This window comes from Lacerta agilis, chromosome 17 (assembly GCF_009819535.1).
Source record: "Lacerta agilis isolate rLacAgi1 chromosome 17, rLacAgi1.pri, whole genome shotgun sequence".
Classification (NCBI taxonomy): Eukaryota; Metazoa; Chordata; class Lepidosauria; order Squamata; family Lacertidae; genus Lacerta; species Lacerta agilis.
Window position 1 is genome coordinate 17,963,082 of NC_046328.1, and position 209,384 is coordinate 18,172,465.

General features: G+C 45.6%; 6 protein-coding genes across 7 annotated transcripts; 3 read left to right on the plus strand and 3 right to left on the minus strand.

The window, feature by feature from the left end:
* The first annotated feature begins 7,573 nt into the window (after nt 1-7,573).
* CABP7 (calcium binding protein 7) lies at nt 7,574-58,654 on the plus strand. 2 transcript variants are annotated; one of them, XM_033136026.1, is made up of 6 exons: nt 7,574-7,832; nt 45,778-45,921; nt 50,099-50,211; nt 50,287-50,355; nt 52,337-52,490; nt 57,259-58,654. In XM_033136026.1, exons 1-6 carry the CDS (start codon nt 7,721-7,723, stop codon nt 57,384-57,386), a joined length of 720 nt encoding a protein of 239 aa, XP_032991917.1. In that variant the 5' UTR covers nt 7,574-7,720; the 3' UTR covers nt 57,387-58,654. The 2 variants fall into 2 exon arrangements, with proteins under 2 accessions (XP_032991917.1, XP_032991918.1); XM_033136027.1 differs by lacking the exon at nt 50,287-50,355 and having other exon boundaries at nt 7,721-7,832.
* A 16,817-nt stretch (nt 58,655-75,471) lies between these two features.
* ZMAT5 (zinc finger matrin-type 5) lies at nt 75,472-85,533 on the minus strand. Its single transcript, XM_033174852.1, has 6 exons — nt 85,383-85,533; nt 82,990-83,140; nt 82,502-82,564; nt 81,310-81,390; nt 77,292-77,403; nt 75,472-75,962 (listed from the first exon to the last, which is right to left on the minus strand). The coding sequence occupies exons 2-6, from the start codon at nt 83,114-83,116 to the stop codon at nt 75,833-75,835; spliced, it is 513 nt and encodes a 170-aa protein (XP_033030743.1). The 5' UTR covers nt 83,117-83,140; nt 85,383-85,533; the 3' UTR covers nt 75,472-75,832.
* Nucleotides 85,534-85,691: 158 nt separating this feature from the next.
* On the plus strand, nt 85,692-88,125 carry LOC117061872 (cytochrome b-c1 complex subunit 9). The gene is made up of 2 exons (XM_033174853.1): nt 85,692-85,910; nt 87,875-88,125. The coding sequence occupies exons 1-2, from the start codon at nt 85,770-85,772 to the stop codon at nt 87,923-87,925; spliced, it is 192 nt and encodes a 63-aa protein (XP_033030744.1). The 5' UTR covers nt 85,692-85,769; the 3' UTR covers nt 87,926-88,125.
* A 2,553-nt stretch (nt 88,126-90,678) lies between these two features.
* Nucleotides 90,679-113,951, minus strand: ASCC2 (activating signal cointegrator 1 complex subunit 2). The gene is given in 23 exon segments (XM_033174564.1): nt 90,679-91,047; nt 92,877-92,953; nt 93,458-93,566; nt 93,910-94,134; nt 96,490-96,609; nt 97,727-97,941; nt 98,536-98,618; nt 98,621-98,703; nt 99,091-99,165; nt 99,414-99,482; nt 100,258-100,377; nt 101,154-101,227; nt 101,914; nt 102,052-102,103; nt 102,106-102,163; nt 103,185-103,295; nt 104,120-104,187; nt 104,853-104,982; nt 107,208-107,378; nt 108,757-108,902; nt 108,905-108,917; nt 111,022-111,121; nt 113,828-113,951. Coding segments are annotated over 22 exon segments (2,253 nt in total). The 5' UTR covers nt 111,103-111,121; nt 113,828-113,951; the 3' UTR covers nt 90,679-90,875.
* A 27,864-nt stretch (nt 113,952-141,815) lies between these two features.
* MTMR3 (myotubularin related protein 3) lies at nt 141,816-185,006 on the plus strand. The gene is given in 21 exon segments (XM_033174714.1): nt 141,816-141,904; nt 151,963-152,027; nt 153,667-153,743; nt 155,083-155,126; nt 155,128-155,170; nt 156,544-156,657; nt 162,529-162,611; nt 163,880-164,046; nt 165,754-165,850; nt 166,496-166,609; nt 167,802-168,007; nt 168,691-168,822; nt 170,501-170,612; nt 171,358-171,553; nt 172,224-172,409; nt 172,742-172,912; nt 174,329-174,474; nt 174,701-176,096; nt 179,565-179,653; nt 181,862-181,888; nt 183,974-185,006. Coding segments are annotated over 19 exon segments (3,498 nt in total). The 5' UTR covers nt 141,816-141,904; nt 151,963-152,027; nt 153,667-153,740; the 3' UTR covers nt 184,146-185,006.
* Nucleotides 185,007-188,806: 3,800 nt separating this feature from the next.
* LOC117039209 (acyl-CoA dehydrogenase family member 11-like) lies at nt 188,807-204,816 on the minus strand. The gene is made up of 14 exons (XM_033136293.1): nt 204,634-204,816; nt 202,813-203,045; nt 202,189-202,288; nt 200,770-200,887; nt 199,749-199,891; nt 199,017-199,166; nt 198,110-198,204; nt 196,992-197,091; nt 196,063-196,203; nt 194,760-194,852; nt 192,909-193,016; nt 191,175-191,346; nt 189,698-189,764; nt 188,807-188,971 (listed from the first exon to the last, which is right to left on the minus strand). Exons 1-14 carry the CDS (start codon nt 204,781-204,783, stop codon nt 188,845-188,847), a joined length of 1,797 nt encoding a protein of 598 aa, XP_032992184.1. The 5' UTR covers nt 204,784-204,816; the 3' UTR covers nt 188,807-188,844.
* Nucleotides 204,817-209,384: the final 4,568 nt, after the last annotated feature.

Consider the following 209,384-nt stretch of genomic DNA (forward strand, 5'->3'; position numbering starts at 1 on the left):
TCAGAGGTGCATTTAAAATAAAAGGACACATTCTACTCGTGTAAAAACACGCTGATTCCTGGACCGTCTGCAGGCCGGATTTAGAAGGCGATTGGGCCGCATCCAGCCCCCGGGCCTTAGTTTGGGGACCCCTGCCCTAAATTCACCCTTTGCTAGCAGTGCCTGGTCAACCTACACATCTGCCAGCCCCACCAAGCCTGGAGGTCTGTCTGCACCCAAGAGCCAAAATCTCCCCATTTCAGCAAGGGCTTCTGTGATCACTTAGGTGTCCCTCTGCTTCTTATAAGTTTGCAGAGCTGCTTTTAATCAATGGCAACGTGAGAAATAAGTGGAAAAGAATCAGGGTTTGAGTGCAACCTGGAAATAATTGGGGCCGGGGGGGGGGTGAGAAGGTTTCTGAGCTGGAATGGATTTTTGTTCTTCTGGGCTACCCTCCACCCCCACACTGGCCTTCTGATTAGGACAACTGATTTCAACAGTGATGCAGCTTGGGAGCAACCAGTCATCTAGCTCAGGGAAGGAGGAGAGAGAGAGAGAGAGAGAGAGAATTACCCTGGAGATTGAAGTGTTTATTTGAGTGTCTTTTCATTTTCATAATTGACATGCCCGGCAGCCGCAGTTCCTGCCTCCCTGTCCACAGCTGCCAATCAAAAGTCATGGAAATCTCACAGAGAGCGAGACCCTTTTGTTTAGCAGATCTCTCCATTCAGGAGGCAAGTGATGAGTGTGCCTCAAAGCTTCAGCTGTGTGCTTTCGGCAGAGCAGGGGAAAGCAGGGGGTTCAAGGAGTGTGACACTGAACCAGGAGGTGTGCAGTGCAAGGCCAGTCCAGTACCTCAAGGGGCCCTCGGCACAGTACCACTGCCCCCCCCCACCTCGACACCTCGACACCACCCCAACCCCATGCATGCATCTTCGGCCAGTGCTAGGATCTTCCATTCACATATCCATTCATAAGTTGGCGTCAGTTGGCATTATGCCTTTCTCAGGCAAAAACAATCAGTTCCTGCTCTCTAGGAGGTGACATTCTTTGTGATCTGAGTAGTTCAGCCAATGGCAGTCCCTGGGACTTAACCCAGGCAGGCAGCTGAGCCAATCATCAGCAGAGAATCCAACAACAGGGTCTCCACTAGCCACCCAGAGTGGCTGGGGCAACCCAGCGAGATGGACAGGGTATAAACAACAACAACAACTACTACTACTACTACTACTACTACTACTACTATTATTATTATTATTATTATTATTATTAAACATCCCACAGCAAATACAGAATTAGCCCAAGCTAAAACCAGTGTGTTCCTGGGTCTGGGTTTGCACTGATTCATTTTCGTGTCCACATTCTGCTTTAATTTTAGATATATTTTAGAACTCTCTGTGGCTTACGATTTCTGTGTTTTGACATACTGGAACAGACCAATGCATAGGTGTGTTTTGATGTTATAAGACCATGTATATGGTTGCAGGGCTTGGGATTTTTTTAGTTTAGAAAAATGGTGAGGCGACATGCTAGAACTTTATAAAATCATGCACGGCGTAGAGAAAATGGATACAGAAAGTTTTCCTCCTTGTCTCATAACGCTAGAACTTGTGGACATCCAATGAGGCTGAATGTTGGAAGATTCGGGACAGATAAAAGGAAGGGCTTATTAACGCCGTGCAGAGTTAAACTACAGAACTCATGGCTGAGGTGGTGAGGCAGTGTGGTGTAGTGGTTAGAGTGTTGGACAAAGACCTGGGAGACCAGGGTTCAAAATCCCCACTTGGCCATGAAGCTCACTGGGTGATGTTGGGCGAGTCACTGCCTCTCAACCTAACCTACCTCAGAGGGTTGTTGTGGGGATTAGATGAGGGGAAAGAGAACTGTACACTGCCTTGACCTCCTTGGAGAAAAAGGTGGGATGTAAACACAAACAAACAAACAAATCTGTTAATGATCACCATGATTCAGGAGACTGAGCTAGACTGCTGCTCTCAGGTGGAAGGGAGGCTGTTGTTCTATCCACAGTTCTGAAGTAAGATTCAGCTGCCCTTCTGGTCAGCTTCTGTATATAAGGAATGGTAGGGGTCCCATCTTGTCCCCTGCCTCGCAATATCTTGGCTGATTGCTGTCCCTGGTTTGTCTTTTTCTCCCTCCCGCATCTTGGTTTGAGTGCAAGCTGGTGGAATTGTTGTTCTTCAAGGCTCACATCATTTCCCAGAGTTAAACTGCAGGGAGCAAATGTACCACAGCATTGATGCATGCGTGTGGACGTAAGTCCATAAGAACGTAAGAAATGCCTACTGGATCAGGCCAATGGCCCATCTAGTCCAGCCTCCTGGTCTCACAGTGGCCAACCACATGCCTGTGGGAAGCCAGCAAGCAGGATCTGAGCACAAGAGCCCTTCCCCCTCCTGTGGTTCCCAGCAACTGGTACTCTGAAGCATCACTGTCTCTGATAGTGGAGGCGAAGTATGGCCATCATAGCTAGTACCCATTTATGGAGCCTCCCTCTGCATATATATTTGTCCAATCCTCTTTTATATCCATCGAGGTTGGCGGCCAACACTGCTTCCCATTGGAGAAAGTTCCATAGTTGCATGAAGAAGGACTTCATTTTATCCTGAATCTTCCAGCATTTGTTTAAAGTCCCTGCGTTTAAACTCTGCCTGCCAATTCATTCATACTACCTGCTACCGGTAATGTATATTTTGAACTGTTGGTCGTCTGTTGTAAGGCAATTACAGTTTTCAAGTGTGCCATTAATCAAAAGCACAAACACACTCCTGGATTTTGCAGAAGCTGGAGTAAAGTCTTCTTCAACAATGTGGAAGTGTGTGTGTGTGTGTGGGAAAGAGAGAGAGAGAGAGAGAGAGAGAGAGAGAGAGAGAAGGTCACCTTGAGCAGTCATCATACAATGGGTGCCCCCTGTTTTCATCTATAAAAAGGTGAATAAATTGTCCTAAGGCCACATCCACAGCTCATCTTTAGCCTGCAGCTTTCCCTCAAAGAATCCTGAGAAATGTAGTTTGTTAAGGGTGTTAGGAATTGGAGCTCTGCAAGGGACGTGCTGTGGTTCTCAGGATTATTGGAGGAAGCCATGCACTTTAAACGGGCTGTGAATGGATGGTGTAGGGGTGACTTCGTACCTCTCTAGCCCTAGATCGCACCACGTGTCTCTGTAAGTTCTATAAGTTTCCTCACCTTCAGGACCAGCCCTACCATTAAACAAAGGGAGACAGCAGCCTCTCAGGCGGCCAAAGAAGCTGGATCGGGATTGGCGGCAGCATCCTGGAGAACAGAATGGGAGTGCCAGGCGGCCTGCCTCATGTTAGTCTTCTTTCCTCAGGTGCTGTGACAATTGCTGTCCCGTTACCAGTGCTGAAGCAAGATCATTCATCTGCCGGTCTGGTCAGCTTCAGTACATGGAAATAGCTTTAACAGAGGATTGGACAAATTCATGGAAGCTACTGATGGGTACTGGCTATTCTCTGCCTCCACCATCAGAGACAATGATGCTTCAGAGTACCAGTTGCTGGAAACCACAGGAGGGGAGAATTGCTCTTGTGCTCAGTGTGGGAATATTTAGGGATGCAGGAGAGGATATATTGTTTATTATATCCTATTACAACTTGTGTTAACAAGTCCCAGAACCTAGCAGAGTTTTCATTCCCCTTTTAAACACACACAGCGGATAGCTTGCTCAGGTTCGCTAGAACCTCTATAATAAATGTCCTGATATTTCCCCCTTTAATCCCTCTTAAAATAAGACACGACACAGTCTTCTATTAAAGCATATAAAGAGTTTACTTACAAGATATCATCTGTTCACAATCGGATCCCAGAAGGTAGACTTTTAGCTTAGAAAATAGTATATACCTCATTAGGAGACTATTCCTTAAGGGCGATTGCTCCTTCTAGTCTCTTGGCTGGAGGCCAAGAGAGCAGCTTGCCTAAGCACATGTTGCTCAGTTGAAAGACGGTCGGAAAGAGAGAAAGATGGTGTCTGGCCCCTGTGCTTTTTGTCTTTACCTGCACAGGTGAGGCCACACCCATCTCCAGTTACACAGAGGAAGTCTATCCCAGCCCAGAACAAACAGGAAGCTCCGGCTGGCGGACTGAGACCCCCTTCATGTCCACTCTAGGGATGTTGTACTTGACTGCTCCCGTGTTTCACATCCCACACAGGTCCTGCGTAAGGGTTTCCCACAGGGCATCTGGTTGGCCACTGTGGGACCAGGTTGCTAGACTAGATGGGCCATTGGCCTGATCCAACAGGCTCTTCTTATGCAAGGGAGAGAGCACCATTTTCTGGGCAGCTCAGGACCTCCACACACACTGTCCAGGCTTGCACCCCAGGGAGGTCACTTAGGTGCTGCTAACACAGCAGTTTGACTTCACCCCCCAGAGGTACACTCCATTGTCTCTTGAGACAGATGGAAACCAACAACAACAATAATAGTCATAACTCAGTGGTGGCACATCTGCTTTGCTTGCAGAAGGTCCCAAGTTAAATCCCATGCATTTCCTGGCAGGGCTGGGAGAGACCCCTGTCTGAAATACTGTAGAACCACTACTAATCAGTGTAGACAACGAGGTGAACCAATGGCTCTGACTCAGTATAAGGCAGCTCCCTATGTTTCTGTGTTCCTTTGTTCTGTGCCCCAAGTGGCAAAGCTTTCACATGCATTGCTATTTCAACAACTATGTTCAAAATCATACCGGAAGGTAAAGGTAAAGGGACCCCTAACCGTTAGGTCCAGTTGCGAACGACTCTGGAGTTGTGGCGCTCATCTCGTTTTATTGGCCGAGGGAGCCGGCGTACAGCTTCCAGGTCATGTGGCCAGCATGACTAAGCCACTTCTGGCGAACCAGAGCAGCGCATGGAAACGCCATTTACCTTCCCGCTGGAGCGGTACCTATTTATCTACTTGCATTTTAACATGCTATCGAAATGCTAGGTTGGCAGGAGCTGGGACAGAGCAATGGGAGCTCACCCCGTCACGGGGATTCGAACTGCGACCTTCTGATCAGTATGTGATACCAGTTAGAGTGTCAGGCTAGGACCCAGGAGACCCGGCTTCTCAAATCCCCATTCAGACACATGGGTGACTTCCAGCCACACAGCTATCATCTCTCAAGTACAACAGCAAGATCCAGAGATGTTGCCTTGGAGTGTCCATCGTTGTGGTCTAGAAGAGATGGGAGGGCTTTCTCATCCCATCTGGAGACACTTTAGGTTAGGGCCCACAAGGCTAGTGCCTGTGCCCACTTTGCATGCAGTGGGTCCTGGGTATTAAGTGCTCTACAGACCAGCAGGCCCAACCAGCAAAGGCCCTTGTGCTGCGGTTTTAATTCTGGACAAAGGAGCACAATGGAGATGGTGTTGTGGGTTTTTTTTTAAAGCGCTGCCTCTGCTCTTTCTCTCTTCTTAATCCATTCCCATCCCTCCCTTCCATTTTGGGCTCCCCCTCTCCAATCAAACGATGGCTCCTTTTCTTTAGGAGATGCAGGGGATTTTAAAATAGATGAAATGCTTGGCCAACAAAGTGGGAGGCCTTTGAATATGTACTACAAAAGATATGAAAGAGACCAGCAAGACCAAACTGAGTGTGGCTGTCTGCATACAAGGTGTGAGGCTGCCTTGCACGGAGAAGGCCCTAAATCCAACCCCCAGCATCTCCATTAGGGCCTCCTGTTTGAAACCCTGGAGAGATGCTGCCACTTAATGTACACAATACAGAGCTAGGTGGACCCAAGGCTTGGCTTGCTATGAGGTAACTGGGGTGTGTGGGTGTGGGTGTGCAGGCACTTCTTGGCTGTTGCCATTTTAAAATTTTCAGGTGAGATCTACAATCATGTACCAGTTTGCCCAATTAAAGAGGATTTGAAGCTCTTGTGTAACAAACCTGCCTCCTTAAAAGACCAGACATTTTTGCAGTAAGAAAAGTGACTGGGAAATGCACTGGAAACCACAGAGGAACATTTGCTTGATGTAACTTTGCCTGACCTCCCCACAAGCAAATCAAGACAAATGCTCAATAAACAGCCGGCGTCGTCTAACCTCCCCACAAACAAATCAGGAGTGCTCAATAAACTGGTTCTCCACTGCCCTGTGTGTCTATTGTCTTCCTTTTCCACCCACATAAAGGATGGCTTTGAGAAGCCCAAAACAGCACCCAGAAAGAACAAAGGGTTCTTTCCATTTGTACCTACTGCTTGACCAGGCTCCAGGAGTTCTTAAGCCAACAGCCTAGATGTTCCAGGGCTGGGAGGAGGACACACAAAACCCACACAGGTTGTGGGAGGCAATAGCTGAGCAGTCAGAGCATCTGCCTTGTGTGCTGAGGGTCCGAGGTCCGATATCCCAGTAGGGCTGGGAGAGAGAACTGTGTCGCTGCCAGTCAGTGTCCACAGTACTGAGCTTGGTATATAAGGCAGCACCCTCTGTTCCGGGGTGTTGTTACTGGTCAGGGGGAGGCTTCCTGCCTTCTGGATGTCAGTGCGGTGTGCTCCCCAAGGGCAGCCAAATTTGCAGTGCTCAAGTGTGGCGTGTGTGAGATGAGAGGTGGGTGGAATCTGAGCAAGGAGGTGAATGCTTCTTTCCCCCCCCCCGCCCCCCGCCCCGCCCGCTCTCTCTCCTGCATGTTGCTGATCGTTTCCTCCTATTGATTTAGATGTTCCGCCACTCAGATGTTCATTTGGTTGGTAGTGGGGGGAGTTCATGTACGTGTGCAGGGTGTGTGTGCGCGCCTGAGAGGGGGAGACCGAGGGAGCAAGCAAAAGCGGGAAGAAGCCACACAGCTACACCGATTGGAGAGGCAAAGACTGCAAGAGAAAGGCAGATTAAATTTAAAAAAATTTTTTTTAGAAAGAATCTGCCACTGAACTCCTACCGAAGGAAAACTTGCCACTGGGGCGGCACCCTCTCCCCCTCCCCTTCTCTCACCTCCTCCCCATGTGCAACCTCAGGGAGCTGGCCTAGAGCCAAGCTGTGCAGCATCTAGCTCCACGAGGTCTTCTGCAGCTGAGTATTTTTTTTCCCCCAGGCTCCAGCGAGGAAGGATTGCAGCCTTGCGTTGTGTGTGACACGCTCAGAGCCAGCAGCAAAGGGGACAAGAGAGTTGCTGGTGAATGGAGAGGAACTGATTCCTCCTCTTCCTCCCCGGTTTCGAAGCTGGGGGTTTAGGAATTGGCTGCGGCGGGTGGCGAGGCGGGGGAGGAATCCTTTCGCCCCCGGAATTTTGCCACTTGGTTATTTGGATGCGGACAACAGGAGAAAGTCTCGCTGTGCTGTTCACCTGTGCAGAGGCAGCATCGGAGGCGGTTTTTGGAGAGAGAGAGAGAGAGAGAGAGAGAGAGAGAGAGAGAGAGAGAGAGAGAGAGAGAGAGAGAGAGAGAGAGAGCCCTTTCCACCGTGGCCCTAAATCTCTTCGAGGCCGGGGTGGCGAGGCTCCGATTTCAGCCCGAGTCGTCGGGATCTGCCGCGCCAAGGATCTGTTGTGACTAACATAACAACCACTTAAAAAAATTATTAAAAGAGTTGCGGTTTCTGCTGTGGCCGGTGACAAGGAGGGGGCTTCTTGTCTCTCTCTCTTTCTCTTTGGCGCCGGGAAGACCACAGGTAGCCCCGTGGCAGGTGCGAGCCCTGCTTCCCTTTCCTGCGCTGCTGTGTGTCCGGCCAGGTCGCTTCCTATGACATTTGGGATTAAAGTTTGGCTTTCTGAGAGCGGCTGCCACCATGCCTTTCCACCCAGTCACCGCGGCGTTAATGTACCGGGGCATTTATACCATCCCCAATATCCTTGCAACGGAGCAGCATCCTGTTGACATACCTGAAGATGAACTGGAAGGTGAGTCTGTTTTGGGAACAAGCGTTAAAAAAAATAAAATAAACCCGGGTGGTGGGGGTTGCTTTCTTCTCTCTCTTTTGGGATGAGAGAGATGGTCCGCAGCGGTGAAAAACAACCACGGTGGGTGGCATCTCAGACCCGGGGTTTCCTTCGGTGTTGACTTGGGTCTGTGTTGCAGGTAGAGAGGAGAGGGCAGGATGGGACCAGTTTGGGGTTTGTTTGGATTTTTGTTTTGTTTTTTGGTCCTAGGGATTCCAGCAGTCGAGAAACTGGGGGTAAACCCCGAAATACGCATCAGCCAGAAGGAGATGAATGAATGGCTGGCTGGCGAAGCTATTGTGTGCGCGCGTGTCGGAGATTGTGTGTTTTTGCGCGTATACTGTAAATATCACTTGGGAGGACAAAGAGCAGCAGGGCGAGGAAAGAGAGGGGTCAGGAAGGGGATGCAAGCCTGGCCAAGTCCGGATCAGGTCCGGGAAGTGAGGCGGAAACAAGAGCAGCCTCGGGACAAGGAAGCTCCCCCACCCCGTAAAAAAACCGGATCTGGTTTGTTGAGCGAAGGGTGGAGGAAGTGGGGTGGTGGAAGGACCAGCTCCAGGTGGCCGTGAGTCCGGCAGGTATCCGATGGGGGATGCTGCAGGTGGGGAGAAAACTTCCGTCCGCGCCCCCGCTCTCTTCCTCTCCCTCGCTTTTGCAACCACCATCTCTCTCTGTGGGAAGGGAGATTTTCTGCAGTCAGTGCGTGGTGGTGGAACAGGTAGCGGAGGTGTGCATGGAGGGTTTGCTCCGGGCGCCCATGAAGGAGACGGACTCCTCCATGCGTCTCTCTCGCCGACAGCAAGGCTCCCACTCCTGGCTTCGTCCTGGAGTTGTAACTTGGGAAGCACGCACGCCACCAGCAACCCTCCTTCCCTTCCTAGATGCACCTGGGGCTGTGGGTGCCCTAATGCAGGTGGGGTGCTCCACCACCACCCGGTCTACCTTGGGCATCACCAAGCCTGACGGCGGTGGCCCCAATGCAGAAGAATGTATGTATGTATGTATGTATGGGGGGGGGGTCCTGTGCCTGCTGCACCCGTGAGCTGAGGCTGTGAAGAGGGAATCTCTCTCAAAAAAACAAAAAAGCCCATCACCTCCTTTCCATAGCTCCCCCCCAAGAGCTCCCGACCGTTCACTGCGCTTCCCCCGATTAAAATTCCGCTCGCCTCTCTTGAAGAATCCAATCTGTTTGGGTTGAAGGCGAAGCGGAGGAGAAGCCTCTCAAGCACCCCCCCCCCCTCCACACTCAATAGCAACCAGCCCCCCCCCCCCAATCTCCGCCGCCTTCCCTTCCTTGCCTCAGTCAATCTATCGATTTGCCAAAGTCATCAGAGAGTGGCAGGGCGAGCGGGGTTGTTATTATTATTTTTCTTTTTTAGGAGAGGCTTAATGGAGATTGGCAGTGGGGTAGAGGGGAAGGGGGCGAGTGGTCAGAGCTCTTGAGTGTGTGCCGGGGTGGGCGGGGGTCGGCTGTTGCTGTGTGTGACTGAGCACGGATCAACAAGTCCCTATCCGAAAAGCAACAAGGTCCTTAGGGAGCTGGCCCTGCTAGTCTTATCTCTGTGGGAGGGGGTCGAAGTTCAAATGCTTTGAGTGCAGAAGGTCCCAGGTTCCATCCCCGGCCTCTCCATGCAGGACTGAGAATGTTGCCCACCTGAAACTCTGGAGAGCAGCTGCCAGTCCGTGTTGGAAATACTGAGCTAGGTGGACCGATGACCTGACTCAGTATAGTGGAGGGCAGTAGCTCAGTGACAGAGCATCGGCTTTGAATGCAAAGGATGTTAGGTCAAACCATTGGGTATAGCTCAGTATTTCCTACACTGGGTGGAAGCAGCTCTCCAGGGTTTCAGAGAAGTGTCCTTTCCAGCCCTCCTGGGACCTTCTGAATGCAAAGCAGCTGCTCTACTGCTGAGCTGCAGCCCTTCCCCTAGGATGCATCTCATCCTAAGGAGCTAACCTTAAGGGTAAGTCATTGGTCCGTTTAGCTCAGTATTGTCTGCACTGACTGGCAGTGGTTCTCCAGGGTTTCAGTCCTTCCTCTAAAGCTGTTTTCGGAGACTACACTGAAGGCGGTTTTGGAACCTCTTTTAGCTTGCTTGTTCACTTAACCCACTGCTGCTTATTGTCACTGGCAGTTGCTCCCTGGGGTCTCAGGCCATTGACCCTTTTAGCTAGGGAGGCTGAACCCAGCAGCCTTCTTCAAAACATGCTCAACCACCAGCTCTTTCATACAGAAGAATGCTATGCATAGCTACTAGCCATGATGCCTTTGCTCTGCCTCCACCATGGGAAGCCACCATGCTCCAGAATACCAGTTGCTGGAAACTGCAGGAAGGGAGAATGCTCTTGCGCTTCGGTCCTGCTTGTGAGCTATTGGAGCATCTGGTTGGCCACTGTGAGATCAGGATGCGGGACTAGGTGGGTCATTGGTTCTTATATTCCTCTTGCCTCCCCTAGTGAAAGCTGGGCTAGATTTTCTGGTGCTTCCAGCATCCTTAGAAGCTCCGTTTAGAAAGGGCAGGGGTGGCTTTTTCCTTCCTAGAAATATTATTATTGTTGTTATTGTTATTGTTATATTTAATCACCCTTCATCCAAAGTTCACAGGGTGTTTCGCAACATAAAACACAGAATTAAAACACAATACACACACACACCCATCTAAAACGGTGCTCCTATCCAAGCCGATGTGTTTATTGCCCACATAAAACCAAGGTAGGCTGGGTTATCCGGAAACAATGGTTTGCCTTTACTCACTGCTGGGCAATGCATGGAAAGATACTTGCCATTCCCCAGTTATTCCCCATTAGTTGTGCCAAACTAGCAGCCAGAGAGAGGAGGGAACCACTTCCTAGGCAAGCCCCCTTGGCAAACAAGAGCTGCCTGCTGGGACATCACTGCTGTGCTGGATAATATCACTGTGCAGAAACCTGCTCTGAAAGTCCTCTTTGCCATCACAGCTTTCCTCTGCATGTGCCTATAACTGTTAGTAAAAGAGAGAGAGAGAGAGAGAGGAAGCTGCCTTATACTGAGTCAGACCACTGAGCTATGTAGTTCAATATCGTCTACACTTACTGGCAGCAGCTGTTCAGGTTTTCAGGCAGAAACCCATACCCTGAAATTTCTGGGATTGAACCTTTTTGCATGGAAGGAATGTGGTGAACTAAAGGAAGCAAAATCATACTGAGTCAAACCATTAGTTCATCTAGCTCGGTATTGTCTACACTGACTTGCAGCAGCTCTCCAGGGTTTCAAATGGGACGTTCCAAGCCCTACCTGGAGATGCCAGGGTTTGAACCTGGGACCTTCAGCATGAAAGGCAGGTCCCCTGCCATAGGAAGGTGTCTTATTCTGAGCCAGACCATTGATCCGTCTAGCTCACTATTGTATAACCTGACTAGTTGTGGCTCTCCAGGGTTTCAGATGGGGGAAGTCTTCCTTTCGCAGCCCTGCTTGGAGGTTCCTAGGATTAAACCTGGGACTATCTGCATGCAGACAAGATGCTCTTACCCTGAACCCACAGCCTGTCCTTACCACAAGGCTCTCCCTGCAAGCAGGGACCTCAGATGCAACAATTTACTCTAGGTGGCGGAAGGGAACCTCTCACCCTACGGGAGATAGTAGTGGGGTGCATTTGGTGAAATCCTCAAGGAAGGGTCAAAATCTGCACCCTCTGCTGTTGAGGCTGCTCTTCACTGAGATGGCTCCCGACTGCAGAGCCTGATATTACTGCCTCACACATACAGTGGAACAGACGGCAAGCCTTGGACATGGCGTGGTGGTATCTGCACTGGCTTCCTTCTGATGCAGCAATCATAAATGGGTAAGCAGTGGCATCCCCAAGACCACCTCTCTCTGTGTGTCATGGGAGCACAATACACCCACTGATCACCTAGTTTGCAGTGGAGGGAGCAGGTAGAAAAGAGGATGGGTCTCTCGCACCTTCCATAGTTGCATAAAGGGGAGGGGGATTTCAGCAGGTGTAGCTCGCCATGCCAATGATGATTGCTGAAGTGCCTTTTGTACTCAACTATTAAAGGAGTGGAGGCAGGATGGAGCATTGGAGGATGCCTGTACAAAGGAAAAGAGGTGGTTTGGGGCCATTGCTCCATCTAGCTCATTATTGTTGACACTGACCGGCAGCAGCTCTCCAGGGTTTCAGGCAGGGAATAGTCACAGCTTCATCTGGAGATGCCATTGGGGATTGAACCTGACACCGGCTGCATGCAAGGCAGGTGCTCTACCGCTGAGCTACTGCCCTTCTCCTAAAAATAAACTAAGATTCTAGTCCTTATGGTTTTTTAAAAAGAGAACTTAATTAAATAGGAATCAGACCATTGGTCCATCTAGTCCAATATGGTTTGCACTGACTGGAAGAAGCTCTGCAGGGTGTCAGACATGGAATATCTCCTAGCCCTACTATGGCAGGGATTGAACCTGGGACCTGCTTTGCCACTGGGCTATGGGTTTTCCATAGTGCCTTCCTTGAGGTTTTTCTCCAAACTCTGTTTTTGTCAAATACGAGTCATAGCATCTTTTGACTCGTATTTGATCATCTGAAACATGGGTGCCTATTGATCCTGTTCTCCTCCCAGAGCTACAGTTCCCAGAGTCAATTCTTCTTCACGGGGAATTATGGGAATTGTGGCTCTAGGACAGAATAATAGAGGGGGGGTCTTCTAACAACTCTCAGCACCCTGGGTAAACTACAGTTCTGGGAATTCTTTGGGGGGAAGCCATGACTGTGTTTTAAATGTACAGTATGAATGTGGCCCTAACCAGGCAAATCAGGAACCCTTGATGATCAACTGCAAACCATCCAGAGATCTTCCAAATGCTCCTGGTTGGTGAACACTGGCTGGCAGCAGCTGTCTAGTGCTTCAGTCAAAGAGTCTTTCCCAGCTCATTACCAGAGGTGCTGAGGATTGAACCTGGGCCCTTCTGCATGCAAGGCTGGTGCCCTACCACAGAGCCAGGGCACTTCCCTTAGCACACAGGAGCACTGGAAGCTACCTGAAGCAGATATTGGTCCATCTAGCACATCATTGTCTGCGCTGACCAGCAGTGGTTCTCCAGGGTTTCAAGGTGGAGTCTTTCTCAGGCCTTCCTGGAGATGCCAAGGGTTAGGCTCCTGGGACCTCCTGCATGCAAATCCAGTGCTTTGCCACCAAGCTACAGTCTTTCCTCCTCAAGGTCTCTCAAAATTCAGCAGCATGGAATGGATTCATCTCAGCCTTAGTGTACATGCACGTAGATGCACCAACACTATGCATGAGCACTAAGGTCCCATGCAGAGGACAGGGTTGTCATCTCACAGAATGGAGCCTGTGGCATAGATTCCAAGCTGTCAACATCGCCACTGGGTGTAGGACCGGCGTGCTTTTCTTGTGCACCTTCAACAACAGCAGCAAAAAAGGAACACCTGCTCGTCTTTTGGGTTAATGGGAGAAAGACAATTGTAGAATCAAGGAACAGAGAATGTGGAGAAACAGCAGTATTTGGAGCATAGCAATCTGTAATAATACGGCAGGTGGTGAGTTTTAATAGGCAACAAAGAGAAACCCAATTTTGTTTGTGATTTAATGAGAAGCTTCTTAATCGCACTTCTTCTCAAACCAGTACGTGATCTGGTGCGCACAATACCCTTCGAAATTTGCCCTCCTACGAATTTTTGCAATGCAGTACTCCAACCGATGTATACATAACACATATCTTAGGGGGGAGGCTTGGAAATGTATATATTTGTGAAAGTAACCTACAAAAATACATTAGATCAGGGGACGTAGCTTGCAAAAAAATGTGTATATTAATCAAAAAACGACACACACAAACACACACACACAAAAGTATTTATTGGAAGACACTCATTCAAAAATGCTGATGGATTTTCCGTGAGGATTTTTAAAATTATTATTCTGCAATAAAGAAATAAATCGCGAATTGCTGCGGAAATGTGACAGAGTGAATGTATGATTGAAACACTGAGAAGCAGAGAAACATAAAATGGGCTGATATCTCCATCCCCATGGAGGGGTGAGGAGGAATCCCTTGGGATGAGGCTGGGGGTGTCACATGAGCTATTATTATTATTATTATTATTATTATTATTATTATTATTATTTTCTGCAAAATGTTGAAGGGCATGAAGATGTACCTTGGAGTTCTCTGCAACAGAGCAGGGACCTTCCTGTACTGCATCTCTCCACCACTTCTTCAGTGCCCGGAAAGAAATAACTAAAAAAAAATATTGCCATCTCAGTAACTGACTAGGTGAGGCACCCGGTGTGATGCTCAGGTTGCCTCAGAACGATGAGAAATGTTGGGGTGAAATCTCAGTAAATTGGGGCTGACTCCTCAAGACCTAGCAGCCGGCTGCTGTGATTTCATTGCGACCTAATAGTACCATTGATTCATACAATATGCCGGGTCTGGGAAAGTGATGGTTTGCTCTTCCCCAGCCACATGGATAATGCAACACAGGGGTGAGAGTATCTTTCCATCAAAGTGCATCATTGTGCTTTTTATATAATGCGGGCAAGGGGGCTATAACCTGGAGAACGCAGGAGCTGGTGGCAATGCAGCACAGATCACTGTTGCTTATCACTGCCGATACATTTGTGAGGGCAGTCACTCTTGTGGTTCGCATTGTCATGATAATGATGGGGAAGGTGAGAGCTTTCTTGGGTTCAGGACAAGAGACAACCATTTCAAATTCTTTACTGTGTGAGACAGGGTTAAGGTGGGGTGGGGTGGGGTTGAGGAAGGCTTCTCAGCATCCTTTAAAAATCTCACTCTTGGATATACAGACTGGAGAACTCAACCCAAAATGCCTGAGAATATGAAACTGCTAAAATAAAGCCTAGCTGGACAGCATTTGCTGTGATCATTTTGGAACCTCTCCAGAAAACTGCTGTTGACATTAGCAAGGCTGTGTTCGCAATGTTACCAATGCAATGGAGGTGGGTGGAAGGGAAGAGAAGAGGGGGAGAAAATGTGCCTTTGGCATGCATAAGTGGCACACAGAGCCATTTTTGTGGCTCCTGATTACAGTCGCACTGTGTGGCATTGAGGAGCAAGTTGCATGTTGCCCACAAACAGGTGTAATGAGGCCATGATTGTTCGTTTTTTTAAATGAAAAGCAGCTGCTTGGGGGCTGCAATCCTGAGCAGATAAGAAGTGTGCTTAACCCTTTCTTTGCAAGCTGTGTTTGCACTTCATCTTCCAGCTAACATCCCACCCCTCACCACCCTGTGGGCTCACAGGCTCTAGATGTGTGATTACTCAGGGCTTCCCCAGATCGACCCGAGATTTATTTATTTAATCTAGAGATTTCTGTGCTGCAACAATCCTGGCTTCATCAGCTAGTGAGCACCAGGGTGACATAACATGCTCTCACCCAATGTGGTTCATATCTGGCTCTTCAGTTTCTGGTTATGCTAAGCCACAGTTTCCCATGATGTTCAGCTGGCGGTGTCAGTTTACAAGATGAGATCTGAAATCTGGTTCAGACTATGCCATCTAATCTTGGAGATGTCTGAGGGCGTCGGATTGTAAATCTGGGAGCTGCCAGTATTACAATCCACAGGGCACCCAATGTAGTGTCGCTCTGGGGGTATTGTGGGAAATTGAAATGCCGGCTCTTCGTGGACCAGAGCTGATCAGAGCTTTGCTGATGTTGCTGCCTCCTGCAGCCAGGTGAGTCCACTGAGGGTCACCACAAAGGAGAGCACCCAATGATGTAGGAAGGAGCCCAATGGAAGGCGATTTGCTGGTGAGGTGTGCCCCACCTTGGAACTGGCTCTGGTGAAAACAGCAACCATTCCCCATTGTTTTTGCTACACGCCTCCCCCCCCCCCCAAAAAAAAGCTGGTGGGTTGCCTTCTCAGTCTGGGAGCTCTGTTGTTATTTCCACTCCTAACAACCATCAATTCACTTTTTGGTGACAACCATACATTTAAAGCACATGGTTTCCCCCAAAGAAAGGAACTGTAGTTTACCCCTCTCAGAGCTACCATTTCCAGCACCCTTAACAAATTACAGTTCTCGGGATTAATCTCATGCGCTTTAAATGTGCTCTCAATATACAATGTGTTCGCAGCCTTCCTCCATGAGATCTTCTCGGACTAAACAACTGATGGTGAATCTCTCCCAAAATAACTTCCCAGCCAACTGTGTTTTGACGGTGATGCTTTTATAGATTCATAGAATTGTAGAGTCAGAAGGGATCCAATGGGTTGTCTAGTCTGACCCCTGCAATGCAGGAACCAGGACCGGCTTAAGCATATCCGGCGCCGTGGTTCAAAGATCCCTCCGGAGCCCCTCCTCCTTTCCCAGAGTTGCTCTCCTTCTGCGGAGGCTTGGGAAGGAAGCTGCACGCCCGCCAGCCATATGGTTGATGGGGCACAGCTGGCGGGTGTGCAGGGAAAGGGGAGGCCGCCAGCAAAGCCACGCAGCTCCCCCACTCCTGGGGCACCCCTGAGAGGCTGGCGCCCTGGCACAACACACCAGTAAGCCCAATAGGAAAGACGGCTCTGGCAGGAACCACAGCTGAAGAATCCCTGGCAGGTGGCCATCCAACCTCTGCTTAAAAACTTCCAGTGAAGGGGTATCCACCACCTCCCAAAGGAGTCCATTCCACTGTTCAACAGCTCTCACCATCGGAAAGTTATTCCTAATGTTTAGTTGGAATCTCCTCTCTTGCCATTTGAATCCATCGGTTTGGGTCCTCCCCTCTGGAGCTGCAGGAAACAAGCTTGCTCCACCTTCCATGGGATGGCCCATCTGGTGGCTATCCTATCACCTCTCAGTCTTCTCCTCTCCAGGCTAAACATACTCAACTCCCTCCATAATTAATAATAATAATAATAATAATAATAATAATAATAATAATAATAATTTATTATTTATACCCTGCCCATCTGGCTGGGTTTCGCCAGCCAATCTGAGCAGCTCCCAACAGAATATTAAAAACACAATAAAACATCAAACATTAAAAACTTCCCTAAACAGGGCTGCCTTCAGATATCTTCTAAAAGTCAGATAGTTGTTTATTTTCTTGACATCTGATGGGAGGGCGTTCCACAGGGCGGGCGCCACTACCAAGAAGGCCCTCTGCCTGGTTCCTTGTAACCTCACTTCTCGCAGGGAGGGAACCGCCAGAAGGCCCTCGGCACTGGATCTCAGTGTCCGGGCTGAATGATGGGGGTGGAGACGCTCCTTCAGGTATGCTGGACCGAGGCCATTTAGGGCTTTAAAGGTCAGCACCAACACTTTGAATTGTGCTCAGAAACATACCGGGAGCCAATGTAGGTCTTTCAGGGCTGGTGTGATATGGTCTCGGTGGCCACTCCCGGTCACCAGTCTAGCTGCCGCATTCTGGATTAGCTGTAGTTTCTGGGTCACCTTCAAAGGTAGCCCCACGTAGAGCACATTGCAGTAGTCCAAGCAGGAGATAACCAGAACATGCACCACTCTGGCGAGACAGTCTGCGGGCAGGTAGGGTCTCAGCCTGCGTATCAGATGGAGCTGGTAGACAGCTGCCCTAGACACTGAATTGACCTGCACCTCCATGGACAGCTGTGAGTCCAAAATGACTCCCAGGCTGTGCACATGGTCCTTCAGGGGCACAGTTACTCCATTCAGGACCAGGGAGTCCCCCACATTCAGGAACAGTTGAGTCCCCTCCTTAAACTATGGTGCCCAGAACTGGACACAGGTGGGCTCTGACCAAGGCAAAATTTGTTGTTGTTCAGTCGTTCAGTCCTGTCCGACTCTTTGTGACCCCATGGACCAGAGCACGCCAGGCACACCTATCCTTCACTGCCTCTCGCAGTTTGGCCAAACTCATGTTAGTAGCTTCGAGAACACTGTCCAACCATCTCATCCTCTGTCGTCCCCTTCTCCTTGTGCCCTCCATCTTTCCCAACACCAGGGTCTTTTCTAGGGAGTCTTCTCTTCTCATGAGGTGGCCAAAGTACTGGAGCCTCAACTTCAGGATCTGTCCTTCTAGTGAGCACTCAATTCCCTTGATCTGGACACTCGACTTCTGGTGAGTTAGCCTAGAATGGCATTAGCTTTTTTTGCTTCTGCATCACACTGTTGACTCACTATGAAAACAGATGTTCTCAGCTTCATTTCACATAGTGGCCATTTTGAACCTTGTAGCACTGTTAGTGGGAACCCCTGAAATTCTGCCTGCATTGCAAATCTGTGCTATTTTATTTGACCAGTCTCCTGCCTGCAGGGAGACATTCAGCAGGAGCTCAACTCTTAAAAAGATGGTAGCAGGTGAGTGAAATGGCCGGTAGTCTGCTGCTCCTGTTTTGCATAATGAAACTTGTGGGAGCCTGGCCAAGGCTGCCTGTTTTATTTATTTCATGAAATTTATACATTGCTTGGTTGTAAAAAAAGAAAGAAAAGAAAACCTCGGAGTGGTTTACAAAAGATAAAACAGTAAAATCAGGGGGGGGGAGGGAATACAACCTTAAATCATACAAAAGTTGAACCAGTAAAACAGATTAGAATTGCCCCAACCTTCTAAGCATCTTGGCTGCAGACAGTGGGAGTTTGGGGGGGGGCTTGCTCTCTCTCCCCCCCCCCCACAAATATGCCCTTTTCCAAACAAATTGCTGGTTATAACATACAATCCAGGTGTCCTCATTGAGCGAGGGCATCCCCTCTTCCTGGCTCCCTGTTTCCAAATAAATCACGATTATTCCCTTTGCGGTTGTTTTGAGCACATTCCAAATGTTGTTTATTTGCGGACGGAGGCCATGACGTTTTTGAAGACCTAGAAACTGCAAGAGGAGAGAGAGAGTGCCTTTGCAATCGGTTCCTGATTGCAGGTTTCCCACAGCATCTTGCTGGCCACTGTGAGAACAGGATGCTGGACCCATTGGCCTGATCCAGCAAGGTCCTTTTCGGTTCTTAATACTTCTGAGTATCAGCTGCTGGAGATTACAGGAGGGGAAAGTGCTCTTGCATTCGGGTCCTGCTTTGGGGCACCTGGGTGGCCACTGTGAAGACTAGACATTGAGCAGGATGGGACACTGGCCTGATCCAGCAGGCGGAATGGAAATCTGAGAAGAATGGAATGGCAGGTTTCTTGAAAGGGTATGTTCCGCACTCGGTTCTGAACGCAGGGCATGCAAATTAGGCAACCCTAACATAAAGTTTCATCTCACAATGGATCTGGATGTGCTTTGCACAGAACAGCTGCAGCTCAGAACATATTCAGCTACATTTATTATCTGGAGTGGGCTGGAAAAGAGGCTCAGGCACACGGCATCCTGTCTGTCTGTCTGTCTGTCTGTCTGTCTGTCTGTGCACGTTCCTGGAAAAAAAAAGTGTCTTCAAAGTTGGGGACAAGGGGCATCATAGGGAAAGGGGGTTGTTCTTTTGAAGTAACAGTTGGCGTGTTTGCATGCTGGAAATTGCTTTTGTGGATAGCTCAGTCGGTTAGTGTGTGTTGCTGATAACACCAAGGTCACAGGATCTATTCCCATATGAGACAGCTGCTTATTCCTACATTGCACAGGGTTGGACTAAATGATCCTCAGGGTCCCTTCCAACTCTACAATTCTATGATTCTACGAAATAACTTGATACAAGTAAGATTTTGCTTTGCAGCCATTTTTATTTATTTGTTACGTAACATTTACACACCAGTCAATAGTTGTTGTTGGGTGTTTTTTTAAAAACCCTCAGAGTGGTTTACGAAAAAGATAAAACTATAAAAATATCAATAAGGAAAAATAACAACAATGATTTAAGACTTAAGTTAAAATAATAGACTAAAAATAACAAACCTCACATCAATGTGGTAAACATCTGAGTACGCTTGTCTAAACAAAAATGTTTTTAGCTGGCACTGAAAAGAGACCAGTGAAGGCACCTGCCTGATGTCAATAGGCTGGGAGGCTTGAAAGTCCTGGGTTCAAGTCTCCCTCTGTTGGGCTGCTTGGCACAAAAAAGCATGTTCATCGCAAAAAAGGCAGGGAAAATAATTCCACAAATGAGAATCTTATACAGAGAAGTGTGGAGTCTATAGCTTAAGGGGAAAGCATCCATCTTGAATGCAGAAGGTATGAGGTTCGATCCCTGGTGTCTCCAGAAAGGGCTGGGAGAGAGTCTTGCCTGAAACCATGGAGAGGTTCTGCCAGTCAACACTGAATTGGATGGATGAGTGGTCTGACCTGGAGTAAGGCAGCTCCCTATGTTAAAACTTGTGTTTGTATCTTGTATTTTATTCTTCGCACTGCCCTGAGCTTTCGTGATGATGGACGACATTGATGCCAACTCCCTGGGCCCCTGGGTGCCCGAGCAGCCACAAAATTCCCTGTGAAGGGGCCGGGCACCCACAAATTTTGGTGCCATGGCCATGCACACTGCATGACACCCACAGCCACACCCACGGTTGCAGGGCCAAGCTGGCACTCCTGACGGACGGTATATAAATTTAAGAAATACATTAAAATACAGGGTTGGGTTTAGATTCATCTCACTCAGAGCAATCCCACTGAAATCAATTGGCCTCACTTAAGACCTCTTGGTTTATGTAAGTCAATGAAGGACCACAGCTAAGTGGTAGAGCACCTGCTTTGCATGCAGAAAATCTCCAAGTAGGTCTAGGAAGGACTCTTACCTGGACAGCTGCTGCCAGTCAGTGTAGGCAATACTAATCTAGGTGAACCAGCAATCTGACTCAGCTTACGGCACCCTTCTTATGTTCCAATGTGCAATGCAATCTTCACCACGTCTGCTCAGAAGTACGTCGCATTTGAATTCAGTGGGGTTACTTGCAGGTAATCGGATCCTCAGCCAGGATCCAATTTACCGAGGAGAATTTAGAAGAGGTCTTTTGGAAATAAATTCCTCCTTCTCTCCTCCATGACCCACACCACGTTCGTACCTTCTGGGGGGTGATGCTACCTGGATCTGGAGGTTCCTGTCTGAGAAACCTCACTGCTCTACATCCACATCAAGCCTGGTGGGTAAAGAAAACGAATTTGCATTTCCCTGGTCCTCCTGGGGTGATTTACAGCTCTGGACACCGCAGGAGATAAGGGTAGATCAAAGTCCAATGCATCACAGCCCAGGTAAATAGAAATCAAGCGCAGCTGGTAATCGAGATGGAATTCTAGTTCTCTTTGTAGGAAAGGACATGTGCAGGTCTGAGCTGCGATGCTCAACGGAAATGATTGTTATTCAGAAAGAAAGAAAAAAATGTGCTAGGCCAGTGTTTGTCAGCCCAACACCCTCCAGGTGTTTTGGGTGGCAACCTCCATCAGCCCCAGCCAAATAAATGGTCATGCTGATGGGTCCACAATTTCTTGTCCCCCCCCCACTATGTAATATCTATATCAGGGGTCAGCAAATTTTTCATCAGGGGGCCGGTCCACTGCCCCTCAGACCTTGTGGGGGGCCAGACTATATTTTGAAAAATATAAATACCCTGCAAGCCGGTCCGCAGCTGCCTCCGGACCTGAAGGAGGAACACACTCTGCACGCACTCAGGAGCGCGTCTCGGCACCACCCGCTCACCGGTGTTGTTGGTGAGCAGAAGCCACTCCATTGGCCCGTCCCCGCGGAGCTCCCAGGTGGCGTGCACCACGCACTGCAGCCCACCGTCCGAGGCCAAATCGGTGGGCAGGCCGAGCACGTGGAGCACCGGGCAGGCAGCGTGCAGCTCACCCTCCAACTGCTCCAGTGCAGCCGCCGAGCGCACCACCAGCACCTGCGCCAAGCCGGGAGCCAGGCGCCAGGCCTGGGCCCAACAGCCATGCCAAGCTCCGGATGAAGCCCCGCAACACACCCGGTCATGATGCCCATGGCGTGGCCCAGACACGCCACCCACCCGCCGGCCTCACACAGGTGGCAAGGCTTCGGATTGGCTGCAGGAGCTTTTTGCAGCCAATCTGAAGCCGCACCAGCATCACCGCCCACCCAGAAGCCGTGCCAGCATAGTGGAAGTCAGTCCCCATGCGGCAAGGTGCCTGCAGTGCACGGGTACTGACCGAGCGGGTGGCAGGGTCCGCGGGCCAGATTTACAAGCCTGGGGGCCGCATCCAGCCCCCGGGCCATAGTTTGCCGACCCCTGATCTATATGAATCCTCCAGGAGCTGACACCCAGGGATTTGGAGCATAAGAACAATAAGAAGAGCCTGCAGGATCAGGCCAATGGCCCATCTAGTCCAGCATCTGGTCATCCAGATGCCCACAAAGGGAAACTCGCTAGCAGGACCTGGGAGCAACAGCACCTTGCTCCTCCTGTGGCTTCCAGAAACTGGCATTTAGAAGCATTACTGCCTCAACTGTGGAAGGAGAGCCAAGTCACTGTGACTAGTAGCCGCTTATAGCCTCACCTTCCATGAATTTGTTTAATCCTCTTTGAAAGCCATCCAAGTTGGTGGCCCTCACTGCTTCCTGTGGCAGTGAGTTCCATAGTTTAACTATGCATTGGATGAAGAAATCCTTTCTTTTGTCTGTCCCGAATCTTCTAACATTCAGCCTCATGAGATGTCCTTGAGGTTTAGTGTTTAGGAGAAAAAGAGTGGGGCAGAAAGGTGAGAACACGAAAGCACTATACAGTCGTACCTTGGATCCCAAATGCCTTGCAAGTTGAACGTTTTGGCTCCCGAACCCGGAAGTGGGTGTTCCGGTTTGCGAACGTTCTTTGGAACCCAAACTTCCGACGTGGGTTCCACAGCTTCCAATTGGCTGCAGGAGCTTCCTGCAGACAATCGGAAGCCGTGCCTTGGTTTCCGAAGTTTTTGGAAGTCGAATGGACTTCTGGAACAGATTCTGTTTGACTTCCGAGGTACCACTGTACTGGCCGCCTGTGAGTTGTCCAGAATTGGTATTATTTAGAAGTGCCCGTTGCTTGATCCTCACAAGCAATTGAGCTGCAGCATCTGAGCCATCTTCAAGGACAGTCCCACAGAGATTGCACTGCGGCAGTCTAGCCTACATGTGACTAGGACACATGCAACTGTGGCAAGGTCCATCTTCTTTAAACCAGGTTTAAACAGCTGGCAAGTCAGCCTCAGTGGATAAAAGGGTTTTATTGTGGCCACAAGAGGCATATAGATAGATAGATAGATATAGATAGATAGATAGATAGATAGATAGATAGATAGATAGATAGATAGATAGATAGATAGATAGATAGATAGAATTAGGGATCTCTGTGGTGGTGCCCAGGGGAATTGTGCAATTACACCAGGAATAAACTTATGGACTGCAATGTAGCTGCTTTTTTTTGATGAAAAATAACAAAATAGAAGCTTTGGGCTGCAAAGAAGAAACAAAGGAGGGAAGAGATTTCTGGAGACCCAGAGGGCGGAGGGAGCTTCAACTGATCTTCACTGGAGACGCCTCTGGCGGTGTTTGGAGAATGGAAGAAAACGCCCTCGGCATAGCAAAATGTTTGTAGCTGGAGGGGAGAGGAGGAGAAAATATCTTCCCATAAATGCAATCTTTTCTCCTCTGCTTTTTCTTATTATGTTTACAGGGCTCTGTTTATATTTATTGAGAGAGCTGTCAAAGCTTCTCCACCAGCTGCTGTGAATCAGAGCTCAGCTGGTACACCCCGGTGCCTTCGGATCTAGGCCCAAAGAGGAGGCAGCTGCCATAAATGGGGGAGGGGGATGTGCCTGGCATCTCCACTAGGAATGAGAGCAGTGGGAAGAGAGTGTCAGCCTCACTAAAGAGGCACTCAGGGAAGAGCCATAGCTCAGTGGTTAGAGCACCTGCCTTGCTTTTAGAAGGTCCCAGGTGCCAACCTTGACATCTCCAGGTAAGGCTTGGAGAGTTTCCTGGCAGAAACCCTGCCTGAAACCCTAATTGATTACTTGTTTTAATTTTATTCTGCAAACCACCCTGAGATCTTATGATACCGAAGAGTATATAAATAGAATTATTAACAACAACAACAACAACAACAACCCTGGAGAGCTGTTGCCAGACCAATGTTCTGACTCAGTCTATACCAACTTCCTATGTTCCTATTTAATTCAGTCCTTTAAAAAAAAAGAACCATGAGGACTAGAACCTTAATTTATGTTTAGGGAAAGAGTCATAACTCAGCCATAGAGCCTCTGCTTTGTGTGCAGAAGGTTCTAAATTCAATCACTGGCATCTCCAGGTTAAGCTGAGAAAGACGCCCCACCTGAAACCCTGGGCAGCTGCTGCCGGTCAGTGCTGGCAATACTGAGCTAGGTGGACCAAGGACTGACTCGGCATGAGGCAGTTTCCTGTGTTCCCTTTCCTTTTGCCAAATGCACCAGTCATTGGTTAGAAAGCTGATGGGGCCTCAATGAAATCTGTGTCTTGCCTTCCCACCCGTTAAAACCAAAATCACCCCCCTACAGCCTTCTAAAAACTGTATCTAAAAACTGGGATCATATACAAAAGCGCAGGGGGCCAGCCCTCCCTCCACCTGCAAGCTTGGAATTCAAGCCCTGTCTTTTGCATGGACTTTTGTTTTCTTGCTGTGCGGGCTGATTGAGACCTGGACAATTTGGGGTCTGCTGCAGAGGAACTTAATGGCTTGTGTTACTCTTGTGCATTTGGGCTTACAGGGAAGAAGTTTCTGGCTTCTACATTTGCAATGCAATCCCAGTTTAAGAACAGCTGCATTTGATATAAAACAGGGTGGTCCCGCCCCCCCCCCCTCCACACACAGCAGGCTTCAAGGACCGCCAAATTCGCTCTGTCTGACTGTCTATGAAGTTTTCGTACATACCAAGGAAATTCCTGGCAGCAAAGGAACATTGCTCTCTTGGGATCCATTGTTCCTCCCTTATCAGTTCCATTGAATTACCAGGGTGAACAGGATCCACACCACAGGTGGTGGAGGCATCTGGGATCTAGATCAGAGGGAGATTCCAATGCCCATCAGCCTCAAGGAAGCATGAGCTAATGGTCGGAGACATAGCTGTCAACTTTCCCCCCTTTTTTAAGGGAAATTCCCTTATTCCGAATAGGATTCCTTGCAAGAAAAGGGAAAAGTTGACAGCTATGGTCGGAGATAATGTTAGTTAGTTAGTTAGTTAGTTAGTTAGTTAGTTAGTTAGTTAACAGAATTTATATCCCACTTGATTGTAACGTAACCTCTAAGCAGTTTACAGGAAATGTTAAAATTGAAAGTACTTTCCCCCCCAAAAACCCAGAGTGCTTTCTGTTGAGGATACCGGTAATTCAGACTGAAGCTCCCAGGTGTCAAAAAAGGTTATGTATGTATGTATGCTACTACTGCAGCCTGTGATTTGTTAGCCCAAAAATGGAAAATGAGCGAGGTCCCAACCAAAGAAGAGTGGCAACTTAAGTTGACAGAATATGCACAGCTTGCAGACTTAACTTATAGAATGAGAGAACAAGAAGAACATATGTTTAAAGAAGACTGGAAAACATTTTTTTGAATACATGGGAAATAATTGTGTACAGCTGAAAACGCTGGCAGCATTAAGATAAATTCAACAGTGCAAACAAGTTTTGATGGATGCCATAATGGAATACTGAATGGTTATAGTTTTTGTAAAATATGCAGGGATTTATGCATATATGTAAAATGAACCATGGAAAGAGAAGAAGGGAAGTCACTGATATTTTAAGGATGTAAAATGAGTGTTTTAAATTGTGGAACAGAAAACTTAATAGAATTATATCCACACAAAAAGGAAATGTTAAATGTAGCAGTAAAAAGAGTTTAAAACAATTCAAAATGTTTAAAAATATAAAAATGAACAGTAAAAGGGCTGAAGCCACATCAGCACCTACGTGTCTGGATAGGCTAGACTACACAAAAGTGTTTCTGGCAGGCTCTGAAGGTGCCCCTCTGATATCAATGGGCAGGGAGTTCCAAAGTGTGGGTTCTGCCACACTAAAAGACCCGCAAGTAAACTGGTCCCAAGCCATTAAGGGCTTTATATACTAAGAGTTGGTGTCCCTTCCAACTCTACAATTTTATCATTTCTTCAGGGGCAACGCAACTCCGCCCAGGAGGGTAATTAACCAACTGAGGATGGGAGTTGTATTCCAGCTACACCTGGAGGGGTACATTTCCCCATCTCTGCTTTAACTGGAGCCACAGACCATGATCTGTAAGACCAAGCCAAGACTGTGTCATACTTGAGGCACCAGACCTATTTCCACCATAACCTCTTGTGTCTCGCAGTAACGCCATTACTCAATTGAACGATGGAACTCACACCTGTAGGAAGCAGTGACGGCCACTAGACAATTTCGTGGAGGAGAGGGCTATCGATGGCTACTAGCCAATAATTGCTTTCAATAAAGAAGATAGACGGGGGTCAGTTTAACAGAGTTTTGCTGCCTCTGGTGTTCACGATGTAGAACTGCACTATGCTGTTCCAGCTCTGGAGGACTCGGTTGAAGTCTACTAATGAAGAGTCATTCTGGTCCGTGTGTATGTATCTATTATGCTTACATGCAAATACATAGATGACAGATAAGAGAAGTGAGCAGGGTGCAAAATTAAGTCTGCAGTCATGCAAGATGTGGAGAAAATAGATAAGGAGCTTTTCTTCCTCCCTCATAACACTAGAACTCATGGACACCCAAGGAAGCTGAATGTTGGAAGAGTCAAGACAAATAAAAGGAATTCCTTCTTCATGAAGCACATAGTTAAACTGCGGAACTTGTTTCCACAGGAAACACAGTGATGTTTACCAACTTGGATGGCTTTCAGAAGAAGATTAGACAAATTCACAGAGGGTGAGGCTGTCAATCACTACTAGCCATAGTGAAGTCAGTAAACTCCGTTGAATACTAGTTACTGGAAATCGCAAGTGCACTGCTGGGTCTGCTTTTGGGCTTCCCTTTGGGGCATCTGTTTGGCCACTGTGAAAACAGGATGCTGAACTAGATGGGCCTTTGACCTGAACCACCCTGAGACTCCAGGATGAAGGGTGGGCAATAAATCATTACCACTACCACCATTCAATGGCATCCAGCATTCTGAATACCAGTTGCTGGAAACGTAGGATAGGAGAGAGCTCTTGTACTCGAGTCCTGCTTGCTGATTTCTCATGGGCATCTGGTTGGCCCTTGTTGAGAACAGGATGTTGCAATAGATGGGCCATCATTGCCCTGATCCAGCAAGCTCTTCTTAAGTTCTTATGACCTTCATCCTGCAAACACGTGGTTTTACTACTGAGCTACAGCACTCCCCAAAAACCTTACACTTGTAGCGCAGTAACAGATGAAGCTGCTTTAGGCTGAGTCAAGCCAGTGATTCATTGGCTGATCTGACTCACAGAAACACTTCACTCTCAGCCAGAGGTATTTCCCAGCTCTGCTACCCAAGGTGCTTTTAATTAGTTTTGGAGAACTCATCTAACCCCTGTTTTGAAACAGCTGTATTGGTTGCCAGTTCATTTCCGGAACCAATTCAAGGTAATCACTATGGTGTTTAAAGCCCCAAGTGACTCAGGTCCCAAACACCTGAAAGACCCCTTCCTTCCCTGGCTGTGGGGGGATCCTCTTAGTAGTCCCTCCAGGCTCAGGTATCTGTTGACAGGTGGCCTAAGAGAGGGCCTTCTTTGTGGCAGCCCCTAATGATGTGGCCACCATCATTATATGGCATCTGTTGTATGCCCAAATACTCACCTCTTTACCCTGGCCTTTGCCACTTGAGATTTACATTTTCAGGTCCCACTTCATTCCTGTGACTGTAAATTCTTTCCAACAGTCTTTAATATTGAATTTTAAAGTGCTGCCCCCCCACCTTTTGACCCCTTAGATTGGAGGATGGGTAAGTAATAATAATAATAATAATAATGTAATGCTAATGTTCAATACCAAGAGGAAGATCTACCAGGCTTGTGTGTTGAGCATGCCATTTTATGGAAGTGAATTGTGGGCAACTTACAACCATCAGGAGTGACACCTCAACACCTCACATATGTGCCGTGTCAGGAGAATTTTGGGTAACAGAATTTGGGTAACCAATTTGGCAGATCAACTCTGCGTTACAAGATGTCTGCAAACAGGGCGTGAAGGCTGGCAACATCAGCCCTACCATCCCTTGCAGACAATCGCAGTGCCTGGCGATAGGAGGTCAAGTTGTCTATCTATCACAGTGACCAGAGGAGAAATGACCACTGGGAGGAGCACAGAGAGAAGAAACACCATTGTGCATCTGCAACAGCACAACCAGATGCCTTCATCTGCCCCAGCTGCAACAAAACATGTTTTCCCCCCTATTGGTCTTTACAGCCACAGAGAAAGACTAACAGGCAACTCCCTTCAAGATGGAGATTTGCAACTGAATGCTCTACTCACATGATTTAGGTCTATATTATTTAATACATTCAGTTTAACCTATTTATCTTAATAATTCACACTGTTGCTCACATTTCAAGTTCTGCTCATATTTTCATCTCACTATAATAGCTCTTTCCAAAAGCCAATGTTCCTTTGCTGGAACCTCTCCTTCTTTCCATCTTTGGGCACACAATATTTGTGCTACTGTCGTTGTGTACATAAATAAGTTAACCAGCAACGTGCTCCTCCAGTGACTTCCAGCAACTGGCATTCGGAAGCATTACTGCCTCCAACTGTGGAAGGAGAGCAAAGTCGTTGTGGCTAGTAGCCCTTGAGAGCCTTCCATGAATTTGTCTAATCTTCTTTGAAAGCAATCCAAGTTGGTGGCCATCACTGCCTCCTGTTGCAGTGAGTTCCATAGTTTTAACCAAATGCCATTGAAGAAGCATCTCCCTAAATGTGCATGCCTGCTGGGGAAACAGGAGCTTCCAGGAAAGGTCATCTACTCACTTTGCCCGAACCATAACAATCTCTCTCCCTCTCTCCTTGGTACACACACACACACACACACACACACACACACACTGTGTGTGTGTGTTTAATGTGCATGTTTCCACTTCACTGAAATTGAAGAGGGTGTTGAAATCCTGAGCTGGGAGCCAGTCTGCAGTACCTGTCCATTAAAAAAATAATAATGTGCATTTCACATTTGAACTTCACATCTTGAATCATCTCGAGGTGTGTTGATGAGCCACTGGAACCCCCGGAGGCACCGATTATGCTTCCCACCATCAGGCCGTGACTTGCTTCCATGCCAAATGTATAATGAATGCATTTTTATGCGTCAGGCTCCGGAGGACTTTGCAGACCTCCTCAACAGCCAGCTTTGGGGACATGGTCCACTTAATTCATATCTGGCTCCTTGATTGACTTCTGTCAGCAGGTGGTGATCATTCCCTTGCTGTGTGCGAAGTGAGGGGGTGTCTGAGTGCCTCAGAGACGTCAGTATCAGGAGAGCTGGATTTGCAATGCTCTCGGATTCCGGAGGGACTCTGGGAAGAATACAGTGGATGGATCAGTGTCATAGGATGGAGGTTTTCCAACTAGGTTCAGGGGACTTTTAGGACTCCTTGTAAGTTTAATGTGGATTTCTCAAAACAGTAATGTTAGGTGAGATTCCTTGTAAAGACAGATGTCTCACAAAGACATTGAAAGTAAAGTGCATCTGTGGGGGGAGAACTGCCTTGCTGCTGTGGGCAAAAACAGGACCTCCCTTGTTTCCCCGAATGCTTGCAGAGTATGCAATTCCATGCATTTGGGGACCCATTTTTGCCATCTCTTTGTATGTTGGTAGTGCTGCTGTTGCGGCCCAGGCCATGACCAGGTGTTGGGTCCCAACCCACCAGTGGCAAATCAGTGTTCTAGGGCATAATCCCAATTCACATGGAGCAACAATGAAGTCCAGAAAGCAGGTTTGAGGGACCTTGGACCCTTCAGAGATTGCTAAACTACAACTTCCATCAGCCCCAGCAAACATAGCCAATGACAAAGATGATAGGAGTTGTAGTTCAGCAACCTCTGGAAGGCCACACCTCTAGACTATGACCCACAATTCTCAGCTGTGTGTCAGAGTTCCATAACTGCTAGATTTCTGTACAGCTCCCCCATGTGATAAACCTTTGGGCTACATTGGTATCCTTTTCTGGGAGGTACCTACTCTGCTGATCCAAGCTTGCCACTGGAGCCTGCTGTGCAGGAACAAGCATAAGAGGACTTATTGCTCCAATGGAGCCTTGCTTGACCAAGCAGGTCTTCCTGATCTGTGGTGTTTTCCTGTATCTGTAGTTGCTCCGTGGTCCTGCATCTTGCTTTCTCCTTTGGTCCAGACTTCCGAATCAATATTCCGATTGAAGCGGAATATCGGAAAATTCATGAAAGACAAAAGGAAGAACATCTTCTCACAGCACAGAGTTACAACTATGGAATTGTCTCCCATAAGAGGGAGCAACGGCCACCTACTTGGGTGGATTTAAAAGAAGATAAAACAAATTCATTGAGGGGAAAGTGATCAATGGCTACCAGCCACAATGACTATGTTCAACCTACTCTGTTGGAGGCAGAATGCCCCTGAGTACCAGCTGCTGGGAGTCACAAATGGGGAGAGACCTTCTGTGCTCTGGTTCTGCTTTTCAGCTATCCATAGTTTCCTGGTTTGGGTGTAATGGGAAACAGTGGTTTCACAAAACCCAGAAGTGTTCTGTTACAACACATAAGAGAAGGGATGAGTAGTTCAGACATAACACTATTTCCTTGTGTTTGTGTGAACTGGGTGTTGGAACAAATGGGTCTTGGGCCTGATCCAGCAGGGTTCTTGTGGGCTGCAACCACCACCATGGGGAAGGCTGATTTGGGGCACAGGTAAGTGCCTTATGCTGAGTCCATCTAGCTCAGTATTGCCTTTCAATACCAGCTGCTAGGAATTGCAAGTGGGGAGAGAGTGGTCCAGCATCTGAGCTTCCCTTTGGGACATCTGTGAGAACAGGATACTGGGCTGGATGGACTTTTGGCCTGATCCAGTCGGACTTTTATCACATTCTTATGGATGGCTTTGATAAGGGATTAGACAAACTCATAGCGGATAAAGCTATAGAGGATATAGAGGATAAAGCCAGGATCGTTATGTCCAGCCTCCATGGCTGGAGGTAGGAGGGCTCTGAATACCAGTTACTGGGCATTGCAGGTGGGGGGAAATGCTCATATAACATTCTTATGTTCCTGGGATCAGCAGTTGTGCTCAAGCTTCCCTTTCATCTCTTCACTTCAAAGGCTGTGGCATCAAGTTGTGCACAAACCCCAAGTGATCTCTTTTTTGTGCCAGAGTTTGGCGATCCAACTGAAGACACACTATACTTCCAGAATGTCTTTGATAATGCCCTTTGGGCCACAGGCACCTCAGAAGCCTGGACAGAGCATCAAAGAGAATACCGCTTTGAGGAGTACAGGAAGGTCTGATGAAAAGACAGGGAGGTAGGAAATGATCCTGTTTATCATAAGAGCACGTAGAAGTACAGTGGACTCTCTGGATATGAACTTAATTCTTTCCAGGGATCCGTTTGCACCCCCAAAATTACGTAAATAGAGGTGCGTTTCTGTGCACGTACACGGCGCAATTGAGCGCTTCTGCGCATGCACAAGGTGCACAAAGTGCTTCTGCGCATGCGCAATGCAGCGAAACCCAGAAGTATACACTTCCGGGGTTGCCGTGGCCGTAACCCGAAGATTCCGTATCCAGAGGGATACGTATGTAGAGGTATGACTGTAGTGAGTTTTTGCCCAGGTGGGCTTAGATGGAGAGAAGGGGGCTTGCTCCCCAGGCTCAAATCAAGGTGCTGTTCTTAACTTAGAAAGGGACTTTCCTGAAGGCTACAGTTGTCATATGAGGCTGTGCTCCAAATCTCTCAACCCTGAGAGGCAAGGCTGCTGTCAGATGCAGTAGAGAAGAGAGGGGAAGTATCTTCAGCCCAAGGACAACCTCTCGGGGGCTATATGCAAGTGGTCTGCAGAGCCGGAAGCAAACACTGATAACACAGATTTGAAGTTATATTATGAAGCGTCCTGCTTGTGTTGGATAAAAGAGTGGATAACATTACAAAACACTGACCTTTTAGACTTAGAAGGATATGATAATAGATTTGGATGGCACTCCTATCTTTGGTATGATAAAGTAAAAGTTCATAGAGGTTTTATGCACCATGTGTTAAGGAGAGCCATCTTTGAAGTATGGGAAAGGAATAAGAGACTTCTGGAGAGAAAACCCCCATGGTGGATCTCACCGATTGATGTACTTACATTAAAGAAAGTTAATATGGAAGGTAAAAGGTCCACATATGGGGAATTGTTGATGAGAACAGAAAGAGGTTGGAAGTTAAAGCCATATCACCAGATCGAAGATACTTTTACAGGATGGATACAATATCACCAGGTGAATAATCTGTTGTTAGAAGATAAAAAAATTGGTTTTGAGGATAAAAAAATCTAGATTACAAACTGAGCTATTAGAAGGTAAAGGCAAATTTTTGACAAAAATGTATGATTTGTTGTTAGAATGGTATACTAAAGATGAGTTGACGAAAGAAGTGATGATAAAATGGGCTATAGATTTTGGGCACAATATTGAATATGATGCATGGACAAAACTATGGAAAGAGACTTTGAAATTCACCGCGTGTGTAGCTTTGAAGGAAAATGTGTATAAGATGATGTATAGATGGTATTTGACTCCAGTAAAATTGTCAAAAATGTATAGAATGCATGATAAGATGTGTTGGAAATGTAGACAGGAGGAAGGGAGTTTTTATCACATGTGGTGGACTTGTGGTAAGGTCAAGGCTTATTGGGAATCTATCTACAATGAACTTAAGAAGATGTTTAAATATACTTTCCCAAAAAGACCTGAGGCCTTCCTATTGGGCTGATGGGAGATGAAATTGCTAAGAAGGATAAAAGATTGTTCATGTATGCAACAACTGCAGCGAGAATATTGCTTGCCCAAAAGTGGAAATTATAGGAATTGCCAACGATTGATGAGTGGCAGACGAAGATGGCGGAATATGCTGAACTTGCAAAACTGACTGGCAGGGTCAGAAACCAGGATGACTCGAGGTTTCGAAAAGAGTGGAGTAAATTTGTGGAGTACTTAAGATTGAACAGAGGAAGTTTAAAGACACTGGTAGGATTGGAATAAACCTTTGACATAGGTTAATATGGATGAATAAAAACTGTGCGATAAGATTGGACTAGAAAACCAGCTGACGTGGGGGAGGGAAGTCGTAGCTCGGCGGAGCAATGGTTGAATATAATTTGTATTTGATGTTGAATTGGTGGTAATTTGGTATATTTGGAAAATAATAATAAAAATTTATTTAAAAAGAAAAAAAACTGATAACACGCAGGCTGCAGGTTCGATCCCCACGTGGGACAGTTGCACATTCATTCATGCATTGCAGGGGGTCAGACTAGACAAGAGTTAGCAAACGTTTTCAGCAGGGGGCCGGTCCACTGTCCCTCAGACCTTGTGGGAGGCCAGACTATATTGGGGGCGTGGGGGGGGGGAAATGAATGAATTCCTATGCCCCACAAATAACCCAGAGATGCATTTTAAATAAAAGCACACATTTTACTCATGTAAAAACACCAGGCAGGCCCCACAAATAACCCAGAGGTGCATTTTAAATAAAAGCACACATTCTACTCATGTTAAAACACGCTGATTCCCGGACCGTCCGTGGGCCGGATTTAGAAGGCGATTGGGCCGGATCCAGCCCCCGGGTCTTAGTTTGCCTACCCATGGACTAGATGATCCTCAGGATCTTTTCCAACTCTTCAATTCTATGATTCTAAGCTCCTTCCAAGCAAGCAACTGGTATTGTCAGAGTTCAAGGGCACATTCCAGCCAGGCAAAAACATTCACCAAAGTGTGTGAAGTAGGGTCAGTGATGGGTGTGGCCTAGGAAGAGGGGGTGTGGCCTGCAGAGAGGGTGTGGTCTAGGAAGAGTCTTGAGGGCAAGGAAGAGAAGGCCGCAATATACTCAGACAGGGCACTGGTCTATCCAGCTCTCTGCACTTACTGGCAGCGGCTCTCTGTGATTTCAGGCAGGGAGTCTCTCCCTGTCCTGCCAGGAGATGTCAGGGATTCAACCCAGGACCTTCTACATGCCAAGCAGATGCTCCTCCAACCGAGCTATAGACCTTCCCCAGCCAGCATGGCATCTGTGCATGCACATTTATGGGACTGGTTCCATAATTTTGGGGTCCCGTGGAAATGGCACCTTCAATGGACACCCCCAACCTGCAAGAGGGTGAGACATGCAAGCTGAGAATTCGCTCAGGCTGCATCAGATCGTCTTGGATACTCTGTGGCAACTGGAAGGGAAGGAGTGGCACTGCCAGGGCTGGGGTGGACCCTCGTTGGGGCAAATGCCCATCCTAGACACCTTCCAGAGCTAGTCCTAGGATGCTCACAGTGTTCTGGGGGCAAATGCAACTGCTAGTTGTGTCCGGGGTTCACGCCACTGTGCAGAGAACTGCAAAGTTTTGGTTAATAATCACAGGCTGCCCGTTTGTTTCTGGGCCCAGTTCCAAGTACCTATGAAGCAGGGACAGGGAAGTGTTTTCCTACACAAGGTTCTCTGAGCGAGTCCCACGGACTTGGACACTGACGCAGGCTGTGGTGCACATCTCAGAGGCTGGCAGTGCTCCAGCCCCCACATCGATCTCCTCATTAATTCCACCATTGTCCTCTCTCCCCGCCTGGCTTCACAGTCTGCTCAGTGCCACCTGCCTCCCCTGCACCAGCAGACTCTTGAACAGGACTGAAGGTGCCCCGTGTACGATGCATGTCCTTGCATAACGGCACCTTTGCTTGCTTGCTTTTAACTCACTTATCCAGCTTCACAAAGGGCTGTTGGCATGGAGGGCAGGGAAGGGGGAGCCTGTTACTCTCAAGGGTATTGCAAGCCTCTTCCCTGAACTTGGAAGGGCCATAGCTGAGTGGCAGGGCATTTTTGCCTCATGGAGAAGATCCCCAGTCCAAGCCCCTGCATCTCCAGGTAGAACCAGAAATGTCTCTTGCCTGAATCCCTGGAGAACATTGTCAGTGCTGACAATACTAAGCTAGATGGGTGCAACTCAGTATAGTAAAGGGGTGTAGCTCAATGGAAGAGCATCCTCTTTGCATGCAGATTCAGTCCTTGACGTCTCCAGGTAGGGCTTAGTAGAGACCTCTACCTGAATCCCTGCACAGACTCTGCCAGCCATTCATTGTTGAGAAGACTAAGCTGGATGGAGTAACGGTCTGATGTGGTATAGCTCGGTGGTCCAACATCTGCTTTGCCTGCAGAAGGTACCAGATTCAATCCTTGACTTCTCCAAGTAAGGATGGGAATGTCTCCCATTCTGGAACACATGAGAGCCTCTGCCTGTCAGTGTAGACAATAATGAGCTAGATGAATGAACAAGTCCAGCTTCCGCTTCCAAGCTTTTCAGCTGACATTCGAAAAGCCCCGAGTCTTTCCTTGAAGATACAAGATAGAAGGACAATGCATAAGGCCTGCCCTCTGTCCATCTTGATGGCATCAAGTGTCCTGTTTTGCCTGCGTTGGCGATCAGCTGCTTGTTGTTGCTGATCAGTTGATCAGCAGTGCCTGGAATCCCCTACTGGCCCAGCTGAATCTTTATCTGGCCCACACCTGATATCATATATGACGGCACATGTAGGGAAGGCCATTTGGCCAAAATTGCTACAAAGGGAAAATGGAGAAGTCTGATCAGAGTTCTCCCACCCTTGATCTATGGCCTTCCACCAGATGCGGGGATCCTTTGGCCCTCAGGATGCTTCTGAACTGTGTAAGAAGAGCCTTTTGGATCAGGTCCATCAAGTCCAGCATCCGGTGGCCAGTTTCCAAAGGGAAACTCTCAAGCAGGATCTGGGCACAAGAACTTTCTCCTCTCCTGCGGCTTCCAGCAACTGGTCCTCAGAAGCATTCCTGCCTCTGACCATAGAGGAAGAGCACAGTCCTCTTTTAAAGCCATCCAAGTTGCTGGCCATCAGTGCTTCCTGCAGGAGTGAGTTCCATAGCTTAACTGGCTATCATCCGTGCTTGCTGGGGCTGATGGGAGTTGTAGTCCACCCAGCAGCATCTGGAGGGCTAATGGTTCCCCCGTCACCTGCTCTACAGGATCTTCTCATTCTTCCTGCAGACCTGCCCCCCCTCCCAGTACCTGCTTTTCAACTCAGCAGCCAAATCTCCCTCCCCACACCCTCCGCCCTGGGGGCTCCCAACCCCTGCAACCAGCCCCCACTGTGTGCTCACCCACCCCAGCCAAGTGAAATTAATTTCACCATGCAGGTCCCATGAAACGCTTGCCTGTGTAAAACACTTGCCTAAATGCCGAACGGTTATTATGTGCCTCCGGATTCGCTCCGTCTATTAATTTCACAACCCTAATTTACCAAACCACCAATCAAATATTCTTTGGCAATATTTGTACTTTATCACCCATGATGTTTAATTGCTCGTAGCTTCCCCTCTTTCCAAGACTTTTCGAGGTGGTTCTCTGTTTAATATTCAAACCAGGCACTGAAATGAGACACATCAATCGAACCGTGTGGTTATGAAAACCTTCTTTTCTTTCCCCTACTCCTTTTCCTTTTCCTCTCTCTCTCTCTCTCCCCCCCTCTCTTGCCTTGGCTGGAAACGGAGGCTGTATCTTGCTTCCTGCAGAATGTGGGCAGGACCACCCTACAACCTTGTTGGCTTCGGGAATAATGGCTTGGAAATGGATCCTTCGCTCTCTCTCTCTCTGGCTAATTTCCCTTTTGTCACAGACAAGATGCCAGCACACAGAGAACGACAGATGTTAAGCCTTTGTCATAGTTAGCTTGGGCTTGTCAAAGTCAGGATGGGGAACGGAGCCGAATGGAAGGAAGTTTTCCAAACTGCGCTATAAATATAGTCAAAACCACATCTTTAAAAGCAATTAGGCGAAAGGCATCTTTGCGGATTAATTGCATGGTTTTCAGTGGATTAACCGGTTGATTAAATATGCATGCAAATAGGACAACGGCCCCGGAGAATGACGAAAAGGGCTCTTTCTTCGATTTTAGATCAGAGGGAGGGGGAATCTCAGGCCAGAAGTCCACATGCAGCCACCCCCCCCTCAAGCCTCTCTATCTGCCCCTTGGGACTCTCCCCAAGCCAAACACCCATCTTCCCACGACACACCCCTCGCTGGTCCTGCTCCACACCTCAGTTGGTTTTGCTTGGCTGCGATGTCCCTTTGAACTCTGATAAAGCCTCCTTATAGCTGGGGTGGAGGAAAGAGCAGGGCATGTGTGAGTTAGTGTAGGAACTACCCTACCATACAAAAGTTGCTCCGCCCACTTTTGCCTCTAGCCCCGCCCACCATTGGCACATGGCGCTTAGAAGGTCACCTGGAAGGGAATGAGGCTCCCTGGCTGAGAGAATTCTCTCACCACTGTTATAGATTATATAGGTATGTATCCCAGCAGGCAAGCCTCAGAAGAGGTATTCCTTCCTGGGTGAGAGGTGTTACATGTAATGGTTTAATTGACACAGAAATGAAGAATGGCTTAATTAATGGTTAGCACAAGTCCAGAATTTCCTGGGCATATCCAGAATACAGGGTCTGGGCAGAAATCAGCAAGAATGCCTGGGGAAATCCTGATTGTGTGGCAGCCCATGTCAGCCGTGTCAAATTTTTTGCCAATTTCCCATAAAAAATAGCCCAAAAGCTTTTTAAAAAGCCCCTCCCTTCTTATGCTGGTCTACGGCCATAATAAAGATTTGTTGTTGTTGTTGTTGTGTTCTTTAAAAAAAAGGTCAACAACTTAGCCGCCAAACCCCCCCCCCCCAAAAAAAAGGCTCAAAAAACCTCAACAAATTTTCTGTCCGGATTTTCACTGTTTGAAATATTGCAGCCTTAGCTAAAGGTATATCACAGAATATTTAACATGGGGTTCCACCATGAGGCTATATTGAAAACAAGGAGAGCACTTTGCACACTTGCTAAGTTAATGATTAATTAACTGATGGTTGTCTCTCTGGTAGCTAACATTTGAGTGTTGTAACCTTAGATCATGTGAGAGTTAAAGGTAAAGGGACCTCTGACCTTTAGGTCCAGTTGCGGACGACTCTGGGGTTGCAGCACTCATCTCGCTTTATTGGCTGAGGGAGCCGGCGTACAGCTTCCGGGTCATGTGTCTAGCATGACTAAGCCGCTTCTGAAGAACTAGAGCAGCGCACGGAAATGCCGTTTACCTTCCCGCTGGAGTGGTACCTATTTATCTACTTGACGTGCTTTCGAACTGCTAGGTTGGCAGGAGCAGGGACCAAGCAACGGGAGCTCACCCCATCGCGGGGATTCGAACCACCGACCTTCTGATCGGCAAGCCCTAGGCTCTGTGGTTTAGACCACAGCGCCACCTGCGTATTGGGTTGCAAATCTCCATTTTGAAGGGAGTTGCCTTTGAGTCTTTGTCTTCCAAACTCAGTGAAGTGAAGATGTAAAATGAAGCTCTCCTGAAGCTCACCAGTAAACAGACTGGTGACTGGAATTGTTTGGCTGTTTTGGCTGTGGAGAGAGAGACCTTTGCTTTTATTGTTATTTCATATTTTCTAAGATGCTGAGCCTGTGCTGGACAGCACAAGACATTGTATGCATATTTTGGTCATAACATTTGATGTATTTTGTTTCATTTTAATGAGTTCTGCCAGTAAAAGTTTAAATAATATTTTTATGGGTCTGGGCAATGATTTATTCCAAAAGGAGTCAGTTCTTATGCTTCCAGATGCTTCAAACTGCAACAATATTAATATCTGCAAGAAGAGACGCAGAAGAAAGCCTCATCTAAGGTTTGTAGGTAGTTATATTAATGAATGCTATTCATCAGCCTAAAGGTTTTTCATCCAATAAGCCAGCCTTTGGCAATGTGGTGCCCTCTGGGTGTTACAACTCCTATCAGCCCCAGAAAGCTAAGAATAAGGCAACTTCCTACATTCTTATTGAAATCATCCCTTTATTCTGAATACTGAAGATTAGAACCTTACTTTATTTTAAGGGAAGGACCGAAGCTCAGTGGTTGAGCTGTCTCTCTCTCCACTTGCTTCAAACCACCCAAAAGTGTTTAGGCAGCTCTGTTATTTACTTATTAGTAAAAAGAGGAGGGCAATAGCTCGTTGGCAGAGCATCTGCCTTGCAAGCAGGAGGTTCCAGTTTCAGTACCTGGCATCTCCAGGTTGGGCTACCTGCGACACTGGAGGGCAGCTGCCAGCCAGTGTCAGCAGCACTGAGCTAAGTGGACAAGGCAGCTCCCTATGTTTTGCTGTCTCAAGAACTGGCCCCTTCTTCTTTTTTTTACACAGAGTGCTCCAAAAAGGCCAGAAGCAGTATTCATGAATTCTCCATTTGCCCATTTCACCTCTCCCGAGCTAAAGGGGTTCACACGGAGCCCTCAGCCTCCTGGAAAACATCCTCACTGCAGCAGCTGCTGAACAACAGCCATAACTTGCCAACCAAGAATTCATTTCCGAGAGCAAAGGAAATTGGGGGACACACACACACACTGTGACACTTCGGTTTCAGGTTTAATGTTCCTATTTAGTTCAAATGCCCAATTTCTACACTGATTTATACTTCTTCTCCTTTCCATTTATCTTTGCTCTGTTCGAAACATTTAAAAAGGTCTTTCTTCAGCAATAGAAATGGTGGAATAGCAGGAAGGGTGTTATGTAATTCAAGCCCCGGGATGGGGAGGACGCAAGAGATTCACCTCCTACCTTGACCTCCTTCATCACTTTATGCAGGGTTTGTTAAATGCTCTCGGAGCATCCCTTATTTGCATGCGCACCACTGAAATGAGATAGTGGCGAGTGGTGCGCATTGAGATTGATAGGGTGGGAGGCAGGGAGCTGAACAGCAGGTGGCGCCACAGTCCGTGACACGCAAAGCCAACTAATTTAGTTTTGCCCTCATCCTCCTCTGCTGCAACACTAAGACTAAGGAGGAGGGAGGTGACAGGCAGGGCCACCCGCGGACAAGTTGTAAGAAAGAAGGCTGGGAGGTGGGGCTGACTGGGAGCAGACTAAAGATGGTGGGTCAGTGCCTCTTTCACCCTAACAGACCAGCCTCCACTGTTGAAATGGACTTCCACTGAGCGATGATATTTTAAGATTTAATGTGAAGTGTTAACTTGGGATATGGAATGTCATAAGGCTACTTGAGGGTTTTGCCAAGGGATCTTGTTGGCTACTGAGAGAACAAGATGCTGGATTATTATTATTATTATTATTATTATTATTATTATTATTAATACCCCACCCATCTGGCTTAGCGGGACCATTGGCCTGATCCAGCAGGGCTTTTCTGATGCACTTAGGCAGACATATGTAGGATAGCTCAGTCGGAAGAGCATGAGACTCATAATCACAGGGTCATGGGTTCGGGCCCCACATTGGGCAAAAGATTCCTGCATTGCAGAGGGATGGACTTAGATGACCCTCATGGTCCCTTCCAACTCTATGGTTCTGTGAGTCTATGACTGCGGTGTTCGACATGCGGTCACCTCTTGATTGTTTATGGAGACATCATGCAGGCCGTCACACAAGCTGACAGCTATCAAGCACTGCCAAGCAGCTAATAGGACGGTATGTCCACTGTCAGATTCTATCAAGGACTTAACTGCAATTGCCTACCAACCCGCAAATGGTCCAGTGCAAGATCTCATTACATAGAGCTATCAAATGCAGTCAAGTTCCGAGCACCATGGGGTGTCAATTCGAGTCATCAAAGATCCTGTGAACAGTCAGAAAAATAGTTTAAGTGTTCTGAAAGAATATCCAGCATCAAAACTGGCTTGCAGCTGTCCAGGTTTGAAAAAGTTAACTCAAGGACCTTGCGGTGTATGTTGGTTGGTGTTAAAAGCGGGGGGGGGGGGGGGGTGGATACACACCAGGAGCCAGGTACAATTTTTCTTATCGACATTTATGTTTATGGGAACAGTAATTGAGAGGAGTTATAGTGGATCTGTGTGCAGTGGGCATGCCATGGTGCTGTGCTGCCCACGTGCCCAGGGTCTTAAGGAGCTGGTGCAAGATGCCTTCACACAAGGGAAGATTCTTCAAGTACAGCCCTTAAAGTCTCTCAAGCAGCCTTGCCCAATCTATCGCCTGTTCCTTGTCTGTGTTTTATTTACTGTGGACTGAAAGTGTTTTCCGTGTGTGTGTGTGTGTGTGTGTGTGTGTGTGTGTGTTTGCTTGTCTGTGTATAGTTTCTGGGCATTGCTAGACAGGGAAAATTAAGCTGCTGATACCCTAATGCCAGTATATATATATATATATATATATATATATATATAGAGAGAGAGAGAGAGAGAGAGAGAGAGAGAGAGAGAGAGATTGTTATTGTTCAGTCGTGACCCCATGGACCAGAGCACACCAGGCGCGCCTATCCTCCACTGCCTCCTGCAGTTTGGCCAAACTCATGCCAGTCGCTTCGAGAACACTGTCCAACCATCTCATCCTCTGTCGTCCCCTTCTTCTTGTGCCCTCCTTCATTATATATATATATATATATATATATATATATATATATATATATATATATATATATATATATAAAATGGCATTAGGGTATCAGCAGCAGCTATCAAATGCAGTCAAGTTCCAAGCACCATGGGGTGTCAATTCAAGTCATCAAAGATCCTGTGAGCAGTCAGGAAAATAGTTAAGTGTTCTAAAAGAATATCCAGCTTCAAAACTGGCTTGCAGCTGTCCAGGTGTCCACATATAACCTATGGTGCGACTGCATTTGGAATACTGTGTACAGTTCAGGCTGTCTCACCCCAAAAAAGATATTGTAGAGTGTTGACAGGTTCAAAACAAGGCAACTAAAATGATCAAGAGGGTGGGGAGACTCCACTATGAGGAGAGATTGCAGCATTAGGGAGAGTAGAGAAAAAGAGAGCGAGAGGTGATATGATAGAAATGTACAAAATGATGCGCAGCATGGAGGAAGTGGACGGAGAAACGTTTTCCTCCCTCTCTCATAACACTAGAGCTGGCAGACATCCAGTGCAGCTTGAATGTCGAGAGACTCTGGACAGATAAAAGAAAGAGCTTCTTCACATGGAATTAAACTGTAGAGTTGCTCCCCCCCCCCCACAACAGGAGGCAGTGATGACCACCAGCTTGGATGGCTTTAAGAGAGGATTGGACAAATTCATGGAGGAGAGGGATGTCAATGGCTGCTAGTCATGACAGCTGTGCTCTGCCTCCATAGTCGGATACAGTTACTATGCTTCTAAATACCAGCTGCTGGAAACTGCAGGAGGGGAGAGGGCTCTTGTGTTCGAATCCTGCTTACAGGCTTTCCATGGGCATCTGGTGAGAACAGGATACTGGACTAGATGGGTCATTGGCCTGATCCAGCAAGGCTCTTCTTATGTGAAATGGGTATTTATTTATTTTTAGTTCAGGATGTGGACACATGTGTGTGTTCTGGGTGCAGCCCAACCGCAGGCTGTGGGCCTTGACAAATGCCTAAGAATGCCAACTCCCTGATAGTCATCTAATTGTTTGAAGGAGCTGCCCCAGTGTGGTGCAGTGGTTAAGAGCGGTAGACTCGTAATCTGGAGAACCGGGTTCGCGTCTCCTCTCCTCCACATGCAGCTGCTGGGTGACCTTGGGCTAGTCACACTTCTCTGAAGTCTCTCAGCCCCACTCACCTCACAGAGTGTTTGTTGTTGGGGAGGAAGGGAAAGGAGAATGTTAGCCGCTTTGAGACTCCTTCGGGTAGTGATAAAGCAGGATATCAAATCCAAACTCTTCTTCTTCTTCTTCTTTCTCCCCTCCATTCCCACCTCCTCCCAGCGCCAGAGCATATGCCCGCACTGCCCAGAGCAGGCACGCTCCCAAGGGGCGTGTGGCACAGAGGGTGCCCTCCCAGTTGCAGGATAGCTGCTTGGGTGCCCAGAGCGGCATGCACGCCCTGAAGCCAGGGGCGGAGCGGGCAGCCCATGGGGTGTAGCGAGCCACACATGGGGAGGAGCAAGCCGTTCATGGCGGTGGAGCAAGCCGGCCATGGCAGACATTCAGCGCACCGCCCCCCTGCAACTCCCAAGCCTCCCCCAAGTTGTCAGAATGAAGGGGGGAGGGGGAATGCCATCAGCAAAGGGGTCAGCTCCCCCCTTAGCCTGATGGCTCGGGGTAGGCTTGGGAGTCGTGGCACACCGAATGTCAGCCCCCTCAGTGAGGGCACCCGGGGTGCCCCGCCCCCACCGCCCCCCTTCCTACACCCCTCCTTCCTCCCACTGTATTGACCCTCTGATGCAGGATGCGGAAACAGCTTCCCGACTGGCAAAGGAAGCCCACCCACCCCCGCATCCTTTGGAGCTATACACCTGACCAGTAAAACACCCAAGTCTACTCTATGTGTACACTGGTGCGCATGCAGAGTGCTGCTATTCTCAAGCAGGTTTTCTGTCACTTGCAAGCAAATTCAGGCCACTCAGTCAAAGTGGATTCAGAACTCTTGTGCAACAAACCCACTTCCCCAAAATATCAGACCATTTTTTGTGACAAAGCAGCCGGGAAGTGAGGCATGAGATCGTAAGTGGTAACTCTAAACATATGTAGTGGACAAGTGTCAATGTATTTGTGTTCTGGGATCAGGTTTTAAATGAAACTGATAAAATTGCTCAACAATATGTCAGGACGACCGCAGAACTTGCTCTGTTAAATTTATTTACAGATGATAATATGGACTTGAGAGATAAACCACGATAGGATACTTATTAGAACATGCACATATGACTATTGCACCATTTTGGAAAGACCATTAAGGTGCTAATTTAACAGCATGGTATGAAAGGTTTCAGCAGATAAAATCACATGTAAACTAAGAATAGCTAGAGGAAATAAACACAGAGATTGGTTTGCGAGGAAGCAGTGGAGTTTTATCATTTATTGCTTATACAAATACTTCAGACAGCAAACAGAAAGTCCCTAGGGTGTACTCCAGAATATGGATCTGTTAAATGTTTGTTCTCACTTTTTTATTAATTTAAATAAGCTATCTCTGCATTTATATGAACTTCTTTGTGGGTGCATAGAAGCTTCTTGGTGTTTTCGCTTCTGATTTTGTTCAGCTTGTTACGGGGTAGATTTCATAACGTCTTTTCGTCTTTTGTTAAATTGTAGATGCTTGTTATGTAACTTAAGAAAATAAATAAAAGACAGACACACAGAGAGAGAAATTAGTTGTTTTCAACTGTTTATAATATTGTATGTTAATATTAATGTTTGTTTCCATTGTTGTAACCCACCCTGGGACCTGAGGGTGATGGATGGGTTATTATTATTATTATTCCCCTGCTGGATCAGGCCAGCATCCCATCTAGTCCAGCATCCTGTTCTTACAATGGCCAGCCAGATGCCTGTGCAAAACTCTCAAGTGAGACCAGAGCACAACAGCCCTCTCCCCTCCTGCGACTTCCAGCAACTAATTTTCAGAAGTATCCCTGCCTCTGACTGTAGAGGCATCATGATAATTAGCCACTGATAGCCTCAACCTTCACGAGCCTGCCGCTTCAAGCAAATCAGAATACATGTTCAATAAATAGCAGATGTTGTCTAATTTCCCTCCAAACAAATCAGAATGAATGCTCAATGAACAAGTCATCTAGAAGCAACCTAAGTGTTTTGTCTGTTTCGGAAGAGGGGGGATTCTGTGCCTCACTGGGTTTTCTCCTGTGAAACGTCTGTGTGTGTCCCTATGACAGTTTTGGATTTCCAAATGCACCCTCAAGGCCACAGAGGGTTAGGAGCCCATAAATCCACACATAAATAATAAATTGCCACCTTGCCTGGATGGGATTTTTTTCGTGTGTGTAATTAAATGGTAGCTTAAGCAAGGAGGGACTGGCTTTGTTTTCTGACATCTAACTTGATCTCCTTGCCAATTTCCTGGAATGAATCTGAAAGCAAGGCGTTTTACTGCCCATAAATTTCAAGAGAGGTTTACAAGGTGCTGAGGAAGACAAGAGAGGGGTGGCTGTTACCCTTTCACCCTGTTCATCTCCCACCAGAGATATCTGGCTGGCTGGTGGCTTCTGGAAGCAGTACAGGCTGGTGCAGTTCTAGTAAGGACAAAAAACAAGTGGAGATCATGCCACCCTTTGCATGGAACCAGGTAGCTGTTCTAAAATGTTATAAGCATTCGAGATCCAGCCTGCTGGATTCATGGGGGTTCAGAGCAGATCAAAATATGGTTGAATAACACCATAGCCGTTTAGGGGTTTTAGTTTAGAGAGGTGGCATCGTAGAAGTTTGTAAAATTATGTGTAGCGTGGAGAAAGTAGATAGAGAAAAGGTTTTATCCCTCGTTCATAACACTAGAACTCAGGGACATCCAGTGAAGCTGAAGATTGGAAGGATCCAGACCAAGACCTCTAAAAGGAGTTGTGTCAGGAGCAGCCCTGTTCTCATGCCCTGGATGTTCTGAGAACAGCATGTTGAACTAGATGAGCCACTGGCCTGATCCAACAAGCTCCTCTTATATTCTTATATTCTCTGGTATGGATGGACGTGAGATTCAATTCCATTCATAGTAAAAGGCAAACCTCCTAACTTTCCCAAACAGTACTAGACCTTTGAAATGTGCACTTTGCCGAATGTTGAAATGTAGCATTGTGTTCAACCAAGTAATGTGTACAAAACTGCATATTCTGGGGGAAAGTGTGCATAAAAATGTATGCATTTGTAAATACACACACACACACACAAATATGCATTCTGCTTTGCAAAACTGTGTACGCTAAGAAAAATTGCATACAAATATGCATGTCAAGAGAAATTCACACTAAAATGACAGTGAATTTTCATGTGGACTTGTTTCTGAAAAATTTGCAGCCTGATGTGGAAATGAGGAGAACTAAACTTAAAAATGGGGAAAAATGAGAAACCAAAATTGACAAATATACCTATCCGCAAGGCCTAGTCACAAACCCTAGTAGCCTAAATAACAACCTCTCCCCTCTCCCTACAGAGATCCGTGAGGCATTCAAAGTTTTTGACCGGGACGGCAATGGTTTCATCTCCAAGCAGGAACTGGGCACAGCAATGAGGTCCCTTGGCTACATGCCCAATGAGGTGGAACTGGAAGTCATCATCCAGAGACTAGACATGGATGGTAAGACTTTTTGGAGGGGGGTGGGAAAAGTTTTGGATGCTTCTCCCCCCTTTTGTTGCTCTTCTCTTTTGAATCAAACTCCCTGTTTCTTCTGTGTGCTCTCCTCCCTGACTAGCCTTCCCCCAATCTGGTGTCCTCCAGATGTTGTGGACGAGCCAGCAAAGACTCCCACTCCTGGAGAAAGAAATAGCATTTGAGATGAGTGATCTGTCCCTGAAGGCATAAAAGGCTTCAGTCAAGTCCCAGGCACTCTAGGAGCAAGTAGCTCACTTAGAGCTCTCCGTGGTGCTGAAACTACTGGCCAGCCTTGTACTCGTTTGTCAAATCCCTGTGCCTTCTCCCTGGTGCTATTAGGCATGGATATGGGGAATAGAGAGGCAACATGTTTGGGGGAGGGTGCTCAATCTTGATACTCTTTATCCCACCTTCACCCCACACCTTTCCCCCTTCTGCTTCTAGCTTGCTCATCCAGGCTGCCTTCCCTCCCGCACTGAACTTCATGAGCATCCCTGGCTGATGTGCCTCTAATGTGACCATTGCCAGAGCTATTACAGATTTGATGTCCCCCAGCTAAAGGGAATATTTGTCTTTCAGAAAAGAGTCTCATCTCAGAGTTGTAAAAAAAAAAAAAGGTTGACAGCTCCATAAAATTCAAGCTGTGAATTTGCCAGCACTCAGAATTGCTCTTATCTCAGGGCTGCCTTCCATGGAAGGGATTGATATTAAAGGTGGCAAAACTGACCCTACTTGGATGGCTCCAGAGAGTAAGCCAACTGGACTGGGGTCCATGGCCCACAGATTCAGGAAGGGCCCATTCATATGGGCAAGGGGCACCCATGGAGCAGCTGAATTCTATCCCTTCTTTTGCTTGTCTACCTTTTGTGATGGGCCCCCATTAGCTACTGTTTTAGAAGGCTGCAGAAAGAGGCACAATTTCCCCACTTGCACCACCTGAAGCTGCTGGGAGTTGTAGTCCAAAATAGCTAGAGGGCTCCAGCTTGGGGAAGACTGCTTAATTAGGGGAAAGGCCATAGCTGAATGGTAGAGCTTCTGTTTTACATGCACAAGATCTCAGGTTCAATCCCTGGCATCTTGAGGTAGGGCCAGGCATATCCTCAGTCTGAAACCCTGGAGAGTTGCTGCTAGATGAACTAATGGTGTGACTCAGTTTAAGGCAGCTTGCTACATTCCTAATTGTAGCTCCGTGGTAGAGCATCTAGCTTGCATGCAAAAGGTCCCAGGTTCAATCTCCAGCATTTCAAGGTAGTGCTGGGAAAGTCCCTTGGCTGACAACCTGGGGAGCCACGGATGGTCAGTGTAGATAATACTGAGCTGGGTAGACAAGTGGTCTGACTCAGTATAAGTTAGCTTCCTTTGGCACAGCACATGCATTGCATGCAAATGGTCTCCAGTTCAATCCCTGACATCTCAGGGTAGGGCTAGGAAACCCTGGAGAGCTGCTGTCGGTCAGCTCAGGTGATACTGAAGTACATGGACCAGTGGTCTGACTCAATATAAGGCAGCTTCCTATATTACTAACTTTAGCTCAGTCAGTAGACCATCTGCCTTGCATGCCAGAGGTTCCAGGTTCAATTCTTGGCATTTCCAGGTGAACCTGGGAGAGACCAGTGCCTGAAATCCTGGAGACATGCTGCCGGTCAGTGTAGATGATATTGAGCTACATGGACCAAGGTCTAACTCAGTAGAATACAGCTTTCTATCTCCCTCTTTTACTAGCAGACAATTACAGGTACATGCAGAGGAAAGCCATGATGGCAAAGTGGATTTGCGGAACAGGTGTCTGCACAGGGATATTATCCAGCTCAGTAGTGATACCCCGGCTGGCAACTCCTGTGTGCCAAGGGGGCTTGCCCAGGAAATTGTTTTTCTCTCACACACACAGGCTGCCAGTTTGGCCAGGGGCGGAGGAAGCCGCCTGGCTACCCGGGGTGGCAAACCCAGAAGCACCTGGGGGCGTGGTTTCGCTCCCAGCACGCATGCACAGCGTGTGTACGATGCATGCGTCGGACGCATGCTGCACATGCATGCTTGGAGTTGCGTGCCAGTGGTGGGCGAGCCCCGGGCGAGGGGGAGGGGAAGTTTTTTGGGGGGGCTGTCTCCAGCAGTTTCAGGACGAGAGGGAGACAGGGGTGATGTACAGCTGAAAGAGGAAATGCCTAGTTACAAGATAGTGGAGGAGGAGGGAGAAGTTAGACAGCAGACAGCAGAGACCTCCCTGGAGAGTATGGGAGACCCTCCTGGTCCAAGAGAATGCCGGTCCCTCTGCATTCAAGAACAAAGAATGCGAAGGGATGTGCCTCCTGTGACTTCCCATAGGTTTCCAGGATGTTGTGGGAGACGGAAGAGGGGGGACTCAGAGTAGCCAATGTCTCCTATGCGTGGAGACATGGTTCTTTTGTCTTGCAACCAGATGACTGGGGACAAAATCCATAAAATATGAACAGATTGTACTTCTTGCCTCTGAGGTTATCGGGGGAGGAGAGGATACTCCACGCTTGAAACACTGCGAGTCAATGTAGACAATGAACCAATGAACCAGCCAGTCAATGAATCAATTGTCTGACTCAATACAGTGAAGGAACATAGCATCTCCTTTGCGTGCCAAAAGTCCTTGGCATCTCTGAGTACGGCTGTTCTCCACTAAGATGAGGTGTTTCCTAGGGGAAGGGTGGTACCTCAGTGGTAGAGTATCTGCTTTTCATGTAGAAGGTCCTAGTTTCAATCTGTGACATCTCCAGGGAGTTCTGGGAAAGACTCCATCCTGAACCCCTGGAGAGCAGCTGCCAGTCAGTGTAGACAATACTGAGCTGGATGGACCGATACTCCGACTCAGTATAAGGCAGTTTCCGGTGTTCCCACGCTGATCAGCTGGAGAATAATATACCTTCATTTTCTGCTGCTGCCTCTGGGCGGCCTTTGTTGCAGTGACAGATGAACAGAGCTGTCCTTGTAATGGAGATAATTAACTCTGGCATTCCCCAATAATTATCCAGAGGCCATGCCAGCTCATCTGATCTACTCACCAGATCACCAGGGTAGATAGAAGATCCCCAGAGGGATGGTGTTTTCAGCCCAACTCTATTTCCTAGGTTATTGACTTCCTTGCTGAATTTTAATCTGTGAGCTGGTTACCTAATGGGCTTTTTAACCTTTGTGCCTGTTTCTTTGGGGGCAGCAGGGAATGGAGGGGGAGGGAGGTCCAATCAGAAGGAATGGCTGTTTGTCAAGGCAGCTGGGATGCAAGATCAAAGGCAGTGAAAGGCAGTGTGCGAAGTGATACACACGGCAGCAGAGCGTCCAGCTAGCATCTATATCTCTTCTAACACATGCACTAATGGGAACTGAAGTGGTGGTGACTGACCAGGGACGAGATATATAGGGGTCGTGGAAAACAGCTTGATGAAAATGTTGGCCCAGTGTGTCTATCAGTTGTGGAGGGGGAAGGTGAATTCCATGCTAGGGCTCATTAGGAGAGGGACGTAGAATTGTTGTTGTTGTTGTTATTTTAAACTGCCAGAATCATAATGCAGTTGTACAAGTCTATCCTGTGGCCACACCTGGAAGATAGGTAAAAAAGTGGGGTGGAGAGTTCAGAAAAAGGGCAATCAAAATGATCAAGGCGCTAGAGCAAGCCCAAGCTTTCCCTGACCCATAAAAATGGACCCTGTGTTTATGTCTTTGAAACGCCTTAACAGTTTGTTTTTGTTTGTTTGTTTGTTTGTTTGTTTAATTAAATAATTAAAGCAACCTTACAGGAGAAGCTATGTAACTAGCACAACGTATCATTTGGACTTCAGAAAACATTCTGTGTGAGGCAAAGCTAAAAAGCAAACATATCCCTTCTCAAACTATTTAGAGACAAACAAAAGCTAGAAATAACTTGCCATATAAATATAAACGTAAGACTGTCATCACGTAGGTGGTGGTGGGGGGGGGGGGTAACCCCTAGTAAGAACACATACTTCTAACACTAGTATGCGCATTTGGTTGTTTTCTATGAAGCATTGCTAAGAACAATTATTGCCTTCCACAAAGAAGTTGCCTGCCTGTGAATTGTTTTTACTGATTTTAAAATTGTATTTTTATATGGTTTTAACCTGGCGTGGGGACCTGATGCTGCCTCATTTTCACCTGTGCTGGTGTCTGTCATTTCCAGGCGATGGACAGGTGGACTTTGAGGAGTTTGTGACGTTGCTTGGCCCCAAACTTTCCACAACCGGCATCCCAGAAAAATTCCACGGCACTGACTTTGACACTGTGTTTTGGAAGGTAAGGAAACACCGATTCCCGCCCCCCACCCCCTGAAACCTGATGGTTTGGCCCTCTTTCTTGATTTTACTGCAGATATATGTACTGAAGATGCGTATTTTCCCGTTTTTCATGGTGACTGGAACTGCTGGTTCACACCAGGAGGTAGGCACCACCATTTTCCTTAATTATGTCATGCTCCTTCATGCTTCCCAGCTCAATTTCCATCTCGCAGAGGAAGGGAATGGGGATTCTGCAGGGTATTTCTACATTTTATGGCAGCCTCCCCTCAGCCTGGTGCCATCCATGTGTTTTGGACTACAACTCCCATCAGCTCCAGCCTGCATGGCCTTGAGGTAGGGATGGAATCTGGGAGAAATGTTGGTGAAGTCATAACAGGTTTCAGTCAAATTTCATACATCATTGGAGCAAGCATCTTGCTTAGAGCTCTCCATGGTGCTGAAACTACTGGCCTGCCTTGTGCCTTCGACATGGTACTGAAACTACTGATCTGGTCCACAATATGTTGCTGGACTACAGCTCCCATCATGCCTGACTGAGCCATGCTGGCTGAGCCTGATGGGAGCTGTAGTCCAACAACATCTGGATGGCCACAACCTCCCTATCCGTAGCCTATATGAAATCCTAGGACAGCCTTCCCAACCTGGTGCCATCTAGATGTTTCAGACTACAACTCACATCAGCCCCAGCCAGCATGACCATGTTCTTATCTACCCTACTAACATACAGCAGTGCTGGTTTGGGGCTGATGGGAATTGTAGTCCAAAACCAAGTAGAAGGAGCCTGCTGCTGGGTTTGGCACCCTGTCTTTAAAGCAACGTCCATAGGATCACTTTTAGCATATCAATATATCAAAACACTCTATTCCCTCCACTGTTTTCAAGTAGCTTCATTTGTGCAAATATGCCACACAGCCAGTCTCTGATTGCCTTGCCACCTTCCTTTTAAAAGATCCCTGGGTCTAGAATTACAAACACCAGTCATTGACTAAGGAGCTTCTCTCTTTTATTTTAAGATTCATAGCATTGAGCCTGTTCATGCAAAGCCCTAACAATGGCTCAGTAGTTTCTTCACGTGAACCACATTCCTCTTGGTCAGAGACGGAACACCATTTCCAGCCAGTGGGATGGATATTTATTTATTTATTTATTTATTTGAAAATATTTACATGCCTCTGTGTCAGAAAAATCCATATCAAAGCGGTTTCCAGCAATAAAACCATACAATAAAAACCATAACAGAGGTTAAAACAGACATCAATTAACCGTTTTGGAAAAATGTACTCTTAATTTCCTGCATAGGCCTGGCACAATAGTAAGGTTTTCAGCATAGAATGTGCCTGCTGAATATCTATTGGCAATGAGTTCCACAAGACTGGCCCAGTAACATTAAAGGCTCAGTTTCTTGTTGTAGTCAAACGAGTCTCAGCAAGTCAGGGAATGGCCAACGGTGCTCCTGCAGATGATCTCAGATATTGATCTGGGGCATAAGGGTTCAGGCAATTCCTGTGGTACCCTAGAGCTAAGTTGTTCAGGGCTTTGTAAATCAACCTTGAACCTGGCTTGGTAGTAGATGGGCAGACAGTGCAGCTGTTTTAGCAATAGTGTCTCATTTCTTTGACCAGAAGCTCCTGTCAGCCATCTGGCCACTGCATTCTGCAGACCCACACAGAGTGCATTACAGCAATCCAGCCTCAATGTTACCAATGCGTGGGCTACAGTGGTCAGGCTATCCCTGTCCAGGAATGGCTATAGTTGATGAAGCCGGTAAAACGGCCCCCCAACCTCCCCTGCCCAGAGCTGTTTTGAGAGGTGGATAGAGCCACCCACCTGTCATTCACCTGACATCACAATGCCATCAGGTAGCATATTTCCCTTTGCCCGTGTGGTTTGAAATGGAACCGGAAGTCATGCCTTGGTTACAACCCAATTTTCCATCATATCCAATCATTGGTCATGCTGGCAAGGGCTGATGGGAATTGTAGTCCAACAGCATCTGGAGGGCACTACATTGGCTAACCCTGGTGTACGTGTGTATATGTGTGTGCTCCCTGGCTCAACCAAAGCTCCATGCAATGGAATCAGGAGCTGTGACCATCCTGTGACGACTGTTCCCACCTCTGTAGTGCGACATGCAGAAGCTGACGGTTGACGAGCTGAAGCGGCTGCTGTACGACACTTTCTGCGAGCACCTCTCCATGAAGGACATCGAGAACATCATCATGACGGAGGAGGAAAGCCACATGGGGAATGCAGAGGAGTGTCCGGTTGATGTGGAGAGTAAGCAAATCTTTGTCAGCACTTGGATCACTGGGTGCCATGGGATTTCAATTTGGGAGCCATGGGAATCATGGGAGCCATGGGAGTTGGACATCAGCTCCGTACTTACCCTTCTACCAGCTGGCCATAAAAGGGAACTACATGCCCTTCAATCCCATAGGCAGGAGCATCTAGGTAGATGCCTTCCAGCCAAGGTATCAGGTGATGGGGAAGGAGCCAATAATCTCCGGCTTCTCCCTGTAGGTAGGATAGGGGTTCATTAAACTGAACTAAAAGTACTCTGGGGAGCCACATGGTTGCCCCTCAGTACCTCTCCCCATCCACCTAGATCTGATCCAGGAGGGATGGGGAACCTTTGGCCCTAGAGAAGTTGTTGGACTCCAATTCCCATCATCCCTACCTAGCTTAGCCAACAGTCAGGGATGGTGGGAGCTGTAGTCCAGCAATGTCCAGAGGGCCACAGGTTCTTTACCCCTGCAGTACTATATACCTGGGCAAGAAGCAGTTCTACAGGGTCTCTGGCTGGTATGTTCCCTAGCCCTGCTACACCGAAAGAACCAGATCTTATGCATAATGTTCATAAAGTCCAGACTGCCCTCAGGATAAATCAAACTAGACAGTGACCCTCCAGCAGGTACTCAGTGGTTCAGGAAGCTTCCTCACCTAGAGACCCTCACTGTTAAACTGAGTGGGGCAAATTAGCTCGGCAACCATAGGAACATTGGGAGCTGCCTTGTCAGGGCATTTGTCCAGCTTGCTCAGTATTGTCTACACTGATTGGTAGCAGCTTTTCCAGGGTTTTAGGCAGGGTTCTTGCCCAGGGCTGCCTGGAGTTGTCAGAAATTCAACCTAAGACCTTCTGCATGCAAAGCAGATGCTCTACCACTGAGCTACCATCCTTCATTGACGTTCTTCACTTTTAACCCACTAGCTATGGTCAGTCTCTATTCCCATTCTCCCAGCTATTGGGGTACCCATCCCTCAGGCATTCCTTTCCTCTTAACCTATTCAGGGGCATAAGGGACGGCGGGTGGTGCTGTGGTCTAAACCACTGAGCCTCTTGGGCTTGCTGATCGGAAGGTCGGCAGTTCGAATCCCCATGACAGGGTGAGATCCCGTTGCTCTGTCCCAGCTCCTGCCAACCTAGCAGTTCGAAAGCACGCCAGTGCAAGTAGATAAATAGGTACCACTGCGGCGGGAAGGTAAACAGTGTTTCCATGCGCTCTGGCACTCATCACGGTCCTCTCTGAGCCAGTAGCAATTTAGTCCTGCTGGCCACATGACCCGGAAAAATGTCTGTGGAAAAACGCCGGCTCCCTCGGCCTGAAAGCGAGATGAGTGCTGCAACCCCAGAGTCGCCTTTGACTGGACTTAACCGTCCAGGGGTTCTTTACCTTTTCACCCTTACCTATTCAGGGGCATGATTCACCCACTAGCCGCCAACCCCAAAGAGGAGAGGGGAACCATACTTTTGGGTTGTCTTCTACAAAGGCTGTAGTATCTAACTCTCCTTAAGAAACTGCAGTGCCTGGGAACCAAAAGGCAGTGCAGAGCAGGCGGTTAGCTGTTTAGTGTCCCAAAAGGACTGAGGACTGGGAAAAATGTCCCTCATGTCCCATGTCGATCTGGCCCTGGCAAGGCCACAACATCAGCAAGTCCTGTCTGTTCCTGTCCTAGATCTTGCTCACTCGTCTTTTGTTTAATTAGGGAAGTGGTTGTTCTGTTTAGGCTATGAGCTGCTTTGAATGCTAATGCCAATGGTGGCTGCAGGGAGACTGGTGGAGGAAGAATGGCATTGCATGCCAAATCACACCAGCCCAGGGCGGCGGCGGGGGGAGGGGGTTGGCAGTCAGTTTGTAGGAAGGAGAAAGTCTCAGAAGTTGGCTATATCGCTGGAAACAGATCCCCAGATATTGCAGGGAGGTCAGGGGCTCCAGGTTGAAGATTTCCCATGGGCATCTTCCTAAGAACAGGACATAGGACTAGATGAGTCATTGGCCTGATCCAGTAGGCTTTTCTTAACTTCTTAAAGCTTCTGAATACCAGTTGCAGGAAAGCAATGGAGAGTAGAGTTGGTCTTGCACTCGGGTCCCACATGTGGGTTTCCCATATCTGGTTGACCACAAAGTGTGCCATCGGGGTGTGTGTGAGCCCCACCAAAAAAAAAAAAAAATCAAGGAGAGAGCCAGGCCCCCTCAAAATTCCCAGGCGGCTGTGCACGCATGCCACGGGGCACGCTCATGTCACACATGCAAACCACAGGGCGTGTACACAACGTCAGCCGCGCATGTGAAATCAGAACTTGGGCTGCAAGGAATCAGACCTGGGGCCACATGCAGGCCACAGGTTCCCCACCCCTGACCTAGCTAACACTGAGCTGAACTAACCAACATTCTTACTTGGTGCTCTAAATCCTTTCCAACTGCCCCAAGTTACCACCATCCTCATTATTACAATTAATTTAATAATTACCTTCTAAACTGCTGTCTGGGATGCGGGTGGCGCTGTGGGTTAAATCACAGAGCCTAGGGCTTGCTGATCAGAAGGTCGGCGGTTCGAATCCCTGGGACAGGGTGAGCTCCAATTACTCGGTCCCAGCTCCTGCCCACCTAGCAGTTCAAAAGCACGTCAAAGTGCAAGTAGATAAATAGGTACCACTCTGGCGGGAAGGTAAACGGAGTTTTCGTGCGCTGCTCTGGTTCGCCAGAAGCGACTTAGTCATGCTGGCCGCATGATCCAGAAGCTGTATGCCAGCTCCCTCGGCCAGTAAAGCGAGATGAGCGCCGCAACCCCAGAGTCGTCCGCGACTGGACTTAACGGTCAGGGGTCCTTTTACCCTTACCTTTAAACCGCTGTCTCAAGGCAATTTGCACATATGATAATATAAAAAACCGGTTTAAAACACCGAAAGCAACAAATAAATGTAAAACTAGGCTGAAACCCTAACAAGAGTACATGCATGGTAAAGACCCATTTATCCTGCTGGGGAAGCTTGCTGGAACGGAAATGTCTTTAACTGTTTCTGGAAAGTGCAGACAATGGGTGCCTGCCATAGCCCTGCTTCAAGAAAAGCTGTAGGCAGCAACCTGTATAAATTATGCATATATTTACATGTTTTTATTTTTTGTTATTTTTTGCACAACGTGTTCTTAAATATTTATCCCATTAATTCTATTTGGGTTTTGCTAGTCATGGGGAAGACCCCGAAATAATTGTTCAGGTTGGCATTATTGACTACCATTGTCCGATGGTTTGGAAAGCCAGCATCCATGCTTCCAGGGGCTGAGCAGTTTTTGCTGGCCTGTGTCTTTTATTCTCCCAAACAGCTCCGATGTTAATATATGCTGTAAGGGTGTCTAAGTGGAACTGAAGAACCAGGAAGATCAAGTATTTTTTTAAAAAAGATTGGAGTACGTTCCTAATTTACTTAAAAGACTACTGTAAACAGTTAAAATCATTAGCAGGGATGTAATAACACTTGTAATGTGGAATTAACAATGGTAACTATGGATATGTAACCGTTAGATAATGGTAAAAGATGCAGAAAATCTAATTTTAAATAAGAAACCCACGGAGGGAGGGAAGGAGGTCCGAAGGTTCAAATGAACCTTTCATTTCAATGTTTGAAATGTATAAAAAATAAAATAAAAAAATTGTCCAGTAGCACCTTAGATAACAACTAAGTTTGTTATGGTTACAGGTGGGTAGCCGCGTTGGTCTGCCATAGTCAAAACAAAATAAAAATTTCTTTCCAGTAGCACCTTAGAGACCAACTAAGTTTGTTCTTGGTATGAGCTTTCGTGTGCATGCACACTTCTTCAGATACACTGAAACAGAAGACACCAGACCCCTATATATAGTGAGAGGGTGGGTCTCACTATATTTCAGTGTCTCTGAAGAAGTGTGCATGCACACGAAAGCTCATACCAAGAACAAACTTAGTTGGTCTCTAAGGTGCTACTGGAAAGAAATTTTTGTTTTGTTTTACGTTTGCTATGGTATGAGCTTTCGTGTGCATGCACACTTCTTCAGATACACTGAAACAGAAGTCACCAGACCCCTATATATAGCGAGAGGGTGGGTCTCACTATATTTAAGGGTCTGGTCTGTTTCAGTGTATCTGAAGAAGTGTGCATGTACACGAAAGCTCATACCAATAACAAACTTAGTTGGTCTCTAAGGTGCTACTGGAAGGAATTTTTCAAATTTTGTTTTGAATCTAGAATGTTTGAAATGGTTAAAGTTAAAATGTATAAAATTTTGTAAAACCTAAAGGAACTGATGCTCATGAAGTTTCTGGCCTTCAAGGGCTAGAGCAGGGGTAGGCAACCTAAGGCCCGGGGGCTGGATCCGGCCCAATTGCCTTCTAAATCTGGCCCATGGACACTCCAGGAATCAGTGTGTTTTTACATGAGTAGAATGTGTCCTTTTATTTAAAATGCATCTCTGGGTTATCTGTGGGGCATAGGAATTCGTTCTTTATTTTTTCCCCAAAATATAGTCCGGCCCCCCACATGGTCTGAGGGACGGTGGACCGGCCCCCGGCTGAAAAAGGTTGCTGACCCCTGGGCTAGAGAATCTTTAAGCTGAGCAGCTATCCTTTCTCTGCCGCCATCCCAAAGTTATGACACTGACCTCTGTGCTCTCTCTTTTCTCATTCTCGCTTCAAACCATCCTCCTCCTCCTCCTCCTCCTCCTCTTCCTCCTCCTCCTCCTCCTCCTCCTCTCCCTGTCCCTCTCCTCCTCACCTTTGCTCCCTCTTCCTCAGCCTGCTCAAACCAACAGATCAGACAGACGTGCGTCCGCAAAAGCCTAATCTGCGCCTTTGCCATTGCGTTTATCATCAGTGTCATGTTGATTGCTGCCAACCAGGTGCTGCGAAGCGGGATGAAGTAGCCACAGCTGGAAGGATGGATGGATGGATGGATGGACGGATGGACGGATAATTGGAGAGATGGACTTCCTTGAAGAACAAATGGAGAAAACAAGCTATACATATCTATAAATACCTATAGCCACGAGGGCCAGGGGTGGGGTGGGGGGAATTGTGATTCCTCCACGGCAAGCCTCCAGCACACACACACACCCATAAACTCACCTCCCCTCCCTCCTGTATTTGGAGGGGGGCTCCCCCTCCTTACCAGAGATGCTGCTGTCTTCTCTCAGCAGATAGCATGGTCTCCCCCTGGGGTGGGTCCAGCTCAGTCCGGCTAGGGAGTCCCTGGAACCACCCCCTCCCCACGGTGGAACTTTTAAACTCAACTTTAAAAGCATGTCGACGTGCATGGAGACCCCACCCCACCTCCCAAAATCTGAGTGATGCAATACCGTGTGCTTTTATAACCAGATATTAGACTCCTACAAATATATATATATATATATGAAATTATTATTATTCTTATTATTATATATAATATACATATATATTTATGATAAACTGAATAATCAGTTAAGCAATACACTTGCGTCAGGATTTTCCAATCCGAGATTCAGGCGCTGCATGAACATTAAACACTCCAAGGGCTGGACACGAATCACTTGCTGTTTGTATTTTCATCCGACCTCCCCCCCTTCCCAGCAGGCCCTTTGGGGCATCTATGCACTTTTTTCTCCCCACCCCCTACCCTCCCCCCCAAAAAAAAATCTGGGAGGGAGGGGCTTACTAGAGCCTGCTTTATGTGGACCTGGGGGTTGTTCAGATGGAGGACGCCGGCCAAAGGTTGGCTTGCTCAGAGGGGTAACCACGCTTTGGTGTGGCCTCTGCAGCCGTTCTCTTCCCCACTGCATGTGAACGAGCTACGGCAGGCCACACCAGGCGCAAGGAAATCCCTTCTTCCTCCTCAAGGGGGCGCTGGGCCAGAATGTTCCAGGAGACATAAGAGTCTCCACCTCCTTTGTGCCCTGAGCCATCCACTCACGACGGTGTCACATCCTGTATATATATAAAAAAAAGGTGTCCAGAGAGCACCACTGACATCACCAACTCCGCCATCTTTCCAGCTGCAAATTTCCCTTCTGCTAAGCCCAGTATAATGTCACCCGGCTAGAGGGGAGGTCTCTTTTCCAACAGTGTTTTGTCTTGAGGTGGAGACGTCTGAGTGATGGAGATATCACTGCTATTCCTGGGCAGCCTGCCCCAGCAGTTAACTATTTCCCCTGTTGTTGTCGTTGTTTTAAAAAAAAAAAAAAAAGAGGAAGGAAGGAAGGAAGGAAAGAGAGAGAGATATCTATCTATCTATCTATATATATTGTGCCTTATTTCTGATTTGAATTTGTCCAACTTTTAACTTGCAAGCTGTTGGTTCTTGTTATACTATGGCTAGATCAAAGAGACTTTCGCTCTTCCCATGCTTTCTTTCCATGAATGTATTTTGTGCTGCAGTGAGTCAATTCTTAAACTTGCAAGAAAAGCTAAGCAGGTCCTGTTCCTCAAGTCTGTTGCCCTTTTCCGCTTCTGGGTTGTTGGTTTTTTTGGTTTTTTTTTTGTTGTTTGTTTGGAAATGTGTTCTGCTCAGAAAAGTACCCCGGAGGTTGGCACATTAGCGTAGTATGGGGCACTGCCCCACCGAACTCAGTCTGCCATCAGCCAGTCCATGGCAGGGGGTGAGGGGGTGGGAAGGGAAGACCTGGCTATCAGGTTCGTCCTCTGTAGTCTCAGTGTTGCCCTTGTAGAACTCAGCCTGGAGGAGGATGGAGACAAAACTAGAATCAGCTGGCTCTGCATGCCATTGGCTCTGGCGCCCCCTAGTGTTGGGCTCCCTGCCTTCCACCCAACAATCCCTATGGGCACCTCCGGATCACGTTAAATTTAATCCAGCCTAACACTAGAGCTGTTCAGCAGAAACCCCTCATGTGCATGAGAAGGGGGTCGTAGGATCAAGACTGAAGCACGTGCCAGTCACAACCCCTCAGCATTTGGTGTTCATCAGAAAGGGCCTTCCATGCATCACAGGTGGTTGGACTAGATGACTCCTTGGGTCCCTTCCAACTCTACAATTCTATGATTCTATGCGTGCAGCAGTGAGAGTGGGGCATGTTGGCACTGGGGGCACAGCCAGCAAGTGTGGTCCCACTTAGTGCATGTTGAGGAAGTACAGCTATCTGAACAGGCAGGTCCCCATCCCCCGATACATTTTTCTGCCTAAGTTGATGCAGAATACAACTCCCTGTCTCGATTCCATGTGTAAAAGATGACTGGACTGCCTGTTGAATCTTAATGCAAAAGTGTTGATGAGATAGTGCCCCCTCCATGACACCAGAAGCTGCAGGCTAGGCTAGGGAGTGGAGCAAAGACAAGACAGGTAGCATTCACAGCAATGCCCTCCAACAGAGAGGAATTGGCCAGGGGGGTCTTAGGAGGAACATCCAGGGGCTGGTGCCATGTTTCAAGGGTGCCTTGTCTTGCCTACCAGTAGAGATGGCCCTGTGAACATTCCCTGCTTTGCAGAGAGTATTTTATGCCGCAGAAAACTGAAGGGTCTTTAGTGTAAATCCACTCATCAGTTTGAGGTTTAGACAACATGCTGGCTAGATGAATCATGTATCTTTGGGACAGCACTTGTAGCCTGAACATCAGAAAGAGATGGAATTGTTAGTAACGGTATTGTGAATCAAAGCTCTGGTTGAGGGTGAGGTGAGATGGCTCAGCCCTCTTTGGTGAGCTACATTTCCCCTGCTCTTGGGACTGGCCTAAGTAAGCAATGGACATCTGCCTTGAATTCCTGTGCATTTAGGCCTGTCCAGTTCACACACGTGCACGCCCATCAAGGGGGTGACTAGGCCACCCAAGACATAATACCAAAAATGGAACCCTCCTATTGCGTCAACCTGTATCATGGTTTTCTATGGAGTTTTCACATGTTCGGTTTTTTTGTTGGCAAGTGTGCATTGGCTGTTTTTAGGGGGAAGCTAGTGAATGTGCCTGAATGGCCAGTAGCTGATTATGTGAATGAAGCACTCCAGCCACCCGCTTTGAAAAGGCGAATCAGAGGCAACATCGTAGAGGTTTATAAAAAAGTATGCATAGGAAGGAGAAAGCGGAGAGAGAGAAAGGTTTTTCCTCCCTCTCTCATGACGCTGGAACTTGTAGAAATCCCATGAAGCTGAATGTTGGAAGGTTCAGGACAGACCAATGAAATAACTTCTTCATGCAGTGCATAGTTAAACCACAGGAGGCAATGATGGCCGCCAACTGGATGGGTTTAAAAGAGGATTGGGCAGATTGGTGGAGGAGAGGGGTGTCGGGGGCTACTAGCTAAGATGACTATGATCTGCCTCCGGTGTTGGAGGGTATATGCCTCTGAATGCCAGTTTGCTGGGGCTCAGAAGTGTGGAATGTTCTCTTTCACTCAGGTATATTATCATTTATATCTTATTCATTTCATTTATATCCCAACATTTTCTCCAGAGAGCTCAAGATGACATAGACGGTTTCCCCCCCCCTCCTCATTTAATCCCCACAACAACCGCATGAGGTAGGCTAGGCTGAGAGGCAGTTACTGGTCCAAGGTCACCCTGTGAGCTTCATGGCCAAGTGGGGATTTGAACCCTGGTCTCCCTAGTCGTAGTCTGACACTCTAACCACTATCGGCTTCCCATGGAGATTCAGTTGGTCTTTGTGAGAACAGAACATTGGACTAGATGGGCCATTGGCCTGATCCAGCAGGGCTTTCCTTGTGTTGATAATATATTGTAAGACCAGTATGTTTTTCCCCCCCACATATTTAACCGAAAGAACAAAACCACCCCCTCTGCTTTTAAATAAACAGATGAGCTATTGCCAAATAAGCTAGCATAGGAGATACTGGTGTAGTAGTCAATGTGGTGCCCTCTAAGGTCTGTTGGGTTAAAACTCCCATCATCCTTGACAACTAGCTATGCTCGCTGAGGCTGATGGGAGTTGAAGTCCAACGACATCCAAAGGGTTACATGCTAGCTACCTGGAAAGCAGGTTTTGCCAACCTTGTCCCCCTTCCAGATGTTTTGGACTACAACTCCCATCAGCCTCAGCTGTGCTGGCTGAGGCTAATGGGGATCATAGTCCAGAACTTCTGGAGGGCACCAGGTTGGTGAAGAATAGTATAGAGCTTCTTCCATGGTCAATCATTTGTTTTATTAGGGTGAGGAGGAAAGGAAGCGATTTGGCAGAATTGGGATGTCAAAAACCTGTCCTGGTTTTTTATCTGGGACTTGGGATCAAAAAAAGGACGGAACCCAGAATGAGGTGTGGACTGCACTATATATATGCACTTTCCTTGGCAACCCCCCCCACCCCCGCACTCTCACACCCAATAAATGCTATTGGCCTGAATGTTCAGGTATAGCTTTCCATTTGGGGCTGGTACAATAGCAAAACCACACCAGAATTCTCTCTGGCCAGTTTCAGATGGCAAAGGCGACCCCACCTGGTGGCAGCTGGCATCTACCAGCATCTTTTTCTAAAGACCTGCCTTTTAGTAATTTGTGAGACCACTCCCGATAAAGGGAAAACCACGAGATGTACTTGAGGATTTTAACTGTCACACATTCTTCTGAAACCTATGCACACAGCCAACAGAAAGTGCTGAGCACCCGGAAGGATCTGTGCATCCAGATGCCAGAAACTAGCTACAGAAGCTTCTCTCTTTGAGCTAACAGGTGTTAGTGCTTGGGGGGGGGCACTTTTTGGCGGGGAAGAGGAAGAGTTTAGGGTTGTTGTTTTCAAACCTTTGTGTGTGTTGTAATCTTGATCCTGCTCTCTCCACCACTGCAAGTGCTTTTTTGTGCGTGTGAGGGGGGGGGGGGAACCAGACACATTAAGTGCACACATTTACTTCCATATCTGACTTTGCCCTTTCTATAAGGGTTAAAAAAATAATCCAATCATGGTGAGAATAGAGGGAGGACTTGCATCCAGCAATTAGCAGTCTCAGTCTGCTAGGCGGGACCCTCCATTGGGCAGAGTGAGGTGGAAGACATGGAGTAAGTAATGATGGCAAGGAGTGAGTAATAATGTCCCAGCCCTAACTGGAGATTGAACTTGGAGTCTCCTGCATGCAGATCAGAAGCTGTATCCCTGAGCTATGTTTCCATCACTATACTGAGTCAGAAGTTTGGTCCATCTAGTTCTGGTTGTCTACACTGACTGCGAGGAGCTTTCCGGGGTATTAGGCAGAGGACATTCCCAGCCCTACTTGGAGAGGCTGGTGCTTCTGCTTTGGATCTTCTGCAGGTAGATGCTCTGCCAGTGAGCTACGGTCCCCTGTGATCTGGGTCAAGGACAGGTAGCATGGGATGGTGGGTGTTGTAGTCAACACATCCGGAGGGCCCCAGGTTGGGGAAGGCTGAACTAAAAGTTGCCATGACAAAAACCCTGCTGGAGCAATTCGCCAAGGTGTTCAAAATAATATGCGCATTCTCAGAATTTATTCAAAAATGTAAGCCGGAGGGTGTTTATTTTTTTAAAAAAAAGAGTCTTGGTTCTGTTTGCAATGCTTCTGACAGAGCGAATATGTTCCATTGTTACAATCAAAGAGGGAATTGCTCGCCATCATTTATAATAAAAGGCATAAATCATACTGCTAATTTCTAAATAAAGAGCTCTTGGTTGCTGTTTGTTTTTTTAAGTATAGATTAAACAATTCAGCCTGCTGTGCATTATTAACCATAATTTTTGCATGCTGGTGACAACAGTCCTTACGGTTGTTTTTCTTGGGGGGGGGGATGCCTGTCAATTTGATGGGCAGGTTATGTGTGGCGAGGGAGAAGAAGAAGAGTTTGGATTTGATATCCCGCTTTTCACTACCCGAAGGAGTCTCAAAGCGGCTAACATTCTCCTTTCCCTTCCTCCCCCAAAACAAACACTCTGTGAGGTAAGTAGGGCTGAGAGACTTCAGAGAAGTGTGACTAGCCCAAGGTCACCCAGCAGCTGCATGTGGAGGAGCAGAGACGCGAACCCGGTTCCCCAGATTATGAGTCTACCGCTCTTAACCACTACACCACACTGGCTCTCACTGGGAGGTGGTAGCTGCTCTTTTCCAAGACCCTGTGTGTGCGCGTTTGTGTGTGCACATGCATGACAATGCAGAATGTGTCTCTTTGTGCTGCCAAAACATATTGCACCTCTCTGTGCAGTCCTGTAAGAGCCATTCATGCAGCACATGGTTAAACTATGGAACTCACTCCCACAAGAGGCAGTGATAGCCACCAACCTGGATGGCTTTAAATGAGAATTGGACATGTGCATGGAGGAGAAGGCAAGTAATGGCTGTAGCCATCGTGACTATGCTCTGCCCCCACAGTTGGAGGCAGTAATGCTTTTGGATACCAGTTGCTGAAATCCACAGAAAAGGGGAGTTCTTTTGCACTTGAATCCTGCTTGTAGGTTTCTCAAGGTGGTCACTGTGAGAACAGGATACTGGATTAGATGGGCCTGTAGGCCTTGAAATGGTTGACACAATATTAATAATGAACAGGACAATCCCTGGCTTCTAATCTAAGGCTGTGTACACACACCCATTTGCTTTGCATCCTGTGAGCTTCCATTGCAGGTTTCGGAGGCGGTGTAGAGGTGGTGTTAGCAACAATCTACATCTATCCTGTCATTTCTTATGAAATACAGTGGTACCTCGGGTTACAGATGCTTCAGGTTACAGACACTTCAGGTTACAGACGAAGCTAACCCAGAAATAGTACCTCGGGTTAAGAACTTTGCTTCAGAAATTGTGCGGCGGCGGCATGGCGGCAGCAGGAGGCCCCATTAGCTCAAGTGGTACCTCGGGTTAAGAACAGTTTCACGTTAAGAACAGACCTCCAGAACGAATTAAGTTCTTAACCCGAGGTACCACTGTGCTGCATTTTGATGCATTTCCCCCAAACACCAACTTTGATCCAAAATGAGGAAAAGAGCTGTAGATATTCCTGGGGCAACTTACTCACTTGGAGCTCTCCAAGTAATCAGCCCTGTGCCCTCTGTGTGCTGCTGAAACTACCAGCCTATCTGGTGCCCTGTGGGCTCCCAATCCAAGTCAAGTCAGGATTTGGGACTGCAGCTCCAATAAGCCCCTGCAAGCATGACCATATTAAATACTGCATTTTGATGCACCCCCCCCCCCAAAAAAAACCAATTTCAATCAGAACTGAGAAGAAGAGCTCCAGATATTCCTGGAGCAACTTGCTTGCTTGGAGCTCTCCATGGTGCTTAAACTACCAGCCTGCCTGTGGACTTCCAGACAAGTTCAGCTCAGGGCATTAACCTATATTAACTCAACCTGATTCCCTTCATATGTTTTGGACTACAGCTCCCATCAGCCAAAACCAGCATGACCATATTTTGCTGGGGTTGATGGGAATTATCATCCATGTTTGGGAAGACTGCTGTAGAGAAAATATTCTCTTACCTTGTACAGCTATAACCAGATAAAGTGTTTCATCCCACAGCAGCAAAGCCTGTTAAAGCCTCACTTAACTTTAAGGACATGCTAAATTCCGCAAGGCACAGTGAGCGCAGATTTAACTCAATTCTCTTAAATGCTGCAGCTGATATTAGCTTTGACTTGTTGGAGACAGGGCAATTTGACCGTGCGACCAGGATCAGAGAACGCATACCCCTGTGTCTTTGCCATAACGTTGTGCTCAGCTATAATTCCAGCTCTGCAAAGAGGGATGTGAAATGTGTCACTAATGAAAACGATGCCTCGTTTACGTAAAATACTTTCTCGAGATCATTTCCGCCTGCATTCTAGGCAGAAGTCTCTGACACTTACCTAATGGATGATCCTCCCTTAGTCCCCCAAATTATGAATTTTTAATAGGAAACAGATTAAAATAATAAATAAGAATGGGGTAAACTCCAAGAGTCGTTAGCAAATCCCCCAGCACTCTATCTGCAGATGTCCTCCCCCAGCCCTTTCAAGTCCTAGGCCTCCCACCACACGGGAGGCACCGTTTAATTCAGAATATGAATTAAGCTGGGTTTGCTTTTCCTCCGAATCTGCAACCTTAGAAATCTGGAGAATGACCCAGGCTTCTTTCATGCTCCCTCTGTTCTCTGGAATTGCCATCTTTCCCAGATTTCCTTGTTCCTGACCCAGTCACCATTAGTTGTTCAAATCCAGCATTCCCTGTCTTGTCCTTCCTTGTGTGTTTTTTGCCCCAAATCTGATTTTTGTGTGTGTGTGTGCTTTTTCTTCAACAAAATCACAATTGCAACATCCACCCATCTAATGTGGGGCGGGCAAAGTGTTGTTGAGACTTGTAGGGCCTCCTGTGCCTTTAATTTAAAGTTTCCTGTTTCCAGGTCCGGCTTGTTTTATTGCTCTCTGATGAACAGAGGAGTTACCTTCAACAGTCTCTTAACTGGCCTGACTACAAGGGAGCAACTTTTTATTCAACATTCCAGCAAACCTTTGCTGAAAGGGACTTATTTCCAAAGAAACACTATAACTTGGAAGTCGGCCGAAAGGAAGAGACATTGCTGGGATGGTATGGAACCTTCATTTCAGCTCCACTTCCCACTAACGGCAGAAATGCAATGCCTCGACCGTACTGCAGGGATCCAATGGGAAAGCAAAGGAAGCGACCACATCCAGCGGATCAAATGCCAGGTCCAATGCTTTCACCCATAGCCCCCTTTCCTTCCATGAGAATATAAGAAGAGACTGCTGGGTCAAGCCAATGGCCCAACCTGTTCTCGCAGTGGCCACCCAGATATCTGCAAGAAACCTGCAAGTAGAAACACAACCACAAGAGCACTCTCTCTCTCTCTCTCTTTTTTTAATTAAAATAAGTCTTTATTAAATTTATGTTTCTTTAAAAAAAGGATTTCAAACATAAAACACAACAAAACATTAAATCTTGCATCACACAAATAATAAACATAAATTAACAATACTTTCTTCCAAATTATACATCAAATTTAAAATATGACTTCAATACTCATTTCATTACTCTAACTAATAATTTAGTTACTCTCATTCTTACAAACGAACAAAAAAAATGGCAACAATATATATATGTATATAATTTAAATCTCCCACTTGCGTAACTTAATCTAAGCAAATCATTAGTTCCGTTTTGAATCCTTCTTTTTCAAAATATTCTTCCACATATTTCCATTCTGCTTTTGCTTTCTGTTTTTGTATATCTCTTATTGCTGCTGTCATCCTTGCTCTCATCTTCTGTGGTTTCCAGCAACTGATATTTAAAAGCATTACTGCCTCCAACCATGGAGACAGAGCGTGGTCATCAGAGCTAGTAGCCATTGATAGGCTTCTCCTCCATGAATGTGTCCAGTTCTCTTTTAAAGCCATCCTAGTTTGTGGTCACCAGTCTCTTGTGGCAGCGAGTTCCAGAGTTTAACCATGCACTCCCATTTGCCTCTTCCCTTCATATGGCAAAAGAAGCCAGAAAGCTGCAATCAGCCGTAGCTTTCCATGAACCAGGAAACTATGGTTAACGGCTTCCAAGCAAGCTAGGTAATGAAGCTGTGGTTTAAAATAGGTTTCCAGATCCCATGTTGTTAGGAAGCCATTAAACATAATTCCTGGTTCACCCGTTGCCTATGGCTTCCTGGTTTAGAGAAACAAAGAGGGTTGGATATGGTTGCAAAAAGCTTATGAAGCCAGGATTTGATCTTGTAGACCATGCCATAATGAATGAGAATTCTCAGTTTAGACTAGGGGCGGAGGAGAAATTTGGTTCAGCGCACATTTAAAGGGGAACCTGACTCATCTGCACTTCCTGAAATGATACAGGGGAAACAGCCATCTTCCCAGATTCACCCTAATCTGAATTGCGCAGTGGAGTTCTCCAGCCAAGTTATGCATTCAAAAATGCATGTACAGTGGTACCCCACGTTATACACACCCCACATTGCAGACGTTCGAGTTGCGAATGCCTGCAACTCGGAAGTGTTTCCGGAGTGCGCGCAACCTACGCATGACCCCCCCCCGATGCGCAGAAGCGTTCTGCGCACTTCGCACATGCACAGAAGCACTCTTCCAGTTTGGGGGGGTTATTTTGCGTTTGTGATACGCACACACGCATTACGTACCACAACTCGGAATGGATCGCGTATGTAACCCAGGGTACCACTGTACGAGGGTGAAGCATGCATAAAAGTGCATATGTTAGTGAAAGCAACAGACAAAAAAGGTAAGGGAAACTGATGGGGGGGAGTGTATTAGGCAAAGTTCCATAAAATGGGTATATTAAGAGAAAATCACCTTAAAATACTGATGAATTCTCCTGATGAATTTTTTTTTTTAATCTCAAATTGATGTGGAAGACTAATGGAAAAATGAGGAAGTGAAATTGACAGATTTGCCCATCTGTGATTTAGACACCCTGCTTAATAGAGGTTCAATAAGGATGCATTGCATGAGGATATCCATAGGAAGTTGCCTTATACAGTGGTATCTTGGTTCTCAAACTTAATCCGTTCCGGAAATCCATTCCAAAACCAAAGCGTTCCAAAACCAAGGCGTGCTTTCCCATAGAAAGTATTGCAAAATGCATTAATCCATTCCAGACTTTTAAAAACAACCCCTAAAACAGCGATTTAGCATGGATTTTACTATCTAACGAGACCATTGATCCATAAAATGAAAGCAATAAACAATGTACTGCAGTCACACAACCAATCAATCAGTAGCTGAACTGGGTTCCGCACAGTCACAAAAACAAAACAAAATAGAGCCGCAAAAACAAAAACGCAAAATAAATAGCAAAAACAGAGAGCGTAACACTCAAAACGGAAGTGTGGCACTCAAATTGGAAGTGTAACATTCAAAACAGAGCACGTTCAGCTTCTGAAAAAAGTTCGCAAACCGGAACACTTACTTCTGGGTTTGCAGCGTTTGGGTTCCAAGTTGTTTGAGTACCAAGACATTTGAGAACCAAGGTAACACTGTATTGAGTCAGATCATTGGCCCTTCTAGCTACGTGAACTGGCAGTGGAACTCCAGGATTTCAGACAGGACTCTCTTCCATCGCTACTTGGAGATGCCAGGGATTGAACCTGGGAGCTTCTGCATGCAAAGCAGATGCTCTGACCACTGAGCTATGGCTCTTCTCCAGCCCCTTTTTCTTCTTCTTACTTGACAGGATTGGCCATGCTCAAGATGCCTATTTCTGATCAATGGATTTTCTGGTCTTCTTCTTCCTTTTTTTTTTTAAGTGCCTGATTTGCTTTGCTTGTCTCCAATTTCCTGTTGCTATGATAAGAGTTATAGATCTGTACATTTGTATCTCCCCCACCCCCTCCCAAGCCCAGTTCAGGAAGCTTAAGTGCATATCAGACATGGTAAATGACACACAAATTTGCTAAAGGAAAAAAGCTTTTCCAAAGCTGTCACTCTGCAATCGTTTACAAAAGGAGGCTGGGGGGGGGGGGGGTGTCAGTAACTGGAGTTCTGTGCGAACACTGAATTATGCCTTGCAGGACACACGCACGCACACACAAACCAGAAAGAAAAACAGCAGCAGCATCACATCACATTAGCAATAAGAACAACACATCAATTCTAATTTAAACCTACATATTAATATAAGCAGTCTATGTGTCCAAATAGATTGATGATAACAAGACACTGTGATGCAGCAGCAAAAATAGCTTTGAAAAAGGTAACACAATTCTTTGCTGCAGCAACACAAGTACAGCGTCCAGATCAAGGGAAGTAATTGTACCACTCTACAGTGGTACCTTGGTTTACGAACTTAATCCGTTCTGGAAGTCCGTTCTGAAACCAAAGCCGTTCTTAAACCGAGGCGTGCTTTCCCTAATGAGGCCTCACACCACCAGTGCCCTTCCACCGTTCGGCTTCCATTTGTAGACCGAGGTAAAGTTTCCTAACTGGAACCCGACTTGAGAGCCAGTGTGGTGTAGTGGTTAAGAGCGGTAGACTCGTAATCTGGGGAACCGGGTTCGCGTCTCCGCTCCTCCACATGCAGCTGCTGGGTGACCTTGGGCTAGTCACACTTCTCTGAAGTCTCTCAGCCCCACTCACCTCACAGAGTGTTTGTTGTGGGGGAGGAAGGGAAAGGAGAATGTTAGCCGCTTTGAGACTCCTTCGGGTAGTGAAAAGCAGGATATCAAATCCAAACTCCTCCTCTTCTTCTTCTTCTTCCAGTTTTGCGGAGTTCTTATACCAAATAGTTCGTAAACATGGCTGTTCTTAAACTGAGGTACCACTTTATTCTGCCTTGGTTAGACCTCACCTGGAGTCCTCTGCTCATTTCTGGGCATCATTGTTTAAGGATATTGACAAGCTGGAAGGTGTGCAGAGGAGGGCGACCAAGATGATCAAGGGTCTGGAAACTCAAGCCTCATTAGGAACAGTTGAAGGAATTGGGTATGTTTAGCCTGGAAAAGAGGAAACTGAGAAGCGATACTATAGCGGACTTCAATCATCTGAAGGGCTGTCCCATGGAAGGTGGAGCAAGCTTGTTTTCTGATGTTCCGGAAGGGAGGACCTGAACCAATGGCTTCAAAGGATAAGGAGATTGCCACTCAACATCAGGAAGAACTTTTTGACAGCAAGAGCCATTCGACAGTGCAACAGACTCCTTCAGAAGGTGGTGGGTTCTCCTTCATTGCAGGTGTGTGTTTTTTAAGAAGAAAATAATTTTATTTCAGATTTAAGGAACACAATCATATTTCTTAAAGTTATCAGACACAGCATTCAGACTGTGCTTGTAAACTGGATCAGTAGACAGTCTAGTATAAAAATTGTTAAGGCAAATAAATGCTCAGAGGCAATTCTCAATTCCATCTAGGCACTGTCAGTGCAGAGAAGAGGGGTGGAATATTATTTATAATACTTGAAATTCAAGCACAACATTGTACTGAGTAGAAATATAGATATCTATTAGGCACTTTCAAGGGTGAAAAAACAACAAGATTATGCAAACATTTCTTGTAATAGAACAAACAGTAAGGCATTGAGCAGACGTGGTCGGATTCAAAGTACATTAGAAGGCATCTGGATCAACGGGACTTTACATAAAGAAAATCTATTCATATCCCAGTCCACAAACTGCAGTAGAAGAGCACATCAGTTAAGGGCAGTGGTACTTTAGATATGTAATTACTTCACTTTTTAACTGTGGCAGATGGACACCCAAGCTCTGTTTAAAAACCTGCAATGGATCCTTGCTCAACTGAACCATTGCAGGTTTTTAAACAGAGCTTGGGTGTCCATTTGCCAGGGATCCTTGCAGGGGGTTGGACTAGATGATCCTTTGGACCCTTTCCAACTCTATGCTTCTATGATCCTTTGCCATCTACAGATAATGCAACCATCCTGCAGGAGGATCTGTTCCAACTCTGCAGTTCTGTGATTTCAACTCTCTGCTTCAGGGGTGCTCAGCAAAGGGACTAGGGCACAGGAAGCCAACAGATTCCAAAATTTAATGCTGGTCTCAGGCTCATGAACCCAATAGCGCCCTGAGAAAGATAAGATATTGCAAGGGTGAGGAATCTCCAGCCCACAGGCCATTCCTGGACCTGCAAAGGAGTCCAGTTCAGCCAGTAAGTCCATCCCCACCCCCCAGTTTGTGATGCCAGCTGATGGGCAGGTTGGTGGGGGTTCAATCCTGTGTTGACACCTGTTCTCAGTAGGGAATAGGGGTGTGCAATCAAAAGCAGCAGGATTCAGTCCCCAGCAAGTCGGCTGATGTGTGGTTTGTGTGTGTGTAGGGGTTAAACCACTCAGCCTCTTGGGCTTGCTGATCAGAAGGTTGGCAGTTTGAATCCCTGCGACGGGGTGAGCTCCCGTTGCTCGGTCCCAGCTCCTGCCCACCTAGCAGTTCGAAAGCATGAAGTGAAAATAGATAAATACCGGTAGGTACTGCTCTGGCGGGAAGGTAAATGGTGTTTCCGTGCACTGCTCTGGTTCGTCAGAAGTGGCTTAGTCATGCTGGCCACATGACCCGGAAGCTGTACACCGGCTCCTTCGGCCAGTAACGTGAGATGAGCGCCGCAACCCCAGAGTCGTCCCCGACTGGACCTAACGGTCAGGGGTCCCTTTACCTTTAGGGGGGGTTAAATCCTGCTCAGTTTGGCAGGATCCCATGCAACCTCCTCTCTGATTCAGGAAGAGGGTTGCTTGCAAACTCCCGTTTAAAATGAAGTCTTTCCCCTTCGTTTTAGCAGATTCAGGTGAAAAGCCTCTTCCTATTTGTAGAGAAGAGGAATGAACCAGCTGGCAAACCCATCTGAGTGGAGTGATGCTTTCACACGGAGGCTTCATTTCATTAGTACCACTAACCCTCCCTCCCTCCCTATTCAGAGTCCCACCACAACTGTGCCAGTGACTACTGGCACGGAGAAGCTGAATGAAAGCGAGGAGGGCATGAATGTGGAGGAAAAAGTGCAATGCATTTTAACAAGCTCTTAATGGAAGGCAACAGCTGGGAGCAATCTAGAGCGATAGGCTGTGGGTGATGACCCATCAAGCTGTCTCCAGGCCCCCCAGCAACCACCCTATGATCTCTGGCCCTCCATCCAGGCACCTCTGGTTAATAGGCTATATGTGCTGAATTAATACCACACTGGGGCACACGCTGCCTGCAGTTCCCCCAGCCAATGGGACAGCTCCTTTCCGATGGCACTCTTTAACAAGTTCACCCCTAACAGCTGGCACATCGATGATGCATTGGGCCATTACGGCTTCCTACTCACAGCACTGTTTTAAAAAATAAGAAGAATACAAGGCTATAAAAAGCTGGTAATTTATGACTCCCTACAGGTAAGCTGTGAGCTCTGGGGCTATGCTCACACAACTCAATGGCTTCGGAGTTTGATGAGATCACCATAGAGCTTCTTCTGTCCCCTTGCAATGGCTTCTTCTCTAGACACAGAATCACGTCTCTCTCTCTCTCTCTCTCTCTCTCTCTCTCTCTCTCTCTCTCTCTCTCTGTGTGTGTGTGTGTGTGTGTGTGTTTTTAGATCAATGGTGGCCAAACTTGGCCCTCCAGCTGTTTTTGGATTACAACTCCCATCATCCCTAGCTAACAGGACCAGTGGCCAGGGATGATGGGAATTGTAGTCCCAAAAACAGCTGGAGGGCCAAGTTGGCCACCACTGGTTAGATCAAAACCTGTTGCCAGCAGGCATCTATGTATTATATTAGAACCACACTTGGAGGGAGACACCTTCACTCTGTTTTTAAATTGCATTTATACCCCACCTTCTTTCCCTGGCTCTGAGCCCTTCTTCCCCTGGGGTTTTCCTTTGGGGCCTGCCCGCTGGTGCCTACCCACCACGTCCTCTACGCATTCAGCCAGTCCATGACTCCTGATCTATTGAGGGTCCTAGTCCGCATTCTAAACAATGCTTGCACTGGTTCGCATGTCAGGCTTCGGGGGGAATCCGATCCCTTCCCACAGTGGCCAGCCAAGAAGCAGATAAACATGAGTTCTTACCAAGTACTTCATTCAATATTGAGATGAAGGAATGCAGTCTCTCTTAGATAATGGTGTTGCTCCGAGTAAAGTCCCACCCCCTCTGCCTCTCCTATTCTACGCCGTCCTTGTGTCAGCTGATTTGGGCTTTCTGCCTCTGAGCTTTCTGTTCTACTACTCTCAATGCCTGCCTGGTCTCGGGAGATGGGGGGTCAGGAATGCTTTCTGAAGACATGTGAGTCTGTCAGCTGTCTCTCCCCTGGTGCTTCTTCTTCCCGCTGTTCCTCTCCCAATATTTTCCAGCTTCTCCCCTCTGCAGCCTCTGAACTATGCCCTTCTGCAAACCACTGTTCTAAATCTATACTGTCCTGTTTTCAGGAAGGTTCAGGAAGAGCGGGGGCGGCCTCCACCATTCTTCCTCAATCCAGCCCCTGACATTCACCTTCTTCCAGCGTGCCATTTCTTAGTAGCCTTATTGTGGTTTTAGACAGCTCAATGCAATTACAGGGACAAGAGATATTTGCACTAGATCCACGATCCTCCAAGGCTTCAGTCACGCAGGCGTTGTCGCCATCCAGACAAGGTTAGCGTAATACTCTCACAATGGGACTGCCCTTGAAGACACTGTAGAAATCTCAAATGGTTCAAAACACCAGGATGCTGGCATGGGAGCAAGGCGCTTGGGATCACGAAGCACTTTCCCTACAGTGGCTACGTTGGTTACCAATTTGGCTCCAGCTTCAGGGCATGCTTTCTTATGCTGGCTTTTCCCTTCAGAGCCCTAAATGATCTGGGACCCGGTTACTGAAAGGCCTGGCTCTTTGCCTTTATGAACCTACCTGGTTTTTAAGATCCTCAGAGCAAGCCCTGCTCTCCCAGTAGATTGGACCCAATTGGCAAGTCAGGCCAATGATGATGGCAGGTGCAAAGTCCAGCAAAAAAAACAAACAAACAAGGGCCACAGATCTCCCATCGCTGCTCTGCAACGAGGGCTTTTAAATTGTGCGGCACTCTAAAGATTCGTGGTGCTCTTCACGAGTAAAAGGCGATGACTCAGGCTCTGTATACTTACATCAGTTTTATTATTCAGATATGTACAAGACAGAGCTCCAAATTTCCATGACTGCCTTAGTCACTCTCAGATTCTGGAAGTGGCGCTTTCCGGTGGCGCCTCCAACAAAAAAGCCTGGGGACCCCCCAGTCTCCTCCTTTCCTCTTTCTGTTTGAGCCCCCTACATAATTGGGGCAACGGAACTACCGTTTCCCCCTCTGTCTTTGAACTGCTGAATTGGTGTTGGGACCCTGCAGGAACTCTCTCCCTGCCTGTCACTCCCACAGAAAGTCTCTGGGCTCTTCGGGCGGTGTTGGGTACTCTCAGCATCCCAGGTGCCTTCCTCCACCCCAGCCAGCTCTCTGCTGCCTCTGGAGGCTCCCTTGACAGGTGCCCCATGATGCCAGCCCTGTCCTCAGCCTTGCCATCAGCACACCAAGCGCAGTGCCCACACCAGCTGCAGATCCCTGGCACACAAACAACAGCGTATGCATAGCAGCCAAGAGCCAAATCTTAAACACAACGCTGGGCATGTGCAATGTCACAGGGGTTAAAACTCTTGGCGGTCCCCAAAACTAGTCAGCAAAGAGAAGGAAGTCAAACAATGCAAGTCTGGACACTCAAATGGTACTGCCGATTTAATATTGTCTCCCACACACGTGTCCCAAAATCTTGGTTTTGTAGAAATATAAACATTTATGTTTACAAGTACACAGGAAGTACAAATTTCGGCTGAACTTTATTTAAACAATGACAATAGATATCCCCACCCTCTCCAGGTAAAGCAAAGAATCCAAGTTGGAGGGACTGCAAAATCCAGGGAGCTATGGGGTTGATGGCATCTGTGGGTTAGGATGGTTCCCCCCTCTCCCCATTTTCTTCTGCTTTCATCATCCAGAATGCTTACCCCTTCTTAATTTTCTCTCCCAGAGTTGGTGGGTCGTAGCCCCACGCTTTGGAGCCACGTTGTGGGAAGATGAGGACTTTGTATCTGGTTAATTGAAAGTGCACCCCTCCATAACGTCCCCCCTTTTGCTGTTAACCCCCACAGTACTGACAGCGGAACCACAAAGGGGAGAACAGGTCTGCCCCTCACAATGGAGAGCCTTGAGATGGGGGACCTCTTACAGAGCACTTTGTATCTGTCAGTGGTGTAGGAAGGGTGGGGTGTAGGGGGCACTGCGCCCCGGGTTCCAGGGACGGGGGGTGACACTTGATGGCTCCTCCCGCCACTCCCCACCACCCGGCACCCTGTCCATGCTGCTCCACAGACGGACGGGGCAGCCCCACAAACTGCCGCTCACCCAGCAGCTCTCCTGGTCATTGCGGGAGCAGCAGCGCCGGGCAGGATGCACTGCGCATGCCCGGAAATTCTGGGCGGGCCGCCGAGTGAGTGGCGGCTCGTGGGGCTGCCCCGTCCATAAAGCAGCACAGACGGGGCAGCCCACAAGCCGCCGCCCACCAGCCCGGTCATCGCGGGAGCAGCAGCGCTGGGCCGATGGACTGCACATGCGCGGCATTTCCGTGCATACGCAGCCCGTCCCGACGTTTCTCATCAAACCATTACGTTAAATTAGGTCCACTTCGTTTTGATTCTCCTTTGCATTTTCCGCATTATATATGCATGAACTTGAGCAGCAGGACACCTGTCAATAACCAGGAAAGCTGAAAGGATATACATGTACATCCTATATCAGGGATGGGAAGGATGTGGCGCCGCCCCAAGATTCCAGCGCCAATCAGCACCAACCAACACGGCCACCGTCTGGGGAGGATGGGAACTGTAGTTCAACACCTGGAGGCCCGCAGGTTCCCTGTTCCTGTTGTATTTCCTCCGCAACACTGGGAGCAAAAGCATAAGGGATACCCGCCTGGTGTTCCGAAGGGCGTCCTGGTTGTGTCAGCACAGTCATCCCCATTGGAGATTGGGAGGGACCTGCCATCCACCAGGTGGCGGAGCCTGCAGGGAAGGTGGAAGATCCTGGACCGAAGGCCAACCAGGTGGATACTGGAAAACTGACTCTTCCTCGGAGAGGGGACTGAAAGAAGTAAAGCACAGCAATGGAAACCAGATACTTTTTTATATTAACAAAACAAAAAACCCTACAAGACTCCATGTTTCTACAGAGCTTTGGCAGGACTCGGGGCGCAGCACCATCTCAGTAACCTTTGCAACAACAACCCTGTGAGGTAGGGTCAGTGTCAACATCTCAATATTGCAAAGAGGGAGGGTCAGACTGAAGGTCATGGCTTAGCTGGAGTCACCGAATTAGGGAAACCCCAAGGTTTAAGATTTGAAGAATGCACTTCCTGACCCACAGGTACAAGTTCTTGCCAAAGGACAACTTCCTTCTGTTAAAGTCAGACTGTTTTCTGTCTCTTTAGCTACCAGTTGGGATAGGTGGGACTTTTGCTGTTCCAGGTGTTGCTGAACTGCAACTCCCACCATCCCCGACCACCGGCCAGCAGGCTGGGGCTCATGGGAGTTGGGAGTCCAACAACATCTGGAGGTCTCAAAGGTCCCGGTCCCCAGTCTACCTGCAGTGGCTCTCCAGGGTTTCAGGCAGGGGGCTTTCCCACACCTCTCTAGAGATGCTGGGCATTGAACCACACTGGCGAACTAGCTTTCCACTTCCCCTCCTAATCTAATTAAGAACATAAGAGCCTGGCTGCAGGATCAGGCCAATGGCCTGTCAGGTGGCAGAGGAAACAACCCCCACGGCAGGTTGCCAGGAATGGATAAGAAAAGGAAAAGTCTTACCACCTGCTTTTTATGCAATTTTCACAGAGAGAGGCTTGGGAAGACAGTCTCTTGGAATAATGGCATTGCCCAGAGTGAGTCTCCACCCCCTTTTTGTCATCTCTTATACAGGTGGCGCTGAGGTCCCTTTGCCTCTGAGCCCTTTGCTCTCCTACTTTCAAGGCTCATCAGGTTCTGGGAGAGGGGGGTGGGTCTGGAATGCTTTATAAAGACACTGTGTCCTTCAGCTGTTGCCCTCCTGGTTCTTCCTCTTCCTACTCCTCCTCTCCCATTCTTTCCCAACTTTCCCCCTCATCTGCCTCTGAGCTGTGACCTCCCTCAAACCCCTGTTGTAATTCTGAACCGTCTTCTACTTCTCTGGAAGGGTCAGGCTGGGGAGGCGGTCTCTGCCATTCCTCTTCTGCCCAGTCCCTGACATGGCCCATCCAGTCCAGCATACTGCTGTCAGTTTCTAGCCCTATGCCTCTCCTGGCAAATCTGCAAGCAGGACTTGAGTGCAAGAGCACTCTCCCCCCTCCTGCATTGCTGCTTCCAATTGTGGAGGCAGAGCATTGCCATCACCTAAATCTCTCTTTCCCCCGCCCCCCAGCTGCAGATAGTGCATTACCTGTCGGTCTGAGCTGTGCCAAGCCGCTTGGCTCTCTTCTCCAGCCACTCATCAATGGTGCCAGGCGTGACGACTGCCTTGTCCTGCCGCTGCTCTTTCGCCCTCCTCTCTTCTGTTTTTTTGGAAAGACAAACAAGGGCAATCTCATTTATCCCGACAGCCTTTCGCCCCATTGAACACACTCAGGGTTATTTCCCCTTGTATTCCTGCAGCTGACAGTTCTGGCCCGGGCGCTGTGGTTCCCTTTACGGAACCACCTTCCCAGCTGCCGTTCCGTCTGCGATTTGGCCAGTTCTGGATGGGTGGTTCTGCCTTCCCATCTTATCCAGTCCTCCACCTACACAGCTCCAAATCCTGGAACAGCTTTTTTTTTTTTTAAAGAACAACAGCAACAACGTCCTTTGCCTTGGCAGAATTTGTACAGGCTGGGAGGGTCACCAAGTGCAGTCCACACAGCAGTTAAAAAGAAACAGGGGAGAGGGCCAATGAGACTCACAGGTTGTACACAGAGCAGCAAGAGAAGGGCCAGCTGCAGCTCCTGCTTCAGAAGACAGGTCCATGTTGCTCTCCAAAAACAGACAGAAGAGCCACGAAAAACAGACAGAAGAGCCATCAAAAGAGCTCTGAAGGATCAGGCCAATAGTCCAGCGTCCTGTTCTCACTGTGGCTAACCAGGAGCCTTTTCTGGTAAGCCCAAAAGCCGCACCCGGATACAAGAGCATTCTCTCCTCCTGTGGCTTCCCGCAACTAGAATTCAGAAGCATTACTGTCTCCGACCGTGGAGGCAAAGCGGAGCCTTCGTGGTGCTGTTGATCAGTCCTCTCCTCCACAAATTCGTCCAGTCCTGTTTTAAAGCCATCCCAGTTACTGGCTATCCCTGCCTCCTGCAGGGGTGAGTTCCATAGCTCAATAGAGCAATGGCATGACTGCAAGGCACAAGGAGGAGATGCTGGAAACAAGTTTGATGCCTGAAGTATTGACACAACCTTGGCTTGGTGCAGCCGAGTTACTGAGTTTGTCACTGTGTGAGTAGGCACTTTTGTCTGTCCCAAATCTTCCAAGGTTTGGAGTCGTTGGATGTGCTAGTATTAGGGAAAAGGGGGACTAGATCCTGTGGGATCAAATTCTGCAGTTTATGTGTTGGGAGCAGTACAGCCCTTGAATACCAGTTGCTGTAAACCCCAGGAGGGAGAGAGTGCTGTTGCACTCGAGTCTTTGCTTGCAGGCTTGCCAGAAAAGGGATTTTGTTGGCGACTGTGAGAATAGGATGCTGGATTAGATTGGCTATTGGCCTGGTCCAGTAAATAATAATATTATTTGTACTCCGCCCATCTGACCGGGTTGCCCCAGCTATTTTGGGCAGCTTCCAACTTACATAAAAACATAATAAAACATCGCACATTAAAAAGATTCCCTATAAAGGGCTGCCTTCGGGTGTCTTCTGAAGATAATATAGTTACTCGTCTCCTTGACATCTGATGGGAGGGCGTTCCACAGGGTGGGCACCACTACCGAGAAGGCCCTTTGCCTGGTTCCCTGTAGCTTTACTTCCTGCAGGGATGGAACTGCCAGAAGGCCCTCGGAGCTGGACCTCAGTGTCCGGGCTGAACGATAGGGGTAGAGACGCTCCTTCAGGTATACAGGGCCGTGGTTGTTTAGGTCTTCAAAGTTCAGCACCAACACTTTGAATTGTGCTCGGAAACACACTGGGAGCCAATGAAGATCCTTTAGAACCAGTGTTATGTGGTCCAGGCAGCTGCTCCCAGTCACCAGCCTAGCTGCCGCAAAAAACCATGATGGCTATTGCTCTGCCCCAATGGTCAGAGGCAGCAATGCTTCTAAACATCAGTTGCTGAAATTCACAGGAGAGAAAAGTGCTTTCTGGCTTCCCACAGGCATCTGGTTGGCCACTGTGAGAACAGGATGCTGGCCTGATCCAGCAGCCAGCCTCTTCTTACCCACAGGCTGAATTTCTACACCCTTGGTTCAGGAGTCTGCGCTGGCTTGGAGCTGTGGTTTCCTTGCCACCCACTTATGACTGGGGCAGAACTCGCATTCTCACCCTCCGTCCCTGAGCAGGAACATGGGGCTCACACTGATGCCCGTTGCAAAACAAGCCAGCCATGGAAGTCTTGCCTTGGTGACCCAAAGCAAGTCCCATCCCCAGGATAGTCTCTCCTTTCAAAGGAGGCCTGTGCTGTTGCTTTTTTTACAGCTTTGGTGCATTAATGCATATTCGGGGAGGGGAAACATCCTGGCTCGTTGACATTAACAGCGCAATCACAGGCCCGAAGGCAGAATAAGCCAGAGACAGCTTGAGTGATTGCAGGAGGCAGTCGGGAGGAAACGTTCCATTCATCAGCAACGAGAACACAGATTCCTGGGGGCACCTGAATACCAAAAAAGCAATGGGAAAGGGGGCGGGGAGAGGGACTTGGACAACGCTTCTCCCCATACTAATGATCAGATCACCCTGCCCCGTCCCCAGAGGAAACCATTGCAGAACAGAATCCAAAAAAGGCATCTCCTACCACCCACCCCGGAGCACCACCACCCCCCGCCCCCATACACACACACACCTCCTGCAGCACCCACCCTCCTGCCAACCACCTGCTCCAAACCAAGACAGTGCCATATGTCACGCTTTTAAGCAAAATGTTAAACATTTTCCGACAGGGTGTGAAATTAACACCGCCACCACTCCAGCAGAGTGAAGGATCGCGCCAGCTCAGCAGTGGCAGCCAATTATTCTTCCAGCCTGCTGAATATTCATGAGTGCAGCCGGAGAAAGGGGGGGGGAGAGGGAGGAGTAGCCAGAAACGGGTAACATGGAAGACTCTCCACCCCACAACCTCTCTGGTTTAGGTTCAAGAGAGGAGCCAAAAACAGGCATTTCCCACCGTTGTGGAATGCCCTGCCCCCTGCCACATCCACCATCCACTCATTGTTTTCTGCCCAGGCTTTCCCTGACCCAGAAAACTGGCCCTGTTACTACTGAATTTCCAATTTCTTTGTTTGTAATAATACGGCTTTGTTGTTGTTTTTTAATGTTGCAGCTCCATTTTCAACAATACTGTTTTTAAGTTGCCTTTATGCATACTGCTTAGAGATGTCAAACTATCACATCTACCCAAAGATGCCGGCGGGGATTGAACCTGGGACCTCCTGCTTCCTGGACACCATTGAGCTACGGCCCTTCCCCCAAGACAACGGGATTATTGTTAAATTGCCAATAACTTCCATAAAACAGAAACGCTGCAGCCATTGCCCCCCACCCCATCCAAGTTCCATTTCCTTTAATGCTGGGTTCCAAGATTCCCCCCCCCCACCCCCCCCCAAAAAAACATTGTGGGTTCAGTTTATCTTGCTCAGAACTCCCAGGAAGATAGCATAGAAAGCTTAACCCCAACCGAGTGCCCCTTTCTGCACAGTGGGGACACGAAAAATCAATTGCTGCAGGTTTGCCAAATGCCAGAAGTCTAGGCAGCAGGGTAGTCTTTGCAGGGGAGAGTCTTTAATTAAAAAGGTTTCGATTTGCGGAATCAAGCAGAGGAGGTGGGGACGGAGAGTTGTGCTCCCCTGCCTTTCTCTTTCTCTCTCTCTCCCCAGCTGATTCAATTATTTGCTTTTGCCCAGCCCATTTACCCGACATTGATAATCAATAGCTGTATAACTGGTGAACAAACACAACAGGAGCTGGGAACAGCTGCTCGGATCTCTCTGGCCTTCCCTGCCTCCACTTTGCAGCGGAGGCTGCGGAGTGGGGGGGGGGCTGCGTTTGGGAAAAGATGCCCATCACAATGACCACAGACAAGGCTCTGGCAAGAAGCCAGCCTCAGTGCCACAGCAGGCATAATGTAACACAGGAGAACTCCAAGAGATGCTAGCTTGCTCTTGGCTTAAAGGCAGCCTAACAGTGATTTGCACAGAGTCTACAGAAGGGATTAGCACTCTTCCTTATGTTTATTCCACACCCTGTTAAGGCTACAGGTGCCTACGTTCTCCAGACCCCATTTACCTTGCACATGAGCATTCAGCTGCTCCAGATCTTCCTCCGTCATGTGGGAGAACCTGCAGTTGGGGCCGAAATCACACCGTCCTGCCGAGAGATCCAAAGCAAGCACAGTTATAAAGAACAAAACCACAGCCTCAGGGGAACAAAGAGCTAACCACCGCAGCAGGACCAAGAGATATTACAGCATCCAAGAATTGTCAAAACTTGCATCACTCCCCTTTCCATTACTGGCAATATGGCCCTTCCTGTGTACAAAACTCCATTCGCAGGATTTTTATATAACCATTTGAGCAAACAAATTCAATTATTTATTACGGTCCGCATCTATGGCCACCTGCTGCAAACTAAAAATTAAGGGGAAATAAACGCACTGCGACAGCTACTAGCTTCAGCAGATTCAAAAGGGTGGGAAGACAAATTCATGGAGGCTTACTGATAGACAAGTAGAACCTCCAAGCTCAGAGGCAGTATATCTTTAAACGCTAGTTGCTAGGAAGCAACAGCAGAGGGACAAGGCTGCTGCCCTCTTGCAGGCTTCCGGTAGATATCTGTTTGTTCACTGCAGGGAATCTAGACCAGACAGGCCTTTGGTCAGATCCAGCAGGGCACCCACTGTGGCGGTTCGCTCAACCTGCACAGGTCCCCCAGACGTTTAACGGTCCGTTGATACCTGCGCTCACCACTTTATTAATTAACCGCTGCCACTAACCAGTCTGTCTGGTATTTACTTCACTCAGTTCAGTCAAGGAGAATATTGGAACAAAACTGTTTTATTTGAAGTTTGGTACATAAGCATGTAGTTTCTGAATAAACAGTTCTTTCTTAGTTGTGTTCTTGTTAACAACAGTGCCCAACGATTTCTCCCGCCCTTGTTCCTACTCCTTCCCTTGCCACCCTTCTTCCAACCTCTCAATACCCACAACAAGCCCCCTAGCTAAAGACAAACGACAAGCCTAAAGACAAGCCCAAAAGACTAAAGACAAGACTAAAGAACCCTCTTCCTTCCCCGGGAGGGGTTTATATAGCCCACATAACTCCGCCCCCTAAAGGTTCTTACTGGTATTTCCTTTTAACTCCTTCTGTGCCAATCCTACGTTTGGGTGATCGCCACACCCACCATATTTGACACTCTAATCCCTGCCCCTGAGAACAGCTTCTTGGGGGCGGGAGGAGCCCAGTGAAAAGAAAAGCATACCCGACAGCAGGAATTCCCGACACGGCTTCTTACTCTGCTCCTCCTGCAGGATGGTTGCATTATCTGTAGAAGGCAAAGGATCATGGAAACATAGGGTTGGAAAGGGTCCCAAGGGTCATCTAGTCCAACTTCCTGCAATGCAGGAATCCCAGCTAAAGCATCCATGACAGGTGGCCATCCAACCTCTGCTTAAAACGATGGAGAGGATAAAATGAGGTGAGGGGCCTTGCTCCGCACATCCACTAGGGCAAGCCAGAGGCGTCCCACAATAATCCCACCCAGGCATTCCATATCCCATTGGGGGCAGTAAATGCCTCTGAATACTATTTGCTGGGACTTGTAAGTGGGAAGAGAGTGCTGTTGTTCTCAGGTCCTGTTTGAGGGCTTCCCCTAATAAGCAACTGCTTGGCTGCTGGGATGGTGGACCAGATAAGTCACAGGCCTGATCCATCTGAAGGGCTCTTCTTTCTTACAAAACAGCCTCTTACCTCGAAACAGATCGTACCAGACCTTCTTGGCCCGGAGGTGCTGAACCCCATTTAGGTGCTTCTTCCTGTTGTGGAGGTTGTCCTGGAAAGAGCGGTTGCAGTAGTCACAGAAATAGCGCTTCCCCATGGAGACGCTTGCTGAAGGAAACCTCTGCAGGAAAGATCAAATACTGTTTACCCACATGTCAATGAAACGATCAGACTTTGGCTTCTTTTCTTGACTGCACAGCTTTCCTACAGGTTTACTCCCACAAAATGTAGTGATGGCCACCAACTTGAGGGACAGCTTTAAAATGAGGATTAGACAAATTCATGGAACAGGAGGCTATATCGTTGGCTACTAAGCCACAATGGCTATGTTCTCTTCTTCACTAATGAAGGCAGTACGCCTTTGAATACCAGTTACTGAGAATCACAAGTGGGAAAAGAGCTGGTGTGCCCAAATCTGGCTATGGGCTTCCCAGAAGAAGCATCTGTTTGGTCACTCTGAGAACAGGATGCTGGACTAGATGGGTCTTTGGCCAGATCCAGCAGACAGGCTCTCAGTACGTTCTTACAGCTTCAGAGACTACAGCTCCCCCTCTTCCACCAGCCTCATTAACAAGCTAGTAATATTTATTTTTGCAGCCTAATACTATTTGTGGGCTCATTTACCAGGCTGACTTAATAGGGTCTATTGCAGTAATAGCAATCCCATCCGCCTATAAATCTGATCAGCATTACTGCATACCGCTTCAAGAACCATGATGGCTGATAATAAGTATATAAATATTGTAAAAAATATTTTTAAAAAAACAACAACACTACAGCCCAGCAGAGGAGACATAGTCTAATTTATGGTTGAGTCAGAATCATTTTGGGCTTCATCGATCAAATCAGCTCATTTGCTGCCCAGAATGCAACTGAGAGCTGCTTCGGATGCTGGGATGGTGGTTGCAAATAGGCTAGAGTCTAGTAGTGGCACCTAGAAAGCTATTAAAGTCATAGAGGCACAAGATTTTTTGAACCAAAACCATAAATAAATATGGTGCTAGTTTCCCACCAACCCTTGAACTATTACTTTTGGGGGAAAAAATTAATTCTTATAGCTACAATGGGAAAACAATTGCTCCTTATGCTCCACCTCAACCACCAAGGTTCTCTGGTGGGGCATTTCTGGTGGTTCCTGAATCTCCTGAGGTTCGCTTGGCCTCTACTGGGGACAGAGCCTTTAGCATGGCATGCCCTGCCCTGTGGAACTTACTGCCAGTAGAAGTTTGACAGGAACCATCACTCCCTTCTTTCAGACATCTTCTGAAAATGGTGTTATTTAGACCAGCCTTTGCAACATGATTTTTTTTTAACCAACTGGTATTTATGGACATTTTTTGTGACATTTTTAGTGGTATTTTATTGATGTTTTCATTCTTTTTGGAACATTTTTTTAAACAAGAATGCAATTTATAAAGCTTTAAACAATCAATCAATCAATCAATCAATCAAGGAATTAGGCACACAAACATTCCTAAGATGAATCATACAAATGTTACTTTAAAATTGCTTCAAAATCTGTTTGTCTCTTCAGACATTGCCAGGTTCTTTGATGTTGTCTTTGCTGCAAAAATCTTAACATGGCTGCCAATCTGAAGTGATCTCTGCTGATGGGATTGGTGGTAAAACATGTGTTTTGCAAACCCCCATCCCCCAGTTCAACCTCCAGCATCTCCAGGGTTGTTTCGTTTTGGGTTTTTTAAAGATCAGGTAATGGTGAGAAAGGAACACAGGAAGCTGCCCTACATACCCAGACAAACCTTTGGTCTATCTAGCTCAGTATTGCCAATACTGGCAAGCAGTGAATACTCCTTGTTCTATCCAATGATACCGGTGAAAGTCTCAGGTATATATATAATTTTTTTTGACAAAGTAATAAGAATAAAATAAAAAAATGTGCACCCCACCCCCAAGACGCTTCCATTGTAACTATCCAACCTCCCAAAATTTCAACACCTCTTGCGATGGTTTGACCCCTGTCCGTTTCAACAGTACAAATGCTACAAACACCTTCCATATCTCCTCAGAATCATTTCTCCTGCATATTCCCCATCTTACCTTAACAGCACATGTTAATTTACCATTAATAGCTATATCCCACACCTCTTTGTACCGAAGTCTCAGGTTCAATCCCCAGCATCTCCCGCTGGGAGCGTCTCCTGCCTGAACCTCTACAGAGCTGCTGCCAGTCCGTGTATACTAAGCTAGGTGGACCAATGGTCTGACTCAGTTATAAGGCAACCTGGATGGACAAGTGGGTCTTACGCCTGGTAGAAGGCAGTTTACCATGCCACTGTAAATTATAAGAGCCGAGGCCATGGGCGGCAAGAAAGTAAAGCAAAACAGCCCAACAGACCACTCACCTTCCTTTACACAGACGACATCACAGGCATCGCCCCCCACACCTGGTAGAGGAACCCCGCAGTCAACATCTCCACCTATAGTCCTCTATCCAACTAACAGCTGTAGTTTGGGGCAGGCTTCTAAAACCCCACGAAAGCACACACAAGACTACGACTCCCAAAGGCATGAGCTCCCAAGGATCACATGACACCAACCGTGGGGCATCCCGGGAAATGAAGTTTATCTATCCAGCAGACTACAGGTTAGGGGGCTGGAGCGGGACTCCAAAGCCCATCATCCCGCGCGGGAAAAGGCTTCGTTACCCATAAAGCTTTGGCAGCCGGAGAGGCCGCCCTTGCTAGAGGAGGCGAGAGCTGCGCGTGCGCGGTGCCTGAAGGCTGCCGAAGATGACGCTCGCCCAGCAGGTCTATCGAGTGCTTTTACGCCGCACCGCTACCTTTGCTCTCACGGTCGTGGTGGGCGCCTTGCTCTTCGAGCGAGCCTTCGACCAGGGCGCGGACTCCATCTTCGAGCAGATGAACAAGGAGGTAAGTCGGCCTGTGGGGTCGCGCAGGCCCGAGCCGGGGACTTGCGTAGAACGCGGGCCGGGGCTGGGCGAAGGTCAAACGGGACCTTGATATACGAGAGGCCCCGGCTTCAGGCTCTCTCGCTTCTTCGAAACGGCTTAACGCCTGCTTGGGACTTTATCGGTGCGTCTTGCATGGGGCCACCTGGAAGGTACGACGGAAAGTCCCAAACAAGCAAAGGCCAGAGGGTCTGGAAGGATGTGCAGCTTGCAATGACTACGGTCTGTTAAGAACCATATTTTATCTTTCAGCTTGCATGAGAGGGGTGACCAATCTTAACTACCAGAATTATGAGCATAGCGGGGTAATGAAAGAATTTAATCAGTCACTAAGGCGCTTTAATTTAGCAGAACAACAGTTGAGACTACAGTTCCTAGAAGTCTTGGGGAGAAGCCATGGCAGGTAAACTATAAACAAATAGGCTGCACCGAGTCAAGACCCAAGTGCCTACTTAGTGCTGAATTCCAGTACATGCATGAACTTTTATTGTGCTAGCCAAAGGCCATGGCATTGATTCTAGGGTTCTTGCCACCCATTATAATGTGTTAGTTCAGCTGTGAAATTTGCAGTTCAGGTTGTGCAGAATCTACTTGAAAAGAACAGATGTTTCACCTTATAGATGGAAGAGAACAATGGCCTGTGCTTCTGGGAAAGAGCCATAGGAAGTGGCTGCTTTTGCAAATAAATCAAGGTCTCTTGCTCACTCAAAAGACTCCGCAGTTTCTCTCCTGCCCTGAATGCTTGGAACTGCTTTCCAGAACACCTGTGGGATGTAACCTCATTTCTTTAAAATCCCTCAATCAAGCCCATGTTTTCTGTGATGCATTTGCCACAAGCTTCTAGTTTTCATGTCCTAGAAGAAGAAGAGTTTGGATTTGATATCCCGCTTTTCACTACCTGAAGGAGTCTCAAAGCGGCTAACATTCTCCTTTCCCTTCCTCCCCCACAACAAACACTCTGTGAGGTGAGTGGGGCTGAGAGACTTCAGAGAAGTGTGACTAGCCCAAGGTCACCCAGCAGCTGCATGTGGAGGAGTGGAGACATGAACCTGGTTCTCCAGATTACGAGTCTACCGCTCTTAACCACTACACCACACTGGCTCTCTACACCACACTGTCCTACTGTAACTATAAGAATGTGTAGCTGAAATAATGGCATAGTCTTCCTATTTTATCTTTCTCCACATCTTCCTTGTGACAAATATTCAGATTGTAAGCTCCCTGGGGCAGGCACCTATCATCTGATCATCATCATTTTACAGTATTTTATAGGCACTTTGGTGATCTATAAAGATGATATAAACCAAGCTTTCTTATTCTGAGGGTTTTTTTGCTGTTGGCATATATCTGGATGTTTTATTCCCAATGTGGTTGTACTTTTGGGGGAGATTTGGGGAGGCCACAGCACTGATTTTGAGGCAAAGAGAAAGTGTTAAAGGCAGAGAAAGAGAACAGTTGACAAGTAAAGAGTGCAGTTGTATGAGAAAATGAGGGTGCATAATATAGATTTTAATGCTGTAGTCCTAATTACACTTTTAGGGAGTAAAAGGGTAAAGGACCCCTGGATGGTTAATTCCAAAGGCAACTATGGGGTGCAGCACCCATCTCGCTTTTCAGGATGGAGGAGTAAGTTCAGTTCAACAGGACTTCTGAATGAACATATTTAGGATTATACTGGAATGATGACACTCCTATCGTGTGCAGGTTATCAAAGCAGATGTGCATACCTCTGTTGTCACCTTTATTTGAAATCACCTTTGGAGTAATATTGAGTGGTATTCCTGCGCTTTCCAAAATACCACCCTTTAATCCTGGGGGCAGTAAGTAGTGGACTGTGCCAGGTTACAATATCCTGTTCTGCTGCAAACAAGCATTCCTGAGGCTGCTGCTTAAGATTTCTGTATTCTTGTGTCTCTTATGATGCAGAAACTGTGGAAACACATCAAACACAAGTATGAAGAGCCACGTGACGAGTGAAGCAGAGATGCTGGATTCCTGATGGACCTTCTGTGATCTTCACTACAAGCTCTTCTTGACCACCAGCTGCTGAGGCAGAAAATGTTTGTCCATGTGGCAGTTTGATCCAGAGTGCATCCTTTCAAGAACAAGCTTCCTGGGTTTATGAACTTACTGTGCTGAAATGTAGTGTAATAAAATACATTCTAATACATTGTGTACTTCAGACCTTTCGTTTTAATTTCCTCTGAGCTGATTCCTTAGAAATGTGGGACTTTAGCTCTCTATTTTTGGATAAAGTAAAAAAAAAATCCCATGAGAAACATGCTATTCTGTGCCTGCTCTAACCTAAAAATCTGCAGGCATTTATAGGCTTAAGGCTAGTTTAAGTGTCTGCTTTCTAAATACTCTTGTTTATTTGGAAATCCTCAAATAGAGTGTGATGCAAAATCTTCAAGCAGATCTGCACTGAACGGGGCTGTTTTCTGTTCAGGGTGCCAACCTTGCCCTCCATCAGGTTGGTTAACCTGTGATCCTCTAGAAGTTGTTGGAATACAGCTCACATCATCCCAGACCACTGATTGACCATGCTGGCTGGGGATGAAGGCAGTTGGAGTTAAACCTATGGAGGGGCACAGGTTAGAACCGCTCCTGCTCTATAAGGTGAAGAGATTCAAGCAGAGCATTCTACTACCGCCCTCCACCACAGGTTTACTCTGGAAGACGGCCATTGGTGCAGAACCTGCCCCCCCCCATGTTGCTAGACTATAACTCCCATCATCCCTGACCACTGGCTATGCTAGGTGGACCTGATGGAAGTTCAGCAGCAGCTGGAGAGCCACAGGTTCCCCACACCAGATGCAAACTACTGAGCTAGATGGACCAATGGGCTGACCCTGATATAAGCCAGATTCCTTTGTTCTTAAGTCTTTTAACTCTGTATTTGCCACAGTGCTGGACAAATGGAAAAAAAAATGATTCCCTTCCTAACTTGTAATAGCTGCTGACGTTTCAGGATCAATGCAGACAAGGTAAAACCATTATGCAGGAACTGACCAAATCAGCAAAAACTCACTCTATGCTGCCTTCCTTTTGGCTGATTTCCATGCTGCAGTACTGACTGAAAATGCCATCCTATCAGATTTCAAGTGTCTGTTCTGGGGGTCCACCTACTGCTGAGCTGGTTCACTTCACTGATTCAAATCTTGGCACTAGACTTAACGTGGAATTACATTAGGTAAGGTTCGTTGCTAAAGAACATCCAACTGACAGGCTGAAGTTTTGGTTCCTTACGAGAAAACTTCAGTGCACAGCTTTTGACACATCAATGCTTTTCAGAGCTGTGTCAAAGTGTGTTCTAGCCCATCACCTGCTGGGCAGGCCCCAGGGGTTCTCGTGGACCAGCTGAGGCCAGTACATTTATTGTATGCCCACCATCAAAATAACATTGATGTCAGATAGTTGAACAGCTGTGTGCTGGGAGAATAGGAGATCCCCATAGCCTTGGCATAAGCACAAGACACATACTAATGGACAGGAATCTCAATCTTGCCGAAGTTTGAACTGGCAGCAATTCTCGAAGAAAACATTTGACTGAATGGGTGGAAGAGATGGATTACTATATCAGCCTATTAGTGAAAAAATGTAAGTGGAGAGCCTAGTCAAAGTTCAAAAGTGGGATGGGGTGTATGGAATCGGGAAGTACATACCGGTATTCTAAAATCTGTTTCCCCTTTCTCTTTTGGAGGGATAGGGAGGAAAACTCAGAACGCATGCCTTACTTTGTCCCCAATTCTTTTCCCAGCCCTTAGCATTTTGGGGAATCTTCAGGAAGTGGTAAGTAAGGCCTCTGTTGCTAAAGATCTTCATACCCATTTAGGCTTATGAGATGCCTACACAGAGATTTCACACTTGCCTACTGTAGAGTACAAAGTACAGTCAAACTTGGGTTTTCAAACGTCTCGGCTGCCAAACATTTCAAAAGCCGAACGCTGAAAACCCGGAAGTGAATGCTTCCGTTTTCGAACGTGCCTCGGAAGTCAAACAGCTTCCAAGGTGCCTTTCTCAATTTTCCCCATTGAATTTGCTGGCAGCCCTTTGATCCTCGGTTTTTGAGCATTTCGGAAGGAGGTTGCAAATATTATACAATAATAATAGCCCAGAACATGGTCTGAAGATACAGGAGGTCACCATCTTGCTTGCTGGAGCTAGGTCGGTCTGGGCAGTGAGAAAAAAACTGACACGATGCAGGATTGAAAGCATGAAGTACTTTACACAATCCTGATGCATAATTGAGGAATTCGCCAATAATAAAAGTTGGAGATGATGGCCAACAATCTCTAGATTTCTTGAAAAGGGCATTGGGCCCACTATTCAGGTGGACATAGGAAGTTGCCTTGTATGGAGTTAAATCGCTGGCCCATTTAGCTTAGTATTGTCTACACTGACTGTCAGGAGCTCAACAGGGTTTTAGGCAGGTGCCTTTTCCCAGCCCTACCTGGGCATATTGAGGATTGAACCAGATACCTTCTACATGCAAAGCAGCTGCTCTACCACTGAGCTACGACCCCTCCCCCAGAAGTAGTACCCTTCTGCACAACAGGCTAGAGGCAAAACACAAGTAGCCCCTCACTTTCACACCCTGCTTGTGGGCTTGTAAAAAAGAGCTGCTGGAAAACATGGACTAGTTGGGAACTTGATCTCATCCATCAAGGCTGATATATTATTATTGGTGCTGACAAATGTTCACAAGGAACTGCCTGCACAGCAAGGTCCATTGTGTATGCATAAATATCTTTGTTGCATTTCCCTATAAATAACAATGCACAGCTGTTGCAGTTCTCTGTAATGGGTTGCTAGTTGTTACATGCTGATGCTCTCCATAAACAACAACAGAAGAGTACTGTCCCTTGGGATAAAGGCATTGCCCTGTGAGCCTCTAAGAGGAAGAGTTGCCCCATTCTCCACCTCTTCAGGAAGGGATCATGCCTTTGTTTCGCTTCCGGTCTGCCATGGCACGCCGATTATGATTAGCCCTGGTCCCTTTGCTGGCTTCTTTCTTCCTTCGCTCCTGGACTGTCTCTCGGCTCTGGCCGTGTCCCTTGGCGCTGCCCAAAATGACACCTGAATTGTCCGACTTGTGCCTGTGTAAGAGGAAGAAGAAAAGTTTCATTGCTAAGTTCCACCAAATAGGCACAACAAATCTCGCTGGTAGTGTAAGAAAAGGGTGGGGAGGGGAGGTAGTTCAGGCCGACAGAAACTTAATGGGTCTGAGCACTAGAGGGTCACAGTAATCCTCCCACAAACCCTGTGAGTTAGGTTAGGCTAAGAAACATCAACTGGCCCAAGGTCACAGAGTGAAGTTCATGGCTGGCTGAGTGGGGATTTGCACACAGGCCTCCCAGGTCCTCGTCCAACATTCTGACCACTAAACTGCAAAGGCTCTCAGGTACACTTCTAAATATTAGTCCCTCAAAGTAACAGAACACTACTGTATACTATTCTCCATCCCACCAATCAAAACTCTGACGCTGCCTCTTTTATTTCCATTAGACATCTGAAGACAGGACAAAAGGAGTAAATCTTGTGTTAGTGGAAGCCTTCAAGTGCCCTCACACTAACTGGGTAAATACACATTGGGGTCACAGTTATGATTTGTAGACATGATTGTGCCTTAGGATAGTTAGTCACGGAAGCAGCCCTTGATTTAATCTTGCAGGGTGCCCAGGACCCTCATCCAAGTGGTTCTGACCAGTAGTTTGCAACTTTGCTCACAAAGTTATCAAATTCAGCACATGTGTGAATGGAAAGTCCAACATATTCACAGTGATATTTAAAAATGAGAACTGGTGAAAAGAAAATGGGAGACGGTGAGGTGGGTCACATCCTTTCAAAAAGGCCGGAACGTAAGAAGAGGCTGCTGCATCAGACCATCTAATCCAGCATTCTGCTCTCACAGTGTCTATAGAAAACCTACAAGCAGGATTCAAGCACAAGACTACTCTCCTCCCTCCATGGTTTTCATTAGAAGCATTACTGCTTCTCACAGTTAAGGGTGAACATAGCTATTGTGGTTAGTAGCCAATGACAGCCCTATCCTCTATGAATCTGTCCAATCCTCTTTTCAAGCCTTTCAAGTTAGTGATCGCTGCCTCCTGTCGAAGCGAGTTCCATAGTTAAATATGTGGTTTGTGAAGAAGTAGGAGGCTCAGGGTTAAAAAAAAGGGGTGGGGTGGGAAAAGGGGAATTGACAGTGAGAAAAGACATTGAAATAAAATGTATTTAAATGCTAGATAGGTTAGAAACTAATCAGGGAAGCAGCAGGAATGAGGTACAACAACAATAATAATAAAAATACCCCGTCCAGCTGACTGGGTTGCCCCAGCCACTCTGGGCAGCTTCCAACAGATATAAAGCATAATAAGACATCAAACACTAAAACATCCCCATAAGATTAGTGATGGTCAGCTGACACTACCACTTAAAAAATATCTGCTTGAGAAGGTCCTCCAACCGTTTGAAGTGGATTTAAGGGGATGTGGAGGACTAAAAGGAGGAGGGGCAATCACCCAAAAGTTTTCCCTCCCCATTCATCTGATGGAAGCTTTCCTGTCAGCTGAGCAACTTAGCTGGATACAGCATAGAGCAAGTCACTGGCCTAGATGGCTTGCAACCAAGAATTCTTGGAAGAACTCAAATGAGAATTTGCTGATCTTCTAACAAGAGTACACAACCTTGTTCATGAAACTGGTTTTCTTAGCAGAGGACTGAAAGGCAGCCAACGTAACACCCATTTTAATATTGCACAGAGGAATTCCAAGTCCCACGGATGCGGCAGTGGCAGCTAGACCAGGTGTTTGTTGTGAAGGTTTGTCAGATGCGGCCCTCTGTTTGGAGGTGTCCCCTATTTGAGGGCTGTCGGTCCACATGTGGTAGAATGACCAGGAGCCACAGAAGGGGAGTGGCATCTTACCCTTTCCTGGCGAGGAAAGTCATCCGTCGGGCTTCAGCTCTCTCCCGCAGCACAGCTGGGTCCTGCACAAAGTGGTCCTGCTGCACATGAAGGAAAGAATGGAGGCCCAGTTCATTTCCAGTTCAAAATGCTGGTGGGCCCTCCAAGTGCTGTTGAACTAAAGCTCCCAACGTTGGGCTAGGCTGGCTGAGGATGATGGAATAAGAGCCCAGCAGCATCCCCGCAAAAAGGGGCTAGTCCTCAACAAGGCAGTATGCGCTTTGTTGTGGAGATGGATCTTTGGGGCCCTTTGCACTTACTTACCATCTTACTTACTTCCCTCCCTCCACTGTCTGTGTTGAATGTTAGCACTGTAACCTCCTCAGGGCAGGGACCCATCTTCTTGCTGCTCTGTACAGCCCCACAGACTATCGTTATCATTATATCTCCATTGGCTGAAGCGCATCAGCTCCACTTAGCCACAGGGACCTCGGAGGCTTCCCCGGCCTGTCCCAAAAGAGCCACCTCCCCAAAGAACAGCACTGCAAGGGTTTGCCTCACAACCCCTTCCTCCCCCTTCAGAGCTGCCCTGCAACAATCACCTTTGCAGCCCCCTTTTCGTCAGCTGCCGCCAACTCCTCTTCATTGTCATCTTCCTCGTCCTCTTCTTTCTGATCTTTTGGTCTCAGAACTTGAGGGATGGTAAATGGCCTAATGCAGGGAGAAATGAATGGATGAGACGTTCCAAGGAGAGGGACTGCTTTTCAAAGCACTCTGGGAACTATAGCTCTGGGAGGGGAAGAGGGTTTCTCTCCTAACAACGTTCGGCACCCTTTAAGAAACTACAGCTCCCAGAATTCTTTGTAAGAAGCCATGACTGTTTAAAGTGGAAGCACAGGGCTTTAGTTGCATGGTGTGAATGCATCCTGACTGTGGAAAAGCTACACATGGGACCTAGCTGAGAATGGAGTAGAGGGAGTGCCCTTCAAATCACACTTGCTGCACTACACAAATGATTATGGCAGGCTCCATTCAGAAAGGCCTCTAAACTCACCTCCTGCTGATCAGCTCGTCATCTGAGTCGGCGTCGTTTGCTCCCACCTGGTTGCCATCATAGGTGTCATCGTATTCGTCTTCATACTCATCTGGGTAGGAAAGACCTGCTCCGCTCTGCTCTGGGACCTCCTCCACTATCACAGAATACTGGCTGTAGCGCTCCCTCTGCTCATTCACAAGGCGCTTGTCATTCACCAGACTTTTGGTTGTGGCTTTGTCACTCCTGGGAACGCAAAGAAAGCCCAGCCATATCAGAGCAAAGACTGATCCAGTCCAGAATCCTGTTTCACACAGAAGCCCCTCGGGAATGGCCACGGGTCAGTAGTGGAACATTTGCTTCAGAAGTTCCCAGATTCAATCTCCTGCATTTCCAAGGTGGGGCTGATAGAGACTCCTCTAAATCCTAGAGCACCACTAGCAGTCAGTGCACACAACTAAATGAGCAAATGGCATGACTAGGCATTAGGGGAGCTTCCTACGTCTTAAGGAAAGGCTGTAGCTCAGTGGCAGAGACTTTTAAAAGTCTCAGGTTTAATCCCCAGCAACTACAGGAGCTCTGTCCCCTGCTCAAAAACCCAGAGAGCCACTGGCAGTCAAGTGTGGGCAATACTGAACTTGAGTTCCTATTTAAATCAGCCTTTAGTTTGGAACCATGAGGACTAGAATCTTACCTCATTGTAGGGAGGTATTCGCTGTTATGCAGTGGCAGAACACATGCTTTGCAGGCAAAAGATCAAAGGTTCAATTCCTGCCATCTCCAGGTAGGGCTTAGGAGACAGCAGCTGCCAGTAAGTGTAGACTATACTGAGTGAAATGGACCAACTGTCTTACTCAATATAAGGCAGCTCCCTATTTTCCTGCTAGGCCACAACATGGTCTGCCTCTGATGTTTAGCTATATATACTCCATGAATTGGACAATGTCTATAATATAACCACATTTTCATTGTAATGTGGAAACTCTGTAGCTCAGAGTCACAGGTTCAATCCCCAATGGCATCTCCAGGTAGGGTTGGGAAAGACTCTGTGTCTGAAACGCTACACTAGATGAACCGATGGGTCTGAGTCAGTGGCCTATGTTCATATGTGACCACTCCTTATTCTTGAGCATGACACCTTCTCCTTCCTTGTCTCTGGCCTATCCCATTTCCCTGGCTGGCTGGCTTCCCCACTCCTTTTGGAATGACACTTTGGTTTTGAGATCCCAGTCAAGCAAATGACATTTTGGACTGGTCCTTTCTGCAAACATCTTCTGGTGATACTGCCTGGGGCTGTCGTGCTGGGCCCTGATCCTGCAGATGCTAAGCCTGCAACTCCCACCAGCAACCTACACTTTTGATCAGTGCCACACCCCCTATGCTTCAGTATGCCTTACCAAGGAACAATGTCAAAATCTGCTTCCTAACTCCCAAGCCGGCAATTTATTGTTATTACTTTGCTCCCGGGGATATACAAGGTATTCGCGTCTGGGCTTTTCCGTGCTGCATTCCTCTCATACCGTGGATGGAAGATCACATCTCAGGAGCAAGTGCAACTGGAACAACCAGCTGTTTGAGGCATCCCAGTGTCGACTTAATGAAAGGCTTCCTTGGAAGCAAAGAAGCAGAGGGGAAGTCCCCTCCAGGGCTCCACCCTTGGCTTTCCTTACATCAGAAAACAGCTAGAGGGAGCTACAATTCCCAGAGCAGTTTGAAGATTGTAGTTCCAAGGAAGGGGATAGGAGGTCTCTTCCTAACAACTCTCAGGACCCTTAACAAATTACAGCTCCCATAACTTTCGGAGGGAAGCCATGACCGTTTAAAGTGGGATCACAGTACTTTAAATGTATGGTGCAAGTGTGGTCTTAATCTTAATCAGCAAAGTGATTTTTAAAAATTATCATAGCACCTTGAGAGCAGCAGGTGGGCAGACTGTGCTGGTTGGGGCATATGGGAGTTGTAGTCCATAGCGCCTGGAGGCCACCAGGCTGGTGAAGACTGATTCAGGTGGTATTCTGGCAATATAACAATTGGAGGCAGGGATTAGAAAAGTAACAGGGGTTGTGAAAAGGAGCTGCCACCACGCCAAACAATGGCGAAAAACAGGTTTTGTTTTTTAAAATACCGGTTACAACGGCCAGCACTCATGATAACACTCCAGAAATCAACCTCTGCTCTCTGAAAAATGGCCCTTCCCAGATTCCTTCCTACCCATGGTAGGAGGAGAGGGGAAGGGACAGAATAGAAATAGAATAGAAATACTTAGAACCTTCCTAAGTCTAAGATGTTAAAAATCAGAGCACTATGAAAAAGGAACAATGCCCAACCCTGATGGCTAGAAAAACAGCTCCACCAATCCCAACCCACAGAAATTACACAGGGCAGGTACAGGAAAGCTTTGGCCCTCCGAATGTTGCTGAACCACAACTCCCATCATCCCCAGCTATTGGCCATGCTTGCTAAGGCTAACTGTAGAGTTGTTTTCAGCAACCCTAGAGGGCCACTCCTGGTGTAGGGTCTTTATCTTTACTGGTATATTTCCTAACTTAACAGCCATTGATCAGACACCTGAAAGGGTTGTCCAGGGACCAGGCAACTCACCTCTTGCCTTTCTGCACCCGGGAGAGATCCAGAGAGTCGTGGCTGAAAACGTCAAACTCATCGTTCTGGAAAACGTTGCATCGGGAAGTGAGAAGAGGTGTTGTGTCTGGCTTCACTGACCTGACAGAAAAAGATCAAACACTCCCAATTTATTTTATTTGTTGTTGCTTTTATATCCCACTTTTCCTCCAAGAGCTCAAGGTGACGTAGATGGTTCTCCCTCTCCCCATTTTATCTGTACAACAACCCTGTAGGAGAGCTTAAGCTGAAAGAGCAGATGGCCTGTGGTCAACCAATGAGCTTTAACATGGCTATTTGAACCCTGGGGACGCAGTTCTTAATTCAGCACTCTAACCACTACACCACACTCTTCAGAAGCACAATCTTTATAATTCCTCACAAAACCAAGCAGCAGCCTGTGGCTCTGGAACTGCAATTCTATGCCCACTAATCTGAGAGCTGCACCACCCAAACTCAACAGGGCATGCTTTTGAGTAGACATGCACAGCAGACATATGCTGTAACTGATTTAAGGGGGTTTCAATCAAGGTCAGTCACCAATGCACTGATTATAAATATACTATCTATATATAATATTGGGTTATTGTTTTTATTTTATATATTGTGATCTTTTCTGTGAACTGCCCTGAGACCTCCGGGTGTAAGGCAGTATATAAAATAAAATAAAAAATAAAATAAAATAAAATAAAATAAAATAAAAAATAAAATAAAATAAATAAAATAAATAAAAAAAAATAAAATAAAATAAATAAAATAAAATAAAATAAATAAAATAAAAAATAAAATAAAATAAAAATAAATAAATAAATAAAATAAAATAAAATAATAAAATAAAAATAAAATAAATAAAATAAAATAAATAATAAATAAATAATATAAAATAAAATAAAAAAAAATAAATAATAAATAAAATAAAATAAAAAAAATAAAATAATACCACTGCCACTTTTTTATTCCTAGTCAAATGCCTGGTTTAAAAGAATGGTTCTTTCCACAATAAGGTAAAAATCAGATTAAAAGCATCCTCAAAAATACTAACAAAAAGAAAAATGTGTGGATGGTCCAGGTTAAACCCACCACTGATGCACTATTATTGTGTCCATAACACGCCAGCAACACAAAATTCAAAACAAACAAACAATAATAAAAAACTGAACATGGCAGTCTGAAGGGGCTCCAAGTGGGTAAGAAAAGCAACTCCCCCACCCAGATCTACCTGGGCATTGCTCGGTCCAGCTTCTCCAAGGCTGCCACCAGCTTATCCTCCAGAACGTTGTTGATCACCTGCTCTACGCTGTAGTTGTACTCCTCCAAGCAGGCCAGGACAAAGCCTTCTCCAAGGTCAGGGAGCAGGTCCTTCACTTGGGAGATCAGGGAATCCAGCTCCACCCCAGAGACCTTGCACACAGGGGCCGCGGCTGCTCCAGCATACTAGACACATCAAAGGCAACAGGGAGCGTTACCCCAGAAGAGTCACAATGCTGAAAGTAGCTGGGTGTGCAGAACCACAGCCGGGGGCGGGGGGGGGGGGTTGTCATCATGTTTTTGTACCAAATATGCATAAATCAAATTTAGCCCCACCCCAACTCTTTCACTTTTCCCCATTATCTAAATTCACTGCAGGCAAAAAAAGCAGTTTCCATAGGAAAGAGGCAAGCATGCAACTAAGGATGAATCTCTCAAGAGCAGCAGGGCCCACTTTGTTCAGAACACTCCTTACAATCAGCCCAGGGAGTGGCACGACCTGTAATCTTAGTCTCAGGACTGTCCTTGTAGAACTCAAGGGGGAGGTCAGAAAACACTAAAATTAGTTGATTCTGCCTACCACTGGGCACCACCAGCCACCCCCCCTTTCTACCTGACAATGGTCAGGAATGATTGAAGTCCAGCGGCATTTGGGGGATGGGGCACAGGTTCCTCATCCCACAGATATGCAGGCTCCATGGCTAACGTAGGTAGCTCCCTGACAACCTTGTTCCCCAGTTCACAGCAAGTCAAGGCTAGCAGCACACCCTGAAGACTCACCTCTGTGTGGTTTTCCTCCCCGAGTGTCTCTAGCCCCTCTGTATTACTGGGCAGCACCGGGGCCATGGTTTCCGGCAGGGTGTGTCGTGGGCTGTTTTTTTCCTCCTGTCCACTCCCTCCCAGGCACTGTCCACTCCTTGCAGGATGTAAGCTGTCCTGGTCTCATCTCTGCCCAACAGCATTAAGGCACCACACATAAATCTGATGTAAATCACACACAATGTAACTATAAGCCCTGGCATTCAGGGCAGATGTGCAGGGGTAGGTTGTGGATTGTCATGCATTCGAGGAAATAACCTGCACATTCTCAGAAGCACCCTTGTTCCATTGTTACAGATTCCAAGCCTGAATTGTGGTGAATGCCTGCATTCATTAAACCTTGAAGAGGAGCAATGTTTTGGAGAATGCAAGCCAGTCTTCCCCAACATGGTGCCCTCCATAGGATTTGGACTACGACTCCCATCAGCCCCAGCCAGGCAAGTGGAAGTCCAAAGCATCTGGAGGGCATCAGGTTAGTGAAGGAAGTTCCACATAAATGCCAGCAGAAAAGGATACAGGGTTGAGGAGGCTTGCTGGAGGAGGCTCACATCATCTGCTACAGGAAAGAGCTCGTCATAGTCACGGAGAAACCTGCAAACATAAACACTGCACAATTACTAGGTGTAATGAGCCACCCAAAACCTGGTTGAAAAAGATGTGTCTGCCCTACTGTACACACACGCATACACTTTCTCTAGCCCCACTGTTGTTGCCGGACAAAGCAGGTTTGCAGCACGGCTGTACTGACTGGGGCTAGTGGCTGCTGTAGGCCAGGCTGCATTGACAAAATACATTCCAGAGGTTGTAAAGGACCACCAACACCCAGTCAGGACTCTCACCTCCTCTCCTGAAGCACTGAGGTGAAGATCTGCAGGAAGTCTTCTATGTAAGGCTGAATATTATCACAGCTGAAACAAGAGGATAATGTTAACAACAACTAAGGAACCCGTATAGGCTCAGGTGCAGCTTGTTCATCCAGGGGGCTGATCCTTGGAGTTGGGAGCGAGAGGTACTGGGTTCAGTTCCCAGACAAACCCATGTTCCCAGGAGAGGAAGCTAGAGCTCAGTGGCAGAGCACACCCTGTGCATTCAGGGCTCCCAAGTACAGTTCCTGACATCTCAAGTTAAAAGGTTCAAGCGGCAGGTGATTGGGAAAGATACTGCTCTGCTCCAAATCCTGGAGAGCTGCAGCTTAGTGGTAGAGCATCTCCTATGCATGCAGAAGGTTCCAGGTTTAATCCCTTCCATCTCCAGGTAGGCTAAGAAAATACCCCGGAAAGCCACTGCCAGTTAGTGCAGGCAATACTGAGCTGGATGGACCAATGGTCTGACTCAGCACACCGAAGGGCCGTCGCTCAGCGGTAGACCATCAGCTTTCCATGCAGCAAGTCCCAGGCTCAATCCCAGCACCATCAAGTAGCACTTGGAATGTCTCCTGTCTGAAACTCTGGACAGTTGCTGTCAGATGCTGAGCTAGATAGACCAATGGTTTGGCTTGACATAAGGCAGCTTCCTGTGACAGGGGAAGGGCCACAGCTGAGTGAAAGAGCATCTGCTTTGCATGCAGATAGTCCTAGATTCATTCTCCAACATCTGTAATCATTATCTGCTTCTGAGGTTTCTTTCCTGGTGTCATAAATATGAGTGTGTATGTAAGGGAAACTCACTGCATGGAATCCATACATGTAACAAGTACCTGCTTTCCAAATGGGCTGAAGGCACAACTGGTTTATGATCATATGGAAAACTTCCACCATCTTCTTCCGAGAATGAGACAGCCTCTTCCACAAATCTGACAATAAGCTGATGGTGGGGAGGGGAGAGAGAATTTCTGACACGGAAGCAAAAGGAAGTTGTAGTGGTAGTTGTTATTACTATTATTTTATTCAACCCACTCTTCATCGCAAGGTTCCAAAGTAGGGTATATACGTTCAATAAAACACTAAATAACATTAAAACTTCACTTAAAGCCATGATTCAAAGGCTAGATTTAACTAACCAGTCCCGCTGGTGAAAGTCCAGCTAGGACTTCTCTCAGCTCAATTGAGCTTCCCTCCCATGATGCAACCTGAAATCCAACAACATCTGAAATGGCAGCAGGTTGGAGAAAGCTGCTCTAACCATTATACCTTACTGGCTCTCCTACATCTCAGTGTGGGGGGGAAACCTCCAGCCCAATCAATTGCAGCAGGGAACAGGGACAACACAACTGAGCAGGATGAGTTACTGATGAGTAGGGGTTAAATCCTGCTCAGTTCAGCAGGATTCCATACAACCCCCTTCCTTAATTAGCAGGAACCCACAACTAAAACAGGGTGAGAGAGCCTTTGTTATAGCTGCACTTTGCACCTGCTGTCATTGTGATGTCAGGCAACTGTCAGGCGGGCAGCCCCGCAAGGCCGATCCTGATCAGGATCTGGCCCGTGGAGCCCAAACATTTTCCCACCACCTGCCCTTAAAGGATGGTGGAATTCAGGTGCACTGCAGGAGCAACCTGGGCAAATATATTGGAGGGCTTGTGCCTGGAGGGGACAACTGCACTTATTCAGAGGGGAATGGTCACCTCCACAGGAAACTACCTGCTGTCCTCGCGTTGCCTCTCCTTAATAGCAGCCTCCAGCTCAGGTATCACCAGCTCATAAAATGCAGCAGCCTTTTTTGAAAAAAGTGAAACACACCTAATTGTGAGTTTAGATATACGTGTGTGTATATATATATATATACAGAGAGAGAGAAATCAAAACAAGGAAGGCTATGTGTACACATTCTAATATTGATAATACACAGAAGCTGGGGGGTCATAGCTCTGTCTAGAGTAGGTATGGTCACATGAGATGCTATTTTAAATCTGGTACTGTATGCCTTTTTAAAAAAATGGTAAGCTGCTCGACACTTTTTTTTTTTTAGTAAGCAACTCTAGGAAACACTTTTTAGCTTTCATACATTTGGTATAAGTACTGCACACAGCAGTTGCTGGATCTATTATTCTTGATGAGTGATCGCTTTGGGATGTTTATTGTATCTGTCATTAACTGATCTGTTTCAATCCTTGTTTTATGATGACCTTAAAATATATAACAGAATCAAACTGAGTTGTTAGATTGTCGTGTTATGTTTTGAAATGATTTAGTATTTGTTATTGTAATGATTTGTATATTTTGGTTTTTAAGCTGCTTTGAAAAGTGTCATGCAAATTTAAATAATGATAATGATATAATAAATATAGATAATGATGAAGAGGATGATAATAATGGATGTTCTCTCAGCTGTAACATTTTCTGGGCAGTGTTCTTCAAACTGGTGTGATTCCAGTGTAGCTGTACTACATCTCCCATCAACCCTGACCAAGGCTAAACTGGTTGGGGATGATAAGAGTTGGAATTCAACAACACTTATCTAGTGGAATTGAAGCACATGCACACATGCACACACACACACACATGCACACACACTCACAGAGGCAGCCTACTAATATACCTGTAGCAGAAGTCATGCTTTTGGAATGTCTGGCAAGCCAAAGCAAAGACTCCAGAAAGGCCCAGAGGGTGATGCAAGTGTCACACAGGTACAGGATGATATCCTTCAGCTCCTAGGAGGAAAAGAAAGGAAGGCCTTTCATTAAAAAAAAATCAGATTTTAAAACACAATTTATTTTCTTTTAAAGTAAGCTGCCAAACAAAGGCAATTCCCTGCCCTAGATTCCTCCCCCTCCCTGCACCAGTCTCTGGTTCACTTCCTCCTCAGAGCTGGCATAACATAGCACCTCAGAATCTGAGCCAGGTAAGTCCTAGAGCAGTCAGCTCCATTATTAGGCCCACCACAAGCGTAGCATTAAAGGACAGCAAACCGACAATTCTTTACATCAGATTTTAATTTTAAGGCAGCTTTTTCCTGCCTGATGCCCACATAACATTTTAGACCAACTCCCGCAAGCGTGCCATGCTGTGCTGCTGGAGTTGTCATCCAAACATCTGGAGAACATTAAGCACATAAAATTCCATGCAAGCGAGTGATCAGGATAGCAAATGAGGGGGTGGAGCTCCTCCGCCATCCCTCCTCCTCAGATTCTTTGGGGGAAGTCATATCCTTTAAATACCTGTATATGGCAGCCCTGATCCACAAACTCCCAGCTGTCATTTAAACAACACACACACAAGCTTCTAGCATTTGCAGAACCAGATGAAACCAAATTTACAGGTCAGTATATTCTCATTTTTCATGAGAAACTAACCTGCTTACCCACCCCACCCCATCTCCCCAAATCAGTGTTTTCCTTGCCCCCTGGAAAATTTATTGCAGGTGCCCATGATTCTGTTATCAAAGAATACAAAGAAAGTAAGTGTTCAGTGAGATTTTAAAACTGAACATATAAAATATCAGTACAGAAAAAAGTATATAGCAAAGCACAGCAAAATTCATGTGATGAGGAAAAGCTGCCTCACCCAGTCACAGGACAGGGAAGGGAATGTGTTACTAGCAACCATGTGCAGAATGAGACATAATCGTTGGGCGGAGGATGGGGAGAGAGAAAGTTTCTGTGGTGAAGATTAAAGCTGAGGCCTTGTTTGGAGGAAGTACATTGGTCACAGGAAATACCTGCCCCGCCCCACCTGCAGAGGAATATCCCTAGGAGTCAATCGGATTCCTTCCTCCAGCTTCTGTGGTGTGGATGAAGCCCCATCACAGTGCAAGCCACATGTATGCAGAATGCTGCTGAGTACCTAGAAGGCACAAAGGGTCCATAAGCGGAATACAATTGGGTTGCATTTTGCCTTTTATTGATGGTCATCATCTGACCAAGGTTATTGTTGTTGTTTTATAAACAAATAAACAACTAATAATAATAATAATAATAATAATAATAATAATTTAATGTATTTATATCCCACATTTATCCCAAGCTGGGAATCATGGCAACTTCCAAAATTTAAAAACATCATATAATACAAAGTAATTATATCAAACTACTTACAAACAATGATTAAACACATCAGAACACATTTAGAACCAGCAATGAAAACCCAGTTGCCCTGACAGCAGCCCAGAGATCAGTATCATCTGAATCTTAGCTATCAAAGGCCTGTCTGAACAGGAAGATCTTGGCCTGCTGGCGGAAGGATAACAAAGAGGAAGCCAGTCCTAACCCCTCTTGGGAAAGAGAGCAGGCACAGAAAAGGCTCTCTCTCAGGTCACCAGCCTCTGGTGTTGATGGCACCAAAAGAAGGTGCTGAGCTAAGGATCATAGCACCTGGGCATGTTCGTATAGGATTTTTCAAGTCACCTGGGCCCAAGCCACATGGGACTTATAGGTCTGCTCTCCAAGGAAAGAACTCCTTCCTTATAAGTGGGGCCAGGGAGCATTTTCCCCCCCAGTTTTCAGTTCACATTTCCTTCAGGCCAATTTTCCGGTGTATGTGTGTGTCAGTCACACTGGATATACTGGGCTGGGGGGGTGATGGGAACTGGAGTCCAACAACATTAGTTTCCCCACAACTGTTACAAATGGGAACAGAGCTTCTCAAATAAGCCCAACAAGAAGTACAACCTGAAGGACTGTAGGCACGGTTTCATCCAAGTCACTGAAATAGCTTGGCTGCTGAGTAAAGATGTTTTCTGAGGGGGTGGGGTGGAGAGGGAGGAAGGAAGGAAGGAAAGAGAAAAAGATTGGTTTCAGGCAGGTTAAAATATCCACACCACAAAAGGCTTCACACTTATTTAGGAGATCTCCATGCATCCTCTTCATATTACATGTAACTCATATTGGCCTGGTTTGAATGTTGCATAAGCCAAACTATGGTTTAGCACATCCCTCTCTATTTTCCACCCAGGCAAGGAAGAGGTATTAACAGGGTTCAGGACACACTCCAGCCAGGCAAAAACACAGAGGGAGGGTGTAAAACAGGACCAGTGAATACCAAGGGTCAGACAGAAAGGCTTGGAGCACCATATCTGGACCCCAGGCCCAAGGTTCCTCACCCCTGCTTTAAAGCTTTAATGTCCCTTAGCAATGGGTCATTTTGGAACAGCCCCTCTTAAAAACTATTGCAGCTGAATGCCGATTTTCTGTTTCCTAGTAAAGAAATAATGGAGCCTGACTTGACCAAAGCGAATGTAATATTGAACAGTAAATTAAGAAACAGACACTTTACTCCTACAATTAGTAAAGCCAATTGGACTAAGGAAAGTGGCAAATTTGATTTAAATCCTGATTTTTAGAGGGTGCCGTCCCCCAACAAACCCATCACTTCACACACACACACCCCATTCCCCCCACTAACCAATCATCTTATGGAGCAGAGGACCGTTGCCTTTTCCAAAGAGCACACACAGATCCAGGATTTTGGGGATATCAAACAAGAAGTTATTGTAAAGGATCTCTCCAAAAACAGATGGCGTGATGAAGTGATCCTAAAAGGGGGTGGGGAGAGAAAGATATTGAAAGTTGCTTATGGATAACTAGCAAAACGCCCTTTGTCGTCATGACAGATATGAAGGGGCAGCGCATACTGCAAGCGCCCTGAGGGGTTGGGGAGGGATGATGCCACATGTGTGCTTAATTGCCCTTCACTTTGTGAAGTAAAAGTTTAAGAGGACAAAGGACAAGCCAGTCTTTATAGTCAGAAGGAAAAGCACAAGCCCTTGATTTAAGGGCTGGCCTGGAGAGATCTAAAGTGCTCTGGATTTTGCTGCCTTTACAGAGCATCCTTTGACCAGCATATATTTAGGGCTAAAAGGCTCCACAGAGTAGCTTTTAAGTACATATAGTTAGGCGATACCACATGCCTCCAAAGAACCTCCAGGGCACTCACAGCATGACAAAAACATAACAATGAGCACAGATTAAAATTCATCTCCCTAAATCAGCAGAACTGACATCTTAAAGACACAAACAATGTAAAAACAGGATAAAATCGCACACAAGCAGCCACCCACCCCTCTGTAGCTCCAAACATCCACATAATATGCCTAAGGACAGCAACAGGGCAGGACATATGAGCATTTCCCAGGGTTTGGTTTTCATAGCACTGATACCACTACTGAGAAGCATGTATCAATCTGACCAAGCATCTGCAAGTTTCAGCTGAGCTTTGGAGGCACTCAGAAGGAGGTCTACAGCTTTTCAAGTGCCTCTGAAGCCCAACAAAAGACCAGGGATGCCTCTTGCTTGACTCCCAGAAACTAGTTGGAAAACTCATCAGTGGAGGGGGGCGGGGCGCATGGTCCTGAATCTAACTTCAGAAAAGTGGAAGGATTCATAGCAAACAGGCACTTCCAGTGATCTTAGTGAACAAAGAGGGTCATATGTGAGAAGTACACCGCTGAGGTCACCTGGTTGTTGCGAGAAGGGTTAACCTGTGGCATTTCAGATGTTGCTGGACTGCAGCTCCCATCACCCCCAGCCAGCATGGCCAATGGTGAAAGATGGGGGTTGTATTCCAGCAACATCTAGATGGCCACACGTTAAGACACCTGTGCTTTTAAAAGTTAAGAACAGTGGCTTGTTTCTAATGTTGCCCTACTCAGAGTAGACCCACTGAAATCAATCAAGATGGCTCACTTAGGTCCATTAATTTCAGTTGGTCTGCTTTGAGCATTGGATACAATCCATCTAAAACAGGGGGGAAAAGAGGGAGCCAATGGTGTTCTTGCAGAGAGAACCAATAGGAATGGCCAGTTTTGCCTTATTTCTTACAGGATGTATTGAAGTTACTTCTATGAAAATTAACTTGAAAAGAGTTGAGGTAATTAAGGGTAGGGAGCCTCAGGCATGGAGGCTTCCCTATCTGGCCCTCAGAAGTCCCCCCAGGCCACACCTCCTCTCCCCAGGCCACACCCCTCAGTGGCCTTGCTTTGCCCATGAGTGTTTTTGCCTGGCAGGACCATGTCCTCAAACTCTGATCAAGCTTCTGCTCGCCTGGATACAGGACAGAGGGGTGTTGGTGTCAAAACCAGCCTACTATGAAACGTTAGATTGACATTAATTGCTCCACCTACTTTTGCCTCTGGCCCTGCCTGCCACTGGCATGTGGCCCTCAGAAGGTTGCCCAGAAGGAAATGTGGCCCTGGGGACGATAAAGGTTTTCTGCCCCTGAAATAAATAACCTCTATGGAACTACATCTCTTTGAAGGTTCAAACTAACTGAACCTCCCTGGTGGCAAGACAATTTATGTACATAGGAGCCCCCAGAGGAAACAGTTGACAGAATATTGGATCAGGACCTAGGTTCAAACTGGGCTCCTCTTTGGCTGAAAAGGCACCACACATGTTATTTGTGAAGGTGAAAGGAAAGAAGAAAATGTTCTTTCCCACCTCGGCCTTTTAGGACAGAATGGGCTATATACCTAAACAAATACATTAACATTTCCCAAAAACCATTTGAATATATTGGAGCGTAACTGTGCTTCTATTCATTAATGACTAGGGAATGGCATTTTATACATACATATATATATATATATATATATATATATATATATATATATATATATATGAGAGAGAATCTCATGAATCTCCAGGTAGAGGCTATGAAGGGAAAGCCATTAGGAAAGAAAAACAGAAACCTGCTATTTTTCCACAAACAAAAACATGTACGCACATCTCAAAAGCAGGCTGAGTAAAGAAATTTATTTACTTTGGACTCCTTATGAGTGGACATGCGGAGGAAGGTTAGGAAAACGTTCCGATGGAGGCGTCTCTGGAGGTCATTCACCTCTGGAGGCAAGTCTGCCACTATGTCAAACTTGCGAGGAGCATGGCGCAAGTACGAATCCAGGCATTTCTGGAGCGTCTCATCAAATATCACCTGCCACAAGGAAACAAAAGGCCTCATGGGGAAAAGAAATCTGGCCGCCTAGCGGGATAGCAGATCGCCACAGGAACTTATGTCAGTCTACTGCACATTGAATCAACAAGTGAGCAAAACATTTTAAGATGAAGCTGTGCCAAAGCAGCAAAGATTCCATGAAACTTGGGGGGGGGGGGACATTTTCAAAGTTTCATTAAACCACACATTATCTTGAGTGTAATGCAAAGGCCTGGCCTCACCCCCCTTTACAGGTTTTATAATACTCATTTACAGAGTCAAAAAATGCTTCATAAATAGGACCACTGACCATTTTAATTGCCTTTAACTGGCTGGTTAAGCCTACTGATTCACATATCAACATAGATGTCAACTTTTCCCTTTTCTTGCGAGGAATCCTATTCGGAATAAGGGAATTTCCCTTAAAAGGGGGGAAAGTTGACAGCTATGTATATCAAAATCTCAAGCTATGCCTTTTTGAGGTACTGAAGGAAGCATTAAGATAACTTACAATTTAATAAATAAAGATCCAGTAAATAAAATGTCACAACTTGAATAAAATATGATCCTGAATACTATCTTTTTACTCTCTATTCAGTAACACCAGAGACTCAAGGTACTCCTAAAACAAACACAAAAGGTGTGCCCATAACTCTCAGCCTCAACTATCAAAGCTGCATTTGTTACATTTTTTTTTCTTACTTCTAGCAGCAGAAATGGGGAAGCCCAACCCTCAATTGCTGTTGGACCACAAACTCCCATCATCGCTGCCTCCCTGCAATGCTGGGGTTGATGGGAGTTGGAGTCCAACAGGACCTGGATGGCCAAAGGCTCCTCACCCCTCCCCTACGAGCTCCTTACTGATACTTCTACAGCAAGTACTAGAGTGCTCAGGTGAAAGAAAAAAAGGGTATGGCTTTAAGAGTTGTGAGCACGGGTGGAGAACCTGAGGGCTAGGGATGAAATGCAGCCCCTAGGACTCTCTCTAGTCCCCAACCCTTCCCTGGCCCTGCCTTGCATCCTCCTTGACTGCTTTCACTTGACCAATATGTGTCCTTGAACGCAGTTAATGTCTCTCATTTGCCCAGATCGAGAGATGTGTGTACGACTGGGGGTGTAGAAACGCCTGACTTCTTCGTGGCTGGAACTTAGCCTACTGCAGAAAGGAATGATTCATACCTTTCGTCTCACCCGCTTTTGCCTCTGGCCCCACCCATCCCTAGCACGTGACCCCCAGAAGGTCGCCCAGAAGGGGAAAACAGCCTCCAGCATGAAAAACAGGTTCGCCACCCCAGTGTAGAAGGGGGACTTATACTTTCGTCGTCACCACCAACACACCTACACGTGCTTCTTTCTTTCCTTACAAAAGTAATGATACCTGGCACCAGAATTTGTCATGAGGCAGAGTCAAAAGCCAGTCCAGGTCATCTGCAACAAACTTGGCTCTCTCCCAGAACTCCTCCAGCAGGGCACGGTCGCCTCTGGCTTTCGGTGGGGGCTTATACAGCACAAAAGACCGCTCTGTTTCTTTTCAGGATGCTGCAGAGGGGAGGGAAATGTCACAGGATGTCAGCAGGTCAGAGACTAAACAGAAGTCCTCGGTGTTGGCTTTCTGAGCTATCTCAGGAACCTGGGCACACCAGGGATAATTCTCCTATTTGTCAGAAACTTGGCCTGTGGTTTAGCAGGAATCCAGCCCCTCATTTGTTGCTGCCTTTGGCTTGCTGGCTACTCCCATTTCTCTTTCATCGAAAGGGACCTGCTGAGTGGCGGTTTGGGGAGAACTCCTTGTTTTGCAAATGACACTTTTACAATCCTGCAGAAGTCACAACAGACTCTGCCTGGCTCCTGTTAAGATAAGAGCTGGCACCTTCCTGGTGCTCCTGTGTTTTCAAAACTAAAATAGCAGAAGCTGGACGGAGAGCACCCTTTGGATGTGTTGAGGATGTGCCAGGATCCTGCACTAACAGCCACAACATAGTATGAAAATGGAAAACCCGTATTCCAGGGGTGGCCAGTGTCTATTGGGACTGGTAGGGCAGAAGGCATGGGGTCAAAATCAGTAGATGGAGCCAAACCAATGAGAGACAAAGCCAACCAATTCTAGTTTTGTCTCCATCTTCCTGCTCCCTACTGAGCTCCATGAGGGCAACACTGAGACTAAGGAGGAAGAAGCTGACAGGCAGTAAGTGAGAAAGCAGGCAGGTGGAGGCAGACATGTTGGAGTGCCCTATTTGCCCTAATGGAGTAGTCTCTACTGTGACTGTGCACAGGTGACAGCTTTTCAAGGGAGCTGGAAGGGGGAACTGTGGATTCAGTGCTACTCATAGGAAAAGCATATATCCATTTATTTTGCTCCATGTGGTTTAGGTTTTGCTTAAGTTTTTCCATTTTGTATTTTTAGTGTCCTACTGTGTTGTTGTTGTTTTTAAATAAATACTTTATTTTATTGTTACAATTTATAATACACTCACATATTACAGACAAGACATACACAACATACAAACATTCTTTCTAGACATCTTAAAAAACAAACACTCCATCATACTCTTCCTTATCATCATCATACTCTACTGCCTCTTCCCACCACCTTTCAACACCCCACCCCCCACCCTGTGCTTGACTTCCAATCAACTCAGCTGTAATTTCTTTCCATTTATCCTTTTTCTTTCTTCTAACACACTATTATTCCAATTTCTTGTTTATTTACAATTCCCCTTTGTTGTCTAACTTGCTTAATATCCAATAGTTATAACGGAACTTGTTTATTATAATAGGAGATTTAACTTTTCAACATAATACTGTGTTTTTTGATGAAACTGGTTTTGCAGCTAGAGAGCTCGCTGGGACAAGTTTGAAAAGACCTTCCTGGAGCAGTAGAGGGAGGAAAAAAATTGGAAGCCAGGGAGGTGGCCAAATGAGATTTCTGGTGGGTAGGGGTGGGGCTGTGGTGCCCTAAACAGCAACTGGCTTTTCCCCATAATGAAGAGAAGCAGTATAAATTATGCAAAATAGAAACAATGACAGAATGCATTAGACAAAATAAATCTTGCATATTTGCATAATTTACACAGCTTGCTAATTTCAGCTAATTTTATGGCAGTTTCTGTTTTTAGTGCAGAAAACCTACAGTTCAGTGGACAGATGCCAAATCACTAGGTTTCCAGTTATAACCAGGAATGTCAGGCAATAAGAGGAAGGGAATTCTATATTTTGTTATTGTACTTGATTTGCTTTTGGAACAATTGTCTTTTTAGAACAGAAAAACAGCTCAGTGGTAGAGCAACTGTTTTGCATGCAGAAAGCCCCAGGTTCGATCCTCAGTGCCCTGTCTGAAACCTTCAAGAGCATAGGACCAATAGCATAGAAACCTGCAATCAGCCAGTGTAGACCCAGAGAGGGGAACATGTGGCCCTCAAGATGTTGCTGGAGTGCAGCTTCTACCATCCCTGACTATTGGTCATGCTGCCTGGGGGATAATGGAAGCTGGAGCCAAACATGCTCAGGAAGGTTGCCCACCCCAAGTTAAAGGAGTCATATACTGCATTTTCACCCCTTAGCTAATTTTATTCTATGCATTAACAAAAATAAGAAGAGAATGGGTCAGCCTTCTGAACTGCAAAAAAAAAAGCACTCCGCTTACCAGGGCAGGTAAAGTTTTCATCTTCCCAGTCAGTGAATCTTTCTCTGTAAACTGGAGCTCATCCAGTGGCAATGCTGGCATGCTGCCGAGTTATCTCTGCCTTTAAAACATAAACACACAGACACAGGTTGCATCAGGAACTGTTTCAAGAATGCACAACCAGCAACAAGCAAGACAGGTTGCTCCTAGTACAGCAGCCACACCTAGAGACACCAGCTATGTTTCTTACACAAACAGAGGAGCTGATGTGCATCTCAGGAGGAAAAGTATCTGTGGGCTTCCTGCATGAGGCGCAGAGAGCTAAGCATAATTTAGAGATATTGGTCATCGCTTTATGAATAGGCACCAGGGAGTGAGGGAATTTTAAGGCATACAGAGCAATACAAATATCCTAAAAGCAGCAGAATCAGAGTTGGGGACAGGTGTTGTTGGACTCCCAACACCTGTCAATCCCAGCCAGCATAGTCAACTGTCAGAAATGAAGGGAGTCGTAATCCAGCAGGATCTGGAGTCTATTCTGCACAGTGGGCTACGTTTCTGACTAGCTCTCTTGTGGACTCCTGAGCAGCCACTGCCTCAGGTTGATACTCTGTGGTCTAGCTAAATGGTTAGAGCCTTGCATGCAGAAGGTCCCAGGTCTGGTCCCCAGCATCTCCATGTAGAGCTGGGAGAGACCTGTCTGAAATCATGGAGAGCCACTGCCAGTCAGTGGAGGCAATACTAAAATGGATGGATCAATGGTCTGTCTCAGTATACAACAACCTCCTCTGTTCCTATACTGTCATCTAGCCAAGCTTGTTTCCTATTACTAGCTTTATTGGGGTTCTCTGGAATGCAGCTGGGAGATAAGAGCTCATGGTATTTTTCTAAGATGTCTGAGCTGTTAATAAGAGGTGGAAAAGATGAATATATATTATCAGATCTGTATATCACACTTGATGATCTCTCCACTCTATGCAGATTTGATGTCATTTCAAAACACAACAGAAAGAGGTGAGTAGTACATGTGAAAAGGATCTAGGGGTCTTAGCAGACAACAAACATAACATGAGTCAACACTGTGATGCAGCAGAGGAGAGAAAAGAGTAAGAACCAAAACGGTATGATTCTCTTTTTTAATGCTTCCCTGCAAGGAGGGAAGATGAAATCTCAGAGCAGATAACCACTATACCCTTACCCACCTTTCAATAATTTATTTATTTGTTACATATATATCCCCCCCTTTCCCACTTCAAGGAGCTCAAGGCAGTGTACTCCCCCCAGTTTTATATCACAACAATCTTGTGTGGGAGGTTAAGCTGGGAAGGAGCCAGTTGCAGTGAGGTGGTTAGGGTGTTGTGACTAGGACCTGGGAGGCCAGGGTTCAAATCCCCACTTGGCCAGGAAGTTGACTGGGTGACCTTGGGCCAATCCCTACCTCTCAGCATAACCTACCTCACAGCGTTGCTGAGAGTATAAAATGGGGGGATGGGGAATGGAGTGGAATGGGGTGGGGGTGGGGGAGAAAAATCCAAGTATGCCACCCTGAGTTCTTTGGAGCAAAGCAGGGATATAAAATATAATGATACTTTTAAAATAATATAAAAATAATCAATTTATTTATTTTTCTGAAAAACAAGCTTATGACACTCAGTGACAAAGTCAATGCTGAAGGTGGGAACTGAGCCATCACTACCGCCCAGCCTAATTATAAGGTGTTTTGAGAGGATTGGGGGGGGGGGCGGAGGGAGGGAGGGAGACAAGGACACTGGTTTGAGCTTCTTCGAGGAAGGTTGGGATGCAAAATAGAATAAATGTAAATAAATATTAATATTAATACTGTCTGTGTATATATATATATATATAATGAAATCACCCAATTGCTGAAGGGGGAAATCTGGCCACTTCCTCTCAACCGGACCTACCTCACAGGGTTGCTGAGAGGATGGATTGGGGGAGAACCAGGTACATCGCCTTGAGCATTGCCTTAATAAAACACAACTAAGTTTTTAAAAAATAAAGTAAATAAGCAAAGTCACCCAGCACCAACATCACTGCTGAAAGAGCGTTTCCACCCCCATCATTCAGCCTGGACACAGAGGTCCAGCTCCGAGGGCCTTCTGGCAGTTCCCACACTGCAAGAAGTGAGGTTGCAGGGAACCAGGCAAAGGGCCTTCTCGGTAGTGGCACCCACCCTGTGGAACGCCCTCCCATCAGATGTCAAGGAAATAAACAACTATCTGACTTTTAGAAGGCATCTGAAGGCAGCCATGTTTAGGAAAGTTTTTATTGCTTTATTATTATTTTTATTATTAATATTCTGTTGGGAGCCGCCTAGAGTGGCTGGAGAAACCCAGCCAGATGGACAGGGTATAAGTAATCAATTTATTATTATTATTATTATTATTATTATTATGCTGAAGGGGTTTTCGAACCCACTCCAGCCCCTCTGCCTAACCTACCTCACAAGGTTGTTGAGAGGATGGGGAGGAGGGAGGGAGCCGGGCACGCTACCTTGAGCTCCTTGGAGGAAGAAAGGCAAGGGTTTAACAAAACATAACTTTAAAATAATGTAAATGCTGAACTTTAAATATACGGTCATCCGGTGACGACATCATAGCTGATGGGGGGATTCGAACTCGGGGCTCCACGCTGCCCAGCCACCCACTAACGAACCCCGCGAGCCACGACGTCACTGGCCACCAACCCACCCCCACCAGCTGCCACGCCGCCCGTGTAACGTCATAACGGCCATTCCTCCGGCTCGCGCGCGCGCCTGCCCCGCCCCCTTCGGTTCCCTCAGAGCGCCCCGCACTCAACCACTGACCCGAGGCCCAGACGCCCTCCAGCTTTCCCGGCCGCTTTCGTTTCTTTTCGACAAGGCTCAAATAATAGTCTCCCACCCGGTTTCCCCTGGCGGCCTAGTCCTTCCGGGGTCGAAGAAGCGCTTCCGGTTCGGAGGGAGGTCCGCGGAGATAATAAACGTAGCAGTTGTTATTGTTATATTACACTCCTCAGCAGGATAGAAGCTTGAGTTCTGTTTCCAGTTTTTGCGGATGATAAAGGGTTGGATCAGGATTTAGTCATACTTAAGTGTAGACCCGTTGAAACCAGAGTTAATTAAGTTCAATTCAACAGTTTTCAGTACGCCCACACTTATTTACATTTTTATATAAATTTTATATTTTTATATTAATTTGGTTACTCAGATGCTCCAAGGTGTTGAAATCTGGGGGTCTAACTAAAACTACATTTAAGTTTTGGAAATGACATAACACCCTCCCCAAACTATACTCTGCCACCAGAAATATTGGCAGCTCTTCCATGCTGGGAACCAGAGAATCAGCCAGAGGGCCTTCTCGGTGGCGGCACTCAACTGCCTTCTGGAACACTCTCCCACCGGATGTCAAACAGATAAATAACTATCTGTACAGGGATTTTTTTTAATTGTTGGTGTTTTATTGTGTTTTAATATTTTGTACAGTGCTACCTGGAATTGGGTGATATCCAACTCCAAGGAGCTCAAGGTGACATACATTGGGGTTTTTTCTTTTCTTTCTAATAATTTATTAATTATATCTTTGAATTGTTGAAAGAAAGAACTTACCAGAAGAGAAAACAAGTTGCATATAACAACATTATTGAAATGGTACAGTTGCAATGGAATGCTATGTAAATAAGCAAATACTTCTATATGTTTGGCAGTAAGGATGTATGTATGTATGTGTGTGTGTGTGTGTGTGTGTGTATATATATATATATATATATATATATATATATATATATATATATATATATATATATTACCAGTCTGCTAACCAAATGGTGGTTCAAATGATAACACTGTCTCCTGTGTTTTGTCACTATGTGTGCCTTAATACAAAAGAAGAGTAATATTGAAGAATAGGAAACCTTACTGACTATGGTTTATACTGCATCTTAGCATAAGCTGTAGGAACCATCTGACCTTGTGCCTCTTAGTTTGTAAATGAGATGAAATCAAACCATGTGGGGGGGGGGTGGGGAACCTGACTATTTTTTAACTAAAGCCACTATAATTTGTGGGAAATTTCTCAAGTAGAACTGTCTGCTAGACCTTAGAGTACCAATAATCCAAATTATCTAAGATAAAGTTTCTCCAAATTTTTGATAAATTTGCCCTTGATGTCCTGGATACATGGTTTCTCCTCTCCCCATTTTATCCTCAGAATAACCCTGTGAGGTAGATTAGGCTGAGAGACAGTGGCTAGTCCAAGGTCACCCAGTTTGTTTCATTGTGGCCATGTGGGGATTTGAACCCTGGTGTCCCAGGTCCTAGTGCAACACTATAATTGAGAGGGAGTCTACACTGCCTTGAGCTCCCAAACTTAAATTGTCAGAGTTCAATTCTATGCATGTTTACTCAGAAGTAACCCCCTGCTGTGTTCAGTGGAGTTTGCACCCCAGTCAATTTGTTTAGGATTGCAACCTAAAACTGTTTTGAAAGTTATTCTCTCACAACAGGGAAGGAACCAGGGGAACTATCATTCTGTAGAGTGAAGGCCCTGAGAATGCTCAGGGCCTTCAGCAGTCGATAATTCTCAAATTTTCTTTATGGCAAGATCAGGCAGTTTGCCTAATTTCATGGGGGTGTCAAGGAGAAGGAAGAGTGGGGGGATAGGGGGTGGCAGAGAGAGAGAGAGAGAGAGAGAGAGAGAGAGAGAGAGAGAGAGAGAAGGGGTGTTAGAAATAGTGGGTGCTGGCTGAGACAGATAAGAAGAACCTGTTGGATCAGGCCAATAGCCCATCTAGTCTAGAATCCAATTCTCACAGCCAACCAGATGCCTGTGTGAAACCCACAAGCAAAATTTGAGTACAAAAGCACCCATCCGTGCCCCAAAAGTTATGAAGAGAAGCTTTAAGAATAATAATGGCAAAGGTGTGTCACCACTGGGCTCATGTTCCAATGAAACGCATCAGAAATAAAACATAAAAAAGGAATGACACCCTGTCATATAAAAGGACAGGGAACTGACCTGATTCTCAGAGAACAAGATAAAAGGCACTAAGCACGTCACAATCAAGAATCTTTACACAGGGAAATATTCTGCACCTCTTGGGTATCTCTCCCACTGTTTGAGGAGATTACCCCAGACAGTGTGCGCTTGAGACTGAATACGTGTTTGCTAGTTAACTCTATCTAGTTGCACACTAATCCCACCATGATCTCTTGTTTTGTCACTCAACATGACAGAAACCAGATTAAAAAGCAGGGTAGAAAATACAATGTTTCCATGGGGTGATTGCAGGCCTGGTACACCATCTAGGCTTGTGATGGAAAGAGAGGGCTTTTTGGACAGCCTCAGACCCAGAAATGTGGCTTGAAAATATTGAACTCTCTCTCTCTCTCTCTCTCTCTCCCTCCCTCCCTCCCTCCCTCCCTCCCTCCCTCTCTCGTCCCCTTTTGATGGAATCAAGGGCAAATAAGACCATATAGGACTTGCTTATTTTTCTGGGCTTTTATAGTTCTTCATTTTTACATTTGTACCCCACCTTTCCTACAAGGAGCTCAAGATGACACACATGATTTTCCTCCCCCCCTTCCCAATTTTATCGGCACAACAACCCCTGTGAGGTAGGGACCAGTCCAAGGTCATCCAGTGAGCTTCAACATGGCTGAGTGGGGATTTGAACCCTGGTCTCCCAGGTCCTAGTCTGACACTAACTACTACATATTGCTGTGTTGTTATTGTACAAATAACCCTTGCCAGCATCAGGGCCAGGGCCAGCTCAAGACATTTTGCTGCCTGATGGCACCCTCGCCAGGGCGCACAAGAAACCAATTGGATTGACAACTGAATCTTACTCTAATCCTGGTGAACGAACAGTATCTTCCACTGCAATTGGCAGCAGGCTGGTGTAGTGAGTACAGGAGCACTGCTGTGGCTACTCCTTGCACTTCAGCAGCTGTTGCCTAAGACAGCTGCCTCACTCTGCCTCATTGTAAGGCTCAGGTCTGTCTTGAAATGTATTCATATATTATAGATAGCAGCACGCATGGTTCTCCCTCTCCCCATTTTAATCCTCAAAACAAGCTTGGAAGGTACCGGTATGTTAGGTTAAGAAGCAGTGACCGCCCTAAGGGTCATGCAGTGAGTTTCATGGTCGAGTAGGACTTTCAACCACGGCCTTTCCAGGTCCTAGTCCCAAACTCAAACCACTATCAATGCTGCCTTACTTTTGTGTTTCCTCTGATAAGTACTTCTGCCTCCTTGTCCATGACCCCTGTTCTTGTCTTCCAACAACTTTCCTAACGTTCCTGCATTCTCCAAATCCTGCTATCTCATCTACTCCTAGTCTCCCACTTTGGGAAGTTTAGGCAGTAAGCTCCTGGGAGCTGGGAGCTGCCTTTTCTCTCTTTATAATACTCCATAAAGCAGGGATAGGGAACCGTGACCTTCCAGATGTTGTTGGGCTGCAATTCCCATCCTCTCTGCCCACTGGTCATATTGGCTAGGGGCTGATGGGATCAGACCTAAGACCTTCTGAATGTAAGATGCTCTACTACTGAACTATGGCTCTTCCTCAATGTTCTACAGACACTCAACATTCCCTGGATAGTGAGCATGCACAGCTTTCTTTGGCTTGTTTTCAGGAGGGGGTTGCTCCTTAGGTTTCTGGAGTTTTAAAATATGTTTGTTGTACACCTGCCAATCTCAGTGTTTCCCTCACTCACACATGCCGACATTTTCTTCTGATTTCTCAGTGACCCCATTTTAGCTCCAGCCCTGTTGGCACTCATCACTTGAGCTTGCTATTAGAGGGAGTAAACGTGTTAATACACTAGAGGAGACAGACTGTGTTATTCTCGTTTGTAATTCACCGTTATTCAGTATCTACTTATTAACATGCCAACCTCTCCTCTCCTCTCCGGAAGGAGACTGCAATGGGTAGAGTTTGTTTGCCTTGTACTTCAAGGGGCTTAGAAAACTGTTTAGAATGCTGTAGAATTAATGCTCTCTTTTTTTGCATCTTCTAAATTATTTATTTTTAAAGAAACCATGGATGACTTATGTTTAATTTCCTTTGGCAGACATCCTATACCCAGGTGCAAAATGAGGCCCAATCCATTTACAACTGGGCTGATGTTGTTATTTGTTTGTCTAAGTTGTAAGTTGCCTAATACAAGACAGTCTTTAGGAAACTTACAGTCAGGTTTGATTAACAACGCTTGCCACTGACGAAGCTTATCATATCTGAGGTTGAGTAAATTACGCAAAAAAATACAAATATGGGGAAGGTTGTAAAGCCAGAGCCAGTTTTTGATAGCTGAAACATGAGGCTTTGCATTACATTTTTCCTTTCTTTTTTATATAACTACAGTAAAGTAAAATGTGCTTTATAGCTACAATTATGTTGTAGGACTATATGCAATTTTTTAATGGTATTGTTTTGAACTGGGTTGCTTCTGAAACTTGTTGACAACAATATGCAGGCCAAAGGCTAGGATCTAAAGAATGACAAAAACTTGGACATAACAGTATTTTTTGCTGGTCTTTATTCCTATGAATAACAGACCACAACATGTACCTGGTATAGTGGAGCCTTCCCCAATCTGGTGACCTCCTGATATTTCAGACTACAGTTCCCATCACTTATAAATAACTGAGGAGAATTTGGCACCCTGATATCCCTTGTCCACATTCAGTATTCCTTCATCCATCTTACCATGCTGACTCAATGTGGCAGACACAGGGCTCGTCCACCATCTGCCTGCTTTCTTATTTACAACCAATCCAGGGAGTAGCACTGTCAGTTTCCTCCTCCTTAGGGCTTATCCAGACTTCCTTTTGCACCACACTATCCATCAGGGGAGTCTTTAGCATATGCACCGCCAAGGTGCAAAGATCCGTCCAGCGCCCCCAAGTCTGACAAGCTGTGAATGACAAGCGCTGCCGCTAGTGCGGCACGGCTTTGGTAAATGAGCGCTAGTGCGGCGCGGCTTTGGTAAATGAGCACACAAAGTCGAAAGTCCTTTAGTGAAACAGTAGGTATACATTTCAGTAATACCTAGGTATATATGTATTTTGTTTTTCTAGCTTGATCAAAATTATTTATTATTTCATTACAGGTAGATAGTTAAGAGCTAAGGTGGCTTCAGCAGCGGGCATCTGGCACCCCCCAGAATTCGGTGCCCCGCACCCCTTGCACCCCCAGGTAAAGACGGCCCTGCTATCCATGCACAGGTCTGGACTTTAAGCTCTATGTCCAAACAGGTGTTTTCTTGTCCCAACACTTTCCGTGGGGAAACCTCTGTGTTATCGCTGAAAATATGATTGCCGTTTGCTCCAATTCAGTAGTAAAATGCAGATTTCCCCAGGAAAAGTGCCAGGACAAAAAACCCTGCTTGCACACAGAGCTTTAAAGGCTGGACCTATGCCTAGATACACAGCATAAAAAGAAGTTTGGATGAGCCCTTAGTCTCAGTATTGCCCTTGAGGAACTATAGTTCTTCATCGGCACTATGTGTTTAAAGCAATTTCATACCACTTTCAACAGGCACAGCTTCCCCCAAGGAATCCTGGGAACTTCAGTCTGTCCTGTTAAAGGTGCTGAGAGGTGTTAAGAAACCCTTATGCCCTGCACAGAGCTTCAGATCCAGAGTTCCCTGGGAAGGATTGATCATTAAACCACTCTGAGAATTATAGCTCCATGAAGGGAACAGGTGACTGCTAACATAGGTGCTGACTCCTAGGGGCCGATGCACTTTTTTGGGGGGGAATGGGTTTTTAGAGGAGACCAAGGGCTGCAGCCTTCAGTTGAACACTAAGAGACAAAATAGGCATGATTTCATTCACACACTTGGCTTTTAAAAGAAGTAAATAGCAGTCACGGAGGTGGTGGGGGTAATCTGAACCATGACCTTTGTGGAAGTAAGGGCTCTGTTACCCTTCCCCTCAATACCACTGTGGTCCTGATCTGGATTACGTGGAAGCAGGGTCCCCGCTTGCTATTTGTATTGGAAGGAACTCTCCCATTTGTACTGATGGAAGCTCTCCTCCCATTACAAATAGCTGGCATGAACTACCCACACCCAATATTTTTATTGAGACCATGTAAGGATAAAGGGCTAAAGCCCCTACCATGCCACAGTCCTCCTGATGCAGTTCCGGGCCCCCTCTATGCATTTTCTTTCTTCCTGTGTTAATAGCTGTACAAGGGCTACAGCAGGGTTAGTGAACCTGTGGCCCTCCAGATGTTGTACTACAGCTCCAGTCTTCCCAGGCCGTTGGCCATGCTGGTTGAAGCTGATGGAAGTTGTAGTCCAACAACATCTGGAGGGACACAAGTTTCCCCATCTGTGGGCTAAAGACGCACACACAAAAATTACACAGCTAAACTGGTCTTGAAAAATAGCTCACAAGGACCTCCTATTTTGGAAGAAGCGAAATCTGGACGAGATCCTAATGCTTTCTAAACAAAGGAACTGTAGGAAATGGAGTTTGACTTACATAAGAAGAAGACCCGTCTCAGGGGCTGATTTGCTGCTAGGAAGCTGTTGAGCGCTGAATGCACAACTATTGAATGGTCCAGAGTGTCCTATCCAGTCAAAGCCTGGGATGAGTGCCTTGACATTGCCTGGAGGTTTGACAGATATATGTCGCTAATTGTCTTGGCTCTGTTTGAGCACCAAGAGAACCTTTTTTTGGCTCAGCCAGTGATAAGGCACAAGGCAGCATTCTCCCTTTCAAAGAATGCAGCGTGCAGGAAAAGATGCCAGAGTCTTCCCAGGAGATAGGCGGTTTGAGGTTGGCTTTTAATTTATTTGTTCATGTCTCATGCAAACTGTAAAAAAAAATGAGATTGGGGGGGGGGTTTCCAAAGTTCCTGGGTTCTTTCAATGTCAAACAAGTTCCCAGCTGACAACCTCACCATTTACAATTTTAAAAAGTGCTTTTCTGTATGTTTAGAAAGATTCTCTGTTCAAAGTTCTTTTCCACCAGCTCCTGCTACTCTCAGCTGCTGCCAAATGAACTTCCTTCTTGCATGGAAAGAAGGCTACTGTTGATTCTTCACACTTTTATTTATTCCCCCCCCCCGCAGAATACAAAAAGGGTGCTTGCAGACTGAAGGTTGTGATGGTGGGTTGTTGTGGTTTTGCTGTTTGTATTTTCTTCTCACAAGTAGGTCAGAGAACCCGAAGCACAGGAATAAGTAAGGTTATAAATCTAGGATATAAATTAGAGGTGGCAAACCTCAGGTCAAATGCAACTCCCTCCCGCCTGCCATGTTCCTCACTGGCTCTGCTCTGTGCAACCACACAAAAGCTCATACTAATAACAAAATTAGTTGGTCTCTAAGGTGCTACTGAAAAGATTTTTTTTTAAAATTTTGTTTCGACTACGGCAGACTAACATGGCTACCTACCTGTAACCATCCTTAAAATTAACCAGCACCATGGTGTGAATATCTCCTTACAGTTTGTACTTTCGCCTAATATACACTGTTGTGTATTAAGCAATAACACAGTCTAGATGATAGCATAATGTATTGTGTTGTATTACAGTCTTTATTTGAATGTACTAGTTACAGCGGGAACAGCAACCATTTGCTGAGGCAGGGAGCAGAATTTGGATCCTCTGTTGGATTGGTTCCCACAGGAGGGAAGCCGTGCCATTGGCTCCCGCCAAAATGTATCTCTCTCCACTAGATAACTGTTTCTATATAAACCCCAGTTTTCCCCATTCCCCCGAGTCCTTCCAGCACCTGAAATAAAGAAATGTTGTACCTACTTCTTGCCTCCAGTCATTGACGACACTACATTCTGGCGACGAGGATGGGATCCGGCTTGCCGTAAATGGAGGACAGTGATCGGCATCCGGAGTCAGCAGAAGAGGAGGAAGAAGTCGTAAACGCTCCTGATCACGCCATGGCAGGAAGTAAGATAATTGAGCCGTTCAAACCGGGAGCCGCGGAGGCTTGGGATTCCTATCTCCAACGTTTTGGTTTTGCTGCTGCCGCGCAAGGAATCACCAACAGCGACAGGAAGAAGGCTGTTTTTCTGAGTTGCTGCGGTGCCGAAGTTTTCGAGTTGGCCCGAGGGTTGGTGGCTCCTCTCACGCTAGAAACAGCGACGCTGGCGCAGATAACAGACCAACTTACGAGGCACCTGGCCCCAGCAGCAACTAAGACAACACGCCGCATAGAGTTCCATAATAGGAGGCAGAAGGATGGCGAATCGGTCTCCATGTTCCTTGCTGAGCTGAAGGTCCTGGCGAGGCAATGTCAGTTCGTGGCTCTTGAGGAGGCGCTGCTTGACCAGTTCATTGGCGGCCTGAGCAGTAGTAAGGCCCGCCGTCGAATCGCTGCAAAGGAAGAGGTGGATCTAGCAACGGCAGTGCGCGAGGCCTTAGCCACGGAGACTGCAGAGGGGGAAAAGCAGAAAACCCCACAACGAAGCACCAGGCCGGCAGCAGAAACAGCCCACGCTATGTGCAGCCAGGAGTCCAGCCCGTCCCAGAGCCCATCCCGCGCCGTTGGATCCCTGGGGGCTGGTTCATCGGGAACAAAGGGAAGAAAACTCGACTGCCCCGGTTGTGGGGGTGCGCACGAACGTCGGAAGTGCCGGTTCCGGAATGCCATGTGCCGCATTTGCGGAAAAATGGGCCACATTGCTCGGGTATGCAGGTCGGCTACCGGGGGAACATCAGGATCCCCGCGATCGTCCCGGCGACAGGAAAACTCATCGGCACACGTTGTGGACGACTGCAACTACCTCACCGAGATTGAGGGCAAGACTGTTCAGTTTCCTGCTCAGGGGAAGGCATCAATCCAGGTCAGCATTGAGGGCCACCCTTGCCAGATGGAGGTAGATTCTGGGTCAGGATTCACGATTGTCTCCGACAAAACAGCGAGGTCGTTTTTTTTAGGGGGTAAGCTTCCTCCATTGGAGCCATTCCCCGCCACATTACAATCGTACTCGGCCTGCAGGATACACATCCTTGGAATGTGTTCCGTCAATGTAAGTTTTAAAAACAAAAGGGCTGTGCTTAAGCTGGTGATTGCCAAGGGAAAGCGCACTAGCCTATTGGGAACAGACTGGTTTCCTGCTTTAGGGCTGGGCATATCTGGGTTGAACGCCATAACAATAGCCCCAAACACATTCGAGAAGCTTTATGAGGAGTTCACACCATTATTTGATGGCAGTCTGGGGTGTTATAAAGGGCCCCCCATTAATTTTGAGTTGGACCAAGGGGTGACACCAGTCCGCCTTAAACCAAGACGAGTACCATTTGCCTTGCAGCCCAAGATAGAGGCAGAACTCGACAAACTAGTCCAGCAAAAGGTATTGGAACCAGTTGACTCAGCGCGGTGGGAAACCCCAATAGTGACCCCGCTAAAGGCAAACGGGGAAGTGCGTATCTGCGCAGACTATAAATGCACAATAAATAAGGCAATTCAGGGAAATTCTTACCCCATTCCAGTGGTGTCGCAACTGCTAGCAAAGTTGGCGGGAGGCAAGGTATTTGCAAAAATTGATCTTGCCCAGGCGTACCAGCAGTTACCTGTAACACCACAGACCGCAGAGGCTCAGACTATTGTAACCCACAAAGGAACATTTAAGGTAAACCGATTGCAATTTGGAGTAAGTGTAGCTCCAGGAATATTCCAGGGCATTATGGAAAGGTTATTAAGGGAAGTACCGGGCACACTCGTGTATTTTGATGATGTCCTAATATCGGGGAGGAACCCCCACGAGTTGGAAAGCCGCATCAGACAGGTGCTTTACAAGTTCCAGGAAGCTGGACTCCATCTAAAAAAGGAGAAATGTATTTTTGGAGTTCCTACGGTGGATTTCCTCGGTTACACCATTGATGCTGAGGGAGTGCACCCCATGGAAAGCAAGGTTAGGGCCATCACTAATGCACCCAAACCCAGCAACAAAACGGAACTCCAATCATTTTTGGGTCTGGTAAACTTTTACCATGCGTTTTTACCGCACAAAGCAGCGGTGGCAGAGCCCTTGCACAGGCTTCTGCAGAAGAAGTGCGTCTGGCATTGGGGAAAGCCGCAACAAAAGGCTTTCGAAACCATAAGGGGAATGTTGTCTGCTGAGAGCGTTTTGGCACATTATGACGAAACGAAGCCCCTCGTACTTGCTTGTGATGCATCGCAATATGGGTTGGGAGCTGTGCTCAGCCACAGAGAGGCGGATGGGTCAGACAGACCCATCTCATTCTATTCAAGGACTCTTACTTCCACCGAGAGGAACTACGCGCAGATTGACAGAGAGGCATTGGCTGTGGTAGCGGGGGTTAAGAAATTCTATGACTATGTGTATGGGCGATCGTTCCTAATCGAAACGGACCACAAGCCATTACTAGGCCTGTTTAACCCCAACAAACAAACTCCTCAAATCCTGTCTCCTAGAATGCTCAGGTGGTCGATCTTTTTAAATGGGTTCCAATATAAAATATGTCATGTGAAAGGGAAATTGCTCTGTCACGCAGACGCCCTCAGCCGGCTGCCACTCCAGGGAACTGGTGATTGTGATCCAGCACCAGCCGAACAGGTCACGATGTTGGAAACTCTGCCAGGCGCTCCTGTGACCGCGGAAGAAGTGGCGGCCAGGACGCGAAAGGACCCCACACTCTCCCGAGTTCTCGCCTGGGTAGGGAGGGGGTGGCCCAGTGGGGGCCAAGAAGAAAAATTCCGCCCATTGGTAATGCGGCAGCATGAGTTGTCACTTCATAAGGGGTGCATACTGTGGGGGGACAGGGTGGTCATTCCTAACCCACTGAGGAATCGCATTCTAGAGACCTTGCACATGGGGCACCCGGGAATGGTCAGAATGAAATCCCTGGCACGTTGTTATGTGTGGTGGCCAGGGATGGATAAGGAAATAGAAATGTGGGTAAACACGTGCAAAACATGCCAAGAGGTTCGACCTGAGGTTCCCGGGGCACCTATTCATTGGTGGGAACAGTCAAAGGCGCCATGGAACCGTCTTCACATAGATTTCGCGGGCCCCTTTCAAGGGAAAACATTTTTGGTTGTGGTCGACGCATACTCGAAATGGTTGGAGGTAGCCTTAGTTTCCAGTCCCACATCAGCAGCCGTTATCAAAGTTTTAAGGCGCTTGTTTGCCACGCATGGTCTGCCAGGAACAGTGGTGTCAGACAATGGGGCAGCATTCGTGTCAAATGAGTTCAGAGGGTTCCTTGCTGACAATTTCATACGAGGAGTGACCTCTGCCCCTTTTCACCCCTCCTCTAATGGTCAAGCAGAACGAATGGTGCGAACCGCAAAAGGGGCTATTTCACGTCTAATGGAGGGTGACTGGGCAGCCCGGATAGCTCGTATGCTATTCTTGCAGCACGCCACACCCTGCACAGCCACTGGAAAATCACCAGCTGAGCTGCTGTTAGGCCGAAGGTTGGTGACAGTCCTGGACTTTGTGCATCCAGATAGGATGCCCTCGCGTCCTGCACGGGAGCCACCCCCACCTGAAGGGGATAGAACGAGACACTTTAATCCGGAGGATCTCGTGTGGGTGAGAAATTATGCCAGAGGTCCGATTTGGGTTCCGGGAGTCATTTCACGGGCCACCGGTCCCGTGTCATATCATGTCACGTTATCACAAGGTCAGGTCTGGCGCAGGCATGTGGATCAGCTGAGACGCAGGATACCCAGCCGGAGTGATGCCGAGGAACCTAACGCCTCTGCATTAAATGGGGAGTCGCCATCCCCGAGCCAGGTAGAGACACCTGCACTGGTTAATGCCCCGCCAGGGCAGACAGTCGGTGCACCACCCGCTGAAAACACAGAGTTGGCGGAAGAAAATGAGCTGGGGGAACCATTAGCAGGGACAGGGGTAGCCAATACACCCGAGGAGATCCCTCAGCCGCCAATGCCTCAGGTCACAACACCAGAGGTGAGACGATCGGGTAGAGATCGCAGGAAGCCACAGTTCCTGAAAGACTACGTGTGTCATTCCCGCTAAGCGTGGGGGGGTGTTGTGTATTAAGCAATAACACAGTCTAGATGATAGCATAATGTATTGTGTTGTATTACAGTCTTTATTTGAATGTACTAGTTACAGCGGGAACAGCAACCATTTGCTGAGGCAGGGAGCAGAATTTGGATCCTCTGTTGGATTGGTTCCCACAGGAGGGAAGCCGTGCCATTGGCTCCCGCCAAAATGTATCTCTCTCCACTAGATAACTGTTTCTATATAAACCCCAGTTTTCCCCATTCCCCCGAGTCCTTCCAGCACCTGAAATAAAGAAATGTTGTACCTACTTCTTGCCTCCAGTCATTGACGACACTACATACACATTTTTTTTTTTATAATTAAAATAAGTCTTTATTAAATTTGTGTTTCTTTAAAAAAAGAACAAAACAAAACATTAAATCTTTCATCACACAAATAATAAACATAAATTTACAATAATCTCTTTCAAATTATACATCAACTTTAAAATATGACTTCATATTGTTTCTACAACGGTTTTCTTAGTATAATACTCATTTCCTTACTCTAACTGATAGTTTAGTTACTCTCATTCTTACAAATGAACAAAAAACAACAACAATATATATATATATATATATAATTTAAATCTCCCATGTGCGTAACTTAATCTACATACACATTTGTGGAAAGTAATCTCCCCTAAAATAATGTATTTTGAAATGTTATTTTTACTAACATATACATTTTTATGCATGTGCGTTTTTGTAGACCTCACTGCAAAATTCATAGTACAGATTTGTGAAGAATGGCTGTGTTTCCATTTCAGTATTGTTTCAGAAAGTGCAAATTAGGTAGGTTCACCTTTCGAGGCAAACTGAACTGAATTTCTCCCCCATCCCTACTTTGTGTCCCCTCTGTGGGTTTTACCTAGCCTGAATGTGTCCCTGAACTGAAATAATAACTCCTGCTTGCTTGCCTGGATGAAGGATGGAGAGCTGTGAGTGTCTGGCCACACCCACCAACGTTATGGCAGCTGCTGTCACTGTATTCTTTTAAAACAAAACAAAATAAAAAATAAAAAAATCCTTTCAGTAGCACCTTAAGAGACCAACTAAGTTTGTTCTTGGTATGAGCTTTCGTGTGCATGCACACTACACGAAAGCTCATACCAAGAACAAACTACACAAAAGCTCATACCAAGAACAAACTTAGTTGGTCTCTAAGGTGCTACTGGAAGGATTTTTTTATTTTTTATTTTGTTTCGACTATGGCAGACCAACACAACTACCTACCTGTAAATGTATTCTTTTAAGCGCCTGGTAAAAACATTTTTGTTTAGGCAAGCCTGTCCAGACATGTAGAATGTTGGCATGTGTTTTAATCTGGTTTTTCTCTGATTGTTGATTTTAATTATTTTTTGAGGTTTTGAAATACTCATTTTTAACTTTTTCTAACTTTTTCTATCCAATAATTTTATTGCTTTATTCTTTCTGTAAACTGCTTGGAGGTGTTTTCTTTTCACAGTCAAGCTATATGTTGTTATTGTCCAGTCGTTCAGTCGTGTCCGACTCTTTGTGACCCCATGGACCAGAGCACGCCAGGCACGCCTATCTTTCACTGCCTTCCGCAGTTTGGCCAAACTCATGCTAGTTGCTTCGATAACACTGTGCAACCATCTCATCTTCTGTCATCCCCTTCTCCTTGTGCCCTCCATCTTTCCCAACATCAGGGTCTTTTCCAGGGAGTCTTCTCTTCTCATGAGGTGGCCAAAGTACTGGAGCCTCAACTTCAGGATCTGTCCTTCCAGTGAGCACTCAGGGCTGATTTCTTTAAGGATGGATAAGTTTGATCTTTTTGCAGTCCATGGGACTCTCAAGAGTCGCCTCCAGCACCATAATTAAAAAGCATCAATTCTTTGGCGATCAGTCTTCTTTATGGTCCAGCTCTCACTTCCATACATTACTACTGGGAAAACCATAGCTTTAACTATACGGATCTTTGTCGGCAGGGTGATGTCTCTGCTTTTTAAGATGCTGTCTAGGTTTGTCATTGCTTTCCTCCTAAGAAGCAGGCGTCTTTTAATTTCGTGACCGCTGTCACCATCTGCAGTGATAATGGAGCCCAAGAAAGTAAAATCTCTCACTGCCTCCATTTCTTCTCCTTCTATTTGCCAGGAGGTGATGAGACTAGTGGCCATGATCTTAGTTTTGTTGATGTTGAGCTTCAGACCATATTTTTCGCTCTCCTTTTTCACCCTCATTAAAAGGTTCTTTAATTCCTCCTCACTTTCTGCCATCAAAGTTGTGTCATCAGCATATCTGAGGTTGTTGATATTTCTTCCAGCTATCTTAATTCCGGCTTGGGATTCATCCAGTCCAGCCTTTCACATGATGAATTCTGCATATAAGTTAAATAAGCAGGGAGACAATATACAGCCTTGTTGTACTCCGTTCCCAGTTTCGAACCAATCAGTTGTTCCATATCCAGTTCTAACTGTAGCTTCTTGTCCCACATAGAGATTTCTCAGGAGACAAATGAGGTGATCCGGCACTCCCATTTCTTTTAAATCAAATATGAAGTATACAGCCCCTAGATGGTTGCCTATGAGGGAATGTGTACCTTGGGTTAAAAAAGGTTCCCTACACACCTGACATATCTTGTCCTATATTCCCAGATGCATCTGGGAAGCGTATGAGCAGGGCATGAGAACAATGCCTCTCTGCCATTTACGATCCTAAGACATACCTATCTCTGACCCTGGAACTCCTTAGATGTGTAGCAGTGGTGGATCTTGTCACTTCCCTCTGTGCGTTACATGTTTAGAAAAATGTTATTCTTGCAATCCTCGAGTCACCTTGCGCAAACAGGATTAGGCTCATGCTTTCCTTCCTGTTGCGTTTCTCTTTTAAGGCACTCCTTTTTGAATATTGTTCACTCTGTCAAAACAGATTATTTCATTATTCTGTTTGTTTTACTGTTTGTTTTACGGTACTTCTCTGAACCATGTTCCAAAAACAAACTTGTGCTCATAGGAACACAGGAAACTGCCTTATACTAAGTCAGGCGATTGATCCATCTAAGCCAGTACTGCCAAACACTGACAGGCAGCAGCTCTCATGGGATTCAAATGGGAGTGTTTCCCAGGCCCAGCTGGAGACACCAGGTATCAAATCTGGAGTGTTTTGCATGTAGAGCAAATGCTGAGTGCCAGCCATTCTTCAAGAAGCTGATAAATATTTCTTGATCTTCATTTTCCATTGCTTGTGAAAGACATCCAAAGCCTAGGACATATTCTGCTGTACAGATTACAGTGAAGGTGGCATTTCCTGCTTCTTTTCAGATGGAACTTCCAAGGACAGTGCCCCTTTTTAAAAAGAGAAGGACTTTGGAACATGTGCAAAGAATAGCAGCCATTGTCTGTAATCTACCACTGACAGAGATTCCTCCTTGCGCCAGTGTCATATTCTTGCACTTCTAGAATTGGAGTGGAACCAGTTTACGGAACTGCTCTAGTCTGAATCAGCCATCTAAATCTAACTTTTGCAGGTTTGTTCTGGCATCTTGGAATGCCTTTGACACATTCATCTTTGTTTCTTCCAGCAAGGTAGGACAAAGGATTTTGTTACAATTCTGTGTTGATGATAAAATCTCTTTGCTCAAGGAATGTACTCCTTTGATTGCAGGAAGTGAGGTTTCTCATGTTTAAAGGTCTGGAAAACTAAAATGTCATTTTGTTAGGGTGGCCCAACTGCATTTTTTTTAACCAAGTATTTAAATATTAGTTTTGTTTTCTTAAATGTATGGCATTAGAACCAATTGTATGATGTGATTCTCACACACAAACCCCACTAGAACCCCAACTTACATTGATGCATATAAAATCCTGGGAATGCAACCATTCGTGTCTGATGTATGAAGACCAATATCATTATAATCTTTACAGCCGCTGCTAGTTGTTATTCTTCATTATATGCAAATTAATATACATTTGGAATTTTCGTTACGTTTGCTGGCACTCCTCACCCAACTGCATCTTTCACTTGAAACAATTGTCACACTTTGCCTAATTGTAGGGCTGGTCATGCACAAGTGCATATGTCATTGGCTTTTTATTTTTCCTCATCTTTAATTACCCAGCGCATTCTGAAGTGCTATCATTCGTGCTATCATTCATGCAGGGAAGGAGAAATAAAGCCCAAAGTTGGTGATCACCAGCAAAGGTCCATTCTCCGTACCTGTTGCAGCAATACATTTGGTCCTGACTATTTTATAGCCATTTCCCTTTAAACAAAAACATCGTAAAGATATTTGCGAAAGTTCTGCTTTTTCAGCACTGCTGCGTTATTTCCCCTGCTAAGCCCCCCGCCACACTTCTGTTTTTGATAGTTGGGAAGTGAAATTGATAATGTTCCAACAAGGCATTTCCCAGATGTTTATCCTAGACTGCGAGAACTGATTGTAGCACAAAAATGGGAACCACCATACAGCTTGCCATACCTCTCTGGTGCAACTAGAAATCCCCCTGGTCTTTAATCCAAAGCAACTGGGCTAACTTGGGTTCCTCTTTACCCAAACTCTGCCCTCTGTCAAATAAACGTTATGCCCATCCTTTGTTCTGGCTTTTCGGTTTCAAGTGAGAATATTGTAAGGCCTTGAGGACAATATTCTAACCTTTACAAATACATCTTAAAAGAAAACCCTCACCCAACCAAAATATTTTTTTCCGGGTTGTGAAATAACTGACACTTCATATTTTGTGTGTGTGTGTTTAATTTTAATTGTATTTTTTCATTATTCTTGTATGTCATCAAATTATGTTTTTAATTATGTTTTAACTGTTTGATGTGTCTTAACTGTTTTTAATTCTGAATTTTAAATGGCTGGTAACCCCGTATTTGCAGGTGAAGGGCGGGCAACAAATTTAGTAATAATGATAATATATAAAAAAGAAAACTTTTATTGAATTTATGGGAAATAACTGTGTACAGCTGAAAACGCTGGCAACATTAAGATAAATTCAACAGTGTAAATAAGTTATGATGGATGTAATAATGGAATACTGAATGGTATATTTTCTGTAAAATATGCAGGGATTTATGATATGTAAAATGAACCATGGAAAAAGAAGGGAAGTCACTGATATCTAAAGGATGTTAAGAATGAGTACCGGTACTTTAAATTGCAAAACACAAGATTTAATAAACTATATATATATAATAAAAATACACATATATTCTTAAAGGCACTACAAAATTCCTGTTGCTGCTTGGTTTTCGTTTGTCGGAATTCGCCTCATAATGAACGCCTCCCTCAGCGTCGCTGCGAAAGACGGAGCCTTTTCCTCAAGGCGTTGGGACGGGAGGAGAAGGAAAAGGGAACTTTTTATTTTGATTTCATTTTAGTCCGCGGGGAGAGGCGATAGTGTCCAGCTCCCTTCCGCCCTGAGCCGGGAAGCAAGAGAAGCAACGCCGCCGCCGCCACCACCTGCCTCGGGAAGAAGACGATGAGACGCGCCCCCAACCCGCCTCCCACCGTTTTCCCCTCAGGAGGAGCGTCGAGCAAGGAGGCCGCCCTCGCTCGCGCTCCTTCCCGCCCTCCATCGCTTTCCCCACCGGGCTCCTCCTCCTCCTCCTTCCCCCGCCCGCCCTTCGGTGTGTGGCCCCGGCCGCCATGTTGTTGTGGTTGTGAGGAGGGAGGCGGAGGCGCCGAGCCGCAGAGCCAAGGGGAAGGCGGCGGCAGAAACAGCAGCGACAACGCCGCCGACGCCGAGGGGAAGCCGAGCGACCACCCCCCTCCGAGCCGCCGACGCCGCGCCCCGTTGGGGGGTGGGGAGCAGGGACCCCCGCCATGGCCGGCCGCTGCCACCGCCTCTGGGTAAGGAGGAGGAGGAGGAGGAGGAAGAGAGGCGGCCGAGGAAGAGCAGCAGCAGCAGCAGCCCGGATGGGAAGGGAGAAGGACGGCTGAGGAGCGGGGCCCGTCTTATTCTTCAGGCAGCTGCGGCCTGGCGTATTCCGGAGTTGGGCCTTTTTCTAGGACCGGAGGGGGGCGAGAGAGAGGAGGCACTTTCCACCCTTCTGGGGGTCTTCGTGTCCCCCCACCCACCCCAAGGCTTCAGGGCTGCCGCTTCTGTGGGATTCCTGCTTCTCTTCCCACTGCAACCTTTTTTTGTTTGTTTAAAGTCTTGCCCTTGTCAAAGAGAAGAAGAGGCCGCTTTGCGTTCTGTGTCCTCCGTTGTTGTTGTTGTTGTTGTCGTTTGTTGCTGCAGGGTTTTTGCTGTTAGCGTTGCCCTCTGTTATCGCCGGTGGGTCAGGGTTGCCCTCCCTGAGTAATACGCGTTGGTAAATAATAACGGAGGGCAGGGCTAATAGGGATACTTAATAATGAATGGTGGTGGTGGTAAATAAGTCGCCCTGCTGTTTGGTTTTTTAATATTCGAGTTGTTTAGAGCGCTTCTTCTTGTCACAGTCCTTTTTTTGGGAGGGGGGATAAGTGTGGAGGTAGCTGCTGGTGGTGGTCTTGGGACCTCTCAGTCTTATTACATCATGTTATAGATAATATGTTGTATCCAGTGCTGCTCGGAATAAATCTACTGAGATTAATGGACCTAAATTAGTCGTGCCAGTTTATTTCAATGAGTTTGCTTGGAGTTGGAGTTGACATTGGATACAACCTTAAATATGTGTGTATGTGTATGTACTCTCTCATATGGGGATAACAGCCCTGTAAGGTAGGTCAGCATTATTGTGAATGGGGATGAGGCGGGTCATGGGACAGAATAACTGCTAGCCTAAGCTCGCCTGACGAGTTTGTGGCCAAGGTGAAAACTGAATCTGGACTCTTCTGTCTCACTTAGGAGCATGTAGCCTGCTCCTGTGCCTCTTTTTATTCTGGAGTAAAATCCCACTGAATTCAGTAAGGCTTACCCCTACAAGTAAGTGGACAAATTTACTTGAAAGTAAGGCTTGCTGTATTCAGTGGGACGTAGTTTCAAGGAAGCTTACATGGGCCCCAAATTTTGGCCTCTTAACTCTTGCTCAACTGCATGGGACATTTGAGGAACATAAACATACATGTAAGTAAATAAAGAAATGTGAGGTGTACTTGGCTTCCCTTTGGCTGGGTGCACCCATGTTTTATGCCTGAGACCAATTTGTGTGGCAGAAGATTGAGTTTGTTCACCCCCCCCTTTCCTCCCATGTGTGTTTCTCCTTTCCCCCTTTAACCCTAGAGCTGATATTTTGGTTTCCCCCCCCACCTTCCTGTACGTTGTCTTCCTGCCCCCAGTTTAATGTTATCATCAGCACAAAGTCATCTTTGTTCTCCACAACAATTAATATCCAAAGTAACTCCCAATTTATGCTTCCATCTTTGCCATCACCATGCAGATTAGACCACACTGAAAAGGGTGTACAAAAAAAATCCACCCATTTGTGTCTCTGTAATCTGCTATGAGTATGATCTGGTGATTGAAGCAGTGCTGTAAATAACCACTTGCCAGGTTACCTGTGGCAAGTGTAAATTGCCTCTAGAGACTAGCAAAATAGCATGACAAAAGTTGGCTTTTAATATTGTGAAGACCATAAATGACTAGACACAAACATGTGTGCCCTTACTGGGTTTGGGTTAACTTTTGTAGATTTTGATCTGCAAGCTAAAGGATGCTGGGGGAGCATTTAATCTCTTTTAAGTGATCTTGGGAATGTGCTCAGGTGAGACCTTTTAACTCTCACACCCCTTGTGTATGCATGTGTGTAATAGATTGGTTTAGTGATATTTCCATTCCTCCTCATTCTGCACAACTGTTTGCAAGGTTGCTGGTGCTACCCACTGTATGTAGGTGACTTTTGTATGAGATATGCTCAGTATTGTGTGGGATACCTGCATATGAAAATAATTAAGACTGTTGTGAGGAAGCCTGGGTTAATCACCTTCTTTCCCATCCCTGTATCCTTCACCTTTCCAAAGGACTACAACATCCCTTTATTGGTTCAGAGTTTGGCTCTGTATTCAGATATAGAAGTTTATCTTTCTACTCCCCTGATGTATTAAACTAGGTTTTACCTAAAGTGGATAGCAACATAGAACTGAGAACATGGACATTTCTGTAGAAAGACTGGATTTTACCACTGCAGGGGTGTGACTAGAAAGTCAGAATGGTGATTTCAGAATTATTGTTGTGTCATGGGACTCTGTTTTTACCTTTTCTGATGCAAGTTGTGTTGGAGACCATGATCCATTTGTGGTGTTCTGGATATGGGGTGTGGTGTGCCATGCTGAGTTGGGTAGACACTGTTATGTGATTGCTTGCAGGTTTACTGGAGCTCTTGACTTGAGTTTGGTTCTGGACTTGAAGCAGTTCTTTCATCTTGAAAGTAGGCAGTGGTTGCTAATTTCAGGTTTTCTTGCATATAATATACTGTTGCTGGAATTTGTTGTTTTTAAAGGCCATTTCATTCTATACTTGTTACTGTAAGCTTCACAATCTCTTCCAGATCAGCCTGTCTAGCTGTAAAGGAGGATTTGCCCCCCAAAATCATTCACCATCAGCACAATCCTAACCATGTCTACTCAGAAGGAAGTTCTATTGCATTCAGTGGGGCTTACTTCAAGTAAGTGCAGCTAGGATTGAAGCCACAGATGTTTCCATATCTTTGCCTGGGAGCTGAAGGGATGGTGCTGGTGTTACCACAATGGTCATGAGTGATTCAATTGTACAGTATTCCTAAGGCTGCAGTCTTAGGCACACTGACCAGAGTGTAAGCCTAATTCAACACAGTGACACTTCCAACTAAACAAGCATAGGATTGAGCTGCAGGCTTCAAGTTCAATGGAAATCTGTCAATTAACTAATAGGCATCCCTTGGAAATTCAACCTTGGATCTAAGTGACCAGTGCCCTTTAAAATCTGTATTATGCTGAGAAAACATGTGAGATAGAGAAGGCCCGGCTTTCCCTCCCTTGTCCAGTGTTCACCAGGAGTGGAATGTGTATGTGAGGATGGGGGTTGTTTGCCCTGGGCTGCCAGGAAGGTATTGGATATTTAAATGTTCAACATTGCTTTCACATTATCTTATCTCTACTACTTATTGTGACATGATGAATGGTCACTGCTGCTTCCCTCCTCCTCCATCTGCTGCTTCATTAATCCAGAACTGGAATGTTTTCTATCAATGCTTTACATATGGATACATGGAGGGGTTTGAATATTTCAGAAGTGTAGGTGAAATGGAACATCAGAGTGATGAAAAGTACCGAGTGTTGTATGGAAAGATTTCTCAAAGTTTCATGTGACAGAGGGCAGGTAGATATAGGAACATAGCCAGGTTTTGAAGGAGTAACGATATATGGCAACTCCCCTCCCTGTGCCTAGTGCCCTCCACTTGTTGTGGACTACAACTCTCATCATTCCCGGTCATTGGCCATGCAGATTGGGACTGATGGGAGATAGGGCCCAAAAAATCTGGATGGCACAGAGTTGGGGAATGTTAATACAGTATATGGAACTAGTGCTTTAAACCCGTTAAATTAACAGGCGCTAGAACATTCCTTCCGGCGTCTCTTCCGTCGCTCTCTCTCCCTCGGCTACCTTCCGATCTTCCGCCCGTGCTCCCTCGGCTACCTTCCGATCTTCCGCCCAGCCGCGCTCTCTCCCGCCATGGGTCCCCCCGGCTCCCTCGCCGTGCGGCCTTTCCGTTCCGCCCGCCGGCTCCCTCTCTGCCTCACCCGCCATGCTTCGTGGCTGGGCTGCCCCCAGGAAAGAGCCGCCTGGAGGTTTCTGCTCGATCCCTCGGAGATCCCGGGGCCCCTGCGCTCCCTTGCTCCCACCTGGTAGGCGCCGTAGTTGCTCTCGGGGTCACTGAGCGGCACGCAGCGCGAAGTCTCTGCGTTCCAAGTCCCAACGGCTGTCCGTGGGGCACATGCGCAGTAGCGCAATCCCACGGACACAGGGACTGGACGCAGAGACACATGCACTTTATTAGTGTGGATTTGAGAACTGCCTGGTGTGGGGTAGGTGCATAGCTTCAGGTGGTTGGGTATTGCTTGGTTAGTAGAAGACTGAAGAATGGAACTGCAGTCTGCTGTGTCGTTTTGTGTGGCAGCAAGCAAAGCATCTCCTAATGCATGTTGCCGTGCTGCCGTGCTAAGCTGTGTATTGAGACTGTAAACTCAGAGGTGTTAAGACAAGGGGGGAAGCCAAGATTAATGCAAAAGAGATACTTAATGTTCAAGGACAACATTGCAGGTGGTTGTTATGCATAAGGGAATAAATAATCAGGTATGAGGAAAAAAGGCACTCCACATTTGATACTTCAGGTAAATTTTACAGCTTGTTAAAGAATGATTCCAGCTGCTTTTAAACTGCTTGCACTAGGTGTGCTTAATGGGTTTGACTAAAGTTTTAAATCCTCAAAAAATATGTGACTAAGTTTTGGATTTTCCCAGAACATGGGAAGTTGCATTATGCAGAGTCTGTCTATTTCAGATAGGTTTCAGGGAGGAGTCTTTCCTAGTCCTAGTTTGTAAGGTCGTCGGTTAGTTGCTCATGAGTAAACAGGCAAAACTCCGAGTTTTCCTCTAATAGTTTTATTGTGCAAACTATGTACAGTGCAGAGCTAATAAGTTCATGTCTGTATCAAGCGTTGGCAGAATCCGGGAATGGCCCCTTCCGGTTCTGACCCCAACAAAAGAGTTTCGGTATACGAAAACCCCGCCTCCCATCCTTTTGTTTCACCCCTCGACGCCTTTGGGGCGACAGAAGCTGCGTGTCTCTTTCATCGCCCTTTGGGCTAGGGGAGTGCAGGGTCTCTCCAGCATCCTCAGAGCCTTTACCCTCCATTCCCTGAAACGCATGCCCCTCCCCGCTGGAAGCCTCACTGCTCTCTCTGCTACCAGAGGAGGTACTGCTGGTCAGGTGGGACCGGGCCTCTCTGTAGCATCCCGAGAGCCCTTCCACCACCTTGCGCTGCGTCTGGGACAGTTCCCTGACATAGTTGAAAATATTGGGGATTGAACCTGGGATCTTTCACATCCAAAGCATGTTCTCTGCTACTGAGCTGTGGCCCTGAGTAAATCCCATGAAAATGCTTTGTAGCTCACTGGCTATAAAATAACAAACACTGTTGTTACAGAGAAGATTTGCCATTTGGCTTTTTGTACCATATTTAGGGCTTTAGGCAGGTTTTAGCAATATCTGTTGTTTGAGATGGCTAGTAGTAGTGGGTTTGTGCATACCTGAAGCAGAACCTTGTTTAAGGCACACAAAATTTATTTTCCAGAAAAATATCCTTTAGAGAACAAGAGCCATCTATTTTCACAGAAGTAAAACCAACCAGCCAACCAATCTATATTCATAACTTGTACAAGGTGGCATGCTGAATGCCATGGGTAGCCAAAGTGGTGCCCTGCAGATGTTTTGGACTACAACTCACATCCCTTATCATTGGATTTGCTACTGGGAGCTGTGTTCCAAAACATCTGCATGGTAATGTTGGCTAGCTCTGTTGTATGGCTTACAGTGTAGCATATCACCTGGCACCAGAGTTCCTCACTGAGGGAGAAGAGGACTGAAAGTGAATAAAAGAATCATGGAATACTTCCATTTAGATCATACAGGACTTGCTTATGGTATCAGTGATGCAGACATTTGTTTAGATTGTTCCTGTTTAGCAATCTTTTCTTCAGTTTATTTGCACAAACTTGAGGCTGTTAGCTTGGATGCCAGAATAACTTGGGGTTACCAACACACAAGGGAAGGAAAGGGAGCCTTCTCTGCCCAGGCTCCAGTGTGCACTTCTTATTTATTCATTTATTTCATTTATGACTCGCTTCCCAAGAAACTTCCTAACATCAAAAACACAAACAATTTCAAATGAATACAAATTGGGATAAGAATCCTCACTTAAAAGTCTGGTTGAAAAAGGAAGATCTGAAAAGACAGTAGTAAGACTGCTCCTTTCTGACATGTAATGGGAGGGAGCTCCAAAGGGTAGGTGCTGCCATACTAAATTCCTGGTTTCTACCTTGTATAGAACAGACCCTGTGATGAGATGATATTTGCAGGAGGCCCTCTCTTCCAGAGTGCAAGATCAGTTGGATATGTAAGGGTGATAAAATCTTGTCTCAAGTAATCTGCAGTATTTTAGGGTTCCTGTTAACTTCCTCCTTCCCATATTGTATAAAAACTGTTCCTTTGCATGCCGGATCATGGGTTGAGTCAACTGGTTTAGGACCCAGGGTGTGAGCTTCCAGGCAAACCATTGCTTGTAGCTGTGTTTCCTTTCATTTCTAGTACACTAAGCACTTCACAAGTTGATTCCTGTCTCTGGAAGCAGTGGTGTGATTGTGTAACTATGGTTTGTCAGTTCAAATATCATGCCCATCATTCATTAATTATGTGTGATGCCAGAATTGAACCCTATGCTGAACTTTGAAAATAAGTTTCTCCTGTAAGAGAGAGTTTTGCTTCTTGTATGGCTGATATACACATAGTGACTAGAGAAGCCTTTCTCAAACTTGAGTTCTCAGATGTTGAACTACAACTCTCATCAGCATGGCCAGTGGTCAGGGATGATGGGAGTTGTAGTTCAAGAACATCTGGGAACCCAAGGTTGAGAAAGGCTAGACTATTGTGTTTCAGGTCAGTTATCATAAGGGGGAAAGAAAGATGAGACTCATTGCTTCATTCTCTTTCCTAGGTGATTCTTGGTCCATAAGCAAATCACATCCTGGGTAGGATATTTTATTAGGGATGTGATGATGTAATCAAATCTCAAGAAGGTCTTTTAAGGAGTGCAGAATCCTAGGCAAACATTATAGATAATGTGTTCCTTATAGAGGAGAACATGCTTCTGGCTGATTTGAACACTTTAAAGTACAGTGTATGTGGATGTGACTTTACACCCAGGAGCACAGCATATAACTCTCACTGTTCTGTAAAGTGCTTGTCTGTGCATTGTGACATCATCTGATTTAAAATGGCGAGAGAGAAGCTGTTATTCCAAATTCCGTTTTCAGAGTCTGGGAATACTGTAATAGCCTCAACTGGTATTTGCACGTGTATTTTCCTGCTTGTACAAGCCAGGCAAGTAGGCTTTATATGTCATATCATGTTTTTAAAGTGGGAAACAATTCTGTGTAGAACCCTGGAGAGAAAGTGTTATTCTGAGTAGACAGTATTGAATTTGGTGGACTAGTAGTCTGACTTGGTTTAAGGCAAGTGCATAGCTGTCAACTCCCCCCCCCTTTAAGGGAAATTCCCTTATTCCGAATAGGATTCCTCGCAAGAAAAGAGAAAAGTTGACAGCTATGCAAGTGGTTCCTGCCTTCTGTTACCTGCCCTATGCATGGCAAGTGGAAGCTATAGCGTTGACCAGGAGATAATGTCTAATTACCTGGGAGGGGAATGAAAATGCTATAAAAATGTAATGGGTTAAAGTATATTTTCTTTACTCCCAATTCAGTCCTTCACTGTCATTTTTCTTGCATTCAGAATGGTTGTTTGTTTGTTTAAAATAAACAATCAAGCAAATTGGGAGGCACGTTAACAGTTTAAAGATTAGCCAGAAGATTACACCCAGAAACAAACAAAAAATAGTTATATCATAGTACCATCTGAACTGGGAAGCATGAGCCCTGTCTGAAAAGGCCCTGTTGATTTACCTGCAGCCTAAGGCCTCTGCTGCTGCCAGCTGTCTGCATACCATTCCCTTTTCGCAAACTTACTCTTGGGGGTAAGGTTAGCAACAGAGAGGGCTTGTGGCTTTGAAGACCTCAGACGTGATGCTGAGGGAATGCTTATTGCTGCCAGGAAGCATTGGAAATGTAATTTCTATTATTTTGTAATGTAGTGAATGCTCTACATTTGACACTGGAAGCATCAGGAACTAAATTTCCCATGTTTCCTTGTGTCAGACTGGGAGGTGTCCCTGCTGTCAGCATCCCCTTCTCATCTCCATGCAAGAGTATGTATGAGGAAGGGGCTGGAGGGGCTGCTTTGATGGCACTGAATCTAGCCCCCTAGGTCTTTGGCAGGGACTTGGAGTGGGGGGAAATTTTTGAACTTTCCATTCCAAAGTTTCCCATTGCAACTGTGCAAGATCTCTTAACTGGCTGAAGGCAAATGCAGTGGTTATCTTTAAAAAGGAAGGGTCCATGGGATTGTGTGCTTCCTAGAGATAATTAATAAGCTTGGCAAGTAGAACAAAAAAGCATCTTAAGCTTATAAACAAGCTGAGCTGTTCCTAGCAGTCTAAAGTTTTGAAGAGCATTTTTATAAAGAGCAAATGGTGTCACCTTGGTTCAGCTTCCTCTGTTGGTATGGTAAATTGTTTGACCGAGGGTAACACACTAGATTGAAAGCATTCATACATCTATTTGATGGCATTCATGGGAATTATAGATTGGAGAAATATATTTTAGAGCATTAGGTTGGGCTGTTGGAGTACAGGAAGATTTGGCTGGGATCTGCTTAGTCAATTCTAGTCACTTTTATTAGTCACCTAGATGAAGGGTGTGACATAGGCCTGGCTCTCACTGTGGTGGTAAGCTTGTCTCTGGAAGTGGCACTTCAGACAGGTGCGGCTCACGTAATGATATATATATATATATATATATATATATATATATATATATATATATGATACGTAATATCCTTGCACGTTTAAAACTAGGGAGACTGGTTCTAGCCTTAGCCTAGCCTTCTCTCCCATTTCCTAGTTTTCTGTGCAGAGTGTGTATCTTGTGTGGAGAAGCATTCCATCACGTGAGCCCATACCTGCGGTCTAAAACAGGACAGCTCACGTTCAGGTCAACCACCTCAGTAGAAACAAGACCTAAGAAGGACTGATTTAGAATTCAAAGTTTATATTGGCCTGTTAAAGCACTTGCTTGGAAACGAAAGACAAATGCCAAGTTGTTACTGACCTCAAAATAGAGGAATTTATAAACTGGTATAAACTGATTGGTGGATAGCATTTGGGGGGGGGGGTGGAAACAAATCTACAACGTGACAGTGACAACAGAAAATGCTAATTCAGTTTTGAGGTGCAATAACAAATATTGCATGCAGATTAAATTGTGTACCTTCCATTGATTAAGCAGTATTCTGTCAATTTTTGTGAAAGATATGCAACTAAGTAGAATACGGTAGTTGTGAATGCACAACACAGAGTTTCCTAAAGCTAGTTACCATTTTTTTTAGAGAGAAGATTGAAGAGGTGGGTTGAAATCACAAGACAGGGTATTCCAAATGCTTGCCGGTAATAAATAGCTGTTATAATGTATATCTGCTTGCTTGTGAGTATTGATTACCCTTAGGCAAGCAAGTAGTTGCAAGTTATTGGCAATGAATTTCCCTTCTCTTCCCCTCGCTCCCAGCTAATGTGCCACAAACAACTTACTTTGTAATGCCTTATCAGGTGGAACAGTAAAAATTATGGTGGGCTAGTAATTTTGGGAGTCTTATTTGCAAAGCTTTTATAATTAGAACCCCTTCTTCCTTTGGCACTAGGACTGTCACTAGTCCCATAATGAAACTTCTAATATGCAAATATTTTGTCTGATTTGTGGGAAGGGAATACCTATTTCTTGTTTCTGTGCCTGTCTTTGATTTGTAACACTCCGCCAGCTACATTTCGTGCTGGAAGAAGAGTACCCGGTACTCTTTTAGTTCATTTTTTTTAAATGGTCTGCCTTGTTTGCTCTAAACATAAATGTCATGTGAAGTTGTGAACTTTCTCTGGTCTAGTTTATTGGTTCAAGTAATATATGTTGTAACTTAATTTTCTTAATTAAACTTAACTTTAACTTAACTTTAACTTAAGTAACTTAATTTTCTGTTATGTTCCTGATAAATTAATAGATAAAAGGAACCAATTACCTTGACTTAAAAAAGAACATTGAGGATGCTGAAGGGATCTAGAAGACATATGAAGAAAGGCTGAAGGAACTGTGAGTTTAGCTCAAAAAGGATTTTTCTACCTTTGAGGGGACTTGTTTGCGAGGCTGTTATAATGTTGACTGTTGTCAAATACATATCCAAAAACTACAGAAAAAAGCTGTTTAAATTTTGCACTGAAGATTGGCTAAGAAGCAGTGGGTTTAAACTACAGGAAACTAGACTGAAAATGGAGGGGGGAGTTTTACAGCAGCAACAGCAAGATGATAATTAATTACTTAAGAGAATGTGGAATCTACAATCATTGAGTATGTTTAGAGGAGATGGTATTGTGTCCCTGCCAGTTATGATTCTACAGATTTACTTAGTTTTTTTTTAATTAAACAAATGTACTCTGCTGGAGAACAAATTGGCTGCCTTTAGATATTTACTGTATTTCTGTTTAAATAGGAAGGTTTATGTTGCTGACAGCCAACCTTTTAAGCAAGCGTGCTACAGGTCAAGTCAAAGTATCATGAGTACAGCATTCCAGTTTTTGTATAAAACCAAGCCAGAGATTAAAACTACAGAACCAGCTTCTTGGATCTTTTTTGATCACCACCCTCTCACCCACTGGAGCAAATGAAAAACCTTGCTTTCGTTTGGTACAGTTGGTGTTTACTATAGCTGCATTATAGGCTGCTAGTAGCTCTAACTTATTATGGCTGCATTCCCCCCCGCCCCCCCCCCCCCCGGCCAGGTATACAGTCTTGCTTGTCAAAAGTAGGCTTTGGTCAACTGCATGCCTTTTGTCTTAAAGTTACTGGTCTCTTTCTACTTGTTGATGTTGACATGAGCCTGGGCAGAAAAGAAAAGTGTGTTTCTTCTAAGGGCACTTATAACTGCAACAGTATTTCCTTGTACTTAATCAGTTTTAAGAAGTGCTTTCATTGGTGAGAAATGAGAATTTCAGCACCAGTGTGTTTACTGCAGAAATTCCAGAACTTTTTAAAGTCAGCAGAGTCGGAGTTACATTCTGCAGCCTCCTGGAGAACACCTAAGTTGGGAGGGAACCAAAGAATGAAGTATAAAGTATTTTTGGAACAAATGTGAAATTTACCCAGAGCACATTTAAACTGCATGATGAACTCACTGTTACAGTTCTGTAAGGTATACTTGTTCAAAATGGAAAATGGAGTGTTTTTAGTATTTCATTGTCCTGCATATTTCTATTGTATTATTTGTGCAACTGCTTCCAGGTTGCATAAGTAAGACCAATAGTTACAGGTTTGTTTATACTGTATTAAATCTGTGAAGTCAGTTTTGATTCATATCAATTTAATACCACCACAGTAATATAAAATTTTGTCCACTCACTAAGTAAATTGTTTACAATTTGTAATACAGTTTTGTTTGCTCAGAATGTCGGGGGCTGTTACCTAGCTGTACCCATTCCTTTTACCTTAAGTCCTTAACTTGAGCGTAATAAGGGACAGCTCTTCGGCAGTTCTGTTCCTGGAACCAGCACCCACCCAACCATCGTGTGTGGAATCACTGGTTTTCATTCTCATGCTTTCAAAAGGATCTCACAATCTTGATCATCTAATACACTAGCTCACTTAACTCAGGGTTTTAAAATCTCTTGTCCCAGCTTGGGACGGGGGAACATAATTTGATTCCCTGAAAAATTGATATGTTAGTGTCTAGGACATTTAAATATTGATTCACCATTTCAAAGGGCTAGTGCTGAAAAAGCTGATATGGTTTCTAGGAATTTGAAATATCTTTCTCTTCCTCCATCATGTTCACTCTTGCCCTTAGCATTGCCTTAGCATTGCTGTTGCATTCTTTTTTGAAGAATGGTATGCTGGTTTACAGTCTTTTTAAAAAGTGACACATAAGGAAAAGGGGCAAAGCGTAGGAGAGATCAGGTACATCCTTGGTTTCTGCAGTGGACTAGGGGGTTATTAACACAAGAAGTGAAAGGCAGAGTGTCCAGATTGATGGCCATGTCCACTCTCACAATGTAGGATGTCTCATAAAAGACACAAGAAGTGCAGGCATACAGGCCGCTGCAGGAGTTGCGTCAGATAAAAGCCACAGGAGGGAACATTGTTCCTTTAGCAGCAGCAGATCATCTTAATCTATAGGGAGAAATTCCTCTAGGTCTGTCCCCAGCACTGCAGCTCTCTGCAGACTGTGCTTGAAGAAGAGTGTTACTATACTTAGGAAACTTGTTCTTAACGTGTCTGCAGACTACTACTCCATGTTCAGAGAACAATCTCTTCCATGAATGGCAGGGGAGTGGGAGGTATTCTTAACATGTGATAATAGAACCATTTCTTACTGCAGCTCTGCCAGAAGCTGCTGTTTGTCCGGTGGGGTTGGCTCAGAAGCTAACACTAGAACACGGGAACTTGGATCATTTAGTTAGGATAGTTGCGTTTTCAAGGGATCAGTGGAGACAAGATGAGAGTTTTTCCAGAAACGAAATTTTATTGTGAAACTCTACAGTTTACTATTTAACTGTGAAGACTGATGGGAGAAGCGGGGTGAGTGAGGGCTGATGTTGCAGTGAGATTGTGTGGTGAATTGCTTCAGATACTGAGGAAATAGGAAGAGGAAGTTGCAGTGAGAATTCAAAAAGCTGGCAAGAGGAGTAGAAGAAAGATAGAGGGAGAAAGGGAGAGAGAGAGAGAGAGAGCACTTGCAATAATACTCTGGAACACAGGAAGGAGGAATCAGGGGTCAGTGGTGCCAGAATGGGCATCAAGCTGAGAGCTCCAATGTCTTCATTAAGCAGCATCCTGCCAGCAGAACTAAATAAAAATGTACTTCAAGGACTATGGAAAGACACCCAGGAAAGGGAATTCTAGAGACTCACTGAGTTCAGGGTTTGTGAAGCCATTTAGTTTCTGTAAAGACTCACAAAAGGAACAGCTGATCATGGATTGATTTCCAGATTGCTTGATGGAAAAAGTGAAGCATCTGAACCTACCGTGTTGTGTACTGCACTTCTTAGAAAAGCCACTTCCCCCTTTTCTTGCCAATTCGTCTTATCTCACACAAACATGAACATCTTGCTGCTGATAAAACTAAAAAGAGTTGATCCATCCCAGAAAAATTGATGTGTGTATATATGGCCTTTCCATCCCACATGTGATTAGCTTATAGTTTCTCTTCTATAGATCAGTGCCCTGCAATTATCAGTTTGAAGTCTGATCAATACTAGAGGCAGTAATTTAGGAGGGGATATTCCTGCTGAGCTCCGAGAAGCTCTTGAGAAGTTACGTTGGGGAAGACGATGCATGGAGGTAATGTTCATATTGCTGGCAATGGGTCCTTACGACTGTTAGGTGCCCGTGATTCCTTAACCTTGGGAGCTACTATTCATGGATTAAACAGGGACTGGCTAGATACAGAGTTACCTAATTACAAAGCTGCCGGTTTAAAACTGTTGTCTGTCACATCAAAAGAAATAATGATATGCTTTTGTTGAATACAGTTATTGAGCTATATCTGCGGACCAAATTTTGTTTCCCAAGAGTCCATTGTAACACTTAACGTTGCATCTATACCGGTATTACCAGATGCATGAAATTTAGTTGAATTGTTGCCAATCGAGAGACTGTTAAATAGGAAGAGGAAGGCTGTAGTTTTGGATTTTCAATTTATGGTGGAATCAATATGTATTTCATGCAAGTTTGTAAGGAAATAGCACATTTGGTGGGAATTCTTCTATCTTCACTGTTGTTAATACTCCTGGTAACAGGAATTTGCTGTGAACAGGGGCATTATATTCTGGTTGGGTGCTCATAATCAAATTATGCTCTTTGTCTGTATGCAGTGAACCTTCCTTCTTTATTAGACAAGCTCCCACAGAAAGATAATGTACCTTTTCATTTTGGAAGGATCATACTGCCCCCTCCCCATGTTTAATTTTCTTTTGTTAAGCAAACATTTATTGAGATCTAATGATTTTCCCACTGCTGACATTCTTGTAGGCTTTGGTTTATGGATTAAAGCTTTGAATATAGATTACTCTTCTGTACAGGACAGAGCAGTTTGTTTGGTTTTCATTTTGACTTGGGATCTCAGCTTAGTCCTTTCTTTCTCAAATGTGAATATCGTGTGTTTTGAATGTATTATTCTGGTTTATGTAGTTTTGCTTGCAGGGGTCTACAGTTTTTGGTGGACCAAGTAGTGTCTGTTTATTTTTTACCACACTCCCGCCCTGGGGCATGCTAGTGTGTAGGTGTCACTGTTTGACACCTAGCACCTTCCAGCAGTGGTAATGAACACCCCCCCCCCAAGCCTTCCTAAGGAAGGGTCGCTAAAGAGATTTGCGCTTGGTCCACTAGTACGGAAGAGATAAAACCTAATGGAAACACAGATGTGAGCTTTGCAATAGAAATGTAATAAATCTGAGTCGCTCTCCAGTTAATGCAACACTGTTCCCTAAATGGCTGAGATTTTTATCAATTTGGAAAAAAATAAATAGCAGCCACTGGGACAGATTCTTATCTAATTCAGCACTTCCCCAGCCTGGTGCCTTCCAGATATTTGAAGTACTACTCCTTTCAGGCCCAGCAGCACAGTCATATGATGCTATGGCGGATGGGAGCACAGCAGAGCTGGCTGAGGGCTGGCAGGAGTTGTAGTCCAAAGCATCTGGAGGGCACTCGGTTGGGGAAGGTTGATTTCAATAATAACCTGGTAGCCACAGGTGACAAGGAATTCTATGCAGGCGAGGGCAAAGGAGCCAAAACACCTGGAGGGCATGAGGTTTGTGAAGGCTAATTAAACTTCAATTAGTGATGGCCAAACTTCTGGAAAGCATGTCAGAAGTTTGAAAGCTTTCATTTTGCCTAAGGGAGAGAAACATGTACTGCCAACTGAAGAGACAGTGAGGTATGTAGGTTGACTATGCCATGGGGGCTTGTGTCTCCATCCAAGATTCAGGGCATCTTGAATGGGAAGCATTTTGATAATTTTTGCTCAATAATCTTGCTGAAGTCACAGAAGGAACTACTTTCAGTCAGTTCCAGTGCCTATCTTTTGTTTCTGGGGCTAGCTAATCATTCTTCAGGCAGTCATGTCACATTTTTCTGAAGTGATGCTGTGTCTCATTAGAACGTAACTGCTGTGGTTACAGTAGAGGTAATCTGATATAATATGAAATAGTCCTGGATCGTTCTATATATATTTGTATCAAAGTTGTTTAAGGTTAAAGAGAAGGACAATGAACAGTAATAAGACAATAAGATGGTGAAGGGATTTTTCTAAATAGAGATGCTCAGAGGCAAAGTTCATAATGTGTTGCAAGGTAATAAAAAAGAGGTAGCCACTCATTTCTCAAATGCTATTTGGACAGCTGTGGACTTCACATACACCACTACATAGAGACTACGAATAACTTTTACATTTTTTTTTTAAAGTAACCTCTGTCCAGGAGAAGAATAAACTGACAGTATCCAGTTAGGGGAAAGCTCCTAAAACTAGATTTTCTCCTTTATTTTGCCTAGCCCTGGTTTATATTAGGAGGGCAAACTGAAAAGTCACAGGCGTTTAATATTTCCCATAGAGCCTTTGTTGGACCTTCTTTTTTAAACCTATGAATATATAATATTATCACCTTTGCAAATGGATAACTATCCGTCTTTGTGGACAGAAAGATAGACTTGAAGTCCAGCTCTCCGGAATGCAGATTTCATCTATGCCCAGAAAGCTCCCTTGGTAGTCAAATAAATTGCTACATATTTGTGACTAAAGTTCACTTGTTGTGTTGATAATTATAGGATAGAGCTGAAACTTGCTGATCTGCTTTGATTTAGGACACACTTTGGAAATCTATGGGGAACCGGCCCCATCAGCATCCTGTGTAGGAGGAATTCTGTATCCATCATCTGTGCTTCGTTCACAAGGCACAGAGTTGCAAAGCTCTGGTCTTACACTTGGAGTTGTCTTTCATCACTTGGTGGTGGGTATTGTGGCTTGGCCTGCATAGACTAAGCCTCAGTCAGTAGCACTAGTGGTTTGAATGTGACTCCATCAGATACATGCATTTTGTTCTATTTGTGCTACATCATTTTTACCTAAAAGCAAAGTCTGAAGCAGCTTGGATTGTAAAAAACAACAAGAATTTCTCAACCTTTTAAGAAATATCAAAGTGGAATAACAATCAAGGAGGAAGATAAACCATAATTTAGGAATGATAGATGAAGCCAGCAATCAAGAGGCACTGTTCAGCACATGTAGGTCTGTTTTGCATGCAATATAAAATCATAATTCCGTGCTGTGTTCATGAGAAGGATTATCACACTTGACCCTCTCCTCCAGTGACCTTTCCTTCACTGTGGCTGAGGAGAGGAAATTGAAAGCCTTTGCACCTGCCTTTTAAATTGTCCAGGGTTCTTCTGAGCTCAGGAGAATTATGGTAAGGATCAAACCATGGTTTATTATCCTGGCTTGTTAACAAGCAATCATTTAAATGAAGCTTGGGGAAATGGACCTGACTACAGGACCAGATCCAGAAGTGGCCAGTCCTCCATAGACAAATGTCATCTGACACCACATGCTATCAAGTGATTCAAACTGCAAGCCATTGCTTGAATTCATGCTGTGATTGCAAAGGAAGAATTGGAAGTACACTCTTAATAGTTCTCTTGATCCTTCCTTTCCAGCTTGAATTTGATGCTTTTTGAATTTGGTGGTTTTTTTCTGCTGCTGTGCATGGCAACAAAAAAAGTGCCAAATTCAAGCAGTGGATGGAAGGGAAGTGTGCTCCTGATTCTTCCTTTTGAATTTGGTGCTGCAACTTCATCTGTTCAGCACCTGTTCAGTACCCACCATTGGTTCAAATTAACTACTTCCTTGAGTTGGACATAACCCTGGTTTAGAAACAAATGCTTCCAATTTCCTTCTTGAGGCTGTGTCAGAGTGAGGAGCGTGTACTCCTGAGACCTGCTTCTCAAAGGACTGGTGCATGTGAAACAGGCCGTTTTTGTGTGGCACTGACTCATACTTTGGCCTAGGCCTGTGGCACACTTAGCCCTTCTTTTTAAAATCCCTTTTTAGTATGCCTCTTTAAAAATGCGAACTTTGCTTTCAGTGACATGCAGTACGTTTTCCCACAAGTACTTTCCTTAGTCCATGGCCTGTACAGACTGTAATTGATACAGTTCTGTTGCGTTCTAGCTTTTGTTTATTTCAGGAAGGCTGTAAAAATAAAACCTAAATCCTGGTAATGCCATTTAATAACTCCTGTGTGTGAAATGCAAGGTAATGAAATGTGCAGTAAGAATTATTCCATTATACCCGCAAAGTGGAAACGAGCCATCTCATTCTCGGGCGTGATGTCAGACTTTAATGTCTGCCAAGTAGGAACTTACTCATGCTTCAAAAAAACTGCTACCCCACTGGAAGTATCTAGTGAAAGCCACACAGGCTGCAGTGATGGAAAGGACAAATCTGCCACAATGGCATTTTATCCTCTACGGGTAAGGAGGAATAGAAATGCTTTGTAGACGTTCAAACAAAGGAAAGGCTGTGAATACTGTGCAAAGAAGGGATGATGAAAGTTTGAAAGCTGGAATATTTGCATGTTTGAAAATATGAATACATGTAGCTTTCTTAATACTGAGTCTGATTATTGGTCAGTGTACCCTAGTATTGTCTGATATTTTGTTAGAAGCCACCCAGAGTGGCTGGGGAAACCCAGCCAGATGGGTGGGGTATGTATGTGTGTATGTATAATAATTTTATTTTATTGGAAATCTTTACTTGTTAAATCTGGGACCTTCTACATCAGAGTGGTCCCCCCAGATGTTGTTGTGCTCTAACTCCCATCATCCCTGCCTAGCCAGGAATCAGAGTTGATGGGAGTTGTAGCCCAGCAATATCTTGGGGGGTTCACCACACAGGCTTCCATCCCTTACCTAGATTCTAAGCATGTGCTCTACACTAAGCTAAGGCCTAGTACATGAATCATAACTGAGACGTTCATGGCTATTTTAAAAGCCCATCAGGACAACTGAGGTGGCATGGGAGATTTGTTGTTGTTTGTTTCCTGCCTTTTTCCCTCACAGGGATGCAAGGCGACTTAAGGCTAAACTAGGAGGACTTGTGTTATCAGTGGAAGCTGTCTTAAGAATGTTCCGTTTTTCAGCATGTCATCATCACATGCATCCCTGTTTGCTTGAGATATCACTTAAGAGCTTGTGACAAACATAGAGCGCAATGCTATGTATATTTTCTGAGAATCTAGCCTTGCAAGGGTTCCTCTCTGGGAAGCATGCACAGGGTTGCAGCTTTTGAAGAGTAGCTTGAACAGTTTGTCATATTTGTAAGCAAGTGGTGCTTAAACTACCGGTAGTTTATCGCGTGAGAATTACCGGTAAAAGGCAGGTGTTTTGAGAAATTAACTGGATTGGGGAAACTGAGCTGGGTCTGGTTGCCAATATCCACAGTGTACATAGTGCTAAATATACATCCTGTGAAACTGATTTCAAATAATTGTTAGTGCATGTGTTCATTTATATATACCTTTGTATACAAAGTTTTGTGTAATATTTATTGTGTCAGGCATCATCATGTGGAAGAAGCCACTGACATTTCAGTGCTCAGGAAGTGAGCCTAATGACAGTTTCCTTTTTTCCCCCTTTCCCCACCTGATGGAGTTTTTACCAGTTCCGTTTTTGTTTTCTCCTCTTGTGGGGAAGAAAAGTTGGAACTTACAAACAAGTGTGTGGGTGAAGAAATGACTGCAGAAGCAACAGCTCTGGGGAATGTCTTGGTCAGTCCTTTTAAATGAAAGTCTTGCTCCATGACCACAACTATCTCCACCCAGACCATGTCTAGCCTCTCCCTTCCTTGTTTTTAGCAAAATATGTTTTCACGATTTTGTATCAACCCTTATGAAATGGATATGTTGGAAAGGAGAAGGAGGTGCACTTGGGCATTGGTCCATTGTGCCTAGTTACAGCTCTGTGACCTGCTGAATTACTGTCTGTTGTGCAGATTTGAAGGGTTTTAAATAGCAGTCAAGTCAAGACAATCTAACCTTACCTGAAAGGGAGTGCTGTACAAATTGTGTAATCTTTCCATCATTAGAACAAAGGTTTCAGACTAGCTAACAGTAGGTTTTAGTGGACCATTTTAGTGGCAGGATGGCTCACAGGTGGAAACATAAAAGGAAAGTTATTGGGATTGGGAATGGATTGTACTGGACAATGTTTCTGCTGTATAAAAGGTAAAGGGACCCCTGACCATTAGGTCCAGTCATGTCCGACTCTGTGGTTGCGGCGCTCATCTCACGTTAATGGCCGAGGGAGCAGGCATACAGCTTCCGGGTCATGTGGCCAGCATGACTAAGCCACTTCTGGCAAACCAGAGCAGCGCACGGAAATGCCGTTTACCTTCCCACCGGAGCGCTACCTATTTATATACTTGCACTTTCACGTGCTTTCAAACTGCTAGGTGGGCAGGAGCTGGGACCAAGCAATGGGAACTCACCCCATTGCGGGGATTCAAAACCTTCTGATCAGCATGCCCTAGGCTCTGTGGTTTTACCCACAGCGCCACCCGCACTGTATATATGATGCTAAATTATTCTGGGGTGTGTGTGTGTATGAATGAAGCAATTATCAAACTGGTTTGAGAGGACTTGCCCTGAAAGGGGTCATATAAGTACAATCAGTAAAATAAAAAATAAAAATATCACTGGATCTTGAGTAAGTGCTTGAAATCTACCTTTCTTTCTGTATTTCAAGCTCAGCTGAAAACATGGCTACCCCAACTTCCAAAATTATTAATTATCCCGTTATGCAATCGTTCTTGCTTCCTGGAGATAAAAGTAGTGAGTTCCAAACGGGTACAAGCTACTGAAAATACATTTTAGGGCATGGACATCTTGAAAGCAGTGCTAAGATTAGAAGAATGGATGAACTGGAGAGTTAGAAATAACAGTTTACCTTTACTGCTTAAATGCTATTTTGGGATGAAGGCTGTTCATTTCTAGTACAGTATTTATATTTTGCTGCGGCTAGTTAAGCAGGCTTCTGAGGTGGCATATACCAAATAACCATGAATTCAGTTTGATTACAGCATGGCCTTTCGTTCTTTCTGCTTTCAGTTTGAAGTAACAGAACTTTGAACCAACGCCTGGAATTTTTGGAAGGAATATTCTGGTACTAGCTGGTAAGTTAATAGATGGTTAGCAAAAATGAAGCTTTAGCATCTGAACTTACTGTGTTGAACCTTCTGGTAGTCCACATCTGCAGAATGTGAATGTATGGGGAAGGGCCACACCTCAGTGGTTAGAGCATGTACAAGGCCTGCAGTTCAGTCCTTCGCATCTCCAGGTATGACAGGAAAAACCCAGCCTTAAACCCTGGCGAGCTATTGCCAGGTTGATTAGCAAAAGATAGAAGGGTGTGCCCCAATTGTGGCATATTTCTGTGCACAATTGGAGGTATTCCATATAATAATAATAAAATCTTTATTACGGTCCAGAGACCCAACAAGGTATTCCATATGATTACGAAGGCATAAATAGGGAGTAGCAGTTTGTTCTGATTCATCTGGTGGAAACCTTGTTATGGATACTTTTTTATTTTTAAGGGCAGGCTTTGCCTTGATGAAACAGTTGCTTTATCAGTTATGCCTTTTGCTATTGTATTGTATTCTACGGTATTTGTGTTTTGTCTTGGTGTTGTAGTTTTATTGTGAAACTGTGAACTTGCTTGTTGTAAGCTGCATTGTATAAAAATACAAATATTTGCAAGCTCCAGTTATTAGGCAGCTCTGATCACCTAAATAGCTAAAAAGTTAAACAGCAGTGTTTTTATCTAAATTCTCTTCCTAATACAGTTTAGTTAGACCAATCAATCAAATGTTTATTAAAGTCAACAACCATTAAAGAAGCTATAAAAAATGAAATATGAAAAATACAAAATCTCAGCCTCTTTGTAGCCAAGGTATTCCCCCCCCCCCCAACATATTATGGCCATTAACCCAGGCTCTGAATTTGTTACACAGAAGGCTGGCACAAAATTTTCCTGTAATAGACAATAAACTCATTATTAGACTTCTTTCCAGGACATTTCTTCTAACTCAGTATTATAATGGCTTTCTAACTTTTTACTTAGACCAGCATAAGGCATAATAGGGAGAGTATTGTAAGCAGCCCTGATTCATTTGAGGCCTTAGTTAGGATATCAACCTTCTAAATAAATAAAGTTAGAACTTTGACGAGGGCTATAGGGCTTCTCGGAAGGCTGTATTTCGTAGTGATATTCCAGGTAGTTAAACATATTGCAGATCTCTATGCTAATAGGCTAAATGGCAGCCCACAGCTTGAGGTTCACTGTTAACAGTAACGTAAAAAGTGAATTCATCACCATGGCAGGTGAGCTTGGTTAATAAATAGAACAGCCAGAATCCAAAGAGCTACTTTTGATGTGCCTTAGGAGTTAAGTGCACCCTGCGGGACTTGTTTTTACTTTTATTCTTTGAATGGCAGATTCCAGTACCATTTTTTCCAGACTCTTCAGAGCTTCAGAAATGGTTTGCTTTGCAGCATGGACATCTGTTATAATGCAAGCTCAAATCAGTCTTTTAAAGCAACCCAGCAACCAATAATTCAGAACAAATTTGAGTGAGTCAGATATGCTTTGAAAAAAATCAAATGGAGTAATTAAATGCCTTTGCCTATATTTTGTCATATGAACTCTGTTTTCTTACATCTGTACTTGAGAATCCAAGTGAATATCAGTGACTTATTTACTAATAGTAAATGTGTTGTCCTGTTTACTCACTTTCTAATTTTGTCTTTCAGATTGTTACATGATATACAGTGCTACAGACAATTGACAGCAGGGACAAGGCTCTGCCTATTAACTCGACTCTGTCATGGTAAGCATACAAATTCTGTCAAGCTTAATCAGGACAAGGCAGGTTGAAGCATGAGAAAGTGGGGTGTGACCCTTGGATGTATACAGTAAGCTGTACTATGCTTGGGGATTATATTTCATTCAAAGGACAGAGCTGTTTGAAATGAGCAAGCATTGGTACGGCTCGTTTCTGCCCTGTTGAGTACATAATAAATAGCTGCCAGGTTCCAACAAAGCACCAGAGTTAGGGATTCAAATTACTTACAGTACTTACTAACTTTTTCTTTCTGTTCCTGGAGAAGGAAAGTGGCTTTGATGTCCCACCCTTTCAGGGTTTTAGATGTCTAAATCACATCCTTCAGCACAGTTAAAACACAATTTTTGGCACCTTGTGCACCATAATTTAACTCTGTATTTAATATTCATGGGGTATAGATTCAATTGTCATCACTTTGAAACTAATCTGGAGTTCCATGCACTTAGATTACATTTCTGGGCATCTGACAGTCCAGGTGTCAAATATAAGGCTGATCTGCTTTCTCAAAATGACATCTAAAATAAGGAAAAAATAAAAAGAATTGCATTCTTTCATATGTTTATCATGAAGTGAAAAAGTTGTGTAAAATACATGTTTTGATACTGTTCCAAGTGAGTTTTCAATTAGTTACAGTTGTCAGTTATTAAAAATTTTTTTTTTAAAAGAACCACAAGTTTTCTGAAGCAGTGCTGAGATTTCTCATTGAGTCAGTACCATAGGCGGGGGTGGGAAGAAGGAAATTTCATTTGAGTTTTTATTTGTTTTAGGTCTGGTGTTGTTTTACTTTTTGTTTTAAATCATTGTTGTAAACTTTCCTTTGTGATAATGTTATTGTTTTATCTTTTTTGTAAGTAGCTTTCAGGGTTTTTTTCCTACAACCAAGCGGTGCATAAATGTTATTTTAAAAAATTGTTTATTATTTATTTAAAATTTCAAGGCATTCCAGACCTGAGTGATACCTCTGCAGGCAGCAGGTAGAGGGAGGTGCTGTTCAGTTCCTGTCTTTTGAGTCAGTTGAGAACGGGGAACTGGAGGGTAGGCCAGCACTTTGAACATCCCTTTGCCCTGATCTCCACATTTGTGTGGGCACCAACAGGCAGCAAGCTGAAGTCTTGTGTGCTCCTGTCAAAAAGGTGGTCGGTAGTTTAAGCATAAAAGGTGGTGACAAATTTAAAATTAGAGGCTTGTAATATCAAAGCATTTCATTGGTGCATTGCAGTGATTCCCCGTGACCCATGCCACCCCCAAAAAACTGTCAGTGAAAATATTTAGTATGTATGGGTGTATATCTATTGAAATAAACTGCATGATCTCTTTTTTTCAGGATGAAGAGACTCAACACAGCCTTGAATGCATCCAAGCAATCAGATCTTCCCAGGAAGCAGCTGATCCGTGAGGATGAGAATCTCCAGGTAGTCACCCGACTCTCCTTTGCCCTCACAGTGAGACACATGGGCAGATCTGATGATGCTATTTCTAGCCAAGAATCAGGACAACTTGAGAATCTTAACTCATGGGACTCTTAATTCAAACCCTGTTGCTGCACTTGTGAGCTTGATTGCAAAAGTTATTTAACTGTGCGTTTCTTAGTTGGAAGTTTTCCTGCAAACCCGTCTGTGCTGTCTGCAGCATGTCTCTGAATGACACTTGCTGATGAACAATAGCCAGGGAGGGCTCCTGTGCTCATGTCCTGCTTGTGGGCATCTCACAGGCATCTAGCTGACATTGTGGGAAGCAGTCTGCTGGATTCAGTAGGCTTTTGGTGTGATCTGTCAGGGCTCTTACATCCTCACTAGGCTTAATCACTTACTTTCAGGGGACCTTCTCTTCCTTCCCTTCACCTTGTTAGAATTAATTCCTCAGCTATACAGTATATATGAAAACCTTGGACTTCTTTGTGTCACACTTTCCTCTGTGTCAATTCTTCTACAATTGTTTATAATACAGAAAACTTCATGCTTTCTGAAGTACCTCCAAAGGTTTTATTTCTGTCCATTGCTTATACAGTCATACCTTGGTTTTGAACAGAATGTGTTCCGGAAGTCTGTTCGAATTCCAAAACATTCGGAAACCAAGGCGCAGCTTCTGATTGGCTGCAGGAGCATCCTGCAGCCAATTGGAAGCTGTCGAAGTTGCACCAGACGTTCAGCTTCTGAGGCAAAGTTCGCAAACTGGAACACCTATTCCGGGTTTGGGACATTCGAGTTCCAAGTTGTTCGTGAACTAAGCTGTTAGAAACCAAGGTACGACTGTATTTCTATCCAACTTGATATTGAACTGAGGTGATGTTTCAGCTCTGTAACAGTCCCTTCTTCTACTGCTGGAGCTACGATTATTTGGGGCAAATCTCCTTTTGGTGTTTTAGATAATCTTTGACTCCCTGTTCAGTGTGGAAGATGGAGATGACTTCTCTACACTTTCACAATGGGCATCTTGCTGAAACAACATGAAATTGGAAGGCAGCCACTGCCAAAGGGGTCTTTGGTTGTGGCTGCCTGCCATATTAATGTTGTTTCAGCAAGAATCAATACTGTGGGAAACATTCAGCCGCAACCGCTTCCACCAAAATATGTCCCTCTTAATGTTTTGTGACACAGTTTAAAGCCCTTGTTCTGTCAGGTATTTACCCAAAGCTTTCTGTGGCTTTTAACAACTACATGCATGTCCTTGTCATATTCCGTCAAGGTCCCGTATGCTTTGCATTTGAGGGTGTGAGTGAGTGAACTCCTTGAGAATCCACCATCAACTTGTTTACATAAAACTTATTTCCCTCCCTCCCTTACAGGTCCCTTCCCGAACTTCATGGGAGAGCACTGAATACGTAGGTCGAGCCGAAGATGCCATCATTGCACTTTCCAACTATAGACTTCACATCAAATTTAAGGAATCAATTGTGAATGTAAGTCTTCACGTCTGCCCTGGCTGTTCATGGCTAGAGATCTTGCTGGTATGTCAGTGGGAAATGCACAACCACCCATTCCTTATATATTGGGGCTCATATCACGTAACTCATAGATGTAATTACAGGTAGGTAGCCGTGTTGATCTGCCATAGTCAAAACAAAATAAAAAATAAAATTCCTTCCAGTAGCACCTTGGTATGATCTTTAGTGTGCATAATCTGAAGAAGTAATCTGAAGTATCTGGAAGGAATTTTTTTATTTTTTATTTGTTTCATAGATGTAAGTTAGGAAACAACAAGGATCCAGAATGAAGAATTATGTCCATCTCCCTGCTGCTGTTCTAGATAACTAACTGCAGCTCTTCTTCCCTCATCCTGGTTCAGGCTGGGGAACTTTTGACCCTCCAGATGCTGCTGCCTGCCTAGGATATTGGGAGTTGTAGCTCAACACATCTGGACGGTCAGAGGTTCCCCACACCTGTCCTAGCCCTGCTGCATTAATTCTTCTTGGTTGCCTTATTATTATCCTTGATTGAACACCTTTTTGGATTTGCTTCTTGGCAGCTGTAGCTCAGCTGAACAGCAGTAGGCCTTTGGCCCTTGCAAACTTTCCAATCCATTTGGTAGTAATGTATTGAGATTCCTGCTCTGGTATTGGGGAACCAAGCTGTAAGCTTGCATAATATGACTGCTGCCAAGGATCCTTTGAGACTGGTGGTGCCATGCTGATGTTTTCTCAACCCCTGAGACCACATGTCAACAGGTAGTAGAATAGTAGTATTCAGTTTTCCACTGATGGGAGTAGTATATAGGCCCACTTGTAGAGAGCATGGCTCATTGTCTGTGCCCAGCATTCCTTGGGTTGTGGTCCATGTGCTTCAGCTCAGAGACCTGGTAAAGTAAAATGCATGAGGTTGTTTGAAATTGGAAGAGGCTGTCATGGAGCATAACAGTGCTCTTTGTATAGTAGCTGTTACATGCAATGATCACGCTGTTGTTGAAATTACTTTCTCCATGTCACTCAGTGACCTGTTAGAAATATCTGGCTTTCTTAGAGGTGGCAGGGAAATCTATATAATTTCTGACCCTGATGAAGAGCACCTAGCTGAAAACTTGTTAGGCACTTCAGTTCCCTAATTAAAAACAAAAACAAAACCAGCAGTGACTTCTGGTGCTGCACACAAAGAGCCTCATTCAAGTGAGAATTTATTGTTCTACTGCTTAAAATAGATTCCATGGGACAGAGTTCCTTGGTGCCCCCTTGCTGTGTGCTAAAGTGGATAGGCAGTCTGAATTTGTTTTTGCATTTTTAAAATAAATAAATGATTAGGACTAGAAGTGCTTCTGTGTAATTTTTGTGTTTGGTGTGTGTGTGTGGTGTGTGTGTGTGTGTGTTTAAAAACAAGTTAAAACAGTTTCTTGGTTGCAGCTGCAGTCCTCACCTGACAACCCAAGTAATGTTAGTTCTGCTTTGTAGCTTATCACCAGCTGCGAGTCATGTTGGTGAGATGAGGTAGAATTAAAACACATATTGCTCTTATGTAATGAATCTGGGTGTGTATGCTAAGCCTAATAGATGAGGGAAACAAAACTGATACATTGCATTGAAAGCTACTGACTCCTAGGGCATAACATGGTAGTTTAGAAGTACAGTCGTACCTCGGTTACGGACGCTCCGGGTTGCGTACTTTTCGGGTTACGAACTCCGCTAACCCGGAAGCGCAACCCGATGTGCACGCGATTTGCGCTTGCGCAGAGCGTTTTTTCGGGTTTTTTCCGGTCTGCGCATGTGCAGAACGAATTGTTCGGGGTTACGTCCTTTTTGGGTTACGTACCGTAACCCGGAACGGATTAAGTACGTAACCCGGGGTACCACTGTATCTACTTCAGTGTCACCGAACAAGTAATACTGCTGTAATTCTCAGTATTCTGAGATGCTATTAATTTCCATACTTTTAGTGTGTTTATCTGATCATAGGGAAATGTTCATTAATTTAATCATTCTAGTTAAAATTTACACTGCAGTTTAATACACTGATTGGAATGTTGAGGTCCTGACAAAACTGCTGGCACTTAATGTTGTAATGCTAGTTGAGGTCATCCCCATGTGACATCCTGAATTTTTGTTTCTGTGCTTCTTGGCAAGGCAAAAATTAGTGCTCCTGAAGTCACTTGATATTGCACATTGGCAGTAGTAACCTGGGCCCCCAGCATTCATGTTTGGTATGCAAGTTAGCTGGCTAATAGAAAGGGAAACTCAGCTGAGAATATCCAAAGCCTGCCTTTTGGTTTCATTCTAATTTTGTCCTTTGTTTACAATTCAATAGAGAGTCTGTAAACTTGCCGCTTGTGAGCTCTCAGTAAGTAAAATGGTGTTACTGCTGCAACCTGTGCTTGGAAAAGAATAAACTTGTGTGGCCAGTGCTCACCTTGCAACAACAGGCAGGGGGCTGTAATGCATGAAGCATTTTGACTGACTGGATAAATTCATGGATCGCATAGCAATAGGAACTTGGTGTTCCCTTTTGAAAAAGCAAACAAAAGGCCTCAGTAAATGAAGCAATAAGCTGATGGAATGGTGGCTTTCAAGAGTGTTGACTTATTCATCCATGGGCTTGTTTGCAAATTCAGCAGTGATACACACACTGCGCATCAAAACTTGAATGCCCAGGTTATCTCTTGGTTGGCTCCATCTAAGGAAAGTGTTTAAATTGTGGCATTTGGTAAAGCTATGGGAACAGCAAGCAGCAGCAAAAGAATTATAATTTGGTTCAAATGTCGTAGATTTGAATTGGGACTTCTTGTAAGTTTGTAGTAGGTGCAGTGCACTAAAATTTAAAGAGTCAAACGAGGGAAGTTTAATGACACAGTGAAACTTATTTCCTGTTTGGTTCAGTTAACATTTAGGATTTTTGCCCCTCTACTCGTGGGCAATAATTTAGTTTCACCAAATGTAGCTTTTTACATCTACAATCCATAACAAATTCAGACACATAGCAGGAATATTAACATTTGTTGGAAATCAATTTTTTTAAATTAAAGGTAATAAACATGCTTAGAGATTTCCCACTGTAAAATCACACTACAGTGGTGCCCCGCTAGACGAATGCCTCACTAGACGAATGCCTTGCTAGACGAAAGGCATTCGCTAGCGGAAGGCTGCCCCGCAAGACGAAAAAGTCTATGGGGCTGCCTCGCAAGATGAAAAAAAAATTTCGGCACGAAATTGCCTTGGTGCTTCGCTAGACGAAAAAATCGCTAGACGAAGATACTCTCAGAACGAATTATTTTCGTCTAGCGAGGCACCACTGTAGTGGGTTTGGATAGCTTTGCATGCTCACTGAAAACAGGCAGAATGGTTTGTTCATCGTTTTACTGATACTGCCTTATTAGTGCACTGCTGCTTGACCGAGCATTTTGTGTTTTGGAGGCTGAACTAACTGCACGGATTTGTGGTGTTCTAAAGCATGACTATTGAACACAAGAAGAATCTGGCTGCTGGATCAGATCAAAAGCCCACCTAGTCCAGCATCCTGTTTTTTGCAGTGGTCAACCACATGGCCACAAAAACAAGACTGGAGCGCTGTAGCCGCTTTCCCCCACTATTGGTATCCACTGCATGCAGTTCTCGTAGCCCTGGAGGTAGTTCCTAGCTTTCAGCATTCTCCTTCATGAACGTGTCTGGTAGAAAGGCAAATGGAATTCACAGGGCAAGGTGAGGCAGAATGCTTGGAAAAATGAGATGAAGGAACTATTCCAATAGTTCTCCCCACCCCCTGAAGCAAATGCTCCGCTTTTCATAGAGAATACCGTGAAAGGCTGTATTTAATAAAGGAGGATTGTTTAGAGGGAAAGAGAGAAGTGGAACAGATGGAGGCAAGGAACAGGGCAGGAGAAAAAATAAGGAGGGCAGTAGGAAACATCTATTGAGCTAATAGAAGGGATAAAGAAGAGGTTTTAATATGAGAATCTTGGTTAAGGAAGTTTTCAACTCCGCAACTGAGATCTTGGAATGGTTCAAGGAAGGGTACACAGGGAGAGACGAAGCACAGCACAAATTCTTGAAACAGTCCAGGTTCCAAAGTAGGACAAAGATGTGAGGAAAGTCTTGACTTGACAGAAAGCTTGGGTTCATTTGGTCACAAGGTTTCTGAGCAGAAATTCTCAAATCCCCTCTTACTACTACTTTTTTTTAAAAAAAATGGTCCCCTAGCATGAAACTTTGGTCTATTGTCCATTGCCACCCTCTTTATGCCTATAGCAGTATTGATGCCAGCCTAGCTCGATCTCAGGCCAACAGCTCAGGATGTGGGAATATTTGTTTGTTTGCTTGCTTACTGCTGTATCATAAAAATATATCACAGTGGGTTGCAACAATATAAAAATGTAAAACCAAACAATAAAATCATAAGCAGTTAAAAACAAAAGCAGAAAGAAATTAAAAGCAAACATCAATAGGCCATTATGGAGGACGTACTCTTAAATGCCTCCATAGGCCTGGCAGAATAGAAGAATTTTCAGCAGGTGTTTAAAAGTTGGCACAGAAGGTGCCCGCTTATGTTGCCTGCCCTACCCCCCCAAAAAAACATTGCCCTGCTCTGTCTTTGCACAGCTAATGCATTCCAGGGACCCTGGAGCCATGGTGACTGGTGCCCATAGGGACTGGCAAGGTGGAAGTCAGGGAGACCAGCATTAGGTGGAGCCAGCAAATTTTAGTTTTGCCTCCATCCTCTTTCCTGCTGGGTTCTGCAGTGCCAACTTCAACTAAGGAGGAGGAAGTAGCCAGCTGGAGCCAGCCCCATTAGGAAGGCAAAGCAGGTGGGGGCTAGCTGAAGTAGACTGAGATTGGTGGACCAGCCTCCACTGGCCTTGAGGCAATGCTGTTGCTTGGTCTCACTGGCTGCCCCCATTGCACATGGGCCTTCTCCTGTTCGACAGGTGTGCACCTTCTGCCCAATCAGAAGTTCACTGCTGCCAAGAGACAGAAGTGATAAACTTGCATAACAGCACATATAATGGACATAATTATGGCGAGTTGGTCCATATATTATAGTGATTGCTAGAGGGGTGTAGTTGAGAATACACCATAGTTTCTGTAGGGTTTCTGTCAGCAGAAGCCGTATCAAGACAGATTGACCCATTTCTACATACTAATTATAGGTGTGGTGTTTTATTTATCAGTTGTAAGTTAAAGGCTGCTGTATACTCTAAAAGGAAGCAGTACTGAATTTGGGGATACTGTTGAAGTGGAGGCACGGGAGAATCCAATATCAGAATTGTGAAAGGCAGATTTCCCCCTTATCCCAACATTTGCTGTGTAGAGAACTCCCCCTCCCTCCTTCCTCCAAGCAGTGAATGAAGGTAAAACAGGAGTGTGATTGTTTTCTTAGGTTTGGAGATGATAAAAGTGCACTGCACGAGAAGTCTTGCGTGACCAAACCATATAAGCTGAAGAACTGTGTGAGAGAACTGTAGTTCTCTTTTCCTATAAAATTGTTGCTGCTTTAAACATGGAACTTGAGTGATTGCCTTAAAATGTGCTTTATAAGTATCTTAAACATAAAGCACATTTTAAGGAAGGCAAGTGTATATCTCTTACATTTGTGTAAACACTTCTTGCATCTGGTGAAGTGCAACCTAGTCCATGAAACTTAATGCTATAATAAATGTGTTCGCCTTTAAGATGCCACAAAATAGGAGTCTGTTTATATGCTGTGTCATAATTACACATGTTCCTTTTCCATGACTCAACTGTACCTGTTCATATGGGAAGAAAATGAGGGCAGTAGTCTAATAAATCCTTATATTAAATGCTGTGAAACTGTGTCAGCCTTTTTAAAGCAAGGTCATTTAATCTTTTTAATCATAGGTTCCATTGCAGCTTATAGAGAGTGTTGAATGCCGGGATATATTTCAGCTTCACTTGACTTGTAAGGACTGCAAAGTTATCAGGTATGTGTGTATATAACATATAAATTATCCTGATGGTTGTACACGTTACACTATTACAAGGAAGCATGACCTGCTAAAGATTGGTATCAGTGCCCTGTTTAATAATTATTACTTGGTCTCATGACTGGGCAACGTTTTTCCCCTTGCCTTGTATTGTATCAATAGAACATTGACAATCCACTGCAGCAGTTTAACTTTTCAGTTGAAGGCATGCAGTTGCAGGAGTACAACAAATTATCCATCTCCATCCATTGTAGGTGCCTCAGATTAGCTGAAACAGCTTATTTCGTTGTGTGTTCATTTTCGCTAATTGTTGTTGTTGTTATTATTATTTATTACATTTGTGTACCACACCTTGTCCAAAGATTGCAGGGCGATTCACAACATAAAAATACAAAATAAGAACAGAAAATACAGTGGTACCTTGGGTTAATTACGCTTCAGGTTAAGTACGCTTCAGGTTAAGAACTCCACTTAAGAACAGAAATCGTGCTCTGGCGGCGCAGCAGCAGCAGGAGGTCCCATTAGATAAAGTGGTGCTTCAGGTTAAGTACGCTTCAGGTTAAGAACGGACCTCCAGAACAAATTAAGTACTTAACCCGAGGTACCACTGTACGTAATAAAAAACAAACAAAAACCAATAACCCCCACCACCATGAACTTTAAAAAGGTCATTGAATGTCTAATCAGGCAAATACCTGGTTATAGAGAAACGATTTTGCCTGGCACCTAAAGATACCTAATGAAGGCACCAGGTAAGCCTCCTTGGGGGGGGGGGGAGGGAGCAGGCCACAGACGGGAAGCCACTGTAGAAAAGGCCCGTTCTCATCTGTCATTTGCATGATTTTGCTTCTTGCTGCCAGAGGTGGTGATGGCCTTTCTTCAACTTAAAAAAAAAAAAAAAGTATTTAGATAACAATGGCTATGGTATGAAGGTTTATGCAAAGAACCCGAGATTAAAAATGGATGATCTTGAGATAATGATGATGTTAACTTTGCATTTTTGCATACTGTAGTTCACTTGTCATAAAATATATACAGTGCAGCTTTTTTTTTAAATATACTTTATTACATTTATACAAAGGAAAAAAGAACATTGAACATGTTCTTTTTATACAGTGCAGCTTTTGAAGCCAAATGCCGGTGTGTTCTCTCTTCTTGACTGCTTTGAAGCTAAACTTTCACTGGATTCTGTGGTTTGGATCTCTCTGGGTGAGAATTAATAGATTTTTATCTGGCTTATTTTTTATTTTTTATTTTTTTTACAGGTGTCAGTTCTCTACCTTTGAGCAGTGTCAAGAGTGGCTTAAACGGCTGAACAATGCCATCCGCCCTCCTTCAAAGATAGAGGATCTCTTTTCATTTGCTTACCACGCCTGGTGTATGGAGGTGTATGCTAGTGAAAAAGAACAGCATGGTGATTTGTGTCGACCAGGTACGATGCAGACATTCTTTGTGTAGTTGTAGAGATAAATGAGCTCATTCCAATTGATTGAGGTGCTGGTGGATTTTTGCATGTGAAAAGTTTCAAGGTTAAGGGAGTGAAGGATTTAATGGATAAGTTTTAAAGCTGCCACTAATCAGTTGCCCCTTTTTTTTGGTTCATTGTTTGTGGCTGCTTTCCCCAACATGCAGCTTTCCTGCTGTTTTTATCATTATTTATAGGAATAGGAATAGGAATAATTTATTATTGGCCAAGTACATTTTCCAACATACTTGGAATTTGTTTCAGCTACATTGCAATGTAAACATACAGACACTGTTCCTCTCACAATACAAAGAAGTAAGGAAACCCCCACTATGGGCTTCTTCATAGGCAGGTCAAGTCATTTGCACCTTACATAAGCAGCATTAGGATGCCATGTCATCATGCATCCATTCAGTCTTGACTATGGGCTGCCACAAAGCCAAATCAGAGCAAGGGCAATGTGTTCGGCCTTCTTTCATAATGGGTGAATATTCTGGCCTCATTTTGCAGACCCTCTGGAACAACAATCTGAAATGGAGAGAAGGCATTTTGTGGTAATAAAGTGCTTCCCTGCCCTCCTCTTTTGACGTAGACCTATAACGTATGCATGTGCAGAAACAAAAATTATTACACTTTATGCCGTTACTATAGAAGGTTATCAGGTTGGGTTATGGCTCCACCTTCTTATAGTAATGGAGAACTGCCTTTCAGGTGAGAACCAACAGTTCTTTCTGCTAATGCTATCTTCATAATAGAAACAGCCAGTTACAATGCAAATGATGCTTCACCTGTTCTTGTTCTTGCAAATTCACATTGATATAGGCAATTCTCTGCAGAGCAGAATTCTTGAATTCAAACTCAACTCAGTTGAGAGTTGACCAAAAGTATACAGTGGTATGAAGGTGCTGCTGAGAAGAGCTGTCAGTATTGCAATTTTCTGGCATAGACCAAGAGAGCTTTGCTGCTGCACAACTTCTCATCAGTGAAAACTTTGGACCTGATCCACAGTCAGAGGGGTTTTACCATATTCAGGGAAGCTTACTTAACCCCTCCCCCCCCCCAGAAAGGGGACTTAGCTGTAACTGCAAGTCGTCCTTAGACCATAGAATTGAAGTGAAGCACACTCCTGGCCCCATCCGTTAGCCAGGGGACATTTGGTATGTGTGTCATCTCACGACCCTGAGATTAAGAGTCTCATGCTCTTCCGACTGAGCTACAAGTGCAGGATATTTGCAGCTATTAAAGAACCAGCTTTCCCCCTAGCGAACGTTTACAAATTGTCTTTTGCTTGTGGAGTAGCATCATGTGTTCCTCAAACAGACCAGCCTAATTGCACAAAGTGATAATAAAAGTTGTCTGAGCACTTTTTTTACAGAGGGAAGAAGTGCATTGAAACTAGAATGGGGGCAGGCAAATACCAACCAATCTTTTAAGGGGCCTTAGCTTAACTGATCTTCAGCTAATAATCAGGAAACAACTTACTATTAACCCATCACTGAGTGCAGAGCCAATTAAAATAACACGATACCGCTAAAGATGGCTACTAAATTTAGATTTTCATGGTTTGCATAAGCAAAGCAGATTTTCTACTGCATTAATTTCTTAACAAAATCACTAGGGCCATCTCATATTAAGTTATTTTCATTCTACTTCTCTTGTCTTCTTTTGTTGTAGGAGAACATGTAAGTTCGAGATTTAAAAATGAGGTTGAACGGATGGGTTTTGATATGAACAATGCCTGGAGGATCTCCAACATCAATGAGAAGTACAAGTAAGTTCTGTGGGTGCTTGCAGACAGCTGGCACCAGCCTAACTTTTGTTGAAGTAGAATTTTGGAGAGGAGCATATCGTAGCCCTTGCTGTGGTTGGATGCACTTGTAGATCCTAGTACTGCTGATGGTTTGGAACTGAGCGGGTGGGGTTTCTTAGTAGCCTTAAAGCTCTGAAAAACAAAGTGATATAAGCACCCCATGTGGCTGCCATTTTGTAGTTCTGTTTCTCAACATCCATGAAACAGGCCTGCAGTGGTGTATGCAGACACTGCTATCGGCCATCTAGCCTCAGAGGGCTGCTAAAACGAATAGTGCAATTGGTCTCCTGTCCAATTGCTTCCTGGCCTTAAAAGATCCAGGAGCATCTGAGAATAAACAAGCAGCAAGGTTGGGTCATGTAATATAAGTCTGGCAACTTGGAAACCATTGTTGCTTTCCCTAGGTGAGTGCTAAATTATAAGATTGCTCTGTCCTTGAGAAAGTAGTGCTGACAAAGGACTGTGGAATAAGGGAAGACAAGTAAAGAATACTTTTGCACCTTGAGCTTCTATGTTGGAAGGGTACTAACAGCTTCCAGTGGAAGGAAATTGATGCTGTGGCTATACATGCATGGCTTTAAAAAATGTCCTCCTTTTCCCACACAGGCTCTGTAGCAGCTACCCTCAAGAACTCATAGTTCCTGTTTGGATCACAGACAAAGAGCTGGAAAGTGTGTCAGGCTTCCGATCTTGGAAACGCATCCCTGCTGTGGTTTACAGGTGAGGCCTGCACTGAAGCACCCACTAAATTGAATGTAAAGGGTGTGTGTGTGCTTTTTATCACCTTGCCAGATGCTTAATCAGCCCCTTGGCAACTATGCTGAACTACAAAACTGGCACCATTGATCTTTCACTTGCCTTCCTTTGGGCTATGGAGCATTGACCCCAGATGCTCAGCTGTAAGCTAAGCTGGCTGGGACTTGTTCCTTGAGTGACTCCAGCTGGCCCTGCTGCAAAGCCCACAAGCCCTTCAAGATGTGTAGGAATGATTGGATAAATGGTGGCTGTCTCTGTAGTCCAACAGTTGTGAAATAGTCTCCCTAGGGAAGCCCATCTGTTTCTCTGATTATGGCCTTTTTGGCATCAGGTGCAAAATATTCTGCCTTTTAATTTTACTTTTATGTTTTGGTGTATTTAGACCTGGGCACATTGCTTTCCTTCTAATGATTTTGAGGCCGGTTTTTATAATAATTATCTTGCTGGTCTCCTTTCAGTTGTGTGTTTTTGGTCCTGATTTTGCACTGAATTCCAAGTTTTTATGTCATTTGTTTTGAGAAATGCTTTATTGACTGGATTTTATTTGATTTATTTGTAAACTGCCCAGGGGACTTTGTTTGACGAGCAGTCTAGAAATGTAATAATAATAGTTGGCTACATGGGTTGTTTTGGGACACAGCACAAGTTATGTAAAACTATAGATGGGCTTCACTGACTGCCTGTTTCTGAACAAAAGCCACATCTACAGTACTGAAACTGCTGATCATTATTAACTTTGGCAGTTTGTCACTGATCTCTCTTTAGGATTAAACTGGCAGCCTCCCAGTTCTAGACATCTCTGCATTATAGACACTTTATACATGTCAACAAAAACTGGCTGGAATTCTGACCCTGGTATAAGTGGTCATAGATCTATTGGTTCAGTTACTTTCAAACTTGTTTCTTGAGTATTCTGACACAAATCTCTTTAAATCATAACTTCATTTTTTTACTGTGTTTTGATTACAAACATTAGAATGCCCTATGAAACAGTATTTCATAGAAAGTATTTCTGCATTAGAAAGTCAGAACCACTTTTGGAATTCTACAGTAAGGTGGCAATTCCTATGTCACTGTGCTTTTCCTCTAGCATTACCTGCACTTAGGGCCCTATTGTGTTGGCTACTGTTAGCTGTTTCATTTCTGTTTCCTATAGGCATCAGGGCAATGGGGCGGTCATTTCCCGTTGTGGGCAGCCAGAGGTCAGCTGGTGGGGCTGGAGAAATGCTGACGACGAACATCTTGTCCAGTCAGTGGCCAAAGCTTGTGCCTCAGATTCCAAGTCTAACAGCAGTAAACTAGTGAATGGAAACTGTTCAAGAGATTTCTCCAATGGAGGAGACCTCTCTGATGTAGAATTTGGTAAGTTTGATTATCTCTTTGTTTCTCAAATGTTGCATTTCGGAGGCTCCATAGAGTTCGAATGGCAGTTTCCCCCCTGATAAGGGATTTCAGCCTTTTTGCCTGCAGCTCTTTGTGCTCTTGTATGTAGGACACCTGGATGCCTGCTCTGCCTTGGAGGAGGTGTGGGGGGGACCGGGGGCGGGGGAGGATAGCCAGGGTGCTACTCATATCATTGATGGGCCATAGCTTTGTGGTAGAGCATCTGCTTTTCAGAAGATCCCAGGTTGAATCTCCAGCATCTTCAGGTAGGGTTGGGAAAGTTCTCTGCCTGAAACCCTGAAGAGCTGCTGTTAGACAGATAATACTGAGCTACATAGATTCAGCAAAAATTGGCCTCCTATGTACATAATGACAGGGTGGAATGATAACTGCAGGAGACAGTTTGAAGGAGGAGCAAAATGGCAGTTGGTTCTAGGCAGCCTGGTGGGGTGGGCCTTGTGGCCTCACTTCTCCCTCTTCTGTAACCAGGTTGAATCAGCTACTGCTGGTGCTGGAATTAGACAGTGTGTTCCACTGTCAAAAGCAGCTCCTCTGCTTCTCTCTCTTTCTTGATCTCTTCTATATGTAAGATGCCATGTGTCAAGTGTGCACTTTTTGGATAACTGCTGCAGAATAAGCTGTTCTCTCCTTTTCTTCTTCAGATTCCTCCATCTCCAACGCCTCAGGAGCAGAAAGTCTAGCCATTCAGCCTCAGAAACTTTTGATCTTGGATGCACGCTCTTATGCAGCTGCGGTGGCAAACAGGGCCAAAGGGGGAGGCTGTGAATGCCCGGGTGAGTAGCTGTGCTGTGCTCTGAGCATTGTGCAAAGGTGTTTACACATTTAGAGAAGGAGTGGGAGTGGAGACCTTGTCTAAACCGGATCAAGCTGCTCAAATTTTGGTTACCAGAGTAGCTACCATTAATGCAAGGAGGTTGGGAATGGGGTGTGTGTGCTAAAAAATGTTCAAATCCAAAAGGGCTGTTGCTTAAGAAGAGAAAGATGCCACCTTTTGTCCTGCAATTTAGATCCAGTCTCTAAAGCTAAAATATTTGCTCATAGAGTCCTTACCAGATTTTAATCAAAAGTATGGTTCTTTTGTTTTTGTTTTTAAAACCCACCTTGTTTTGTTTTAAGGAAGTGAAGGAATTGCACTACATGGCCAAATTCACTAAACCATGGTGTTTAGTGTTGCATCTGAATTTCACCACAGAATGCAGAAGTTGCAGGTAGCTTTGGGCTCATGTGTTTACTCCTTTCCCTGTTTGTAATTTGTAACAAAGAGCAGTTTTTAGTTTCACCCTAATTGGTGAAACTCCAGGTTGTTGCAGATTGCAAACAGGAAGCTTTCAAATTCCTTCTCCTGACGTGCAAAGGAGGAAGGAAGGGAAAAATTGAGAGAGACTTCTGCCCAAATTTCTGGAGAGCCACTACCGGTGTGGTGCAGACAGTAATGAGCTAGATCGATCCAGGGGTCTGATAACAAGGCCAAACACTTATGTTCCAAATGACATCCTGATTCTCTGTATGATTCAAAAGCTGCAATAGATGTCAACTTAAAAGTTTATAATATTATGGCACGTGCTCAACATCATTTATAAGTTCGTGGGCTGCTCTGGTTCGCCAGAAGCGGCTTAGTTATGCTGGCCACATGACCCGGAAGCTGTACGCTGGCTCCCTCAGCCTGTAAAGCGAGATGAGCGCCGCAACCCCAGAGTCGTCCACGACTGGACCTAATGGTCAGAGGTCCCTTTACATTTACCTTTTACAGAAGTCCAGCATGAGCCCATACCTCCACCCTCCAGGCAGCATTCTAATTGTACCAAAAAACTTTTAAAGTTCTGTGCAACTATGTCACCCATCCCAAACAAGTATTGGGATCCATATACTTGAAATTCCTGCACACAAAGTAGCCCATGGAAACAATTGAACTTGCATGTCTACAGTTACAGGTGCTGCTTCCTGGCAGTGGTTCAGGCGTACAGTGGCTGAAGAATATGCCACTGTTGTCATGCTAAATTGCCACCAGAGAGGGCAGGGGGTGAGGGATAATATCCAGACAGGTCCTGAGCATGCTGACACTACACAACTCTTATTTTTCAACTCCTCCACTACCATGTCCGTGTTGCTAACTAAGGGGGTTGTCCAACTTACGTTCACTGGTGATAACAATCAATTTCAAACCACTTCTATAGATAGAGACCATTGTTCCCAGCATGCAGTCTAGTAGATCAGTAAGTTCATGTGTTTTCTTTAGACTGTGTTAGAATAACTCCCTCTATTCTGTCATAACAGTTGTCCTTTGTCATGATGTTTGGTGTGCCTGAGAGAACCTCAAAGGCTAGAGGAGGCTGATGGGATAATAGCGCTTAGCACAGGCCCCAGCTGCTGCTGGCTCATTTTTACAGTAAAGCTCCTTCATTCATTTCGCTTCTGCCTTGTTTGAAGTGCCTTATCTTCTGTTTTTAACAGAGTATTATCCAAACTGTGAAGTGGTGTTTATGGGAATGGCAAACATCCATTCTATTCGGAAGAGCTTTCAGTCGCTGCGTTTGCTCTGCACACAAATGCCGGACCCAGGAAAGTGAGTGACATGTGCGCCTTCTCCCTGCTCCCTCCCCCACACACTGTTGTCCCCTTGCACATCTCCCCTTCCCAGCACGCACACTGTACTAAAAGGTTTATTGGTATTGCTTTTTAAACAATCTAATCACCAGTCCTCTTTTTGTTGTTGTAATAAAGACAGTCATTTGCATGCCTTCCACCAACCTTGTGCCCTCCAGATATTTTTGGATTGCAGCCCCCATTATCTCCTGCCATCATGGCCATTTAGAAGGCACCGGGTTACCGAATGCTGGATTAGTTATTAGATAAGAGAAAAATTAACATTTGTGTGTGTGTGTGTGTGTGTGTGTGTGTGTGTAATTATTATTAATATTGTTTTGTTTTGTTTTTTTAAAAAACCCTACAGTTTTTTATCCACCTACCTCCAGACCTGTTGACCTTTGCTGTTTCCCCACACAAATTAGGAGGGTGCCCCAGAATACAGCCAGCACACACTCCTGCATTGTAAGCGTGTGTGCAAGCTTACCTTTAGGGGGAACCTACCTGCTGTTACTGTTCTCTTTGGGAACCTTGGATAAGCTTCTGAGACACCCCAAGGTTTCTGGAAATAGAGGCTTGGATACCCACTAACTTAAGCGATTTGTACTTTTTGATGCAGAAGAAAAAGTATACTCCCTCCACTTGTTACTGAAATTTGCTCAACCTACAAACTTCACTTTAACAGAACAAAGAGGTCAAAACTATTCTCCCTTGTTGATCTGCAGCTGGCTGTCAGCTCTGGAAAGCACCAAGTGGCTGCAACATTTGTCTGTCCTTCTGAAATCGGCACTTCTGGTAGTTCATGCAGTGGACAGAGATCAGCGGCCCGTCTTGGTGCACTGCTCAGATGGCTGGGACAGAACCCCGCAGATAGTGGCTCTGGCTAAGCTGCTGCTGGATCCATATTACAGGACCATCGAGGTTCGTGACATGAGAAATAGCACAGCTGGGGGACTTCTAAATTGTATTTGGAAAGGTTTATGGTGGTGGCTCTTCTAAAGAAGAGCATCTGTGTCAGGTGTGGGGAACCTTTGGCCCTCCAGATGTTGGTCAGCTGCTATCCCCATTGTTCCTGGCCATTGGCTATGCTTGCTAGGGCTAATGTGAATTGTAATTGAGCAACATCTGGAGAGCTAGTGGTCCCCCATGCCTGATCCATGTGCTTTCCTCCAAACTGCTGGAGAATAGACTTGACATGAAATAAAATAAAATGGATTTAATGCTGGAAGGGTTTTTGGGGGAGGATGCAAAGGAGAAATGTGAGTTTGTGTCTGAGAATGAAATAGGTAGTTTGAGGTAAGGATTGTTTTGAGGTGCTATTAAGGATGGCAGAGATAGAAACATGGATCTGGCCCTTGGGGTACCACCTGTGTGTAAGGTCTTTTCCACAAGCCTCGTTGATGCAAATGAGAGCAGCTTATCTTCATTTCAGTGGGGCTTGCCCATGAGACTTTCATAGTGAATTTGACCCCTTGTTGGTTAATTGCTAGGAGGAAAACATTTTGGGTTTTCCACCTCATGTCAACATATCTTAGTTTGGCTTTGTGGACTTGAGCCTTGTGCGAATTTAATTCAGTGATGCTTCCCTCAGGGTTTCCAGGTGCTTGTGGAGATGGAGTGGCTGGATTTTGGCCATAAGTTTGCTGATCGCTGTGGTCATGGTGAGAATTCGGATGACCTGAATGAACGATGCCCAGTGTTCCTGCAGTGGCTCGACTGTGTCCATCAGCTCCAGAGGCAGTTCCCCTGCTCTTTTGAGTTTAATGAAGCATTCCTTGTGAGTTGAGTACTTGTACACACTGCTTCTAATATTTTGAACAGTTTCATAGTTCATTATTCGGATATAAAAAGGAAGCTAGTAAGCAAAAAAAAGTAAAAAATAAAAATATCTCATTGGAGTCTGCAGAAATGCTCACTCAGAGGATAGTTAGGTATGTTCCAAAGTGTTATTTAAACTCTGAATTAGAAAATCAAATTTGGAGTTCACATTAAACTCACATATTTCAGACCTGCGTATCTGTGGTTTGGTTGTGTGTGCGAAAGAGAACTCAAGAAATCCTACTTTTCAGGCATGTGTGCCAACAGTAATATAGCTGCCTTTCTATATAGGTCAAGTTGGTGCAGCACACATACTCCTGCCTCTTTGGTACATTCCTGTGCAACAACGCGAAGGAGAGAGGTGAAAAGCACACCCAAGAGAGGACCTGTTCAGTTTGGTCTCTGCTGCGAGCAGGAAACAAAGCCTTCAAAAATCTGCTTTACTCCTCCCAATCAGAATCTGTATGTACTTTTTATTGTTTGCGCTCCTATAAAAATGTAATCAGTCTGGTGCACATAGTGCTTTTCCCCTTTCCCATTCCCACAACACTCCTGTCAGGTAAATCAAGATGAAGGGAAGTATGATGATGCAGCTATATATATGATTGCAACTTAGTGGAGGCAGGCAAATTCTACTTCAAGGCGAGGCACTTCAGCCTCTCATTGAAGCAAGAGCTTGTATCTAAAGAGGGTAAAGGAACCTGGTCTTCCAAGAGAATGCAAAACACTGCATTGGGTGACCCAACTTGGGCAATATGTTATTGCACCGAACAAAGTTTCATGAAGCCAAAAAGACACTCAGAGCTACAGCACTCTGAGAATAGTCTAAAGGACACAGTCCAGCAGGATACTCCTTTCTGCAAATCCCCTTGAGATGAGTGGGAGCTGGGCAAGAGCACAGTAGTGCTCTGAGACAATTGGTCCTAAGGTCCATGATGCAGTTTGAGTGTCTGTCCCCATATTCTGTCTTCATGGGAAACACCTGGGAAGTGTGACTTGAAAGCAGCAATTAGCCAACATATGTGGTGGACATGCTATTCAACTGTCTTAGATTCAGAGCAGAAGGGCTGTTAGGCGTATAATGAACTATAATTTCCATATAGACCCCAAAAGTGCTTCTTGAAACCCATTCTTTTGACTACAGACATTCAGTGATCTTCAGTTAACCAATTTTGAAGCTGTTAATAATGTCAAAAAACTCTTAAAGGCTTCATGTGCACACATCCTTGTAATGCTGGTAATGGTCTAGCATTACATTCAGCCACAGCAAATGTCACCCAACTGTAGGGAACAGGGTAGGTTTTGTGTTATTGGGGGTACATTGCTTGAGAGAGAATGTGTGCTGAAAGGCACATTAGTATTATTATTATTATTGTAAAAGTATGGTTGTAAATAAGATAGTTACATCATCTGGGAAAATGCATGTAAATCACTCTGAGCTCTTCTGAGACACAGAACGGCATAAGTGCAATACATATAATAATACAATTTGTGGATGCACTACACTGCTCATCTGGTTGTTTTAAAATAAGTTGCCATTTTAATAAAACATTCTTGGTGTTCAGCGTTTGCTTGCTTTCCCATTCCTTGCAATGATTCATCCTCTTTTGAAATAGTTTGTCCACTTTCTAAATAAGTGGCACTGTGGTGGTTGAGAGCATGAGTAATGAGCTAGCAGGAGGGGCTGTATCAATTGATGGGGGTGGGCAAACAGAGGCCATTCCAATGTGTCCGGAAGTGGCAAGATTCAAATGGCTGCTCTTGAATATATTCAAGATTAACCTGCGACTGCAAATAAAAATGCAAGGTCAGTCAATCTCAAACCTTAATAAAAGGATTACAGCCTTCTTAGTAGTCTGTCCATCCTCTCGCTCTCAGGTGCTGTATCCTGTGTGCCACGTGCGAAACCTCATGCTGTGGAGTGCCGTTTACTTGCCATGTTCTTCCCCTTCGACCCCTGCGGATGACACGTGTGCCCCTTACCCAGTCCCAGGTTCCAGCCCTGAAGATCAGCCTCTGGGCAGGTGAGCTCAGAGTTCAGATGATATAATGTAAGTAGATGTTTGACAGGTGAGGGAGTTGCCTCTATCACTGTCTACGTGATTAACAAATGGCAGTTTTCAGGAGTTGTTGAGAGAGGATAGCATCATGCGAAAGATTATTATCTGCAGGCGTGATTGGCTGTTAACAGCTGATTTCTAACCTGTAATTAGAAACAATTCTCAGCATTTTTCTTTCTTTCCTCTCAAGGCTGCCAAAGACAAGGTCATTTGACAATCTGACAATGGCTGGTGACAGCAGCGTACCGACAACCAACCGGCGTAGTAGCGACCCCAGCCTCAACGAGAAGTGGCAAGAGCACCGCCGGTCCCTGGAGCTGAGCAGCCTTGGGAACCCAGAGGACGATCCCTTTGATGGAGAATGTGTGAGCAAACAAGGCAGGACTCTGGTTGGAGCAGAGCTTTCGGTGGCTGTAGCAGAGGGGCAGATGGAGAACATTCTGCAAGAGGCTACCAAGGAGGAAGTGAGCCTGGAGGAGTGTGTGAGGGGCGTTCCGGAAACAGAAGGTAAAGAAGGGGGAGAGGACGCTGCTCTTGATAAGGAAAGCAGGACTGAGAACCTGGACAGCTCTACTGATAACATGGGGGGGAAGACTGAACTGGATACAGCAACTTTATTAGACAATCCAGTTTCCAGCCCACAGATGGATTTACAGGGTGCTTTTGAGCTTCAAGGGCAAGATGAGCTCCATTACGCTGTCCAGAAACCATCTCAGGTGAAGGAACTACGGCCTGGCTTTTTGGGCAATGCTGTAAATAGTAACATTGAAAGAGCAGAGGAGGACAGTGTTAGTAGGCTAACTGTAGAGGTCAAAATCCCTCCGGGCACTCCCCAGCCCAACCTACCATTTCCTGTCCTGCATGAGATGGGAACATCAAACATGGAGAGTTCTACGGAAACTTTAACAGAGAATGGGGCAAAGACGGAACTGATGCAGAATGTCTCTTGCCATTGGCTCCATCCCTTGGACAACAGCGCTGGTGAACTTTCCCGCACTGTCGAAAGTCGGCCTGAGAATGAGGACTCAATAGAGCTACACAAACTGGCAGCGAACCTAAACAGGACTACTAAGAGCAGCAGCTTACATGACCCAATGCCTTCACCTTGTGCCTTGCCTTTAGCTGACTATAAAGAGATTGTGTGCAATGGAGAGCTGGAGCCTGAGAACAAGGTGGCAGAGAGCCCGGCAGGGTTCAGTGTTACCCAGAAATACCCTGCACCAAACGGACACTGTGTGAACGGGGAGGAAGGCAGGGTAAAGGCTTCCCTCAGCCGACAGGTCTCTACAGCTAGCTGTAGTTCTGCCCCGCTGCATCTGAGGAATTTGCACCACAAGTGGGTTCATGCTATTACAGGCCGGCAGCAGACAGCAAACAGCCCGGACCAGCCTGCCCGGAGTCACCTGGATGACGATGGGATGCCAATCTATGCCGATGTCATTCAGCAGCGCCTCCGCCAGATTGAAAGTGGGCACCAGCAGGAAGTGGAGACTTTAAAGAAGCAGGTGCAGGAGCTGAGGAGCCGCCTAGAGAGCCAGTACCTGAACAGCTCGCTACGTTTCAACGGGGATTATGGGGATGAAGTGGTAAGTTAAGTGACCTCTGCCATGATTGTGCCCGCAGTTCTGTGCAAGGAAAATGGATCCTTGGAAGTGACTCCACAAAAAAGGCTACCTTGATACATATGCCCACTTCCCCACAGATATATATATGGCACATTGATAGCCAGAGGCCGGGTGTGGAAGGAACCAGCCTTTCCCTGATTCACAAATTGTTTCTCACTTGGTCCACCTGGAGGTGATTCTGATTCATTACAGGCAACTAGATGAGTGGCTAATTTGCAGAGCTGCTCATGCTTTGGAAAGTGTGTGTGTGTGTGTGTGTGTGTGTGTGTGTGTGTGTGTGTGTGTTTTAGTGCCAGTAAAAAATGGCAAAGCTATACATGCTTTATTTGGTTGGGGAGGGCCACTGCCTTGTATGAACATTGTATAAAGATTGGTGTTGTATCAGGACTTCTTTATAGTTATTAGCAAAAGATGCCAAAGCACTGCTGCAGCAGAGACTAATTCATTCTATGTCCTGTCCAAGTTCATTGAAATGCCTACGCACCATTTAGGCCCGTTGAAAGGTCTCCACAGTCCATGTAGATTTGCATCACTATACACCAGTTTCTGCATTTTCTTTTAAGTGGCCAAGAGTCCTCCCTCAAAAGAGGCACCCCTGTTGCATCATTTTTTAACCTGTTGGTGGTTTTTAGGGCCAGTTCTTTCTGTCACGTGTTTATGAGTGTAGGTGATGGATGCTTAAGGCTGCTTCAGAATTTTAAAAAATGCATGCGTAACATAAAGCATGAAAACAGAGTCGATCATGATGTGGCATGCAGTGGGATGGATCATCAGCTGGCAGTCCTTGATCCAAATCCCTGCTGTGTTCTGCTCACCAATGTGAGATCTGTCAGTGTGAGGTCTTTTCAAAGGGGAATGAGCAACTGTGAAAAGGTGGTTAGTAGCCAGCCAGCCACACCCCCCCCCCCCCGGTTCTTTCCAGTGCAGCCTGGATGAGAGAGAGTATCCTGAGGGCTGACCAAAGCAAAATTGCCAGTAAGCAACTAAATGAGTCGGGGGTGAATAGAGAGAGTGGGCGAATATTTGGAAGGTAGGCTGTTGGGCTTGTGCTTGGCTCTGGATTGGCCCTCCCAAGTGATGTAGTTGTCATCTTAAAGGTTTTGGGTGCGGTGGGAAGACATTAAGACCTCAGTTGAGACTTCATTTCTACCCTGATATATAGAATACTGTATATACTTGAGTATAAGCCTAGTTTTTCAGCACATTTTTTGTGCTGAAAAAGCTGCCCTCGGCTTATACTTGAGTGAGGCGGGCGGTGGGGGCAGCGAGAAAGAAGCCCTTTCTCTCCGCTCGTGCCACCACCCGCTCTCCCCAGTCAACCATTCCTTAAGAAGCGTACAAGAACAGCGGTTCTTTACTCTCCCCAGGCAGCTTGTTCCATTCCTGAACTGCTCGCATAAATGCAAACTTGGCAAAGGAGGAAGAGGAAGGAGCAGCCCAAAAGGCTGCTTTTGGGCTGCTCGTTCCTCCTCCTTCTCCACAGCGGCAAAGGTGAACCGGCTTATACTTGAGTCAATAAGGTTTCCCAGGTTTTTGTGGGAAAATTAGGTGCCTCGGTTTATATTCGGGTCGGCTTATATTCGGGTATATACGGTAATCCTAAAGTAGGATTGGGGAGCTTCAGCCCTGGGGGCCAAATGCGGCCCTCCAGGCCCCATCTGTTTGCCCTCTGAACTTTACCCAGGCTACACCAGCCCTATTTTGCACCCTCCTTGAGTGTATTTGTCTGACTGGAATGGATGGAGAATAGAAGAGTGTGAGAGTGTTTATAAAGCTTATCCTACTGTGCAGAAGTAAAATTCACATCCATTGTCCACTTTTGCTTCTAGTCCTGTTCATCACTGGCACATAGCCCCTGGAAGGAAATGTGGTCCTTGGGCTCAAAAAGTTTCCCCTTCCATGTCCTAAGGAGAAAGGCTCGTCCCATAGACTTCTGCTGTGTGTTGAGTAGAACTGCACAGTAGCTGGAAAACTGGTATTTTAAAAATAACCAGTGTTCTGTTTGCACAGCCTTAAACTGTCTGAAACTGGCCAAGGGATTTGGCTGACACGAGGATGCTGCCATGGAGCAGCAGCATCTGTGGTGCTGGCACAAGTGGGGTGTCTGAAGAGTTTATTCTAGCTTCTTCCCCCCAGCTGACAAAGCCTGCAAGAGAAACTAAATACCCCAGATCTCCTCTCATTTTCTTCCCATTTTTACCCAAAGGGGATGTCTTCTGGCCACTGCTGCCACTCCACCACTCCACTGTTACCTCTCCCTAATTGCTTGTACACCCACAGTTTCTGTAGTGAAGCCCCACTCTGTTCCCCGTGCCCCACAACCACTGCTGTAGGGCTTAAATAGTCTTTTATTCATGGTTGGATTATATGGTGCTCTGCATGGCGTACAGTTTTTCAAATGAATTGGAAAGCGACTGGGTCTGTTCGGGGATTCCAGTGTATACTGTTGGAGTTTCTGCAGCACCGTATTTATGCCACAGAGCTCTGTCTTCTGCTCCACATCACACACCTCTTCAAGTATCTACCATATAGAGATAACATAAGCACCCCAATCATTGCCAAAATATATGAGCCGTGAAAGTATATTGCTATCAGATATGCTCATGGCAACATTTGAATTTTAGCAATGAGTTTGGGTTTTCTGTTTTGCAGAACTTTTGAGGAACTTGGTAGAAGCCACCTCTCCACCCTATCCCATAATCTGATCTCTGAGCAGGAGGTTCAGAAGGATTCCCTCTTCTCAGATGCCTAATCCATGTTCTGAGGGGTTGGGAGTAGGTTCTGTTCAGCTGTGTTTGTTTGCCAACAGACTTCAATCCCTGACTCGGAAAGCAATCTGGATCAGAACTGTTTGTCTCGCTGCAGTACAGAGATTTTCTCTGAAGCCAGCTGGGAGCAGGTGGATAAACAGGACACAGAGGTACAGGCAAAATCCATCTCCGTGGCCTTCCTCTCCCTTTTCCTTATATCGGCACCTGCTACTAATCACCTGGCTCTACTCTGTATCCCTTTGGTTCTGACATTGGTCTCTGGAAACCTCTTCCCTCTTGTCCCTGTTGTCTCTAATACTTAAAAATCTGTACCTGTGCCAAAGAAGCCCCTAAGCTGTCTGTTTTCTGCCTTTGGACCTGCACTGGGAAATGATGAAAGCATTTTCCTTGACTAACACGTGGTGTGTCAGTGTGCTTGGCTTATTTAGCTATGTAAGTGTGAGAGAAAGTTGGGGGCCTTAGCTCTGGTTGTGAAAACTTGGTATTTGAGATGCTCGGTTAGAAGATTCTTCTGTTATTTGGCCAAAGATGAAGAAACAATCCTTCCTTCCTTCCTTCCTTCCTTCCTTCCTTCCCCTCTGTTTCCTTCTTACTTTCTAAACCTGTGCCGTGTTGCTTGTATTTAAAGTTCTCTCTCTCTTTATGTCTCTGTTCCCAGGTGACACGATGGCTTCCCGATCACCTGGCTGCACACTGTTACGGCTGCGACAGTGCATTCTGGCTTGTCAGCAGGAAGCACCACTGCAGGTAATGCATGTAGGATGGATAGTGGGGGATGCAGGTATGCTATTCTGCTGCCATGTCCTGAAGGGGCTCCTCTTTCTTTTAACCTCTGACCACTTTGCCTTTTATTTTTCCTTGATAAGATCACTCTCCCATGTCACACCATAGAGCCACGCACTGCAGTGTTACAGCAGGGGTAGACACCCACTGCATAGCATTCTTCTTGCTGAGTCCACCATGGCTAACGTCAGAAGGGCTTAGGTTTTGACAAGCTGTAAGAGTGCTATAAATTTTGTCACACAGCCCACATCCACACCTTACAGTTAAAGTACTATTATACCACTTTAAAGACTCCTGGCTTCTCCCAAATAATCCTAGGAACTGTAATTTCTTAAGGGGGCAGAGAGTTGTTAGGAGGTCAGATTTCCTGGTAGCTTTGCATTGGGGCTTAAGTATGAATCCTAAACTTCCCACCAAGACACAGTTCATAGAATCCTGTGGAAACTTGGTCCCCAGATGGTGATTTGAGAAGAGGGACAGAACCCTCTTGCTTTGCACCTGCAGTCATTCTCTTGCCTTGAGACATGTTGTTGGAAAATCCAAGGGGCACCTCCCTTCCAATTATCATGTGGGGTGCGGGGCACAGTCACACTGGGAAGTTCTGTGCAAGCTCCATTGAAGGGAATGGGAGCTGTACAAAAAGCACAGGGCTTGCACAGACGAACTTTACGAAGAATTGCAGTGCCATGAATGCAGATGATTATCTTTCTTACTCTTCTACCCTTAATGGCACCCAAACTCCACTTCCTGTGGTACCTGCTTCCTTTCTAGAGCCTTGTACGTTTTTTGTACATTCCTGAAGAACTGTCTTTGGCAGAAGCTTGTCTTATTGCTTCATATCTAAGGTATTAGAAGAGTGCTGCAAGTCTGCATACACCAGATTATTATTATTACTTATTACCTTTGTATCTTGCCCTTCCTCCCAAAAATGCCCAAAGTTGCAAACATCAAAACGTTAAAGCAATGCAATTTAAAATAAATTATAAAAAACACTTATAAAACATATAAAATAATTAAATGTAAAACATTTAAAAGCTGTCACTAAAGCCTAATTTCAAGGTTGCCATGGCCAGCATCTTTTAGCCATCAAATGCCATGGGTAACCAGGAATGTGTTTCAGGGGAAAGCTAAAGTAAGTAATGAGAAAGACAGGTGCATCTCACCCAAGAGGGCAATTCTGCAAGTGGGGAACCACCACTGAGAAGGCCCCGTCATGGGTCAGCACCAGCCAGGTGACAGTCGGGTATAGCGCTGCCAACAAGGCCTTCCTTACCAGTGAAGCACCCCAGCCTTTTTTAGTGGGTTTGGTTGTCTCAAACTTTCTCACTAACTTGTTTTGTTTCCAGTCAAGCAGAAGCACCAATAGGCTCCACGCCACCCTTCCTTTAAAAAAAAATTATTCCTGGGCTTACTCTGCAAGTTGAGCACCTGGCCCGTGCTCTTCCTTTTACTCTGCATTCTCTGCTTCGAGCAAATGTTTAAATCGCCTCATACACAAAGGTCCTCTGCTTTGCGCTGAAGTCTGTTAGAACAGGAGCTTTGGAGAATGTTGGAAATGCCCCATTCTATCGCTTCATCTTCTAGCTGTGTCAAGTCTTCTTAGCTGAGAAGGCTTCCAAAGAAGAAGTAGGAGCCGATTTTGAGATTTGATCCATCTTGAGACAGTGTGTGTCATGTCCATTTCCTCAATAGTTAAATTGTGTTTCCCAGTCTGATTTCTGTGGCACTCTTTATTTTATATTAAAATCAGAGGCACGTGTCTTATATCTCCCCACCACCACCCCAAAAAACCCAACCAACAACAACAACAACAAAACCCAAACCAGTTTATTTCCTACAATAAGAAATGATGTTTCCCAGCTGAGGCTATGCAGCGTGTTTCTGCACGTGTCACTGTTCTTGCCCTACCTACTGATTGGAGGAAGGTGGGTCTGAAGAAAGATACCATGCAGAGATGCAGCAGGGACAGCCTCCTCCATTGCTGGGCTTGCAGGGGCCATTTAACTTCATTTCTCACAGCACACTAACATTTTTTGTTTAAAACATAGCTGTATATTACCTTCTTTCAGGCTAGCAGGAAAAGACAGTGGTCTCATATTGCCATTTCTGGGGGGGAAACCACAAACCCTCTGATTTAGTCTCCCCTCTGAGCTTTTTCTCCCCTCCTTGCAGGGACCCTGACCGTGTTGATCAGACTTGGTGAGCATTTGGAACAGCCTCTGTTGTCCGCTTGCATTTCTCCGATAACCTCTTCAAACTAACCTTTGACTCCCTCCTCTGCACTCCTCTTGCCCATAAATCGTTACACCTAAGATGAATGGTAGCAGCCCAGTTGGATATTGAGGTCTGTGGGCCTCTTTTCACATTATACTAATAAGCCTCTTTGTTTCATACTCCATACTGCAACTTTGGCTAACATGCAAGTGGCTTATCTGCAATGAGTATTTCAATTATAAGAGCAGGCAATTTCTGTGTATTGAGTGGTAGCATCCGGTTTGGTGGAGCGGAGACACCCTCCTGACTCGCTGCAGCAAAGGCAGTGTGTCCACCCTGCCCTGGCCCCATCCAGGTAAGCTGCAGTGACACCAGTGTCAGGAGGGCAGCTCTATCCCTCCACGCCTGCCACCACTGGTATATAGAAATCAACAAATTATTTTGGCCTTTTTCCGTTGAATTCGGTATTACAGAGAGCTGGCAGCTGTTGGGGAGCTCTTGAGCAGCACACAGAGAGAACCTTACCAATCACTTCTGAAATAGCACAAGGGTGAAACAGGCCTTAATGGTGAGCTAACGGGCACTGAGTGAGGGGCAAGGCAGCATGAGCATTAGGGGCTTCTCTGCTAGCCAGGTGGAGTAGAGTCCCTGAGAAGGAACATGACTTTGACACTGAGGGCCAGGAGTCTGGCAAAAATCTTGAACTGGATATAAGAACCTGCGTAGGGACTAATTGATCCCTTTGTGTGAGATTTGAACAGATATACCTAGGCAGAAAATTCCACAAATAGTCTCTCTTTACACAATGACCAGGAGTTTCTCTTGAAAGGAAATATTTAGTCTTCTTTTGGCAGCTAGGTCTAGCTGTGAACCATCACCCTTTCAGAATCTTCACCGTGAAGGCATTTGAATGGCTTTTTCATAGAGTGGTCTGTCTTCACTGCCTTGATATTTTCACTCCTGCTGTTCACTCTGATAGCCGTGTCTATTGGAGTCCATAAGACTTCCAAACCACCAGCCCAAGTCTAGCCCTGAGTGAGTGATATCTAGAGGTTGCTTTGCCATGCTGGAAAGATGAAAGCTTGTGAGATGAAAAATGGGGGTCTCCCTTTGCTTCTTACATCAACAGTTAACATAAAGAAAAACACATCCTGGCACGAACTCTTTAAATTAAGCCAGTTGCCTCCTTTCTCCCACTATTAAGCTGCTATGTTTGTTTATGCCAACCTCAAGGCACCTGTAGTGAGGTGCAAAACAATTCTTACTTAATGCTTGCCTATATTTGCAATTCAAAGATGATGAACCAGGGACCTTGTCTGCTTCTGCTGCTCAGAGCTGCATTTGGGGGAAAGCAGATCTGAGAGCAGAAGTGGGGGGTTGTGGCTTCTAGTTGCACGCAGGACCCCATCCCTGCTCCAAGATGCATGTGCTGTTACGGCCCTGCTGTGACTGACAACTGACAGATGTGTCAGCTGCTGCATCCCTCATTCACTCAGTATGTGGGCTGCATCTTTTTGGCTGCTCACTGCGTGGCTTTGCATGGTCCCCATGGACTCACATTTTCTTTGTGCTGAAAGACAGTGTTGCTGTAGTTCCCTTGAGCTGCAGCCGGCTCACTTCTGGCTTATGTAGGCTTTTCTCTTTTGGGGGGAGGAGTTGACTGGCTTGCCATTCTTCAAGGCTCAATTCTAGTTAACTTCTTTTTGGGAAGCAACAGCCAGGAGCAGACGGAGACATAGCTGGAGTGTTCCATTGTACTGAAGATAGGCACAAAAAAATAGTAATTGTGGCTTGATTACAGGCTCTTTCCACCCCTCCAGATCACCATTTCTGGACTGGCATCATAGCAAACATCACCATCCCGTGGCTCTCTGACCCACTGCAACTTGCAGGGGGAAAGAACTTAACCCTCTACCACCCAAACTGCTCCTTGGCAACTAGCCCAAAGGCTCTCCGCCCCCCTTTAACCTTTTTCTGCAAGCACCAACTTAAGACATGTACTGTTGTGGAAACTGCATTCCTGAGTTGCAAATTTACTGTAATTTCTTCTCTTCCTGTTCCTGACTGAAGGAATTGTGGGAATGTCTTTTGCTCCAGCTGCTGTAACCAGAAGGTGCCGGTCCCCAGCCAGCAGCTCTTCGAACCCAGCCGGGTCTGCAAATCCTGCTACAGCAGCTTGCATCCCAGTAGCCCCAGCCTTGACCTTGAACTGGACAAACCTATTGCTGCCACCTCAAACTGAGGCTCCAGCGTGGAAGGAAAGCTGGGAAGAAACAGCACCACCTCTCCCTGCTAAGCAGATATGCACATTTCTCTGCTGACTGCAGCTGGTAGGACTGGAGAGAAGCCTTGCACTCTGGAGTCGGGAGGAGAGATGATGACATGCTCAGAGGGACCGGATGCTGGGCCTGTACTGGTGGAGCAGAAACCCCTCCTTTCCAGCTGTTCCTCCCAGTGTCATTTTCATCCACCTCATGTAAATTTTGTGTGGATTTTGCTGGAAAAGAGGGTCTGGAATCTTCCCCGCTGGCATTTCTGTTGCCCTGCTGTCGGAACTGTGCTGCAGACGGATGATTCTACCTTGCTGTGAGAGGAAGGGTAATCGGTCCAGAGACCTTGTGAATACCTTGTAGCGTCAGTGCTTATGCTTTCTTTTTTTTCCAGTCACTCCTGTTACTTCCCAACAGCAGCCTGCTGTTTGGGAAGTTGTTGCTGCTAGAAGAAATGGGAGCTGCCTTCTCAAAAAAACCTCTCTCCCTCTCTGTTCTTAGAGTGGGCTTAGTTATCCTTGCTGCACAAAAGGGCAGGCAGGGGGGGTGGAATTGGTTGCAGATCTCCACATTGGGCAGTCCTTTGCCAATGTTGGCAGACTTGTGGCTCGAAGTAGGCAATGCCTGGACCACTTTGGCTAAAGAAAGTGTACGATTGTTTGAGGGAAGTGAGAGGGAAGGGGGATTGGACAGGCCATTCCTGTTCAAGGTTGTATTTTCAAACTGACACCACAGTGTAAGACACTTGTACCTGCAATTTGTTTTGAAGGAACGGGTGTTTGGGCTTATTAGTAGCTGTTAAAATGCTATCCTTGCCCCCACTTTTTTGTTTTGTTTTGTTAAAAACAGATAGTTTACACAGAAGGCAGAGCTGCTTTGCTGCACTGGGAAGGCTGCATGCAAAGTCAAATAATACTGTTGGCCAGGCTCCCCCTCTCACAAGGAGAACCCCAAAGCAAATGGGGGGTGGCTTTGATTTGTTGCATTTTTTCTGCAGTCAGTGAAAACCGCCAAGGCCCCCAAACTAGGGCATTTTAACAACTGCCCCCCCCAAAAAATATGTATGTAAAGATACAACTCATCTAAAACAAAAATATGCCCCTTACATTAAAATCACTTTTCTACTGCTGTGCTGTGAAGAGTTTTGAGTCCTACTATTTTTGTTTTAATATCGTCTTCCCAACCCAACCCTGCCAACAAAAAACACTTATAGGTTTTGGTTGGTGGGTGTGAAAATACATTTTTTCTGCAATTCATTTGCTAGGGGAAGCTGAAGCAGCTTCTGCCAAAATATTCCACCAAGTGGTGATGTGCCTCTATCTTCCTTTCCTCTGCCCCGGCCTGTAGAATTTGGCTATTGAACATGTTTCCCTTATCGCACGGCTGCCACCGCTTGAAACTGCCTCAGCTTGAGATGTCTTCCTCATGGCACAGGTTCGTAGGCAGCACTGATCTCCCTGTGGTTCTTACGCATTGTGTGGGCAACTGTACCCAAGCCAGCAACTGCCGGGAATGTGTGGCACTGCCCTTAAAGCCCTCCAACCATACCAAGTGGGGCTGTATAATAACAGCAGCATGGAGGAAGAAGAGAGACTCCAGGGAGGTCATTTCAAGCAGCAGTGGTGTAATAAGCAAACCAATCTTCTGAAAAGAGATTGCAAAGTTAGAATTAACCTATTGCCAAGATAGGGCAATGCCTTCTAAAGTGAAGTTTTAGAGTGTATTGGAATACCTGATAGAAGAAAGCCCTGTCAGCAAACTTTTGTTTGTTTCCATGTTCTCTGTGAAAAGGTGTGTGTGTTGATTACAACACAGTCTTACAAAGGAAGCATTTGGGAATGAAAATAAAGTCTTTCCAAGATGCATAGGAAGAGACTTTGCACCTTTTAAGGCAGCTTGGGGGTGTACGTAGCTTATTGGTACTCATTTCTTCCAGCTGGGAGAAGGGGCAATACAAATTCTGGCTCTAATTTGGCTTATGGATTTTTAATATAAAATTAAATGTTATGGGAGTATGCAGCAAAGATGCATAGCACTCTTTTTTAAAATAGAGGTGGGAGTTGGAATGGAGTAAATGGAGTTTATCTGTACTTATCCACTAAAGTGGGTGAATAGAGATATGATTTGTGAAGGAAAAGCATAATTGTGTTGCGCACTGTGGCAGTGTGGTTTTAATGGTACAAATAGATGGTGAAAACAAGGTCTAATATTCTGCAGTTCATAACGACAGGTGCCAAGAGGTTCTGATACGGGTTTTTTGGGGGGGATGTCTGTGATGTACAGTGTGAATAAACGCTTGCAGCTCTTAGTCTTTTTCAATGAAGCAATTTTTTATTAAAATTTTATTCTTTGTATGTAAAGCAGGACACTCTCGCCACATAGCTGTATATATATATAAAACTCTTCTCTCCTGAAGAGGAGCGCAAAGTTGCTCCTTTATATTTTTCAATTTTCTTTTGTCAAGAGCAAGACGTAAATACTTTAGAATTGTTAAATATATAAATAAAAGTGAATAAAGTTTAGAGTTTTGCATGGGAGCACTTGCTGACCCACTTCCTACTTTTTTAACTGCCCCAGTTAAACTGGAGAAATGTGCTGCTGCGTCTTCCTTTTTCCCTTATCACTGGTTTGGGCAGAGTGGTGGTGGCAGCGGCACAGAGCCTACTTTGCCTTTGGAAGCAAGTTGACCTCTTGAGAGTTTTACTAGTATGAGATGCCCCTCCTCTTGTTGCTTATTCTTCTTCCTGTTCCTAGACAAGAGCAACCAAAAAACCTTTCAAAACCTTCTTGTGTGTGTATATATGTGCACACTGTGTTGTACCAAATGCTGCCATGTATGTGCTATGAGAGACACAACTACATCCCTCATTGCTCACACAAGAAGAGAACACTGCATCACCAATTGGGTATTCTGCTTGAGGTGTGATCACCACCTCAGTGGCAGGCAGTAGGTAAGATCTACAGCATTAAATTACTTTTTCTGCACTCCCAGCTTACCATGTAAATTTCCCAGTTTACCATATAAATCTCCTATAAATTTCTTTCTCCTTACTCCCTTTAAGCAGCCCAGCCAAGTATCCCACAATAAAACTAGAGCTCTTCCTAGCACTTTTCGTTCATCTGATCTGTTTTGGCAAAAATCTCCATGTTTATAGCCTTCTTTGTCATCCCCTCTGAAAGCTCCATCACACTCTCTGGAAGGACCTGCCTGTATAAACCATCTTGCAAGTGGGAGAGACTTGGTATGAACATTTGGCCTGTAGTCTTTTGTCTGTGTAGTAAGGCTACTTGGAGCCACCACTCCCTGGATTCCTTTGTGGTTCATTAGGAGCAGCTAACACCCACCTGTCTGGATAAACTTGCTTTCCACATAATTAACTCCATAGATTAACTCCACTTCTTCTGAAACCAGCTACAGCTTTTGGGGTTGTAGCTTAAGTCCTTGCAAATTGGGAAAGTTCCTAGGGTTTAAAGGGGGGTCACTTTGGTTTGCAGCAGTTATATGGGCAAAGACAGAGACTTCAGAACCTACTAGTTCCTTTCCAAGCAATTTCTAAAGCAACCATTTTCCGTATGCAGAGAACTTGTCACACTCTGAAAGCATTCCTCAATTGCAGGTTCTTGCAGGTCAGGTTTGGTTTGTATTCCATAATGAGGTAGAAGTTTTGCTGAGTGGTCATAACATCCCTGTATGTCATTATAGTAGAAGCACGAAGAGTAACTTGGGGATCTGTTCAACTATGACTTGCAGCCATGGATTGCATCCAGCCTTGGACTCATACACTCCTTTCCATATCCTCATGGCTGTTAAACGTTAATAACTGAAAAGAGTTGAATGCACACACTGTCAGGAGTGCGTGCAGGAGCCAGGCCCTGTGACCAGTAGGGCTTCGCAGGACTGGGGCTTTCCTAAGTTTGTTCTGAAGAGGCAAGGCATGGCCGTACAGGTGAGGCCGATTGGTAACGCATAGCACCCGGTGGCAAGAGCAGCATTTCCCTTTGGCTCTTTGCCACAGCAACACGCTTCCGGACTCCCATTCCTGCTCCTACCCCGCCAGTCCCAACGTCCTCAGCCGGGACTTGGACCGCCCATGAACCGGACCATGACACACTTGAATGCAATGTTTTTTGACAAGAAAGGGCTGTTTATTTCTCAGCTTTCTACTTTTAGTTACTGCAGTCTTTGCCAGCTTACTTCAGGGTAAGCAATACCTTTTTTATTGTATCAGAATTGTCTCTGTCCCCACTACTGTATTTTTCTGTGTATAAGATGCCCCCGTATATTAGGAAAATAGGGGAAGTTGCCTTCAGTTGTTGAGATTTTGGGGGGGAGTTTTGCCCATAGTTATTGAGCTTCTTTTATGGGGGATTGCAGAAAATCGCTGACCCTTGCACACAGCCTCTCAGCTGTTCCCTCGCCAGCAGAAGCTGCCAATTGCCCTCAAAATTGTCACAGCGACAGCAAATCAACTTCAGCCCTTGCCACAGCGACTAATTACACACCAAATAGTGATGACAACCTCCGGCTGAAGGGACCAACCAATCCCACATCCCCACTATGCACTACCCATGTATAGGACGCCCCCCGCCCCCCATTTTTGAGATAATTTTTAAAGAAAAAGCCCTCGTCTTATTCCAGGATAGTGCATGGCATCTTGTCTGCCTTCCTTCTTACAGTCTTCCTTTCAGAACTGGATGTTTGTCATAAACCAGGGAAGTATCCAGAGAAGCTGCTCCAGTGCTATAAGACCCAGCTTTGTCTTCACTGTCCACAGGGCACATGTCTTGGTGACACCATCTGTAAGAGTTGCCGCAAAATCCTTTGTGTACAACTGATTGAAACTGGAAATCTGGTTTTAAACTTTAAACCCATCAATGATTCTCCTACTGCATTAAGCAGAGGTGGTGGACCCTTGGCCCTCCAGGTGTTGCTGAGCTACATCTCCCATCAGCCTCAGTCAGCGTGGCCAATCATCCAGGCTGGTGGGAGTTCTAGTTCAACAACTTATGGCAGGCCATAGGTTTCCCACCAGGCTAAAAGTTTGCAAGAAACTGCCCTGATGTACCAGTATGTTGGAAACTAAATACCATCTCTTTGCCATAAGCATCAACATTTAATATTTATATTTAGTGAAGAGTTCTGCCACCCATGTTCTGGAGCCTAATGATCACAAGGCACGTGTGGCCCCTTTAGAAAACCAAATAGTTCAGGGCAGCCTACTGGATAGATTTGACTGACCACTCTGAAATGCTTATGTGAGAGTTGACCGCCTTCCCACCAATATCACACAGCTCTGTCCTCTCATTATGTCCCTCTCTTCCTTCCTTCCCTGCATGCATACAGCCTGGCTCTCTTGAGCCGCATGAGAGGTTGTCCAATCTAAACTGCTCCTTTTCAGCCTTGACAACTGCACTGACTTTCAACATTCCAGGACTGCCCCCCTTTCTTAAGCAGTAAAAAATATGAATATGTCTCTGCCATCTCAGAAATGGCTTTGGAGGATGGACTAAGCTTATTCAATACCTCTGAGCAGTATAGATGTCTGTGGCTGATGCATTCGGCCTGGCAGCATATTCCAGCAGGAGAACTCCTATGTAAAGCAAATATATAGGTGGTTAACATTACTGAACCATCGTCCAAGTAACATTATTCTGCTACAGCAGGGAGGGGAAACCTCAGTTACAGGAATCAAATATGGCCCTCAAGCCCCTCTTAACTTGGCCCTTAAGACTCTCCCTAGACCAGGGGTCAGCAAAATTTTTCAGCAGGGGGGGCGGTCCACTGTCCCTCAGACCTTGTGGGGGGCCGGACTATACATTTTTTGGGGGGAGGAAGGAATGAACGAATTCCTATGCCCCACAAATAACCCAGAGATGCATTTGAAAGAAAAGCACACATAACTCTCCCTAGACCCACCCCTCGCCACCCTTCTGTCACATCCTATTTGCATGTTTAGGCTGGCTGGAGTATTCCCTTGAACTCTAAAAATGCTGCTTGCTGGAGGACAGGGGTGCGTAGAAGCTACTCTATTGTAAAAGCTAACATTTACATTTATTTCTCCACCACTTTGGGTTCTGGCCTTACTCATCACAGAGTAGTCTGTGAATATCCCCCACCCCCGTATACACCTAATGCCACTAAAGTAACAGCAGTCCAAAGATCCAGTGCCATCTCTTTCCCACCCCTGCCCACGGAATATTACCCCTGCCTGGTCTTTGCTCAAATTAATTCCAGAGGCAAACGCTGAAAAATGGGATTTAAACTAGAAGGTAATGAAGATAACATTGCCTGAGGAAGTAGTCAATAGATCAGGTAGCCACAGGTGGTGAAACAGATAATGGCAGTGATTGGGAGCAACAAGGAAAGGTGACCTGGCCATTGGTTTCTCTGAAATTACACTGATCACTGGCAGCCTGCTTGCTTAGAACTACAGTAGTTCACACAGACAGGAGATTGTGCATCAATGAAGCGATCACCTCAGTGATAATGAACGATGAACTATGATGTGCTGGCTTTCCAATAAATTCAGTTCTGCGCTGGAACTTAAATCTTTTTGATCTCCATTGATTTGGTGCTACCCTCTTGTGTAGTGCTATGTGACATATGTTGTTAGTTTTACTGAGGGAGCCAGACTCTCCTTTGTATTGGGAACTAGAACACATTTTGTGCCTGTCAGAAATCCTCTTTTGATTGTCACGGTATTGGAAACAGCTGTTTTTCAATTATGGATTTCTTCTCCCTGTCCCAAAGTAAATTTATTGCCTCTTTTACATTAAGACATTTTACACCTGCCTGAGATGAGTCACTTGCTATGTGGCTGTGCATCCAGTCAAAAAAAAATGCCACTTTTAAATCATTGGTCATAGACTCGCAGTGCAGAGTTGGGTTGGAAGATCACCCAGAAACGCCGAGGGATCATAAGCTTCAGCCTACTGCACTGAATTCTAAATCATTCTGTAGTAAACTGGCAAAGTGATTATTTAACAGCATTTTTCATTACCTCCATAGATCCGTGCCAGAGCATAGGCAAAGTCTCTTGCAAACAGCTGCATCCCGGCTTCTCCCTTTAAGCTTATTTTCTGAGTGAACTGTCTGAGTTTGTGGAGAGCATTTTGCACTATTTGCACAGAAAGTTCCAGTTCGGAGACACTAAGCGCCACCTTCAACCTGGCCTGCAAGGAAATCAGTCATATGGTAATCAGTGTTTCTCGAAACAGCCAGTACTGCTGTCCAATCTAAACCATCTTTTCAGCCGTTAGCAAATCTTTACATTTTTCCCAGACAACTATGTTGATCTGAACAAGAAAGAGCCTTGGGGTACCTTAAAGGATTTACCGTTGTTAGTTTGACATAAACGTTCAAGAACTTGAGTCCACTTCATCACATGCGTAAGTGTTATCACATTGTGCAATGGGGAGAGGGGGAGTCTGTATTCCTCCAGCTATTGTTAGACTACACCTATCATTCCTGAATAGTGCCCATGCCAGCTAGCTGATGTAGACTCCAAATCCCATGTTGCAGATTCCCAACCACATCTGGATGGCCATGTCCCCCTCCCTTGGCATAGAATAAACACACATGATGTTACAAATGAAATACAAAAATACAGCTGGGATCAAATACGTTAAGCTCTGAGTCAGAGCTTTCCAAATGGTGTTTCGTGACATGTTAGTGGGTCGGCTGCAGTGTATAAGTGCATCTGGTATAAGTGCAGCTGGCTGCAGTGTATAAGTGCAGCTGGCTAAGAATCAAGCCGTCTATGCTGGATGCTATTGTCACCTCTTAATAGTGGCCTTCTCAACCTGCTGCCCTTTGCATTTTGGACTACAAATCCTGTTAGCCCCAGCCAGCATGATGGTTAAAAGTAAAGTGATTTCTTAAGTGCTTTGGCCTCTAATACACACACACTTCTATTCACAAACTCTAGAAAACAACAATTTGTCCTTATATTAATGATGTTTGAGTTTTGTCTCTTTGAAAACCGCTCTAGTGTGCAGCACAGACAAACAGCTGCAATCTCTTCATCACAGCTGAGGGCACAGGAATGGATGTGGCTTATGCACTCCTTTCCACCTCTTCTGCAATCTTAACAGTGGTTTAATGCAGCTTTACCCAACTTGGTGCCCTCCAGATGGATTCAACCGCAAACTAGGCTATGTTCAGCATGTTGGTTTTCCTGTATAAAACCCTATAGACCTTGGGACCACGATACCTTAACGTTCGTCTCACCCCCTATATACCCAGCCAATGAGTGTGCTCAGGAGGTTGAGGGCCTTCTGCAGATGCCATCTTAGCAAGAGTTTCATTCCACATACTGTAAGAATCAGGCCTTTAGGGTCCGGCCCCTGCCCTTTGGAATCTGCTCCATTTGAACATTAGGTGCCACCTCTGTTGCCTTTTTAGTACCTGCTGAAGACCTTCCTCTTTCAACAAGCCTTTTAAGTGGATATATTTTTCAGTCTGCATCTGTACTGGAATGGCTTTTAAGATATTAGATTGTTTCATTGCTTGCTTGCTGCCCTGGGCTCCTTTGGATGGAAGGATAGAATATAAATTTAATGAAATTACACACACACACCATCAGCCCCTGCCAGCACAACTCTGTTGGCCATGGCTGTTGGGAATAGCAGTCAAAACCATTTGGAAGGCACCAGGTTGGAAGGTAGGTATAGTTTAGGATTACATTGCTAGCAGTGACATTAACAGTAATGTGTCCTTATTGAGGAATGCTCACCTGGGCAGTAGAGAAAAATGCATCCAGCACTTTTCCTTGGCTCTTAACTAGGGAGCGCAGAACATCCAGAGAGAGGATATTGGTTGTTCCTTCCCAGATAGTTAGCACCTGTCAGGGAGTCAGAGAAAAGTGGGACAGCAAACAAAATTAAAAGGGAAGCCAAAATCTAAGACGTCGGGGAAAAGTTGAGATGTTAGACTAGTAATGGATGGAAGAGTAAGAACAACTGCATGTCACTCCAGATGAAACATTGCTCCTGAAATCTCTGCAATATATCAATCTCTGCTAATCTGTCACCCTCCAGATGTTTTGGACTACAACTCCCACCAGCTCCAGCATTCTATGGCTGTGCTAAGAATTGTAGTCCAAAACAACTGTAGGGCTCCAAGCTGACAAAGACTGAAGGAAATAAAAGTAGAAAGCTCATAAACAAATGGCCCTTCCTGGTCACAAAATACACTGGGCAGCAAGGATTTAGAGTTGGAAAATGGGTAGCAGAGGATGTCAAGATCTTTCCTGACAGCTGCTATCTACGTCTGTGAGGTTCCCACCCATACTATATTAACAAGCAGGGGAATAGCATGGGGGGGGGGGCACAGAGCAGCAGGCGCATGATATTTAGGGGGAATGACCCACACAGGGATCCCTATCCCACCATGTTAGCTGCTGGGGGTCTCTCAGCCCTGGAGCGTGGCCTGACTGCTGTGTCCCCAGCCCCCTTGCCCAATGTCTGCCTGGCTAGCGTCAGGGTGGGGTGGGGATTTGCCAGCCAAGGGCCTTGTCGGCCAGCCAGGCTTCTCCCTGCATGGGCGGGCAGCGGCATAGCCCAGGGCTGAACTAGCATGCAGGCTCCATGAACCCTCCATGCCCCATGTGCGCACACCCAGCAGTGTTGGTGAGGGAAAGCCTGGCATGGTGGGTTCTGTGTGTCCTGCCCCTGCCCAGTGCGCACTTGCCCCCAGCCGCCAAAAAAGAACAGAAGACCGCTGTTAACAAGTGCAAGTGAAATGGTGACACATGCCCCCTTCTCTTCTCTGATGATATGCAGTCTCACGAATGTGATTTGCAATAGAGAAGGGGTTGTCAAGGGCTTCATTTCATGTGTCTGCAGTGTATCGTGTGGTCTGATCTTAACCTGGCCTATATCTAATTTGTGGACAGACATTTTGGGGGTGTTGCTTGATCTAGGGCAGGGTGGGCACTGCCCTCCAACTAATATTTTTGAATGCTCCTCCCAAATATAGCCTCTGTTTGTGTTTGCATTACTATTCCTCGATAGTGCTCTTTGTAGCTGAGAACTGGTCCATCTTTCACAATCTGCCAGCTGTGTTCATTTGTTACAGCAGACGGAGGGTTGGGGCATCTTAGCAGACTTAAATCGGCATACTATAACAATTCATCTTTGAAGAAATAACATTGGCACTGAGGGATTGTATCTAACTCATGATTAACACCTGCCGTTAAATTTGAGTCCCTGGTATTTGGCGAGTAAATCCAGTTACAAGCTGTAGGGACACAGTATGAAGCTGCTCTTTCTAAGACATTCTGTATCAACAGCTGGTGCATTCTTAATCCTGGAGAAACAGATACAGAGAGTACATTTTTGAACTGCAGAACTTTTACCTGGAAGAAGAGTGAAAATAGCTACTTCTATTGTGAGCTTAGATTGCCGTGACAAGCGATGTCTAAGCTCCTGAAGACTCTAAACAATGGAGCCACCACCAACATTCTGAAGCCAGTTTTTGTCCCCTGCTCTACCTCAACAACACTGCTGTAGGATATAGGCTGCTGAAAGAAGGAGAGGCTGAGAAAAATGCCCTTTTTGCAGGGTGTGGGTGTGTGGCTTAATACCTGGGCATCCCGTAAAACTCCTGCCAGGCCTGTATCTTCCATGTAGCCCTGCCCTCCAAAACACTCCAGCCCTTCTGAGATAACCGCAACAGCCTGCAACAAAGACAAGTGGTATGTGCACATTCCCATTAACCTTGAACACCCAGAGATCTGCCCCTGGTCTCTGACCCCCTCTGACAACTTCATACACACATAGAGTGCCTTACAGACGTTTCAGCAAACTGGGGTGTGGGGAGGTGAAATGTGGCACATTTGCAATATCCCACTTTGCACTGGATATATATATTAATACAAAAGAATTGTAAATCACAAGGAACATGCTGTAGCTTTAACCATGCAACCATGTAATGATTGATTCCATTCACCTGCAGTTGTATTGAAGGCTTGAAGCAAGTTTGTTCATCAAGCTCTTGTGCTTCCTCTTTTGTGCTGTTTTGTCTGATTAGGTAAGGCATAGCAAGATACTTGTGATTTACAATTCTATTGTATTAATATACATTGTAATTTGAGTATTGTTTGCATCATACAGCCTCGAACTGATGAAGCTTTGTGGTGAAACCTGTTGCAAATCCGGAGGACAGGTCTTCTTTGATCTGCCCACCTGTGGCTATATAAGACCTACTGGGGAACATTTCATCCTATTCCTTCCTTCATCCACCCACGTTCGTTGCATCAGAGTGGTGTCATCTTTCACAAACTGTTTTGAACCTTCTGTTGGCATCAGGATACTGTTCTATGCTCAGCCACTTGTTGAATGGATCAGTTATTCAGACATTGGAACGTTCACCATGCATATAATGCATTCCATGTTTTTGGCAGAACTATTATTGATCTGCACATGGCATTGTAATATGTTTCTGTTTGTTTGAATGTCATTAGTCAATCCTTATTCAGTTATTATTCTAGTAAAATTCCTTTTACATTTATCTGCCAGTTTGTGGTGGTTTAGCTGGGAAACAGTGAGAAACCTGTATAAAATCTGGGGATGGGAAAGGCTTGTTGAAAAAGAGGATCAAGGCTAAGGGACCACCCTAGGGCAGAAGCCCATCCAGGAAAACACCTGAGTAGCTATCATTCCAATATTTTTATAATAGTTCCCTTTCTTGAATACGCTTACCCTGGCAGGGTGTTACCATTTCACAACCACTTGGCCATTAAACAATTACCAACTTTAGTTTTTTCCTTTCCTTTTCTCTTCTCCCCCACAATTAGTATCCGGCTCCTCTGTTAATCATCCCTTTTTGCTTCAGAGCCCAATATGTAACTAAACCATGAAACCAAATTCTAGGCCTTGAAACACTACTTGTTTCCCAGTGTAAAGTTTGGCAACAGGCGTCAGCAGCCGAAGCATGTGCTGGTCTTGCTCAGTGTCCTTCTTGGTTTCTTCCAGTCCAAGCAATCTCCCCATCTCCATCATCAGCAGGAATGCTCCTCGTGCTTGCACCTGCAGGAACAAGACAGCCTGGGATCATGTGGAGGAGCACACAAGGGTCTTACAACAAGTAAGACTAGGCTGGAGAAACAAGGATGTCATATTGGGCAAGGGCTGTAGCTGAGTGGCAGAACACCTGGTTGGCATACAGAAAGTCCCAGGTTCAATCCTTGGCATATCCAGGTAGGGCTGAAAGTGTTCCCTGCCTGAAACACTGGAAAGCCAGTGCCAGTTATTGTAGACAATAATGGACTAGATGGAAAATGATGTCTTACTCAGTATAAGGCAGCTTCCTATGTCTTAAGGATTTTAGCTTAGTGGTAGAGCATTTGCCTAGCATGCATTAGGTCCCAGGTTTGATGCCAGACATATCCAGGTAGGGCTGCCTGAAATCCTGGTTCAGTGCCAAATATATCCAGGTTCCCTGCCTGAAATCCTGGAGAGCCACTGCCACCACCTCTGGTCACTTCTTTTTGCACTCCCACTGGTAAGCCCCCACCACACCTCAAGACAGAGAAAAACCACAGACATGTTGCTTTTCCAAGGGAGCTGCTGGATCCAACAGAATTTATCTGAGGTCTGAAAAGCACATGGAGCTGAAAGAGGCTGTGAGAAAGAACCTCACTCTTCCAACTTCCTCCTTCGGCTCTATGTGCTTTTCAAGGGAGAAAGAGGAAACCACCTTCACCTCATGACCAAGAGGAACATGAACGTGGTGGGGAGTCTCATATGCTTTGTAGGTTGCAGGGGAAGACTTCAAGGTTCAAGGTAAAAAAAAACCAGCACCTCCAAATCCTCACCTCCATCCGAGCCAAAGTCTGCATGTGTAAAGGGTGAGCCTTCAGGGGTTTTCCAAAGGCTTCCCTCTTGGTGGCATAATCCCTTGCCAGGGTGATCACTCTGGAGACGGAAGGCAATTTTTAGCTAATTAAATGCACTTGACTATTTTTCCTGCTCTTGCTCTCGTATCATGCTATACTTATACTTTAGATGCATCATTTTGTTGCTCACATACTACAAACACCCTACCCCCTAGATAGCTCTGATTCACAACACAAAGTCAGGGAGGATTCTTGTTAGCTGGCAAGCCCACCGGGAGATCACTCAAATCTGGCTTCAGAAAGTGGCAGAATTTGGAGCAAGGCCTCTCCTGATGACCTTAGTGCCCAAAAAAGGTCACATGTGAGAAGACATGCCCCAAGGTCACAAAGGCCACAGCTCTTGAGAGGAGTGACTAACCTGTGGCCCTCCAGATGTTGCTGGACTACAACTTGCACCAGCCCCAGCCCCAGCCAGCATGGCCAATGGTCAGAAATGATGGGAGCTGTAGTCTAGCAACATCTGGAGCGCCTCAGGTTCCTCGCTCTTGCTCTGTGTAGACTTCTGATTGAGGTAGCTAATTGTAGCTCACAAGCAGTGGTTTTATTTGAGAGATAGTAACATGGAAGTTACCATCTGCACCATACACTGCAAGTGCATGATTCTCCCAAAGGAATCATGGGAACTGTATTTACTTCCACAATTTGGAAACCAGGAGTTTCTTAACAGCATTGTCACAGCCAACCTCATCTTACTTTAATGCTTATTCAGACAGCAGCATGATTCAAAGAGCCATAACTAAGAAGAAGAAGAAGAAGAAGAGTTTGGATTTGATATCCCGCTTTTTACTACCCGAAGGAGTCTCAAAGCGGCTAACATTCTCCTTTCCCTTCCTCCCCCACAACAAACACTCTGTGAGGTGAGTGGGGCTGAGAGACTTCAGAGAAGTGTGACTAGCCCAAGGTCACCCAGCAGCTGCATGTGGAGGAGTGCAGACACGAACCCGGTTCCCCAGATTACGAGTCTGCCGCTCTTAACCACTACACCAAACTGGCTCTCCAAGGCCCCAGTTGATCTTAGGGAAGGGGACATGAATTACCTTCTCATGACCGAAACGGCAGAAATGACATTGTGGATCCTAGTGATGGTCAGCATGTTTGCAATGGAAGCCACACCCCGGCCCTCTGCAGAGATCTGGAAGCATGAAGCAGAAAAAGGCAGAATGAGGTTAATTGGCATGGACCGGGTTGCAATTTAGTAAAAAGGGAATCTGTTTGCTTTCTCTCATGTTCTCCCTGGGGCATAAAAGCCTATAATAGCCTTTCCGCCTGCCCATAACTCCTAAGTAGAGCAGTGGAGCTCTGCACAAATTCCTCAGTCAAGAAATACGTACACACAGCACAGTTGCATAGATACATATCTAGCCATTAGGAAGGGAAGAGCAGCTCACAGAGTATAAACAATAGGAATGGGGTGAGGGGGCAGCTCGGTGAGCAAAACAAACCTGAAACATGCAAACGAACGATTGATGGAATTCTTTGGTAAGGATCTGTGTAACAGAAGCAGAAAGGGCATGAAGACCAAGGAATGAATTTTCGAGGGTGCCAGCGGTGGATGGGACGAAAGGCAAAAGTGGTCATGGACAATAAGCACTTTCAACACACACACCTCTTTATTCTCCATCCAGACAAACAAAGGACATTATTGGAGTTCAAGGACACAATCCACCCTGGCCAGGAGAAAAAACCTTGGGGTATAAAGCAGGGCCAGTTGGGTGTCTGGCCTGAGGAGTTTTAAGGCCCAGGGAGAGAGACCTGGAGCACCGCATTTGGCCTCCAGGTCTGAGTTCCCCATCTGTGAGGAGACTTTAAGGTAGAGGCCACAGGGTGCATTGGGAAATCCTGTGAAGGATGCTGAAGCCTCACCCCACCACCCTACCCTACCCGGGGAAGCAGAAACTGAGCTTTGGAGGAAGTTTTCCTCCACACCTTTTTCTTTTTGCTCACCTTGAGTGTCTTGGCTCCATTTAGGAGCAGCTCTGCGGTCGGCAGTTGCCTTGTCCCCAGCTTGTCTTTCAGCCGTTGTATCTCAATCCCATTCAGCTTCCCTTCCTCATCACGCATCTTCAGGTAGAACAGAGACAGACCTTTGGAGCCCTGCAGCCGAGAATGCAAAGGTGAGAAACACTGACTGGTAACAAGGAAAATGGAGCTAGAATAAATTCATTGTGCAATGGGGAACCTCCAGTCTGTAAACCAAATTAGGCCATGCAAGGGTTCTCTTTGGCCTGTGAAGCTGTTTTCTGCAAACCAAGCCCATCTGATCTTCACCTGACATCATATGTAAAATAAGTATGTGGCAGGTAAAGACATGGCTGTAAGGGAACAATCAGGATCCTTAAAGTGTACTACTCGGGATAGTTTCTTGGCAAACAAGGTGTGCTGTCAGTGCTGATCAGCTGTTCGGTGATCCTGCAGGGATTGGCTGTGCTACAGAGTTCTCAAGTGGGAGCTTCTTAGTGCAGCTGATTCCTGCCCAAAGTGGGTCATGCTATAAGCGCTGATCAGCTGATTAACACAGCAAGGCCCAATGGATCATGTGATGTCAGGTGAGTGGCAGGTAAGTGGCTCCAACGCCTGTCAAAATGGCCAGTGAAGGACCCTGTTTCTCACCCCACTTCCACATCACTGATTACTGCTTGTCAGCTGGTCCTTCAGTTTCCCAACTAGGAATCTGACCTGCTGTATTTGTCCATCAGCAGTCATGCTCCTTGCCAGTGTCAAAGTTATATCTGAATCGGTGGCTGAAGTAAACCATTTCAAGCCATGGAGACTGTAGCTGCCATCAGGGAGTTCCAGGGCAACTGTCTCTGTGCCACTAGCTGCAAGAAAAGAACACCCAGTCTTAGCTGCTGCTGATCTTCACAAATAACCAGCACTGGCTTCAAGCTGAAGAAAAAGCAACATTATCATTCAGCAGTGTAGCGAAAAAAGAAGCTGGCACCTCAGTAACTTTGGGGAAAGGCCATGGCACCTGCTTCATATGCAGAAGGTCCCAGAATCAAACCCCAGCATTTCTAGGTAGGGCTGGCAAAGACCCCTGCCCGAAATCCTGGACAAAAGATGCCAGTCCGTGTACATAATACTGACTCTGTATAACGCAGCTATATCCTACCCACCAGCAATGTTGCCATGGTGATTACTATAGGCCTGGCCTATGTGACATTAATAATAATAATAATAATAATAATAATAATAATAATAATAATAATAATAATTTATTTATATCCCGCCCATCTGGCTGGGTTTCCCCAGATGCCTGCGGATAGATCTGAGATCAGGTTTCACAGAATCACATGAGAAAGCATTAGAAACTATCATATTATATTCATATACTCATGGTGGTGCTATGAGTTAATTGAATTTTTAAACTGTGAGACTGCACATGCGTAGAATATTATCTTTCTTATTACCAGGCTGGTAAACTGTTTTTCATTTGTTCGTTTTCCTTTTCCATTAGAAATGTGGAAGCAGTTAAAAGCATGGAATGGAAGAGGCGTTGGGGTGGTGGGAGAAGAGAAATGTTAATAGTGCATTTCACAGCAGACGTTATACACATGGCCATCTAAAGGACATCTCTCCATGCCTCAACAGACCATTAGGCTGATGGTATAACATTATCTAGCTGCGCCACTACTCATTTCTTAAGGCATTTTGTATTGCAGTCTGTGTCAGACTTCCCACTTTGGGGCACACTTACCAACATCGGAGCCCCCTCTGCGTTCAGTCATCCACTGGCCAGAAGTCCAGAATTTGGCAGGGTCACGTGATGTCAAGTGGATAAAAACTTCTTGGAGGGGCTTGGGGATCCCCAAGGACTGTTGGGAATTGCAGGAAACAGACGGGAGAAAGAAAAACAAACAGGATTTCCTCTCCTGGTTCCTTCCACAGCAGCCCAAAGCTCCTTTGTCCTGTCATTTGTTGCTCCTCCCTCTTTAGTCCTCTGCATGCATTGGGAGACCAGGTAGGAGGAGAGCTGGTCTCAGCAGGAGGGGGGACTCTCTGGATTCTTCAGCAGCCTGCCTCATTTCTGTCTCCTGGCCCCATTCCTCTGACACCTCTGAGTCTCGGCTGCCCTCTGCCACAGCCTCTTCCGGCTCACTAAACCCTGTTGCTTATTCAGCTTTTGACACCTTCCTCTGACCCTGCATCGTTGTCCCACCACAAATGCCCTAGCTCTGAGCCTTCTTTGCCTGGTGGTTCCCTTGCTGGTGCCTCCCACCACTCCTCTGCATCCAACCAGTCCATGACAGTCAGGCAAGGGAGCTTCCCCACAGAGATTGTTATGTATTGAAGTTCTCACCCTCGGCCACTAGGGGTATTGTGTATATAGTTTCACTCTGCCTACTCTGGTGCAGTTCTCACTCAGGCCCACATACAAATGAAGGATTGAGAGTGCCACTCACAGATTGGGTAGTTAGAGAGAGTTGTTACTGTTGCATGTTACTGAGGACTATATAAGCAGGCTGGCTCAGCACTTCAGTTCAGTTCTGTTCCAGCCTGAGAATAAAGAGAGCTGCTTGGAGAATCACTGTGTCGTCTGCTATGTCCACCCACTATTTAATAGAGATCTTACACCAATAACTCCAAATAATCAGGCTTAGACTTCGGTCTTTTAAATTTCAGTGGTGCCCTGTGCAAGGCCAAAATTTGGCACCCCTTCCCGTGGCCCCTTGCCTTGCATTCTGCTCTATTCATTGTGGTGCCCTGTAGGCTCAGAGCCCAGTATGGTGGAACCAGTTGCGCTGCCAAAGATCTGCCTCTGAGACAATGACCTCAAGGTTTTTCAGCAGAGCTGAATCTAAGCAGAGCCCTGATGCCACATGTGCACCAGTTTTGCTAACTCCCAATCTGGCCTTATTAGGGGAGGCCTTGGGGAACTGAGGAATATGTCTTACATAGAGCCTGACCATTAGCCTAGCTCAGCATTAGTCTAGCAGCTCTCCAAGGTTTCTAAATATAGTGTTGTGGATAGGGGTTTTGTTTTTTGGTAAGGGAAATCTATGGGTAGGGTGTTTTACTTTGGTAGCAGCATCCCAGAAATGAACATCTGACTTAGTCTAATTCAGAGCAATACAACATAGTGATCTACCTGCTGAGCACTGACTTGTGATCTCACCTCTATTACTTTTGCTGCTCCATCAGTCATGGCCAGAGGACATGAAAAAATACCAGAAGAAGGTGCGAAAAGGTACAGTTTGGCAATCTGATGAATGCGGCTGTGGAAGGAGAAACAAAGGCTTGCTGAATTTAGAAATGCCAAGGGGAAAATATGTTCGTTCTAGAGAGATGTCAACTGGAATATAACTACACAAGAACACAAGAAGAGCTTGGCTAAAGGCCTATCAGGTTCAGCACTCTGTTTTCACAGTGGCCAACCAGATGCCTCAATGGGAAGCTCACAAGCAGGACATGAGTACAAGAGCAGTCTTCCCACTTCCAATTCTCAGCAAGTGGTGTTCAGAGGCATAATGTCTTCGACCATGGAGGCAGAACATAGCCATCGTGGCTAGTAGCCATCGATAGTAGCCTAACATGAATTTGTCTTGCTGCCTTTTAAAGCCATCGAAATCGGTGGCCAATCACTACACACTGTTCTACTGTGGGAGTGCTTTCGTCTAGAAAAGAGTCACTATCCCCACTGTAGGGACATTTCATTTTGAATGGCACTGGAGGTATAGGGAAATGTTCACCGCCCTGAGGTGTGGCCAACTGAGTCTGCAGGTGTCAACTAAACTGGTACCTCCAGTTAGAGTATCTCCTCTCATAAGCCTCAGCAACCAGCCCCTCCTCAGCCGAGATCTCCTTCATCCTCTTCCAGGCTGGGCAGGTGATAATTTCATCCACACGCCGCCCCCAGGCATCGAACTGCTTGAGTTGTGGGGGGTTTAACTCACACTCGCGTCCCAGGAGATCAATTTCATCCTTCACTCGAGTCCCAAACTGTTCAAGGTCCAAACTTACGTCAGCAAACACCTGCAAAGCAAAAGAATGTGGGCAGATGGACTAGTATTTATGTGTGTAGGTATGTATGTATAACTAAACTAACCTAAGATAAAATAAAACATCACAGCGAGCAGAACATAAAACAAAGTTTCGGGCTCCCTGTTTGACCTCACCTCTCTCTGGTACTGATCCCTTCAAACTGGGTACTGTATTAATGTACTGCTGCTATTTGAAATGTGCTTATGCTATAAAGAATGAACCCAGCTGCCTGTACTTTTGGACTTTCCTCAGGGACATGGCTTGGGAGACTGTCTTGCACTTTAAAAAATTACTACTAAATACAGTGGTACCTTGGGTTACAGACACTTCAGGTTACTGACTCCACTAACCCAGAAATAGTGCCTTGGGTTAAAAACTTTGCTTCAGGATGAGAAGAGAAATCGTGCTCTGGCGGCGCAGCGGGAGGCCCCATTAGCTAAAGTGGTACCTCAGATTAAGAACGGTTTCAGGTTAAGAACAAACCTCCAGAACAAATTGAGTTCTTTACCCAAGGTACTACTGTAAGTGCACATATATAATGACCCATACATAGCTCACCTTTCACCTGCTTCAACTAGCAGGGTTTCTTTTTATCTGTGGAAAGCAGCTTGGGAACAGGGCAAACTGCTGGCTTCTTACATAACTTTTAAGCATGGAACAAACACCTACTTGGCTTTTAAATCAGTAAAGGGCAAGATACTTTGCTGTAGTTCAGGGGAAGAGCACCTGCTTTGTAGACAAAAGGTCCCCAATGGCGGCTCCAGGGAGGGCTGGGAAAGGTTCCCTGTCCAAACCCCTGAAGAGCTGTTGCCAGTCAAATATAGAAAGGACTGAGCTAGACAGGCCAATTGGTTTCATTCAGTGGAAGGCACCTTCCTATGTAGGGTCAATTAACACAGCTGAGAGAACAGAACCTTTAGCAATGTACAAAAGATAGTGGTGGCTTGTGCAGTGGTCCTTGGTATAGGAATAGGAATTTTACTAACCTGTCTCTATTTCCATTTGTGAAATATTGGAGGGTATTCAAGGACAGCTTTGGAATTCTGTGTAGGCTGCTACATTTGGATGAATGGGGTGCTGCCCTCAAAGTCTCAGTCTGCCCTCACTTGCCTGCCTCCTTCTTACAAACTGTCTAGGGATTGGGTCCACCTGGCTACTCGTCTTCTTCTTCCTCCTCTTTTGTGTCCCAGTTGATCCTTGTAGAACTCAGCAGGGAGGAGGATGGGGACAAACCTAAAATTAGTTGGCTCTGGCATCACCTGCTGTGGGGCTCCCTGCCTTCCACTCTACCAGTCTCAAAGGGAACCAGCCACCACCAGTTTGGATACTACTCTTGACGTCCTATATGCAAAGGATGTAATGTAATTGCTTTTGTTTAAATCAGAGGAAGTAATCAAATCCATGTTAATAGTGCAAACTAACTGTGATTCTTGCATTGTAGGGGGTTGGATGAGATTACCCTTGAAGTACAATCTAGGAGTCTCTAGATGTCACAGAACATTGTGTGTGTGCTCGCACACACATTAAATATATAATATCTGTGTGTCTATACATATAATATGATATATAAAATACAGACCTCAGTGGGTAGCTGTGATTTCAAGTAATCCTGAAGAAAAGCATCTTCCAGGTATGGATTTCCAATCCTAGGCTGTTCTTGACAAAAGACCCCAATTTGTTTCCTGGCAAAAAGCTCCCTTGGGTGTTGTGAGGAGCATTTTTGATCCATGGGCTCCACTTACTGATTCCAGCCTTTGGAAAATGCCATTCGCCTCTTGCCCCAAGCTTTGCACTCTTGATTCCCTGCTTGCCCTAACCTTTGCAACCAAACTTTGCAGTATGACAACTTCGGCTTGCAAGGCGTTCACATCCCCAAAGCAAACAAACCAACCAACCAAAAGCCAACAAGCAAACTAAAAGCGGTCGAAGAAAGAACATATGGTACCGGGTGTGTTTGTTTCACCTTGCACCACCACCACCTTTCCAACAAGATGACTAAAAACTGAAACCCGCCTGAGGGTGTAGCAGTGGCCCAAATGAATGTGATAGTGAACCCCTATAAATCCTTGAATATGCTTGTATATAAATGTTATAGTAACCTGTTGCTTTAAGGAACTGATGATTTGGCAAAGAAGCCTTCCTCACTGGGAAAGAACAAGCAAATACATTGTAGCATCCATTTGGCTTTTTCTATCCTCCATTTCCTCTAAGTTGGCAGTTATGTTGCCATGAGAGCAAGAGCCTCTGCTAAACCAAATGGTACCTTTGCATTCCTGTGTTAATCCTAGGCTCTTTGATCCCCAATTCTTAGCGGGGAGAGGTAAATAGCAAGAGTTTTGGTTCCAGGATGTTTAAATCTCACTTCCCTGCTACTTCCCTGCTATCTCTTGCTGTCTTTATGACTTTCCTGTCCCTGGCCATCTATCCTATCCTTTGATGTGTAGGAATGTGTGGGAAGTTTCTAAACCCCCTTCTCACTTGGACACATGCATTTCCCCACAATACGTCAATCACAAAGATTCAATTCATAAGCTGGAACATAACTTGATACATGCCTACATGTAGCACAGGTTCCCATTATGCATACTAACAAAATGTAACAGATCTCTTGAGAATCAAGGTTTAGTTAGCAATGCTTATTGCGCATGTGTATTAAACTGAGAATGAGGTCATGTTGGACATGCGTACTAAACATGAAATGAAGTAATGAAGTAATGATTGGTTAAATTGAAATCCTTTGTTTGAAATGCTATAAATACCCCTGCCTGAACCTTTAGGCGGGGTTGCAGTTTTTGTGAAATGATTCGGCTGTAATCTTATTGCTTTGCAATAAATAACAAAATGGACTCCTAGCTCCTTTGTCTCTGAGTTTTATTGGCGTAGCTCAAAAGATAGGCCATTTTGGCCAATGCAACAAGGGGAGCGTCGGAGTCGACTGTTGAATTTAGGCGAGAAGCGGGCAGGATTCTATTTGACCTGAAGGGAAGTCTGAGAGAAGTTGCGCCTTTCCCTCCTGCCATCTCAAAACTCCCACAGATATATAGGAAAAGAAAATGTGCCCCTTACATTAAAACCACTTTTCTACTGCTGTGCTATGAACAGTTTTGAGTCTTCCTATTTTTTATTTTATTTTAATATCGTCTTCCGAACCCAACCCTGCCAACAAAAAACGCTTTTTCTGCAATTCGTTTGCTAGGGTAAACCACACCCTGGCACGAATTCTTTAAATCAAGCCAGTTGCCTCCTATCTCCCACTATCAAGCTACTGGAGAAGAGCAGATTAAACCGGCTATGCTTGTTTATGCCAACCTCAAGGCACCTGTAGTGAGGTGCAAAACAATTCTTACTTAATGCTTGCCTATATTTGCAATTCAAAGATGATGAACCAGGGACCTTGTCCGCTTCTGCTGCTCAGAGCTGCATTTGGGGGAAAGCAGGTTTGAGAGCAGAAGTGGGGGGTTGTGGCTTCTAGTTGCACGCAGGACCCCATCCCTGCCCCAAGATGCATGTGCTGTTACGGCCCTGCTGTGACTGACAACTGACAGATGTGTCAGCTGCTGCATCCCTCATTCACTCAGTATGTGGGCTGCATCTTTTTGGCTGCTCACTGCGTGGCTTTGCATGGTCCCCATGGACTCACATTTTCTTTGTGCTGAAAGACAGTGTTGCTGTAGTTCCCTTGAGCTGCAGCCGGCTCACTTCTGGCTTATGTAGGCTTTTCTCTTTTGGGGGGAGGAGTTGACTGGCTTGCCATTCTTCAAGGCTCAATTCTAGTTAACTTCTTTTTGGGAAGCAACAGCCAGGAGCAGATGGAGACATAGCTGGAGTGTTCCATTGTACTGAAGATAGGCACAAAAAAATAGTAATTGTGGCTTGATTACAGGCTCTTTCCACCCCTCCAGATCACCATTTCTGGACTGGCATCATAGCAAACATCACCATCCTGTGGCGCTCTGACCCACTGCAACTTGCAGGGGGAAAGAACTTAACCCTCTACCACCCAAACTGCTCCTTGGCAACTAGCCCAAAGGCTCTCCGCCCCCCTTTAACCTTTTTCTGCAAGCACCAACTTAAGACATGTACTGTTGTGGAAACTGCATTCCTGAGTTGCAAATTTACTGTAATTTCTTCTCTTCCTGTTCCTGACTGAAGGAATTGTGGGAATGTCTTTTGCTCCAGCTGCTGTAACCAGAAGGTGCCGGTCCCCAGCCAGCAGCTCTTCGAACCCAGCCGGGTCTGCAAATCCTGCTACAGCAGCTTGCATCCCAGTAGCCCCAGCCTTGACCTTGAACTGGACAAACCTATTGCTGCCACCTCAAACTGAGGCTCCAGCGTGGAAGGAAAGCTGGGAAGAAACAGCACCACCTCTCCCTGCTAAGCAGATACACACATTTCTCTGCTGACTGCAGCTGGTAGGACTGGAGAGAAGCCTTGCACTCTGGAGTTGGGAGGAGAGATGATGACATGCTCAGAGGGACAGGATGCTGGGCCTGTACTGGTGGAGCAGAAACCCCTCCTTTTCAGCTGTTCCTCCCAGTGTCATTTTCATCCACCTCATGTAAATTTTGTGTGGATTTTGCTGGAAAAGAGGGTCTGGAATCTTCCCCGCTGGCATTTCTGTTGCCCTGCTGTCGGAACTGTGCTGCAGACGGATGATTCTACCTTGCTGTGAGAGGAAGGGTAATTGGTCCAGAGACCTTGTGAATACCTTGTAGCGTCAGTGCTTATGCTTTCTTTTTTTCCAGTCATTCCTGTTACTTCCCAACAGCAGCCTGCTGTTTGGGAAGTTGTTGCTGCTAGAAGAAATGGGAGCTGCCTTCTCAAAAAAACCTCTCTCCCTCTCTGTTCTTAGAGTGGGCTTAGTTATCCTTGCTGCACAAAAGGGCAGGAAGGGGGGGTGGAATTGGTTGCAGATCTCCACATTGGGCAGTCCTTTGCCAATGTTGGCAGACTTGTGGCTCGAAGTAGGCAATGCCTGGACCACTTTGGCTAAAGAAAGTGTACGATTGTTTGAGGGAAGTGAGAGGGAAGGGGGATTGGACAGGCCATTCCTGTTCAGGGTTGTATTTTCAAACTGACACACCTCAGTGTAAGACTCTTGTACCTGCAATTTGTTTTGAAGGAATGGGTGTTTGGGCTTATTAGCTGTTAAAATGCTATCCTTGCCCCCACTTTTTGTTTTGTTTTGTTAAAAACAGATAGTTTACACAGAAGGCAGAGCTGCTTTGCTGCACTGGGAAGGCTGCATGCAAAGTCAAATAATACTGTTGGCCAGGCTCCCCCTCTCACAAGGAGAACCCCAAAGCAAATGGGGGGTGGCTTTGATTTGTTGGAATTTTTCTGCAGTCAGTGAAAATTGGTTTGCCAAGTCCCCCAAACTAGGGCATTTTAACAACTGCCCCCCCAAAATATGTATGTAAAGATACAACTCATCTAAAACAAAAAATATGCCCCTTACATTAAAATCACTTTTCTACTGCTGTGCTGTGACAAGTTTTGAGTCCTCCTATTTTTATTTTAATACCGTCTTCCCAACCCAACCCTGCCAACAAAAAACACTTATAGGTTTTGGTTGGTGGGTGTGAAAATACATTTTTTCTGCAATTCATTTGCTAGGGGAAGCTGAAGCAGCTTCTGCCTAAATATTCCACCAAGTAGTGATGTGCCTCTATCTTCCTTTCCTCTGCCCCGGCCTGTAGAATTTGGCTATTGAACATGTTTCCCTTATCGCACGGCTGCCACCACTTGAAACTGCCTCAGTTTGAGATGTCTTCCTCATGGCACAGGTTCGTATGCAGCACTGATTTCCCTGTGGTTCTTACGCATTGTGTGGGCAAAGCCCCTTCCGCCCTTAGAAAGGAGGGGGGGTTGCAGTTAGCACGAGCCCTCCATGTGCACAGGGGATGCTTGCATCCCCTGGCGCTACTGGGTGAGCTCTGGGAGCAGTGCCCACCTGGCTGACCAACCGGTGCAGCCGGCTAGGGCGTGCCCACTGCACTTAAGTGGGCTCGCAGCCAGAGCTCGCCCTCTTTTTTCCTGGGCTCATGGCACAGGTTTGTAGGCAGCACTGATTTCCCGTAGGCAGTCTTCCTCATGGCACAGTTTCGTAGGCAGCACTGATTTCCCTGTGGTTCTTACGCATTATGTGGGCAACTGTACCCAAGCCAGCAACTGCTGGGAATGTGTGGCACTGCCCTTAAAGCCCCCCAACCATACCAAGGGGGGCTGTATAATAACAGCAGCATGGAGGAAGAAGAGAGACTCCAGGGAGGTCATTTCAAGCAGCAGTGGTTGCTCCTTTATATTTTTCAATTTTCTTTTGTCAAGAGC

What these genes read in the sequence shown, in the direction of transcription:
- LOC117039209 (XM_033136293.1), bottom strand. Translation starts at nt 204,783, where the DNA reads ATGGATCAAAAATGCTCCTCACAACACCCAAGGGAGCTTTTTGCCAGG. An exon ending in TCTGGCACGGATCTATGGAG is followed by an intron (nt 189,765 to 191,174) that starts GTAATGAAAAAT and finishes TGCTTTACATAG; the next exon opens with GAGTTCTCCTGCTGGAATAT. An exon ending in GACATCTATACTGCTCAGAG is followed by an intron (nt 188,972 to 189,697) that starts GTATTGAATAAG and finishes CAACTCTTACAG; the next exon opens with ATGGTGTCACCAAGACATGT.
- CABP7 (XM_033136026.1), top strand. Translation starts at nt 7,721, where the DNA reads ATGCCTTTCCACCCAGTCACCGCGGCGTTAATGTACCGGGGCATTTAT. An exon ending in TTGACACTGTGTTTTGGAAG is followed by an intron (nt 50,212 to 50,286) that starts GTAAGGAAACAC and finishes ATTTTACTGCAG; the next exon opens with ATATATGTACTGAAGATGCG. An exon ending in CTGCTGGTTCACACCAGGAG is followed by an intron (nt 50,356 to 52,336) that starts GTAGGCACCACC and finishes CCACCTCTGTAG; the next exon opens with TGCGACATGCAGAAGCTGAC.
- LOC117061872 (XM_033174853.1), top strand. Translation starts at nt 85,770, where the DNA reads ATGACGCTCGCCCAGCAGGTCTATCGAGTGCTTTTACGCCGCACCGCT. An exon ending in TCGAGCAGATGAACAAGGAG is followed by an intron (nt 85,911 to 87,874) that starts GTAAGTCGGCCT and finishes CTTATGATGCAG; the next exon opens with AAACTGTGGAAACACATCAA.
- ZMAT5 (XM_033174852.1), bottom strand. Translation starts at nt 83,116, where the DNA reads ATGGGGAAGCGCTATTTCTGTGACTACTGCAACCGCTCTTTCCAGGAC. An exon ending in TCGGGAATTCCTGCTGTCGG is followed by an intron (nt 81,391 to 82,501) that starts GTATGCTTTTCT and finishes ATCTCTCGGCAG; the next exon opens with GACGGTGTGATTTCGGCCCC. An exon ending in GGCACAGCTCAGACCGACAG is followed by an intron (nt 75,963 to 77,291) that starts GTAATGCACTAT and finishes TACTTCTTTCAG; the next exon opens with TCCCCTCTCCGAGGAAGAGT.